Source organism: Salvia hispanica, chromosome 1, assembly GCF_029641045.1.
Source record: "Salvia hispanica isolate PSC_SH4W2 chromosome 1, Shi_PSC_v1, whole genome shotgun sequence".
Taxonomy (NCBI): domain Eukaryota; kingdom Viridiplantae; phylum Streptophyta; class Magnoliopsida; order Lamiales; family Lamiaceae; genus Salvia; species Salvia hispanica.
The window spans coordinates 42,181,293-42,464,678 of NC_142692.1; the positions used below are offsets into that span (position 1 = coordinate 42,181,293).

At 36.2% G+C, this 283,386-nt stretch overlaps 30 protein-coding genes, 3 long non-coding RNA genes and 9 pseudogenes across 51 annotated transcripts; 18 read left to right on the forward strand and 24 right to left on the reverse strand.

The window, feature by feature from the left end:
* The first annotated feature begins 8,378 nt into the window (after positions 1–8,378).
* LOC125218435 (Protein kinase superfamily protein) lies at positions 8,379–10,861 on the forward strand. 2 transcript variants are annotated; one of them, XM_048120102.2, is made up of 6 exons: positions 8,379–8,562; positions 8,641–8,903; positions 9,236–9,374; positions 9,485–9,621; positions 10,059–10,182; positions 10,273–10,861. In XM_048120102.2, exons 1-6 carry the CDS (start codon positions 8,505–8,507, stop codon positions 10,698–10,700), a joined length of 1,149 nt encoding a protein of 382 aa, XP_047976059.1. In that variant the 5' UTR covers positions 8,379–8,504; the 3' UTR covers positions 10,701–10,861. The 2 variants fall into 2 exon arrangements, with proteins under 2 accessions (XP_047976059.1, XP_047976060.1); XM_048120103.2 differs by having other exon boundaries at positions 8,380–8,562; positions 9,236–9,371.
* A 463-nt stretch (positions 10,862–11,324) lies between these two features.
* LOC125217835 (catalase-like) lies at positions 11,325–14,373 on the reverse strand. Its single transcript, XM_048119385.2, has 7 exons — positions 14,232–14,373; positions 14,053–14,149; positions 12,795–13,336; positions 12,201–12,713; positions 12,039–12,128; positions 11,769–11,836; positions 11,325–11,664 (listed from the first exon to the last, which is right to left on the reverse strand). The coding sequence occupies exons 1-7, from the start codon at positions 14,244–14,246 to the stop codon at positions 11,511–11,513; spliced, it is 1,479 nt and encodes a 492-aa protein (XP_047975342.1). The 5' UTR covers positions 14,247–14,373; the 3' UTR covers positions 11,325–11,510.
* A 6,353-nt stretch (positions 14,374–20,726) lies between these two features.
* On the reverse strand, positions 20,727–23,421 carry LOC125219166 (uncharacterized). Of its 2 annotated transcripts, XM_089056507.1 has the most exons (5): positions 23,327–23,399; positions 23,134–23,193; positions 21,767–22,523; positions 21,591–21,674; positions 20,727–21,103 (listed from the first exon to the last, which is right to left on the reverse strand). In XM_089056507.1, exons 3-5 carry the CDS (start codon positions 22,452–22,454, stop codon positions 21,006–21,008), a joined length of 870 nt encoding a protein of 289 aa, XP_088912633.1. In that variant the 5' UTR covers positions 22,455–22,523; positions 23,134–23,193; positions 23,327–23,399; the 3' UTR covers positions 20,727–21,005. The 2 variants fall into 2 exon arrangements, with proteins under 2 accessions (XP_088912633.1, XP_047977020.1); XM_048121063.2 differs by lacking the exon at positions 23,134–23,193 and having other exon boundaries at positions 23,327–23,421.
* A 3,965-nt stretch (positions 23,422–27,386) lies between these two features.
* On the forward strand, positions 27,387–30,154 carry LOC125219560 (cyclin-B2-3-like). Its single transcript, XM_048121572.2, has 12 exons — positions 27,387–27,532; positions 27,737–27,825; positions 27,930–28,029; positions 28,125–28,181; positions 28,260–28,296; positions 28,380–28,520; positions 28,601–28,732; positions 28,866–28,955; positions 29,024–29,245; positions 29,324–29,422; positions 29,524–29,702; positions 29,799–30,154. Exons 2-12 carry the CDS (start codon positions 27,771–27,773, stop codon positions 29,938–29,940), a joined length of 1,254 nt encoding a protein of 417 aa, XP_047977529.2. The 5' UTR covers positions 27,387–27,532; positions 27,737–27,770; the 3' UTR covers positions 29,941–30,154.
* Positions 30,155–30,874: 720 nt separating this feature from the next.
* LOC125219559 (BTB/POZ domain-containing protein) lies at positions 30,875–36,268 on the forward strand. Of its 2 annotated transcripts, none has more exons than XM_048121570.2 (13): positions 30,875–31,055; positions 32,105–32,918; positions 33,010–33,339; positions 33,410–33,640; positions 33,943–34,104; positions 34,265–34,477; positions 34,568–34,615; positions 34,688–34,740; positions 34,838–34,967; positions 35,050–35,124; positions 35,317–35,397; positions 35,800–35,868; positions 35,941–36,268. In XM_048121570.2, exons 2-13 carry the CDS (start codon positions 32,124–32,126, stop codon positions 36,157–36,159), a joined length of 2,406 nt encoding a protein of 801 aa, XP_047977527.1. In that variant the 5' UTR covers positions 30,875–31,055; positions 32,105–32,123; the 3' UTR covers positions 36,160–36,268. The 2 variants fall into 2 exon arrangements, with proteins under 2 accessions (XP_047977527.1, XP_047977528.1); XM_048121571.2 differs by lacking the exon at positions 30,875–31,055 and adding an exon at positions 31,400–31,577.
* Positions 36,269–36,570: 302 nt separating this feature from the next.
* Positions 36,571–38,031, reverse strand: LOC125217636 (butanoate--CoA ligase AAE1 pseudogene; annotated as a pseudogene).
* Positions 38,032–40,990: 2,959 nt separating this feature from the next.
* Positions 40,991–43,277, forward strand: AAE1 (acyl activating enzyme 1). The gene is made up of 2 exons (XM_048124009.2): positions 40,991–41,213; positions 41,702–43,277. Exons 1-2 carry the CDS (start codon positions 41,013–41,015, stop codon positions 43,157–43,159), a joined length of 1,659 nt encoding a protein of 552 aa, XP_047979966.1. The 5' UTR covers positions 40,991–41,012; the 3' UTR covers positions 43,160–43,277.
* On the reverse strand, positions 43,141–47,422 carry LOC125221766 (protein GIGANTEA-like). The gene is made up of 12 exons (XM_048124007.2): positions 47,136–47,422; positions 46,977–47,039; positions 46,843–46,897; positions 46,620–46,762; positions 46,344–46,549; positions 46,226–46,281; positions 45,927–46,149; positions 45,693–45,843; positions 45,430–45,618; positions 44,070–45,353; positions 43,617–43,997; positions 43,141–43,542 (listed from the first exon to the last, which is right to left on the reverse strand). The coding sequence occupies exons 1-12, from the start codon at positions 47,265–47,267 to the stop codon at positions 43,288–43,290; spliced, it is 3,138 nt and encodes a 1,045-aa protein (XP_047979964.1). The 5' UTR covers positions 47,268–47,422; the 3' UTR covers positions 43,141–43,287.
* A 5,482-nt stretch (positions 47,423–52,904) lies between these two features.
* On the forward strand, positions 52,905–57,935 carry LOC125218844 (carboxypeptidase SOL1-like). 2 transcript variants are annotated; one of them, XM_048120622.2, is made up of 15 exons: positions 52,905–53,112; positions 53,329–53,419; positions 53,526–53,621; positions 53,731–53,761; positions 53,866–53,922; positions 54,811–54,906; positions 55,318–55,440; positions 55,919–56,023; positions 56,200–56,246; positions 56,485–56,622; positions 56,739–56,841; positions 56,926–56,988; positions 57,179–57,259; positions 57,368–57,431; positions 57,536–57,935. In XM_048120622.2, exons 1-15 carry the CDS (start codon positions 53,016–53,018, stop codon positions 57,853–57,855), a joined length of 1,512 nt encoding a protein of 503 aa, XP_047976579.1. In that variant the 5' UTR covers positions 52,905–53,015; the 3' UTR covers positions 57,856–57,935. The 2 variants fall into 2 exon arrangements, with proteins under 2 accessions (XP_047976579.1, XP_047976580.1); XM_048120623.2 differs by having other exon boundaries at positions 52,906–53,112; positions 56,497–56,622.
* Positions 57,936–59,568: 1,633 nt separating this feature from the next.
* LOC125218673 (type IV inositol polyphosphate 5-phosphatase 3-like) lies at positions 59,569–63,291 on the forward strand. The gene is made up of 9 exons (XM_048120392.2): positions 59,569–59,708; positions 59,944–60,049; positions 60,442–60,514; positions 60,625–60,729; positions 60,930–61,758; positions 61,905–62,089; positions 62,254–62,362; positions 62,533–62,675; positions 62,771–63,291. Exons 1-9 carry the CDS (start codon positions 59,667–59,669, stop codon positions 62,979–62,981), a joined length of 1,803 nt encoding a protein of 600 aa, XP_047976349.1. The 5' UTR covers positions 59,569–59,666; the 3' UTR covers positions 62,982–63,291.
* A 4,873-nt stretch (positions 63,292–68,164) lies between these two features.
* LOC125185288 (type IV inositol polyphosphate 5-phosphatase 3-like) lies at positions 68,165–71,879 on the forward strand. Of its 2 annotated transcripts, XM_048081806.2 has the most exons (10): positions 68,166–68,311; positions 68,529–68,622; positions 68,952–69,024; positions 69,121–69,225; positions 69,389–70,232; positions 70,371–70,555; positions 70,673–70,781; positions 71,007–71,149; positions 71,234–71,468; positions 71,527–71,879. In XM_048081806.2, exons 1-9 carry the CDS (start codon positions 68,270–68,272, stop codon positions 71,442–71,444), a joined length of 1,806 nt encoding a protein of 601 aa, XP_047937763.1. In that variant the 5' UTR covers positions 68,166–68,269; the 3' UTR covers positions 71,445–71,468; positions 71,527–71,879. The 2 variants fall into 2 exon arrangements, with proteins under 2 accessions (XP_047937764.1, XP_047937763.1); XM_048081807.2 differs by lacking the exons at positions 71,234–71,468; positions 71,527–71,879 and having other exon boundaries at positions 68,165–68,311; positions 70,909–71,023.
* Positions 71,880–76,917: 5,038 nt separating this feature from the next.
* Positions 76,918–81,011, forward strand: LOC125219329 (type IV inositol polyphosphate 5-phosphatase 3-like). The gene is made up of 12 exons (XM_048121277.2): positions 76,918–77,064; positions 77,295–77,400; positions 77,493–77,564; positions 77,699–77,770; positions 78,150–78,222; positions 78,311–78,415; positions 78,621–79,464; positions 79,597–79,781; positions 79,886–79,994; positions 80,166–80,308; positions 80,386–80,620; positions 80,715–81,011. The coding sequence occupies exons 1-12, from the start codon at positions 77,023–77,025 to the stop codon at positions 80,736–80,738; spliced, it is 2,010 nt and encodes a 669-aa protein (XP_047977234.1). The 5' UTR covers positions 76,918–77,022; the 3' UTR covers positions 80,739–81,011.
* Positions 81,012–82,053: 1,042 nt separating this feature from the next.
* On the forward strand, positions 82,054–87,271 carry LOC125199131 (eukaryotic translation initiation factor 5B-like; annotated as a pseudogene). The gene is made up of 12 exons (XR_016130503.1): positions 82,054–82,146; positions 82,358–84,365; positions 84,448–84,555; positions 84,642–84,742; positions 84,861–84,951; positions 85,053–85,163; positions 85,246–85,311; positions 85,564–85,623; positions 85,886–86,443; positions 86,524–86,646; positions 86,769–86,888; positions 86,988–87,271. The product of XR_016130503.1 is annotated as a eukaryotic translation initiation factor 5B-like (transcript).
* A 1,964-nt stretch (positions 87,272–89,235) lies between these two features.
* LOC125220640 (eukaryotic translation initiation factor 5B-like) lies at positions 89,236–93,815 on the forward strand (annotated as a pseudogene). Its single transcript, XR_016132937.1, has 12 exons — positions 89,236–89,256; positions 89,326–91,165; positions 91,246–91,353; positions 91,443–91,543; positions 91,623–91,713; positions 91,818–91,928; positions 92,012–92,077; positions 92,263–92,322; positions 92,440–92,991; positions 93,077–93,199; positions 93,319–93,438; positions 93,546–93,815. The product of XR_016132937.1 is annotated as a eukaryotic translation initiation factor 5B-like (transcript).
* Positions 93,816–94,295: 480 nt separating this feature from the next.
* On the forward strand, positions 94,296–94,874 carry LOC125221942 (nucleolar protein). Its single transcript, XM_048124289.2, has one exon. The coding sequence runs from the start codon at positions 94,344–94,346 to the stop codon at positions 94,722–94,724; it is 381 nt and encodes a 126-aa protein (XP_047980246.1). The 5' UTR covers positions 94,296–94,343; the 3' UTR covers positions 94,725–94,874.
* Positions 94,810–98,290, reverse strand: LOC125221940 (DEAD-box ATP-dependent RNA helicase 39-like; annotated as a pseudogene). The gene is made up of 9 exons (XR_016134695.1): positions 97,734–98,290; positions 97,290–97,385; positions 97,012–97,200; positions 96,772–96,912; positions 96,315–96,455; positions 96,095–96,237; positions 95,769–95,898; positions 95,642–95,690; positions 94,810–95,454 (listed from the first exon to the last, which is right to left on the reverse strand). The product of XR_016134695.1 is annotated as a DEAD-box ATP-dependent RNA helicase 39-like (transcript).
* A 130-nt stretch (positions 98,291–98,420) lies between these two features.
* HGPT (Hypoxanthine-guanine phosphoribosyltransferase) lies at positions 98,421–100,338 on the reverse strand. Its single transcript, XM_048124288.2, has 3 exons — positions 99,970–100,338; positions 99,349–99,513; positions 98,421–98,803 (listed from the first exon to the last, which is right to left on the reverse strand). Exons 1-3 carry the CDS (start codon positions 100,261–100,263, stop codon positions 98,705–98,707), a joined length of 558 nt encoding a protein of 185 aa, XP_047980245.1. The 5' UTR covers positions 100,264–100,338; the 3' UTR covers positions 98,421–98,704.
* A 2,456-nt stretch (positions 100,339–102,794) lies between these two features.
* Positions 102,795–105,879, reverse strand: LOC125224400 (uncharacterized protein At1g76660-like). Of its 2 annotated transcripts, XM_048127798.2 has the most exons (5): positions 105,715–105,879; positions 105,046–105,123; positions 104,779–104,941; positions 103,466–104,636; positions 102,795–103,315 (listed from the first exon to the last, which is right to left on the reverse strand). In XM_048127798.2, exons 3-5 carry the CDS (start codon positions 104,830–104,832, stop codon positions 103,110–103,112), a joined length of 1,431 nt encoding a protein of 476 aa, XP_047983755.1. In that variant the 5' UTR covers positions 104,833–104,941; positions 105,046–105,123; positions 105,715–105,879; the 3' UTR covers positions 102,795–103,109. The 2 variants fall into 2 exon arrangements, with proteins under 2 accessions (XP_047983755.1, XP_047983754.1); XM_048127797.2 differs by lacking the exon at positions 105,046–105,123 and having other exon boundaries at positions 105,715–105,878.
* Positions 105,880–106,386: 507 nt separating this feature from the next.
* Positions 106,387–110,300, reverse strand: LOC125185569 (putative ATP synthase 24 kDa subunit, mitochondrial). Its single transcript, XM_048082123.2, has 7 exons — positions 110,142–110,300; positions 109,853–109,952; positions 108,524–108,668; positions 107,617–107,727; positions 107,101–107,247; positions 106,826–106,948; positions 106,387–106,732 (listed from the first exon to the last, which is right to left on the reverse strand). Exons 1-7 carry the CDS (start codon positions 110,181–110,183, stop codon positions 106,669–106,671), a joined length of 732 nt encoding a protein of 243 aa, XP_047938080.1. The 5' UTR covers positions 110,184–110,300; the 3' UTR covers positions 106,387–106,668.
* Positions 110,301–110,776: 476 nt separating this feature from the next.
* LOC125217574 (ras-related protein Rab7) lies at positions 110,777–113,843 on the reverse strand. The gene is made up of 7 exons (XM_048119091.2): positions 113,594–113,843; positions 113,429–113,455; positions 113,221–113,320; positions 113,006–113,152; positions 111,983–112,063; positions 111,762–111,907; positions 110,777–111,107 (listed from the first exon to the last, which is right to left on the reverse strand). Exons 1-7 carry the CDS (start codon positions 113,644–113,646, stop codon positions 111,044–111,046), a joined length of 618 nt encoding a protein of 205 aa, XP_047975048.1. The 5' UTR covers positions 113,647–113,843; the 3' UTR covers positions 110,777–111,043.
* Positions 113,844–114,760: 917 nt separating this feature from the next.
* Positions 114,761–116,764, reverse strand: LOC125185551 (eukaryotic translation initiation factor 5B-like). Of its 7 annotated transcripts, none has more exons than XM_089062404.1 (7): positions 116,686–116,764; positions 116,228–116,525; positions 116,083–116,149; positions 115,870–115,929; positions 115,232–115,788; positions 115,035–115,154; positions 114,761–114,952 (listed from the first exon to the last, which is right to left on the reverse strand). In XM_089062404.1, the coding sequence occupies exons 2-5, from the start codon at positions 116,504–116,506 to the stop codon at positions 115,781–115,783; spliced, it is 414 nt and encodes a 137-aa protein (XP_088918530.1). In that variant the 5' UTR covers positions 116,507–116,525; positions 116,686–116,764; the 3' UTR covers positions 114,761–114,952; positions 115,035–115,154; positions 115,232–115,780. The 7 variants fall into 7 exon arrangements, with proteins under 7 accessions (XP_088918530.1, XP_088918529.1, XP_088918526.1 ...); XM_089062403.1 differs by having other exon boundaries at positions 115,299–115,344; positions 115,433–115,788; positions 116,083–116,525; XM_089062400.1 differs by having other exon boundaries at positions 115,232–115,344; positions 115,433–115,788; positions 116,083–116,525.
* Positions 116,765–117,023: 259 nt separating this feature from the next.
* Positions 117,024–118,843, forward strand: LOC125223744 (Tetratricopeptide repeat (TPR)-like superfamily protein). Its single transcript, XM_048127031.2, has one exon. The coding sequence runs from the start codon at positions 117,089–117,091 to the stop codon at positions 118,802–118,804; it is 1,716 nt and encodes a 571-aa protein (XP_047982988.1). The 5' UTR covers positions 117,024–117,088; the 3' UTR covers positions 118,805–118,843.
* Positions 118,844–118,896: 53 nt separating this feature from the next.
* On the reverse strand, positions 118,897–120,906 carry LOC125223745 (very-long-chain aldehyde decarbonylase GL1-9-like). Its single transcript, XM_048127033.2, has 3 exons — positions 120,758–120,906; positions 120,062–120,360; positions 118,897–119,630 (listed from the first exon to the last, which is right to left on the reverse strand). The coding sequence occupies exons 2-3, from the start codon at positions 120,290–120,292 to the stop codon at positions 119,088–119,090; spliced, it is 774 nt and encodes a 257-aa protein (XP_047982990.1). The 5' UTR covers positions 120,293–120,360; positions 120,758–120,906; the 3' UTR covers positions 118,897–119,087.
* A 479-nt stretch (positions 120,907–121,385) lies between these two features.
* Positions 121,386–124,742, forward strand: LOC125223060 (uncharacterized). The gene is made up of 10 exons (XM_048126020.2): positions 121,386–121,812; positions 121,915–121,989; positions 122,063–122,170; positions 122,266–122,340; positions 122,425–122,589; positions 122,845–122,880; positions 123,069–123,175; positions 123,261–123,332; positions 124,036–124,087; positions 124,193–124,742. The coding sequence occupies exons 1-10, from the start codon at positions 121,477–121,479 to the stop codon at positions 124,637–124,639; spliced, it is 1,473 nt and encodes a 490-aa protein (XP_047981977.1). The 5' UTR covers positions 121,386–121,476; the 3' UTR covers positions 124,640–124,742.
* Positions 124,743–126,307: 1,565 nt separating this feature from the next.
* LOC125223058 (NAC domain-containing protein 17-like) lies at positions 126,308–128,814 on the forward strand. Its single transcript, XM_048126018.2, has 3 exons — positions 126,308–126,648; positions 127,001–128,113; positions 128,366–128,814. Exons 1-3 carry the CDS (start codon positions 126,468–126,470, stop codon positions 128,731–128,733), a joined length of 1,662 nt encoding a protein of 553 aa, XP_047981975.1. The 5' UTR covers positions 126,308–126,467; the 3' UTR covers positions 128,734–128,814.
* Positions 128,815–129,167: 353 nt separating this feature from the next.
* Positions 129,168–132,081, forward strand: LOC125223057 (NAC domain-containing protein 17-like). Its single transcript, XM_048126017.2, has 3 exons — positions 129,168–129,490; positions 129,988–131,178; positions 131,634–132,081. Exons 1-3 carry the CDS (start codon positions 129,310–129,312, stop codon positions 131,972–131,974), a joined length of 1,713 nt encoding a protein of 570 aa, XP_047981974.1. The 5' UTR covers positions 129,168–129,309; the 3' UTR covers positions 131,975–132,081.
* Positions 132,082–135,204: 3,123 nt separating this feature from the next.
* Positions 135,205–135,811, reverse strand: LOC125223835 (16.9 kDa class I heat shock protein 1-like). The gene is made up of 2 exons (XM_048127131.2): positions 135,702–135,811; positions 135,205–135,567 (listed from the first exon to the last, which is right to left on the reverse strand). The coding sequence occupies exons 1-2, from the start codon at positions 135,805–135,807 to the stop codon at positions 135,287–135,289; spliced, it is 387 nt and encodes a 128-aa protein (XP_047983088.1). The 5' UTR covers positions 135,808–135,811; the 3' UTR covers positions 135,205–135,286.
* A 3,487-nt stretch (positions 135,812–139,298) lies between these two features.
* LOC125223860 (Oxidoreductase family protein) lies at positions 139,299–142,051 on the forward strand. Its single transcript, XM_048127166.2, has 2 exons — positions 139,299–139,804; positions 141,305–142,051. The coding sequence occupies exons 1-2, from the start codon at positions 139,316–139,318 to the stop codon at positions 141,923–141,925; spliced, it is 1,110 nt and encodes a 369-aa protein (XP_047983123.1). The 5' UTR covers positions 139,299–139,315; the 3' UTR covers positions 141,926–142,051.
* Positions 142,052–143,409: 1,358 nt separating this feature from the next.
* On the reverse strand, positions 143,410–146,108 carry LOC125220639 (zinc finger BED domain-containing protein DAYSLEEPER-like). 2 transcript variants are annotated; one of them, XM_089063236.1, is made up of 5 exons: positions 145,969–146,108; positions 144,716–145,074; positions 144,317–144,626; positions 144,128–144,238; positions 143,410–143,643 (listed from the first exon to the last, which is right to left on the reverse strand). In XM_089063236.1, the coding sequence occupies exons 2-4, from the start codon at positions 145,067–145,069 to the stop codon at positions 144,150–144,152; spliced, it is 753 nt and encodes a 250-aa protein (XP_088919362.1). In that variant the 5' UTR covers positions 145,070–145,074; positions 145,969–146,108; the 3' UTR covers positions 143,410–143,643; positions 144,128–144,149. The 2 variants fall into 2 exon arrangements, with proteins under 2 accessions (XP_088919362.1, XP_088919361.1); XM_089063235.1 differs by lacking the exon at positions 145,969–146,108 and adding an exon at positions 145,300–145,440.
* Positions 146,109–155,346: 9,238 nt separating this feature from the next.
* LOC125218513 (laccase-14-like) lies at positions 155,347–157,864 on the reverse strand. The gene is made up of 6 exons (XM_048120195.2): positions 157,707–157,864; positions 157,469–157,620; positions 157,140–157,384; positions 156,942–157,070; positions 155,933–156,859; positions 155,347–155,783 (listed from the first exon to the last, which is right to left on the reverse strand). The coding sequence occupies exons 1-6, from the start codon at positions 157,791–157,793 to the stop codon at positions 155,575–155,577; spliced, it is 1,749 nt and encodes a 582-aa protein (XP_047976152.2). The 5' UTR covers positions 157,794–157,864; the 3' UTR covers positions 155,347–155,574.
* A 12,127-nt stretch (positions 157,865–169,991) lies between these two features.
* LOC125220638 (laccase-14-like) lies at positions 169,992–172,215 on the reverse strand (annotated as a pseudogene).
* A 282-nt stretch (positions 172,216–172,497) lies between these two features.
* LOC125223931 (protein ANTAGONIST OF LIKE HETEROCHROMATIN PROTEIN 1-like) lies at positions 172,498–175,164 on the forward strand. Its single transcript, XM_048127241.2, has 5 exons — positions 172,498–172,846; positions 173,319–173,850; positions 173,960–174,185; positions 174,285–174,730; positions 174,825–175,164. The coding sequence occupies exons 2-5, from the start codon at positions 173,323–173,325 to the stop codon at positions 174,843–174,845; spliced, it is 1,221 nt and encodes a 406-aa protein (XP_047983198.1). The 5' UTR covers positions 172,498–172,846; positions 173,319–173,322; the 3' UTR covers positions 174,846–175,164.
* Positions 175,165–177,948: 2,784 nt separating this feature from the next.
* On the reverse strand, positions 177,949–182,953 carry LOC125223904 (uncharacterized protein At2g29880-like). The gene is made up of 5 exons (XM_089061817.1): positions 182,868–182,953; positions 179,782–179,901; positions 179,356–179,424; positions 178,912–179,272; positions 177,949–178,831 (listed from the first exon to the last, which is right to left on the reverse strand). Exons 1-5 carry the CDS (start codon positions 182,951–182,953, stop codon positions 178,226–178,228), a joined length of 1,242 nt encoding a protein of 413 aa, XP_088917943.1. The 3' UTR covers positions 177,949–178,225.
* A 9,378-nt stretch (positions 182,954–192,331) lies between these two features.
* Positions 192,332–193,066, reverse strand: LOC148933856 (uncharacterized). 2 transcript variants are annotated; one of them, XR_016136158.1, is made up of 2 exons: positions 192,940–193,066; positions 192,332–192,518 (listed from the first exon to the last, which is right to left on the reverse strand). It is a non-coding gene; the product is annotated as an uncharacterized LOC148933856 (long non-coding RNA). The 2 variants fall into 2 exon arrangements; XR_016136157.1 differs by lacking the exon at positions 192,940–193,066 and adding an exon at positions 192,732–192,897.
* A 3,174-nt stretch (positions 193,067–196,240) lies between these two features.
* On the reverse strand, positions 196,241–198,631 carry LOC125217775 (laccase-14-like). Its single transcript, XM_048119309.2, has 6 exons — positions 198,475–198,631; positions 198,231–198,382; positions 197,911–198,155; positions 197,696–197,824; positions 196,682–197,620; positions 196,241–196,606 (listed from the first exon to the last, which is right to left on the reverse strand). Exons 1-6 carry the CDS (start codon positions 198,577–198,579, stop codon positions 196,404–196,406), a joined length of 1,773 nt encoding a protein of 590 aa, XP_047975266.1. The 5' UTR covers positions 198,580–198,631; the 3' UTR covers positions 196,241–196,403.
* A 16,861-nt stretch (positions 198,632–215,492) lies between these two features.
* Positions 215,493–218,050, reverse strand: LOC148933857 (uncharacterized; annotated as a pseudogene).
* A 3,439-nt stretch (positions 218,051–221,489) lies between these two features.
* On the reverse strand, positions 221,490–230,685 carry LOC125220635 (laccase-14-like; annotated as a pseudogene).
* On the reverse strand, positions 224,975–225,814 carry LOC148933858 (uncharacterized). The gene is made up of 2 exons (XR_016137398.1): positions 225,740–225,814; positions 224,975–225,233 (listed from the first exon to the last, which is right to left on the reverse strand). It is a non-coding gene; the product is annotated as an uncharacterized LOC148933858 (long non-coding RNA).
* Positions 226,324–227,828, forward strand: LOC125223905 (uncharacterized). 2 transcript variants are annotated; one of them, XR_016137397.1, is made up of 3 exons: positions 226,324–226,575; positions 226,658–227,505; positions 227,668–227,828. It is a non-coding gene; the product is annotated as an uncharacterized LOC125223905 (long non-coding RNA). The 2 variants fall into 2 exon arrangements; XR_016137396.1 differs by having other exon boundaries at positions 226,658–226,968.
* Positions 230,686–236,160: 5,475 nt separating the features above from the next.
* Positions 236,161–238,360, reverse strand: LOC125220636 (laccase-14-like). The gene is made up of 6 exons (XM_048122791.2): positions 238,274–238,360; positions 238,037–238,188; positions 237,727–237,971; positions 237,528–237,656; positions 236,530–237,450; positions 236,161–236,373 (listed from the first exon to the last, which is right to left on the reverse strand). The coding sequence occupies exons 1-6, from the start codon at positions 238,358–238,360 to the stop codon at positions 236,171–236,173; spliced, it is 1,737 nt and encodes a 578-aa protein (XP_047978748.1). The 3' UTR covers positions 236,161–236,170.
* Positions 238,361–240,376: 2,016 nt separating this feature from the next.
* On the reverse strand, positions 240,377–243,674 carry LOC148933859 (laccase-15-like; annotated as a pseudogene).
* Positions 243,675–244,450: 776 nt separating this feature from the next.
* Positions 244,451–246,195, reverse strand: LOC148933860 (uncharacterized; annotated as a pseudogene).
* Between the last annotated feature and the right edge of the window lie 37,191 nt (positions 246,196–283,386).

Genomic DNA, 283,386 nt, shown 5'->3' on the forward strand with positions numbered 1-283,386 from the left:
CACGAAATTTCTTAGAAATTAGTGTGAAGTGTGAACAATCCAGGAAAAGGGTTGGCTGACTTTTAGTATATTATTCATTATTATATTTAAATTCTCTCCTTTTTTATTATTTGTATATTACTTGGCGATATTTTTATAGGAAAAGTGGATTCAGTTTGATTCCTTTGCTTAGAGCATCTCCAATGCCGGCTAGCCAATCGGCTAGTCGATTCGCGTCGCTAGCCGGTCGGCTAGCCGAACCATTGGAGTAGGCCAGCGGAAAATCGGCCAAAATTTCGGCGTGGGCTAGCCGATGGCGTGGCGCTGGCCGATGCGCTGGCCGCCATTGTGGCGTGCCGATCGGCCAGCGCTATTTTTTATTTTTATTTTTAATTTTTTTTTTAATTTTTGAAAAACTATATAAACGCGATTTTCTCTATCTCTAAATTTCTGTACAAGAGCAACATCTAGCGATGGACAACAACAACTAGCCCAATACAAAATTAAGACCTAAAACAGAAACATGTCATACCGTCAGCGAGTCCCTCGTTCGGCTAGCGGCAAACTATAACAGATTCAAGGCATACTAACATTTTTTAATGTATTTTTTTAATAAATTAGTGAGGAGTAGAGTGGAGCGGTGGCTCGTGTGTGGAAGTCCGGATTTTTTTTTATTATGTAATTTTTTTGATTTTTAGTCGATGTACTTTTTTTATTTAAATAAAATTAATGAATTTTCCCGTATATGTCTCGTAAATTTAATTCGGTAATTTAATCGTAATTTTAATTCCGTAAATGTAGTATATTTTGAATTATTTTTATTGCGGCTGGCCTATGGCTGGCCCAAATCTGATGTGACAGGTGAATTTTTAGTGCTGCTGACGTGGCATGGAGAGAGTGGCTGACCTATGGCTAGCCTATTTGCATTGGAGACGCTGACAAACAAAGAATTCCGTGAATCAATTTAATATATTGACTTTATGATTGTCCTCGTTATCATGTCTACTAGTAATTAATTATCTCTTATCTTTTTGTTTTATTTAATTATTAAACCACGTGTGAAACGTCCACTAAACATATTTTAAGTATTACTAAAACAAACCATTTAATTTAGTGCATATGTAATGTCATCAGTCACCACTATACATATTTTAGATCTTTATTTTGTAATAAAGGTCTTATTTGATTTAGTAACACATATGATAAATCACATACAAATTGTATGCATCATGCAACAATAATTAAAACTAAAGTAGCATAGGAATATATCTCATTTTATTTGTTTGAAGTTCGTTATTGACAATAGCTTATTCAAAATGGGTCTATTTTTCTTAGTCGTGGAAAAAGGTGAATGATGATATATGCTCACATTTTCTTCTTCATTAGTTATATATTCCACGTAAACATTAATTCGATGCACCTTACAACTGTACTAACATACATAGGCCCCATATTTTGCTATAATTTCAAGATAATATTATACGAATTTTAGTGCAATGTTAATAATGTAAGAAAAAAATGTATAGAAAAAATGAGCAAAGCATGTTTAAAATGAGACACCTAATAAGAATTTATGAAATTGTTAATAATGTAAGAAAAAAATGTATGGAAATATTGATCAAAGTATGTTTAAAATGAGACACCTAATAAGAATTTATGAAATTGAAAAGCATAGTACTTTTTTAGTGGATTAAGTATAATAATATCTTTGTCTATAAAAAATAGACTAGGTTTTACCATTTTAATCATCTATCAAAATAAAACTAATTTTAAAAATAATTTTTTTAAATACTAGTAATGCTGCTACTAACAACGTGGACCTACAATCCACAAACTCTACTTCACCATTTTTTTTCACCCTTTCTTATTTTATCAATTTATATGTCAAATTCGTATTATCTACAATTTTATTTAATTTTTTTCAATAAATATACTAAAAAGTTAGATTACTTTGAGAGAGAATTTTTTGAGGAAACTTCCATCGGTTTTGATGTTTTCAATTCATTAGTTGTCAACCATAAACGGTTGTAATAATAACACATTATTCAACACAAATATGGTAATCATTGTAATACTATACACCTAATTATTTATAAGAAATTATTATATACTTAAATAATTTTTAACGTAACTTCTAGAATTACCCATCATATTTTGTATTGCTACTTATAAAGAGAAGCACCGGCAGATCTTGAAGGTGGGAGGGGACGGTCCCTTTCTTGCAACTAATTTCCTTTTATCCAGACATAAAATTCTAATGTCCACTTCCTCGGTTTTCCCTAATGTCGCACCGATAATAGATCAAAATAGTCAATTCTGCCCAAGCTAATATATAATTCGTCCATTCCATTTACGAAATCTAGATTCGCCACTGAAGAGAAGAACATTTACGAAATCTAGATCCGCCACTGAAGAGAAGAGCATGAAGTTCTATTAGTATAATCTTTGTACTGGACATTACGGCCATAAAATATCCCTAGTTGGTCATTCATCAATAAATTCATCATATTTTTTGGTGCATCATCCGACATCACCAACTCAAGATGCACATTTACACTCAAACTAAACACATTAGCAATCTTACTATTCCACTCTTTCTATTATTAATTTTTAATATTTCTACCAACTAATGAAACATAAAAAATCAACTCCTCTATCATTAAACAAGTGAATAATTTACACGTTTTCATTTTTCACAATGATACTTATAGACATTTTTAAGCCCTAATTGTCACACCAACCTAAGTCCGTCATATTCTTAGCTCTAGATGCTATTTTACCAACTTAAGCACCTTATTTATCGATTCGACTAGCTTTAGCTCACAGCGCGAACCAATACCGATCCAAGCTCTACATTGCGCTATTATAGCATACAAAATCGAGGCGAACACAGATGACACGAATTGGAGTGGAGTGTGTGAGGCAAAGACTGGGTCGAAAAACACGTCAACAACAATAACGCTTTTAGTATTTTCAGACGTGTGAAAGGTAGGCCACCTCGACTAAAGTCGCTATCCACATTCATGTATATGACGCGGTCCATACGCTGTTTTAAAAGATATTGTATCCAACTGCACAGATCTTCACTGTCGACAATATTTATGACGTATCGCTGACATCACTCCCAAAGCCATGATTACGGACTCGTCTTTTTTCCTTCATCATTTCAATAATTTAACTCTGATGTTTGTCCCATTATGCTACGCTTTATAATTTCATATGGGAAATTGGCATAAAATCATTATTATGATTGGTCATTCTGATTCGTCCTAAAACGTTAAAAATCATTTTAATTTTATTATAATAAAAATTACTATAAAATATGATCATTTACTATGATAAAAGTGATAAGTATTATTGATGATGTTTCAGAGTTAAACCATACCGTTTTCGTTATAATAGACGGTGTCATTTAACACAATTGAAGGTGACGTTCATATAAGTTCATAAATTTTTTAATTAAGGTAAATATTTAGAGTAAATTCATATTTTCATTATTTTTCTAGTTAATTTATAAAGCTATACTCATTTCGTCTCTAAATAATTATTCACTTTGTTCTATCACGGATTTTAAAAAATGTACAAGAAAGTGAGTTAAAAAAGTTAATAGAACGTGAATCCCATTTTTATATATTCCATCCGTTCCAAAGAAATAGGTCATTTGAGTTTGACCCGTGTTTTAATGTGTAATTGGTAAAATAAGAGCATCCGCAGCGGTAGGGAAAACCACGTCCGTCCGTGCCGCTGAGCAGCACACGTGGCGCTCTCTGATTCGCCAACGGCTATGCCGTTGGCATATTTAATTTAAACTTTTTTTTAAAAAAATCAAAATTAATTTAAAAAATGTTTTTAAATAAAAAAAATATTTTCCCACTTCCCAAAAAATTATATCCGTTTTCTACCCACTTTTAATATTTTTAAATTTTTTTCCCAAAATTGACATTTTCATCTATAAATACCCCCACTTCAACACAAAAAAATCACAGTGGGGATAAAGGACTAGTCTTCCATGTGTGTAATTTTTAATTTGTAGGATTTTAATTATGTATTTATTTTCTAAGATTTTAATTATGTAATTTTTATTTTTTAGGATTTTAATTATGTAATTTTTATTTTTTAATGTATTTTTATAATGTAGAAATGTTTTTAGTAATTGAAGTATTTAAATTGAATAATAGAATGGTGGGATCCTTGAGCTTGTCCTTGCGGAAAAGCCCGGATGTGGGTGTTTGCTCTTAGCTAAGGACAAGGAGTAAAAGTGGGTCCGGGCCCACTTCCGTGCTCTTAGCTAAGAGCACGGATGGGGATACTATAAGAGAGAAAGAGAAAAAGTAGTTGAAATTGTGTAGTGGATGGTGGGTCCCATAAATGATAAAGTTAAAGAGAAGGAGAAAAAGATTACCATAAATGGATAGGGACTATTTTTATTGGACGGATGAAAAAAGAAATATAGCTTATTTTTGTGGGACGAATGGAGTATTAGTTTTATAATAAAATATGAGTTAAATTAATGAAATGTGGAACCTATTTATCATTTATATAAAGTGAAAGTGAACAATTAACGTGGGACGAAAAAAAATTGGAAAAAGATTAAGGGGAACATAGTGAGTACAAATTAGAATTTGATAGTTACTATTCTTTAGTTTTTCTGACAACTTAGCATATTTTAAAAGAAAAAAATTTACTATTAGGGAAGCATTATTATACTAAAGGATATAAAAAAAACATGCATACATCACTATGGAATTCAAAATGATATTTTATTGCCGAGAAAGTAAAGTTGGCAAAGAAAATGATTTTTATGAAAATGAATCCTTGTAATATGATTCCTAACAACTTAACTTTCTTGTGTTTGGAAAATGTCAAGATTTTAAATTTTATATTTGATTAAATAATAATAATAATAATTTTGATATTATATTAAGATCCCTTTAACAAATTATTAATTAAAAATTATAATAATATATTATTTTATTTATTATTATAATGATAATTTAAATAATTTAATTAAGATAATTCTTATTTTATTAGTTTATATTATTATAATTATATATAAACATATTCTTATAATTTTAAATATTTATTGATATTATAATTGAATAAAATTTATAATTTCAAAATTTCATTAAGCTTTGTTAATTAATTTGTTTATAAAATGGTAATATCATTTTATTATTAATATTATTACGATGCATAATTTAAATAATTATATTAGTAATTATTAATAATTATAAATATTATAATAATAATTATTATAATTATATTTATTTATTATAATTAAATTAAGTAGAGAAATAGTCATAATTAAATTTATTTTTAAATCTCTATTATAATAATAATAATAATAATAATAATAATAATAATAATAATAATAATAATAATAATAATAGTTGTATAAGATTCAATTTATTAAATAACTAAATATGTAAGAATCCAAAAACTGGGAAAAATAATACCTAAGAAAAGCTAGGATTTAGAATCCTGGAAAGTTGTACTAACTTTCCTTGTTCCGGGATTCTGATTACTTTCCTAGTTTGATTAAAAACTGAAACAAACACAAGAATTTAAAATTTAAGGAATCAGATTACTTTCTCAGACAAAATCCGTGCAACCAAACGTGGCCTTAATTTCATTAGCAGAAAGAGTCAAATGTAACATCATTTTAGTTAGAGGAGTAATTATAATTATTGGGTACATGCATTGCATAGATATTCAATATCAAATTGTTTTAAAAGTATAGAATGAATTTGATGAGTAAATAAATCTCTCAGATTGCGATTTGTAACATTATTATTATTACTCTTTCAAATCGACTAGATAGTGGAAATAGTCAATTAGGAACTCTGATTATATTATAAGATGAACCGGTCAAAATAAATTTAGTGAAACCTAACATAATTAAACAACCACCGAAATTTTTTAATGTCGGACGTAATAATAACTTTTTGATATAAAATAATACTGTCACAGACATATATTCAGTACTCTTTCACTAAATTCAAAAGATATTAGTTTAATTCCGAAATGCGACATCATCGCATCTTTTGCTAATTAGTTTGCATAAAATAAAATTTATTGATATGTATGGATCCCCTGCAGTGGGGGATTCCACAACATACAATGCTGTGTTCAAAACGCAAATATTAAAACACAAAACGCATGCCATTTTGTTATTTGATTAGTGAATTATTAGAGTTTTCATTATTTCTTACATGTTGTGCATGAAACTTAATCGTAAAGTATGTCACAAAAGCTTTATTTTTATATTTCTAAACATTTTTTAAAATAGTTTTAGCCCTCAATTGAAACACTACTACAAAATCCAATCATAAAAATGAGCTCTCTCTATAAATTAAAAAAACTTATAAATTTTAATTTACAGTAATCCCTAAAATAAAACAATTATCTAAATGAAATAAAAAATTTGTGAAGTAAACTTATAAATGGTATAGTTAGTGGAGTACATAAAAATGAAGCGACTCAAAAAATAAATCAACTAATCAACAATTGGTATGTGTTTGGTTCTTTAAAATATGCGTTTTGAATTAATCAATTACTAACTAGGAGTAATAAAATGAACTGCGTTTAGTGCTTTAAAATTTGCGTTTTGACCACAGCATTGTATGCTGTGAAATCCTCCACTGCAGAGGATCCATTTCCATGTAGTTAGGGGATAGTTATTGTTTGCCACATTAGTTAATACTGTAGTAACTAAATTCTTAACAATCGGTATTAATTTATAATTAATTAACATCGGTAGGGAGGAGAGTATGTAATAAGTTCAAATTTAAATGCTGTGAAAATGCCAAAATGTTCAAGATCGATCATTGAGTTCGTCTTGCGGTACAACTTTTCTTTATATAATTAACATTTTTTTCTACACCAAACTGACCAATAATACTGCGACATTTATTTCACATGGAATATATCAATATAAAGACGAAGAAGAAAGAAATATTGCAGATGGGAACTTGAAAATATATTATTGACAAAACATGAAAATATTAGAATAAAATTACGTGAAGCACACCAAGTGGGCCCGCGTCAAAAAACTTATTCACTTGTATTGTAATAGTTCAATGTTTGCGTATGTGGTGACATAGTATAAAGTAATGGTGATATCAATATTGAATACTAATTTTACATCTTCCTATATATGAACCATAGGAATTCAGGATATGTACAAAAATGTTTACAATCTTAAGTTCTCCACTAAAATTAGATGGATACACACTATGATATCACGTAATGATCATTACAATCCCCTATCAGACTTAACTTAAGTGCATTATCTTCTTTTTACCAAGTCAGAAAATGTTATTATACCTGTATCCCATGGTACTGGCATTAAATTGTTCCCAATATTCAAATAATTGTGTCACAATTAATGAGCGTCAAATGCTCATAATTAAAAATTATCAAAATTTTCAAACTTCCAGCCCATCCCACAACTTAAAAATTAGCTGAAACGACTATAAGAGCATCCACGATGAATGTTTTAGTGGTTGCCACATCAGCATGTCATATCTTTCTACAATGGTGGAGCACCATTGCACTAGTGGATGTCTTATCTCTTATCCATTTTTCTTTTCAATTTTAATATTATTATTTTTTAATTTTATTTTTAATTACTAAAATATCAAAATATATTAAACACCACAAATGCACAAAAAAAACTACATTACTTAATTAGAAAAAAAACTACATTACTAAATAATAAAAATAAAAATAAAAAATTACATCATACTTAGCTAATAAAAATAAAAATTACATTAAACTAAAATACCAAAAATTACATCATATTAACGGTGGTTTAATTAGGGTTTAAAGAATTAAAATTAAAAAAATTTTAAAAAAATGAAAAAATGCCCGCTCGGGCTCGGGCTCGGGCTCGGGCTGCAATGAATGCCTAATCACACGCCTGATGATTCGGGCGAGAGATCGGTCGCGACCGATCTTTCGGTCGTTGTCAGGCGCGACCAACGTCTGCAATGGATGCCCGACGATGCCCGAGCCCGATCTCGGGCGATCGGGCGTGAGATCGGGCATCCATTGTGGATGCTCTAAAGTCTAAAGTTTAGTTTGTTTTCAATTATTCCATAGTGAAAAAAATTCAGCTGCCTGCGTGTAATATATTATTCATATTTCAACTTTTTAAAACCAAATTTTATGATTTTTTTGTTACAATTTGCCATATAAAGAACCTATCAGATGATGACTAGTGAGGTGCAGGATTAATTAGTTATAAAACAAAATGTATAGAGTATAAAATAAAAAAAGAGAAAAGAGACAATATTAAAAGTGTTTTGAAAAAGTCCAGAGGAAAAAGTTTTCTTCATCAGCTTATTATATAAAAAAATGAATATATATATAGACCAATAGGAAGAGAGCAACTCATTTGTATTTTATGACTGCATCATCTTCACATTCCCTTCCTCTCCCCTTCCCAGAAACCCTCACACTCCCACAGCTCTCATCACTTTCCCTCTTCCCTCTCTCTCTCTCTCAAACCCTAGAGAGAGAGAATGGGAAACTGCTGCCCTCAACCTGTTTCCAGCAACACCACCAGACCCTCAAGCCCTGGTAAATCCACACACACTCACACACAAAATTAATTGTATGATTGTTTCTATTTATCAATTTAAACGGTTGTGTTTTCAGACCACGACGATCCTCCGCCGGCGGCGATTCCGCCCAGCGGCTCGATCCAAACTCCGAATCTGAAAATGTTCCCCTTCGCCGAGCTGAGAAGCGCCACGAGGAATTTTCGGCCGGACACGGTGCTCGGAGAAGGAGGCTTCGGGAGGGTTTTCAAAGGATATATCGACGCCGAAACCCTAGCGCCGTCGCGCGTCGGGGTAGGAATGCCCGTCGCCGTCAAGAAATCCAATCCCGACAGCGAACAAGGCCTCAAGGAATGGCAGGTATGTACCGTACATACCTTCCTCCAATTATTATTATTATTAGTATTATTATTCGTCGTAACCGTGGGGAACGGGGACCACGTAGTAGTAGTAGTAGTAATTTCATTCGATGAATGTTGCTATATTACTAGTTTTAGCATAATTAATGAATCGATAAGTCAACACCTAATTTCCTTCGTGTTTCATTAAATAAGGGCTCTCTTAGCTGGACAGTTTGATCAGATTGACCAATTAATACATTTTAAAATGCTTATTTCAACCCATTCCAGATATTTTTCGATTTGATTTTTCTTCAATTTACATATTTTATTAAGTATTGTTTATTGGTGCAGGCTGAGGTCAAATTCTTGGGAAAATTCAGCCATCCTAATCTTGTGAAATTGTTGGGTTATTGTTGGGAGGAAAGGCAGTTTCTCCTTGTTTATGAATACATGCAGAGGGGAAGCTTAGAAAGTCACCTATTCAGAAGTAGTAATCCACTATTTAATTTTCATTTTTAAGCACTTATATATAGTAGATAATATTGATTTATTTATGATTTTGGAGATTGATTAATTAATTAATTAATTAATTAATTTCAGATGGAGGTGAGCAAATTCCATGGGACATTAGGATTAAAATAGCTACAGGAGCAGCAAGAGGACTAGCAGTCTTGCACACTACTGAAAAAACAGTCATTTATAGAGATTTCAAGGCCTCCAACATTTTACTCGATGGGGTAATTAACACAACATTTTCTATATACAGAATATATTCTTGTTTTAAATAATTCAAAGTTTATTTTACGAGTGAATTGCTAGAAAAACATAATTCCGCAACTTAAATAATTGCTGGAAAATCATGAACTTGCAATTATAACACAAAATTATATCCAAGTCATCTACATGCGTGTGTCAAATTGACTATGTGATAAGTATGTGTTAAGGGTATTGTCGAATTGAAAGATTCTGAATATATTTATTTTGATTGAGATATAAATACCAAATATCAGTTGTCTCATCATATCCGATTTCACAAATCAAATCCCTTGTAAAAATTGCGAAAAATGTTAAACTTCATGATTTTGTAGTAGAATTTGACCAAGATTCATGATTTTCGAATAATTTATCCCAATTCTTTGTATATTTCTAATTAGCCTATAATTATTATTTTCAGGAATTCAATGCAAAGCTTTCCGACTTTGGACTTGCTAAATTAGGACCAGTCGATGGCAATTCACATGTAACAACCAAGGTTGTGGGCACTTATGGCTATGCTGCACCTGAGTATATAGCTACAGGTAGCCTCAATTTTATTAAATTAAATTTTTTGGCTTTACAAAAAATAATATTTTGCTCTAATTAATTTTTATATTATGATTTTCTTGCAGGCCATGTGTATGTGAAGAGTGATGTCTATGGTTTCGGGGTGGTGTTGTTGGAAATAATAACGGGCCTACGGGTCCTAGATCCGAACCGGCCACCTGGGCAGATTAATTTGATTGAATGGGCCCGGCCCTCACTATCCGACAAAAAGAAGCTCAACAAATTAATGGATCCACGTCTTGAAGACGAGTACCCACCAAAGGCCGCATTTGCAACCGCGGAGCTCATACTAAAATGTATCGAGGCGGACCCAAAATGCCGGCCCGACATGGAGGAGGTTTTGCGAAATTTGGAAGAGATCGGCCGCATTAAAGGGAGGCCCAAGAAACAAAGAGGCCATCAACACCGGCTTCCGTCACCACACCACCACCCAAGTGGCGGAGGCAGAGGTGGCGCGGCCCGACAAAATGGAAAGGCGACCCGGAGTTACTAGCGATTTTTTTTATGTCGGGCTGGGCGTGTAACACGGGCCTACATTTTTGTTGGCATTGGGCCCGAATTGGAGGCCTAGTATTAGATGTTGTGCTATTTGTAATTGTAGTGATTTATCATTATAATTATCAATATCTTATACTAGCTATTTTTATTATTGAATGGTTTGATGGCCTATCCAACATATTGGTGAATTTAGATCAAAAGAATATACTTAGTTAATCTCATTATGTTGCTTACCAATGTGTTTGAGTGGTTAAGTGTTTTGCGTCTTGTAAATAACCATGTATTATTGTCTATTGATTAAGTGGATAGTCATAATCCTTTTTCAAACGAAATAATGCCTCTTTATAAACAGAAATCTTTCATTTTGTGATTAAGTTTTTTTACAAAAATGTAGCAATTTATTGTGTTGTGATAATAGTAAATCACACAAAATCAATAATTAATTATTAGTAATTTTTAATTAAAGCAAGCGTGCCCTAAAAAATCGTTTTAGTAAAAAGTGGCATTCTTCATGATGGTTATTTCAAAATTTCGGCCTTGTATGTATAGAGTGAGGAAAAGTGTGGATATTTATAAATGAGCATTACCAAATTAAACATTACGAAATCATACATAAATAGATAGGAAACGTAACACACATATATAAATCGCATTACAAATGTGTCCAAAACACATAGTAGATATTACAACACATGCATATATTACAAGATAGTAACAAGCGCATTGTAGATAGGGGGAGTGTTTAACACCACTTATTCCATCAAATCAAAACATGCTTCTTTACTTGCTTCCTTCTTCTTCTTCTTCACATGGTTGGCCTCACATTGAGACGAGATGCCAGTTTCTGACCAAGAGACTTGTCCACCTGAGTCCACCACGTGATCCAAATCGCCCGTATCTCGTGAGTGATCCTCGGATCCGATAACGCATCCACCCATCGCTTCACGTACCTATCCTGCCTGCAACACCCAAAAATTAATTTTAAAAATTGTTCAGTCCTCTAATTTTCTAAATGTTAGACATGCTAAAGCATTTTCTAAATGTTAGACATGCTAAAGCATACCTGTCCGGGGCCCACGACCGGTATCTCACTCCAGGCTCCTTAAAGTTATTCTCCTTCTCAATGCACACCTATCAATAAAACAGTCGAGCATTAGATTTGTTAGACATTCGTAATTTAATTTAAAGGGCTACGGCCCTACTTAGCACCAAAAAAATAAACAGTCAAACATTTTCTCGATTCAGCCCAGCCCACTTCATATATGTAAGGGTCGATATGGGCCTCGATTGGGCTGGCCCAATCCACTTAACGAGTATAGTTTTGAGTGCATACCCTTTCGCGTCTCCCGGATATCACGGCAGAGGGCATAGGGTGCTTCTCGGCGTGGCGGCAAGGGTCATACTTTGAGGGGAAATAATTCACCTATACATAAAAAAAGTAAATAAAATAATAATACATATATAAAATAAATTGAATATTGGATTAGGATTAGACCTCCTCATCCCTGTGCATGAAGTTCATAGCGCCATCATGGTGATTGTTGTGATGGGGGCATTTTGGGGCATTCACAGGCAGCATCAAGTGATTAGGGCCAAGCCTGTGCCTCTGCGTATCACCGTAGGCGAAAGTCCGGCACTGAAGCATCTTATCATTGGAGAAGAAAATCCCGGGCACAATGGAGGAAGGGTTGAAGGCGAGCTGCTCGTTCTCGGCGAAGAAGTTGTCGATGTTCTTGTTCAGAACCATCCTCCCGACCGGCTGCAGCGGTATGATATCCTCGGGCCACGTCAGCGTCACGTCGAGGGGGTCAAAGTCAAACTTGTCCTCGTCCGCCGGGTCCATGATCTGGATGAAGAGCTTCCACTCCGGGAAGTTGCCCGCCGTGATGGAGTCGTACAGGTCCTTGGTGGCGTGGCTGTGGTTCTCGCCCCCGATCCGCTTCGCCTCCTCGTCCGAGAGGCACTTGATGCCGCAGGTCGGCTTCCAGTGGAACTTCACGTAGCTCACCTGGATACACCAAAGTTGACTCTCACAAAAAATCCTAGTAATAAATAATTAAAGTGGATATATAATAAAAGTATACGAGACCTTTCCGGCCTTGTTGATGAGGGTGAAGGTGTGGACGCCGAAGCCCTCCATGTGGCGGTAGTCCTGGGGGATGCCGTAGTCGTCGAAGAAGAAGGTGAAGGTGTTGAGGCTCTCGGGGATGTGGGAGAAGAAGTCGAGGTAGCGCCACGTCTCCTGGATGTGGGACTTGGGGTTGGGCTTCATGGCGTGGATGAGGTCGGGGAACTTCATCCCGTCGCGGATGAAGAAGACGGGGATGTTGTTCCCCACCATGTCGAAGTTGCCCTCGCGGGTGTAGAACTTGATGGCGAACCCGCGCGGGTCGCGGAGGGTCTCGGGGCTGCCGCGCTCGTGGATCACCGTGGAGAAGCGGATGATCAGAGGGGTCTGGACGCCCGGGGCGCGGAGGAAGTCCGCGCACGTCAGGTGGGACACGTCGTGGGTCACCTCGAAGAACCCCTTGGCGCTCGCGCCCCGGGCGTGGACCACACGCTCCGGGATCCTTTCCCGGGCGAAGTTGGCCACTTTTTCTACCAAATGGTAGTCTTCTAGAAGGATTGGCCCTGTCCATGTGTACAAGGATACAAACAATTGCAATTAAATACAAATAAACACACAACACAAGATTTACAACAATACGATGGACCAGGTCTCCACCACCTCCAAATAATACTATGTTACTCGTATTTTTCTTTTATTTAAATCAGGGTCAGAACTTTTGTTTCGATTTAGATATACTATAAGATCGGTTAGAAATCGAGTATATGCTCTGATACCATAGTAAAATTCAAGAGATTTTATTTTAAAACAAATTATTGATAAAAAAAAATTGTATAAGTGATTTAACTAATAATTTCAGTTCTCTCTTTACTGAGATCGATGTTGAGTTTCATTAATTAAGGACAGACGACGATCCATCAGATCGTTGTCTCCACGACCTCAAACTCGCCAAATATACTTTTGGATCAATTATTCTACTAATTTAGTCCAAGGATCTACTAAAATTTCTTCTTCTCTTCTTTTTTTTTTTTTTTGTTTTTTTTAAATTTCAAACTAGATATACTGAGGATCAATAAAACTTTCAACTCATAATTGGTCACTTGTTCTATTGCGATGATAAAATAGCATTAAGGAATCTGTATATAGTAATTTCAATTGTCTCATTTGTCCACATTCATCGAGATATTACTTAGGCTATGTTCAGTTCTCTTTCTGCCCCGATTTAAAGACATGTGCAGTATATAATTTTGCCGACAATAAATACAATGAGAATATATACCTCTGCTGCCGACAGTGAGAGCATTGTTGTCATTCCAAACTGGATTCCCAGTGTTGGTAGTGGTGAAAGAAGTATTGAACGCACTTGAGGGACGGAACTGCACCACACCATCATCATCAAACACCAATAATTCTAAACAAAAATTGAACTAATTCTAAAAACAAATATTTAATACACACCTTATAAGGATCCATGGATAGAGATAAGATGTTTTGATGGAGTGAGAAAGAGAGGGTGTGATCGGACTAGCTTCTCATCATAGCACTATATAAAGGAATTCCACCGGCAATGATAATTGAGTGTCCCCACCAATTTTGTCACCAAAAATCTTATCCCTCACTGAATTATTTCAAGATATACTTAGATATTTTTCTTATCAAGAGGTACGAATATGATCTGAGTCATTAAAATATCGTAATTTACGAGTTGTGTTGTCATGAATTAAGGTGCAATTAATCTTGTTGGTCCATTTTTGTACTTACCCAACAAATTTCCACACTAGACTACTATTCCTACAAGAATATTCTTGTACCGTGTTGGTAATAGATAAAACAAACAGATGAAACTTTGAGTTAGACAGTAAATTTACTTTTTAATTTCTTTTGGCTTGAAAGATGTATATAAGCACGGTGTTAGACCATGTTGGATTATCACTTGTGCATGTATTATTGGTTGTGAAACAAACACACTAAACTACTTGATCTTATTTCAATTAATGTTGCATTTCAATAATGTCAACATCTAAAGTTACATTTCAATAGGACAAAATATCTAATATATGACTTATTATTAACATCATATGTTATCGAGACTCATTTATTTTATCTCTCTCACATTTTATTTATAAGATATTTGTTTGTAAATTTTCAAACTTAGCTAAAATTTGATCTTGCATATCATGTTTAAAATTTGTCTCTAAATTATTAAACTATTGATTTGCTATTATTTGGCAATCAATCAAGAATCTAGCGGCGGCCTGACTTGATGACTTACTCATGTGTAATTATTGAATGTCAATTAAAACGAGACTGTTGTATTATACTGAATTAATAATTTTATTTGTTATACTCTCTTCCATCTCGTGTCTTGTTTCTCATTTTTCTCTTTCATTTCTTTCTTTGTTAATATAAATCATAACTCAACAAATGAAATTATGTATTATAATATAATACGATATCGTTTCATTGCCTACAATGTGATATCATCTTGGTTGACGTCTGATGGTGCCACGTGTGCAAGTTATCCAGTTTTTGCCAGAGTAGATGCAATACAAGAACAATTATTTGTAATGGGGTAATAGTACATGCTAGTGTATGTGTGGCGTGTGTGAGCCTCAAGTCCTCAATCACCAAAACAAATGTAGTAGTATTACAATTTCTCAAATGTCATTAGGTTACTATTTGATACCCCATTAACTCAGTGCAACCACAGACACCACTTAATGTGACTAAACTTATCTAGGCAGTTGGCATGTGGGTCGTGGTTGGCGGCCTCTTTTTCTCAATAGATGTAGATTGGGATTGAGAAATTACATTATTGGTACTATATTTTTATTTTTTTTATTGGATCATCACGTGGGGTGTTCCACTAGATGATTGAAATTTGGTAACAAACAAATTACATAAGTTAAAGTTTCCCATCACGTTGCTGAATTTTCCACACATTTGTCTCGGATTGCGATCATACTATTTATATAGTACTCCTAATACATTTAAGTAAGATGCACGTGTGATATACGTAAAATAAACTTAATTATAAAAATAGATTTGTGTTAAAATGACAACACCTCTTAAAATGACACTGTGATACCACGTATCCAGCAATATTATAAACGCTACACAGTAATAATATAAAGACTAGACATCAATTTATAGCGTATTGGATATTGCTGGCCGAGAAAAAATTGCTGTAAATTATTGTTTAGTGTATTGGATATTGCTGGCTAAGAAACTTTACCATTGAGCATTTTTTATGATTGTCAAATGACAGCTGATTATTCGTCCACGTGTACAAATGTGGCTAGGAATGATGGTATGGTGTTACTTTAAAGAATTTTAGTCAAAGTGTATTCTCTTTATTCCACTACAAGTGAGACGTTTCTTTTTTGTCATTATTTTGTGAAAATGATAGTAATAAATAGTTTAAGTGGAATAAAAATAGATTTAGAAAGAGAATAATATAGAAAAACCATGAAATTGTTATATTATAACAGATTAACTATTTTATTTTTTTGTTGATATTTTATCTATTATTATTGTTAAAATCCGTAAATTTTATCTCATCCATCCTTTTTAAGATCTAATGGTACATGATTGGTCTTAGATTAGATAGTTTATGCATTTTAACGTGACTGGGGATATATCTATATGTTGGCCCATTCTTTATTTTATTTTGTTTCCAAAAGTAAAGATAGATTAAGAGATAGATACACCGAAGGAGTATCAAATAGAAAATTTTCAATTCCTAATATAATTGAAACAAAAAAAAAATAGATCTCGTCATGTACTCATGTCTCAGTCGAGACCATCGTTCTCCTCTAATTTAGTCCATATATGTTAGCACTACTTTTTTATTTTATTCATTTGAGTTAATTTTAATACCTTAAAAATTAATAATACCATTACTTTTATAAATCACATAAAACTGAAATTATATTCATTATTTATATATTTATTTGAAGTTATAGAGAACAAAGAAAGTTGAGTTTTATTTTTATATAAATTTATACAAATATCAACTAGTTATAAGAAATTAGAATCAAATTAAATAGAAAAATGAATAAACTAATGTATTTGAGTTAAACGAGAACATTGTACATAAGTTCATTAACGGTATTGAATCATTGATCATATGAAATATATCAATGATATCTTACATATTGATAACATGTAAATATGATCGATGAAGATTAATGAGAACTTGTAAATATAACATGATATTATACGCACCAGCTCCATCCACAAAAAGTAATTTTATATTTTATTACTCTATCCATTTCTTTAAAATCAGTCTTATTTCTATTAATTGAAACTTTTGCACCACATTTTCTCTTTATTTCTATTTTTTTATACAGAAAATGCTCAAATTATTGATGATGGTGAACAAAGGTTCAACAGAGCAACAAACCATGACCTTATACCATTTTCTCTTTTATCTCTTATATTTTATCATTTTAATCTATTAATTGTGTATTAAAACCTGTGTCATCCAGTAATTTGTCGTTAGAACGTTCAACTCTCAAAAACTTGTACGTATCAATTGTGTATATGTACCAATTGATAATAAGCAAGAATGTTCAACTCTCAAAACTTGTGGCAGTGCGTTTGTGGACCCTATTGTTGTCATTAAGTGATCAAAGCCCTTTACCAAAGAAAGCAACAAGACGAGATATTAGATAAGTACCTATCTCTACATTTGTTTATTTTATTTAATTTAGTCTGATGGCAAACACACGCCAAAACAAACACTGCTTATATATAAACCATTAATTACTGGATTAGTAATTTAAATGAAAAATCATAGTCTAGCTAGTGTTAATATATTACTCCATCAATTAGTGAGTTTTCGGATCTTTTGAAATCACATTTTTTTGACTAACGTTGATGATTTCTGTTTCAAATTAATTTATTTGCCAAAAGTAGGTGTATCCGAACTTGTTTAATTTATTTATGTGTGAACAGTCACTGTCAGAATTCCCTCAATATGTTTCATGCTATCAATTGAATGTGCTAGCTATATATTTGTAGAGTAAAATGCACTCCCTACGTGCTAAGATATTAGACTCATTTCTTTTGGCACAAGAATTTAGGAGTATTGTTTAATGGTGTAAGTGGAGTTGGTAATAAAGTAGATTACTACTATAAATAGAAATGGTTCAAGTATGTTGGGACATCCCAAAGTGGTATACGAGTTTAATATCTTGGGATGGAGGGAGTAGTAGAACTGTATAAAAACATTTGAAGATAGTGAAATGAAATAAAGGTAAAAAATGAATAACATGATAATTATAATTCATTTGAGAATTGAGAGGGAGAGAACAAAAATTAGGATAATTTTGTTAAAAAAAATTAGAAGACATGGAATGACTAGTATTATGGCTGGAGAATGAAATGTTAGTGATTTCAAATGTAATGACGATTATTCAAAATCTTGTGGGAATTGAGATTTAAAATAGAATGATAAATATGTCTACGTACAAGACAAATACTATATAAAATGCATTATGAATAACTATCCCATTCTCACTTCCATCCTTGAAAAAATATTGGTAGGCATTATGTTTTTAAATTTTTTATGAAAAAAGTATTCGATCATTGATAGATATTTTAAATAAATTTAACGTTTTTATTAAATAAAAAAAAAACAGGGCAGGAACTTAAGCCCCATCACGTAACGTGTGTTTTGTAGTATCTCAGTTTTTTTCCATTTGAGCTAGACCTTATTGGCAAATCAACTTGGCTTTATTTTATAATATTTGAAAAATGAATTATTACTAAAAAACAAAACAAAAAATCAATAATACACAACACCCAATATGTTCCTCTAACACAAACTAGAGGTAATAAAAAAAAGTCAATATCACGTGCCATTGAAATTGATGGTTTCTGATTTTATAATCAAACAATTAGGAAGACGATTTTTAAACGATGATGGTGCTTTGTAACTATTCAACCACGAAAATTTTGCATTCTAGGACTTACTGTAATGTGTGAAATTGAAAGTCTTTGGGCAAGGGCTAAAATTTAAATAGGGAAAAGAGTTGGATTTGGTTGCAAAGAAGTCACTAGAGTTGAATCATTATAGTATAAAGATTAGGTTTTTATTAATTTATAGTTTGGTGAATTGTATCAACATATATTATGATTGGATTTTTATTTCTAGTTTGATGAATAGTATCAACATCGACTGGAATATTTTTAATAGAATAACACATTATATTGTTACAAGTTAAATAGTAGTATGTTTTATGAATAATAATCAATTAAAAATGTTTTCCCAAATATATCTTAGTAGTTAGTTCCGTACCGATATCGTTCCCTTGAGGAAAGTGATGTACACTAAGAAAAATCTTAGCCATGCCAATTTTTATAATTTTTATTGGTCATTTAATAGAAATGGGAGTGTGCATTATTGTTACGTCGTAATTTTTATAGATAATAATTGATCAATTAATTAATAATATCTTTTAGTATTGATGGTGTTTCAATGGAATTATTGCATGTGGACTCGGTGCGAATGGATCCATGTTATGTTACAGTGAATCGTCATATTCGTTCTAGATCTAAGTTGATTACATTTAATTGTGATTCGCAATTTTGAGAGCAGAGGTACACGTGGCAAGATCACAATCAATTTGGATAGAATCCTAAACACTTGATAAGGATAAGAAATCATGACTTTATACCCTACTCATTATTTTAATTGTAATCTTCGACCATAATCAACTTAGGTAAAGAATATTTATTTATCTTTCTTGTTTTTTAATCAAAACATGTTTGAATTAATCACTATGCATGCTAAGCAGAAGTAAGAAATTTCAGTGAGTATTTTTAAAATAAAAATTGAAAATCATACTTTATTAGTTTCTTAATATAATTAATATTTGTTGGCATTACAAGACATATCATATTTATTGATATTCAGTTAAAAACAGAGAGTGAGACAGAAAATTATATTCACGAGCCAATGTAGTATTAAATCAGAAACTGAAACCTTGTTTATTTTTATAGACGGATGAATTATGTTTTATGGTGCCAATCAATATTAACGTATTTGCAAACTGCTATAATAGTAAAAAAAAGTTATGAAATGAACCCTTCTCATTCAGGGACGGATCTAGAAATTCTATATAGGCGGAGTAAAATTCCATACAAACACATTTTAAGGATTTTAGAAGGGACATTTATAATGGTATTTTTTTAAAAAAAATTTAAAATAATGATCAAAATAGCACTAATGAATTTTTTTAAGGTGGGGCATTTGCCCCTTGTAGTATCCATATACATCCGTCCCTGTTCTCAATCATCTAATGGTTCAACTCTAGCTACATTTCTTAAAGAAAATCAATAAGAAATTAATAAAAAAATTGAAAAATAAAAATAATACAACTCTCATTTTACAAAAATAGTTACATTTTTCATTTTAATCATCTTAGTTCGTTTTTCAGCCTTTTTTTCTCTTTCATATTTTAATAATTATGTTTAAAATCGATATTGTTCACAAATTTAACTACAAAATATTTTTATGAACAAGGTAGTGTATTTACAATTTAGGGAAAATGTTTAGTTGCACAATAGCTATATATCCTTTGGGCTTGTTGTCGGTGTTATGACTCATGTATTAATCTTTTTTTTAATTGGTTACTATTATTGGCAAGACAATGAGTTCAATCGTTAAGGTGAGATGTTTTATCATAATCACTTTTATAAGTTATTACTAAAAAAAGCATTGCATCCTCATATTGTGTATCCATTTTTCATATTCTATAACTACTTACAAATTCTTTGTTTAATTAATTCAAAATTCGATTATATACTTAAATTTAAACTTCTGTAAAAAAAAAAGTTTTCCACAAATAATATACGGAATCCAAGTTATTCTAATGATCTCGATTTGATGAATCAAACTAGAAAGGAATTTCTTTTCCCTTTTCAGAATCCATGGAGAGGAAGAGAAAAAAGGCAAAAACAGACGTGGAAACGTTTAATGATTCGAAAGCAAGAAACAGAAGCTACATTCTAATAAATGCTTATTTCCTAAAGAGCATCTATGATCGAGGAATTGCAAAATATGGCTACAAAAGAGGCAACTGCTGAACTTAGTTTTACAACCTAACAAGAAAAGGAGGAGAACCTAAAATATATAGATGAGACAGAGATTTGTTTTCAGCTTTTGTCTCATGAAATACAAATCTCTTCTTAACCAGCACAAAAGGTTATCACAAGCCTTACCGGTTAACGTTTGTTTCCTTGCAATAGCTGGCCCGTCAAAGTGTCCCCAGGCGTAGGCTTGATAAAAATATTCAATGCCTTCATCCTCTGCATCTCGTTGCCTGCAACAAATAGAATGTGTAGAGAGAGCCAATAAGTATCTGTAGACAACCCAAGAACTACTCACGAATCTTCAAAACGTAATAAACTAGAAAGCTAACAATGTGGGCAACACCAATAATGCACCCCAATTTATATGAGGGGGACTAAAAAGCAGATATACTTATGAGAGAGATTTGTCCATTACAAATCATTCGAGGTGCTTCTATGCTAGGGGTGGGCTGTTCAGCTCGAGCACCAGTTCATAGAAATTCATTATCAGATGTCAGCCAATGTAGAGTATTTAGCATATCTTTGACACGAGTACCAAAGTATATCGCCATCGGACATCATAAAAATGACAAAGTGATTACTTAGAGTAGCCCATAACAAGTGTATCAAGGTTATGCACTTATTTAAATGCCACTGCACAACATATTCATGGACAAATACACCATATAGCTCATGTTTCCATGTAAGCAACTACAAAACACTCAAATAATTGTCTACCTTCCTCAATTGTCAACTGGATCGCTCGTTTCTCCAACTCCACAGCATGCTTACTCAACTCTGAAGGGGGCAGATGCATGAGCGCTGGGGGAAGTCACGCCAAACAAACAGTGTTTGTCAGATAATATAGCGCATAGATTAAACATCCACCAAACACACGGAAGACAAAGACTCACTCTGAGTGTAGTCTCTTTGTTTAGCTTCGTCACATTGTTTCAGAAACTTCTGCAGATGGATGAAGCGCTCAGTTTCAATTCTTAGGAGATCATTTGTGGTCTTGAGATCAACGGTATGAGGAAGCTCTTGAGAAACCTTAGCAACTGGAGTGCTATTGCGATGCTTCCCCAGAGAATTAGGCACTGATGGGCCACTACTTGAAAAGGCCATGATTGCTTTCAGGTTATTTGGTGTAACTACTGGACCTTGATGGAGATTACCATTCTTCACTGGCTTCTGAGAAACATCTTGCAGCAACTGAGCTGCTGCGTTCTTCGCTTCTGAATAACTTGCAATCTTTTTCTCGACACTGTTATGAAGTCTTCCAACTCCAAGTTCCAGCTCAAATCTCCTACGTGCGTTCATGACATTTTCATTTGTACCACTGTAGGCTGAGTATGGGAGACCCTGGGAACTTGAGGGGCGCTCAGGTGTAAGCCTTTTATTTCCACAAACCTTAACTCTGTCACCACACGATTTCCCACCTCCAGGAAGTAAGTCTTGCTGCTTATGAATTGATCCCACATTTTCATTCTGCAAATCTCTGAGGGCCGTCTTTTTCACAGAACCAGGGAGCTGCTTATCGTGAGCAGGAGTGGGAATCCCACTACCAGCCTTTACATTTGCATTACGTTCGCTGTTGATCATCACAGAAGTCAATACAAGAAAACCTGCTTCAAAGTAGTGCCCACAAAATACCCCGACCAAAGCAACGATCTGCACCAAAATGAAGTTAGACAACATCAGCAAAAGTAAGATATTGTGCGTAAACGTAGCTTCTAGTTCATAAATTCGTATATTTCAATCCCCAAGTCCTCACATATAGTGATTCTACAAAACTCGCAAATGCTATTCGTTTAGTGACTACAAAAACCAGAAACACTAGACGTACCACCATTACCAGTACCAGATTACAGGAACGAAACACAAAATAGAGAATTAGTACATCTATTTCGACCCAACAACTTAAAGAAATTCTCCCAACATCCCACCCCAAAAAAGCACTCACTCAACAATAATTAGATAACCTTCAAATATCCACTCTGTATTATAGAGATCGGAAATGCACGAAAAAAATCCAAATTGATAATCTAATGATTCCATTCCCCTTCAAAACCTAAAAAACTTACAACTTGACTCTGACTGGCCAATTAACTAATATGTGCTCAGATAAGAAAGCCACTTAAACCTTTCTAAATTCTACAATTTATTTCGAAAATTTGCCCCCAAAAAGATGGAATTAAAAACTTCAATACAAAATCAAAACATCCAAAATAGAATAGGCAAATGCAATGCGAAAAACATCCTAGTAATTCAAAAGCTAAACCTCATCCAACTATGTTAAACCACAATTGTCGCCGGAGAAAATGAATATCCCCCCAAAACCCTACATGAATTGCAAAATTGAAAATGAGAAATATAATAATTTGAATTCTGGAGTTTTGCGGCTGAGCTTGAAAGTAACGAGATGAAGGAAAAAGGCGGCGGTAGTGATAGTAGGGAAGCGGAGGGAGACTCACCGGAGGAGTGGGTTTGCAGATCGGAAATTGCGGATGTGGGTAGGGGAGTGGGGGAGACGGCGCGAGAGGAGAGGAGGTTTTCAAAAAAGAGGGCGCTCACCTCATTTATATCACGTGTTAAATAATTTCTTATTTTTTCCATTGTTGATAAGTTCTTTTTAAATTTTTTAAAAATAAATAAAAGGATTAGATATGAAAGCTTAACTAATTATGAAGAATTTTGTGGGTGCTAATAAATGTTAGATTCAAGGGGCACAATCTATACAATATATAAAAGGAGAGTTTTGGGGGTGTTTAGGAAAATAAGAGGAATTTTAAGAATATTTAGGAAAATGACCATTTAAAATAGATATTAAATAAATTAAAAATATATGAAACATGTGATTGCGTGTTAGTTGGTTATTTAATTTCTATTTCAGATTTCAAGTAGTGCTCTATATGAATATTAGGTTGGTGGCAGCTCTTATTCATTTGTCTTTTCTGGACGTGGTATGAGTGGTAGCAGCTACACGGGAAGTAGGCGATGCGGGAATACTATTAGGGTATGCAACAAGTTTTTTTCTTTCCGACTAAATGCATGCATATCGGTTGTATATTCCATGCTATTTTGTTGTATTTTTGTTGATGATTTTGATCGATTTGGCTATCTTCTAATATATATTTATACATTATTTTTATTGACATGTGTTCGTGATTGATCTTTTGTAGTATAGATCTAAAAGTGATTTAAATGATATGTGATTTGTGTGCAATTTTTAGTTTATAAACTTATTTGGTTATATGAGTTTAGAACTTGAAATAATAATATTGTTTCTCATTCGGTATATGTGTTTTTTTTCTTTGTTTGATTTTATATTTTTTAATAATTATTTTTATTTTATATATTTATAATTTCAGATTTCATACGATACTATTTTTATGAATTTATAAAATCATTTTATAGTATAAAATAAGTTTAAATAAAAGAAAATGGGTCGTGCATTGCACGTCGGTGATACTAGTTATCGCATAAACATAGACTTTTAAATATATATATATATATATATATATTTACTGAAAGTATCAAATGGGACTAGTGATAGAACCATCTAAAACCAAAATCAAAACCGAATCTTAGCCTATAGATTTGGCTACGAACCAATTGTCCGACCATGACACCCCACTCGAACCACAAAGAAATACAACAAGACTCATTCGATCATTCAATCTATCAAGATAAGAACTCTAAAAAGTTCAGATCATAACCAATTTGCATGTTCAAGCAATCCAGAAGATTATCCACCACAAAAGCCTTGCTCGCAACACTCATAAAAGAGGGAAGTAGGAAGCAAATCATCAACCAAAGATGATTGGAAAAGATTTATAGAGAGAATGTAAGAATGAAAAAATGTACTAAAAGGTAATGATCATATACAAATGAGAGAGTTGGTGTCTTAATTGGTGGCTACTTTTTTTCTCAAAAGATGAAAATTGATGATAAAAAAAGGAAAACATACACGCTAAGATGGTTGAGAGATAATCTGCTTGACCCATAACAAGATTTGATATTTTTTTTATTTTTGAATTTTATATTCCATCACATTCTCTGCTAGGGTGGGATGATTCATTATGCCACTATTAAATATTTCAATAAGGATTGTGATTGCTGTGATTCATTGCGTTTTTGTTAATAAATAATTGCTATTATCAAGACAAGATAAATATATTCATATTTTTTATAAGGGAAAATATCATTTTATATCTCATTTATCTAGTAAGATAATCAAAATTACTAAATTATTTTTACATTGTTTTATTTTATCTATTTAACAACAAACATAAAAACTTAATATGATTTTGATCTTGATCCGTGGTATTTCAATTTACCTTATGCTATCACACCTATCAAACCTGGACTAAAAGAACTTACTTTAGATTTAGGAGACTTAAATCGCACTTCACGTTCAAATTATGTTGCGCTTATGAGATAAAAATCTTATTCTACTCATAACAAAAGTCTTTTTCTGAATTTGAAGATAAGAAAAAGTTAAAATGGACAAAGAGGGAATAAAGTCCAACTTATCTCCCCCAACCTTCTGATTTATTTATATATAAAAATTACTCCATATTGATATGTCATGTGCTCTATAAAGTCCAATTTCGCGGAAATTTTTTGAATAATGGTCAAATGTTGATTCGTCCTGAAACTCGAAAAATAGGCGAAAAAATCTTGAATTATAGTAACGTTGTTCAGATTTTTCAATGACAAAAATTTATTATTTCCTAGTACTTTATATTGTTGACGCATGTTTCAAAATTGATGTCATAATTGAGCTATATTAGAAAAATGATTAAAAAAAATATTATAGACGGTCTTGTTCCCATAGAATTGTTAATGTCACAATAGAATTGTCCGGCGTCGGCAAACATTAGTTTGATATTGTCCGTTTTAGGTCAAGCCCGCACGGATTTATTTTTGGATTATTCTCAAAAGGCTTCAAACTAAATGGGGTTGGACATGAATTATATACACCTTCCAACTTCCCTCAAATGTCCAATGTGGGATAGATTTGTACTAACAAACCTCCCCCTCAAACCGAGACCACATCGAAACACATAATGGGCTCCAACTCAAACGGATCGTCGGCACCACTCAAACATGGGTCTCGCAAATCGGACCAGACCCGACGCCAACCTGGCTCTGATACCACTTGTCAGGATTGTCGGCGTCGGCAAACATTAGTTTGATATTGTCCGCTTTGGGTCAAGCCCGCACGGATTTGTTTTTGGATTACTCTCAAAATGCCTCAAACTAATTGGAGTTGGACATGAATTATATACACCTTCCAACTTTCCTCAAATGTCCGATATGAGATAGGTTTGTACTAACAAGAATATTTCACCCAAAACTGGATCTTATTAGAAAATTACAGTAATTTTTAAAGTTAAAAGATTCACGTTATTTTTTTTCAATTTACCCTTTCTCAAAAATAAACGATCCTGTTTTTTTACCATTACACGATCATATGGAGTACTTTTTATGGATTTACTTTGCAATCCACTGGCCACATAGATGGAAAAAGCAATATGTAAAAATTGGAGTTGATTGCAATTTATCATCGTACAATGATTATTAATTTAAATATTTTATGGTAAGCAAAAACTCATCCTAAAATCATGGATTCATGTATGCGCAATGTGTGAAATATATTCTACACCCTCTTTGCAAAAAAATCATGTTCAAATTTTAATTACTTTAATCATGTACTTGCATAATTGCATAATTAACGTCAGATGGTCTAAGGTTGATGATGTGTTGAAATAATCGTGTTACTTGTTACTACATTCTACTTCAACTTGTAATTTTAATTTTTAAGTAATTAATTTATTGAAAATAAATACTACTACTATTAATTATTTGAATCATACATGACCTTAACAATTACAGATTAAATAACCAAAAAATTCAATATCCAAATATTTGATAAACCATTTCAAATACTCCACTTTACTATATAACCAAATACATTTCCATATGTAGAGAATTTAATTTAAATTTTCTATCCATATTTAGCATCAAAGAACTACAATTACAAGAAGCAAGAAATAACCAGAAAGGAAAGTGGATTGAACAATTACAATATAAGTAAGATAATTATTGTTTGACTGCGGAATTATTATTACTCCATCCGTCTCAGATAATTTGGGACACTTTGACCCGACACGGATTTTAAGAAATCTAATGGAAAGTGAGTTGAAAAAGTTGGTGGGATGTAGATCCTATTTTTAAAGTATTAGTTTTATAATAAAATGTGAGAATGAATGAGTTAGTTGAATATGAGGTCCACTACCAAAAATGGTAAAAGTGAAGTGAGACAAATTATGTGGGACGGTCCGAAATGGAATATTGGGTCGAATTATCTGGGACGGAGGGAGTAGAAGAGTTGAAAATATAATAGGAAAATAAGGTAACTTGAGTAATAAAAAAGAAAATTATTTTTGAATGCCATAATTTTGGGTTGGTTGCAATTAACCGTTTGCCCAAACAGGGAACAATTTCATCGTACAACCAATTTCGTTCACTAGCCGTTGTTTTCAAATAAATCTAGAGAGAGAAAATCAGACACGCACCGCTGTTTACGTTCTCTTCAAAAACCCTTCTCGAATTTCATCGAAACAACATTCAAGAAAGCAAAGATTCCATCTTTCTGTCAGAGAAGGGAGATTGTAATGCTCCATTAATTGATTCCTTCTCTGGGATTTCTTGTGTTGAATTTTTGTTCTTGGATTTTCTTGAATTCAAAGGCTTCTTCTTTTTTCGTCTGATTTTGTGATGTGGGGTTTGTTGTCCATCGCTCTTGAGAGTGATTATCTTTCCTCAATCCCAATTTTTTTTTATTCATTTTGAGGTTTGATTCTTTTTTTCATCAGAATTTTAGTTGGGTGCGTTTGAAGAGGACAGAAAATGGAGGGCCAAAGTGAGAATTTCCGTGGCGTGATCAGACAATCAAACAACCATGGTAATTTTGAAATTCGAAAGGGGTTTTGATTCTTTATTGATTTTCTCTCGATTAGAACCCTCTAGCATTTCTTGATGATCGATTCAATGTATTATTGTTCAAAGGGGGGATGAAGGTTACTGCTCAGGCTGGGAATAGAAGGAAGGCGTTGAGCACAATCGACAGCAATGTGATTGGAGTTCAGAAAAGGGGCGTCTTGAAAGAGTATAGAATCATAAAGCCTCAACTTTTTCTTTCCTTTCTTGTTGATATGTGAAGCCCCATTTGCTTATTTCTTCACATTTCTTGATCTTGTTTAGGAAAAATGGTGTCTTTCAGAAGAATCCCGTGGCTCCGCTTCATCGTCCAGTGACTAGGTTTGCATACATCTCCAGCTTTATTGTATTTCTCTGAAAAATCTTAATATTTGTGTTGGTTTCTTGGTGCATTTTTAGGAAGTTTGCTGCACAATTAGCTGTCAAAGAGAAGCAGGTATATGTCTTATAGGAGAAGATGTCATGTTTTCGAAATAGTTTAGCGTTTATGTTGCTTAAGAAGTGCCTATCTTGATGCAGGATGTGAAGCCATCCGTCCAACATGCTGTTGAGCATAAATCATCAGACGGCATTACCATCGAGGCAGAAGCCTCTGAGGACCATGATATGCCGATGTATGTGCAACATACGGAAGCTATGCAGGTGGAAATTGATCGAATGGTATTCATTTCGTGTTGTTTTGCTATTTTCCTAAAGGGTTGCATAAATCTGTCTGTTGAGTGTGAATTTGTGCTTCTTAGGATGATGAAGTTGAGATGGAAGACCTTGACTTGGATGAGCCGATTGTGGATATAGATGATTGTGATAAGAAGAATCCACTTGCAGTTACCGAGTATATTGATGACATATATGCATATTACAAAAAGACAGAGGTTAAAACCTTTCTTCTACTTGTGTTTCTAATCTTGCTTCATGGGTTCAGTGTGAAAGAGGGCCTTGATTCACCACGAGAGTCGATTTCTTCGTGTTCATATCAGTTTGTTTGAGCTTTATGTTTTGTCGCAGAGCTCAAGCTGTGTCCCATCAAACTACATGGCTCAACAGTTTGATATCAACGATAGAATGAGGGGAATTCTCATTGACTGGCTGATCGAGGTAAACTGAACGAATGCACCAGAATATCCAAAAACCGAGCAGCTGCTGACATTGTATATGTTATGCAGGTGCATTACAAGTTCGAGCTGATGGATGAGACGTTGTATCTAACTGTGAATCTCATCGATAGATTCTTGGCAATCCAGTCCGTGGAGAGGAAAAGATTGCAGCTTGTTGGAATAACCGCTTTGCTCCTAGCCTGCAAGTACGAGGAAGTCTCTGTTCCTGTTGTGCGAGACCTTGTTTTGATATCCGACAACGTCTACTCGAGAAAAGAAGTGCTAAACATGGTAATCCACGAATTGTGTTTCTAATCCGCACGAGACAATGTGACATTTGCTGATTTCAACTGTTTCTTTCCTCTGCAGGAGAAGTCGATAGTCAATACCTTACAGTTCAATATGTCGCTTCCAACTCCATACGTGTTCATGAGGCGCTTCCTCAAAGCTGCTCAGTCCGACAAGAAGGTTTGTCGATTATGCATTTTTAAGCAAACAAAACACACAAGAAGGTTTGTAGAATTGATGTTATTTGACTGATGATGGGATTGTTTGTTTGTTTCCCTTAGTTGGAGCTTGTGTCCTTCTACATACTCGAACTCTCCCTCGTTCAGTATGAGATGCTGCGTTTCCCACCATCCCTCCTCGCGTCTGCTGCGATCTTCACAGCCCAATGCACACTCACTCAATGTGAAACGTGGAGCAGGACGTGTGGGAAGCATACTAGCTACAGCAAAGATGAACTCATGTTAGTAGGCAGTCGAAACTGAGCACAGACGACGAGAGAGTCATTCTGATTCATCAAACACATTGTTGATTAATCCAACTGTTTTGTTTTTTGCAGGGAATGTGCAAGATTGATGGTGACTCTCCATCAGAATGCAGGAAACGGGAAGCTTACCGGTGTCTACAAGAAGTACTCGACTTCCAAATACGGCTATGCTGCTAAAATCAAGGCTGCTGTCTTCCTCAAAGAAGCAAAATGATGACACAGAAAGGGAATATACACACAATAAGATGGTTGAGTGATAAATCTGCTTGGCCTTCTACAAGATTTGCTATTTTTCTTGATTTTTATTTGCTATTTTTACTTCCATCATGTTCTTTGTGATGGTGGGCTTTTCACTCATGATCCATTGTGTTCTTTGTAATGTCTGAATTTATATAATATCTCATTGAAGGAAAGTGATTGTTTGCTTATATATATTTCTTCATTGTGATTTATGTTCATAAATCCCTCCAAAGTACTAGTAACATTTTTATCTTAATATGAAAACACCAAATTTCACATCATGATATTTTGTGTAGTTACAATTTTTGCTGATTTCAGTCACAAGTTAGTTAAATTTTGTAGATATAATTGGTTGAACAATTGTGTAGTTTGATTTTGATATTATGAGACAGCACACTTCAATCTGATGTGGCGGATTGTGATGTCCAGATATAATCTTTACTACATAACAAACCATTCAAAATCACCAATTTTGTTTGATTCAAAGAAAACGAAATCACCAAATGTTGTTGAATTACTCATTTTTTCTTCTATAATAATGTCACCTTTTATTGTTATGTAGAAGTATTCCTAATTATTTTGTTCATAAATACAAACATTTATTTGGTTTGCGTTTTTTATTTTATATTTTGTATTTTATACTATTATTTTTCTATAGGAATTCTTTCGGCTGATTTTGAAAAACAAAAATAACTTCAAAAAAATTTAATCTTTATTAATTCGTAAAAGTAGTAATTAATAGATTTAATTATTAAAACTATTTATTTTGTTTCAGTAAATATTATAATATCGAATAAAACAAAAAATATGATTGCTTTGTTTGGCGAAATGCCACGTATCATATGTGTTTGCTTCCAGGATTCCAATTTCACATTTCTCCACGAAATTTTAATGGATATTACAGCATTACATCAACCTCCGAAAATATCCAATTCCATCTTAACGGATTTCTCTGCCAGCCTCTGCTATCCTTAATCAAGAAATTTCTTACACACAAAGTTGGATTCGGTGGTTGTTTTATTTGGAAAATCTTGAGCAGATGAGGTGCTCCCTCACTGAAAGAGACGGTTTTTTAGGATTTGATTCCAGGTACCTGTAAAAAAATCTCTCTTTTCTATTCATTTTAATTATTTACACTATATCATGAGGTGTTTGTTTATCTCCAGAGAATCTTGCTAGATATTGTCGGATTTCTTGCTACAGGGACGGATGGAAGCTTTATTAATTTTTATAAAGTTTGGATTTTTAGATATTTTTTCGGTGTAATGAACATGTGGTCATTGTGGTCTTGCAACTTGTTGGGGAATGGATATTTGCAATTTCTGAGGTGGGGTTTCAATATTTTGGATTCTGATCATTTCTGGGCTTATCCCAAATTGTGACTAGTATTTGTTGTTATTTGAGGATTTTCAAGGCTGATTTTTCTTTTGGTATGATAGTGATTGTGGTTTATTGTGTGATGTTTTCAGCAACTTTTGCCAACTATTTAAATTCTAGTTCCTCTTATTGAATCTCCAACAAAACATCTATATTCAATCCAAATTTTCTATCTTAACCTGCTATTTGGGCATTTGGTGTGTAGTTCTTGACCTTTTAGAAGCTCCTGAGAAGGTACTTACTGCATTTTATTGTTTGTCGGTTGTTTTTTCGCAGCAATAGCCTGTTGACGTATTGGTAGACAATCGAAGGGGTTTCGAAACCTTAAGCTGTATGATGGCATAGTGTCATAAGTATAATTTACCGTGTATCAATGCTGAGATGCTAGCTAGTTTTTTTCCCTTTTTTGGAGTTTGTTTTCTTTTATTTCCTTCCCTATTTGGGATCAAATTAATAGTATTTGGATATTTAGATAGTTTTCGCTTGGATAAGACGTGGCTGCAAGTTTTATGTAACATTATATATAAAGGGATCATTGTGCTTAAGGCTTCCCTTTTTTCGATTGACATTGTTGGGATTTTCTAGATTAGTTGGATCAGATCATTGATAAGTTTTACATGTCCTGTTAAGTAGATTGTGAACAGGATCAAGCATAAGTAGATTGTGAATTCTTTCTAGTATGTCTTCTTGGTGTATGTGATACTTTATTAAGTAAAAGTTTGATCCTTTACTTGATGCATTTCGACGTGGTTGATTTACAGAGAAAACACAGAGTGAATTATGGAGAAGCAGAAGAAGTTCCTTACTGTAGCACCGTTTGAGTGTGCTTGGAATGACAACTTCAGGTTTAGAGAAGCCGGTAGAGGCTGTGTTGCTTTTGATGCCTTCGCACACAATGATGTCACAGTCGTCTTCCGAGAAAAAACAGGCAGTCAGCATTACCATTACAAAAGGGATAATAGCCCACATTACACGGTGATTATAGGAAGCCACAGAAACAAAAGGTTGAACATCGAGGTTGATGGGAAGACGGTTGTGGATGTCGCTGGTGTCGATCTTTACTGTTCATCGGCATTTCAGAGTTACTGGATCAGTATTTATGATGGCCTCATAAGCATTGGTAAGGGCAGGTACCCTTTCCAAAATCTCGTCTTTCAGTGGCTGGACTCGAACCCCAATTGCAGCGTTCAGTATGTTGGGCTTAGCAGTTGGGACAGACACGTGGGGTACCGGAATATTAATGTATTGCCTCTAAAGCAGAACCATATATCCTTATGGAAGCACGTGGATTGTGGTGAATATGATGGCATGGAAGATGCCGATGAGGAGTCGGAAGAGGAGATTGGCGACTATGAGAATTGGGGCCTTGAAAAATTTCTGGAGAGCTGGGAAGTATCCGATGTTTTCTTCATAGTCGGGCAAGAGGAAAAGGCCGTTCCAGCTCATAAGGTCATATTGGCTGCATCTGGGAGTTTCGGTTTTAGTGCAACGGGAGAAGATATTATCCATCTTGAAGATGTTTCCTATCCTACACTCCGTGCACTGCTCGAGTACATCTACACGGGCAACACTGAGGTAAGTTGCACTTTTATAAGTTACTCATTGTATGTCGTCATCAAATCGTTCAGCAAAAAATGAATAATAACATATTTTTGTCCTGATGTAGGTTCCGGAATCACGTCTCAGTTCTTTGAGAACCCTGAGCTTACGGTTTGAAGTAAGTGCATTGGCAAAGCAGTGCGATGAATTGATGGAGCGGTTCAAACTTAACAAGAAACTTTTTGACTCTGGAAAAAGTGTAGAGATATCGTACCCGAGCTCTCGGCTCAGTTGCCCCGCGGTGTTCCTGAACAAAATACCCATTGATATTAAACGTCTCAATAGCTTTCTTTCAACCAGTGAGTACAGCGATGTGGAAATCTATGTCGAAGGCCATGATCTAGTCGCACGGTCGCATCGAATCATCCTAGGCTTGTGGAGTGCCCCTTTTACAAAGGTAGGACAATATCTGGATCCTGGGATGAGACGCAACGCTTGTATTAATATTCATTTTATTGCAAGTGCAGATGTTCACAAATGGAATGAACGAAAGTGTTTCATCGAAGATTTGCTTGAAGGACGTCTACTTCGATGCGTTCATGACTATGCTCCAATTCATGTACAGTGGAGAAATCAGCGGGCACGACGACGTGGACACTGATGTGTTGCTACTACAGCTTCTTTTGTTAGCGGATCAATTTGGGGTTTCTCTTCTTCATCAGGAATGTTGCAAAAGGCTTCTAGAGCACCTCTCCGAGGTAATACAGTAACCGTTGCCTTATTATGTTCTGTTTATCGTGTATTAATTTCTCACTGAAGTAAAGCCTGTTAATCGGGCGAGCAGATCTGAGAAAATGGCGGAGTATTGGGCTTGTGAACACGAAAGCTGAGAAAATTTATGAATATTGATGTCTCTCATCTATATATTACAGGCAGGCATGGAATTCTAGTGGAAGAAGATCATTCTACGAGTTTTTGTATTATGCCAAGTTTAATGGACGAGGAAGCGGACAATTTTGGCATTGTTGTTCGTGTGGCTGACTTTCGAACTTTGTTGCAGGACTCAGTGTGCCATGTTCTGCTAGTCGTTTCGTCTGTTCCTTCATGTAAAGTAATTGAAGAAACATGTCAGAGGACATTCGCGACGCATTTTGATTATTGTACAACCGCAAGCATCGACTTTGTCATGTTAGACGAAGCAACGTTTGGGAACATTCTTCAGGTGAATCTTATATCGATTGCATATAGGGTCGTCCAAGATACACGTTCCTATGCATTCATGTGCAATATGATCATTTTTTATTCGATATGGCATTTTAGTTAAATAGGAGCAATTTTTATTATTTGTGACACTATCTCATGTCAAAAATTGTTTCTTGCAGCATCCAGATTTGACAGTAACTTCCGAAGAACGAGTGCTCAATGCAGTCTTGCTTTGGTGTTGCGAAGCAGAGGAGTTGTTCGGATGGGAGAGCGTAGACGAGATGATGCTGAACTTATCACCTGAGCTTGTTTTTGGTGAAAGACTCAACTTCCTAGAAGAGTTTCTAGATTTCGTGCGGTTCCCTCTGCTTCCGTACTCGATCCTTCAAAAGGCACGTGCTAGATCTCTGTGCTTATCTGAGTTATAACAAACTTTACTAGAACAACTGGTTTCTAATTGTCAAACTTTTCGTTGATTTTAGCTGGAGAGAAGCAACATTAGCGCGCAAATTCCTAGATTCAGTGAATTGGTAGGCTCCAATAGTCCCTCGCCTGAGTTCATTTTCGAGTAGCTACTTTTATCTAACTTGGATCTTTCACAGGTGAAAGAAGCCGTTACATTTTTGGAGTGCGGATCCTCCGGGCACGACCAGATGTAAGCTCCCCTTCTCGTTTTCTGTTGTTTTTTATGGACATTTAAACCAAAGTTTACCAGCCATATACCGATGCTGTCGCTGTTCCACTTTCAACAGTAAATTCCAGCACAGAAGATCAAGTTTTAAGGAGCTACAGTACATATGCAATGGCGATAGCAATGGGGTGCTGTATTTTTCTGGCACGTCGTATGGGGAGCATCGGTGGGTGAATCCCGTTTTATCAAAGGTGAAACACATAACCTTCTGCATATATTCTCCTTCTGCAGAGGCATGTGTATTCATTACCGTGTAATCTTTATGTGTCACAGAGAGTAACGATCACCGCAAGCAGTCCACTCTCGAGATTTACCGATCCAAAGGTCTTGGTTTCGAGGAGTTACCAGGTGAGTAGATATTTTTTAGTCGGGGACCCTTGTGTGAGACAGTCTCGTGGATCGAGCTGTAACACAATACCTATACCTGGATGGATACCGAGTATAGTATTGTGTTACAGACTTGACTCGTGAGACGGTCTAACACAATGTTCTATGTTTCTTGGTTTAGAACCAAAGTTAAACGAACTTGATTCACGATAGGGAACATCGTTCGCTGGTCCCCGGATGGAGGACGGGAGAAACACCGCCTGGTGGATGGTCGACCTCGGCAACGGTCATCAGGTGCGATTGCTATTGTCCGCACGCACAATGTTGATTCTCACTCAACGGCAATCTAGGGGGGGGGGGGACTCATTTCCTCAGTTGATGTGAAACCATTACTCATGTTTGGTTTGACGGATTCGATAAAGATTGAGGCTCATGAATAATGCTCGATTGGGTAGATATGACCGAGAACTTAATCTCCCACATAGGATTAGACTTGGCTTATGTGTCTTGGTCTTCCCGTGACAAAATTAACCTCGGAAAATCTTACAGTAATAGGTTAATCTTGAGCAACAGAACACCCTTATGCATGATTTTCGTATTTGAATAAATACATGATCAAAAGTGGATTAGTCTATATTATTTATACGAGTCAAAGCTATAGCCGAAAGTAATCGCATAATTCGCTGTTATCCTCAGTTGATGTGCAACCATTACACAATGAGGCAGGATGGTTCAAGGGCTTTCATCAGGAACTGGAGTTTTCAGGTACGGATTTCTTCGCCTAAACTGATTGATTGGGGTTGATCGACTAAAATGGAGATGAACGACGCGTTGCAGGGTTCCATGGATGGGAGCAGTTGGACGAACTTGCGAGTGCACGAGAAAGATGAAACCATATGCAAGCCCGGCCAGTTTGCATCGTGGCCCGTTGCTGGGCCGAATGCTCTTCTTCCCTTCCGATACTTCCGAGTGGTGTTGACGGCTCCGACCACCGACGCTGCCAACCCTTGGATCCTCTGCATTTGCTTCTTGGAGCTTTACGGTTACTTCCGTTAAACCACTTTGTGTAAAAGGAATTTTGGTAGGGCTTGTTTGGCCCTCTGCACTATGAAGCATGTAATATTTTGGCAGACATTTTGAGTAGTTTTTTTCTTGCCTCGTTGCACTTTTTTCCCCTTTTTCCTGATTTTTTTATATTTTTTTATCAGAATAAATAAACTTTTAACAACAATTATCGAGTTAATTGTTGAACTATATATTTTGCCATTTTGAACTCTGATATGGAAAGTACAAAAATATCGCATTTTGCCATTTAAGTGTCTGTGATTTAAAGTTCTAAATTTTTTTATTTTCACATCTTCACTAGTCATTTACTCGTATTTCATCATTTAGGTAAAAACACAATCTTATTTAAGTTGGACCAAAATACAATAATCTTATTTATAATTAATTATCTTGATACTGTTATACCATAGTAGTTCGACTACGTTTTGCATTATGGAAAAGAAGTGACAAAGACAAAGAAAACTCGAAATGGAGCCTGTAACTCAGACAAGATCCGTAATAGCTTTGGCCCTGGCCCTGGCCCTGAGCGCATACTTCTGCGTCTTCCCGGTAGAAGTCTTCGGCAGATCCTCGAAAACCACTGTCCGTGGAACCTTGTAGTGAGGCAACCTCTCGCGGCAGTAGGTCATGATCTCCTCCTCGGTTGCAGCATGACCCTCCTTGAGTTTCAAAAACGCACAAGGCGTCTCGCCCAAATCCTCATCCGGCCTTCCCACGACAGCAGCCTCAAACACGGCCGGATGGCTAAAGATGACCGCCTCCACCTCTATCGAGCTTATATTCTCCCCTCCAGACACGATTACATCTATGGACCGATCTTTCACCTCTATGTACCCATCGGGATACATAACGCCCCAGTCTCCCGTACGAAACCAACCCCCTCGAAACGCTTCTTCAGTCGCCTTAATGTCGTTATAGTAACCACTCATCACCGTATTCCCTCTAAACATCACTTCACCCATCGCCTTCCCATCCCGAGCCACACTCTGCATAGTGACAGGGTCCTTCACATCGACATTTTCCATCCCGAGATGCTGCACTCCCTGTCGCGCCCTGAGTTTCGCCCGCGCCTCAAGAGGCAGGGCGTCCCACTCTGGCTGCCACGCGCATATGGTCCCTGGCCCGTAGGTCTCTGTGAGGCCATACGCGTGTGTGATGTCGAACCCTTGCTCCTCCATCTCAGATAGCACCCGGGGATGCGGTGGTGCGCCACCTGTCATCACGGCCACCCTCCCCGGGAGAGGCCTTCTTTCACTAGCACCAGCATTGCTGATCATGTTCAAGATGGTGGGAGCACCTCCCATATGTGTCACTCTGTGATTGGCCACACTGTCGAATATTCCCTCAGCTGTCACATTCCTTAGACATATATTGGTGCCACCTTGGGCCGCGACGGCCCAAGCCTGGCACCATCCATTGCAGTGGACCATGGGTACAGTCCACAGATACACAGGCATGGATTTCATCTCGGTGAGCAGAATCGAAGACAATGAGTTGAGATACGCGCCTCTGTGGCTATACACAACGCATTTGGGGGTCGAGGTCGTGCCAGAGGTGTAGCAGAGAGATATAGGGTCACACTCGTCATCCGGCCTTACTACCACAAACTCATCTTCATTCTCCGATTCCGCTAGTAACGAATCGTATGTTGTCATGCCAGAAACGGAATCATGAGGGTCTGGGATCAAGATTAGGCAGGGCAACCGGATGGCCTTCTCGGACATGATCTTTAACACGCCATTGGCAATGTCGAGAAACTGGTAGTCCACGAAGACGATCTTGGGTTGGGAACGTGTGAGTAACGCGGCCACCATGGCGGAATCATGGTGTGTGTTTAGGATGGAGAGGATTGCTCCAGCCATTGGAACAGCAAAATGTAGCTCATAAGTTTCTGGGATGTTTGGAGCCAAGCAAGCAACCTAGTTACACCATATACTATGTTGTTATATATTGTTGAAAATTCTAGAAAAATGAAAGCAATAGATATGTAATTACAAAAAATGTCCAGAAATTAGTCATGTCTATAAATTACTTAACATTCGTCAAATTCTGATTTTGCATGAGATTATTTTAGATAGCGATACAGCATTGTGTTATAGTCTAGCAATGAATACAACTTCAAGCAAAATAAAAAGGTAGTAGTGGATATGTAGCAAAATCTCCATAAATTACCCATGAATAATCATTTACTAGGAGTATATTTTTATGATCAAGCTAGACAAGGTCGAATATAGAAATTAAATGGGAAAGAGTTGCGAGGAGTCTGACTTTATGCCGAAGTTTTACCGAAGTTTCAGTATGGAACATTTCCAATACTATTATACCGTACCATTTCATTTATCTTTATGCCGAACAATACTATTGTATATCAGAATACCGTTATATCGTACCATTTTACTTAAGTATTAGTCGGTATATATATTGTGTAACGTTATATACCAAAGTATATCGGTGTGTTATATCTAATAAACTATAGCTAGAGTTGGGGATTAAACTCACAACATCACCGCGGGATATTCCGCGGCGACAGAGGGCGGAGGCGAGGCGGCGACACCTCTCGTGTGTCTGCTTCCAAGTGAAGTTGATATCTCCATAAACAAGAGAAATCCTGTCTTTGTAAACAATGGCTGATCTCTCCAAGAAACTAATGGGAGTAAGTGGAACGTAATTTGCTGAACACTTCATTGTATAGAGTTATTGGCCCTCAATTCTCACAGATTTCTCAAAGTGTTACATATCAAATTTTACCACTCTATTTATAAGCCAACTACGAGGGAAAATTCAACCTCACGATTCGATTTGAATTGCCTTGCTCATGAAATGGATTTTTGACATAATATCTTCATACCGTGATACTCTTATTTTTTCCCATAAAATTATAGTATTAATTCCAACGACCTTTTTTCGTAGAGATTAAGTACAACCGTTTTTCGTAGAGATAAAATTTTTCCAGACATAATGTTTGTATGCCTAATATTTTTATTTTTTCCCAAAGTTATATTGCAGTAGCTATTTTTGATAGAGATAAATCACTACTTTCATTTATTGCTTTTGTTCTCTTTTACTGCCACATGCATTTTCATTTATTGCATTTTTAGGGGCTATATTGTTCTTTTCTTTCTCATTTTCAGGCTTACCAAATTACTTTCAAAACAATTTTCCTTTTGAAAAAAAAGTTAAGCCTGGCAAACTGTGCGATCGGATTATTATTGTGTCGATATGGCCTAATATATTTATATCAGAACACGTCTTTTAAGAAAATACTCCCTCCGTCCACAAACAATAGATCTATTGTTGTTTGACACGGGTTTTAATCTAGAATTGGTAAAGTAAGAGAGATGAGGAGAAAAAGTAAGTAAAGTAAGAGAGATAGGGAGAAAAAGTGAGTAAAGTATGAGAGAGGGAAGAAAAAGTGGGAAAAGTATGAGAGATAAACTTTCCATTTTTAGAAAGTGATCTATTTTTTGTGGACGTCCCAAAATGGCAAAAGTAATCTATTTTTTGTGAACGGAGGGAGTATTTGATACGAACATGGTAACAACCTGACAAATGACATAATAACGACATGAAAACAATGGCGGATGCAGGGGGATGCGGCACCCCAATGCGACTAATTTTTCCTTAGATGGACATAAAATTTCCACAGTACCGAAGACCCAAAAAATAGTCATGTGCACTCCTTCCATTTAATTTCCGCATGCTCGATCAGCCACCAATTGAAAATGAAGTCATTCTAAACTCTATGAATGTGTTATCACACGTTAAGAAAGAAAATATAAAGTAGATCGTACATTCCACTAACATTTATTACTATAAAATACAAATCTTGACATTTGTAAGATTTCGACATTTGTCAACATTTCACTGAATATGTGATTGCATTGGATTGGAATATTGATAAACATATTTTTATCTTTTATGCGATCATTTATTTAGTTTCTAAGGAACTCATGATATTAACTATTTCCCTCCGTCTCATCCTAAATGACATATTTTTCCTTTTAGGATATCTTATCTTAGATGATAGTACATTTTTTTATACTCTTGCTTTATCCTTTCTTCACTTAACGTATAAAACAACAATATGTAAAATCTCACACCAAAAAGGAAATGCTTCACTTAGGATGAAACAGAGGGAATAGTATATTAACTCTATAAGTTACTTAAATTAGCAATAGTTCGATTTATTTATATATATTATGTTAGCATTTTGTAACAATGATACTAATACTTTTGTAAGTACTTCATTTGTTCCAACTAAGTTGAGTCATATTATTTTTGTGATGTTTGATATAAATTGAGTAATTTCCTTTTTAGATAAAAAATAAAATATTCAATCACTCTTACTACTTTATTAATTACCTACTATAACTTCTCTTTTTGTCTTTTCTACTTTATTTCTTTTTCCTACTTTTCATCACAATTTCTTAATCTTCATGCTCAAAAGTTTTAACTTTAACTTAATTGGGACGAAGGGAGTAACATATTGAATAGTTTGTGTAATTTGAGTTTTGACCAATTTAATCATTTACATAATTGTAATGTTAGTATTACAAGTGCATAGTAATTAATTAATCACCAACTAGTGCTTAAGCCAATTAAAGCAGTTAGTATAACAAATTTACAGTAATGTCGAAATGGTTAATAATAAAAAACTGAAAATATGAGTTAGTGACGAAGATAGTGATGTATGCATACACAAACCTCCAAAATTGCCCAATCACGATTTGTGAGTAGAATTTTTAATCACGACAAAAGCCACGCGTCGGAATCTTAATGGGGTTTTCTCACGTGATCCGAAGACACAAATATCAAAATTAGAATAGTACTCCATTTGAGAAGCAATGGCCAAAGCTACAATGAAATGTTCAGCAAATTATGTTCCACTTTCTCCCATTAGTTTCCTGGAGAGATCAGCCATTGTTTACAGAGACACAACTTGTATTGTTTATGGAGATATCAACTTCACTTGGAAGCAGACCCACGAGAGATGTCGCCGCCTCGCCTCCGCCCTCTGCCGCCGCGGAATATCCCGCGCCGATGTTGTGAGTTTGATTCCCCACTTCAATTTAATTTGTGATTCCCTATTTAGATGAGTTTTATTAAGCTGTGGTTGTTATTGTTTCATTTCGATTGTAGTTAGTCTTTCGGGATGAGTTATCTTGTTTGTCTGTTGGTTGACGTGCCATTTCAGCACCGGAATCTTGATTGGTTGCAAAATTAGAACAACCTGGAATTCGACCAAAGTTCAATAGTTCAACAACTTTTTTGGTCTCTTATTTTACTAATTTTGCATTAATTTCTCCAGATTTTGTTAGCCTTTTTAGTTTGCTTCAAACTATATTGAATTTTCAACTGTGTTAATTTCTGGAGATTTTGTTAGCCTTTTATTTTGCTTGAAGATATGTTGAATTTTCAATTATATAGCCTTTTATTTTACTTGAAGCTATATTGAATTTTCAATTATATGAGTTAATTTTTGGAGATTTTGTTAGCCTTTTATTTGTATAACACATAGTATATGGTGTGGTAGGTTGCTTCCTTGGCTCCAAACATTCCAGAAACTTATGAGCTACATTTTGCTGTTCCGATGGCTGGAGCAATCCTCTCCACACTCAACATACGCCATGATTCCGCCATGGTGGCCGTGTTGCTCGCACATTCACAAGCCAAGATCGTATTCGTCGACTACCAGTTTCTCGACATTGCCAAGGGCGCTCTCAAGGTCTTGTCCGAGAAGGGCTCCCCGTTGCCTTCTCTCGTCTTGATTCCCGACCCTCATGATTCAGTTTCCCGGCCTAAGTTTGGGACAGAAATCACAGCATACGAGTCTTTGCTAGCGGAGGGAGAGGCCGAGTTTGCAGTAGTAAGGCCGGATGATGAGTGTGACCCTATCTCCCTCAACTACACCTCTGGCACAACGTCGAGCCCCAAAGGCGTTGTGTATAGTCACAGAGGCGCGTATCTGAACTCCATGGCTGCGATTCTGCTTAACGAGATGCAGTCTATGCCCGTGTATCTATGGACCGTGCCTATGTTCCATTGCAACGGATGGTGCCTGACTTGGGCTGTGGCGGCCCAAGGTGGCACCAACGTATGCATAAGGAATGTCACCGCGAAGGGGATATTCGATTGCATAGCCAAACATCGTGTCACACATATGGGAGGCGCTCCGACTGTCTTGAACATGATCATCAACGCGCTTCCTAGTGAGAGGAGGCCTCTCCCGGGGAGGGTGACCGTGATGACAGGTGCTGCACCACCACCTCCTCGGGTGCTGTTTGAGATGGAGGAGCAGGGGTTTAACATCACCCACGCGTATGGTCTCACAGAGACGTATGGCCCGGGAACTATCTGCACTTGGCAGCCGGAGTGGGATTCCCTGCCTCTTGAGGCTCGGGCGAAACTCAAGGCGCGCCAGGGAGTTCAGCATCTCGGGATCGAAGAGCTCGATATCAAGGACCCTGTTACTATGCAGAGTGTGGCTCGGGATGGGAAGACGATAGGTGAAGTGATGTTTAGAGGTAACACGGTGATGAATGGTTATTTGAACGACGCGAAGGCGACTGCGGAAGCGTTTCAAGGGGGGTGGTTTCATACCGGGGACTTGGGGGTGATTCATCCGGATGGATACATCGAGCTGAAGGATCGGTCGAAGGATATAATCATCTCCGGAGGGGAGAATATAAGCACGATCGAGGTGGAGTCGGTGATCTTCAGCCATCCTGCCGTGCTTGAGGCTGCTGTCGTGGGGAGGCCGGATGAGCACTGGGGAGAGACGCCTTGCGCGTTTTTGAAGCTCAAGGAGGGTCATGCTGCTACCGCGCAGGAGATCATCAGCTACTGCCGCGAGAGGCTGCCTCATTACATGGCGCCACGGACAGTGGTGTTCGAGGAATTGCCAAAGACTTCGACCGGGAAGACGCAAAAGTTTGTGCTCAGGGCCAAGGCCAAAGCTATGGGCAGCCTCTCTAAAAAGAGCAAGATGTAGTATTTATCAATCATTGTAGTCTGGGATTTTAATCCTTTTGTTAATTGTCTGTAAACTCTGTTTTCCTTCTTCAAGAATGAATAAAGGATGCCTAATGGCTTATTTACACATTTAAAAATAGGGTGTTTTCAAGAGGATATGGTGCAACAGCTTAATTCCTTTGCAATGGCTTGGACGAAGTTCACCGGCAAGCCTGCCTCGACCCGCCTACGAGCCTCCAACTCCAAACACTTGTCCACGGCGTCTTTCAACCCAACGATGCCTGTAGCTGAGTGTTTGCACCTTGAGCCAACGTGCACCAGTGCGTGGAGCACAGAGTTGCTGAGGGATCGAACACGAGCCCTCGGATGAGAAATGCAACGAGCAGTTGCATCAAGGCGGCACTGCACATTATAACTCTATGAGAGATTAATCATGTAGATAAAGATCAAGATCATCGCGCAGGAAATACGACTACCTTCAATACGTCTACAACACCCTCCGCCACTGCCAATCCGGGCTCCCCCCATCTGAGCATCGGGTGAACTGCTCTAGCCGCTGCTTCCAGCACCTCAAGTTGAGCCAATGTGGATGCTCCTTCATCGATCATGATCCCATCAGTTGCTCGGAGGAGAAGCTCGGACGAACTAGCCATGATCATCAATGACTGTATATTCTCATGGCTGTTCATCAGTTCAGCAATCACTTTCACTACTCTCTCGTTGATTCTCCGTGCCTTTTTTCCATGATCGTCGTCTTCAACAGTCCAAAGCCTTAAGTTACTGCTTGCCTGAACAACAACAGCGATTGCAGCTTTTGCTGGCGATGCTGAGACGACGTTGCATAGAGCATCCACCACCTGCATTTTCAACCATTCATATACTAATCTGTGCAATGTATACTTCATCTATGACAGATTGATCATAAGTACCTTCCTCCACCCTTGCTGCATAGACGAACTCTCAGCTCTCGGATGGATTTCAGGTGATACAATCAACGCGTGCCAGAGCAAAGAAACCACCAAGAAGCACAATTGTTGTTTCTCCGCGAGGACGGATCTAAGAGCCTGCCTGCTGCAGTTAAAGCCCATCTTCCCCTCCACTGTCGAAAAATTGGATTCAGCCTTCTCGCATACGCTCAAAGCCTCAGAACCAGCTACATTTTCGTATAACAACGAAGATGGCTGGCTGGATCCAAAGTGAAAACAGCCAGCATGCATCTTGCGTTTCTTCCCCTGAAAAGGGGGAGCCATCCCGTGCACTAGCCAGTCCTCCAGGGACCCTGCTCTGTCGACTATGGATGCAACAGTTTTACATTGGACATCAATCAGTTTGAAGAGGGAAGATGCTCGGGAACGAATCTCCTTGTCCCACTTGCGCCTCATCATGAGCGAAAGAGCCTTCTTGCAGGCCTTGGAACGTCTAAATAGATCGTAAACGTGAGCTGCAACCATCACAGTGACCACTATATCATCTGAGGTATAGCTCCATGATGTGCCAATACTAGAGAGCTCCGAAGACATGAGTGCTTCCAAAACTGCTAGTATTCGTCGCGTGTGATCAATGGACCTACATTTGGCACCGGCGTCTAACTGGTACGAAATGAGAGTGTATGTATGTAGCTCACACGAGAGAGCGCAGACAGCAGCAACAACATATGAATCAAATGCTGCTATAGGCCCCCTTTTACTTGCCAATTTTTCGCCTTCCTCAGCTCCACGTCTCCTGCTGCCACCGAGCTCTTCTTCATGACTCACGCAGACAGTCAGCACAGCAAAGAGAAGGCGGGAAGTGAGCTCCACAGAAGCACACGACCCCAAGAACAGAGAATGGACTATTGTTCGAAGCTCACAAACGACTAGAGTCTTGTACGCATTTCTTGTTCTCTGAATCTGCTCTTTACATGACTCGGGCGGGAATGTTCTACTCAGGATTGCTTTGACAGTAGCAACGAATATCTTCATCAGAGAGCTCTGAGAGGGACTTCCACGAGGTAGATGCTCGAGTACTTTGAGAAGGGGAATGTACAAGTTCCATGATAGTATAGGCCGCTGCAGAGAAGTCGCAGCCACGATTATGGGAAGATCCGTGGAGGAGGAAGTTAGAGGGATCAAACCATAAGCAGCTTCCCATATCATGCATATTCTCCGCTCCACCTCAAGGCCGTTCGCACAAAGCATCGATGCAATCTCTTCTGCTGTAGGTAACTCTCTTGGCTGATATCATCTTGTCATGTTAGGTAATAACACCATAGATAGTTCGAAAGAATCACACGAAAATGAGGTGAAGTACCTTGTCTGGTTCTGGTAATGTTAGATGATGAGCATCACCAGCTTGGCTTTGCAGAGGAAAGAGTAAAGAAGGTTGGGAAAGTATCCGAAACAGTAAAGCAGCAGCAGCGTCCGCAGCAATTTGACCTTCCATGGACATTGCAATTCCGATTGCATGAAGGAAATACAGGCACATCCAATTCCTCGGAAGCTTGTTGCGAAAAAAAAAACAATATCAACATACAAAACAAAAGCATACATAGTAAAAGTAAAAAAAAGAGCTACCTTGTTGTCTGAGGCTTGGTGGTCTGCTGCTCTAAGGAGTTCCACTAGTTGCACAGCTGCTTCGAGCGCATAAGGAGCCCATGATGGTGGAGCTTCAAGCAGCCTCAGAAGTAGCCTCTGGGTCACGCTCGGGCTTGAACTCGTGTAGTATCTAAACAAAGCTAGAGACAGTAAAGGACCGGTGTGTATTTGAAGCTTTATGTATGAAATGAGTTGAGTAGGGGAAAAGTTAACCGATGAAAGAGGCGTGCGTAGGGCTCGAGAGCTGGTAGGTCGGCTATGGGATGCTCGTCCTTAGGGGCTGTTTCGGGTGGAAGCAAGACTGCTTGCACAGCAGCTTCTGTCAGCGTAGCAGTCTGGTAACGAGCAACTTCTTCGTCGCATACACTGAGTATAACTGCAGTGCCGTTAGCCACTGCCCATATCGGAGTGGATGTCATGAGCACATGATGCTTCCCTGATTCATATATAAATAAGCATCATAAACCTCCTCAACCAACGCACACACACACACATGATGATACTTGACTAACCAGTTGAAGCCTGTTTGAGCTGTGTAGGTGCGTATGTCCCGGCCACGCCTCCACACCTGAAGTAGGTAAGGCTCAGCCCCGTCCGAACACATCACGATAAAAAATTTTCTCTGCTTACCAGCGGAAGAAATGAGTCCGGATGCCAAGAGGTGCTTGGAGCAACATGTCAGTGATCCAAGGTGACAATGGCCTCGACCACGAACTAGAACTGGCTTCATTAGATGAAGATGATCCCTTGGTGTGTCTCCTGTAAACTGGCCGGTTGTAATGAGTCAAGATTCGTAGTATCTCCCCGTATGCAAGGACCAACTCCTCGGAATCCACCTGAGAGCAAAGTCAAGCATGATACATAGACGCATGGAAAGAATCAAAGAAAACAGGACTGAATTCATACATTGCTGTCAGGGCGAACCAGGGAGATGAAAGAAGGGAAGGGAGGATTGGTGCTGTGGTATTCGAGCAAGCCATCGATGATGCACGATATGATGGGGACAACGACACCAGAGCCTTGGTCTGGGTGGTGAACAACCAATGCTGCTGCAATTGCAAGGTGTACACACAACTTGTTTTCAGTTTATTAACATTCATTTTTATCTGAATATGCAACAAGATGGTACCTAAAACATCATCAAACAGTGTTTTCTCATTACATGGATACCGGCCTCGAATCGCCTATAAACACAACATGCATCAGAGTTAGTAGTAACAGTTTATTCAAACTGATAATGAGACCATTAGAAGAGGAAATTACCTCCTCTAAATCATGATGGAATTGTTCTGAGATGAACATCTCCACATAGCTACTAACTTGAGCCTATAATATACAAGTCAAACTTCAAGATTAGTGAGTTTCATTAGCCAAGAAAGGAAAACTAGTTGTTGTGTTGATTAGGGAAGAACAAAAACATACATGGTGTTGCTGTGCATCATTTGGAGGTGGGGAGAACAAGGAAGAAAACTGGACATTGTCAATCCACTTCTCATTTGAAGTTGCCATATGTAAACACACCTCTTTATCTGAACAAAGCAAGCACACAAGCATCAAACTACAAAGTGAGTGGAACAGATGTTGAAAAGAAAAAGAGGAACAAACTTCATTTCAATTCTTTATAGCTATAGATTCCATTTTTACAATAAAATCAGCTGCATTAACAAAGAGAGACAGACAAATATAGAAGAAAGTTTTGTTGTGGAGAGAGAGAGAGAGGCGGGATTAATATTCCTGCAAATATCATAAGCCCCATGTGGGCTTGCATCCATCATCACCATGACACCATGAGCTAAGTTAGTAGAGGGAAATTGCAGAAATATAATTGGAAAAAAACTCACTACATTTTTAGTACATATTTTATATTTTATAATCGACAAAAATTATTTTGGGGAATTAAATGCAATGAAGATTTCGTAAGTAGCTATTTGTATCAAAATTTAGTAAATATACGTGTTAAATAGTTTTTTTTTTTTTATCATGTACAGTATATTATGTAAAAAATAGTGCAAATTCATGAATTTAAGTTACGAAATCTCTTGTTTCTAAAACTAATGCAGATATAGTCTTAAAATCATTTTTCATCCATCAAATAAAAAAAATTATGCATAGAAATAATATTTTATATATGATTGATTAACAATAAAGCGGCACATCAATGATTCATCATATTTAACTTACATTATATATCATGATGTATAATGTATGTTGATTTTTCAATCCAATTTTAATTGAATTGAATTGTGCAACAAGTTTATTCTATTAGTATTTTTAACGATAATTTACATTTCTACAACCGTAGAGTAGACTAGGATAAAATAGGCTATTTTTTAATGTAAAGTTTCTAATGATATTTTTCTTGACCTAAATAGAAAAAAAACGTGGATCCATTCAATTCCTAATTCTTGGAAAATAATTGAAAAGTGAAATCTTGAATAAGGGTTTAGGTGTTAAAATTGATAGATTCCTAAAACAAAAGTAACATGTTTTAGATAAGACATTGTTAGAAAACGCATGCTCTCCAAAGCAAATTTAGCATTTATTTTAGGTATACTGAAGTAGATGGATTCCTAAATCTAAATAACACGTTTTACACATGGATTAAAAAAACATGCATCATTGAGAAATAATTACGTGTGATTTAATAAAGTGGGCAGAATAATTCTTCTTTTATTCATTTAAACATGACCGAAAATTGTGAGCTAAACATATTAGATGTTGGCTAGAAAATAAGATCGTGTTCATCTCACGAACCCTAGCATGAAGCACATCCTCATTTGAGATTGCAAGTTCACCTCACTCGAAATAAATTTGAAAGTCTTTCCACACTGATAGAAATTTATGGGTTCTCATGAGATTTATATAGTGGTTCCAATCCTTTTTTGCACATCGATGTGAAATAGTTGCAATATATTAATTTTTTGTTTTGATTGTCAACCCACATGAACATTGACTTTTGGTGACATTGTTAGTGACTAGGAGCTTGCTTCAAAATCAGTACTTGTTGCTCACAAATTAATGAGTTTTTTTCTTATATATTTGGTAGATTCGTTTGTGTTTTTTAAATTATAGTACTCACCTTTTAACTAAAATATTTTAATTTTTTATTGAGGTTAATTTGATAATCGATTGATTTTTGAGTTAACTGATATATCCTTTTTTTATGAATTAATAATGATTAATCAAACCGAGAAAAAACTCAATACTCAATTTTTTTTTGGTGTGAGAAATTATCAATTAATCGAATCGCACTCATTATACTCGAGCACGGCAATCGCCAATCGGGCAATGGGGCCCGACCGCGAGGATGCTTGTGAGTTGTGACACATTATAATTCATTTATGCGCATGTGCGCTTTTCTTGGTGTGTAGTTCACGGCATTCTTGTTTCCAGTTTAAGTTGAACGAATTCACCTCGCTCCAACCCAAATATGCTTTTACCACTCCTTTTACATGACTACCACACACTACACTATTCTATTAACAAATTAAAAAATTAGACATGTGTTGCCTTCATAAAATATCCAGTTCATTAAATGGTCCGAAATATCAGGTTAAAAAAAAAAAAACTTAACAGTGGTCCTTCCGTTCGGGAATCGAAGTCCTGTTTTTCCATTTTAGTCCATCCACTAGTAGGAGTATTACTAGCAATAGTTCCTACTCTCTACTAACTTGTTCCACTTGCATTTCATTTAAAATTAATAATATAAGTGAGATCCATATACTTTTCCACCCACTTATTTTATTACTACATCCGTCCCCCAAATATTGTCATACTTTGACTCGGCACGAGTTTAAGAAATGCAATAGAAAGTGAGTTGAAAAAGTTGGTGGGATGTGAATCCTACTTTTAAAGTATTAGCTTTATAATAAATATGAGTAAGAATGAGTTAGTGGAATATGGAGTCCACTACTAAAAATGGTCACAAGTGAAGTGTGTCAAACTTTCAGCGACGGACCGAAATGGTAAATTGTGTCAAACTTTCAGGGACGGAGGTAGTATTTCTTAAAACTCGTATCGTAATAAAATGAAACTTTTATTTCTGGACAGAGGGAGTACTATTCTATTTCAAGCTAATATGTCTCTCGTATCTTATTAGATTTATATTATAAGAGTCACATATAATATTAATTCCAAAGTTAATACTCCCTCCGTCCCCGAATATAGATGTCCTATTTAATTATTACATGGGTTTTAAGAAAGGTAAAGAAAAGTGAGTTGAATAAGTCAGTGAAATATGAGTCTCATTTATATATATTAGTTTTATAATATAATATGAGTGGAATAAGTTGGTGGAATGTGAGACATACTTAATATGGTAAAAGTAAAATATGACTCTTATTATGGGACGAATCGAAGTGAAAAAATATAACTCTTATTATGGAACGAAGAGAGTATATTAGAAATAGTATTAAATTTCAGATATGAAAAATCTAATATCAAATCCCATAAAATGTCACGTAGGACCTTGAAGTAATTAGAAAGCTCGAATCTCTAACTATATATACTCCGCCTCAACTAAGTTGAGTTGCATTCCCTTTTGGGATGTCCTAACTAAGTTGAGTAATTTTCCCTTTTGACAAAAAACCGAAACATCTAATCACTCTTACTTTATTTCATCACTTACCCTACTCTTTCTTTATTTTTCCTATTTTATTCATCTCTTTTTACTTTTCAATATAATTTTTTAATCTATGTACCCAAAAATTATATCTCAACTTAGTTGGGAATGAGACGGAGGGAGGAGTATATCGCAAGAACTCCTTCTCTTCCACAAAAATATATACTGGTTGGACAATTAATAAAATAAGAAAGATAAAAGAAAAAATAATTAAAATATTGTTTGTAGAGAATATGTCTTACCTCAATATTGAGAAAAAACTTTTAAAAGTTAGAAAATGCATATTATTGTTTAACTGATAAGTATAAAACAAAACATACAATAATGTTATGCGCCCACAGTGTGGCTGGCCACACAATGACAGTTTTGTAAATAATTGAAACAAATAATATTATAAAATAATAGTGTTAGATAGTGCTCAAGTATTTTTACATAATCATCCTTATCCTTCCAATTTTAAAAAAAGAATATATATTTAATGAAAATTTAAATTTGAAATCAATCTCTCTATACTAATTATAACTCCATTTCCCAAAAATAATTATTATCTGATCCTTAAAAGCGTTGGCCAATGAATCCAATGAAGTATATAAGTTTATTGCATATATCAAAATTTTCTCTTAAGTCATCTTTTTATTTAGAAAAGTTTAGCTAAAGTAAGTCAATCTTATATTGTTATAATTAATATATTTCACTCTTAATTTATTTTTTTCTTGATTTACTCTTTATTTGATTTATTTTTCTATTTTTGTACTTTATTATTTATCCGTAATACATTAAACATCCATTTCTTAAATTTTGTGTCAAAAAAAAGTGTCTCAACTATGAAGAAATAGAGCGAGTAACATTTACCGTAACATCCAAAATGGATCCAGTCCAACCGTGTAATTATAATTATATTATAAACTAATTGCGATTCTAAAAAATAATATTAAGAATAAGTAGTAAATAAATAAGTATACTAAATCAAATGAGTAATATAAATTTCTAACATGATTTAATGTTATGATTTATAATATAGTGTAGTATCTTAATTAAAACTATGTATTTGTATTAATGCTGTATAAAGTTATTATTATGGATTAATAATATTATGAATTATTAGTGTTGCATACACTATACCATATATGATGCTTTTATAATTAATTCTATGAATTATCATAGTTTTACATATTGAAAAATTATGAAATATTATAATATGATAATCTAATAGTTGTACTTATTATTAGTGGGGGAAAATTGAAGATTCAATCAATTAATTGGAGATATGGTTGATCTAAGCTTAGATTTATCAATTTAATTTAAAGTGAAAAATCAATTAGACATAAAATTGATTGATTCGAATTGATTAGTTGGGACTAGGGGATTCGTTAGATCAATTGGGAAAAATAAACGATCGGATACTTTTTTAGTCCGTCCCACAAGAATATGCACTTTCTAATTTTTTTTATTTCTTATTATTAATAATAAGGTGAGACTCATTATTTACTAATAATACTTTATTTACTTTTTATTTCTATCTCTCTCTTATTTTGTCTATTGTACATTAAAATTTGTGTCTAATCAAAAAATATGTACTCTTGTGAAATGAAGGGTGTATCATTTCCATTATATATGTAGTTAGCACACAATATTAATAATTATACTATATTCTATAAAATTATTTTATATTTTTAAAAGTAATTGATAACATCAAAACATGTCAATGTACTAGTCATACGAAATTTATAAAATAATACAATAATTTTAAACAATTAAATGTGATAGTAATTATTACTATTACTATTATTAATATTTATTAATGTATTTGCTATTTGTCGTTGACTTTATTATAATAACATTATTTTTTAAATAATCATCAATTTCAAATGTTAAACTTTGTATTTTACTTTATATCACTAAATTTATACTATTAATTTATCATATACTATTAGTATTACGGAGTACTCCTATTATTTAGTGCAAAACGTGACACACACTTTAGACGTGTACAATAAAAAGAATTTAAATATTTAATTATAATATTATATTATACTACAGTTACTTAATATTCTTAATTTTTATTATAAATAAAATTATGAGAAAATAAGAGTAACAAGTATAAAGCGTTATCGAAAGTTGAGGAAAATATTGATGGAAGAATTAAGAAAAAGGGTAAAATAGTCTTAAAATTTTGTATTCTTTACAAGTGCATTAAATATGAATGAAAATTCAAATTATGGCCAGCCATAATGTGGCTATTTAGCACCACTCTAAAACATAAACTGCACTTATATATTTATAAAAATAATTTTCATAAATATATTCGAAGTCCAAAGTTGTAGATCTTAATGGGCTAAACAATATTGGTTAAAAACACATGCTAGTTGGGCTATGAAAATACTACAATGAACTGAATCATTAAGATATATCCCTTTTTTGAGTTGACTTATTTTTGGGTCCTATCTTAAACACTAATGATTTTTAATGGTGTAATTATTATACTATAATCATAACTTTATTTATTTTTTTTATCTCTTTTATAAGTTAAGAAAAGTACGTTCGTGTTAAAAATGAAACAATTTGAATAAAAGTATTAAAAAATTGATGTTCAACATCTTCGACCCTCAACAATCAATTGGAAGACTTCTATCAACCAGATTTGATCGCCATTCCATGAAAAAAACAAACTTCCCAATGAAATGATATTCTCTCTCCTCTTTCTCTGTCTAAATCTCTCAACTCTTTTCCGTTTCTCTTCCGCCAGAGGCGCTGCCCTCCAGAGTTACAATCAATCAGGTATTTATTGCTCTCTTCAGCTGAGCTAGAATCTTCAATTTGTATTCGGAATTGCAAGTTTCAGCAATTTTGGTTGGATTCACACCATTTATTTTTTCGGAATTGACTCCACTGATGCTGATAGTTTCATTACCCTTAGTTCTGATCTGTTTTCTTATCTAGTCGTTGAATTCTGAATTTTCGATTTTTAAAAATTTGATTCTTATATTTTGTCAGGTTATGATGCCAGTATCTATGGGCGTTCTGGGAGGCGGTTGTATGCAACCAACGACTTTAAGATGTCTGAGGAAGATTACAATGCGATGCTGTAAGTTCTCTTGATTTTACTTGCATTCCTATTCCTGTTTGCTTAAGTTAGGTTAGGAGTAATTAGCTAACTTCGAGTTGACTTTGGATGATGATGTGTTTTGCAGTGAAAAGTTAGCACATGGCTACATGAGTAATTCTGATCTTGAGAGAGCAATGCAGGAATTTAACAGCCGTTGTCCAAACATCTCCAGAATTTACAGGTAATTCAATAAGGTCATTACTTCATTACTCCTTATATATTGTTTCAAGCTTTACAAGTATCTGATGTAATCTGATTCTCTGTGTGGGCTTGATGAAAATGACAATCAGCATCGGGAAGAGTGTACACGGAGTTCCTTTGGTACTATTGCTTTTCCAGAAGCCTGCATTTATCGATTTGTTATCTGGAGAGTTGTAGGTTGTGAAATGTGAATGCTTTACTAACTGTCTATTTTCTTAACTTAGTTGGCTATGGAAATTTCGGACTCACCTGGGAATATGGATGCGAAGCCGGCTTTCAAGGTAGTCTATTTCGCCTCCATTTCACTTGTTGTTTGAATAACTATTCAGCTTAGGAAAAGCTTCAGCAAATTATGATGGACCCTAAACGTACAGATTAGCACAAGGTTTAGAAATCATTTGGGAATGGCAGGTTGTTATGTGCCAATAACTATATTTATGGATCTTATGCTTTCTGAATAGAAAAATGATAAAGTGATAATTTTACAAGTGAGAAGTGATTATGTGATGGTACAAGCGAAGGGATGCTTGCCATAGGTCAAACTGACGGTGTTTGGATACTGATTCTCAAATTATTTGTTGATTTGCCAAGTTGTGAATAATTTATTTTGATGGATTTGAATGCCTATATTCAAATTCAAAGTATCTCGTATTATACAATAATAAGTTTTCAAATAAACTCAGTTATATTATTGGTTGCTGCAGAACATCTCCTAATTTTTTTCATTATATAATATATTGGAGGAAGGGGATTTTGTTTTTCACTTGTAGGTGGACTTTGTAATGGTATGGTTGAATTTTCAATAATAATCAACTATGACTTATATTGCATTATTTTATGATCACTTTAATGGAGTATGGCTCTTCATAGGAAGGAAGACTTTGGAAGAATAATTTTTTTAGCTACAATAAGGCTATTAAGCAAAATTGTAGAAGAACAGAAGAAGGTGAGATGATGAAAAATAGAGGGGGAGGAGCTTAGAAGATAACAGACATAAGAAACCTGAATAATTTTTCTCGTTGAATATGTTGGGTCAATTAGTCGAGGTATAGAACTATGTTAGAGGTTTTACATAACATGTTTACCATTCCTGGAGAATCACAACATTAATATAGAGAATCCAGAGACTTCTCCTTTGCCTTTATTTTCTTATTTGTCTCATTTTGCAGTTTGTTGGAAATGTGCACGGCAATGAACCTGTAGGGCGTGAACTCCTATTGATGCTAGCAAATTGGCTTTGTGATAATTATTTGAAGGACTCGTTGGTAATACCTTCTTTTCACTATTTGTGTATATTGCATCAATTAACACTTTTCACAATGAAATAGGGGAAACTAGTAACCAACGTTTTCATTCTGTGTGGAAATCATGGTCGTCACAAGATTGCCTCCAGTGTCTACTCTTTGCTTACAGTTTATGTGTAGCAGTGGCTGTTCCTTTTCCTCTTTCTACCAGCATCAATCTTGAACCTAGTTGAATTCAGATTTTAATGATTCTTAAGCATGCAAGTGAAAAGCTTGTCTGCACGTCAAATCACCAGCATGATTTGTTCTGTTTGAGTTTTATCATTTCTAAGGTGTCTCGTCTAAGTTCATTCTCAATTTCTCATAGTAGAGGCATTTTTCAAATACCATTTCTAAGTTGACTCAAGGTTTCTCATCTGATCTAAATGACAGGCAACCACCATTGTAGATGGTGTTCACCTTCATATACTTCCGTCCATGAACCCTGATGGTTATGCTCTGAGGAGGCGCAATAATGCAAACCACATTGATCTGAATCGTGATTTTCCAGACCAGGTATTCCGCTGCATTATGTTATTCTTGAAATAGTAGTATATTCCATAGCTCGCAAATTTGCGCAGTGGAGATGGATGAGATTCCTTCCAAGACGTACCTTCAAGCACTTCTAGTTTGTTACTCCCTCCGTCCCGGAGTATTAGACTCACTTCTTTTGGGCACATGATTTAAGGAATTGATATTTAAATAGTTAAAGTGGAGAGAGTAAAGTATGAGAGAGGGAAAAAGTAGGGGAGAGAAGAGAGAAAAAAGTAGGTGGAGAATAAAATAAGATAGATGCTTTTTGCTAAAAAAGGAAATGAGTCTAATATGTTGGGACATCCCAAAAAGGAAAGTTGGTCTAATACCTTGGGACGGAGGGAGTATTAGTTTTCCTTTTTCATGAATATCTGAGGAACACTGCTGCTTTGGCTTATTTCGTCGTGTTTCAATTTGTGAAACTCATTATGAAGAGCATAGACTGACATGATTGACATAGTTCTTTCCTGTGAATGATGATTTGGACTTGAGGCAACCCGAAACAAAAGCCATGTTGAATTGGATGGAAGATATACACTTTACAGCATCTGCCACTCTGCATGGGGTAATGTTCTCCTCTCTTGCTTGAAAATTTGGGAATCCAGGAAACCTATCAAAGTTAAATGCAGTGGATTTGAAAAGTATAGCTCTGTACTAGAGAAGAAACATTATTTAAGTTTCTATTCACATCTTCAGTAATTATATTCATGCATGATACACCTAATAGTTGATCTCTCACAGGGAGCGTTGGTTGCAAACTATCCATGGGATGGAACTGAAGATAAAAGGTGAGGTTTTGTAACATTAATTCCTTTTGAATTCTTATCGAGAAAAGGCTTCATATGTTGCATCTATGTATTGCGTAATCTCTTATTATATCACCTTGGTGCATTTTTCGGTTTAAGAATTTGGGCCAATATCAATTCTACTGGCTGCCTCTGTTGCTTATTACTTGCACTCTTTAACTTACCATGATTGAGAGATTTCACTCTCTTTCGGTTACTTTTCAACATAATTATTTTGAAGTGATTACCACAGGAGAGATTACTTTGGTTGCCCAGATGACAAGACTTTCAGATTTTTGGCCAGTTTATACAGTAGGTCCCACTACAATATGTCTCTAAGCAAGGAGTTCCCTGATGGAATTACAAATGGTGCATTTTGGTATGCTAGTAAAGTATAGACAATGTGATTTATATTCTGTGAGAATCTTTAAAATGTTATGCACTCGAGGCAATTTTATTTGCTAATATTATACCATTTCCGGTATTCTTTTGCAGGTATCCAATATATGGTGGCATGCAAGATTGGAATTATATTCACTCTGGCTGCTTTGAACTCACTCTAGAGATTAGTGATAATAAATGGCCTGATGCTAGTGAGGTTAGACCTTAGCTTGTCTTCACATGATTTTATATAAACTTCATTATTTTCTCATCTAGATCCTGTTCTTGTCAATTGCTGCAGCTTCCAACTATATGGGATCATAACAGAATGAGCATGCTAAACCTCGTTGCAAGTGTAATTAAGGTACAATCAGTCAGAAGCCTTAAAACTTTCTATATACCCCAGCACCTTTCTTCTTCATGATTATCAGTTTTCCTTAAAAAGTTGCAGTTCCAGTATATAGAGAATACAGTTTGAAGAATCTTATACCGTTTCATGTGCTTACATGTGGGATTCTCCTTATAATACTGGTTTATTAATCTTAACTATACAGACAGGTATACACGGACGAGTTTTGTCATCAGATGGAATACCTTTGCCTGCATTAATAGCTATCCAGGGAATAAATTACACGGTATGAGCTCATGATTCCGAAAATGCTGCTTTATGATATGTGCATTGTTTTCTCGTCTTTTATTCTCTTGCAATAGTTATGTGATTTCTGATCCATTACCATCCACAGATTGCTGCTGGCAAAAAATTTGGTGAATATTACCGATTGCTAGCTCCGGGAGAAAAGTATGAAGGTAACTGAGTTAAATGTTAGCTTTTCCTTTCATATGGCTATGCAATTTATATGAATTGTTTGTGATTTGTGAATATTGCATCTAATATTAGACTATACTTGCAGTTATTGCAAGTACGCCCGGATACAAATCGAAGAGGGCTTGTGTTATACTCGGAGATGGAGCAGTGACAGTAGATTTTGTTCTTGATCCAGAGACTAGTAGCACACACAGCGAGAGTCGGGTTTTGGAGGATTATGCTGGATGCTACTTCGACAGCAAGCCTAGTCTTCAAGTCGTCGATTTTTTGCCCGCGTCACAGTTGGAAATTTCTATAATGTTGTTTGTAATGTTAGGACTTCTTTGCTTCCTAATGCAGAGGAGAGCAAGAAGAAACCATAAACAGATGCCTGTATCTGTGCCCAGAAGAGCAGCTGTTGTCTGAGACATTATTTTCTAATTTATGTAACTATATATTTGCAGAGATTGGCAGGTTGCAAAAAAATCCTATAATTATTTTCAAAATGTATTCTACTAGTACTTTTCTTTTGGATTTAGTAATAAAATTTTACTTAAGATTTTTACAGATGACCCAAAATAAAAATAGTCAAATTTGATTATGGATGGGTGGAGTATAATTTTCATATCAAACAGAATTATTCTGTCTTATTTAATAAATTCATAACACGTTTGATATTAAATTAATTAGTTTAATTTGACTAATTAATTTCATAGTTAACTCTTAATTTTGTCAAAACACATTTGACCATTAAGTTTTAACCTAGATGTTTATATTAGCTCAGAATGATTAAAGATAACACACCTAATGTGAAAAACTAAAAAGTTTTTAGAGCAAATATAAATAATTAAATTTGGACTTTAGTCTATTAAAAATACAGTATGTTCCAAAATAGTTCTACCAAACTAATTTAATATAGCACTAATGAGGTATGTTTATATTCTAACAAACCTTTATTGACAATAAATTACCACATTCTAAAAGGTGCCCAACTTTTCTCCATTACTTTGACATGTAAAGATTAATTAACTAAATTTAATGGAACCATAGACTAGCATTTTTGGTTGGTTTAAATAGTGTAAAGATTACCAATAATACTCATCTATGGTAGTTTGATAGATTACAGATTGTGACTTATCTATGGTAATTTGACAGATTACTGATTGTGACTTGTGAATATTTTGTTGACCATTATTTGAAACTACCAAAAATAGTGTCTTTGGTAGTTTGAATCCAAAGTTATTGTCAACCTTCTCTCTTATATATAATACTCCATATTAATAATGTACAGTATTACTATTATACGCATTGATAGGTGTTATGATTATAAAATAAATCTTAAAATACATAAAAATGATGGACTCTTGCATGCAATAATGCACACAACTGTCAGCAGTATATTTAAATACAATTCGATGAATGAACAATTATGTATAATGAGGCGTGATCAATTGCTAACATTCTTAAGTTGTTAACTTTATTAATTTATCAATGTAGTATATTAAAAATATAAATATGATAAAATTAAAATTTCAACATATAATGCCAATACAGTACATTGAAATGTCAACAAAAATAATTTTAATTTCATTATATTAATGAATTAGTAAAGTTAATTATGTGTTGACATTTTAATATCATCGTGTTGACATTTTTAATACACTATGCTGATGAGTTATCAACTTAAAAAGTTACCATTGTTTGTAAATAATCCCCCTCTCACTTATAATATACCGCTGAGATTGAAATTCATGAGAAGCTTATATTTGTTGCATAAAATTAAATTCCGTATTGTGGTAATCTCTTTAGTGACAAACTCAAATTTAATTAGACTATTTTTACTCTTTAATTTTGAACAAATTGAAATTGTATATCATAAAAAGAAGTAGTAATGCATGGGTTTGATGCCAATAACCAAATTTTCGGACTTAATCGGTCGACCAGGATTAATTTGATTCCGCTAAAGACGCTCTGAACACCTCTTGGTTAGTGAACAGAGCGGCCATGATAAAGTTAGTAAGCACATGTAATTGAAATGTTTGTTAGATATTTTAAAAAATGACAGATTAAAATGGTTATATATTAAATTTCGATTATAAAAATAATAATATACGGTTGTTATAAACAGTGGAGGGAAGAAGACTACAAATACAGCTGCAGTTAACACTTGACATCAATCCTCTTCACCATTTATTCTTCTGCATCGTTTTCAAATTTCAATCCATTTCCAAATTAGTATGAAGCTACAGAAAATGCGAAGCCACCGCCAGCAGCAGCAGGTAACCAACGCATTTTTCTTTCTCTCATTTTTTCTCCATCGTTTTGCTCGTCGTTTGTTACTGCACTGAGCACCTAGATTCTAGGTTATTTTCACGCACACATGCTGTACGTGTGTGAAAATGGAAGATAAATAGCGAAATCCGCGCGGTGCGGTTAAATCGATCGCTCGATTTTGTTGGATAGGTTTTGATGGTGATTTCGCAGAGCTGTGACGCTGTGTTTGGGTTTCTGCAGGTATCGTGGCGGCGCACGGTGCTGCGCAAGTGCCTCAACAAATCGACCGGCGACTCCGATTATTCCGCTGACAGAGACTTCAGCTCAGAGTCTGATTCCGATCGAGGTCCTTTTTCTCATTTTAGACTTTCTATTTTAGTCAATTTCATGGTTTTTATAACTTTTTTATTCAGTAGCTGAATGTATTTTTCAGTTAATGTTTAAAAGGTATTCGATGAATTTCGAGAATGAAAAAGCTGAGGTCATTATCTTGAGGCATAAGCATACTACTGTTTCTCCTTATCAGCATCACATTGCATATATATAAGCATAATAGGAAAATAAGCTTTATGCCATCCCATATTCCCAGTCAATGGATAAATATAGGTGTCTGGTTTCAAAATATCTGGCATCGATGATTCAGCTGTTTATGCTACTATTGTGGGATATATAGTTTTTTTAGTGTGTTATGATACTATGTTTCCAAAACCAATATTTTGTATCGTTATCCAAACGCAGAGGCTCTTCCAAGGTTAAGACGGCGAAATTCAGAGACATTTAGAGCTCAGTACATTAAGTCCAAGGAAATCAGGTAAATATTTCTTGCACTTTTAAGTTTGCTAAGGTAAAGGAAGTACTACTAGGTTGACTTAGAGAATAATGAGATCTTCATTTTGATAATATTGTCTTTGTTTTTACAAGGATATGTGCAGCCACTTGGAATGTTGGAGGACTTACTCCTGATGATGACCTTGATCTTGATGGTTGGTTGGACATTGCTGAACCTGCAGATATTTATGTGATCGGGTAAGTTTAGTAACACTACTCGATTGAATGCTTGTTGTTTATAGTCTTATGCATATTTAAACAGATTTATATTAGATCCTTCTCTTATTTGTAGCTGTCAAGTCAAGTAATGTGTTTTTAGATTGTTACTGAATTTTTCTTTGAGAAACCTTTTGTCAACTTAAATCTTTTTGATGTTTGGGTTCTGCATACGTCTATAGGTTTCAGGAGATCATACCATTGAATGCTGGTATCAAATTTGGAGCTGAAGATACCCGTCCTGTCCAAAAATGGGAAAACATCATTCGTGAAACTCTCAACCGAGTTTCACCAATGACTAGGTTCAAGAGCTATAGTGATCCTCCTTCTCCATCTAGATTTCAGCCAACCGAGGATGCCTTAGTTATAGATGAAGAAGTTGCGCTTGAATCAGACAGTGATATCGAGGAGGCAATCTACCCCGTGAATGAGCATACATCTGGTTTTGATGATGGAGGAACTGATTTTGATTGTTATGATGCCTCTTTTCCCAAGGACTCTGTTCACTTTGACAGGGCACTGGAAAAGGAATCGCTGAAGTCATCTTTCTCCATAAGACTGGAAAGATTGCATAAGGTCAATGATTCTGAGGAAAATGCCGGAGTCTCTAAACCTCAGTACACTAAGATATTATCCAAAACACTTAGTGGTACAGAAAAGATAGGCTTAAGCTGGCCAGAGCCACCACTTGATCTTTTAGGTCAGCATATTATGGAGAAGTCTAATTCCTTCAGTTCTTCTAAATCCTTCAAGACTCTCAAATCTTTCCAGAAACACAGCTCTTTCAAATCTAGTGCAATAAATATGAGGTTTGACTTGAAAGCACTGGCGGAAATCGACCTTGGCTCCCTAATAAGCCGGAAAAGGAGGCCAGCCTATGTTAGAATAGTGAGCAAGCAAATGGTAGGAGTTTTTATTACAGTATGGGTGCGGAGGAGCTTGCGAAGATATATACAAAACGTGAACGTGTCCGCTGTTGGTGTTGGTGTCACGAGCTATGTTGGCAACAAGGTTCTTTCTCTCTTCCAAACTTCCAACACAGTTTGAGTTTGATGAATTTTTTTTAAACTTAGGTCTTTTTTTTTTCTTATTACTTAGGCTATGTTTGGATTTTTTTATGACTCTAAGATTATTTTGACTCTCCTTCTATCTGTCAGGGAGCGGTATCAGTTAGTATGTCAGTACATCAGACGGTCTTGTGTTTCGTTTGTACTCATCTAACAGCAGGAGAAAAAGAAGCAGATGCAGTCAAGAGAAATGCTGACGTGCATGAGATTCATAAACGAAGCCGTTTCAACCTTTGCTCTGCTATGGGGCTTCCTAATAAGATATATGACCATGAGTAAGCATATGCTCCGACTCATCATGTTTTATTCTCTTCTTCACTAGTTTATACGGCGTGGTAATTTCTACAGCTAGCTAGTGCAACATGAATTGCTTGGAGTTTTTTGTGTTTGTGTGTGCGCACTTTCAAGCATGAAGACAACCGTTGTTATGTTGTTGCAGGAGAATTATTTGGCTTGGTGACCTTAACTATCGAATCAACTTGCCTTATGAACGAACGAGAGAGCTAATATCCAAGAAGGACTGGTCCAAGTTACTTGAGCAGGATCAGGTCAGTAAACACTGAAATTTCATTAGAAATAAACCACATGAAACATCGTTTGGTTTCTCTTTGCTCATCTAAGTAGGGCAAACATATTATAGCAACATTGAACACCAATTAAGTTAATAAACTGAGTTCTGCTGATACAACAAGTAAGCTGATTAATTATTCGTCTGCAGCTGGCGAGAGAGCTCAAGAAAGGCCGAGCATTTGATGGATGGTCGGAAGGTTCTCTGAGCTTCGCTCCAACTTACAAATACGAGTTAAATTCCGATACTTACATTGGTGAGGACCCGAAAGCTGCTAGGAGAACACCTGCCTGGTACACCTATTTTCTTTTTCTTGTCCAACTGTTTTTCTATGAACATGTATCATCCCATGAAATCTACAGAAGCTATAACAGTGTGAACTGTGCAGGTGTGACCGCGTCCTCTCCTTTGGGAAGGGAATGAGGCTGGTGAACTACAGGAGATCCGAGATCAAACTATCCGACCACCGCCCAGTGACTGCCTCATACATGGTGGAAGTGGAAGTATTTTCTCAAAAGAAGTTGCAAAGAGCACTCACTTTCACTAATGCAGAAGTTGAAGAAGAGGATATTGTCATGGATGTGGGAGTTAATACCTGAAGCCATGGTCGAAGAGGCTGCAAGCGACCCCTTCAACCGGCGAGATGTTCTTTTGTTGTTCCGATTTGTTGGAGGTGAGGATGCGGAGAATGGAGATGGCCTGTGGCTCAAGTCCCTTGTCATTTGTTGATTAGCAAAATTAAGAGTATCAATGCCTATGCATATCTTCTTCTTTATTTATTATTTTTCATTTTTCATTTTTAAGGAAATCTATATGTATATCTACTGTTTGTAAATGTAAGGACTATAATAAATTTTCAAAATGTATTACTACTCTACTTATATATTTGCAGTTTTCTAATTTATGTAACTTATAGTAATATATATTTGCAGAGATTGGCAGGTTGTAAAAAAATCCAATAATTATTTTCAAAATGTATTCTACTACTTTTCTTTTGGATTTAGTATTAAAATTTTACTTAAGATTTTTACAGATGACCCAAAATAAAAACTGTCAAATTTGATTATGGATGGGTGGAGTATAATTTCATATCAAACAGAAATATTCTTTGTCTTATTTAATAAATTCATAACACGTTTAATATTATATTAATTAGTTTAATGTGACTAATTAATTTCATAATTAAGTCTTAATTTGGTCGAACACATTTGACCATTAAGTTGTAACTTAAATGTTAATTTTATCAGAATGACTATAAGATAACACACTTAATATAAAAACCAAAATTTTTTTAGAGCAAATATAAATAACTAAATTTGGACTTTAGTCTATTTAAAAAATACAGTATGTTCCAAAATAGTTGTATGAAACTAATTTAATATAGCACTAGTGTGGTATGTTTATATTCTAACAAACCTTTATTGACAATAAATTAACGCATTCTAAAAGGTGCCCAACTTTTCTCCATGTACTTTGACATGTAAAGATTAATTAACTAAATTAAATGGAATCCTAGACTAGCATTTTTGGTTGGTTTACTTAGTGCCTGTTCGGTTCATTTGACTAAATAATAGGACGATACAACATGGGATAAGTTAGGATGGACCTTGTCTAGGATAGAATTAGTATTGGATTAGAAATAGTGTTTGGTTGACTAGATTATGTGTAAGATAATTTAATATAATGTTTGGTAGACTGATTAATACTAAATTATGAAATATCATGAAGCTACATAACATAAACACTGTTGGAGGAAAAACTTAAAATCATAAAAATAGAATGGAAAATTGAGGATTACTGAACATAAAGCATAATTAGGGTGTCTCCACCGGTGCCTTTCCCACTCGCCCGTCGCGGACGGGCGACCTGACGGGCGCCATAGTGGGCCGGACAGCCGCCCACGCCCGTCCCGTGTGCCCCTGCGATGGCCTCGCCCCTCCCGTCGACGTCCGATCGGACGTCCGCCACTGTGGCGAAGGTCGGACGTCCGATATTTTAATTAATTAATTTTTTTTAAAATAAACTCTATAAATAGAGCTCCCCCAACTTCATTTCATTCACACCACTTGTGTTGACAAGTTTCTCCCTCTCTACAAATTTCATTTCTACTACAATGGAGTACAATAGAAACTCCCCCACCACGAGCAGAGGGAACACACCCTCGATTCCCATCAGATCGGAGGGAAATTTTGCGGGGATGAATCCCCAGATGGCGGGGATGGGCGGTATGCCGGCGATGACTCCCTAAATGTTCTACAATATGTACACTTGGATGAGTCAAATGGGTCAGATGATGCCGGGGGCAGCGGGTATGCCGGCAAATATGTCGGGGATGGGTGGGACTGCGGGGATGGGCGGTATGCCGCCAAATATGGCGGGGATGGGTGGGACTATGCCAGGGGCAGCGGGGATGGGCGGTATGCCGCCAAATATGGCGGGGGTGGGAGGGATGGAGCCCGGGGTAGTGGGGATGGGCGGTACGCCGCCAAATATGTCGGTGAGTGGGTCGATGCAGCACAGGAGCCCGAGGACGCCTAGGGAATCTGTCTATCGGCCATATATAGATTTGTTGGCCGATGACTCCCCTTCTTCTGTTCCGGAGACTCAGTACGCCGGCATCGAGACTTTCTCTTTTGAGGATCTGGGGCTATCGCCGATCCGTGAGACTCCCCAGGAGGCGGGGCCTGCAAGGGGCAGGAGAAAAAGCAAGGCCACGGCCAGGAGCGGGGGTAGGGGCAAGGGCAAAGTCCCGAGCTCTTCCTCACACACGGGGATGGGTGAGGAGGAGGGTGCGGATGAGACTGAGAGGAGGACGATCTGGACCGTGTGGGAAAATGCCGCGCTTGCGAAGGCATGGATCGGTGTTGTAGAAGATCCCTACGTCGGAGCGAACCAGTATGTTGACCGAATGTGGCATCGCATCAGTGCCGCCTACTGCGCCAACAAACCGCCTGGGGCGAAGCCTCGCATCCGCGAACAATGCCGGAAACAGTGGCTCCGGTTGAGCCTAAGCTCAGTCGTTTTGCCGCCCTCTACCAAAACAACATGCGCATGGTAAGCAGCGGCATGTCTGAGGATGATGTGCGGAGACAAACCTTCTCCCAGTACCCCAACAAAGAGTTGGGGATCAAAGAGTTTGACCAGTGGGAGGCCTTTCTCGTGGTCAAGGATTCGCAAAAGTTTGCGATTGGTGTCGAATCGGGCTGGAAGCGGACGAAGATCAACTCTTCCGGTGAGTACAGCAGCAGTGCTGGTTCACACGAGCTCCCCGAAGCCGAGGAAGTGGCCCCGCTACCACGAACAGACTCTCGCCGTCGTCGTCGCCCGATGGGGCAACAGGCTGCGCAGCAGATGGCGAGTGGAAGCGGCAGCGGCAGCGGGTCCTACGAGGTCGAATCGGAGGTCCCAGGAGGAGAAGAGGACGACAGCCTCGCCCGCGCGCAGCAAACGAAGACCCTGATGCAGATCACTTTGAAGTGGTATAACACGCACGATCCAGTCTTGAGAAGGCTGTGCAAAGAGATGGTCGACCGATGTCGGCGCGATTTAAGGATGCCACCCATTGATGATGATGGCATCGAGATCGGGGGCGGGGACGTCGGAGGTGGCAGCAGCACGGGCGACGGGGACGAGGAGTGAGAGCCGAGGGTATTATGTAATTTTATTTTTAAACTATGTTTTTTTTTTTAAATTATGTAATTTTTTTAATGTAATTTTCGTATTTTCCGTTCGTATTCGTGTCGAATTTTATTTCCGTGAATTTAAATTTTAATTGTGAATTAATTTAATTGTGGGAAGGGCTAGTGGGAAGGGCTAGTGATGTGGCAGTGGAATGGGAAGGGCTAGTGCTGACGTGGCATGAGAAGGGCTAGTGGGAGGGGCGCCACCGGAGACACCCTTATAGCACAAGAATTACTACTTATTCAATTTTATTTAATTTTCACCACCTCCGTCCAACACCATTCCCCAAGTATACAGTATTTAATGGAGTAGTATTATTTAATTTGCACGACTACGAACTACCCATTTCCCGAAATTTCTCGCAGTCCTTCTCATACTAGGAAACAATCCACACCTACAGAAATAAATGGATCAAAATAATCGGCTGCAAAGCTGGGTGAAGCAGAAGTGAGAGAGAAGAGAGATGCGACAATTTTAGTCGTAGGGGTTGGGCCCAGATGAATAGTCGCGAGATTAGGGTGAAAAATAGTCAGTCGCGGGCCGACGGGCCGAGAGATAGTAACCGAGGGTTGGGCCCAGATGAATAGTCGCGAGATTAGGGTGAAAAATAGTCGGTCGCGAGCCGACGGGCCGAGAGATAGTAACCGAACGCCGGATAATCCGGTGATTGAGATTGAGTTTCGGTTAGTACCGGCATCCGAACAGGCACTTAGAGTAAAGATTACCTATAACCAGTATTTTAAAAACCGAATCGGACTGACCGGTCAGACCGGTTCGGCCGTGAACCGGTGCCTAGTCCGGTCCGATTTGGACATTAAAACCGTTCTACTATTGGGCCATTTTGAACCGCTCAAGCCGCCCGGTTCGACTGAAAACCGGTGACCGGTTAGACCGGTTTCAAAGCTTTTAACTTTTATTTTAATTTTATTTGGCAACTGTGTCTTATTTATAATAGTTCCAAGCTATGAATCTACCTCTCCTCTTCGATGTGGGACACAGGATTCCTATTGTTGTAGTACTAGTTTATTTCAAAATGTTCTCTCATGTAATATTGGGTTTACTCTTACTCGACCTGATATCCGCTGGGTATTGGATACCCAATATCCAATTTCTTGGGATCGGGTATGAGATTGGATATTGAAATTTAAGATAAATCGGGTATTGGGTAACCCGAATGGGTATCGGATATTACCCGAATATCCAATTTACTATTTAAAGCATTTTTTAAATTAGGTTTAACCATTTTAGGCTTCAAGAGCTAGGCTAATTTATTTACTAATTACGACATACTAAATTAACTTTCTCTAAACTTATATAAATAAGTCAATCTCTATTACTTTAGATTACGGCTTCTCCAAACTCTCAAGTTTTACGTATTGCATAATCAACTCATGTGATTTTTTATATTTTTGTTAATTATTTTGACTTTTGAATTATATTATTGGTTGCTTCTACAGTTTAATTAAATGCATAACTTTTATTATTTTACTTACATATTGCATAACCAATCCCCATAAATATAATCATATACTTTAAAATAAAAGTGACTCATTTTTATAAATTTATACTACAAAATAAATGCAACATTAACGATATTAGTCAATTTAAATACTTCTATATTTATATTAACACATGTAAAGAGTCGGGTATTTGGGTACCCGATACGTCGGGTATGGGTACCCGGACGGGTATTGGAGTACCCGAAAATATATTGGGTCGGATTTTAGATAAACATTTAGATGATTTATGGGTTTGGATACCTGGTTTATTCGGATCGGATATCCATGGATACCCGTATTCCCACCCCTAATAATCCCCCTCTCACTTTTTCTATATCGATGAGATTGAAATTCATGAGAAGCTTATATCTTTTGCGTAAAATTATTTTTTGATAATCTCTTTAGGGACAAACTCAAATTTAATTAAACTATTTTTCCTCTTTACTTTTGAACAAATAGAAATCGTATATGATTTCAATAATTAGTGACCAGAGTGGACAAGATAAAGTTGGAATGATAACAACTTTTTTATTTAAAATAATGACAAAATTGTTGTTTAGATGAGTATTGAATTTCGATTATAAAAATAATGATATACGGTTGTTATAAACAGTGGAGGGAAGAAGACTACAAATGCAGCGGCAGTTAACATCAATCCTCTCACCATTTTCTCTTCTGCATCGTTTTCAATTCATTTCCAAATTAGTATGAAGCTACAGAGAATGCGAAGCCACCGCCAGCAGCAGCAGGTAGCCAACAATTTTCCGTTTTTTTCTCCATCGTTTTGCTCGTTGTTTGTCTGCGTTTGATGATGCAGCTAGATTCTACGTTATTTTTACGCACACATGCGGCGCGTGTGTGAAAATGGAAGATAAATATCGAAATCCGCGCGGTGCGGTTAAATAGACCACTCGATTTTGTTGGATAGGTTTTGATGGTGATTTCGCAGATGTTTGGGTTTTGCAGGTATCGTGGCGGCGCAAGTGGCTCAACAGATCAACTAGCAACTCCGATTATTCCGCTGACAGAGACTTCAGCTCACAGCCTGATTCCGATCGAGGTCCTTTTTCTCATTTTAAATTTTCTTTAATTGTCAATTTCATGGTTTTTATAACTTTTTATTCAGTAGCTGAATGTATTTTTCAGTTAATGTTTAAAAGGTATCTGATGAATGAAAAAGCTGATGAACTGTTTCTCCTTATCAGCAGATTTGTGTATCACACTGCATATATATAAGCATAATAGGAAAATAAGCTTTATGCCATCTCGTTTCAAAATATCTGGCATCGAAGATTCAGCTGTTTACGCTACTACTGTTGGTTCTCTAGTTTTTAGTGTGTTACCGAAACCAATATTTGATCGTGATTTTGTATTGTTATCCAAACCCAGAGGCTCTTCCAAGGTTAAGACGGCGAAATTCCGAGACATTTAGAGCTCAGTACATTAAGTCCAAGGAAATCAGGTAAATATTTCTTGCACTTTTAAGTTTGCTAAGGTAAAGGAAGTACTAGGTTGAATTGATATCTTCATTTTGATGATCTTGTCTTTGTGTTAAAAGGATATGTGCAGCCACCTGGAATGTTCAAGGACTAACTCCTGATGATCACCTCAATCTTGATGGTTGGTTAGACATTGCTGAGCCTGCTGATATTTATGTGATCGGGTAAGCTTAGTAATATTACTCGTCAAATGTTTGTTGGTATGTTAGATCCTTTCTCTTATCTGTAGCTGTCAAGTCAAGTATTGTATTTTTAGATTGTTACTTCATTTTTCTTTAAATGTCAACTTAACTCCTTTTGATGTTTGAGTTCTGCATTCGTCTATAGGTTTCAGGAGATCATACCATTGGATGCTGGTAACATATTTGGAGCTGAAGATACCCGTCCTGTCCAAAAATGGGAAAACATCATTCGTGAAACTCTCCACCGAGTTTCACCAATGACTAGGTTCAAGAGCTATAGTGATCCTCCTTCTCCATCTAGATTTCAGCCAACCGAGGATGCCTTAGTTATAGATGAAGAAGTTGCACTTGAATCAGACAGTGATATCGAGGAGGCAATCTACCCCGTGAATGAGCACACATCTGGTTTCGATGATGGAGGAACTGATTTTGATTGTGATGATGCCTCTTTACCCGAGGACCCTGTTAGCTTTGACATGGCACTGGAAAAGGAGTCGCTGCAGTCGTCTTCCTCCAAAAGATTGGATAGATTGCACTACTTAAAGGTCAATGATTCTGAGGAAAATGTTGAAGAGTCTAATGCTCAGTGCACTAAGATATTATCCAAAACACTTAGTGGTACAGAAAAGATAGGCTTAAGCTGGCCAGAGCCACCACTTGATCTTCTAGGTCAGCATATTTTGGAGAAGTCTAATTCCTTCGGTTCTTCTAAATCCTTCAAGACTCTCAAATCTTTCCGGACACACAACTCTTTCAAATCTAGTGCGATAAATGAAAGGTCGATGGAGTCTGACTTGAAAGCACTGGCGGAAATAGACCTTGACTCCCTAATAGGTCGGAAAAGAAGGTCAGCCTATGTTAGAATAGTGAGCAAGCAAATGGTTGGAATTTTTATTACAGTATGGGTGCGGAGGAGCTTGCGAAGATACATACAAAATGTGAACGTGTCTGCTGTTGGTGTTGGTGTCACGGGCTATGTTGGCAACAAGGTTCTTTCTCTCTTCCAAACTTCCAACACAGTTTTAGTTTGATGAATTTTTTATACTTAAACTTCTTATGACTTTTTTTTTTCTTATAACTTATGTTCGGATTCTTATGATTATTTTGACTCTCCTTCTATCTGTCAGGGTGCGGTATCAGTTAGTATGTCAGTACATCAGACGGTCTTCTGTTTTGTTTGTACTCACCTAACAGCAGGAGAAAAAGAAGCAGATGCGGTCCAGAGAAATGCTGACGTGCATGAGATTCATAAACGAAGCCGTTTCAACCCTTTCTCTGCTATGGGGCTTCCTAATAGGATATATGACCATGAGTAAGCATATGCTCCAACTCATCATGTTTTATTATTGTCTTCATGAACAGTGCTTTAAATGTGTGTGAGTGTGTGTGTTTCTTGAGTGCAGCATCAACTGTCCTTCTCTTGTTGCAGGAGAATTATTTGGCTTGGTGACCTTAACTATCGAATCAACTTGTCTTATGAACGAACGAGAGAGCTAATATCCAAGAAGCAGTGGTCCAAGTTACTGGAGCAGGATCAGGTCAGTAAACATTGAATTTCATTAGAAATAAGTCATGTGAAACATCATCCTTTGGTTTCTCTTTGCTCATCTAAGTTAGGCAAACATATTATAGCAACATTGAACACGAAAGTTCATACATTGATAGAACTACTTAAAAGGCGAATCGAGTTTGCACTCGCAAAGACAAATTTTACCCAGCTCTCACTGATACATCAATGAAGCTGACTAATTATTCATATGAAGCTGACGAGAGAGCTCAAGAAAGGCCGAGCATTTGATGGATGGTCGGAAGGTTCTCTGAGCTTCGCTCCTACTTACAAATATGAGTTAAATTCCGATACTTACTTCGGTGAGGACCCAAAAGCTGGTAGAAGAACACCTGCATGGTATACCTTTTCTCTATAAACATGTACTATCATCTAATGGAATATATATAGAAGGTATATAAGTCTCTAGTGTGTAATGTGCAGGTGTGATCGTGTCCTCTCCTTTGGGACGGGAATGAGGCTGGTGAACTACAGGAGATCCGAGATCAAACTATCCGACCACCGCCCAGTGACTGCCTCGTACATGGTGGAAGTGGAAGTATTTTCTCAGAAGAAGTTGCAAAGAGCACTCACTTTCACAAACGCAGAAGTTGAAGAAGAGGATATTGTCATGGATGTTGGAGTTAATACGTGATTACACCTGCCAACGCTAGAAGAGGTGAGTGGTTGGTTATTTGGTGTATAATCTGTATATTCTGACTGGGTTATACATGCAGGACACGTCATATTGGGAGCGTTGAAGCCATGGTCGAAGAGGCTGCAAGCGACCCCTTGAACGGGCAAGATGTTCATTTCTTGTTCCGGGTTTTTGGAGGTGAGGATGCGGAGAATGGAGATGACCTGTGGCTCAAGTCCCTTGTCATTTGTTGAGTAGCAAAATTAGTAGTATCAATGCCTATGCATATCTTCTTACTGTTGTTTGTAAATGTTAGGCCCATAATAAATTTTTTAAAGGTGTAAAATTATAGTAGTAAAATTATTTAGCATCCAGCAAAATCCTCCAGAACTATGTCAATCATGTCAGTCTATATATGCTCAGTTTCACGAATAGAGAATGCAGTTTGCAGAATCTTATTCCGTTTCATGTGCTTTTAAAATTAGACGGTATGACCTGCAATATGTGTATCAATATCAAGACTTGGTGGACATCCCTCCCACGAGAATTATGATGTTGATACACAGTCATTCCTCATTATCTGTTTTTCGAAAATGCAACTTTATGATATGTGCATTGTTTTTCTTGCTTTTTATTCTCTTGCAATAGTGCATTGTTTTTCTTGCTTTTTATTCTTCTTGCATTGTTTCTCTGGCAAAAAAATTTGGTGAATACTACCGTAAGCTTTTCCTTTCATTTTGCTATGCAATTGTTTTGATTTGTGAATATTGCATCTAATATTGGACTACACCATGGTACAAGATAAACGATGACAATATTTTTTTAATATACTGCGACAGAAACAGATCTCTTATATCAGTGGCCGAGCCACAAAAATAGTGACACCTCAATTTTTTTAAAATATGTAAGAAATTATTTAGCTCTTGTCCCAATCGTTAATTTTAAAACTGAGACAAAAAATAACTATTAACTAAATCAAGATTGACTCTCCATTTATTTTCACTTTTGCACTGTATATATATACTAGAAGTTTGACAATTGGATTCAGTCCTGAAGTGAATTCCTTACATGCGATCCTTCACTCTATCAAATTAAATGCAGAATATAAAATAAATAACAAAATACTCATAGATAATACTACTGAGTAACGTAATCAGTTACAAAAAAAGAGAGACTGTCCAAAGGCGTTTTTCCTCTTAAAAAGGAATAGAGGTTGAGATGAAATTGATGAATAGCGACTTATGTTTCGATTTCCATTCTAATTGGATAACTAATTCCATTTGTCGAAAATACAAAATTAAATGGTCAGAATTAATTAAGCGTTCCACATGGTTATCTTAATTTTTAATTCTTTTCTATGTTTGAAACATGACACCACATTACAATATTCCATTAAATTTTGTCTTAGATTCTAACCACTCTAAAAATGCTCTAAGAAAGCGACCCCACCAATCCCGTAATTATTTTGCAATTACAAAAAATGCATTGGTGTCACGTATAGATTGGATTATGCTGTTGACGTCCAATTTTGTGATACTTAATTATATAGATTTATTCGACAAATCTTGATAAAGAGTGAGTTTGTTTTGTTTTATTTTTTATTCAATTGCGGGTCAAACTTTAGTTTTTATTGCACAAAGCACCATGATCACTGAATACTGATTATTAGTTGGTTAAATTTTTTACTCCCTCCGTTTCATAGTAATGGGGGCGTTTCTTTTCCGCACGGAGATTAAGGAAAATTCTGTTAGGTGAGTTAAGTAAAGGGAGAATAAAGTGAAAAATAAAAAAGGTAGAAAGATGAAGAGAGAAAAAAGTAGGAGAGATTAAAGTAGGCGTGGAAAAATGTGTTGACTTTTATTAAATTGAAAAATGACTTTATTACTATGGAACGGAAGATGCATGATAAATATATTTTTGTTTCTGAAAATGTAGATATTTTTTAACCATATTATATTAAAATGAGGAGGCACTGTGCCGACTTATGAGTTAGGGTGGCCTACTAGCTCTTATTACTATCAATTTGCCAAGTTTCCACATATATGCCATCGAATTTCCTCCATCCACTATTAATAATATTAATAGTAGTATATGTTACGAATTTTAATGTAAAAATAAAGTAAAACAAATAGATGGAGAGAAAAAAATATAACTGAGATATCTATCAATTTTTACGGAAGTAACAAAATAGAAATACAATACTAGTAATTAGTTATATACTTAATTAGTATCCTATATCGTTATTTTGTCCTTGGCTAACAATCACTTTAATTTATAAGAACGAAACAACGTGTTTTTTTCATATCAAATTGCGAAAATGACATTGAATTCAACCTATATCTACATATACCTAATTACTAATTACTTTGTGTTATTTTTTTAGCTTTCTTGATATCACTTCTTGATTCACAATTAAAATTTGTGATAAGATAATTACAATAATGTGGTTCTATAATGTGGTTCTACACTCTTATAAAAAACAAATTAGTCAGATATATCGTACAAGTGATGCCATCTATATAGTTGTATATCATGTATGAAATTAATTAGTGAAGTGATATATTTATGGCACGTTAAAGTCAAATGAACCCTACCACTGGTGCAGGGATCGGATGTTGTATTTGCATCTACATCACATATCAACTTTTAGACAAGATAAGATATAATGTTCTTATTCTTTAGACAATTTGGAAGATAGTCTAAAGTATCGAAAAAACCATGAAGTTCGGTCAAATTCTAGCTCGTCCTGCAACTTTAAAAAGTAGCAAGAAAAATCATAATGTATGGATATGTTCTCAATAATCTCACAACGAATCCTTTTTGAATTGTAAGCATGTGATATGAAAGCTGAGAAATCATTGCGTTCTAGTTAAGTGATCATCTATTCATTAAAAAAACGATGTTGTTTTGGTTAAAACCATTATCAATAAACTACACGATGGACGGCCAAATTTTTTCACTATAAAATAATTGCAAATACATTCAAACTTTATAATTTTCCCTCTAACCGGGACGAATCTTCATGATTTTTTGGATAATTTGAGCTTTTTATTGTTTATAAGCTTTTAGGGAGATTGGCTAAATAATTTTGAAGGAGACTAGCAAGAAACTAGATAGAATGACTGACGGAGTAAAAATGATTTTTCAAATGATACACCATGTTTGTTTTTCATTTATTACAAATGATTACGTTTTAGAAGAAATACTATGCCTTTTGTTTGTCTTTTTTCAAACACGGCCTTCCGCATATCATGTCACTACGACTCTAGGACAAAATATCTAATCTTAACTAGTTAAACAACAATTAAAATTCATACTTTTAATATCTTTTTCATATATATAAATTTTTTAGACGTTCCACGCAAGTAAATTTAATTGTTACACAAGTAAATTTAATTGTTACACAAGTTTGTATAACAAAATTTAGATACAAACAATTTAGAAAACAAACATTTAGATACAAGTCTGTATAAATTTTTGTTTGCCTTTAATTTATATACAAACACAATGATGATTCAATCTTTCAGCTGATCAATAAGGTTCGAAAATAATTTTTAACAATTTCGATAAAATTTTAGTGATTAACAAAACAAAAGGTTCGACTCTCTTTCATTGGTCTAGAATTGTTTACCATGTGTATACTATTTAATGAATTATTTTAAAAAAACATACAGAATGTTCCAAAAATAGATCACCCAGAGCAAATTAGATCCACTGAATATAGCACTATTGAGGTATGTGTATATCCTACAAACCTCTAATGCCATAAAAATAACACATTCTAAAAGATGCCCAACTTTTCTCTTTACTTTGACATGTTAAGATTAATTAACTAAATTAAATTGAATCCCATTAGCCTACTTTCCTCAATTTCATTAAATTATAGCCACCGATCTTAAATATAGATCACTTCCCTCCAATTAGAACCTAATATTCCCCCAAGACCCTAGACTATCACTTTTGGTTCATGAGTTGTGTAAGAAAATGAATGAGAAATTAAAGGTTGTTGTGTAAGAAATGGAGGATGAGTTGTGACTTATAAATGTTGTTTTCCAAGTAAAAGAAGTAAAAAAATATAGTAATAATAGAACCAACAAAAAGACAAATAATGGATGAGATATTGTGAATGATATATTTGAGAAAACGTTGACCATTATTAGAAACAACCAATAATACTCATCTTTGGAAGTTTGAATCCAAATTTATAGTTAACTTTCTCCCATTTAATTAAACAAATTAACGCATTGGTAGTTTATATGTTTATGTTCCCCGTTGGTACCCTTATTTTATGGCAGTCGCACATTTAAATATAAGTAATACGATGTACATGAACAATAATTAACAATTGTTTGTTATTAATGACTCATCCCTCTCACCTTTAATATATCGCCACGTCGCTTATAAACTAACAACCAATTCGATTAAATTACTAATCCCTATAATGATTAAGTCAATGACGGATCTGATGAAAAATGAACAATGAAAAATGAAAAATGGAAGTGAATTTTAATTTCAAAGGATTAGAGATGGAGCTTAAGCACCATGGGCGACACCTACTCTAAAATTAATTTAATAAAATTTTCCAGACCTTCAATGTTCGGTCCCAATTTCGTCACTAGACCATCGTCAATCATGTACCAAATCTCATTTTTATTGTGAAAAACTTCTTCAATTATATTGCAAATCTAAATTTATTTTTGTATTTTTCTGCGTAACAACACCACAACTATGGAGTCATTGCAAAACTTTTTATAAGACATGCTAAAAAATTATGTCAAATTTGAATTAGCAAAAATGATTGATGTAAATTATTTTTGGATATGACATATATTCAATAATAAGTTACGTAAATGATTGAAGATGCCTTAGATGATGATAACCTATGTCCACTTAAAAACATTTGGTTAAATTTTCGGCTTACCGACATGGTCAACCCCGACTCCATCTAAATTCCCAGGTAAAGAGAGTCGACCCCGGTCCCCTAAATCAAAATCCAAGGGGAGATAAAACAAATATCTTGTCGGTGGGTCAGTTGCTAGGAATGCCTATGTCTACAAAGAGAATATGAGATTGAAATTAGTGATAAGTTTTTTTATTGGTTGCATAAAATTGTTTTCAATAATCTCTATAGGGGAAAAACATATTCAATTAGACTATTTTACTCCAATAATAAAAAACCATAATCTTTGGGTCTCATTTCACTAGTCCCTAAAGCTATAGATAGTCTATTTACAATTGAGTAGGGAGTATTTATTACTTAACGACGATGAGAGATCATTTTCAATGAAAAAATCTGAATAGTCGAGATGAAGTTAGTAAGCACTTGTAAATTAGAATTATGTTGAAATGATTGTTAGATCGATAATGAATTTTTATTTTAAATAATGACATGAGTACGTATTAAAATGAGAGAATGTGGTTAGATATTAGTAGTAGATTTTTATTTTAAATATTAAAAGAAGAGAATATGCAATTACGGTAGTTATAAACAGTGGAGGGAGAGTTGTGGAAGAGGACTACAAATACAGCGGCAGTTAACATCAATCCTCTCACCATTTTTTCTTCTGCATCGTTTTCAATCCATTTCCAAATTAATATGAAGCTACAGAGAATGCGAAGCCACCGCCAGCAGCAGCAGGTAACCAACAATTTTCCGTTTTTTTCTCCATCGTTTTGCTCGTTTGTTTGTCTGCGTTTGATGATGCTACCGAGCAGCTACATTCTACGTTATTTTCGCGCACACATGCGGTGCGTGTGTGAAAATGGACGATAAATAGCGAAATCCGCGCGGCGCGGTATAGATCACTCGATTTTTTTGGTGATGGTGATTTTTGCAGAGATGAAACGTTGTGTTTGGGGTTTTTGCAGGTGTCGTGGCGGCGCACGGTGCTGCGCAAGTGGCTCAATAGATCGACCAGCAACTCCGATTACTCCGCTGACAGTGACTTCAGCTCAGACTCTGATTCCGATCAAGGTCATTTTCGTCATTTTGGTTCATCCTGCTTTCGTTTACAGTCCATTTCGTGCTTTTTTTTATCAACCTTTTTTTTCATGTTTTTTCTTCAGAATATTGTGAGAGACCAAAGGAATCAAGGTTCAAGCATGAAAAACATGATAATGTGAAGTTTGATACTAAAGGTATATACTCTTTTCATACTGAATTTCAGTGAAATTTAAGTCAATTTTAAAAGTCAATGTCTGTTTTGATGAAATCTTCGTCAAGGATATTTATCTTTGTTTTTGGATTTTTCATTTTTTTCCTTTTCTCGTAGAATGTTGTGATGGGCCCAAAGAGTCCAGGTTCAAGAATGAAATAGCTGAAGAACTGAAGATTGATGCTAATGGTATGGTATTTTTCTCAAATTCTGAAAAATATGTATTTCCGAGTTAATGTTTGGAAGATGTCTGATGAATTTCGAGAATGAAAAAGCTGATTAACTGACTCTTCTGATGTTGGAATAAAATGTATTTGGATGAAATTTGGGGTAATTTTCTTGAAGCATAAGCATAATACTGTATCTCTTTATCAGCATATTTGTGTATCACATTGCACATATATAAGCATAATAGGTGTCTCGTTTCAAAATATCTGGCCTCAAAGATTCAGCTGTTTATGCTACTATAGAGTGATCTAGTTTTTAGTGTGTAATGATATTATGTTTCCAAAACCAATATTTGAATTCATGATTTTGTATCTTTGTATGTGTCTGCTGCCAAACTCAGAGGCTCTTCCGAGGTTAAGACGGCGAAATTCAGAGACATTCAGAGCTCAGTACATTAAGCCCAAGGAAATCAGGTAAATTTTTCTTGGTAAAGTTAAGCACTAGGTTCGCTTAGAGATTAATGAGATCTTCCTTTTGATGATATTGTCTTTGTTTTACAAGAATATGTGCAGCCACTTGGAATGTTGGAGGACTTACTCCTGATGATGACCTCGATCTTGATGGTTGGTTAGATATTGCTGAGCCTGCTGATATTTATGTGATCGGGTAAGTTTAGTAACATTACTCGATCGAATGTTTGTTGTTTATAGTCTTATTATGCATATGTAAACAGATGTATATTAGATCCTTTCTCTTATTGGTAGCTGTCAAGTCAAGTATTGTGTTTTTAGATTGTTACTGAATTTTTCTTTAAAGAAAACTTGTGTCAACTTAAATCATTTTGATGTTTGAGTTCTGCATACGTCTACAGGTTTCAGGAGATCATACCATTGAATGCCGGTAACATATTTGGAGCTGAAGATACCCGTCCTGTCCAAAAATGGGAAAACATCATTCGTGAAACTCTCAACCGAGTTTCACCAATGACTAGGTTCAAGAGCTATAGTGATCCTCCTTCTCCATCTAGATTTCAGCCAACCGAGGATGCCTTAGTTATAGATGAAGAAGTTGCGCTTGAATCAGACAGTGATATCGAGGAGGCAATCTACCCCGTGAATGAGCATACATCTGGTTTTGATGATGGAGGAACTGATTTTGATTGTGATGATGCCTCTTTCCCCGAGGACCCTGTTCATTTTGACAGGGCAATGGAAAAGGAGTCTCTGCAGTCGTCTTCCTCCAAAAGATTGGACAGATTGCACTGCTTAAAGGTCAATGATTCTGAGGAAAATGTTGAAGGGTCTAATGCTCAGTACACTAAGATATTATCCAAGACACTTAGTGGTACAGAAAAGATAGGCTTAAGCTGGCCAGAGCCACCACTTGATCTTCTAGGACAGCATATTTTAGAGAAGTCTAATTCCTTCGGTTCTTCTAAATCCTTCAAGACTCTCAAATCTTTCCGGACACACAGCTCTTTCAAATCTAGTACGATACATGAAAGGTCAATGGAGTCTGACTTGAAAGCATTGGCGGAAATCGACCTTGACTCCCTAATAAGCCGGAAAAGAAGGCCAGCCTATGTTAGAATAGTGAGCAAGCAAATGGTAGGAGTTTTTATTACAGTATGGGTGCGGAGGAGCTTGCGAAGATATATACAAAACGTGAACGTGTCTGCTGTTGGTGTTGGTGTCATGGGCTATATTGGCAACAAGGTTCTATCTCTCTTCCAAACTTTTGAGTTTGATGAATTTTTTGTATATTAAACTTCTTATCATTTGGGGCCTTGGGCTATGCTCGGATTCTTATGATATGAAGCTTATTTTGACTCTCCTTCTATCTTTCAGGGAGCGGTATCAGTTAGTATGTCGGTACATCAGACGGTCTTCTGTTTTGTTTGTACTCATTTAACAGCAGGAGAAAAAGAAGCAGATGCGGTCAAGAGAAACGCTGATGTGAATGAGATTCATAGACGAAGCCGCTTCAACTTTTGCTCTGCTATGGGACTTCCTAATAGGATATATGACCATGAGTAAGCATATGCTCCGACTCAACATGAATTGCTTGGAGTTTTTTGTGTTTGTGTGTGTGCGCACGCTTTCAAGCATGAAGACAACCGTCGTTATGTTGTTGCAGGAGAATTATTTGGCTTGGTGACCTTAACTATCGAATCAACTTGCCTTATGAACGAACGAGAGAGCTAATATCCAAGAAGGACTGGTCCAAGTTACTTGAGCAGGATCAGGTCAGTAAACACTGAAATTTCATTAGAAATAAACCACATAAAACATCGTTTGGTTTCTCTTTGCTCATCTAAGTAGGGTAAACATATTATAGCAACATTGAACACGGATTCAAGTTCATAAATTGAGTTCTGCTGATGCAACAAGTAAGCTGATTAATTATTCGAGTGCAGCTGGCGAGAGAGCTCAAGAAAGGCCGAGCATTTGATGGATGGTCGGAAGGTTCCCTGTGCTTCGCTCCAACTTACAAATATGAGTTAAACTCCGATACTTACATCGGCGAGGACCCAAAAGCTACTAGAAGAACACCTGCCTGGTACACCTTTTTTCTTTTTTCTTGTCCAACTGTTTTTCTATAAACATGTATCATCTATAACAGTGTGAACTGTGCAGGTGTGACCGCGTCCTCTCCTTTGGGAAGGGAATGAGGCTGGTGAACTACAGGAGATCCGAGATCAAACTGTCCGACCACCGCCCAGTGACTGCCTCGTACATGGTGGAAGTGGAAGTATTTTCTCAGAAGAAGTTGCAAAGAGCACTCACTTTCACAAACGCAGAAGTTGAAGAAGAGGATATTGTCATGGATGTGGGAGTTAATACTGGATTACATCTTCCAATACTAGAAGAGGTGAGTGGTTGGTTACTCAAAGTAAATTTCGGTCAATAATCTTGGACATGAACGGCGTTTTCATCGGTATATTCATGTCGGGTTATATATGCAGGACGCTTCGTATTGGGAGCGTTGAAGAGGCAACAAGTGATCCCCTGAACGGGCGATGTTCGTTTCTTTGTTCCGATTTTTTGGAGGTTAGGATGCGGAGATGGCCTGTGTATATTTATGGCTCAAGTCCCTTGTCATATGTTGAGTAGCAAAAAATGTGTAGTATCATTGTATCATGTATGTATCTCTTCTTTCTTTATTTATTGTTTTTCATTTTTAAGAAATCTATTTGTATATCTAAATAACGTGTTGAAGTTTTCTAAATTATGGTGTAAAGGAGTGAAGGTTTTGTTGCCAACATACTGCATATTACTAAAATTGGTATATACGTGAAGAGACTCCACTTTTTTTATGTGGTGGCGATGGATAGTAGTAATAATTATTTACTCAGGGAAGGCCGAAGGAGGTTTCGTGCCAGCATTTTACTAAAAATGTTATACACGAGAAGAGACTCCACTTTTATTTGTAGTGCTGATAAATAACACTAATAATTACTACTCATATAGAAGGAGGTTTAGTTGCCAGCATTTTTAGGTTTTTAAAAAAAAAATTAAGATATTATTAATTTTAATAGACGCGGTGAAATGATAATTGTACGTCACTATAATTGAGTTAAATGATATCGTCTATTAAAAATAAATTATAATTAAATAATAAAATCCAAATTTCATGATTAAAGATGAGTCTCTAAATCCTCCCTCTTCCATGATCCTTCCATACTAAGTTGACATAATAACTTGGTGCACCTCACGAATAAGAAGTCATTGACAAATGGTAATAAAGAAAACTCACTTAAACACAAATTCAATAAAACTAATTGCACATTAATCATGGAAAGTGGCATAATATTACTACTATTAAATATGGAATACATTCATATAATAGGCTTGCAATATACTACTATACTACTCTACTAAATATGGAATACATTCATATAATAGCAAACAACTTTCCATTTACTTATTCTAATTATCAAAACCATAGAAAATCTAATTTTACAGAATTAATTTCAAGCATGTATATGAATTAAAATATATACTCCTAATTCAATAATATATTATGTTTGATTATATATCACAAGAATAAATTTCATATATTTCCTTAAATTTCATGATTTTACAGAATTAATTTCATGCATGTGTATGAATTAAAATATATACTCCTAATTAAATGGAGTAATATATTATGTTTGATTATATATCACGAGAATAAATTTCATAAATTTCCTTAAATTTGATATACTCCATTTCCTATATTGAAAATATCATAGCCGTAGTACTACTATTTATTACTAATAGAAGCATACAAGCATTTCTCATATGGTGCATGACCAACTCTCATAAACAGAAACAAACACCTCTCTCTCTCTATCTCTCTCTCACTCAACTGCGGTGAAATACAGATTTTCATCAATCATATCTTCTGGAGCAGAGGTGAGTTAGTTGTCTTGAATTTCTGCTGTTTATACGAACTAATTAGTACTACGTTAACGTACGTGATTGTTCATAATTGTTTGTGAAATTGATTTTTTCTCTGTGTTTTTGGAATTTGTTGTTGAATTTGGTTTGAAACGCCTCTGCTTAGGGTTTTAAGCAAATATTTTAGTTCGCGGCGAGGAAGTGATTACTGATTGTGGTTTTGCAGGGATTTTGTGAATCGGAAGTACAATTGAAGTAATCTGATGGAGCGGAAGAAAATTAGTGGTCGTGGTGAATCGAAGAAGAAGTGGTTAGTGGTTGTTAATGATGATGGATACACTGAGTTATATGAGAGAACTGTTATTCCGAAAGAGAAGGGGAAGAAAGCTGGGGGTTCAGGTTTGGGGTTGCTAGAAAAAGATGATGAAGAAGAAGAAGAATTAGGCTTGCCTGAAATTTCTTTTTCTGGGAAGAAGAAGCCTTCTAAGAGTAGAAAGAGTGGCGGCATTTTCTCTTGTGCGTTTGAATTGCTTGAGGGAGAGGAAGATGAGAGTTCCAAAGCTGGGGGTTCAGGTTTTGGGTTGCTAGATAAAGATGATGAAGAAGAAGAAGAATTAGGCTTGCCTGAAATTTCTTTTTCTGGGAAGGAGAATCCTTCTAAGAGTAAAAGGAGTGGCAGCATTTTCTCTTGTGCGTTTGAATTGCTTGAGGGAGAGGAAGATGAGAGTTCCGAAGAGGAACACGATGATGTTGGTGATACACCATCTGATATTGTTGAACAGGATCAACATGGTGGTGATTCTAGAGATAAAAAGGCAAACAGTGAATATGTAGCTTCGAAAGACAAAAGGAAGAAAAAGAAAGGTGAGAGAAATCAGCAAGAGGAAGAAGAGGACCTGGACAAGATCCTGGCTGAGCTTGGTCTTGGACCTTCTGCTGCAGCCCCTCCAGAGGATAAGTTACGGAACCAACCTGCCGATCAAGAGGATGATGAAGAGGAGGGGCCTGTGGAGATTGTAACAACTAAGAAGAAGAAAAAGAAGAAGAGCAAAGAGAAAGAGAGAGCATCTTCTGCTCCTGCAATAGAAGAAAAACCAGAAGAAACAAAAACTGAGACCACAAATCGTAGTAAGAGAGTGCCAAAGCATGTCAGGGAGATACAGGAGAGACTTGCTCAACTAAAGGAGGCTGAAGAGAGGAAAAAACGCGAAGAAGAAGAAATGTTTAGAAAAGAAGAAGAGGAAAGGCTTAAACAAGAAGAACTGGAAAGGTTAGCTGAAGAGAAAATGCGATTAAAGAGGGAGAGGAAGCAGGAGAAGCTCCTCAAGAAAAAACAAGAAGGAAATCTTCTTACGTGGAAGCAGAAAGAAGAGGCTAGAAGGTTGGAGGCAATGAGGAAGCAACTACTAGCTAATGCAAAACTGGACCTACCCACTGGAGCACCTGCCAAGAGACCTCTGTACCAGAAGAAAAAATCAAAGCCCCAAAACCAATCTAATGGAGCATCCATTTCAAAAAATGGGAAGAGAACAGATGCAAAAGTGATCCAACAAGATGTTGTTGAAGACAATGGAGCTGATGGTGATGATGAAGAGTGGGATGCCAAAAGTTGGGATGAAGTTGACTTGAAATTGTCAGGAGAAAGTGGAATTGTTGATGGAGAAGTTGATTCAGAACCCGAATCAATTTAGTTGGACGAGAAAGTAACTTCACTGATGCCACCAAAATTGGAGAATGTGGATGCTCAAAAGAACTCTGTGGCAGAAAAGAACAACAAAAAGAATTCTTCTACTCAAGACAAGAAGAACAAAACAGAAGTTTCTGATGATCAGCCTGTTCAAAATGGACTAAATCTTCGGTCTCCTATATGCTGTATTATGGGTCATGTTGATGCTGGAAAAACGAAGTTGCTCGATTGTATCAGAGGTACACGCGTCCAAGAAGGTGAGGCGGGTGGGATTACACAGCAAATTGGAGCAACCTATTTCCCTGCTGAGAATATACGTGAGAGAACCAAGGAGCTGAAAGCCGATGCAAAGCTCAGAGTCCCGGGTTTGTTAGTGATCGATACCCCTGGACACAAATCTTTCACCAATTTACGTTCTAGAGGATCAAGCTTATGTGATATTGCAGTTTTGGTTGTTGATATAATGCATGGGTTGGAACCACAGACAACTGAGTCACTCAATCTTTTGAAAAAGGGAAATACAGACTTTATAATTGCCTTGAACAAAGTGAGTCACCTTGTATCTTGGTGTAGTTGAGTTCTTCATAACTATGCTGTTTTCATTTGGTATTTTCTGTTTGGAAATATAGGTGGACAGACTTTATGGGTGGAAGACATGCCGTAATGCACCAATAGGAATGGCAATCAGGCAACAATCAAAAGATGTCATGATGGAATTTAATACGAGGCTAATTCAGGTCATATTTATCTCTTACCCTATCTTGTAGGTCTCACTGTCTCAGCACCAATTTTGTTCGCGTCTAATGCAGATTTTCTGTTGCAGATTATCACTCAGTTTAAGGAGCAGGGACTCAATACTGAGTTGTATTATAAGAACAAGGAAATGGGGGACACGTATAACATTGTACCAACAAGCGCCATAAGGTTTTTCTAATAAGGGCTTTGTTACTTTTCGGTTTAACTGGTTACTATTTCTTGATTTCTCTCTCTCACAAGGCTGTAAGTTTATGCCATTTCTGACTTATTGGTCATTGGCAAACAGCGGCGAGGGCATCCCGGATTTACTGTTACTGCTGGTCCAATGGGCTCCGAAGACGATGATTAAAAGACTTACATACAGCGATAAACTGCAGGTTTGTTACCGGAGTTCCCTTATCTGATGCTGCTTTAGAACGAGAAAGATACTGATACTCCGATAAAAATTCTCATCATTTGTGCTCAAACTTTGCCACAGTGTACTGTTTTGGAGGTTAAAGTAATTGAAGGACATGGGACCACAATTGATGTGGTATTAGCAAATGGCATGCTTCATGAAGGAGATCAAATAGTTGTCTGTGGCATGCAGGTATGCATTCTAAGCTTCATTTCCATTTTGGTTCCTCTGGGAGAAGTTACTCACGAGAATTTGGGTGGATTTTCTGGCGTAGGGGCCAATTGTTACCTCAATTAGAGCATTGCTAACACCACACCCCATGAGGGAGCTCAGAGTCAAGGTGAAACTTCTTACTCTATTATTACTAGAATAATTGGTTTACTTTTCTGGGCCAAACTATTATTTCTATTGCCTAAGCTATCTATTTGTGCATGGAAGTGTTCATATTCCTGAAAATAAATGTAAACTTGGTGTAGTATTTTGCTTTGAATGCATTTTTGCGAAAGATGTCATCGTGTTATGGTGTTGTGATCAATGCATACATCTAGAAGTGATAATTTTATTATTTGAATTTAACATTTTCATTGTTTAGGGAACGTATTTGCATCACAAAGAAATCAAGGTTGCCCAGGGTATCAAGATTGTTGCACAGGTAATTGTGTCTCATTCTGATTGCATCCGTAATTAATTTAGAAAAATATGATATTAGTTACTCAACAGCAATTACGAATAAAGAGTGGTCTAGCATATTTGCTTCATTGCTTTCCTAAATAATTGATGGACATTGTCTGTATTTGACCTAATTAAACAGCTTCCTGTATTGAATATCCTTTCATTTATGGTCAATGTGTGTTTCTTCTGTTGTATTAGCTTCATTGGGATCTTGGCTAATACTTCACCCTTTCTTTCTTCAGGGACTTCAGCATGCTATTGCAGGCACTAGTCTATATGTTGTGGGACCTAATGATGATATAGAGTATATTAAACATTCTGTTATGGATGATGTAAATTTAGTGATTAGTAGGATCAACAAAGGAGGTGAAGGGGTTTATGTTCAGGCATCTACACTTGGGTCTCTAGAGGCGTTGCTCGAGTTTTTGAATACTAGGGAAGTTAACGTACCTGTGAGTGGTATGAGTATTGGTCCAGTACACAAGAAGGATGTGATGAAGGCGAGTGTCATGCTTGAGAAGAAAAAGGAATATGCGACTATACTGGCTTTTGATGTTAAACCAACACCAGTGGCTCAGGAACTTGCTGAGGAATTTGGTGTCAAAATTTTTACTGCTGACGTTATGTACCACCTTTACGATAAATTCAAGGCTTACATAGATAATCTTGAGGAGGAAAGGAAGAGGGAAGCTGTGGAGGTAGCAGTTTTCCCCTGTGTCCTCAAGATCATTCCGAAATGTGTTTTCAACCCGAACGATCCGATTGTCTTGGGGGTTGAAGTCGATGAAGGCATTGCAAAGGTAATATAGTTTAGAATGTGTATCAACAATATTGTGCTTGGTTTTCCAAACTCATATTTCTGAATTCTTCCATCTTACAGATTGGAACACCTATTTGTGTCCCAGAAAGAAAATTTGTTGAACTTGGTCGGATAGCATCTATGATAAATAAGGATAGACAGCCTGTTGATTATGCAGAGAGCGGTCAGAAGGTGATCATTACGGTATGGTATATCGAACTTGGTAGCTTTTCGCCATCTTTTTAGACGAGAAACCCTTGTTATTAATAGTGTCATTTTTCCCCGTCTTGTAATGAATGTATGTTAAGCAAGGTGATTCTTTGCAGATAATTGGTAGCAATGCTGAGGAGAAACAGAAAATGTTTGAGAGACATTTTTATTTGGAGGACGAGCTTGTTAGCAAGATCTCAAGAAACTCACTTTATGCACTAAGAAAACACCACTTGGTTTGTACACATCTCACTTCATCTTATCTCACTTTCTCTACTGTATTAGTAGATTTATTATGAACACTAATAATCCTCACTCTTTTTATTGACTTGCAGGGCGTTATGACTAATGAAAAGGGATTACTTCTCAGATTGAAGAAACAGTTCAACATACTGTGATTTTAATCCTCACTCCTCTCCATCAACACTGATATTTGTGTCCAGTTTTATGATGTTTTTGTGCACATTTTGGAAAGCATTCTAATGTTGAAAAGAGTTTCTATTCTTTTCAGCAGACTATTGTTCTTTTAAATTACAGATTTTGTTTGGATTGAAATCTCATCATAATGACTGTACTGGACTAGGGATTTATGATATTGGTGAAAAGGATTTTTGCAATAGTTTTGTTGCTGCTGAAGTTTCAAATACCCAGTAATTATTACTATCTTGTATGAATTAGAACATACTGAAAGAATTCGATTGAAAAAAAAAACATAAAACATGATTTGGCCTTAATTTATGGCAAAAAAACATAAAACATGATTAATTTTGAAATACTAATAAATTACACCCGACAAGTATTCTGCATCTCAATCCATTAAACAAAACGAACTAAACCACAAGATTATGCTAATTAGGAAATGCAGAAGAGAGATACGAGTTTGGGTACGAAATTAGTAGAGTATATTTTTTTTGTCAGGTCTTTTGTAATTTCGTTATTTATCTGATTTTTAATTAGATAACAAAAATAATCAGAATCTAAAACACAATGAAAGTATACCAATTTTCTGAGATTCTAATTCTTCAAACTTTACTCAGTTTTACAATTCTTATATATTTAAGAGTACTAAAATTACGTTAGAAATTAACAGCTAATTGAGAAAAATATTGTAATTTTAAAATTATGAATCATACTCAAATTATAATAATATAAACAAATAACACTAGTACTAATAATTTTACTTATATATTTATAGTAGTAAACATATTATTATTATGTCATCAATTAATAACTTATTATGAAAATTTTAATGTGATTATTAAAATCATGAATCATAATAATACAAATAATCATGTTAGTGCAAACCAAGAAACAATACTCCATTGAAGCATCACCACATTTTCTTAAGAAATGGTACGTGATGAGCCAAACACACACTAAACATAAAAATGTAGTCTATATGTCCACGAAAAACAGTCTTCAAAAAATAGTGTCATTTTAAAAATGAAAACTCTCTCATATTTTATCTTTTTCTCCTTCTTTCTCTTACTTTTTCTCCCGTCTTTCACGCTTTATCCACTTCTCTCTCTCTTTCTTATTGTATTATTAAAACTCTACCATCCTACAAATAAGAATATTTTTGACGGTGGGAGGAGTGGGAGTATTTGTAAGGAAGATTCATTGACTAAGACATCCTACCAACCCAATAAATCGTATGACAAATTTGGAAGCACATAAATCTCATTTTTAGTTATTATAAGAGGACATTGGTTTTATGTCCATTTCACATCCCATTTGTTGTTCTTTTTTCTCCAACACAATGCAACGTATGTCCATCCAAAAATGCATCTTGTTGGTATAAATAGTGTATCTATTAAATTTGTACAATCTACTCAAATATAAAAGTCTAACATCAACATACTCTCAGAATATCCTCGAATTTCGCTTTTCTATGCCTATACATCAACGATCACTCCTCATGTTAGTTATGATGGAGTACTTATTCTAATTATGTAGTATGAAAGTAAATAAATATATCAAATTTAAAGAAATCAAAGCTAATTAATTTCAACTAATGTAATATAAATAAGATAATATATATCATAATAAATTATAGTATCACGAGAATGAAGATTGTGGATGGTTAAGTTTCATATATTTCCAATATTAGTACTCCGTATTTAGTAGTAATAAATGATAAGCAACTCTCATATCTTTGCATGACCAACTTTCATAAGAAACACTGAAACACCCCTCTCTCTCTCTCTCTCTCTCTCTCTCCCTCATTTCACACACTAATCTCTCGCACAATTTCGGTGAAATACAGATATTCATCAATCTATCTCTCTCTGGCTCGATCATTAACCTCGACGGAGGAGGTGAGTTGCTTGAGTTTCTGCCGTTTATACGAATGAATTAGTACGTGATTATTCATAATTATTTGTGAAATTTATGTTTTCGCTGTATTTTTGGAATCTGTTACTGAATTTGGTTTCAAACGGCTTTGCTTAGGGATTTTAAAGGAAAACGTTGCTCATTTTAGTTCGCGGTGAGGAAGTGATCACTCATTTTCTCTAGGTGGGGTTTTGTTGAATTGGGGGTGGACTTGATTTATTAATCGCAAGTAAAAACTGAAGTAATCCGATGGGGAGGAAGAAAATTGCGGCTCGTGGTGAATCAAAGAAGAAGTGGTTTGTGGTTGTTGATGATGATGGATACACTGAGTTATATTAGAAGAAAACTGTTTTTACGAAAGATGATGATGAAGAATTAGGCTTGCCGGAGATTTCTCTTTCTGGGAAGAAGAAGCCTTCTAAGAGGAAAAAGAGTGGCTGGAATGTCTCTTCTGCGTTTGAATTGCTTGACAGAGAGGGCATAGATAATGATGACAGTTCCAAAGAGGAAGACGATTATGTCGTTGTTACTTCTGCTTTGCTTAAAGAAGAAATTGATGATGGTGCATCTGTTGCAAAGGATGGAGGTGATTTGGGAGAGGGTGGTGTTGGTGATCAGGAGGAAGATGTTTTTGCAGTTAAAATTTCAGGCAAAATAAAAGTCGTCAAAAAAGAAGAATGCTAATGATGTTACTGCAGCTGGAATTGGAATTGGTGAAGCACCATCTGATATTGTTGAACAGGATCAACATGGTGGTGATTTTAATGATAAAAAGCCAAACACAGAAGATTTAGCTTCGAAAAACAAAAAGAAGAAAAACAAAGGTGGGAAAAATCAGCAAGAGGAAGAAGAGGACCTGGACAAGATCCTGGCTGAGCTTGGTGTTGGACCTTTTGCTGCAGCATCTCCAGAGGAGAAGTTACAGAACCAACCTGCCGAACAAGAGGAGGGGCCTGTGGAGACTGTAACATCGAAGAAGAAAAAGAAGAAGCGCAAAGCGAAAGAGAACGCATCTTCTGCTCCTGCAATGGGAGAAAAACCAGAAGGAACAAAAACTGAGACGACAAATCGTAGTAAGAGAGTCCCAAAGTATGTCAGGGAGATACAGGAGAGGCTTGGTCAACTAAAGGAAGCTGAAGAGAGGAAAAGACGCGAAGAAGAAGAGATATTAAGAAAGGAAGAAGAGGAAAGGCTTCAACAAGAAGAACTGGAAAGATTAGCTGAAGAGAAAAGGCGATTAAAGAGGGAGAGGAAGAAAGAGAAGCTCCTCAAGAAAAAACAAGAAGGAAATCTTCTTACATGGAAGCAGAAAGAAGAGGCTAGAAGGTTGGAGGCAATGAGTAAGCAATTACTAGCTAATGCAAAACTGGAAATACCCACTGGTGCACCTGCCAAGAGACCTCTGTACCAGAAGAAAAAATCGAAGCCCCAAAACCAATATAATGGAGCAGCTATTTCAGAAAATGGGGAGATCACAGATGCAAAAGTGATCCAACAAGATGTTGTTGAAGACAATGGATCTGATTGTGATGATGAAGAGTGGGATGCCAAAAGTTGGGATGAAGTTGACTTGAAATTGTCAGGAGAAAGTGGAATTGTTGATGGAGAAGTTGATTCAGAACCCGAATCAATTTGGTTGGACGAGAAAGTAACTTCACTGATGCCACCAAAATTGGAGAATGTGGATGCTCAAAAGAACTCTGTGGCAGAAAAGAACAACAAAAAGAATTCTTCTACTCAAGACAAGAAGAACAAAACAGAAGTTTCTGATGATCAGCCTGTTCAAAATGGACTAAATCTTCGGTCTCCTATATGCTGTATTATGGGTCATGTTGATGCTGGAAAAACGAAGTTGCTCGATTGTATCAGAGGTACACGCGTCCAAGAAGGTGAGGCGGGTGGGATTACACAGCAAATTGGAGCAACCTATTTCCCTGCTGAGAATATACGTGAGAGAACCAAGGAGCTGAAAGCCGATGCAAAGCTCAGAGTCCCGGGTTTGTTAGTGATCGATACCCCTGGACACAAATCTTTCACCAATTTACGTTCTAGAGGATCAAGCTTATGTGATATTGCAGTTTTGGTTGTTGATATAATGCATGGGTTGGAACCACAGACAACTGAGTCACTCAATCTTTTGAAAAAGGGAAATACAGACTTTATAATTTCCTTGAACAAAGTGAGTCACCTTGTATCTTGGTGTTGTTGAGTTCTTCAAACCCATGGTGTTCAACTGTTTTCATTTGGTATTTGTTATAGGTGGACAGACTTTATGGGTGGAAGACTTGCCGTAATGCACCAATAGGAAAGGCAATCAGGCAACAATCAAAAGATGTCATGCTCGAATTTAACATGAGGCTAACTCGGGTCATATTTATCTCTTACCTTATGTAGTAGGCCTGATCACTGTCTCAGCACAAATTTTGGTCATATCTAATGCGGATTTTCTGTTGCAGATTATCACTCAGTTTAAGGAGCAGGGCCTCAATACTGAGTTGTATTATAAGAACAAAGAATTTGGGGATACGTATAACATTGTACCAACAAGTGCCATAAGGTTTTTCTAATAAGGGCTTTGTTAATTTGTGTTCTATCTGGTTTATGCAGTTTCTGACTTGTTGGTGATTGGAAAACAGCGGCGAGGGCATCCCAGATTTACTGTTACTGCTGGTGCAATGGGCTCCGAAGAAAATGATTGAAAGGCTTACATACAGCCATAAACTGCAGGTTTGTTACCAGAGTTCCCTCATCTGGTGGTGCTGCTTTAGAACGAGAAAGATACTGATACTCCAATGAAAATTCTCATACTTTGTCCTCAAACTTTGCCACAGTGTACTGTTTTTGAGGTTAAAGTGATTGAAGGACATGGGACCACGATTGATGTGGTATTAGTAAACGGCATGCTTCATGAAGGAGATCAAATAGTTGTCTGTGGCATGCAGGTCCTATGATTCATTTCCATTTGGTTCTTTGGGTTCTTTGGGAGAAGTTACTGACGAGCATTCGGTTGGATTATTTGGTGCAGGGACCAATTGTTACCTCAATTAGAGCATTGCTAACACCCCACCCCATGAGGGAGCTCAGAGTCAAGGTGAAACTTCTTACTCTATTATTACTAGAATACTTTGTTTTGGTTTTCCTGGAAATATATGTACTAGGTAGGCTATCAACTTGGTGTAGTATTTTGATTTGGATGCATTTTTGGTCATCCTGTAATGGTGGTGTGATCAAAGCTTTTTATTGATTGAATTTAGCATTTTCATTGTTTCTTTACAGGGAAAATATTTGCATCACAAAGAAATCAAGATTGCCCAGGGTGTCAAGATTGCTGCACAGGTAACTGTCTCTCATTCTTATAGAGAGTGGTGCTAGCATTTGTGGTCAATGTGTTTCTTCTATTGGTGTTAATTTTTAATAGGGTCCCAGCTAATACTTCCCCTTTTCTTTCTTCAGGGACTTCAGCATGCTATTGCAGGCACTAGTCTATATGTTGTGGGGCCTAATGATGATATTGAGTATATTAAAGAATCTGCTATGGACGATGTTAATTCAGTGATTAGCAGGATTGACAGAAGTGATGAAGGGGTTTATGTTCAGGCATCTACACTTGGGTCTCTAGAAGCATTGATCGAGTTTCTGAACACTCGGGCATTTGACGTACCTGTGAGTGGTATGAGTATTGGTCCAGTACACAGGAAGGATGTGATGAAGGCAAGTGTCATGCTTGAGAAGAAAAAGGAATATGCGACTATACTGGCTTTTGATGTTAAAGCAACACCAGTGGCTAGGGAACTTGCTGAGGAACTTGGAGTCCAAATTTTCACTGCTGACATTATATACCACCTTTTCGATAAATTCAAGGCTTACGTAGATAATCTTGAGGAGGAAAGGAACAGGGAAGAGGTAGCAGTCTTCCCCTGTGTCCTCAAGATCATTCCGAAATGTGTTTTCCACACGAAAGATCCGATTGTCTTGGGGGTTGATGTCGTTGCAGGCATTGCAAGGGTAATAGTATAATTTAAAATGTGTGTCAACAATATTTGTGCTTGGTTTTGCCAAACTCATATTTCTGCATTCTTCCATCTTACAGATTGGAACACCTATATGTGTCCCCTCAAGAAAATTTGTCGAAATTGGTCGGATATCATCTATTGAAAATAATCATAGGCAGCATGCTGATTATGCAGAGAGCAATGAAAAGGTGATCATTACGGTACGGTATATTGAACTTGGTAGCTTTTTGTCTTCTTTTTAGAGAAACCTTTGTTATTAATAGTGTCATTTTTTTCCTGGTCTTGTAATGAATGTATTAAGCAAGGTGATTCTTTGCAGATAGTTGGTAGCAATGCCGGGGAGCGACAGAAAATGTTGGGGATACATTTTCGTGTGGAGGACGAGCTTGTAAGCAAGATCTCAAGAAACTCACTCTATGCACTAAGAAAACACTACTTGGTTTGTACATCTCATCTCATCTCATATTATCGCACTCTCTCAGCTGCCTATATATATGAAGCACCCATCAACACTACTAATCCTCACTCCTTTCCACTGAATTGCAGGGCGTTATGTCTGCTGAAAAGAGATTACTTCTCAGATTGAGGAAACTGTTCAAGATACAGTGATTTTAATCAAGTGGAATTCGATGACCAGACGCGAAAAGTGCACACTATTCTGATCACTCGCTCTGTCAGCTTTGGATGTCGGTAGCAAATACAGTTGGGGGAGATTTTTTGTGACCAGTTTTATGATGTTTTTGTGCACATGTTTTGGAAAGGATTCTAATGTTGAAAAGATTTCCATTGATTTCAACACACCATTATTCTTTTAAATTTTATACTTAGTATTTTGTTTGGATTGAAATTCCATCATAAAGGATTTTCGCAAAAAAAAATTGTTGCTAGTGAAGTTTCAAATAGTATCTTATATTCAACCGTGTGATGAATTTAAAACATTTACTTGAAATGAAAGAAATCGCTAAAAAAAACATAAAATATGATTTGAACTTTATTTATTGGAGAAAATAGAAATGCTTCAATTCTATTGTCCAAGTACTAATACTTCTCCAAATTAATTATTATCATTATCAACTTCAAAATATTACTGATTATTCACAATTTAACGATTAATTAAATAATAATTATATACATAGATCTCCTATGGTCATAATTCACTGAATCCATTAGCAGGTGAAAAACTAAATCCATTAACCAAAACTAACCAAACCACACAGCACACAGCACACAGCACAACACAACAAATCCTCAAAACTCAACAACCCCATAATTCCTTGACCTCTCTCTATAAACACACATTTCCCCAGTCCTAAATTCAGCACAAACTATAACTCATCAGCATTCATGGCTAGACAACACATAACCTTCAGAAACCAGCAATTCAGCAATTCATACCTGGGATTTGGAGTTGGTAGTCTCATTCTGTGTGCATTGGCTCTGTTCATGTGTGCCAGCCACTCGCGTAGGCAATGGAGGCGCTGGAAATCTTGCTATGGCTACGGAAACCAAGATCCCGTCATCCAACTCAACCATGAAGAGATCATGGATTACCAGTTAGGAGATGTCGAGCCAAGCAGTGAAGGCACTCTGTGGAAGAAGAATATAATGATGGGAGGAAAGTGCCAGCTTCCCGACTTCTCTGGTGTGATTATATACGACTCCACAGGGGCCGTTGTCACCCCTGCCACGAACCACAGAGCTCTTCCTGCACTTACGTGGAAATGATGGAGATTCGTACTCCACAGAGACGACTAGAAGCTGAAAACTTGGTTCTTGTAAATCAAATTTTTTTTCCTGTAATTCTGTAAACTCTAATGTATATTGTGCAGCACTGATATTTATATTGCCTTTCCACAGCAAATTGACAAGTATAAATGTTTGAGTGGAAATAGACCTAACTATCTAATTTTAGTAGGTTAAAAGAAAGGTTATAATACATCAAGAAAGGTACCATACTGCCTTTGATAAACCTCAATTTGATATCAAGCAGTTTTGACACTGCTCCGGCCCCTGAATCCAACAACGTTTAACTTTGAAGTAGATCCAGCGCCACCTTTGTTTCTTCCACCTGGATGGTTTCTCCCACCAGACGACGTACTTCTTGAGTTGCTAGATCCTGATGAATTTGAAGTTCTGACAACCTTAACCACCTTCTTCTTGGGCTTGGAAAAGACAGAAGCTTTTGTAGATTCAGAAAAAGAGCTTTTCTTGGAAAATGCTGTTTTGCCACGAGCTTCAGATGGCTTTGTCGAGGCAGCTTGACCCTTTCTTTTCAAACTGGAGGTCATTTCCCTTTTCTCATTTTGCCCCTTCTGTTGACTGAGGTGTGTCCTGGCAAGATCCCTTTTAATTCTATCAACAGAGAGGGATTCCAAGCTCTCGTTTTTCAATATTGCTTCCTCAATGCGGGTGGCCAAAATCATGTTCTTTCTAGCTATCAAACTTGTCACCTTCCCTATCATCGCAAGGACACCATTAAGGGTCTAGTTGATGTTTCACGTTAAGGAATGCAAAAAAAGAAACCAATTTTCGTAAGGCTGAGTTTCAGAAGTGAGAAGAAGAATTCTATCACCGAATTGAAACAAGAGCTTTAGCACAGGAAAATTTTCAAAGTTTGTATACTGTAAAGCCTTATAAAGTACCTTTTGCCCCCATACGAGCAGTTCTTCCAGTACGATGGAGATAATCGATCTAAAAGGTTAAAAAACAAGAAGAATCAGATGGGAAAGCAGTGCATGGAGGAGGGGCAGCAAGAGACTTTTGGCTTACAGAATTCGAGGGAAAGTCAAACATAATAACATGGTCGACATCCAAGTCCAAACCCCTTGCAGCCAGATCTGTGCAGACTAAAGTGGGGCAATCTCCATCGTTGCTCTTAAACTTATCCAGATTCTCAATCCTGCGTCAATTGCATAAAATAACACCATCTTAGACAGGAGAGAAGTCAAACTCTAACAAAAGAGGGTTTCAATTTAAGTATTTAATCTTCCAAAGGGAGAATCTGTAAATCTCCACATAAGCTTTGCATTTGTCAGTGTGATCATGAGCTGCCTAGACAGCTACAAAATAAGAATGATAATCACATCTCGTCTTACCTCTGTTCAGCTGGAACCTCTCCGTGGTAATTGACCGTAGAGATATGGTTTTCAGATAAAAAGTGATCCACAGCTCGACTGGAATTCAATGTGTTGCAGAAAACCATTACTCTGTTTCCTTTTGCTAAACTTGGCTCAAGAACCTGTGATCCCATAACCACATTAACTAAGTTGAAATAGTTAAGAATTGCTGTTTATGTCATCTTATTAAAATCTACACCTGTAATAAGGCGTCCAGCTTATTTTCAGAACCTGAGAGTTTGACGAAATCATGACGAGCAGAAGCAATCTTCTTATGGAGTGAAGAAGTACGTAGATGAGCGATTCCTTGAAATTCCTCGTCAACCAGCTTTTGCACTGCCTTCATTAATGAAATGTTTTGTTAATTATCCAAGAGCACTATTGAAGCTTCATGGGAAGTAGAAGAAACAGCCGAAGGGCCTGAATTCTGTTTTTTTATTAAAAAACACTAAAATTCTTTTAGTAGTGATAGTTTGCAAAATCATTACCAAAAAATATCAAGGATGCTAAAAATGTGTTGCAATAGAAGAAAGCTACCAGTTCAATCACATTCACAAGAAAGGCCAAAAATTAAAGAACTTTGAAAATTTGGAGAAATAAAGCTCATATCTAAATTAGGTTATGCATATATGTGATCAAGATCCTAGTAAGCATACCGTCGTCATTGTTGCAGTTACCAATACTGTTTGGAAGCCTAGACCATCAGGTTTAGATGCACGACTCCTCAGTGGAGCAAGAAATTTTCTGATGTCAGGCCCAAATCCATGATCAAACATGGTGTCAGCTTCGTCCAACACCTATCAAGAGACTAAAACTTTCAACAAGGCAAGGAATAAATAGATTTGGCAATACAAGATGTTTATACGAAAACGAAAGTGATAGAGGAGGCTGATTACCAAGTATTTTATGTCCCCATAAACCAAATTGCCTTCTTCGATATGTTGCAGAACCCGGCCAGGGGTCCCCACAACCATGTCAATCGGGTTGTTCAAGGAATCTTCTTGAGGCTTTAAACGCCCGCCGCCACTTACCATGGTTGATCTGAATCGTGCATGGTGGCTAATAGACTTGGAAACACGGAACACCTACACATGCACTTGAACTTCATTGATTGAATCAAGTGGCCAACTGGTCATATCTTTAAGCAACTAACAAGAGAAACATAAAAACTAACCTGCTCACACAGCTCCCTTGTTGGGCAGAGTACAACAGCCCGCGGGCGCCTGGGCTTCATCAGCATACCGTGCAAATCCTCGTCCCGTCTCAACAACTAGAATTCAACATGAAAACAATGTGTTTCAGACTTTCAGTACTAAGTGTATTATAAGAGCATTCTCATCAGTATACTTCAATCTCTCCACCCCGATGCCAAAGGCACCCCAAGAACTAGGCAAGAACATTGTTCGGCACTAATAACACATCCATCATGTACACAAAAACATCAGCATAACAAATCAATGGCTACCGTTTTCTTCAAAGAAAACATTCGGTACATAGTGATAGATTCATTTCCACCCTACTTAAACCCAATTAGGATTCAGAAAAATGAGCAACAGATGGAATCAAATGAGATTACACAAGAAACAAGAGCAAGTCAAAAAAGCCACGATGATTAAACCTGAACAAGGGGCAAAAGGTAAGCAAGAGTCTTGCCGGAGCCAGTGTGGGACCCCAACACCACGCTCTTCCCATCAAGAACCGCCGGAATCCCAATACATTGAATCTCCGTCGGCTCCGTAATCCCCATTTCACCCAACGCCCCCATCACTTCCTCGACGCCATTTCCACCGGAGATGTGGGCTTTGGAGCGTGGGGAGAGTCCTTGAGGTGGCGCTGCCTCAGGCTTTCGAGGAGAATCGAATGCTTCGCGGGCTGCAGCAATTCCGCCTCTTCAACAGCGGCGGTGCAAAGGGGGAGGGATGGAGAAGCAAATGGGGCGGTGGAATTGGAGGCATTTGGGGAGAGAGCTTTTGCTGTTGTGCCCATTTCTGGTTTGGGCGAATTCGAATTCGATAGTAAAGGTCGGATCTTTTTGTAGAATGAGTTTCCTAGTGAAGAAGATGAAGCTCATAACTGCAGAAATTGATTTCTTTATTTTATTTTTAAGAAAATCCATATTATTTCCTTTAAAATTAACATTACAGTATGGAGTAGTTAAAAATCCCAAAGCAAGTCTACAATAGTACAATACATACAAATTTCTATGATTTTTATTGGAATCCCAAATTGAGGAGAATTGTCATGTGACAAAATTTTGATCTGATTTGTTCTGAAAGCGGGTTACTAATAGTGAAAATAAAAGGAATAACAACACTAACTGTTCAAATTTTTAATAAAAAATGAGTAATCGTAGATGATCTATAATTCTATCATACAAAATACACTCCACACAAATTAATAAAAATAGCTGGAATCAATAAAATCATATACTAGTATTTAAACTTGAGACTAGTACTGAGAAAGAGAAACATTGGTTTAGTTTTACTGCATCGAATTCCTGAAAGATATCCGAGCAATCAACTGTTGCAAAGCTTCTTCAACCACTTGACTGAAAGCGCTTACAAACTGCTTCACAGTGAAAATGATGTCTCACTTGTAAATCTCAGGCTTCAACACACCAATATATGGCAAGTTCCGGTACTGCTCGGCGAAGTCGAGTCCATAGCCCACAACAAACTCATCTGGGCACTGCCAATACATGAAAACATATGTTTAGTAACTCATGATTCAAGACAAGTTACTCCATATGAGAGTAGTAGCAACTGATTTGAGTTATCGACCACAAACCAATCCAATGCTGGTAAATACATCACCCTTGCAAGAGTTAATACCTCAAACTGAATTGGGTGAACTTAATCATGAAGAGCTAATTTGAATATGAATTGCAACAAATGAAGGCAGGGTGGTAGTAAGTAGGCTTAGCTTAACACTAATAAATTGTGATGTTTTGCTAAGTTGGATCGTAGCATGTTGCGAAAGAAAAGACATAGTAGCAAATGGCATCATAAACTACGAAACTACAAAGTCTGTTTGGCATTAGCTCCTATAGACCAAAAATAAGATCATACATTTGTTACATTTCATATAAGTTCTAGGAATTGGTGAAATTAGCCCTTGTGTTGAAGGCATCAATTATTTATCAGGAAAATGAAGTAAAGAATCCATCTTCAAGATTGATACATAATCACTGGTGTGGTATTGAGGGAGGAAGATAAGAGAGGGGGAGAGATCACCTCAAAGCCACGGTAAAACTTCCCTTCACCGACAACTTGAAAGTGAACCTTTCGCCTTGCTGGTTTATCAAGAAGAGCACAAACAGACACGGAAGAGGCACCATTCGTTTTCATGTAATCGATGAGACATGACAAGGTGTTCCCCGTATCCACAATATCCTCAACCTAAGCAGCACAGGAAACAATCGGAATAGACTTTTAAGTAACCAGAAATCCTACAAAATCTTAATCCATTCAGATGCCATTCAACGAAAATTGCATCAAACATCATCAAAAGCTCCTCAATTATAAACCATACAACGTGGAGGATTTACAAAATAAATATCTCAGTAAACATCAAACAGAGACAATGCTGCTCATCACCACAATTGGAGGAATCAGAAATCCTACAAAATCACAGACCAACGCATACAAACTCCGAATCCAGATGATAGTAGCGAATTGAAAATTGGCCCAAACATCATCAAAACCTCCTCAAAAGCAAGCCACACAATGAACCAGAGCATGAATTCAACGATAGCAGATACACATATAACAGGCGTGACTATACTCAGTCAGTAAAATCGTCGAACACAATCAAGGCAACAGACAAAAAGCAGGAGAAACTTGAGCACCGCGTACCAGAATCACGTGCTTCCCTCGAACATCGAGTTTCAAGCCGAATGAAACGAGGGGCTGGCCATTGGAGACGGTGCCGGAGCCGTAGGATTCGGCGCGGATGAAATCGACGGTGATAGGGAGATGAATCTTCCGCACAAGGTCAGCCACGAAGAGAAAAGCTCCAGTGGCGACAGCGACAACCGCCGGAGCAGCGCCGCTGGCATTGAAATCGGCGGTGATTGTGGATGCCAGTTCAGAAATCCTTTGCGAAATTTGTTGCTCCGTGAAGAGGATTTTGCGAATGTGGTCGTTCATTTCCACTCACCTAATGATGCAATTAATCAATCAACCACTCAACGTAAGAACACTGCGATAATGCTTATCAATATTTTAATTCACTCACTTTTACAAAATTGCCAAGGAATGCTTTTAAGTTTTAATTAAGTGTACTCCTACTACTTAGTTGACTCTATAATCATGATTTTTTTATTTTTTTCCATAAATTAATTTGTGATATCATTGACTGATAAACCGGAGAGTTATTAGATACTGTTTGTTCTGAATTGGCTTGAATTTTATAAATTGCCAAGGAATATAGCTGTAAAAGTTTATGGAATATAGGTCATGTTTATAGCTGTAAAAAGTTTATGGAATAGACTGAAGTACATAAATGGTATCGTGCGTAAATGGTACCTGATCTTTATTTTATATCGTTTTTGGTACTTATAAATTACATTTTTGGTACCTGATGCAATTTTCTTTCCAAAATGTCCTTTAAACAAATATATTTTCTCATTTATGTCATAGAGGATATTTTGGGCATACATAAAATTAGTATCAAAAGTGATATTATAATATCTTCTCTCATTCTCTTAATTCTTTATACTATTATTATTAATCAATATTGATATTATTATTTTGATGATATAAATTAATAATTAATTCATTTTTAATACCATTCAAATATACTTAAATATAATTATATTTAATTATTATTGTTATAATACTAAAAACTGATAGTAATTATTAATTTATTATATAAATTATCAATCACATAATATTACATAATAATAACAATTATTATTATTATTATTATTATTTTATATTAAATTTGTAACTAATCTGTACCGCCTTAATAAAAATTTAATATTGTGAATTGTATCCATAATGATATAAAAAGTTAAATATTTTTAGTTAGGTGTTTCAACTTTAAAATGAGTATAAAATAATTTAATAAAAAAATAGTCAATTGATTTAATTACTTTAAATAATTAATTTAATTAGATATTTTTTATTTATATTATGAATGCAATTAGATGTATGTACAAAACACTAAAAAGAAAGAAAAAAAGAAAAAAAGTATTTTTTTTATTTATATTATGAATGCAATTAGATGTATGTACAAAACACTAAAAAGAAAGAAAAAAAAAAGAAAAAAAGAAGGAAGAAGAAACATAAACTAAGGAGAAGAATGAAAAAAGATAGGAAGATAAAATGCTAGATAGGAAGATAAAATGAAGAAAAAATAAAGAAGAAGAAATTAAAGAAGAAAAAAAGAAATGAGAAAGGAAGAAAAAATAATCACATATTTGGGGAGTACTATTTAATTGAAATTTCCAAAAATATCCTCCATGAAAAAAAAATCACATATTTGGTACCTAGGGTATTTTTTGTCACTGGGTACCAAAAACGATATAAAATAAAGATCAGGTACCATTTACGTGCGAAAGTGAAAGATCAAGTACCGTTTATGTAGTTCACTCTATGGAATATAGGTCATGTTTATGAGGATTAGTATTATCACGAAAGTCGAAATGTCAACACTATACGTGGTTTTGTAATAAAATAACACCTCTTAAAGTGACACAGTGACACCACGTATCCAACAATATTATAAACGCTACACAGCAGCATATAGATTGTTGTTTAGCGTATTGGATATTGCTGGTCGGGAAAAATTGTTGTTTAGTGTATTGGATATTGCTGGCCGAGAAAATTTGTCCTTGAGCATTTTTTGTGATTGCCACATGGCTGCTGATTATTCGTCCACGTGTACAAATTATTGGCTATGAATGGTGTTACTTTAAGAGATGTTGTCATTTTAACGCACCCGTGACTTACTAAATATTGTAAAGCTAGAATATGTAATGACATACTTACAAATTGAAAAGAAATATGGAACACATACTCGCGGATACAAAGAGTATTATCAGGGGATGTTTGGTTTGCAAAATTGTATCCCGGATTAAATATGTAGTGTGTTTGGTTAATGAGATTCAATCCTAGATGGATAATCATGAGATAATTAGTCATAGCTGACCACCTATGACTAAAATAATTTCACAACTCAATCATAGATTGTATCTTGGAGAGTATTATTTCTAAAAGGAAACCGAACATCAACTCTGTCTTACATAATTAAAGCCTCAAATTGTATAATTAAAAACTAATTTGATAAAAAAAAAACGTACATAAATATAAAAAATAAGAAAAATACACACAAAATAAATAAGAGGAAAGATATAAAATGAAAAATCAACAATAAGAAAGACCCACATAAAACAAAGTCTGGAATTTAAATGCCAACTCTCTCTCAACACTGTTACTATTAATCGTTTCCTTTATATAAAGATGTGTTCTTTTTAGTTTTAAATTTTGAGACAAACAGGAGGGATAAAATCATATGAAATTTACTTATCACATTTTAGCAGACCCTTTTAATCTCATAGTAGTATATTTTGAAGGTGGCAAACGTGAAAAATGAGATCATATTCTTTTAAAAAATTCAGTTACTTAAATATATTTTCCATAAGATAGTATACTATTATGAATGAATTAAAAAGCACTAGAAATCTTGAATACTACTACTAAACTGTATATCACTCAATAAACATTTTGTACATATCAATCACACAGTTATATTTAAAGCCACTACTTCCATTTTACAACCATGCACAAGTTTAAACATTTACATACAAAAACAGTCTCATCTTCCACTTTGCTCTAAACTCATCCTCAGTTGATCCATTCCCAGCATTTTCATGAGAAACATACCCTCACTAGGAGGCTCATTATACCACAGATGACACGCAGGTGCCGGACTGAGGAACACCCAACAAAAGTTCCTAATAGCTGCTAGTGGCGGGGAAGCCAGAGTAATCTTAGCTTACTCTCCGGTAGCGCCCTTCTCTCATGCTCGACACTCTCCTGTATTCAATCTCTGCATCGGAATTTGATGCGCCAAACTGATACTTGCGCCCGATTCTGGGAGCACCCATCTTAGAGAATATGCTGTTTCCGTGGCTTGAAGAGTGGTTAGTGTGGAAGCTTCGTGCAGTATCTCCTAGTCGCCTCTGTGGAACTTCATCTGAGACCAAAGCAAAGCCATTTTCAGGGAAAGAGATACGAGGAAGATGGAGATGACAAGAATCTGTGAGCAGATTCAATAATATGTAGAACTTTTAACAAGTTTAAATCACGGTAAGAAGATTATGTAAATGAGAAACTCATAATTCACCTTCAACATGATTATACGAGCCTCCAGTATGCACGCTGCTAGAACGATTTAGTCGTACTTTACTGAGCTGTGGGCAAGGAAAATGTTCTTCCCTCTTCTTGGTTTCGAATACCTCTTTCTTGGGAGGAGTTGTAATATGTTCCTCCTCAGTAGGCTGATTGGAAGCAAAAGGTGTTATGCTAAAGGAGTCTTCTGACACATCAGAGATCTCAACATAATTAGTTGTGGTGATGATTTCATCTGCACTGAACCCAAAAGATGCTCTATAAGCTTCAAGTTCCTCAGCATCTGGTTTGCAAATTTTGTTCTGACGGTTCTGGTATCCATTTCCACCATTTGAATAAGCATCGGATTCCTTGGAAATACTTAGCCTACCACCAGAATTAGAAAAGGATGAATGGTCAAGGTAGAACTGTGCAAACGTTTCGGGGCAGAAGAAATTGGAATCTTGACGTGATTTGGAGGCTCCAGGTGCCTGGGCACCAACAAACATGCCTGAGTCGGACTTTGCATACGGAGACCCTTCTGAAGGAATAGAGGGTTCCCACCGAGAAGGGAACTCCCTTTCATTAAAGGATGATGATAAGCAATCACCAGAGGCTCTTGAAACAGGGGATCTCAGCGTACTTGCAGGACTTCCTGGATAGAGTAAATACGTTGAATGAAGATCATTTGCAGTAGGGTAGCCGTTCTTATCAGTGGTTTTGAATTTCGCAGATGATGAAAGGAAATGCGCGTATGGCACATCTGGTGAAGATGGAGTTGTCAAATGTGCCAGCTCTGGTGGAGGAGTTAAAGGAGCTGTTGATGGTTCAGTTGTAAAAGTCGAGAATACAGGAGGAGATACCAGTCGAGTGTCGTGAGCATATGGACCAGTGACGAACATATTAGATGAAGGAGCTCTGGGTGAATTAGCAGACAAGAAGCAGTTGGGCGACTGAGCTGTTGATGGGAGTCCAGAATTCGAGAATGAAGCCGGTGAGGATGGTGGAGCTAAAAGAGACAAAGCAACACCAGTAGCCTGATTGGCCAATCCACCGCCTTGAGGCCCATTCGGCTGATTTGATATAGAATTGGCATCAGGGATGCGTGATGCAGGAACAATACGCTTTCCACCTTTTTGTGTGCGGAAACAAGACAGTCCAACCAAACAACCTGCCCATCTTTTCCGCTGCCAATATAATAAATCAGTAACATCAAACATCCATTCAAACAAGTGTTGTTGATGGACAATTCATAAATCAGCTGAATATACTTCAAGAATAGCTGAGACTTATATAAAATAGAACTATTGTTTCACATAATCAACATACCCGAGGTGAGGGAGATTGCTGTGGCTGCAGAAACCTGTTCTGCACCGATGCCATAACAAGCTATTCACTAGAGGACTGCACACCAATATCCGTGTACTCTTCTTATCCAGTGACGAGTCTGGCTCACTCACAATTCAATCGAAGATTATAACTAACTAGCCACCTGTTAGTTGAACGGAAATTTCATTTGTAAGAACAAGTTCAAGAAAGCAGATTTAGTGGAATTGATTATTTGCCAAGACACCTCAGACATTATAACGAGCATACCCAGAGAACCAGAGTTGAAGTGCCTATAATTCAGGTAAATCAGCTGCGATAAATGCCTTATGACAGGCGTAGGAAATTCTGTGAAATCACAAGATCTTAAAAAACCTTCAAGCAAGGACCAGTTAAAAGAAGATAATTTTTCTTCCTTAATCCTATTCAATTGCATGCACTGGAAAAATCCATATACAATAGAAAAGGCATAATTAGGCATCATGTTCAAAATTGATTTTTTTTTCCACACAAGTCAAGCTTTTTTTCTAGTTTGACAATTTTTCACACAAGTCATTGAGTTCTCTTCATCAAGATAATAATATTCCAAATTTCCAATCCAGCTGATTTTAAAAAGAAAATCCTGTTGCTAACAAACAAGAAAACGACCCTAAAAAAAGAAAGGAAAGTGCTGACTGAAGCTACTGTGCTCTTATTCAACAACCCTTGGAAAACAAACACATCAAAACGCGGAGAATGAAACAATGTGATTTAACAACATTACCGAATCAACCAGCTCCACGCACACGAAATAATCATAGAATACATAATAAACTACGAATTGTAAAATATAGCGAAAACCTAGCAAGCAAAACAGCTACAAAATCAGAAATTACAGAAAAGGAAGAGGCAACAACACGGCTTAGAAAAGCAAACTGCAAAATGGCGTGCGTTCGTTACCTGAGAGCAGCAGTAACCGTAGCTGTCTGAGTTGGGGTGCTTGGAGGGAAGAAAGAGCGCGAAGATCCACAGAAGTTGAGTGATAAAGAAGAGAGAGATGGGGTAAAGGCCTAGATCTGATCACTTCTCTTTGGATCGTTGATTCATTTTTATAATAATTTTCTTTTTATTATTTCCCTCTCACTGTTTTCTCTTTTTGTCTCTCTTTTTGGATAATATTATACCGAAATTGGAAACGGAACCATTTTCATTTTTGCAATATCTCATTATATTTTTATAAAACAAAATATTCATTATTCTTTTTTGTGAGCTCTACTTCATTATTATTAATCATGAAAGAGATCGTTCATTTGTCCTACCAAAGGCCTCGTATTAAAATCAGATGGATTTTGATTGATGAATACTTATCAGATCCATAGATGCATTTATTACATGCATACACATTATCAAATTGAATCATTTAATTCAACTCGTGTATAATAAATATAGGGTAATTCTTCATATTTACACCTAAATGGAGATGTATTTCGTTAAGGCGTGACCTTAAAAATAAGAATTACGATAATATTTCTATTTTTTCATTTTTATAACTATCAGAATTGGGATCATGAATTTTGGAGGGTGGATAATAGTAGAATTAATATCACCTCATCCCTAATTTATAGTAATGAATAGTACATGTAACTCTGCCAATTCATTAATTTGATAACTATTAAAGCTCAATACAGCACAACCACTGTTTGTTTCAAGACGAGATTAACTAAACAAGAAACATGAGCATCGATAACACACTTTTTCAATGTATGTCTGAGAAAATTCCTGACATACTAGATTATTAAACAAAGGCTGGACTTGTTATGTCTGTGCCTCTTCAATCAGACAGCAGAAAAAATCTCCCAAATAGGAGATTGCCCAAGAGAGAATAATGCAAAAACGATAGGTGCGAATTTCAGTCTAGAGGAAGTTTCTGATGTCTAGCGACTTCACTTCGGGCATTTCTTCGTCCTTAAACTCTTCCCTGCAATAAGTTGGAAGGGAGAGAGATTTGCTTGAATTCAATTTCTCAACAGAAATATCATGTTGCATAGAAGGAAAAGGATAAAAGGCGTACCGTTTCTTCTGAGTTTCCATTGCTTCAAGAGCATCTTTCTTCAGCTCTTCAAGTTGGGCTTTCGCTACTTTAAGTTCTAACTGCTCCTCAAGTTTGGGCAGATCTTCTTTGCGAATGCCAAGCCTACATGATCACAAGTTAATAAGTAAAACACCACCAGGAAATGACCGGAACTGATACTTGCAGCATCTATCATGCTTTTCAGATGCTGTAAACAAGGAGGCTTTGCATTTGCAGATTTCTTCATGAATGCTAATTTTATTCGGGGAGCTTACTTTTGGTTGACCTTGTCAAACTCTGCCTTCAGCAGGCCCATCCCCTTTTTGTCGTTTCTCAGGAGAGGTTTCTTCAGTTCCTTCTCAACGTTGTTCAGTGCATCCATCATCATAGTCTCCGCGCCTAGATCATCAATAAGGCCTCTCCTGCCAAAAGTAACTTGAGAAAATGAGCAACCAGAGCAGCTGAGTTGAATGCTAAACAATTAACAATACATTCACACTACATTTTCCTTTAACAAAAATTAATATTGTAAGAAAAGCAAATCCTGATAAAATAATTCCATGATTCAACAAGATAGTATATTATAGTTAATGAGCCCATAATAGTCAAGGTCACAAAAATCAAAAAGTAAAAATCACATATAGCATGTATCGGGAGTAAGTTTCATATAAACAACAATGCAGGGATAAAATGAAACATAAAAGGATTGTAAACAAAATCATCCACAAACTCAGAAGAAAAGATAAATAATTGAAAGGATACATGGGCAGAAAATTAGCGTATAAACATACTTCACCCTTATATCCTTCACGGCTAGCAAGTAGGATCGAACATCAGAAATGTCTTGTGTTCGTGAATCAATTGTGTGCTTGATCCTCTGCGACTCTGAAAAAAGATCAGCCCTGCAGGTATTGTGCACATCAATAAACAAAGGTACAATATCATATGATCAGAGAGAAATAGACAGAAGATGTTTTACATTCTAAATGATTTTAGGAAACCTTAATGAAAAAAGTAAATGGGATAGGAAAAGAAAGGGAGGGCATATGAAGTCTGTTATGCAATATAGTGTTGCAATTATATGGTGATTGGTGAAATATTAAATTAGTACATAATCTCCATATTTCTCTTTGATTCAAAATATATTTTCGAACTGGCTCTAGCTCAAACAATAGTTTGTAGAATTCTTAATATATACTCCCTCTGTCCCATTAAAAATGCAACGTTTTCCTTTTTTGGTTGTCCCATTAAAAATGAAACGTTTCCTTAAATAGAAACAACTCTATCTCTACTTTTTCATCTCTCTTACTTTACTCTCTCTTCATTAACTCACAAAACAACACTACATAAAATCCCGTGCCAATTCTCAAATGTTGCATTTTAAGTGGGACGGAGGGAGTATTATTCAGTTTGTGCCAACAAAACATTCCAACAAAAAAGGGCTAATTACGAGCGATCACCACTTGAGACTAGCTACCAATTAAAACGTAAAAATTAAGAGTGAGATAAAAAAAAATACTACTCTTATAAAAAACACTGGGACTTCATCACAATCACGTGGATTCCATGGAAATGAATTATAAAAGTTATGACCCACTTTAGGAAAAGCAATATAATATATAGGGTCAAAAATGCAAGGGCATTAAAGTAATTTGAAATTGGCCAAGAAAGCAAAGAGTCACAGTAAGAAGATCTCACTTTTCTCTTATAGTCTGCATGACTTTGGCATACTGAGCCACAGCAGCAGGATCTTCAGGAGCAATGGTGATCTTCTCTTTCCTTAAGATCCCTATGGCTGTCTCAAATTTCTTCTTAACGTCAAGAAATATACCCTTCAACATCTCTTTGCACAAAAATACGCAACAGTTAGAAACTCATATATATGAGAGACAACAAGTATCCAGTAACCTGAGTCCTGATAACTCTAAATATCATATGCACCTAAAAGTACATGCATAGAAAACAAGATAGTACTGCCTATCAAGAGTTAGTGACTAAAACACAATAACATAGGCAATCCGTCATCATCTAGCAAACAAATAAATTTGTAGAAGCAAAATCGAAGAATCCCACAAGACAATAATTTGAAAAGTATATCTAAAAGTTCAGGACACTATGTTGAATCGAGAACTAAGAAATCCTTGAAAACTGGCACAAATAAAGTAAATTTGATAGCTAGAAATTTTCATTTGAAATATGTTTGGTAAATGCTGATCCCAGATATAATCCCAGATGATATACTATATACAGTCATAATTCGAAAATGGAAACGCTGCCAGATGAATCCATACTGAGATAGGAAACCTTTTGAAAATGTACTAATATCATAGATGTAACATGTGAGTATAAACATGAGACATCAAAATCTGTAATGAAATCTGAGGTCATGAGACTATTCGAAGTTGCAATTTTTTATAAAGATAACCAAAAGAAGACAATATTTTGCTACAATGCACACAACTAGTAAGTGTATCACAATTCAGAACACGCGATGAATTGGATGTTCCACAAAACAATTGATAAGCCCGACACAAGTACAACAGGGGGACTATTGGCTGTCTACCTGGCGTCCCCAACAGTGATTTACTAATTATATTTTCATGCACCTTTGGATAGTAATGGTATCTAAAAAAATCTGCCCCATTTACTTTAATAAGGTCTCTTGGTGGCTTTCTGAGCCACAAGAACACCCATTTAACATCGCTATACGTCCCTTTGCAGAAACGAATTTGTCAAATTCAAATTCAAATTCAAATTAATAAAAACCCCGGATAGTTTGGTACCCTATTCCGAAACCCCACCCAGCAACGCTAACCACTAAAAATACGTGTTTTCCCATTTATTCTCTTGGCTGATCACCCCATTCATTTCAGAGTGTGATACATTTCTCTATCCCATCGTACTCTACCTCAATATCAGGAGACTTTTATCCATCATCAGCATCGAATCCACTAATTGACCCCCAAAATTAGAATAAAATAGCCAGCAATAGCACGAGAGAAAGAAATACACAAATTAGAAACCCACCATCGCCCTTCAATGAGGCAGGAGCGCCGCCAGCTCCTTTGGCAAAGGAACGGGCCGGAATAGCATACTCCGATCGGAGAACACTTTGCCCCGCATACAACTGCAGAAAACCAAAAATAAATTCAGCAAAAAAACATAAAATGACATCGAAAATCAATCATCCTATTTCACATCATCGGTCATAACACCACAAAAAAATCAACGATTGGAGCTGCGATTGTACTCAAATGAGCTTGCACACAGATCCGGTCAATAGAACGAAATGTAGAGTGTACCAGAGAGGGATTACCTGGCGAGTGGATCTCGAGAGGCAACGAGCGGCGAGAGCCATTTTGGGATTGGAAGAAGCAATTCACAACGGAGATGAGTTTGTTCGATTTTTGGAATCGGAGAGAGCTTAGCTTGGAAATTGACCTAGTTTATTCTGGTAGAGGGGCAGAAATGGAAATCTCAGAAGAATGACAGTGATGAGAGGAAACGGTGTCGTTTAAGTTCCCTCTCCTGATCTGGGCTTTTCTTATGGGCCCGAATCTTAGTGGGCCATATCTAAAATTTAATATCATTTCATAAATTGCATGCATTATATGAGAATGGCCCTCACAATTTGAAAATCTTATGTCCCGTGCATAGCACGGGTAATAACACTAGCTGAAGCTCAAATAACTCACAGGGCATGTAACATATATATCATTTTTCCAGTTATATCCCTGAAACCAAGACCCTTTATATTGTGATCGAATGCTTGAAAATGGTTCTTAGCTCTCATATTAAGGGCTGATCTTAGAGGATCAAGACCCTATATATTACATGTATTTCTCCAAAAAATTTGTAGTAGAGTACAACGCTACACTAAATTGATCAAAATAAACCACCAACGATACTCCATATTGCACACTACTGAATGTGAAAAATACATGACACAAATGCAAGAAAAGCATTGCCCACATCATGTTTTATAGCATACTGAAAAATTGAAGAAGCAAATCTCAAGCCTCTCAAAATCTCAAATGAGGATCAAACCAAAAGATTACAACATCCAGAATAAATAGTAGTAATGGAAAGGGACACTTCCCAAACTCAATCTTGTGAAACATAGTATACAGTGTTTGCAAAAGCAAGGCCACAAAGAACAGCCTCAAAGAAAAAGAATCACTAGGAACAGAGTCAACCAGTATCCAGTGCAAAGTCCGATCAGCAAGCACAGCCACCTTGTTGATCAGCTTCTGGGAGAGTCTCCTGTATGCCTTGGAAGTATCTGAGGTACAAATTTCAAGCAAATTAGGAAAAATGAGATGCAACGGGTTAAGGAACCCATCCAAATGAAACTGACAATAAGACGCCAGAAGAGTGAGGACGGGGACGTTCAACCAGTTTTGAGCTATGCTGCATCATTAGTCTTTCGATTCAAAATAGCTTCTAGTGATTGCATTGCACATTCACTAGTTATCCAAATGTGTAATTGCTTTTAACGAACCGATCAACTATAACAAAGATGAAGCACTAAGACTAACAAGAAAGCATAGCTAAGATGTTCTAAATCCTATTCAAGCCTTTCCAATAATGGAAATGTAATCTGATTACGTTATTCCTATGTCAAATAGTAGCATTTGTATTATGTAAATCCACACACGAACAAATTCAGGACCCTAGCCACTAAGATTGTAGAGTTGCCTAGCCCCTATCGAGTTCACAAGTTATGTTTTCTTGGTCTATAAATTCCTATTTGGTTCTCGTAGGCGGGAATTATCCAGTATATAACACAAGCGAGTTGATCCAAATTCAGAAGTCATATATAGACGAATATGTAGCTCGTGCATATTTGTGCCTGACAATGCAATTGGAGAGACGGGATAGCATTGATCCTACAAGTAACAAATTGTGTCAATTATACTATTTAAATCCCACTTACATGTCCTGGTCATGCTCGTTGGCTAAGGCAGCCTTTGCAATACAAAAGAATGCTGCATCGACATTGTAATCCTCTTTGGCTGATGTCTCAAAGTATGGGATGTTCCCTTTTGATGCACACCATTCCCTAGCCTTTTTCTCAGAAACCTGACATCAACTCAATCAGAACAAAGTACAAAGAAGAAACTAGTATAATATTACCAGTTCGACTTATCAACTTACCACTCTGCTATTGCCACCGTCTATATCAATCTTGTTTCCTAGTAATATAAATGGGAATGACTTTGGATCAGGTGGATTTGCCTGCATCATAACCAAATACCATAAATTTCCAGTAAACAAACAGGGATATGTAAATGGGCCCATTGAATAAGCATAAGAGCTGTAGACTAAAGATAATGATTCAGCCAGTGATAGCAACACATACTATCATTTGCATAAGCCTCGTTTAGTCTGCATCTACAGTTACTAGAATATATTGTAGTATATATTTCATGCAGGATCCAACTGAAGTTAAACTTATCGCACACACTGAATCAGTTATCCACCCCAACCCCAATAACTGAAAAACATGAGTATGGAAGGAATGATAATATTGGCCTATCTAACTACATCAATATCCTACCTTTTAGACATAACAGACAAACATGTAACTTTTTTTATATATCCAAACATAGAAAGATATCTGAGGTGATAATTGTAACCAAACATAAATTGCGCCCATTCCAGAAAATCCTTATTCTCTTATTTTCAACTAAAATATGAGCCCTACATAACAATTGACACATAATATGCAAAAAAGGTACAGCAATTGATGAGCAAACCTTAAAATAACAACCCGGGTCGAATACAATAAAATATCACGAACAATAAAAATTTCAAACAAAAAATCATGTACATGGAAAATCCATGCCATTAAGACATCACCCCTCAGCCATCATTTAAACAAGAAAGATTCATGTAAGCAATAAATTAATTTCCACTTCTCCTGAAACTACCATAGCCAGCAAACCTTTCTTTCTGCAACTAACTAACATAAGATATAAATTTGTAGCTTAATACATCCATTATTAGATACTCAACATCCATTGCTCGTAGACATTTAGAAACTACCAACAAATGAAAAACAAGAAACCCCACAAGCAACAAAACATGAAAAACAATACAGGAAAATCATTTGAAAGCAAACTACAAAATCAAGACAACTGAGCATACCAATAAACTGTCTAAACAGAAGACACAAACCTGCTTCAGAAACTCTTCGTGCCAATTGTCAAGAGTATCGAAAGACCTCATTACGTTAACGTCGTAGACCAAAACACAGCAATCCGCGCCTCTATAAAATGCAACTCCAAGACTTTGAAATCTCTCTTGGCCAGCAGTGTCCCAAATCTACCAAACACAAACACAAGTTCAAAAAGAGAAACAAAATCTAGAGAAAAAAGCAGCTGAATACCCACTTGAAGAGTAACAAGACGATCATCTATTTGAAGCTCCTTCGTTACGAAATCCGCCCCAATAGTAGCTTTATACTGCTGACTGAATTTCTTATGCACATATCTATTCACTAGTTAAAGAAGCCTCACACATTGTAATCAAACAATCCATCAAACATCAACAATCATCAAGCTTCACTAAAACTAAATAATTATACGAAAAAAAGGATACTGATTCATCAACGACGTTTTACCAACCCTGACCAAAAAAAAATCATAAAAATCAACAACGTCACACACGTCAATTCAAATAGTGTAACCCTAAAGTCGACAACAATAAATCAAATCGCACAAAAAAACTGAGAAAAATGAAATAGTATCATCAGCATCAGAATACCCGCTGTCGCCGAGGACGATCACTTTGAGTAATGTTCGCCTACGCAATGACATTGGAAACTGATTTGAAATCCAAAATCAACAAAAATTTCCTGTTTTCAACAATCTCAATTCACCAATTTCAGAGGAAAGGCAGAATTTTGTGTGTGAGAAGAACACGGACAGGAGAAAGGGGCGCCAATTTCGATCTGAATCACAAACACTATTGACTTTTTTTTTTTTTTTGTTTGGTAATACGAATTTAGGCGGTACAACATTCCAACAAAAACATTATTATATATATAATCAATCATGTAAAATGGATATACATAATCGAATTGGATATATACGTGTTTGCATATGATTTTACTTTAGCAACTTTCTTATTATTGCTAATTATTATACCGACCAAATACATTAATCTATATCCAATTATTCTTGTCTTTCTATTTTTCTTTTTTGAATTTTATGAATACTCTTTATTCACGTAACATAATTGGTAGTCATTTCAATTGTGTCTATTTTTAAGAATCGGATAGTTAATTTGAGTGTTAAATTAAAAAGATCTTTTGTTAGTATTTATTTTAGTCTTGATCATCTTATGCTAGGACTCTTATCAAAATGAAATAGACTTTTGTCTATTTTCACCATTTCTACATCATGGAATAAAGAATCAATATAATTTTTCCCAACAATTTTATCGTAACGGTATAAAGAATCTTACCTTTTTTTTTTTTTTGCTTTTGTTGTCTTCGTAGAATCTTAAGAATTTATAAATTTGGAACACTTTTACCAAAAAAAAATATATATTATTGCAAAATTCTACTAATATCTATGTATTGATATGTGTTTTATTTAAGAGGATTGGGTGTGACTGTGAGGTATTGATATGTGTTTTATTTCATGTGGTTTAGTTGAAATCTATTCTTGTTCACAAACAAAATTTAGGATTGAGTGTTATGTAAAATATTTTTCTCCAATTATATAAGGTCAAATCCTATTTTATGTTTTTTTTCCCGCATGATTCTATAAGTTAAATGTTACTACAAAAGTGTTGCATAATTCCTTTTCAAGATCTCACCTTTATAGCAAGGGTGTAGTATTTGATACTTCTACTTATAAAAATTAAGATTAGTCATTCTTCAACTTCACTTCATTATTATGTATCAACGTTATAAAGTGAACAACGTTGTGTTGGGAAACTCTCTTAAGCAAAATACTGTTACTACAAAAAAAAAACAAAGTAGACATAAAAACTCTCCTCAACTGCATTCACTATCGATATCTAAAGCTCGAGCTGAGGACTGCGATTAAACGACTATATCTTGAACAATTGCTTCATTTTGAAAAGTAAGGCATTATCTTCAGTAGACAGATCAACCTGCACATCAATAGAAATTAGTATTAATTTTGATAGAACTTCATAATATTGGAGAGAGTAATATGAGATGAGATGTACAAACCATGTACTTTTTTCTTAGTGCATAAACTGAGTCTTGTGTGATCTTGCTCACAAGCTCATCTTCCATCTCAAAATCTCTCCCAAGCATCTTCTGTAGCTCCTCCGGATTGCTCCCAAGAATCTGCAAAGAATCAATCACCTTGCTTAATAGGAATTTTTTTTTAATCCATCTAGTAAATACTTTATGATCATACATACATTAATGGTCAATTCATGGCATAATCAACAACCCTATGCTCATCATCTTGAATATATACTATCCTACCAATTTCTGCAAATTCTCTTTCCGGGATACATAAAGGTGTTCCAATCTGTAATAAGATGGAGGAAGAAGAAAAGAATGCAGTTAGTTAAAATTGTGTATTACTAGAAAAAATAGACTGTAATGCCTTCAACGACATGAACATCTAAGACGATGGGATCTTTCGTCCTCCAGATTACTGTGGGCATGATCTTAAGGACACAGGGAAAAACTGGTATAGCTGCATATTCCCTTTTCTTCTCAAGCATCGCACTCGCTCTCATCACATCCTTCTTCTCTACTGCACCAATACCCATACCTCCCATGGGTACGTTAACTTCCTTGATCAATGCTTCTACAGTGTAGATGCCTGAACATAAACTCTCTCACCATGTTTTCTAATCCTACTCATCACTGAATTGACATATGCCATAGCAGATTTTTTGATGACCTCGATATCATCATTAGGCCGCACAACGTACAGACTAGTGCCTACAATAGCATGCTCAAGTCCCTGAAATTAACACAGCAGAAGAAACATAAATCTTGGTATTGAGTAACTAATAGTATTATAATTTTCTAAATTAGTAGTTACCGGTGCAGCAATTTTGATACCCTGGGAAATCTTGATTTTTTTGTGATGCAAACACTCTCCCTGTAAAGAAACAATGAAGATGTTAAATTCAATCCGTAAAATTTTGATCCCACCACCATAACACTATAATAGAAAAGACTACTACACCAAGTTCATAGCATAGCGCCTTACATTTAATATAGTAGTAATAAGTAATAGAGTAAGAAGTTTCACCTTGAATCTGAGGCTTCTTGACAGGGTGGGGCGTTAGCAACGAGCTAATTGAGCTAACAACGGGTGCCTGCGCAGAAAAATGCTTGTACGAAAAGAAACAGAAACTTCTCCCAAAGGGACTAGAATGGAAATTAATGAAGCATACTTGCAAGCCAGCGACAACTATACGATCTCCTACGCGAAGCATCCCGTTTACTAATGCCACATCACTTGTTCCTTGAACCACTTTAACCTCCATAACTGTAAACTTTGGCAAAGTTGCATTACTATCCTTCACACCTTTATTTTTGTTTTTGGAAGCTGCATCTTCTTCACTGTTTGGCCTTTTACCGTCAGAATCAACGATATCAGATGGAATTCCAGTGTTCTTCTTTTTCACTACAAAAATATCTTCCTCGTTTGAAACAGATGCACCATCACCCATCTTACTTCCTCACAGCAAACTAAAAAGTAAAAACAAAGAATTTATCAATTAAGATGAAACACCTAAGGAAAAGCTATATTCAACCGTTTGAAATTGAAACTACGTCCCAATAGCAGATTCATAGTAGTAATAATCAGGCATTTGACAACAATTATGAACGAATAATCACGTGCAGTTACCTAGTTCGCAGTCGTCAATTTAAGAGAAATTATATTTCTATTCGGCGATATATATCAAGTCAGGATTTGACTATTTTATGATGATTTTACGATGGAACACCTCTATTTATACATTACCTTAATTAGGATCTCACAAGGAAATATATATAAACATATCTTACGGAAATATATACAAACCTTAAATTTAAAATTATATGCGAATCATATACATCCCACCAATTTATTCAACTCACTTTCTACTACATTTTTTAAAACTCGTGTCAAGTCAAAATGTGTAAAATTATGTGGGAGGGAGGGAGGGAGTACTATATTTTATCAATTTAATGGAATAGTCATTAACAACAGTTAAAATTTAGTGTGCAAAAACAAAAAAGCATTTGCTCCAAAATTCAAATGGGCATCAATGGCGTATGTGGAATCGATCTTGCAGAAATGCACCTCCTTCCCTCGAATCCGGCAACTGCACGCCCACCTCCTCGTCACCGGCCTCTTCAACCTCCCCTACTCCCGCTCCAAGTTCATCGACTTCTGCGCCATCTCCTCCCTCACCTACGCCGCCGCAATCTTCCGCTCCCTCCCCGCCCCCTTCACCAACGACTGGAACGCCCTCATCCGCGGCCACGCGCAGAGCCACCACCCAATCAACGCTGCCGCGTGCTACCTCCTCATGTCGCGCGCTCCCTGCCGCCCCGACGCCCTCACCTGCTCCTTCTTCCTCAAGGCCTGCGCCCGCGCATTGGCCCGAATCGAGTCTCTCCAGATCCACGCGCAGGTGGTGAAATCCGGCTTCGACGCCGATGTTCTCCTGCAGACGACGCTGCTCGACGCCTACGCGAAATGTGGGGATTTGGACGGTGCGCGCAAGGTGTTTGATAAAATGTCGAAAAGAGATATCGCGTGCTGGAACGCTTTGATCTCTGGTTTGGCGCAGGGGAATCAGCCGTATGAGGCGCTGAAGCTGTTTGGTGAAATGACTGAATCGAGCATGATGCCGAATGAGGTCACTGTTCTCGGCGCGTTGGCTGCGTGCGCGCAGCTTGGCGCAATCGGAGAGGGTGAGAGAGTGATTGATTACATACGGAGTAACCGATTTGATGAGAATGTGATTGTGTGCAATGCTGTTATCGACATGTATGCAAAATGCGGGATGGTGGAAAAGGCGTTGATTGCGTTCGAGGGCATTAGGTGTCGTAGGAGCATAATCACATGGAACACGATGATCATGGCGTTTGCAATGGACGGAAATGGAGAGAAGGCAATGGAGCTCTTCGGTCGTATGTGCACAGACGGGACGACCCCAGACGATGTCACTTTCTTGGCAGCGCTCTGCGCCTGCAATCACGCGGGGATGGTGGATCAAGGGTTGCGCCTCTTCGAATCCATGGAGAAGCATAGCGTGAGGCGAAACATGAAGCATTACGGGAGCGTGGTGGATCTTCTGGGACGAGCGGGGAAATTAAACAAGGCGTTCGAGATCACAGAGTCCATGCCCATGCCGCCGGACGCCGTGCTATGGCAAACTCTCTTGGGCGCCTCAAAGACACATGGGGACGTGGGGATGGCGGAGAGAGCATCAAGGAAGCTCGTGGAGATGGGGTCGAGCGCCTGTGGGGACTTCGTGCTGCTGTCGAACGTGTATGCCGCACACGAGAGGTGGGGCGACGTGGGGAGGGTGAGGGACGCGATGAAGCAGAAGGACGTCAAGAAGGTGCCCGGGTTTAGCTACACGGAGATGAATGGCACCATATTCCAGTTCTACAATGGCGACAAGAGCCATCCGAGATGGAGAGATATATATAAGAAAATCGAGGAGATTACGTTTAGGATCAGAGAATTCGGATACGAGGCAGAGACGAACTATGTGTTGCATGATATAGGAGATGAAGAGAAGGAGAATGCATTGTGTTATCACAGTGAGAAATTGGCTTTGGCTTTTGGGTTGATTAGTACAAAGGAGGGGAGTCCCCTTAACATTAATAAGAATCTTAGGATATGTGGGGATTGCCATGTGGTGATGAAGCTTGTTTCCAAATTGTATGATAGAGAGATTATTGTGAGGGATCGCACAAGATTCCATAGGTTCAAGGAAGGATCTTGTTCTTGTAAGGAATTTTGGTGAAATCTAAAAGCATTATTTATCACAACCAACAATAGAAGAAGAAATTTAATTTAGAGAATAATTACTACAACCTTGTTGTAAACAAACAAATCTTAAAAACAAAATGAAGTTCATTAGTGTTGATATTACATGTGAATTGTATCACAATCTTTCTCAAGTCAGTGATGGAGGAAATGTGGCAAATAAATAAACAGGGATGAAATAATAAAGAAAATAATAAGCTACAGTTTTTTCACTCACTTTGACACATACAGAGCCTCCTACTGAAGATGTGGCACAACAACTAGTCTTTTTTCAGCCTCGCCTCGTAGCCCCCTTCGGGCCGCTTCACCAGTGTATATGCCGCGTACGTCCCAAGCAGTTTGTCCCACAAGGGGAAGAACGGTTGCGAATAGTTGAATTTCGTACCTTGGAGCTGATGGTGAATGTCGTGGTAAGCAGTGTTGTTCTGGAAAAGCAGATGGAAGATATTGCCAGGCAGCCGGAGCCCACAATGATCGTCCACGGTCTTGATCACAGCGAAACAGAAGAAGAAAACAGCAGTACGTGCGGTCATTCCAGAAACGAGGAAGGATATGGCACCACCGAACGTGTCCAACAAAAGGCCTTCCAGCGGATGGTTGTAGAGAGCCCCGATGGCGTAGGGGACTACTAGTTTATGATGCTGAGAGTGGATGTGGCGGTAGAGGAACTTGTTTAGGTGCATGTAACGATGCACAAAGTATTGCCATGTGTCCATCACCAGCATAGCGATCACAAATTGCACAGCTTGGATGGGAAGAGAGGGTTGGACAACGTCCCCGGAAGAACTTGTATTTGAAGTTATCTGCAACACTAAGCATAGAACGTTAAGTTTTATATAGCAGAAGAAGCACAGATAACATAACAAGCAAGGAAACAGAGTCGAATAACATCAATGTGCGTTTCGATCTCAATCACATTCATAACTTTGGAGTCTCCTCAATTAGTAAACATTCAGTAAAACTGATCATGAACACAAAAGGGTCACTTACTATTCAAGATTGGCAATATGCAAAGATTTCTACATTCCTACGTCTTTCGACCAGATATAAACCAAACAAGTTATCTCAACTCGTAGAAACAATCAAGTGCTTTCGGAGATCAAAATTACCTAATCCATCTCAGTAAACAACCGATTGATGTATACTATCTTTATCCATATACTACTAAACAAGCTTTTCAATCTGCAAATGGACTAGCAAGCTATGTGAAGAAATTTAGAAGCCATGGATTTACCAAGAAGAGCAATTCAGCAACAACAGCCTGGAAAAACTGCTGAAGAAGAACCCCCTTGATCACAGACCCTAACGGCACCAAATTCTTCTCGTTTTCTTCTGTTCTCGTGTGCAACCTATACTTATCTAATGGCGGGAGGAGCTGATAGAACCCGGCATACAGCCAGTACACCACAAGCGGAGCAAACGTCCCCATCGTTTCATCGCTCGCGTATCCTTCCCAAAACACCATTTTTGAATCGAAAACTTTTCACCTCTAGCACCTATCCAACAGAAACATGCTATAAAAACATATGCACCCTGAAAAAAGGAACACAAGCAAACATCAACGCAAAATCCCATCAATATAAGTTCAATATGCAGTATAGAAACTGAGCTAATTAGCCTAATCTACACACATGATTCAAGAATCATAACCAATCAAATCACATTATAAAGAAGAGTTAGGTATTCAATTTTTTTTTATTTGGTAGCTGCTCCTAATGAACTAGACCGCATAAACGGAGATTAAGAATAAATGCTGATTAAAAACAAAACCTTCAATAGAAATCAAAATGGCAGAATCAAGAATGCCCAATTTGCATTAACTGAGATTAAGTTAAGCTGCTACATTTGGCCATTGAAAAAATTACAGAGAAAGATTAAAATTTGAGATTTGTAGTGAGCAGGAGAAGATGAAGTTGGGCGAGATACTTACAGAGAGGGATGGGGCAGATTACAGATCCAGTGGTGCAGAAAGAATTTACAAATGAATTCACATGCGATTTGAGAGCAGAGTTTTGAGGGCAGTGAGAGTTGTCAGAGATGCTTTTGATAATATTAGCACGAGATTCGTTGGGGAAAAAGGCAAACAGATAGATGATCTAGATTTAATTTTAATATTTTTAAAAAGTATTGCTAAAATTTTATTAAAGTACGCTTATTTAAGATTATGAGTTAAAATAAAATTTAAAAAGTGCTGTAAATTTAGATTGAAATTGAAAAAAGTACTAGTAATAGCAATAATAACGATAAATTTTGCAAAAAATAACTGATAATAAAATTATTTATTCTAATTTATAAATGAAGGAGCGTCTTTTTATTTAGGAAAAGGAAAAGTTTTTCGTTTTTTTATGGAATTTGAATCGGAATAGGGTAATTATGTAAACATTTTTTTTTAATATTTGTAATTTTGGAATTTTAAAAAATTAATGAAAATAACAAAATCACACCTAAATTTATATCTCAAAATTAAAATCAATTAAATGAAAATAAATTATCAAAAAAGAATTGTTAGTTCAATATTCTAGACTGAGATTTTCTCGTTAGAATAATTAGGAGATTTTGAGATCAGTTAAACACTTAAACCCTAAACCTCACCACCACTACGCATTTTGTCGAACACATACTGCACAAAACTTGTTGCTGTCGATCGACATGGATTTGGACGATCTCGACGATGGCCCGAAGCAGGCCTCGACCCGGGCTTCTCGCTTCGCGCCTAAGGGCGCGAAATTCCAACCCAAACCCAAGCCGAAAGCGGAACCTCCATCGTCATCGGCATCTTTGTCACTGCCGCCGCCCAAGAAGGAAGAAGTCGACGTCAAGCCCGATATCAAGCCCTATATAAAGCTTGAACACGACGATAACGGTGCAGCAAAAATGGAGGTGGATGATGAACCAGAGGATACTGAATTCAGAGATGGAGATGAAGATGAAGTTGTTCGAGAAATCGATGTCTATTTTTCTCCTTCGATTGATATCGAGACACAGGTAATTAGCCATGATTGGCTTCTCTTTGATGAATTTGATTACGAACTTTGCATTGACGATTGAATTCTAATGATTGTGCATTATCGATTTTTTGTTCCTTAGTTATATCTGCTTCAATATCCACTTAGACAGCCATGGAGACCTTATGAATTGGATTTGGATGGTAGATGCCAAGAGGTTTGCACTATTTTCTATAAATGACTGAATTGGTAATGTTTGTAATATTGCCTAAATTTGTGAAATATTTTAGGTGAGAGTGAAGCAAGCAAGTAGAGAAGTGGAAATTGATTTAGCCATTGATGTTGACTCCGCGAATTATGATAATGATGCTGATCCCCAAATCCAGTTGAAGAAACAGGTTTTCTAAATTTATGTTTTAAAGTTTGTCATTGTTATTACTTTCTTGAGGAAGTTACTGTTTACATCAATCCTTATATTTTCCTCTCTTGCTAGACTATTGCAACATCATGGATTCCACACCGAACTCAAACAACTGGATACACAATTGCTGATCTTACTGGAAATAAGGCACGTCCCGTTGATTTAATGTTTGTTAATCTGATCTCCTTGGATGCTGGAAGAGTTGCTCATTTAGATTCTCGTGTTGTGCAGTTACACTTGAATCGTATTCATGCAGCTGTACAACTTCGTCCATCGATGCATCATATTGGTGTGGCGGAATCTAAGAAGAAGACTGCCGTGTCCAAGAATGTTGAGGATGTGGTGAAGTTAGAAAAACAGCAGGAAGCAAAACCTTCTGGGATGTCAAGGAAACCGGTTACATTTCTTTCTTTCACACAGACATAGTTTATAGAGATTACAGCAATTGATGAGAGGGTTTATAATCATCTTAGTTTCATTTTCTAAGTGTTCTTCCTTGTTAAGTTAACATGGCAAAAGTATAGTTGTATACTTGTATTGGTACCAAGCGGATACCCTTGTGAGAAGCTTCTCGTGGTTCTATCATTTGTATTCCTGGATTACCTCTGTTACATTAACCTTCATTGATTTTAGTTACCCACTGAATTGCAGAAAGCTCTGGAGCAGACCAATGGCAGTGTAGAACAGGTATGCAATTGTTCACCTCCATTCTCTATAATGATGTAAAGCCACCATCCTTACAGAGGGGTCTGAACATCAGCCTTCTTCCATTGATGCATTAATTCTATAGTTTGTGGCAAGGGCATGCTGAGGAAGTCAAATGGTTTGGAACTGTTTATGCCTACTTTAATAATTGTTCTTTGTTTCCTCATCAGAGCTGGATTCGGCTCAAGTACCACAACACGATGAGTGACATAACAGCAGGATATCTTCGGAAAATGATGGAACGACAAGGCTCCGAGATTTCATTATCCATGAGTTTGTATGTTTATGTGCCCATTTTTCTAAATATTTAGGTTCATATATTCACAATTTCACAGTCTCTGATTTCTTTTCGTTGTTTGAAGGGATAATTATCTGAATAGCTTGTGCCCTGGCATTTCTGGTGGTGGTTTGAGTTCCAAAGTTCCTCAAAGAAGGTAGCATGATTGTTTGAGGATTTTGTTTCTGTAATTCTTGTTCTCATTTATAAACAAGGTGGAAGCTATAATTTCCTAATGTTTAGCTATTGCCCTGACTCTTCTTCTTTTCAGCTATATTTTTTGACTCAATAGATTCCACTTTCATTGTAGAGCTTTTGTCGTCAAAAAATCTTTTTCTATCTATGCTCTTCTTCCTACATCGACTAATTTCGCTTGATGAAGAGCTATTCTACTAGCAAGTTGACTCAAATGCATCCCCTTTTCACCTAGCTGTTTGTTTTGTTTGTCTCTCGCAATATATAAATAAGCTTCTAAGTTTTAGTACGGATTTGGAGATTAAATATTCTGATGAAATTAATCTGAGTCAGAATACTTAATTTGTTTATATCCTCTCTTTTGCTGCCTTGGGTGACAGATGATCAATTCTTGATCTTGTGGGAATGGAAGCTTAAACCATTTCATTGCTTCTCCTCATTACTTATTCATCGTGTTCTTGTCAAACACTCCTCCGACTACAACCTCATGGCAATATTCAATCTAGTGTTTCCGTATTTGGTGTTTCTATTCCTGACATACACTGGATCCAAGTTGTTTGAATGCCTAAGTCACATAAATCAGCTTTATTTCACGTTGCTGAGTTGATTTAGTGAACATGCACACGTGATGCTCGTGTTCGTCTTACATTGTGACGTTGTTGCAGGTCCTTGCTGGCTAAACCACTGAAAGAACGGTTTCAAACTTGGCTTCTTGAGGTCTGTTACCTCTTCTTCCGTTCCGTCCATGATCTTGTATTGTCTTCCTTCTTAAAAAACTAGTTGATCTTGGCATCAATTGATTTTGTGATGATTCTTGAACAGAACCCTCATCAGCTTCATAGATTCGACACTCTGAGGTACCTAGCTCCCGATGAGCCGATCGAAGAAGTGTTAGCAGTCTTGCAGGAAGTTGCTTTATTAGTTCAAGGACTTTGGATCATTAGAACCTCGTTGTGTACAGAGATGGGTAACGGTGAAGTTAGGACTATAGCTCTTGGTCTATTTAGCAAGGACGTGATCGTAAGGGATGATCAAATACCAAGCAAACCAGCTGATCTGAAGAATGCAGTGAAAAAATTCCTGCCTAACTTGGCCAGAGAGAGACCTATCTTTAATGACTGGAAACTTAAAGAGCTTCCAGATTCTAAGTTCATGGAACTATATCCTGCCATTGTAAAGAAAAACCAAGAACAGTGGAAACCCATGGAGAAACTTTATCCTCAAGATAAGAAGAGGCATGTTGTCAAGACCCCAAAATCTGGCAGTTAGTTAGTTGTTGAGAGTTAGTATATCATTTTTTTGTATTGGCTACATTGCTGAACTAATTACGTGCACGTTTTTATGGACAAATAAATTAAATTTACTTGGCCAATTCACATGCATTAAATATATGCCCTTTGTTTTAGAAGCTCCATGGAACTTTAACCTCCTAAGTATAAGTTTATATGTGAAGAAATGTTTTGATTTTTTTAATGAGGATTAATGTTTTTTTTATGAGCAAATGAATATAAATTTTTTAAGATATTTGTACTCTTTGGCTGACTCACACATATTTTATTCTGTTTTATTGCAGCCACTGTTTTGTTTAGAATATACTCCTATCGTCCCAGATAATTTGGGATACTTTGGCCCGGCATGGGTTTTAAGAAATTTAATGGAAAGTGAGTTGAAAAAGTTGGTGGAATGTGGATCCTACTTTTAAAGAATTAGTTTTATAATAAAATGTGAGTATGAATGGGTTAGTGGAATATGAGGTCTACTACCAAAAATGGTAAAAGTGAAATGTCACAAATTATGTGGGATGACCCGAAATGGAATACTGGATCGAATTATCTGGGACGGAGGGGGTAATTAAAGTCTCAAATTGTTACTCCCTCCGTTCCCTCATAGTTGAGGCGGAACTTTTCGGCACGGAGTTTAAGAAATGAATGTTGAGTGTGTGAAATAAATAGATAAAAAAGTAAGAAAGAGAAAAAAGTTACTATATATGGAAATGACTCAACTATGAGGGAACTTCCCAAAATAGAAAAATGACTCAACTATGAAGGAATGGAGAGAGTATTATTTTGCGATTACTAGTTTGATTACTAGTTGCGATTACTAGTTTGATAGGTTAGTTAGTCCCTAAGTATTTTTTTCAATAGTAGGTGAAAAACTGATTCAGCATGTATCAGGAGTAGTAAATTACCTAGAATTACTATTCAGGGTAATTGTTGGAGATTATTATATTTCTTTCCTTGTTAAATTATTATAAACTTACAATTGATTATATAAATCAATTTTGATGTGAAATAAAATATGAAATCAAGAACGCATATATAAATCATTTCCATAAATATAAATAGAGGATTGTGGAGAATACTAGAGATTTCATGTAAATTATGCCCTTTTAATGTAAAAAAACTACTAGTACGTTACATAGTCTTCGATGACATCCTTCCAAACAACAATAGCGAGTCGACGACTTTCTTCCGCCTACAAATTCCAACAGCACGACTTCATGTCACCCGACTAGCATAAAAATTCTCTTTGTCAGTTGGCTTAACGCTCGAGTTGAGCGGAGTTGGAGTGTGCACTGCATTCGGACTTTTGCTCAATCCGACCTTATCTGAAAACCCTAAATTTTATGAAAAATGAATCAAATTCGAACCGAATTATGAAATTTGATTTGATCCTTAAAATCCAAATTGCATAAAAATTAGAAAATTCAATATAAAAAATCCTAAAATTTAAAAATCCAATATCAAAAATAGTAGCACCAAATGGGTAAATATTTATGGATTTCGAATAGTAATTTGCAATCCTAGAAGGCTAGAACCATGATCATAGTTTGCGACGCATCCCTACATTATGCCCAAATATACCTTTTTTTCCCATAATAATAATAATAAAAAAACATTATTTAATCTAATTACATTATTTGACGAAATCTCTCTCTCTCTCTCTAAACATTCTTGTGCATCACGCATATTTGGCATTTTTCTCTTATTCATTCTCACCCCTGTAACAGGGTTTAAGCTTTTTCACCCAAAACCACTCGGAAAACCTCCCAAAATCTCGTCAATCTCTCTCTCCGCGGCAATCTGCATCCCTCCAGATGGCAGTGGATGCGGATTTCCTCGTCAGCGGAAAGAGATTCCCTCCAGGGTTCAGATTCCACCCCACCGATGAGGAGCTCGTGCTTTACTATCTCAAGAGGAAGATTTGCTGTAAAAGACACCATCCCGACGTCGTCTCTGAGATCGATGTCTACAAGTGCGACCCCGAGGATTTGCCTGGTAGGGTTTTTTATCCCTAATTTAGGTGTTTGCTGATTAGAAGCAGTTATTTTACTGTTTTTGGTTGTTGATCGATTATTAATCATGTTATCGAGTTGAAATTGATTTCTAGGGTTTTTTTTTTCAATTTTTTGATTTGCTTTAAGTGCAGAGCTTTGTGTGATTGATTGTGTTGTCTACTTATCCAGGAGGGATTATTGTTTTTTTCGTTATTTGATTTGTTTTGAATCTGTGATGATTGTGCTGAGCTATTGTGTGGCATTGTGTGTACAGTATTCATATGAATGAGTTTTTGTAGTTTCAATACTAATCTTGATGGCATGATTGCTGACTTTCTCTTTCTGATGCACAGTGATGTCGAAACTGCAAACTGGTGATAGACAATGGTTCTTCTTCAGTCCCAGAGACCGGAAACATTTAAAGGGAGCAAGGTCGAACAGGGTGACCGGGTGTGGTTACTGGAAGGTGACGGGGCAGGACCGTACCATCTCATATGATTCTCGTCTTGTTGGGATAAAGAAGACTCTGGTGTTCTACAGAGGTCGTGCGCCTAAAGGAGAGCGCACGGATTGGGTGATGCACGAATATTCCATGGCTGAGGACGAGTTCAAACGATGCCAGGATGCTAAGGAATACTACGTGCTGAACAAAGTCTACAAGAAAAGTGGCCCCGGTCCAAAAAATGGTGAGCAGTATGGCGCACCCTTTAGGGAAGAGGAGTGGGATGATGATCTTGAAGTTCAGTGCTCCATTGAGCCGGAGAAACCAACAAAGAAAGCTCATGAAACTGTTGATTGTCAACATCAGTCCTCATTAGATGCTCTTGAGGAAATAGTGGAACGAATAGCAAATGAGCCCGATTCCGTTCAGCCACCGGTTGTTGATTGCGAGTATACTCTGGATCAGTTTCTCGATGAGGAGGAAACTGAGAGTACATTAGTTCACCATTCTTCTGTTGATGTGTCTGCACCAGTGGTTTATCCAGCTCATTGTGCCCTTACTGAGACAACTCGATTACAGTTGCAAGCAGCACCTGAGCTTTCCTATGACACATTCATTAATACGGAAGATCCTAATGTGACCGGGGAGGACTTCCTCAAAGATTATCTTGAAATGGATGATCTAGATTCAGACCCAACCACACAAAATCTTAATAACTGGGGGAATAATTTTGGGAGTCTGCAGTTTGAGGGTTTAGATGATGATTTGAGCATTCTGTATGAAGACGCTTCTTCTTTCCTTAATGAGCCTGTTGAGCCCTGGCATTTTCCCCAGCCATCTTTGAATAACTTTGAGAATGGAGCCATGGACCCGAGTCCAAGCTCATATCAAAGTTATGTGATGCAGCAACAAAATACTAGCAGTTTAGATGGAGCGAGCTCTCAAATGTGGAGGGGTGAGCCTACTTACAGTGTAGTGTCCACACCGGAAGTTAATCAGGACGTCAATGCACCATCAACTTCAGGTAGGACTTTCCAGTGGAGCAACTCTTGAGCTGCTTCAACTGTATTCATGGTTTTGTGCAATTTTGTGATGATGTGCATGCCGGTTATTCTATTATCTGACCCAATCGGATAGAGCTCTTGTCATACTCAGGGCGGTGAAAAACTCTTGTTCCCCAACTGGAGATGGGGGAGTTTGAACCAGCTTCAAGAGCTCTTCTTATGACGTTGTAACAGCCTGTTTCACTAATGTTGGTGGGTTTTGGCGTGTTTAGGTGCAATGTATCAAAACCAAAACAACAGTTTTGTAAATCATCCTACTGGGGGGAACGAGAAAGGGGAGGGCGAGCAGGGTGGTGATATGGAGTCATGGTTCTCCTCTGCCGTTTGGTCTTTTGTAGAGTGTATACCGACATTCCCCGCTTCGGCTTCTGAAGTTTTTTTGGTAAATGGGGCGTGTGAGCGAATGTCTAGCTTAAGCTGGGTAAGAGTTGATGCCAGAAACACTGCAGCTCCAAGAAATTCTGGCAAATCCGGAATTGGTTTCTTATGTTTTTCTTTACTGGGAGTAATACGTGATATTCTATGGCTGCTGACTGGAATCTCAAAGAGAGTTTACACTACTTGTAGCATACACATGTAATTATTTGCTGTGCCTCATTGAATTGCCGAAATTTTTGGTAAATCAAAAGCAGTTGGAAATAGTACTGTATATATTTATTAATTTCATGAGATAAGTTGCAAGATGTTTTTTAACAGAAGCAAGCCAAGATCCTGCCCTAACTCAAAAAAATAATCTTGTCTCACACAACTAAACAGCACTACAAATAATTTGAACGGAGATAAACAAAGAAAAGTAGACTGAAAAATATATTATTTTTGGCCTCATATTCGATTATAATCATTAATGAGTATGTCAAAAGTGATTAATAAAATGAAAGCAAAAGAAAAAAGAAAAAATCGGAAAGCTCAGTCAAGAAACAAAGTCAACTGATCCCCATACAGAGCACGGTGCACCTGCCTCGCAGCATATCAAAACTCCATACCACAAGCTTCGAAGAAATTTCGACTCTTTTTGATCAACATCTCTCATTTGACTGATCGTTTCCTTCTCCTCCACTCCTCTTTCTCCCCCAATTCTCCCTCTCCTAGGTTTTTCGCAATCTCAGAAACACACAGAAACATTTTCCCCTCTTTTTCCGGATTAATCGTTGGAAATATGATGGTGAAATCGGATACCTCCGGCGACCAGGACGTTTTCCCGCCGGGATTCCGATTCCACCCGACTGACGAGGAGCTCGTGCTTTACTATCTGAAGCGGAAGATCTGCTGCAAGCGCCACCTTCTCGACGTGATCGCTGAGACCGATGTTTACAAGTGGGATCCCGAGGAATTGCCTGGTAGGTTTTATCCTTCGAAAGTTTTTTTTTTTGTTTGTTTTAATTTATTGGATTTTAACGTTGACCGTTTGATTGCGAGTATGCTGGGTTAGATTATTGTTCTTAGACTGGCTTGGTATGTTTGATTTGGTCAGATATTTGATCAATTGTTGTTGTGGCTGGATTTGCTCTCGATTGTTTTGTTTGTTGCGGATTTAGATTTGGTGTTGATGCTACTCTAATTGAAGTCAACGATATGAGGATTAGCTTGTTTCTAGTTCCAATTGCATTGTTTTGGCCGGCAATTTGTGTAAATCGGAAGTTGTAAATGTTGTGATACCTGGATCTATCTATTTGATTTTGTGAGATTGTAAGATTGTAATCTGTGGCATAGGGTTGCAAATTGCATGAACTGAGTTGGATAGTTGGTTTCTGTGATCTGATTTTAGTTCTGTTTTGGCAAAATTCAGTTCATTTATTGTGCTTCTTTACTGATTTGTCACATGTCATAAATGCAGGGCTTTCGAAACTTAAAACTGGTGATCGACAATGGTTCTTCTTCAGTCCAAGAGATAGGAAATACCCTAATGGAGCTAGGTCCAATAGGGGGACAAAGCATGGGTATTGGAAAGCAACTGGGAAGGACCGTGTCATTTCATGTGGTGCTCGCCCTGTTGGTTTAAAGAAGACTCTGGTCTTCCATAAAGGTCGTGCACCTAAAGGAGAGCGCACGGACTGGGTGATGCATGAATACACCATGGATGAGGAAGAGCTGAAAAGATGCCAGGCTGCTAAGGAGTACTATGTGTTGTACAAGGTATACAAGAAAAGTGGGCCTGGTCCCAAAAACGGGGAGCAATATGGCGCACCGTTTAGGGAGGAGGACTGGGCTGATGATGAAGTTCGAGAACCATCTCCAATTGTGAAGGGAATCCTACAAAAGCCTGTTATTGAAATCACACCTATCAATAGTAATAACTTAGTTGATTTTCAAGACCTTGCCTCGTTTGATTATCTTGAGGAACTGAACCAAATTTTTAATGATTCCCTGCCTGATCAGCCACCAGTCCTTGCTCTCGAGTATAACCAGGATCAGTTTGCAGTTGAGGAAACTCACAGTTCGTTGGTTGACAATTCCCCTAGGGAGGTTTCTTTGTCAGCTCCCCAACCATTTTTTCAGCAACCTATTGTAGAAAATAGTTTTGACTTCACACAGTCGGGCGCATTTCAATTCCAGATCTCTGAGGCACCTGAGGTCTCTTCTGCTCCAGTTCCGAATGTGCCAAATTCTCGTGTCATTGATGAGTCCTTCCTCGAAGATTTTCTTGAATTGGATGATTTGGGCCCAGATCCAACTGCAGAAAACCCTGGTGAACTGGTTAATGGTACGGATAAATTTTCAATTGATGATTTGGATTGTCTGCATGAGCTCGAGCTGTTTCAAGATGCACCCCTGTTCCTTTGTGATGTGGGGCACATTGAGTCCAGACAGACATCTCAGCCATACATGAACAACTTTACAAATGGAGTTATTGATCCAATCTCAAGCTCTTGTATGAACAATCTTGAGAACACTACTAGCTACATGCTGCAGCAACAGTTCAACAATTTCGATGGGATCAGCTATCAGATGAGTGCTGATGGCCAAAGTTGCAGTGTTGTAACGGAGGCACACACGAATCAGGGATTCGTTCCTCCATCGACTTCAGGTACTGACATTAGTAGAATCCCTGCTGATGCAATTTCTGAGCTGCTACAGAAGCATCAATGGCTTTATACATTTTGATCTGCTAAAGGAACGTATATGGCTACACATTTTTATCTGCTTTTAAAGCATCTATGACTATTCGTTATGTGCTACTACAAAGTGCTAAGTACTACAAAACATATACATACCTGTTCATTAAGTTGCTGCAAAAGCATCTATGATTTTGTTTACGTTGTCATGACTTGCATACTGTTTATTACTATCTTGTTCTATTTAATCTAAGAGTGAGCTCTTGGTCAGATGGATGGTATGGGAAGACCATGTCATCTTCAAGATGGTGAAAACTCTTATGCCCAAGTGGAAAATGGGGGAGTTTGAACCAGCTTCAAGAGCTCTTCTTGTATTGAAGTTGCTTAGATTGTTTATTAATACTACCAGATTTTGTCATATGTTTAGGTGTTTTACATCAAAACCCAAATTATGGTTTTGTAAATCAAAACGAAAGCGGCAAACAAGATGATGGCGGTACAGACTCATGGTTCTCCTCTGCTCTCTGGTCCTTTGTGGAGTCTATACCAACAACCCCCGCTTCAGCTTCTGAAAGTGCTTTGGTGAACAAGGCTTTCGAGCGAATGTCTAGCTTTGGCAGAGTGAGAATGAATGCCGGGAACTTAAATGTTTATGCAGGTAATGCCATGGCAACTTCAAGAAGCTCTGGCAAATCAAGACCTGGTCTTGTGTTTCTGTCTTTGTTAGGAGTTATGTGTGCTGTGTTATGGATGATGATTGGAACATGACTGATTGATGCATAACATTATCATGTGGATTTAATGTATGTATAGGGAGATTTTGGTCCGGTGCCTTGCCGGATCATCATTCGAAATATGAAGGCAGTTTTGAAATATTCAACATTTTGCAAAGCCTTAACCTTTTAGGAGTCCCAATAGCATTTACATGATTGGGAGCATCCATAATAAAGATTGTTTAGTTATACTTATTTTTCTAATTGCACACAATAATTTTAGTTATAATAGGACATTCTATTGTTCAATTCAATACACCAAACTATGTAGGTGGTGTTCGATTTGTTATACAACATAGTATTACTAAATACGATAATTAGTTATTGATTAAATTAGTCGCAAGAGATGAATAATAGTAGTAAAATACATCAAAAGTAGGTAAGTGAACGATATAGATTGTGATTTCATTTTGTTATAGTACTGTTTAAATAAGGTACGATTGATCATTTGACTACGATGGTATAAACTTTTTAGTTATCCACTACATAATTTGTTCAATCATAATAGTGGACAGTCAAAATTTTCATATGCCCCATAATTTAGTAAGTTCAAGAATCGAATTCGCTTACTGCACGTCTCCTTGGTTCAATAAAGCCAATCATTTTGACTTCATTTCGTATTCATTTCACTCCAATCCTGATTCAGGATCCTTCGAAATCGAAAATCATTACTAATAATTTAACTATATAGAGTTATGTTAATTGGAACACTCGAAAGTCCTTGTGTTGGATGGTTTGATTTACCCAATGATACTTTTGAGGTGTCCATCGTCGAATTTTCTATCGACCAAAATAAAACAGTATAGTGTATAAGAAAAAGAGGGAACATCTTTTTAAGTCCACGAACTTTGCCAAAATATTATTTTAGGTCCGTAAACTTTGAAAATATCATTTTAGGTCCATCAACTATGGATTAATATCATTTGAGGCATTTTGAATGTTTTTTGAACGAAAATGCTCTTAAGACCTTCAAAGATCAATTTGGACAATTCTTTCGCCAATCATCTTGCGTCAGAGACATAGAATCCAACTATTTTTAACGGCACATTTTTATATTTAAATTCAATTTAGATGTTAATTGATCTCCATTTTGAAATACATCTCCAAATGACAATCCAAATTAATAGCTATCTAATTTCAAAATAAATAAACTAAATAGAATTCACTCATCACCAATTGCAAGTTATTAAAATGCAGTTTAGATTGAAAAAATAAAATAAAGTATCAAGTCCCAATTCACTATTATTAAATAATTAGTCATCTAATATTTGAAAAACTAACACATATTTTTTACGGAAAATTTTAATTATATTTAAATTCAATTTGGATGGTAACTGAATTAAATAGTAGTAAAAAAATTGCTGAACTCTAGATCTTTGACGCAAGATGAGTTGTCCAAATTATCCTTGAAGGCCTTAAGGGCATTTTCATCCAAAAAAAGTTCAAAATACTTCAAATGATATTAACTTGTAGTTCACGGATCTAAAATGATATTTTCAAAGTTCACGGATAGAGATGTCAAGTGGGCCGGCCCGGCCCAGGCCGGCCCGGGCCCAGTGAGGCCCGACGAGATTTGAGCCCAGCCCGGCCCAGGCCCATGTCTGTGACGGGCCGGGCCGGCCCGACCCTGGGTTTTGGTTTATAGAATGAGCCCAGCCCAAGCCCGGGCCCAGTTGGTATGTGGGCTGGGCTGGGCTGGGCCGGGCCAAGTTAAATTTTTTTTATTGTGGTTATGAGCCCTAAACACACGCATAAGCAAAAGTTATATACATATATACTATATTATAGTCTTATATATAATTACCATATGCATAATTAGATATGGTCTATAATTAACCCACACATAATTAGTTGCTGCCATGCTAATTTGCTCGAAAATTTAAGTAGTCAACCCACACATAATTAGATTATATAATCCCATAAAATCAGGAATTAAAGAAACATCTACTAAAATACACGAACTACTATATAAATATTATAATATATACATACATAAAAAATAAAAATAACTATCACTATAATCATGGAACAATAAATCTGTATATTAGTGCAAATATCTTTAGTTTTAGAATCCACTATTTTATAAAGTCATAAATTAGATAACAATCAATCTCTATAATTATGGAGATGTTGATTAAGTCTAGGAGTACGATTAACAACCAATCACTATAATTTGGAAATCAAAATTAAAACTAATTAACAACTAATCCTAGTTATACAAATCAATTTGTATAACACGATTACACAATTCACGATTTCTAGGAATTGCCTGATTTCTAGGAATTGCCTTCTTTATAGGTATATCGAGAATAATGACAATAAGTAGAAGAGAATATTTATAGCATTAATTTAGGAATTAATTTTGAATATAGTCTACATAGATACATGTACAACATTATGACTTATGGGTAAGGATAAATGGAAATTTGACCAATGAAAAATAACAGAGCGTGATTCATTAATTATTTTTGGTAAACGTACCAATTTGAAATATTTGAACTAATATAAAAAAATTAAGCATAGATTATTTCATAAAACACACTATATTACTGATTTTATAAGAAATGTATTAGGCCGGTCCTGGGCCGGGCCTGGGCCGGGCCTGTGCCGGTCCTGGGCCGGGCTCCAGATGGTCCTAGGCCCGGGCCGGTCCTGGGCTTATAAAATGGCCCAATAGGAGCCCGATTACACTATTAAGCCCAGCCTAGGCCCACACTATTTCTCTACCGGGTCGGGCCTGGGCCGGCCCATAACAGGCCTGGGCCGGGCTAGGCCGGACCGGCCCAGTCCATTTGACATCTCTATTCACAGACCTAAAATGATAGGTTGATAAAGTTTATATACCTAAAAAGACATTCCCTCTAAGAAAAAACATAACCATTCATAAATCTCTAAGAAAAAACATAACCATTCATAAATCATTAAGTTATGGTAGATTGGTAGTAGCATCTATATTACTGGAAAAAATTAGAAAACAGATTAAATAGTAACTTGATTGTAAAACTAAAATAAATTTAAAATTTAAAGCTAGATAATTTTAAAACCAAAATTTAATTAAATTAAGAAATTAACTTTATATAAATAAAACTATTAGCATCAATGAATATACTAGTAGTATAAATTGTTGTACGTCTTATCATTTTGCACTAGATAACTTTTTTCACTCTTCATTTTCACTTATATATATTCAAACTATCTTTCATTAATTTCTTCTCACTAGCGAGCTTTGTGCAGTAATATTTTGATTACTAGTTATAATTATACATTAGGATCATAAAGTAAAAAGAAAAAGGAAAACACATCGAGTTCAAGCTACATGTATATATCTAACATTTGTAGGCCGGTGGTGGTGCACCTCCTTCTTCCCCATCTCCACCGTCAGCACTCCATCTTCCAACCCACATTTCATCCCCTCCACGTCAGCATTCTCCGGCAGCCGGAATCTCCTTGAAAAGCTCCCGCTGCGCTGCTCCACCCTCCGGCCCTCATCGCCGCCCTCCACCTTCACCACGCTTCCGCCGCCGCTTATGTGAAGAAAATTGGCATCCTCCACCTCCACCTCCACCTTCACGTCTTCTTTCCTCACCCCTAATTAATCACAAATTAAAGATCATACACATCAAATACACAAGAAAGAAAGAGATGTATCTATCTATCTACCTATCTATCATTAATTAATAAAATTAAAGATGTTTGTTTGTGAATTGTGATGAGTGATGAACCAGGGAGATCAAGGCGGAAGATGTGGCCGTCCACGGTTTCACGCCATTCCACGTCACCTTGTTTGGCTCCGCTTCCACCTTCCCACGCTCCTATGTCGGAACTCATTTTTAATGATTAATATGTAGTGTAACATGCTTGACTATTTATAGTAAATGCATATGAAAGCTACGTGTCAGTTGAGATCTTACTTCTCTGCCACGTGGACATTCTTGTGATTGCTTCACTTCCCATTTGGTGATTAATTTGTTCTTATTTTTGTTTGTCATCTTATCCATACGAGGAGCCTATTTAGATCACTATGGTGTTTTTAATGGATTGTGAATCTATTGGCGTTTTATAATTAGATTCTTATTAGTACTCACATACTCTCTTTGTTCGCCATTAAGAGTCTCGGTCACTTTTGCACACTCGTTTTATAAAAATAATAATAAATAATTAAAGTGAAGAAATAGTAAAGTAATATAGAGAATAATGTTGAGAAGAGTCCAATCTAAATTATTCTCTCTCTTAATTTATCATTTTCTCCACTTTAACTATTTATTATTATTTTTACAAAATGAATATGTAAAAGTGACCGAAACTCCTAATGGCGGACGGAGGAAGTATTATTCAACAAGAGTCAAATCACCAATATGATCAATAATGTCTACTACGACTCACCTATGTCTATGAAGAAATCTAAAGTTAAGATAGCGACTAGTCGATCATTCTAACATGTTGTGATTCACCTATATATATCTTTATAAAGAAATACTATTACGAAGTTAGGATAGCCTAATTAGTCCATTCTAGCATGTTTTCACTCACTATCTCTACAAAGATTAGGATAATCTAGTTAATCTATTCTACAATGTTAGGACTCACTATCTTTACTAAGAAATTTGAAGTTAGGAAAATTTAGCTAGTCCATTCGAATATGTTGTAGTTAACTAATCTATCTGATCTCTATAAAGAAATCTGAAATTATGATAGGCTATATAGTTAGTCCATTCTAACATATTGTAACTCACCTATCTCTAAGATAAAAATACTATGAATTTAGGCCCGCACGGGCTAGCTCAGTTGGCTCCAGAGATGGAGATCTGTAACAATGAGTGGGTGTTCGAAGCCCACTACCACCGTGAGGAGACTGCCACCTCTCGGGCACAAGCGTGAGGCCTTTGTGGAGGTGGGTCTCCGGTGGGACAGTGGGTTGAACTCTCACCTCTATTGAGTGGCTGAGTACCGTGATTTAACTCCCCTCACTGATGTCGGGCCGGAAGTGGGGCCGCCTGGGGTTGGCGATACAACCTTTTAACAATAACAATACTATGAATTTAGTATAATCTAGTTAGTCTATCCTAACATGGTGTGACTCACTTACACCTCTACGAACAAATCTGAAATTAGGTTATAAGGGTAGTTAGTCCATTCTAACAAGCAAGTACCTTCAAAAACAAGAGGCTTGAACAACATCAAAGAGAGACGCTTTGTGTATGTTCTATGCATGCTACAAAGTTAATTACACAACTTCCTTCTTTATACTTCCTCCGTCCCGCTTAAGATGACACGTTTTCCTTTTTAGTTTGTCCCAACTAAGATGACACATTTCCTTTTTTGGTAACTTTCTCTCTCCAATTAATACACTCAACCACTTTTTCTCACTCCTATTAAAATATTCATCTTTCTTTATCTCTCCTTTAATATTTACACTCACCTTCTCTCTCTCCAATTAAACACTTTAACCAATAACTCCTAAAATCCCGTGCCGGCTAAGTAATGTGTCATCTTAGCCGGGATGGAGGGAGTATAATTGGTGACGTCTAGAAAACACTCGCATCCAATAATTGTTTGCTCCTTATTCTTTGAACTAATTTTTGGCATAACAAAACGATGGAATAAAAATAGTATTCCCTCCGTCCCAAGATAAATGACCCACTTCTTTTGGGCACGGGATTTAAGGAATGATATTTAAATAAGTTAAAGTGGAGAGAGTAAAGTATGAGAGAGGGAAAAGTAGAAGAGAGAAGAGAGAATAAAGTAGGTGGAGAATAAAGTAAGAGAGATGACTTTTTACTAAAAATGGAAATAAGTTACTTATAGTGGGACACCCCACAAAAAGGAATACAAGTCACTTATCTTGGGACGGAGGGAGTAGTTAGTAATAGATTAGGATCCAATTGAAGATAGGGACAAATCTAAATTCTTGTTTTTTGGGTAAAATTCAAAAATCCCAATTTGTTAGTAATAAGAAACAAAAAGACTAAAGTCTCTTTTTGGTCCTTCACATTTGGTGATTTTACGATTTTGGTCCAAAACATTATCTTTTGAATTATTTGGTCCTTTACAAATAAAAACGGATCACATTTAGTCCGAATTGGATGAAACCGTTAAAATTTAACGGTAAACAAATCGTAATATAATTTTGACTAGATTAAGAGTTAATAATTATGTTTTATTAATATCTAATATCTAATTAACCCAAAACTAAAAAAATAAAAATTTTAAGCTAATAGTAATATTATTAAAAAAATAAAATAAAACATAAAATAATTTAACAAAAATCAAAACATAAATTCAATAATTACCATCCCTATAGTTCTTAGCAAGCAAATTAGATGCATCATCCACCAAACCATCCTCATCAATCGCCCCATTTCCCCTCCTTGTCACTTGATCCTTCGCCTTCACCACCTTTTTAATCTTCTTCTCCACCTCACACTTTCCATTCTGATCCGAATTCTCCAACACATCTTTACCCTCACCTTTTTCTTTCAACCCACCCGTGTTCTCACTCCCCAAAACCTGAATCGAATTTTTAAGCAATTCAGGCACCCAACAATCCACACAAACCCTAAACCCCGCCCAAATAACACCAAGAGCTGCATTTACCATGTTGAAAAATGGAGAATTGAAATATACAGATTTGGGGAAAAAGATGGAAACCGCTAAAGAGAGGGAAAAAGATGAATGGAACAGAAGGAGAAAAAACGATTAAGGAAAGAAGAAAAAACGATGAATGGAACAACAAGTAAGGGCACGTGTTGCCCGAAGAAACACCCCTGCGGCATTTCCTGCAGACAAGCACTATCCGCCAAACGCTGTCAATCGGCTGCAGGCGGTCCTTGGTTTGATTGGTTAATCCGGCGGCCGCAGCAATGGCAATCGGACATATTGGGCTGGTCGCGGGTCCTCTTCTCCGGCGGCGGAGGCGTGCTGGTGGCGGAACTGGGGACAGATTTGGGCTTCAGATCTAAGACAATAATTGAATTTATGTTTTGATTTTGTTAACAGAGTAATTATTTTTTTTATTTTTGTTAAATTATGTTTTATTTTATTTTTGTAATAATATTACTATTAACTTAAAATTTTTAATTTTTTAGTTTTTGGTTAATTAGATATTAGATATTAATAAAACATAATTATTAACTCTTAATCTGGTCAAAATTATATTAAGATGTGTTAGACCATTAAATTTTAACGGTTCCGTCGAATTCGGATTAAATGTGATCCGTTTTTATTTGTAAAGGACCAAATAATTCAAAAAATAATGTTTTAGACCAAAATCGTAAAATCACCACATGTAAAAGACCAAAAAGAGACTTTGGTCAAACAAAAACCCAATCCATCAACAATGATCGGCCATAAATCTCAACACTCTTACTCGACAATGTCATCGCCGCCGATCAAATTCGGAATCCTGGGCTGCGCCGAGATCGCCCGCAAGGTCTCCCGCGCCATCTCCCTCTCCCCCAATTCCACCCTTCACGCCGTCGCCAGCCGCTCCCACGAAAAGGCCGCCAAATTCGGCGCCGACAACGCCTCCGCCAAGGTCTACGCCTCCTACGAGGCCTTGCTCGACGACCCGGAGGTGGACGCCGTCTACGTCCCGCTCCCGACGAGCCTGCACATCAAGTGGGCCGTGCTCGCCGCCCAGAAGAAGAAGCACCTGCTCTTGGAGAAGCCCGTCGCCCTCGATGCTAAGGAATTCGATCAGATCGTCGCGGCGTGCGAATCCTGTGGGGTGCAGTTCATGGATGGTACCATGTGGATGCACCACCCCAGGACTGCCAAGATGAAGGACTTCCTCTGCGATGGCTCCCGCTTCGGTGACCTCAAAACGGTATGTGTTTTATTTGATTTGATGGGTTTGGAGTTGGTGTGAAAGAATCAATTTTTTGGGTTCTATTTGGTTGTTTGAAGTTATTTTTTGAAATACAATTGTTGAATTCTTATGTGAAGCTATTCCAACAACATTGGTTCAATCTGAGGGTGTTTTGACAGAATAGTGGTGTTGAATTGAAATGGTAATTAGGAAGTTGATGAACTTGAGTCTTGAGTTTAGGCAAATTAGTGGTGGATTGTGTTAAATTGTAGTGAAATTGTTGAATTTCTATGCAAACAACATTGGTTCAAGCTGAGAGGGAGAAGGGACAGACTGTTTTGGAAGAAGACGGATATTGAATTGAAATGGTAAAGAACAGATTAGGAAGTTGATGACCTATCAAATTTGAGCATTGAGTTTCGGCAAAACTTGAGTCCCATTCATGTTCGATGTCATATTGTCCCTGTGAATCTGTCTCTCTCAAATGCGAATGCTAAGAACAACAATAAGTAACATTTAGGATTCTCAGAAAATGGCCAAATGGCTACCATATATTGCTTAGTGATATTCATTCAATCTGAATGAGCTGAGGTAAGAAGAGAGGAAGAAGGGATATACAGTTTTGTAAGATTAGGAATATTCAATTCAAATGGTAAAGACAGATTAGGAAGCTGATGACCTATCAATTGCTATCATCTTAGGCGAAAACTTGAGCCTTGAGTTGAGGCAAAAATATTGGTAGGGGAGGTTTTGTCTTGTGTGCTAAATTGTGGTAAGGTGAGTCTCACAAGCGGTGAAAATTTCAGGTTCTGTTATCTGTATTGACTAGAATTTCAATGAATTTTCCCGGTGTATCTTGTACTTCTCCAATGTGCACACTATGAGCAACAATAAGATTTAGGATTCTCGAAAACGGCTTAAGGGCTAGTTTGGTACCTATATTGCTTAGTGGTTCAATCTGAGTAAGCTGAGGAAAGAAGAGAGAGGTTTTAGCAGAATAGGTAAAAACTGAAATGGTAAACTAAAAATCATGACCTATCATCATGGGGGAAAACTTAAGCCTTGAGTTGAGCCAAAAGTAGTGGTGGACGAGGCTGTCTTTTGTGTCAAACTGTGGTAATTTGAGTCTCATTCAGGTTCATGCCAGGTACCTACTCTCAGTACTGTCTCGAATTTTGATGAATTCGTCCCAGTGTTTCTCAACAATAGGATTTAGGATTCTCAAAAGTGGCCAAAGGGAAACACTTCTTTATTCATGGGAATCACTTTAGTGAGGGAAAGATATTGAGAAGCAATGTAGAAGTGGTAATGGTGAAATGTTTGTTAAACAAAACATAAAGATTGTAGAAATTAATTTAGCAAATAAGAGGAAGGATCCTCCATTTTGATTTACTATTTCTCTTCTCTTGTTGATTTAAATAAGGTAATTAGGGAATAGCGCCCTAATTCTGGAGGCTGTGCATCGTTCTTTGGTTTTTAATCGTTACATATCAAGTGGACTCTTGTGTTATTGTGCAGGTGCATTGCTGCTTTACCTTCGCTGCGGAGAAAGATTTCCTAGAGAACGACATCCGCGTGAAGCCGGATCTGGATGCTCTTGGTGCACTCGGTGATGTAGGCTGGTACTGCACCAGGTCGATATTATGGGCTGCTGGTTTCGAGCTTCCTAAAACAGCACTCGCATTGCCTGGCACGGTCAAAAACAGTTCAGGAGTCATCCTAGCGTGCAGCGCCTTTCTGCAATGGGAAGACGGGAAAACGGCCACCTTCCACTGCTCTTTCTTGGCCAATTTGACAATGGATCTAACTGTAGTCGGAACTAACGGCACTTTGAAGCTTCAAGACTTTGTGATCCCGTTCGAGGAGCACAAGGCCTCTTTCTCCACAGCTGTCAAGTCCGGGTTCACCGAGCTCGTGACCGGATGGGATCCAAAGCCGAGCGAGCACACTGTTATGACGGACCTTCCGCAGGAAGTTCTCATGGTGAAGGAGTTCTCTAGACTGGTTGGAAGCATCAAATACGATGGTGCGAAACCCGAGAAGAAGTGGCCGACGCTTAGCAGGAAGACGCAGCTCGTTCTCGACGCAGTAAAGGCGTCGATTGACAAAGGTTATGGAACTGTTGAAATCATTAGTTAGCTGCATGATGCTTGTGTTTGTGTTTGTCAAGTTAAGACTGTGTTACTCAGTTATGCATTTTGAATGGTAATTGGAATGAAATAATTAAGTACATTGATTGTAATCTCAATTATCCTCTTTTCCACAGTTGTTTTTTCGTCACTTTCAACTTCACAAATATTTTCATACTTCGTCGTACATCTGTAAATCTCAGCTATCGATTGATTGAAAATAGTTTTTGCGAATAATTATGTTTGGGTTAGATTATAGTAGACGAACCTAAATAGCAAATGTGGACAATATTTACTGAACGGATGAAGTACTAAGACCACCCCATCGGTCACTTTATGATGGGGGCAAGCATATAAGACAAACTAGAGAGAAATAAAAATAAAGCAAAAATGAAATAATCTAACCCAATCCCCAATTTATGGTCTTGTCAGCCGGCCCAATCTAAAGTGAAGGGCAAATGACACATGTCCATTTTCTATTGGGTCAATGCATTATTATTTTTGCTTTTTTTTTACTATTAATTATTTAATTATGTACAAATTTGAGAATTGTACACTATAATCTATAAATATGAAATGTAAATATTTTAGATAATAACATTTTGAATATTTTGAACATTGTGAAATTTATGATATTTTTATTACTTTTAGTTATTAATTTAATTTAATTAATTATTATTATTAGTATTATTATTTTTGTCTTTAAATTTGAATCATATACTTTTTTATTATAATTTTTAGACATTATTAATATATCTAAATTAATTATAAATCAAAATATTAATATAAAATATATAAAAAAGAAAATATTTAATTGGGTTAGGTTGGGGTCAGTGATGAAAGTAAAAAAGTTGATGAAAGTTGAATTGAGGGAGGATTGTATATGTGAAGTATAGAGAAATGAATATTTTATTAAAAAGTTAATTGAGATTGGGTTTGATTGAGTATCACAGTCTACCAGGGATCCAAATCTATTAATTTAGTAGAGTATATTGTCGAGAAGTCAATATATTCGATTTGTAGTGTAGTTATAGTGATTAGATTTCTTGGATTCTATTTTTCTGACTTAAACCCAAATAACTTCATTTTGTTGTCACATCTTATTTAATTTTTCTATATTATTTCGATTTGGACTATTGTGAAATAGTACTTGCTTAAAATTGAAAACATATAATTTTACCATTACATAGGGCTGGCAAATCGTGCGGGTTGGGTCGTTATCGGGTTAACCCGATAACGACCCAACCCAATAAGGCCAAACCCGAACCCAACCTGTTAAGGAAACCCCAAACCCGAACACGAACCCAACCCGCCACCTTCAAACCCGAACACGACCCGGACACGACCTAAACACGATAATGACACGAACCACTTTGGGTTGACCCGACACGATAACAACACGATATCAACCTAAACACGATACCGACACGAACAACATTGGGTTGACCCAACACAATAACAACACGATATCAACCTAAACACGATAACAACCCATTCACGATTAAAGATTGCTTAATAAAATGATCAAGACTTTAAAAAGCCATATAACATGAAGATGTTCAATTTTAAACAACAAAACTCCAACACAATCCAAAAAAACCCATCAAAATACATAATTTTTGTTCCAAATCCTCAATAAAGCTAACATAATCATATATTGTAAGAGAATAACTCCTTGGCAGCTTGGCTAGTTGCAGCATTCCAGCATGTGATAACAAGTCCCCTAACCTGTAAAATGTAAATTAACAAGGTAGAAATTAATCAAATTATAGATTTCACATATCAAATTTATTCTAAGCAATTTAATGATATCAATAATCTCATTCACAGAATCAGAAACAGCATATGATCCATTCACATAGTTTAAATTCAATTTCTGCAAGTTAAATTCAATATCTTAAATTCCAACCAATCTAAAACCACTCTCATAGTGATAATTATAGATCAAACATGCTGGCAAGAAAAGGGCAATGAAATCTTGTATAATTACAAAGCTCAATATGTATATACAAAGCATGTAACAAACAGCAAACATGATAAACCAGACAAACAAATAGATAAACTAATGCACAAGTTCCTGCCTATATTCCTAATAGCTCATTTATCAAATTTTATATTCTTGAAAATGAAAGAAAAACAAATAATGAGTATTTAGTTAAGTATCAAATAGAGGAAAGGAATTTGTACAAAGTAAGTGAAGTAGTAAGCTAACCTTTGATGCTTTCAAGAAGTATTTAGGTTGCGGAGCTTCCGGTATGAGGTTCATCATCAACATTTAAAAAGTCCTCGGCTAAGTCATTTGTTGGTATTTCTCCTTTAATACCTTTGAAAGAAAATAAGAATTAATAAAATAACTATAATAATCATAAAAGTTAACATTAACTAAATAAAAAGTTACTACCTTTTTTTCCAAACAACCAATCTCTAGTGCAAATTATTGCCTCCGCATTGCTTGGCTTGAGTGAACTACGATATTGGTCAAGAACTCTTCCACCTACACTGAATACAGATTCGGAAGCAACAGTGGTTATGGGAATGCTCAAAATGTCACGAGCCATGCAAGCAACATATGGATACTTGAATTGTGATCCTTTCCAATAGTTAAGTATATCAAGATTGGATTTGACATCCAATCTTTTTTCTTCCATGTACAACTCCAATTGGGATTTTTGTTGGCTCAATCCAAACTCAACATCCAATGAATTGAACTCCTGCAATTAAGATGCAAATAAAAATGAAAAATCATTAAAATCAAACAATATTGACAAATGACAACATCTAACACTAGAGAGTAGCTTACCTCCACCATTGCCATTGAATCAGCATTTGTGAAGTCACAATTCTGTCCACTCGCAGTAGAATTCCCATTTTTATCAACATCAAATTTGTCATTGTAGGAATTGCAATAATCTTCAAACAATGCAAACAATTTCTCTTTCACCAATGAAAATTGACGAGAGTCGGGGCCATATAGCTTCTTATAAAAGAAGTCCACAAATTGAAGCTTATAGCGTGGATCAAAGACTACAGCTATGGTCAAAATCATACTGAAATCTGACCAATACTTCTCAAACTTTGGTAGCATCAATTCAGCCATTTTTTTGAGGTACGGATCTGAACTGTTTTGATGTTGTCTCAATGAACTATAGCACATAACAACTGGACGGAAATACAAATTAGATGTAGGGTAGCGCTTCCAGAAAACAAATTAGAGACGTCATAGAACAAGCTTAAAAATCCAAGAATCTTCTCAATTTTGACCCATTCTTCTAATGAAGGATAGAACTTATAGTTTGAATCATAGAGTTGAAAATGCATGAAAGCTTTCTTGTAATATAATGCATTATCAAGCATAAAAAAGGTTGAATTCCACCTAGTACTCACATCTTGCCTCAAACCTCTCTTACGATCCAATCCTACTTTGCTGACACATTCCAGAAAGTTTTGCTTCCTTGTTTGTGAACCTCGCACATATTTGACACTCTCACGAATCTTCACAACAGATTGCTCAATATCCTTCAAACCAACTTGAACAACCAAATTGACTATATGTGCACAACAACGGATATGGAAAAATTCACCATTAGAAAGAAGTGAATTATTCACATTCATTTGTGTGAGCAACAACTCCACTGACAAATCATTTGCACTAGCATTATCCAAAGTCAAAGAAAACACTTTATTTTCAATTCCCCAATCACAAAGCATAGAAAATAACTTGTTAGACAATGCTGCGCCAGTATGCGGAGATGGCATTAAGGAAAAGTTCAACACAAACTTTTGTAAGACCCTATCTTCATCAATAAAGTGACATGTTAGTGAAATATAACCATCAGAGGTAATGGATCAAACTTAGATTTAACCCCCGACCCCGTCAAAATTTGACTAACATCATGTGCGTTTTTTCTAGGACAACTTTCCAAATGACGTCGCATGTTTCCAGTTCCAGATCTACTTGTAACTCGCTCATATTTATGGCCACAATGCATGCAATGACATGTCTTAAAACCATTACCATCGAATTCGACTCTATAGTGATTCCAAACATCTGACCTTTGTTTTCTTTTCAGGCTCGGCTTTGGTGGCTTAGCTGTCTTAGCATTATTTGGACTCTCTGCAACTTCCATGGCTAGACCTCCTATGGTCTCACTTGCTGATGTTGGAGACTCACCAAGGCTGCTGCTACTCCCAGCTCCAAAATTGAGTGCCATGATTACTAATTAATCTTCTGCAACAAAATTGGCAGTATTTAGGGGAAGCAATCAATATAAAGGTATGAAACATGAATCTCATTGAATGTTGCATTGACCTTTCAATTTTAAGTAATCCTCAAACTGTAAATTAAACATAAATATCAAGCTTGATATGGCAAAACAATTACTTGTAGATCATTATATGTTGATTCAAGAAATCCAGAAGAGTAAATTAATTTCCAAACTAAAAGGTAACAACTACAAGTCTACAACGGGATGCTAGTTTGAAAGATATAATCAGTAATCTTACCAGAAGTAGAAAGGAGGGCAAAAGCAACGAACTCCAGATTTCCGGCGATGATGAGCGGCGGCAGAAATAGAAATATAGAAGTGGAAATCTGGAAGGGGATGAGCCGATGAGACGATGAGTGACGGCGCTGTTTGCACTTCGGCTATTCCACTTCTAATTTGAGAGTTTCTAAGTTGAAACCCTAATCAAATTATATATTATTTTATTTTCTTAAGCCTAAGTGACTACGAAACAAAAAATATTTTAACGAAAAATGTTTTCTTAATGAACAGACCAATGACCATGTTTTCGGCTGAATTTAAAAACAAAAAATGCTTTTATAATTTTAATAAAAATGTTTTATTATATTTAGAAAATTATTTTACTATCATGTTTTTTCTAGTTGTAAGTTTTAAAATTTTTTTTGAAACAAGTTAAAAGAACTAAAGAAGTAAAAAGAACAAAACAAAAAGAGTGAAAATACTAATAATTAAATTAAATTTATTAAATCAAAATAAAAAGAATATAATAGTAATAAATTTAATAATAAAATTATTTATTTATTAGGTTTGCTAGTACATAATATCTGAATTAACGTTTTGTATCTATAAGTATAAACTTATTTTTCATAAATTTATTCAAATTATCCTTTTATTCTAAACACTAATTGATTTAGTACTATTTTTCATTTGGATCTCTCACGTACATTGTATTTTATTTCATTTCTTTCAAATACTTAAATTTTTGTAATTTGAAATATAATTTGAAACTTGTAATTTCAAATATTTTCTATTATATTATAACACATGGAGAAATATGCAAAATAGGGTCATTACATGGTCATTTAATATTATTATCCAAAATTACATGAATGAAGACATAATTATATATTTTGAATATATTAACTAATACACTTGAAGATTGTGTACACGCCTAGGTGGACGTTGAGAGCAACAACCTTCTATCGTCGAACTAGCACTTATGTATCAATGTATCATTTGATTTGATGCACTATAAAATATAACAGATTATCAATCATAAATTAATTTTATAATATGGGTCTAAAATTTGTCGTGGTTTATATAATATTTAAATATATCAATTTAGAGGAGTGATCAAGATCTAACTAATTTTAAGTATATAACTAGAGAACAATTCTCAGCCACACAAATAAAGGCAACAAATATTATTTATTTTAATGATGTAAAATATGCCAAGGGTATTTTTGGAATCACATTATGAAATTCATATGAGGCGTGTGTTCCATATCATATTCATTCCATTCCAAATCAGATCTGGAACCAAAATCTCATGATCGATTTCCTTCCAAATTAGATTCATTCAAATTCTGTTTTTCCATTCAATTCATCCAACGTGATTCTTCTCCAATTCACATTATTCGTTCTTCAATTCATCTCGACGCGAATTTTGTCCAATTCATTGCGATACCTCTCCAATTCATTGCAGTTCATCGTGATTCCATTCTTCTCCAATTCATCAATCACGCAAAAGAGAAATCAATGGATTCAATTCTGATGCGGGGACGAAGATTATTTCGATTCATCATCGTCGGGAGAGGAAGCTAAGACTTCTAAAGGTAATTATCATACTTTGGAGTGAAGTATTTATCGCTTCCAGTAAGTATATGATGCATGTCTTATAGTGTTTTGTGTTTTCATTCCAGTGAAGTATATTGTGGATAGTGAAGTATTTTACATTTACAGTGAATCAAATTACAGTTATAGTGAAGTATATGATGCATGTCTTATAGTGTTTTGTTTTTTCACTCCAGTGAAGTATAGTGATGTTATAGTGAACTATATCGTGCTTACAGTGAAGTATTTCACCTTTACAGTGAATCAAATTATGGTTATAGTGAAGTATATGATGCATGCCTTATAGTGTTTTGTTTTTACATTACAGTGAAGTATATTGAGGATATAGTGAACTATATTGAGCATATAGTGATGTATATGTAATGAACAGTGAAGTATAAATTGTTTTTTATTCAACAATGATTTATTGCTAACAGTGATGTGTGAATATTTCATGTAGTGAAGTATATGTAACTAATAGTGAAATATAACGTTGTTTTGTTTATACAATAGTGATTTACGTGCCAAAATGTCCCAAAGATTTGAAGCCAAGAATTGGACAGAGTTTATCACTCTTGATCGTGCATTGGACTTCTATAACAATCACGCTCGACATGTTGGGTTTGATACCCGTAAAAAGGGATAAAAAAAAGGTGAAAAAGAAGACAAAAACAGAGGCATTGAGGTTATCAATGAAACCAGGTCGAAAATGTGGAAACTGCCAAGAGATTGGACATCATGATTTGAAGAACTGCAGAAAGGTGAAAGAGAAGACAAAACAGAGGCACTGAGAATTTGGCCAGAAATAGTTCACTTTGTAGCAGCATATTTAGTGCACTAATGACTCGTTTTTAGTTCACTTTTGAGTGATTTTATCTTGTTGCGAACTTGTTTATTGTGTTCTACTCAAGTGCGAATAAGTTCACTTTTACATGTGTTTATTTCACTGCTTACAAATCTTTAGTTCACTTATTAGATATTTTGGTTCACTTTACAGTGAAGTTGAAATACTATATGGTCTTTTATACTAATGTTTGATAATTCAGTGAAGAATATTAGTAATAATGAACTATTTTTTTCATTTTAGTGAAGTATATTGAACATATAGTGAAGTATATTGTGCATATAGTGAACTATTATATGCTTATAGTGAAGTATAATAACTTTACAGTGAATTACAGTGAAGTAAATATGTTCTATAGTGAAGCAAATATGCTCTGCAGTGAAGTAAATAGTCTAACATAATATTGAATTTAATTGAAACGGATGAGCTTTATATTGAACTAAATGACACATATTATGAACCATATCAGTTTAACACAAATGATCATGAATGCTTGAAGTGTGCAATCATTTTTCCACATCTATCTCCATGTTGTTGCTGCATTCTTGATAATGTTTTGATGTTGTCGCCAAGTTATTCAATGACTAATGGTTTGTTTCAGACAACATTAATGCGCTGCAGTTCTTTGCTCTTAGTCTTTGGAGTATTCCCCTGCTACTTCAATACATTTCCAATTTTGTTCCCGCTCACCGTAGTTACAATCATCATATACTTCACTCCAAGGTCTATAACTTCATTGAAATCAGAAAACACATAACACTATAAGACATACATCGTATACTTCACTCAAAGCATAAACTGAATCACTGCAAAGGTAAAACACTTCACTCTTAACATTTATTAGTTCACTTTAAGCTCTCTATGCACTCTAATCATGGAATACTTCACTCTATGCACGTTTTACTTCACTGAGATGAAAAAACAGTGGGGATCACAAACACTTCACTCTGAGCATGAAATACTTCACTCTATGCACGTTTTACTTCACTGAGATGAAAAAAATAATGCACTGTAAGCAAGTATCACAAACACTTTACTCTAAGCATGGAATACTTCACTCTATGCACATTTTACTTCACTGAGATGAAAATAGAGTGCACTATAAGCAAGGATCATAAACACTTCACTCTAAGCATGAAATACTTTACTCTAAGCACGTTTTACTTCACTGAGAAGAAAAAATAGTGTACTATAAGCATGGATGACAAACACTTCACTCTAACACTAGAATACTTCACTCTAACCATATTTTACTTCAATGAAATGGAAAAACAAAGCACTTTAAGCATGGATGACAAACACTTCACTCTAACACTGGAATAATTCACTTTAATCATGTTTTACTTCATTGAAATGGAAAAAACAAAGCACTATAAGCATGGATGACAAACACTTCACTGACTCTAACACTAGAATACTTCACTCTAAGCTTGTTTTACTTCACTGAAATGGAAAAATAAAACACTATAAGCATGGATGACAAACTTCACTCTAACAAAAGAATACTTCACTCTAAGCATGTTTTACTTCACTCCAATAAAAAAAACAGAGCACAATAAGCGTAGATCACAAACACTTCACTCTAATCATGGAATGCTTCACTCTAATCATGGAATACTTCACTAAATGAAAAACAGAGCAGGTAGGAGTTACTCACGATTGGAGTCTTTGGTTGCACTTTTTTTCTATCGATCAAAACCTACATAAAAAAAGAGAAGTAGTTAACTGTAGTAATTAACTGTAAGCAGATGTTCTTATGTTCAATTTGGATTGCATAATGAACTATTGCAGATCTCACTTATTAAAAACTTCCGATGTTTGAATTTGCAGAATTGTTAAAACTAATTAACTGTTGATTTTAACACTAATTAAATGTTTAAATCTAAATCCGTTGAAGAAATGTTAATAAAAAATGAGTTTGACGATAAAATGAGAGAAATCGGAATGAGAAATCTAAATCAGTTGAACAAACCTGTAGAACAACTTACATAAATTTGAAAAATCTTTCTGAGTTGAATCCATTGTTCGACGACGGATGGAGGCGAAGGAATGTTGACAACGACGGGAAGACGGGGGTGATTGCAGCGACAGGAAGGCGGCAATGACGAAATTTCGAGAATAGGAGAAGGAGAAGACGGGAAGAGGAGTGATGGCAGAGAGATTGAATTCCGTAAATGAGAAATTAATTCAAATGTTAACCCTAATTTTATTTGTGAAATGTCCATTATATCCCCGCCTTTTTATAGTGAAGTAAATCTGTGGTAGAGTGAACTGATTTCTCCTTCAAATTCGAAAATCACATGTTTTAATACTAGCCCTTGATTTTCTTGATCTTGTGGCTGTGATTTATTCTCTAGTTATGTACTTAATGGGCACTTGCCATATATCACTACTCTATCAATTTATATAGCAATCATATAATTAAAGGATATGTTACAACTTACATGTTGGGTTCCACATGTTATCATCATACCATCTCTATTATGATATTATTACGCACTATGAAAATAATTATAAAAGTAATATTAAAATAATACAGTAAATGAAATATTGAAAATATTGTGATTTATCATATAGTAATACTAATAATTTTTCATGATCTTATCAATTTTTGGAGCAAGTGTTATACATTTGAATGTTGTATTACTATTATATGTGTTGAGTCCAACAATGTCTCATCATTGAATGTGACCCATATTATATTGTTAATAATTTTAGATAGAATAATCAACCAATATGTATAATATTATCTTTAAAATTAAAAGTTAGAAATTAATGATAAAATATCAATGGTTTTAAAAATAATATGAGAGTATTTCCTAACAAAAGAGTGTTTTCCTAATTTATACTACTTTTTAAAAAAAAGCAATTTATTTATCTTTATATCATTGTGATAGTTTAAATAAAATGAATAAAAAATTATTCCATTATTATTCCATTAAAATACTATGGATGGTTATTTTCTCTAAAATTTTATCTTTTAATAAGGGTCTTGGTACATATTGTACAACAATACAAATGAAAAATGAAAAATTATAAATAAGGTCAAATTAGTCACAAAAATATATAATTAATGATGCTATCTAATCAAAATAAATTAATATTATCCTTTTTAAAATTTGAAGGGCATTTTGTGTATACAATTTTTGCAAATTTATCTTTACTCAAAATAAAAATAATAATATTAATTTTTAACGGGTTACCCGACCCGACCCGCATCCAACCTGCATCCGACCCGATTTTTTCGTGTTCTTAGTGGGTCGACCCAATAATGACCCGCATCCAATAAGACTTGATCCAAACCCAATAATTTCGTGCGGATTCGTGTCGGATTATCGTATCGTGTCAAAAATTGCCAGCCCTACCATTACAATTTCAAAAGTTGACCAAAAGTTAGCATAAAAGTTTGATTTAAATGACAAATAGTATCTTTTAAAAATAATACTATGAGGCTGACTATTTAAGTACCTAGGGACCTATTTATAGTGGATAAGGGAATTATTCTTGAATGAGTTGAGCCCATTTTCTGGCCCAAAATGTTATCTCTAGCCCAATTATGGATAGTCCGTTTTCGCTTTCCGATCCACATAATTAATTAATAAAAACTAGAGTAATAAAATTAAAACTTTTCGTTTTCTCTATTTTTTGCTTAACACAGTTAAGCCAACTTATTTTCTGGGTTGAGACTATATTTAACTTCTTCAAATCAATAAAAAGAGTAATCGTCTTGTATAGGCGGTATTCAATCATTTGAAATACTTTAATTATTTATATAAAATTTTATTATTTGAAGGTGATCTTGCTATATAGTACTATCACGTTCTACATATATGTGTATTTCACCGGTTTTAAATATATATAAATGTAGTGGTTTAATATTTTGGATTATGAAACCAAGTTCCCTTCCTCTTAGATTTTTCAAGGGTTGAATCGTCATCAGAAGAAGAATTGGGTTAAACATTAGGATACGTTCGGGGAAACTTAATCTTGGAGTCAATTTCATTTTTTAATAAGTTTCAAATTTTTAATAAATTGAGCTTCATTCCACATTCATAATATTCTAACTATATTTTTTTTCTCGTTTCTAACTTTCTACTATATGGAGTATTAACTATTGCACTAAAATTGTCGATTCTCTCTCTTAATATTACAAGTACTAATCAATACAATACAAATTTCAATATCATAATTTTTGGCTAATGATGCGACATGACTTAAAGTTAAAACTTTTGATTAAATCTGAAAGGTACTTCGACCACTTTAGTCTATACGTCATAATTTTATTTTGACGAGTCGATCATATAATGCTTGCTTTTTCTGCAATCTCCTACTCCATAACTTACAAACATAAATTTATGTTCGTGAGAGATGGAGTATGAGATGCTGCAGAAAAACATTAGGTGATTCTCATTGCCATCTTTTAAGTAGTACTACAATCGAGAAAGCCCTGACATCTCAGATAAGCCAATATATAAGAAAATATTATATGATAAAAGGTTTAATAAATTGCAAGTGGAATGGATTAGCAGAATAGTAACGTGAAATATAACAAAATTTAGATGACATCATCAAATAGATATATAGGATAAAAAATTTGAGAGGACCGAGAGAGTTAAATTCATTAAACTAAATATTCTGTCCATATATCGAAAGTCCTAAAAACAGATAAATTAAGAGAAACTAGACAAATAAACAACATAAATTTGTAAATAAATAAAGATCATAAATCAGCTATCATACAGCCATTTCTCCCCCGTGATTACCAAATACAAGATGAATGAAATGAGCAGAATTGTTGTTGAACTAAATTACTAGATCATAACAATTTAGAGTTGATATTGAATTATTTTATGAATTAAATTCAGAAAAATATAACTCTATGTCATTTACTATCAATATTTTAGTAATATCGTATGAGATTGTGATCGTTATATCTTTCTAATTCTTTATCAAATCAAATCAATTGTATTCATAAATACTCGCAAACTATTTACTAAAACTAGAAGTGAATTATTTTCATAAAATTTATCAAAATAAAAAAAGTCTTTAGTTAAATGAGATTTATGGAGTATTTGGCTAGTTGTATGCCACGAGCACTAGCCTATATTACGTATTTCCTGTCGTCAAATTGAAATGCTACTCTTCACATTTTCCCTCTTATTTTGGCCCTAGCTTATTTTTAAATTATCTTCTTTTTCCTTATGGAATATAATTACTTTATTAAAGTAGGGTCATTTCATAACGATTAAATTGGTGTTGTAGTAACTTTTTCTTTTCAAAGATACTATAGGCCTTTCTTTATAGATAGTGCTAATTACTTTCTTAAAGTGGGGTAATTTCATAAGTTAGGTTAGAATATTTGTTATTCAACTGTTAATTTGTCCAATGATTGTTTTTTATTCTTTACATTTCTAACCTCGTGCCATATCTCCATCACATAGGGATTAGCTATAAAATCTCGTTCCAATAGTGTGTGTGTTAGTCTATTGATTATACGGTTAATGTTGGAAGCCAAATGTTTCAAATTTGACCCACTATAATATGGCTTTTTGTATTTTATTATTCATTTATCAATAAAAAAAATTATTTCAACTGTTGTGACTAAAATGTAATGTACTCCCTAATTAACCATTCATATCCGGCGGAGGTGGCAGCATCTTCTCATCGCCCCGTTCTCCGTCCTTAACAATGAACACCATCTTCATTCCCCGCCTCAAATGAGGCTCGAAATTACAATGCATGAACCAAACTCCTGAAACATCCAATGCAAAATTATTACCTTTGTCAAGATTAAATGACCCATTTGATTCGGCACGAGTTTTCTAATTTTTTTTTTTTATAATTTGTTGCTGAAAAGTGTAGAGAAAAAGTAATAGAATGTGAGATCCGTGTTTTTTATATAGTTTTATACTCCCTCTGTCCCCCATTAAGAGTCACACTTTTCCATTTCGGTCCGTCCCCAATTAAGAGTCACACTTCATTTTTACCATAAATAGTAAGTAGGTCCCACATTCCACTAACTCAATTCATTCACATTTTATTATAAAACCAATATAAAAAAATGGTCCCGCGTTCTACTAACTTTTTCAACTAATTTTTCTTTACATTTCTTAAAACCCGTACCTGATCAAAGTGTGACTCCTAATGGAGAACGGAGGGAGTATTAGAATGTGAAAATAACGAGTTAGAGGAATGTGAGGTCCACTTGAAAAAAGTAAACGAGTCATTAAATTGTGGACGCCCAATTCCCAAAACAGCAAAAAGGTTCATTTAATCGTGAACATAGGAAGTAATTAACATATCCTTATTCCACAATCGATGTGGCATTAGTTCATTTCACACGCCTGTAACAATTACCCGGATTGTTTACCTTAAATCTTATAGCGGTGGGTCGACAGGGTTATACTTGGGAGGATTTTCATATATATATGCATGCCAATCAACCATATATATAATGTAGCCTTGATCACCTCTCTCTTAATCAATTAATGTAACTAATAAATACGCACATTTCAATATCACATCTTTGGCATATCTCAAATCATTGAAGAGAGTACATAAATTACAAGTTTAATTGAATTAAAATTGAAATGAACCTAATTTTCACAATCGAGAAGCCATGGAACCTAATCCTCACACAAGACAAAAACCCAATTATTCTAGATAAACTACGCCATCATTATAATATCGTAATAAAAACAAATAAACATACTATATTAGTATATCATAAATAAAGATTCATTGAGCCTCATCTCTCTTCGCCATTGTGGAATGAGGATCACCAAATTCAAGAGGTGGAGATGAGTCTTCTCCGCCGCAACAACGTGGCATATCCGGCGGAGGCGGCAGCATCTTCTCATGTGGGAGTTTCCCATCCTTGACAATGAACACCATTTCCATTCCCCAGCTCACGTGCCGCTCGAAATGACAATGCATGTACCACACTCCTACAACATATTACACACGAACTCATCTCAAAAGACCAATCAATTAATAATAATAATAATAATAATAATAATAATAATAATAATAATAATAATAATAATAATAATAAAAACACATTTAGTCTATAAACCCCACATCTGTTCTTTCATACCTGGATTGTTGGCCTTAAATCTTATAGCGGTCCATCCATTTCTTGGCACAGCGATGTTTTCCATCAACGGCGGGTCGACAAGGTTATAGTTGGGCGGATCCCGGGACCTGTTGAAGTTCCCTAACCCGGAACCGACAACGTAGAAGCTGTATCCGTGTAAATGCATGGGATGCTCAATGCCATCGCCGAAGTTGGTGCCTTGAAACACCACTTCCACCGCCGTGTTATACTCCAACATACGAACCGCTGTTCTGAACGCGGATACTCTCGCATTAATCTCCGGATTGTCTACCGTGTAGTTGAAAGATGTGGGCGGGAAGTCGGGGAAATCAGTAGTGTAAACTCCATTAATCTGCTTGTAATAAGCTGTGAGAATGTCGACGTTACTCGGAAGCAAAAATGTCAAATTGTTGACGCTCGCGCGCACCCTGAAGGGTGCGAAGCAAGAAGGTTCGGTACAGGGAAACAGGTTCACTGAGAGAGTGTAGAAGAAGGTTTCGTCGACTTCCTTAGGGACGTCCACGTTGTTGCCTAGGCTCTTTAGTTGCTCTGTGAAGCCGATCGTTGCAGCCGAGTCGTTGATTTCGGGGAAGGATGGAAGCAGCGGTGATGGAGGCGGAGTGTAGTTTCCAACATACTCGATTATTCCAGTGGCGGGGATTTTCATGAATCTCCCGCCAGTGGCGTGCACTCTGGCCGCCATGTAGTAATGGCTTGGCGGCTGGTTGGCTTCTAGAAGCAAATCTATGGTTTGGCCCGGCGAAATCGCTACATAATCTGTATGTAGCGGTTTCGTGTAGGCGCCGTCGGTGCCCACCACTGTGAAGTTGTGGTTGCCGATTTTGAAGAACATTTGGGTGTCCATCACACCGTTAATTAATTTGATTAGGTACCTTTTCCCATATTCCACTTGCAATTTGTACGTATCTGCACAAAATAAATAAATTAATTGTTTAAATTTTTATTATTACAGATCAACTTGGTTTGAGCTTGTGACAATAAATTTAACCTTGTTTGGAGCATGGATACAAGTCGCCTGGTTGGCTGTTGATGATGAAAGCATCGGATACTTGGGGATCTAGTCCATGGGTCAAGAATTCCTCGTACACTGTTTCAACCTTTTTATTCCACCACTCTCCTGCAATATTTTAGTGTGATTATATACCTCAACAAATTAAATTTATATACAAATATTGAGATACTATACCAATGATGATGGGAACATGAGCATGAGGCTTGGGGAAAGGATAAGTCTCCCTCGCAGGAGGTAGGATGACAATTGCACCGTGGACGGTATTTCTCGACCAATCGCTATGTGCGTGCCACCACAATGTGCCTTCCTCGTCGGAGAGGATCATCTGTTGGGTAAAGTTTTTGCCGGGTTGAATTGGGCACTGGGTCACATAATCGGTTCCATCTGACCATGGATATCTCGGCATTTTTACTCCATGCCTACATATAATCAATTACTACCATTCATATATAATTTCACTAATGCTCTTTACCGTATTTATGAACATTATGAGATACATTTACCAGTGGATGGTTATATTTTTATCGGAATGATTAACAATATCGACTGTGACAAGATCTCCCCTCCGGGCATATATGGTTGGCCCCGGGAATTTTCCGTTCACGGTGAGCAATGGCTTTTTGGTGCATAGCCTCGTATAATCAGAATTTACCAACTAAAACAAGTTAAGATTTAAACCAACTTTTTTTCTATTGTAGTAATAAGAAAAAAGCAAATCAACCATTACATTTATATACTTACTTCAAATCTTAAGCTTCGAGTTGAAGCGTTAACTAGCACTATGCATCCAAACACAACACCAAAGAAGCACAGAATGAAAGCCTTCATATCTAAAAATTTCTTTTGAGCTTTTAGTAAGTTAATATTGCGTCCATCATTTTATATAGGAAAGAAGAGAGAGATTTTTTGTAACTTTATTTCGCTGGGTTTATATTGAGAAAAATGATTAAGAAAAGAAAAGGGGGAGGAAGCAGAAGTTTCCTTAATTAATGGTTTTTTTAAATCAATTCCTTAATCAATGATTTTCTTAATTAATGATTTTTAATTAACCCATTAATTAATGAAACTTAGTGAAGTTCGTTAGATAATAAATATTCTATGCATAAATATACTTTTAAATTTTAATATATAATAATTTGTAATTTTCAATATTTTAAAATAATGAATAATAAAAGCTAAATGTTCAGAGTTAAGTGTAGCCAAAATAGAAAATATCCCATTTAAGCTTCAACATCCAATTTAAATTGACAATACGTCTAATTTAAATTAAAGCAGAACCAGAATTATTGCATAGTTACATTTTTGGTGTCGACAAGCATTAAAGAAAAATGACAAAATGAGACATTTTTTCAATAAGGGAGTACTATTGCCTTCATCCCACGATTTAAAATCCTTCTTTGATTCGGTGCAATTTTAAATAAATGTGAAGAAAAATGAATGAAAAAAATTAGTAGAATGCGGATCCCGATTTTTATATAATGTACTCCCTCCGTCCCTGAAAATTTATCACTTATTTTTATTTTCTTATGTCCCTAAAAATTTGTCACCTTTCACTTTTACCATTTTTGGTAGTAGACCCTACATTCCATTAACTCATTCTCTCTCACATTTTATTTTAAAACTAATATATAAAATTAGGACCCACATGCCACTAACTTTTTCAACCCACTTTCTATTACATTTTTTAAAACTCGTGCCGGGTCAAATAGTGTCAAATTTTAAGGGACAGAGAGAGTACTAATTTTAACATAACACACGACATTGACATGATAAACAACTAAAATACTACTGGAAAAGGAGCAATCGAAGTAGAATACTGCACTAAGAATACACATGAAGAAGAGAAGGAAAACAATATGATCAGGAAAAAAATAAATAAATAAATAAAACACAAATACACTTCCTAAAATTAAGAGGCCATTATCTAGAAAGGCAACAACAATATACTGAACTACTGAAACTAACGAAGACTCTTACCTTGAATTAAGTTCTAAAAATTGAATCTATCTCTAAGACTTTACTACACTATAATAAAAAAAAAAAAAAAACTATTAAGGACAATTTTAATGCAATTAAATACGTTAGTATACCCTTAATTTAAGTAAGCTTTCTTTTGCGTCTTAAATTGTTGTTATTTTAAAAAAAAAAACGTCTCAGTTTATTTATCCTTAAAAGATAGTATTAAGATTTTTTTTTTAGTGTAATAACAAGCTCTGGATGACAACAAATAAATTAATAACAGTTTATAAACTAAATAAATAGATTATATGGGTCTGCAGATTGATATAATAGAGAATCCACCAAAACAGCTCATAGAATTAGTTTTCGAAAAAGAAAAAAGAAAAGCAAAAGAGTCATTAATTGACCCTTTCAATATTTAGAGTAACCATCTTTCAAAAAAAATATAAATATAAAAATAATAAGGGTGCCAAAATTAAAAAGAAAGAAAAAAGAGTGGCATTTCAAAAATGGGGTATTTCATGTAAATTAAACTTTTCATATGGAGTAACTCTTTTAAGAACTGTTTGTAAATTTCTAAACTATTAATGTGTTCAAATTTTGTAATCATTCAAGAATATGGTGCTAATATAATTATATTTTAATAAATAAAATTATTTAATTTAATAAAATAATGAGATGTAATTTTGTTAACGTCTTGATAATATCATGTAAATATGTTGTTAAATCATTCAATCCTAAAATCATGCTTGATATGCAAAATCCATATTTGGCAATTTTAAAACTGATACCCTTGTCGGGTTAAAAATGAAAGTCCATCTGCTGATGGTCAAATAATATACTACTACTATACTATCATAGTTTTACAATGATTTCGTTAATTACACTTTTAACAATAATTCGATATTTTTTTGCACTCCCACTGGTTGTAGAACACGTGGTGGATAAAAAGTGTACTCCAATTAAATATGATTGGACATCAAGTTGAAAAACTGAAAAGGTTCAAATTAAAACCTTTACTAATATAAAATGTTAGAATTGATTGGATTGGATTAATCTGAATTGTGTATGTACATATTACTTATGTTAGAAATGATTAATCCAATCCAATCCAATCATTTCTAATTGGATTAATCTGAATTGTGTATGTACATATTACTTATGTTAGAAATGATTAATCCAATCCAATCCAATCATTTCTAATGTAGGTGGACCATACATTCCACTAATTTATTTTTCTCACATTTTATTATAAAATCAATATATAAAATTAGGTCTCCCTCGCCGGAGGTAAGATGGCAATTGCGCCATGGATAGTATTTCTCGATCAATCGCTATGAGCGTGCCACCACAATGTGCCTTCCTCGTCGGAGAGGATCATCCGTTGGGTAAAGTTTTTGCCGGGTTGAATTCGGCTCTAGGGTCACATAATCAGTTCCATCTTACCATGGATATCTCGGTATTTTTACTCCATGCCTACATATAATCAATTATCATTCATATATAATTTCACTAATGCTCGTTACCGTATTTATGAACATTATGAGATACATTTACCAGTGGGTGGTTATATTTTGGTCAGCACGATTGACAATATCGACTACGACCAAATCACCCCTTCTCGCATATATGGTCGGCCCCGGCGACTGTCCGTTTTTCGTAAGCAAAAGAAAGTATTACCTCAAATCACCCCTGCTTGCATATATAATTTCACTAATGCTCTTTACCAAATTTACGAACATTATGAGATATATTTACCGGTGGATGGTTATATTTTGATGGGAAATGCTATGTGGCCACATTATGGCCAGCCATAATTTGGTTTAATTGCAAAAAAACCAGTTAACTTAAAATTTCCGGTTTAGTTAGTAATTGATTTTACTTTTATATCCTTCTCATATTTGGAGGTAAAATTGGCTCTCTTTGCTGCTCTTTTCATATCCCGCCAGTATTAGTTTCTCTCTCCCATATCTGGAGACATGGTTAGTTTCTCTCTCATCTCTACAAAAACATGAAAAAAAATTTGATGAAGCAGCGAGCGAGACTTTAGAGATTGAAAATATCTGTAAGCCTATAACCCTCACCCATTTTTAGTTTCTTCTTCTCCCTCAAAAATATGCAAAAAAAAGTCCTCAATTTGCAAATCGGCGAGACTGAGACTTAAGGAAATGTGCAGCAATTCTCAGTCACCCATTTACATTCTTTTGGACAAAATTTGAATAGGTTTAGTAGCAAAAAAACCTGATTTGCATTTTTTAGACAAAATTTGAATCGGTGGAGAAGTTGTCGAGAAAGAGTCTACATAATGTTTTGACTGAAATTCACAATCGATGCAGCGGCTATGGGAAAGACTCCAGTATTGATATTTTTGGTTTTCTATAAAATTTAGATGGATTTCTTAAATGTTTTTATATGAATATTTTTTTGATTTTCTGCAAAAAATAAAAATAAATAACTTTTGATTTTTTGAGATTTCTGTAAAAAGTTTAAATATATTTTGTAACAGTTTTACGTGAAACTATCGATCTGTAAAAATTTTGGATAGATTTATAGCAGGATGTAAAGAAAAGATATGTATTGGGTTCATTATTTGTATTTCTTTCTGGAACTACATTTCTGTATCAAATTAGTATAAATGTATAATAAATCGATTCAGTAATCTAATTTGTTATTACATTAATCTTATCATTCAATTAATTGATTTAATTGATTAATATATCAAACTAGAAGATAAATTGAATCAAATATCAAAATCATCCCCAATTAATCAATTGGGTAGAAGATTTAGCTAAATGATCATTGAATTAAAATCCGAATTTAATCCAGGATAAAAGATCAATTACAATCATTAATTGTATATCAAATCAATTTCATATTCTATTGAGTTGTTGAGTTATGGAGTATAAGATAAATTGAAAAGTAAAATACTCTTATAACTCTAAAATTTGAATTGATTGATTTAATTGAATTAAATATTAAACTAGATATCCAAGGACACATATCCAATTAAATCAAGTATAAATTACTCAAAATCAGTGAATTAGATACAATATTTATTTAAATTATTCCGTTAAAATTTAAAATTCGGATTTTAAAATGTGATCAAGGATCAATTAAAATTAATTATATCAAAATATGCTAATATCTTACTAAGATATTGAACTGAGTATGAGTATAAGATAAATGGATTAAATACATAGTCAAATCCAAATGAATGATATGCTACGTACCTTATGTGAGCATCATTCTCGTTTGCCGCAGTGTTCGTTTTAATTTATATATTTAATTTGGTTCTAGTACATTCAAAAATGTTATTGAAAATTTTAATTTCACAAAATTCATAAAAATCAAAGTTCAATTTGCTCGTTTTATCTATAATTTCAAATAAATTAATAGAATAACAAATCGAGCTTTGATTTTTATGAATTTTGTGAAATTAAAAATTTTCAATTATATTTTAAACGTATTAGAATCAAACTAAATATATAAATCAAAACAAACAACATTAAATGTGCGGCAAACGATAATGATGCTCACATAAGACATGTTGCATATCATTCCTCGTTAAATCTAAACTTTTATTGTATTAATCTTAACATCCAAGAATGATTAATTTAATCAAATCAAAGATCAAACTTATTATTGTATCCATTAGATATAAGAAACTAAATCAAATATAAAAATTATCCTAATTAATCAATTGGATATTACTACTATCTAGCTAAACCACTTTTATCATTGTTTTTTATATATATAAATATATATATATAAAGTTTTGATTTCAATATATTTAAAAATATTATTAATATTTTTAATTTTTCAAATTTTGTAAAAATCAAAGTTTAATTTGTTCGTTTTCTATATAACTTCAAACAAACGAATAAAACAACAAATCTAGCTTTGATTTTTATAAATTTTATAAAATTAAAAATATCAATAACATTATTTCCTTTGATTTAATTGAATCAGAGATCCAACTATATATCCAATTGTATCTGTTTGATTAAGATAAATTGAATCAAATATCAAATTATTCTCAACTGGTCAATTGGGCATACTAAGATTTAGTCATTCAATTAAAATCCAAAATTTAAGCTTAAAATCAGTTGAATTGTTCAATTTAAATTATTTAAAATTCTCAAATATTCAATTTAATTTCTTAACATCAAAGGTCTAAATTAATTCATAATTTCTCAATAGAATAAAAAACCAATTCCAATATCCAACTTCTAAATCAAGAGAAAGTTCATCAATTATATCTTATGAGATTGATTACCGTCCAATTTTAATCCCCGCAAATCTAAAAAAAATTCTTTATTTTAGTAGTGGTAAATTTATAGGAAAAATATCGTTCAATTGTCATGAATAATTATTTTATGATAATCCATCCAGGATTAAGTTTTAAGATTATTTTAGTTGAAGTGAATGATTATAACAAATTATCACATTATTATTCATATATGATTAAGTTGTGAGATTCTATATCATAAACCAAACATAATACATATTTAATCCCGATATATAATCTTGCAAATCGAATAACCTCTAAGAATATTATTTTATTTTCTATTGTATTAGTATATCATTTTCATTATGAACAATTTTTTAATTCAGATTTGACAATATACTATTGTACCATAATTAAGCTTTATAATTATATATATTTTTGAGTTTATAAATATATTTCTTAATTCTATAATTTAATTTCATAGTAGTACAAACATATAGGAGAAAATACTGTCAAAAAATGATACTTGTATTTAGTCATGCTTGTTGTACACGAGAGCTTAGTTTCTTGGAACAAATTTTATTAAAAATATTATGATAAAAATAATATTGTATTTAGTCATGCTTGTTGTACAAGAGAGCTTACTTTCATGGAACAAATTTTATTAAAAATTTATGATACATCCAGACTATATGATAAAATAACATTAATCGATTGGGCATTTAAAAAGAACTACATTAATTAGTGTCTTCTTTGATTCAAATTCCAATTAGAGGCTATTAAATAGGCAGTAGTTATTAATGTAACTTTATTTCAAAATTTGAAATATACAAATTCCCCCTTTTCGTTCTGAAAATTGAGATGAGAACTAAACACTAAAAATAAGGCAGAGGATATATAAGTAATTTTAAGTCCTCCACTAACTATAACTAATATTTTATATATTAATATACGCTTAAATTTACTAATTTAATATTGTGTGGCTGACCATAATGTGACCATTTAGCATCACTCTATTTTGATCGGCTGTGACAAGATTTCCCCTTCAGGCATATATGGCTGGCCCCAGGAATCGTCCGTTTACGTTGAGCAATGGCTTTTTGGTGCATAGCATTGTATGATTAGCATTTACCACCTTAAACAATTTCAGATTTAGACCAACTTTTTTTTTAATGTAATAAGAAAAAAAATACAACCATTGTATTAATATACTTACTTCAAATCTTAAGCTTCGAATTGAAGCATTAACTTGTAGCATTATGCATCCAGCACAACACCTAAGAAGCACAGAATGAAACCTTCATACCTAAAAATTTCTTTTGAGTTTTTAGTAAATTTATGTTGGATCCATAATTTTATATAAGAAAGAAGAAAGAAAATATTAGGCCAAAAATTAGAATACATTCTGGGAAAATCAATCTTAAAAGTGAATACATTTTATAAGATTTGATAGAAATGCCATAGATGGGTTTTTAAATGATTACACACTGTAGTACTAAGAGAGTTAATTTGTGTTAAAATTGTTGGAACTGAAATATTAGTATTCAAGTATTGGGGCGACAAAGAAATCCAATGGTTTGGCCCGCCCGGGGATAATATGGTTAAACAATTTCATACCCTTGTCGGGTTATAAATGACCCTCCATTAGCTGATGGCCAAAGTACATTATATCACAATAATTTCATTAATTTGAAAGGACTTTCACAATAATTAAAAGATATTTTTTATTCCCCCTGTAATTGTTACAATAATTTTTTTTAATCTGCCATGTCAAAAATTTTGTTTTCGTTTTAAGCTCAGTTTCAGACAAAACATAATATTTCTATTTGATTAAAATTTGAACGATGAATGCCCTAAAATAAGCCTAAAATGGGAAAATGGTGAATTACTCTAAGACGATGAATCCATGAAGAAGGCTTGCGTGATATTGTTAAGGAAGAAGACAGAGGAAATTGGCCGTAGTAGTAAATGAAATTGTTGTTATATCCTATAGGTAAATTTATGTGTAATTCTTCTATAGGTACATTTGGTTATACAATTAAATTTAGTACTGTATGTGTTTTCTTTGAAGTAATTATTGGCATATATGTATGTCAATTAACCTCGAAATTAACGTATATAATTTGACACGCGTGACAAATTGATACGTCATACGAATTTGACAATTGTTAGCTTAAATCATGGGCCCACCCAATTAATTAGTTGGAGTATATTGTCGAGAAGTCAATTAATTCGATTAGGAGTGTAAATATAGTGATTAGGTTTCTTGATTTCTAGTTTTTGGCTTAAACCCACATGAAGAAAATATCTGAAATAGAAAAAACAAGGAGGTTCCTTTCAAACTTATTTTTATGCAATGAAATTCACCTATAACATCTCCTATTCCATGATCTCCTCTTATTTTTTTTATGACACGTCCTATGAATTTTATTTGGCTGAGTGTTTCGATAAAGCAATTTGACAATGCTGGATATGCAGCCTTAACTTTTCTTCAATGCAATCCACAATTCAACTCTACTTTTTTTCATCATTAAATCTCAATTTTAGTCCTAAATATATGGCCAAAATACAAATTTAGTCCAAAACATTCAATTTATAAAAAATAGGTTCTTAACAAATGAAAATGCTGCTAGAGTATTATTTTTCCGGTTCCGTAAAAAAACTAACGGTCAACGCTAATTGCACAATGGCGTGACCGTTAGTTTTTTGACGGAACTGTAAAAAAAGGACCACTACGATAAGGATTTCATTTGTTATGAACCTGTTTTTCAAAAAGTGATTGTTTTAGACTAAATTCGTATTTTGGTCATATGTTTAGCACCAAAATTGACATTTACTCTTTTTGAATATGGAGTACTACATTATGTTCGAGATCTTTGTATTGTTAGAGAAATAAGAAATGGAAGAGAGATAAAAGTACCGTGGAGAAAAAACTCAGTGGTGAATATTGAACAACTCCATCTGAATGCTATTTATTGTCTCATTTGATTCATCACGAGGTTTAAGAAAATGCCTGACTTTATGAAGGAAAATAAGTTAGTGGAATGGAGACCTCACTTTTCTATATTGGTTTTTTAATAGAATGTGAATGTAATAATTTATTGAGTGGTGGACTCACCTACCAAAAATGAAAAAAAGCAAATGGGATTTCAAATTGCTGATACCCCGAAATAGCAAAATGAGTCAATTTTCTCACAGACGGATGGAGTACTTGAAATAAAAGGGAAAATGCCGAAAAAACTAGTACTGCGCTCCTGTCTGACATTGTCTTAGTCGAGTTAAGGATGAGTTTAAAGAAATATTCAATCTGTCCCACTAAAAATGAAATGTTTTCCTTTTTTGGCTATCCTCCTAAAAATGACACATTTTTCTATTAAGGAAACAAAGTGAGTATGTACTTTATTCTCTCCAATTATCTCACAAAACAACATTACAAAAAATCTTATGCCGAAATGAATATGTTTTATTTATTGAGATTGAGGGAGTCTATTAATAAGTGTGTGGAAAAAGATAGTGGAATCTAAGATCCATTTTATATACTATTAGGTCTATAAAATATGTGAGTTAGTGGAATGTGAGACTTGCATACCATTTACAGTAAAATGAACCTGGAATGTGGATAGACTAAAATGGCAAACTGTGACTCCTAATATTAGACGAAGGGAGCACTAAATTTGGTCTGATCCCGCAACTATAAAAAATAACTGATTGTATCATAACTGAGAATATTTTTTTCAATTGCAAAAAATTTCAACATGCTACTAGCTCAATTTATTGGTGTGGTGTATACATATGTAAAAAGGTAAAGACGTGATCAATTAAGTCTAAGTGTACATTAAATAATGTCGATTAAGTAGCGGAATGTTTGTCCACATAGTATTTTTAGGCTTCCACATCATACAATACATAATTTTCCACAAATCTGATATTAATAGACAAATGTAATTGTTTTATTTTTATAAATTGTGTAATTTACTAGAAATTAACTAAATTGATGATTTTGCTATCAATATATCCTGAAATCTTAATGACATGGTAGTTATTTTCCAAATAATTTCGTTTTGTTGTCACATCTTATTCACTTTTTCTATATTATTTCGATTTGGACTATTGTAAAATACTTGCATAAAATTGGAAACTTATAATTTTACCATTACAATTTTAAAAGAACGTACTCCTTTTTAGTCCCATAAAAGTTGAGTCGTATTCCTTTTTAGTCCGTCCCAATAAAGTTGAATCATTTCCTTTTTTAACAAAAGACAAAACATCTAATCACTCTTATTTTATTCCATCATTTACTTTACTCTCTCTTATTTTTCCTACTTTTTTTATCTCTCTTATTTATTTAATATAAATTCTTAATTTCCGTGCCCAAAAGTTTTGTCTCAACTTTTATGAGACGGAAGGAGTATAAGTTTGATTTAAATGGCAAATCCTTAAAAAGAATACATGGGGCTGACTATTTAAGTAGGGACCTATTTATAGTGGATAAGGGAATTATTTGAATGAGTTGAGCCCATTTTCTGGCCCAAAATGTTATCTCTAGCCCAATTCTGGATAGTCCGTTTTCGCATTCCGATCCACACATATACTCTATTTAATTAATAAAAACTGGAGTAATTGAATTGAAACTTTTCGTTTTCTCTATTTTTTGCTTAACACAGTTAAGCCAACTTATTTTCTGGGTTGAGACTATATTTAACTTCTTCAAATCGATCAAAAGAGTAGATGCGTGCACCAACCTCATGGAGTAGCTATAGATCTGAAATGGGCGCAAAATAATGATATAAATTGAAATATATAGTACTCCTTTGTCCCTGTAAATTTGTCACTTATTTCCATTTTCGTCCGTCTCTAAAAATTTGTAACTTTCATTTTTGTTATTTTTGATAGTGGACCATATTCCACTATCTCCACTATCAAATGAAATGATGTAAGGAGAAAAGTGCTCAAGTCGGTAACTGTGATTTTAAATTTGAATATGAGACATGATTATAGTTATAATTTAAGCATAGCAGTATTAATAAAGTTAACGAAATGATGTAGCGAGAAAAAATCTGAACAGATTTGTACTGACTAGCACAAGAATCACGACTTATTAATTTATCATTAGTCATGAATCATATGATTATGCACCTTAAAAAAAGAAATGCCATTTTAAATTAAGTCCGCGTAATTAATTATAGTACTCCATTACAAAAGTTAAAAGGAGTACATATTTTTGTATCTTTACCCAACAGTTTTATGTGGCGTGTTTCTTTATTTTATTCTTTAATTTTGTTTGTCGATTGTGATAATTAAGGTTTAAGGGGATGTTTAATTAACGGACTCATTCATCATTATAATACCTAATTATTATTGCCAAAATAGAATTAAGTTTATTAGTAGATCATAACAATTAAAAGTTAATATTGAATATTTTTAAAAATTTTAAAATAAAACTCGTAATGTAGTGCTATCAATTTTATTAGTACTCAAATACAAACTCTTAGGCGGCGTTCGGTTGTCATGACTAATAATCATGAGACTATCCATCTAGGATTAAGTTGTGTGATTATTTTAGTTGGAGGGGGGAGGCTATAACTAATTATCATGAGACTATCCATCTTGGATTAAGTTGAGGGGGTCAATCTTATAAACCAAACATGATACATATTTAATCATGGGATTTAGTCTTGGCAAACGAACACCCCCTTATTGTACAAACTCAAACTATGATTTAAATCGTTAGATTATGTCATCAGATGACAAAATAATATCAACGAAAATTGTCAACATACTGTAAACATTAAAATCTTAAAATTTTACAATGTATTGACGTTATGTTGAGAAATTTGGAGCTTGTATAATATATATAGTCTCATTTTATCATTACCATTAATGTATAAGATTGTAATCGTTGTATCATTCTAATTCTTTATAAAATCAAATTAATTAATAGTACTCCTTCCGTCCACAAAAGATGTCATACTTGTGGGACGATACAGGATTTTAGGAGGTTTTGTTTTGTGTATTAAATGAAGAGAGAAAATATAATTTTTATATTAATGTGAGAGAGAACTTTTTCTAAAAATAGAAATATGACAACTTTTGTAGGACAAATTAAAAAGTAAAGTGTGACATTTTTTGAGAAACAGAGGGAGTAGTATATTTGTTTAGTGGTATGCCACGAGCACGTGCCCGGCCGGTATGTGCTCCGTGTCAATTTTAAAATGCTAATCTTCATTTCACCCCTTATTTATTTTTTAATTATCTTTTTTTTTTTCCTATCGGAAGATAATTACGTTATGAAATAGGGTTATTTCCTAATAACTAAATTAGTGTCGTAGTAACCTTTTTTCTTTTGGAAGGTAGTTACTCACTACTTACTTACTTGAGGCCTTCTTTTAGATGCTCTTGAAAAAGTAAATACGCAGTGGGTTATAAGTTTTCGATCTTTCAACATTTTGTACAACCTTTGTTTTTTGTTTATAATATGCTTTTCATCTCCCACTCGTGTCCTATCTCTCCATCACTAAGGGACTAGAAAATATCAATTCAATTATGTGAATGTATTGACTTAGTGATAGTGTGGTTAATGTTGGAGATTTGGAAGCTAAAAGTATCGATTCGATTCTATTGTGACACGGCCTTTTTATTAGTCATTTATCAATGATATAAAATGATCGTTTCAATCCTCTCTATTTAACCAATTTGCTTCAATGCAATCAGTAATTAATAGACTTCCATTTTCACATCCCAATGAAAAAGAGTACATTATTCAATTGTTGGAGAAGGCTGTGCTAGGCTTATATTAAGAACAGACAAGTAAAACATTGTACATATAATAAATGAAAAATTCATTCAACCTCATCTCTCTTCTTCCCTAGTATGGCAGTAGTACCAAATACAAGAGGAGGAGATGAGACTTGTCCACCGCAACTTGGCATATCCGGCGGTGGCGGCAACATCTTCTCAACAGCTCGTTCCCCGTCCTTAACGATGAACACCACCTTCATTCCCCAACTCAAATGACGCTCGAAATGGCAGTGCATGAACCAAACTCCTAAAACATCCAATGCAATATTATTAATTAAAATATTTTTAAATGTTACAGACCAAACCGGAGAACTTGTAACAATGGCCAACAACATAATAGTAACACCAATCACTATAAACCCACTTTCATAGAATGCATGCAGAATAAGTTTAATTCACTTACCTGGATTGTTGGCCTTAAATCTGATAGCGGTCCATCCGTTTCTAGACACTGCGATGTTTTGCATCAACGGCGGGTCGACAAGATTATACTTGGGTGGATCCCATGTCGGATCGAAATCCCCAAGCCCGGATCCAACAACGTAGAAGCTGTATCCGTGCAAATGCATGGGATGATCAACGCTTTTGGTGAGGTTGGTCGCCTGAAACACCACTTCCATCGCGGTGCCATACTCCACAACAATAACAGCCCTTCCGAGCTCGGACGCAGACTCATTCTTTGGCACGCTAACTTCAGTGTAGTTGAAAGCCCGAGCCGGATACTCCGGGAAGCCAGTCTCGTAAACCCCCCGGTTCCCTCTGTAGTACGCCTCCAGCACGTTCATGTCCATGGGCAACAGCGTCGTCAAATTGTTCATGCTCGCCATCAGCCTGGTCGTCCCCACGCACGAACTTTTCGTGCATGGGGACAGATTGATTGACAGGGTGAAGAACAGTCTCTTCTCCACCCTGTCAGGAACACTTGTAGCAAAAGTACTACTTTTGACCATGCTAGTGAAATGGAAGGCCGACACGGTGTCGTTGTACTCGGGAAAAGACGGAAGCAGAGGCGGGGACAGGGTCTAGTTCCCGACGTACTGGATGATCCCAGTGGTCGGGGTGCTCACGTATTTGCCCCCGACCACGTATATCCGCAAGGCCATGTAGTAATGGCCAGGCGGCTGGTTCGCTTCTAGAAGCAAATCAATGGTTTGGCCCAGGGATATCGCCACATAATCCGTCCGCAGCAGCTTCGTGTAGGCGCCGTTGGTTCCAACCACGGTGAAGCTTTGGTTGGCGATTTTGAAGAACATGATGTTGTCCATCACCGCGTTAATTAATCGGAACAAGTACGTCTTTCCAAACTCCACACTCAATTTGTATGTATCTGCTCACATTATAAAATTTTTTTATGTAATTTTCATGATTTAATTAAATAATACTAATACTATTGAAAAATCCAACTTTTGTTGAGCAAGGATACAAGTCTCCAGGTTGGCCATTGATGAGGAAAGCATCAAAACTAGAGGCTCTCCTTCACCACCTAGAAAATCCTCCATCATTTTTTGCACATCACCTTTCCACCACTCTCCTGCAATAGTTTTAGTGAAAGTGCTTACAAATGAAACAACACGTGGCAATAAAAAGAGAACTGAAACCACTATACACCAATTAAGATGGGGACATGAGCATGAGGCTTAGGGAAGGGATACGACTCCCTCCTCGGCGGTAGAATGACGATAACGCCATACACAAAATAGCGAGACCAGTCGTTGTGAGCGTGCCACCACAGAGTGCCTTCCTCGTCAGAGAGGATCATCCGTTGCCTAAACCTTTTGCCGAGTTGAATTGGGCACTGTGTCACATAGTTTGTCCCATCCGACCATGGATATCTCGGCATTTTTACTCCATTCCTATATATAATCACCATAAATCAATAATGATAGTACTTATTACATTTTATGTGTGAATTAGTGTTGCAAATATTTATATATACCAGTGGATGGTTATATTTTGGTCGGCCCGATTGACAATATCGACTATGACCAAATCACCCCTTCTCGCATATATGGTCGGCCCCGGGGACTGTCCGTTTATTGTAAGCATGGTCTTGCTGCTGCATAGTTCAGTGTGTAACAAATTTACCAACTGCATAAATGTAATTACAAGTCATATTAGCATTTCAAAGAAAACAAATTTGTGAAGTGTGCAAGCAAAAGAAAGTATTACCTCAAACTTGTGGCTACGAACTAAAGCACGGATCGATGTTACATCTATTATTAGACCTAAGAAGAAAAGCATGAAAGCGTTGCCAGCTGAAAACATTTTCCCTATTTACTTTATCGCTGTTTGTAAATATGTTCACTATTTATAGCGCTGATTTTCCGGACACACGTGGCCTAGGATTTTTTTGGGAAGGGAGCAATAATGGTTTCCTATTTTGCATGATTTACGTTTTTACTTCAAACAGTTTATACAATAAGGGTCCGCTTGGTATCCGCGTTAAACATGGATACAGATTATTATCCATAATTAACATAGCATTTGGTAGCCCAGACAATAAACTAATTGACCCGTTTTTTTTTAAAAAGACCCGCCACTGTTCACTCAATTTCCTATGATAATAATCGCGATTTCAACCACCGATACTTTAACATGCTCTGGGAGTTGTGCCAATTAATTGGTGGGGTTCATTCTTACCCCTCTTTGAAACCATTTTGAAATTCATTTTACATCTGAGAGAGGGCTTCATCGAGGGAGAGGGAGAGGGCTTCATCGAAGAAGAGGACTTCGGCGAGAGGGCTTCAGCGAGGGAGAGGGCTTCAGCTGAATCTGTGAAAATCCACAAATCGCTGGACGTCTCCGGTTTTGAAATTGCTTGGTAGTCGTGCGTGGCTACTGATACTATCACAACGTTTTCATCTTCGATTCCAGCTCGTAGCTACAGCGGTTGGAGGTAAATTGGATTGGTATACGTTTTCTTGAAATCTACATGCGTTGTGTGTAATTAGACAAAAAGCTATATGAAATTCGTAGAAATTGGATTAGTATTTTTTTTATATGAAATGCACATGTGTTGTGTTCAAATTAGACAAAATGCTCTACGACATTTGTAGAAAAATGGATTGGTATTTTTGATTAACCTGTGAAGTAGAGGCTACTGTTATTTTCTTTCTAATGGATTTGACTTGAATTTTTTATGTTTATTTGGCTTGAATGTGTTTGGTATGTGTCAAATGTTTGTAGATCTGTACTGTATAAAGGTTTTAATAATGATAAAAATTTATTATCTTGCTTGAATTTTTTGTGTTTTCGGTTCCTGGGATGTAGGTCTCTCCTATGTGAAACACGCAACTGTTCTGGTGGTTCAAGATTTAGCCTATATTTTTGTAGTATAAGCTAAAAACAATTTGGTGTTTTTGTTCTAGTTTGATGGCGCGAAATGTTTGCACAACCGCTGAAATAATCCTTGAGCTTGAAGGCATACTCTCTCTTCTTCGTATTCAAATGATTATAATCATCCACCTATATTTAAAAAGGCGCCAGCTTGGTCGTCGTCAGCAGGGCCGTTTCACACGACCTTACTCTCTCGTTGATAAAATGCCTGCCCAAGTTAAACATTTGAATCGACTAGTACGTGTTTGTGATGTTGATTGCTTTGATAATCTGCGAATGGATAGAAACACATTTGGTAAGTTGTGTAGACTCTTGAAGGAGTTGGGGGGGATGAGGGATGGAAGATTTGTGACAGTTGAGGAACAAGTAGCTATGTTTCTGGGAATACTTGCACACCACAAAAAATCTCGGATTGTCCGGTTTGATTTTATGAGGTCTGGTTATACGGTTTCCAAGTACGTCCATGCTGTTTTACGCGCATTATTAGACATTTACAAAAAATTTTTGGCTAAGCCCGACCCCGTAACAGATGACTCAACTGATTCTAGGTGGAAGCATTTCAAGGTATATTTCAAAAATAAAACTGCCACTTTGTTACCATATCCCATATGCAATACATTTTGTTTACTTATTTGAAGACATTCAAATTTTGTGTTTTATTAATGCATATTAGGGTTGCATCGGTGCTTTGGATGGGACTTATATCAACGTCCTAGTGAGCAATACGGACAAGCCTCGGTATAGGACGAGGAAAGGGCAGATAGCTACCAACACTCTTGCTGCTTGTGACAGGCAAATGCGCTTCATTTATGCCTTACCCGGATGGGAAGGTTCAGCTGGGGATTCACGAGTACTTAAGGACGCTGTTAGTAGAGAATATGGCTTGAAGGTCCCAAAAGGTTAGGGCTGCACTTCTGCATCAAAAATATATTTCATTAGATTTCAATTTTTTTAAGTGTAGCTCAATAAAATGGAAATTACTTTCGAAATTCCTGCAGACAATTATTATTTGTGCGACAACGGGTATGCTAACAGTGAGGGTTTTTTGACACCATACAAGGGTGTGCGCTACCATCTCAAGGAGTGGGCAGTCGGGTCACAACGCCCCCAAAATGCTATTGAGTTGTTTAATTTAAGACATACGAAGGCACGCAACGTAATTGAACGTGCCTTCGCCGTTTTAAAAATGCGATGGGGAATCCTTCGCAGTGCATCATTTTACCCAATTAAGATCCAAATCCGACTAATTATGGCTTGCATCCTTCTCCATAATTTCATCCGAGCAGAGATGACCGATGACCCTATCGAACGTGAGCTCGACGCTATACCCGATACCATCCCCTTGGAGGAGGACAACCAGGATGTTGAGTATGTTGGTAACGTTGAACCTTCAACTGAGTGGACACAAATGCGAGATGAGATGGCAAATTCTATGTGGTTACATGTTAGTGCTTATTGACAATCCTATTACTTGGATTATTTGCATTTTGTTTGCACAAATAAATATGATATGTTATTCTTATTCCTCTTATGATTAGGCTAATGGAGGCGGGAACTGACACAGCTGATAGTGTTCCATTTTGGCGTTGTGGGAGAGGACAGATGCGAGTGTTGTGTGCGGGGAAAATTGTGAATCATGTTGGTCGTTACTTCTACAAGTGTCTAGGAAATGTCAACCACCTGGGGTCCTTTATGGGGATCGTATTGTTTCTATTGGGTGTAATTGTAGGGAAGCTATTGTAATTCCGTATGATAAGATCGTGTAATGCTTATGTCTATGTCTAATATTGGTTGTTGCTTGCTTCAGATGGTCTTCAAACTACTTTGTATTCCTTTTTTGTGATTCAATGTGTAATGAACCACTTGATTAGTTGATTACTTTGGAAAAGTGTTTGACTACGATTATATTTCAAGATTGATAGTAGATTATGAAAAATCTGTTTCTGTATGTACATCCTAAAATATATGTAACAGACATCTCCATTGCAGAATACCGAGGACGAGGGAAACTGCTGAAATTAGTGAAATTTTTACCCCATTCACTCTTGAATATCTCTTGAACCAGCTGGATTTCTAGTATATATCATGCACCTACTCACTACTGCAATAAAATAGAATGCTAGGCAAAATAGAATAGCAAGAGATATATGTCATTGCCAACTACTGCAATAAATTGAATCTGTATTAGAATTTAAGAAGCTTACACAACAAATACGGTTAAGAAAAGTTAATTGGATATATATCCGCTTTTATACATGGAGTACTATTAAATTTTACTAAACAATGTTAGATTTATTTAACAAAAATACTAGTACTAAAAATGAAAAATTACTACACCCCCCGTCCCCAAAGAATATGCACTTTGGGGTCGGCACGGGGCTTAAGGTGTGCATATTCTTAAGGGACGGATGAAGTATTATTTGAGGTGTTGCAAGTTAAAGCCATTGAAATTGATCAAATATCTATCATAGACAGAGAAGAACCATACTTTGCCTGTCCAAAGTTAGACGATGCATTTCTTTTGGAAACGGAGGGAGTGTTATGCAGCTGCAATAAATCTTCCAATTTACAAATTCCACATCACATTTATGTCATGGATTTTTTCAGAGTTCAAACGGCACAATAGAGCCAAATTGTACATATATCTTGTCAATTATAATTGCCACAACAACCAAATCCTAGTAAATAGTTACGAGCACTTATTAAAAGTAATCATCCCCTATCTCATTGGTAGTTGGCCTTCAAGACACATTATTAATAACCCTATAAACAATGTCAATAAAAGGGATCACTCCTTGCAATCGAACAACACAACTCCATAGCTTTAGTCTTTTGCTTATTTACCTAAACATGGTTCTCCCCATCCCTCACCAAAGTTCATTCCTTTACACTGCAAAGTGGACTCCAACACTTGACTCCACTCTAGTTCAGACGTTGATGAGGCTGAAAAAGAAACACGGGTGGGACGGCACCGTTTTCCCACGCTATTTCTTTGTGGAGGCACAAGTTTTCATTGAGGAGGAGCTTGGCTATGCATTCAACTGGGAGGAATTGTATGATCGACTACATTTTCTAGAACTTCGGTACACAACGTTCAATACCGTCCTTGACGTGCAAGGTACTCTATGGAACTCTGATGAAAACTCGATGGTGGTAGTTGATCATCACTTGGAGCCTCTCATGAAGGTAACCTCAAATTTTGTTATTATAATCATTTGTTCTCATTCGCATGACAATTACTAATATTTGTTCTAATATTGTCGGAATAGATGAACCCGTTGGCAGCAGCTTATTACCGGAATGGTGAACCGGCTTACGATGAGTTGACGATGATATTTGGGTTCAAGAAGATGAAAGAATTGAAGGGGCACACCGTGATCAACATATCTGACTCCCCCCTCACCACCCATGATGGAGAAACTCAAATTGTGCATGTCACCCCTGCTCGACGTAAGTTATTTGACGAAGATGACATCCCGTGGGACATGCAATCAAGCAATGAAAAGGTTGATCACTTCTACGAAGTGAGCCCCGGTGGTGAATTAGTTCGCCAACAGAAAACAGTCATGTCGTCTCGCCCACTGCCCAAACCATCCCTCCCATTATCTTCCCCTAATGGTAGCTTCTCGGCGTCGTATAGCCCTCCGATGTGGTGGCGGGCACAGAATAAGTAAGGAGGCATGACAATCCACAGGAGATGAGTATTTTGTGTGGCTATGCATTTTCTGTTCTTGTTTTAGTTGTTTCTATGTATTTGTTTTTATCTATGTTCTAGGCTGGTACATCTCCTTGTCGTAGTAGTTATAGCCACAATTTTATGAACCATATTTTGTGTTGAATATTGAAGTGAAACTCGTGTATGTTCGAGTTGTAAAACAAAATTTGTAGCCACAGATTATGAACTACATTTTGTGTTGAATTTAAAGTGGCAATTGTGTGTGTAGGCTCGACGATTTCTGTCTTGCTGTTAAACGGAGAGGAAATTTAGTAATGGAGAAGAATGAATTTAGGGGGACAGGAGGAGAACTCCGATGCTCTACTTTGGATATGAAGAAAACTGTAGACTAGTTTTGGGAGAAAAGAGAGGCGCAATTTTAGTAAAACTACGCATATTTCTTTTATTGATAATTTTTATTTTGATTACTTTTTTTAAATCACTTTTTATCCAATAAACTTTTTATTCATATATAGAGTAGTACACATATTTACTATGCGGCTGTTTGTTTTGTGGTATTGGTTTAGTTTAGATCCTATAAATGTGTAAAATATTAATTTGTCTGATTAATTGATTTGATTTGATTTAATTCAAATTTTAGTTTTACTTTGAATTGTTGTTGAAATTAACAATAACATTTGTAAGTAATATTACAAGGTACTCCTATGCTAAAGTAATCAACAAAAAGGACCGTAAAAATGATGGCTTTTGCTATTGTAATTAGAATCTTGTCAACTAAAAAAAAGATGTTTTAGACAAATGGCTTTTACTAATTAAAGAAAAGATGTTTCACTGAAAAACTATTAGCAAGGAAATGAGTTTAAGAGTTCCTTTTATTTTGAAAATCTGTATGTGGTTCCCAGTAAAGAAAATCATCAAAAGAAAATCATCAAATGAAAACATTGTTCCATGATAATCTTTACAATATGGTAACAGAAACAACAAAATAATAATCAAAATGAAGGCTTTGATAATGGTGTACAAAACCAATATTGTTTTGACATAACATAACTGCAGGAACCTTAGCTAACATATAACTAACTGACATAAAGTGATAGAGTTTGATGTCGGATAAATTCACAACAAAGCCAAAAAAAACCATATCAGCCTTAGATGTCCATTCCTACACAAAATGCCCACAAAAACAAATATATTAATTAGTCTAATGTTAGGTCCCTGCACAAAAATCCCATGCTACTCAATCCATTTCCAGCTGAATGGATTTCACATCGCATTCTCCTTCTCAAGAACGCGGTACACATATCCTGCCTTCTTTTCTGGTGGTATACCCATGAAGATCTCCAACCTAGTATTTTCTTTGCCAATTATGTCGCACAAATCATACCTATCCCGATCGGAGAGCCCAGAAATGCCACTGAGCTGCTCAAACACTGCCTGCCTTGATTTACCAATGTCAATCTCGTAGCCAATCCTGTTAGACAAATTATCTAGACGAGAGTTTGTCTCAGTATGGAGTTTCTCGAGCAGCTGAAGTAGTCCATCACTGTCGTCTGAATTTTTCCGCTTTCGAGCAGCTCGTTTGGGATTGGAGGTTGGGATAGATGCACTCTGTGTTGTGCTGTCCTCACCATGGTCAGTTGCTTCATTGTAACCAATTGGCATCTCGGGAGAGTTCTCATCAAATGTGGCATTATAGTCACTGTTGTAGCCACGACTAGCATCATCAGTCTCTGATACTCTACGCGATCTCCTAGCCTCCTCCATATTCTCAGCAGGTTCACCACAAGCCCTGTCCTTTCCAAATATCAACCTCCAATCCTCCAAAAGGGGCCATGCTTTAGTCCTCATGCCTTTGAAACTACTATCTCCCTGTGAACAAGAGTAGTAAGCATCACTATGAACTATGCATCATGTAATTACAAAAAAATTAGGAAGAAATCCAAACTGACATTAATGATATGATCCCACTGCTCATCACTGCAGTCAATCTTGAAGTCATTGTGGACATTAAACCCGACCCCACTACGTTTGAGAATAATACAGAGGGCATTGTAGCTCTTCTTCCAAGCTGTTATCTTAGACTGAATATGAGGCTGGGCCCTCAAATCGGTGGTAGGAAAATCATGGAGTAGGTATTCCTCCACTTTGTTCAGATAGCCACCTCTAAAGCCATTGTCTGCTTTCCAACCAGTCGCAACTAACTCCTTCATCGCTGCTATAAGCGCAAGCTCTTCCCTATCCGACCAGCTCCGGCGTGATCTGTCTACCCTCCGTAAGCGAGGCCTCCGATACTGGACTGCACCTACAGTCCTACACAAAAGTTATGCATAAGTTGAAGGTTCACCACATGTCCCAGTAAAATGAAAAGGCATAGTTTGTATGTCGCAACTTACTCGGATTGCCCTGGCTCAAACTTCCATTGGGCATTGTTCGACGAAAATGAGACATGGCCTTGTGTGTAGCTGGCATTCATACAGGCAAACATAACAACAACAAAACAAAAAAAAATAAAATCGGAGCAGCACCTTAATCAACTCGCAGCTATAGGTTGATGTAAGAAACATGTCAATAAGTTCACATTGGGTATAAACTAGAGATGAAATCAAAATATATATTCTGGGACCGTAAAGACAAATTTATATTGATATCACTACAAAAGGGAATAATGAAAAATTAATGGACAGAAGAACTCAAATACTAGATCATGAATGAAACTTAGCGCCGTGTATGTTCGAATAAAGTCATGGTAGAACCACACATGAGTTGTAGCAAATATAAGAAGAAAAGTGACAAAGTAAGAGTGGGTTCAATCGGACAACCTGGTAAATTCTTGAGACCGAGCTTCAACGGGAGAGATAATCCAAAGGAGATGGTCACCACTCTTGGCTGGATTGCATTTTCTTCTGCAATTGTAAATTTGAGAAAGTTCGACTGCGGCGCTGAGAGAGATAAATTGGGGTTTTGTTCACAATGAGGGTATAGATGGAAATATCACCAAACCCTAAGGATAACTTAGTCATTTTCGAAAAAGGGGATCCTGACTACGTGTACCAAACACCAGATTATTAAAAAATGTAAGATATACCAAACACCCGTTCAAATAGTTGTCATGTGCAATTTTTTATCTATTAACCTATGTTTGCACTATTCCATGATAAACCCAAGATCGATACCAAACGCACCCTAAGAAATCACTTCAATAAAAGCACACAATAATAATAATAATAAAAATAATAATTACACCATTCAAAATTTATTACTCACCTCGTCCCTAAAAATTGGTCACTTATTTCCACTTTTGTCCGTTCCTAAAAATTTGTTGTCTTTCACTTTTACTATTACTCCACTAACTAATTTCCACTCACATTTTATTATAAAGCTAATACTTTATATAAAATTAATACCCACATGCCACTGACTTTTTTCAACCCACTTTCTATTAGTATATTTCTTAAAATCTGTGTCGGGTCAATTGGTGACGAATAATTAAGGACGCTTGGAGTAATATTAACACAATTTAAATTTTGACGGTAGTTGACTTTCTCTTTTAAAAAAAAAAAATCTTGTACAGTATGTTTTCTCAAATACTCCCCCGTCCCACAAAAGATGTCACACTTTCCTTTTTAGTTTATCCCACAAAAGATGTCACATTTCCTTTTCTGGAAAAAATTCTCTATCACGTGAATATAAAAATTATATTTTCTCTCTCCATTTAACACACAAAACAAAACCTCCTAAAATCCTATGTCGTCCCACAAGTGTGACATCTTTTGTAGGATGGAGGGAGTAGTGAATATCTGTTTTGATATAAATAATACTCCTGGTTGTTGGGTTTAACTTAAAAGATGTAAAAATCCCAAATAATAAATTAATTGATTCAAGAATTCCATCACAATTTCAAGAAACAGAGGGTGTTATTTTCTAAAGAAAAATGACTACATAAATTATACTAAGGCTGCGTTTGGTAGACGGAATTGGAGGTGTGGAATTGGAATTGAAGCCTTCAATTCCAAATCTAGTATTTGGTATCATAAAAATTTTTGAATTTAGAATTGAATTACAATTCCAAATCTTCCAATTCCACAATTTGAATTTTATATCAAAAGTAGTAGAATTCCAAATATTTATTAAATTACACACACAATGCATAATTATTACACACATTGCACACACACAATCACACACACAGACACACACTACACACATCCTCTCACACACACACTGCACACACACAGCAAAAACACACACACACACAACAAGCACACACACTAAGCAAAAATGCACACACATTCACACACACACACAACAAACACACACAAACAGCACACACATTGCACACACACAATCACACACGCACACACCACACGTTCACACACACACACACTACACACATCCTCACACACACACACACACACTGCACACACACACAGTGCGTACACACACACACTACACACACACACAACACACACATTCACACACACAGCAAACACACACACACACACAGCAAACACACACACGCACACACCACACGTTCACACACATCCTCATACACACACACAGCAAACATATACACACACACCACACACACACCACACACACACAGCAACCCCACACACACTGCACACACACAACACACACACACACATAGCACACACATTCACACACACAACAAAAACACACACATCATACACATTCACACACATTCACACACACACAACACGATTCAAACACGCGCGCACACACACACACACACAACACGATTCAAACACACGAGCACACACACGCACACACATACCACACACATTCTTACACCCACTACATACATCCTCAAACACACACACGCACACAACACATAGCACACATTCACACACAGTGCACACACACAATACACAACACACACATTCACACACACACACACACTGCACACACACACACTCACATTCAATTTTTTAAATTCAATTCCATATCAATTTTTCATTTTGCCAAACAAAGGATTTGGAATTAAATTCCAATTCCAATTCCTTCCAATTCATTTCCAATTCTAATTCAATTCCAATTTCGTGTACCAAACGGACCCTAATAGTTTTTAATTAATATATGATCAATTCTATAACTTTTGAATGCTCGAATTTTGATTTGGGAGTTGTGAACTGCAATCCGACTCTCACGCGCTGGTAAGTCGTGAAATGCAGGTGCAAGTCCCATATAGCAAAATCCATAAATTCCATAAAATTCAAACTAGGAAGAAAACCCCGAGTATAGAAACGTCGTTTCATGTGTATTAAAACAATAACGTTTTGAAGAATCAACGTTTCTACTTACTAGCAATGGTCGTTTTAATATTGCTAATTTTATTTCAAATAATATCTCAAATTAATACTCCGCTGTTCCATGTTAATAGAGTCATTTTTCTATTTTGAGAAGTTCCAAATTAATAGAGTCATTTCTAGTTTTGACAAAATTAAAAGTAATTCTCTCTTTTACTTTATTCTCTCTTCATCTCTTTTACTTTATTCTTTCTTACTTTTTTCACCATTCTTTTAATACACTATTCTTAAACTTTATGTCAAAAAGAAATATCTCTATTAACAAGAAACGAATGAAGGATAATTTAGTAGGTTGCTCACATGCAATTTCTCTGTATATTTTCAAAGCTATATACGAATTTAACATGGTTAAGAGAGTGCTTCCATAAAGCCTTTAGGACTAAAGTCCCTTTTTGATCTTTAACATATGACGATTTTATGATTTTAGTCCAGAATATTATCTTTAGAATTATTTGGTCCCTCACAAATAAAAATGGGTCACAGTTAGTCTGAATTGGACGGAAATGATTAAATTTAACGGTCAACGAATATTAATTGAATTTTGACCGGATTAAATTAATAATTAAGTTAAAAATTACATGCCGGAACCGGAGCCGGAGCCGGTCCTCTCCCCTCCACCGCCAGAATCTACATCTCCAAAATTGCTCAAGCTTACTGCTCTCATCTGCGAGCTCGTCGTTTCTCCTCAAAACCACTCTACTCTTTTTCCTCCAAATCGCAGCGGCAAGACTCCAATTTCGGCTCTGACGCGGAATAAGCAAGCCCCTTTCCGAAATTCTCAATGACTTGAACAAAAAAGGTCCCCGAATCGCTTCTCAAATCCCACACCGAACCCTCTGCTTCTCAATTAGATACGTTCCTTGGTATTCTCCCTCTTTTCATCTCCTTTTCTTCTCAATTTGGAATTTTGTACGAGTTTGTTCTTCAAATTCAAGCTTCTATCAACTTTGCAGGCACGTATTGAATCGAATTTTGAACCTACACGCACCAGGTATGCACACATAGATCATAATTAGGGTTTAGGGTTTAAGAAGATGGACTGGAAAAATTGGGAAGGGAAGAGGAGGGAGATTGAGCTGGCGGTTGACACCGTATGGCGGCGGCGAAGATGGGACCGGCTTCGGCGGTGGAGGAGAGGGGACCGGCTCCGGGTTTGTAATTTTTAACTTAATTATTAACTTAATCCAGTCAAAATTCAATTAATAATCGTTGACCGTTAAATTTAACCATTTCCGTCCAAAATCTAGAATAGTACTCCGTACTAATGTACTTCAATGTTCCTCAAAAATAAAACCCGTCAATATCACATTCAAGCTGTCTTGTTGTTTTGTGGTGATTCTGTTACTTTGAATTCTTTGATTTGGCCTATGAATTTGTGCATTATAAAATTGGATGCCCTGTAATAAAATAATTGAAACATATTAGAGGCTTCATATATGGTTTGGACTGTAAATGATAAAGAAAGTGAGGAGGAAAACCAGTTTTAATAGCAACAAATGGTTGGGACCGTAAATGATAAAGAAAATGAGGGGGAAAAACAGTTTTCATAAATAAATATGGACTATTTCTATGGCATGGATGAAAAAAAAATGAGTCTATTTTTATGAGATGAATGAAAAAGAATACAACATTAGTATAAAAGTAGGATCCACCTTCCATCAACCTTTTCTCACACACTTTCTAAGTATAGAGTATATTTCTTAAAACACGGGTCCGGTTAAATGTGGCCTTATAATGGTGAACGGAGGGGGTAGCTGTTTCTGTTTGAGAATTTTGAAAACACATTAATTTCCTTTGTTCTGTTTTCCTTATATCAATGTTTTTTTCTTTGCTCTTTTCTCTAGGTTTTACAAAGTTAAGTGTAGTCTCTCTCTCTCGTCACTACTTCTTTGAAGTACTCCCAATCTTACGTTGAGTTTCTTTATCTGAACCCTTTGTTCATATTACTTCATACTTGGAATTGGGAGTAATTTATATGGCTTCGTGTTCTACTTTCTAAAAGAGCATTACAAGTTATAAAGTTTCTTAAAATTTGATCTCTTTATGATTTTCCTATTCTCTTAGTTTGGACTGTTATCAATAAAAAGAAAAATCACATTCTGTATATTTTATTGGTATTAATTTCAATTTGTTACTGACTGAATTTATGGACTACAAAATCACACAAGTTATTAATTCAACAATTATCTATAAGTTCAAGCTTGGTCTTGTACATGACCAAACTATATTCCTACATTATTTACTTCATCGGCAGAAAAAATGAACACCAACACCACTTTGTATAAGAATAATTAGAAAGAACATCTCCTAACTAAACCGCACTTTTCCTACAATACCTAGCAAAATGCAAATCATACGGTGGACACGTTTCGATCAGTTAGGCATTTTATCAAACGCTTCTAACTCTCGCTTCCACAACATGAAGAAGATAAAGGAAAATACTATGATCAGATTAAAATAAATAAATAAAATAGATAATGATAAGGATAAAATAAATAAGTAAAATAGATAATGGGGCTACATATTGGAATAAGAGAGAACCCACCAAAACTACTCAAAGAATTAGTTTTCGGAAAAAAAAAAAGTACTACAATAATTGTAAAAATAGGCAAAATAAAAAAGAAAAAGGAGTGGCATTTCAAAATGGGGTATTTCATGTCAATTAAACTTTTCATAATGGTATACTAGTAGTTTAATAAAAATCGTATTTCATCAAATAAAATTATTTAATTTAATATTATATTTATATTATATTATATTATATTATATTAATTAATACTATTAAATAAAATAATATGACGTGAATTTGTTGACGTGTGATAATATGCAACCACAAAATCCTAAGGGCATCCGCATCGCGTCTCGATGCGGTCCCTATCACGTCTCGAAGGGACGGGCTGGCATCGAGACGGCGATGCGGCATGCATCTCGTCCCGAAGAGACGAGCCGTCTCGTCGGGCGACGCGCTCCGAAGAGGCCGACCTCGAGCTGGCGAGACACGCACGCGGTGTGACGCCCACTCGCCGGCACGCGAGTGGGCGTCGTAATAATGACGTCATAATTCATTTTTTTTAAAAAAAACAATTTTTCAAAAAATAAAAAAAATAAAAAACGGTAATGTGACCGTTTAACGGTCATATTTTAAAAATTTTTATTTTATTTTTATTTTTTTTATTCTATAAATACTCTTCTCATTCTCCATTTTACACACAAACACACATCTATTATTCTCTTATTTCTCTTTCTTTCCTCTCCAATCACTTCTATAAAATCATTCCTTTATTTTTTTCTTCTCCCAAATTTAATCAATTATGGATCCATTTGAGCAAATGCGTCGAATAATGGAAGAATCGCTTAAAGAAGATCGACGTAGGGAGGAGGAAGGCGCCGCGCCTCCTCAAAGGCGACCCCAGACTTACATCCATTGTAACCGGTTGGAAGTCGCCGCGAGGTTGGAACGTGATTACTTCAGTCGGAACTCGGTATGGGCAGATATCTACTTCTGTCGCCGTTTCTGCATGTCACGCGCGCTATTTTTGCATATCGCGAATACATTGGCGGCACGAGAAGAGTACTTCAGAGAAGGGATCGACGCTGTTGGCCGTCCTAGCCACACGACGCTGCAGAAATGTACTGCAGCGTCCGTCAGCTTGCTACCGGATAAACGGCGGATTCGTTCGACGAATACCTGCACGTCGGAGAATCCACTAGGAGACTTTGTTTGATGAAATTCTGCGAAGGCGTCCGGGCAGCCTTCACCGACAAATTTCTAAGAAGCCAACCACCGCAGATTGCCAGTTTCTGCTCCAACTTCACAAACAAGTGCACGGATTCCCCAGGATGCTCGGGAGTGTTGATTGCATGCATTGGCAATGGAGGAATTGCGCTGTGGCGTTGAGGGGGTCATACACGAGCGGCCACAAAGGAACCCACCCCACCGTTATACTTGAGGCCGTCGCCGACTACCGGCTAGACGTCACCACGGTTCATGAACCGCCGGTTCCCAGTTCCGAACCGCCGGTTCAGGTTCAACAAAATAATGAACCTGAACCGGCCTGCCTAGGGTCAGGCGGTTCCGGTTCTGGTTCCGGTTCAGTCACGGTTCCAAGCCGGTTCAAAACTGGCGGTTTCCAGACGGTTCCGAGTCGGTTCCATGGCGGTTCCGTTTCGGACCGCCGGTTCAATACCAATTTTTTTTTTAAATTTTATTCCGGTATAGTACTAATTGTAGAGTTGTAGTTGTAGTCGTAGTCTTGTACTATCGAATAAATAAATAAAACAAGAATGACAATTGACAAATGGAGTAGAAGTCGACAATCGACATTGGAGTTGGAACAATTGGAATTTTATTGAAACAATCATACAATCATACAAATTTGAACGATATGTGAATGTCGATATTACAAATACAAATGTTGAAAATTGAAATTACAAAAGAATCAAAAGACTTAAATAAAAAAATTTGAAGTAAAAAACAATAAATTATAAATGTAAATAGATAGTATATAGGGGTGTGTTATATTGCTAACTATTAAAATTGCTAACTCTGCTAACTCATCAATACAATGTATTAAAAATGTCAACACAGTGACATCAAAATGTCAACACATAATATCAACATATTATATTGAAGTTCAACAAAATTATGTGTTGACATTTTAATGTCATCGTGTTGACATTTTTAATACACTGCGTTGATGAGTTAGCAAGTTAGCAACTTAAGAAAGTTAGCAATTGATCACCCCCCTAGTATATATATATACTCTTAGTCGGCGAAGGAGATGTTTCTAGATAACTAAATTGAGGATACCTTTAGCAATTCAACCTTAATTGTTGAGTTTAATTTTAACCATCAACAATCATGGTAGAATTGTCAAAAGTCTCCCGGATTTAGTTTTATAGAGAAGTCTTCTTCACCGATTAGAGTATATACAAATACAATAATTGTATTTGTATATTTTAAAGTTGAAACAAATTGAAAAAAAAAAAGAAATAAAGGAAAAGGACTTGAGCCCAACTTAAATTTAAAATTTAAGTTGGGTTGCCTACGTATCCTTAATGCCCGATTACATTAAGGAATCAAAGTCCACGTAGTTCTCTTACCTTACTTACCTATTCGGCTATCGACGGACGGCGGTAGACCTCCAACTCATTCTTCTTGTTGTTGTTCATCTTCGTCGGGGTAGTAGTCTTGGTCATTTTGTACTTGGGTACTGTTCCAATCTGGCTCTTGGTCTCTAATGTCAGCCGAACACCAATCATCAAGTAACATGGTGGCTTCCATATTTTGGCCGGTTAGTCTACTTCTTCTATCGTCCAAGACGTTGCCTCCAACACTAAAAGCGGACTTGACGGCGACAGTGGAAGCCGGAATTGAAAAAATCTCCTTGGCCATTGATGCAAGTATGGGAAAATCTTTCTCATGTGTTCCCCACCAATCGAGGACGTCGATTTGGTTGGGAACGGGACCTTCATCTTCATTCAAAGAAAAACGTGAGTCAAAATATAAATCTAACTCACTTACCGTCCTCGCCGACGAACTGCCGCCGGTGGTGTAACCGTATAGGTCGGCCAATTGGGATTGTGCGTCGGGGTCATCAACTTGAAAGAACCCAAAATTGTGTTGTTGTTGAGGGGTGGGTCGTTGTCTCACTTGGTGGGTACTGTTGTACTTGGCTTCGTATTCGACAAAGAGAGCTCGTAACTCAAACTCAAATGCATGTTTGATGACAGAGAGATTGGGGAGGTTTATTTGGAATGTTTCGGACAAACGTACATTGTAGCTCTCATTGGTGTCGTCTTGCAAAGACCGAAGTGGTTGAAGATCAATAGAACCAAAATTCGTGTAATAAAATTCTAAAATCTTCAACGTACCGGCTAATTTCCATTTTGGATCCAAAACCTTTGCAATCAAAAACACTGATGGAATCTCACGGAAATACTTAAGCCATTTGTCAATCATATAATATAAAACACACATCAACTCGGGATTTGAGACGGAATTTTTCATAGACGTCTTAAAACCAAGTGATGTGTACATGCAATGCTCTAAAACACGAACAGATGTGCAATAATAAACACCGGATAACTCAACAGTTGCATTTTTGAAACCTTTGAACAATTTAAACAAACTCATGCTTTGCTCCCAACATGCATGCGTTAGATATAAATCATCAACGGGATTGGTCCTAAAAAAATCAATCAAATAATCTATATGCTCCAAAGTAGAGTTCAAACAATCATATGTGGAGTTCCATCTAGTAGACACATCAAGAGAAAAATTTGTGTACCTTATTTTCTTTTGACGACAATACTTTTTCCAAGCCTTACCAATAGGAATCTTCCAATGGATCAAGCTTACGACAGTTCTAATAGGATCAACATGCTTTTGCCACAAAGATAGAGCATCTTGTACACATAAATTTAAAATATGACAAATGCATCTTTGATGAAAATACTTACCATTTATAACCGGGGCACAAGCCGCAATTAAGTAGGCAATACTTGCAGTGTTAGCGGTTGCATTATCAAAACCAACAGAAAAAACCTTATTGCACAATTTATATTCATTCAAAACTTGAATAATTAAAGCAGCAATTGCGGGTGCGGTGTGTGGTGTAGGAAATTGTCTAAAACCAATCAAACGCTTGTGCAGCGTCCAACTATTGTCCAAAAAATGACATGTAATGCCCATATAAGAATTTCTTTTAAAAGAATCAGTCCACACATCAGAGCCAATATTTACTTTGTGACCCAGGGTGGACAAAAGACGTATTACTTCTCTTTGTTTATCAAAAAATTGTCTGTTGTTAGATCTTTGGTGTGAAGTTGCGGGTATTCTTTTAGCACCCACATTAAAAGCGGTTTGCATAGTGACTTCATATTTTTTGTCATCAAAAAAATTGAAAGGCAAATGCTTCATTGCAGCCCATCTAACCATGGCATCTTGAGCGACTTTATGATCATATTTAAAAAGAGGCGTACCTGTTGTTTCAGACGCACCGGTCGGGAAGTTTAGTTGGGTTTGGGATTTAGCGGTCCCATATTCGATTGGATGCTTTGTCTTTAAATGACGATGGAGAGTACCATAGCCCCCACCGGCCGAAAATGGGTAGAATTTATCGCAATAGTTACAATATGCCACAAATTCACCGGTCTCTTGTTGAGTGGTTCCATCTAGTACCGGGACTTTTTTATAATGTTTAACAAAAATATCCGATTTCAACGCCTTCTTAGTTTTACCTCGCCGGGTTTGAGTTTGAGGAGGAGGAACCGCTTCATCATTTTCACCAACTAGTCCGGCGCTCGTCGGAGGATATTGTTCCGATCCTCCATCTCCAGTTCCACCATTACCATCGTCGTCGTCAGATGATAAATGCACGTCCCCATAAGAGTGATAAGACTCGTAACCTTCGCCGCCACCGGCACCCATATGGCTAAGTACCATGGCAGCCCTATGATCTTCTTCGGCCTGCAAATATTATATACAAATGGAAACGGTGTAACTATATAAATAAATGTGTAGTACCAAAAACAAGAATATATTTATATATTATATATAGTTGTGAATTTAAATAGAATTTGTAAAATTAATTTCCAACAACTTACTTGCAAACGCATAGCGGTTTGTCGGGAAACCTCATCCATAACCTCACGACGACTAGGGCGCCTTGATTTCCGACGACCACTTTCATCTTGGTCTTGGGCAATTCCCTTGCCCCGCGACGAGATGAAGACATTTTGGAAATTGAAAAATAAAGAGAGAGACGAGAGTATGATATTATGATAGTAGTGAGGGATGAATAGATGATATTATGATAGACAATTGAAGTAAATTATAAGAACAACAACTTGAGCAAATTAGAGAGAATGGAGATAGAGATGAGAGAAATTGTGAGATTAAGAAGAGAAATCCTTGTTAACACAAGAATGGGGTGAGTAGAAATGAAGGGGAAGGGGGGTATTTATAGGAGAAAAAATCAGAAGTAATAAAAAAAATTAAATTAAATTAAATTTTTGAATCGGCCGGTTAACCGCCGGTTTCTCGCCGAAAACCGGCGGTTTGGGCGGTAAACCGCCGGTTCCACTAACAAAAACCGCCGGTTTCGCTGCCATTCTGCACACCTACGCCTGCAACCCTAGCCTGTACGCCTGAAAAGCTGCCGGAACCGCCGGCTAAAGCTGTCGGAACCGGCGGTTTGGTAAACGGTTTCTGACAGAAACCGGCGGTTTCTGCGCCCTACACCTGCATCCCTATACCCCAAACCCTGAAAAGCTGCCGGAACCGCCGGTTTTCGGCGGTTACGGTTCTTGTTTTATCGTGAACCTGAATCGGCCCGCCTAAACCGCCGACTCCTATTCGGTTCCGAACCGCCACCGCGGTTCCGGTTCACGGTTCCGAACCGCCGGTGACGGTTCCGGGCCGGTTCGGTTTGGTGACGTCTACTACCGGGTATGGATTTGACATGCGTATTTTGGAGTCCCCGGCTCGAACAACGACGTCAACGTGCTCAACAATTCCGACCTCTTCAGCGAAGTTCTGAATGGTAAAGCGTCGGCCATCAACTTCATCGCTAACAATCGCCAGTATAAAATGGGGTCCTATCTTGCCGACGGCATCTATCCGAAGTGGCCAACCTTCGTGAAGACGTTCAACAGGCCTGCGAATTAAAAACAGTCTCTTTTTGCGCAGAAGCAAGAGGCTGCTCGCAAGGATGTGGAGAGAGCGTTCGGGGTTCTCCAAGCTCGATTTAACATTATCAAAGCCCCGGCTCATACGTGGTTTATGGATAATATGGTCGACATCATGTATACGTTCATAATCTTGCACAGCATGATTGTCGCCGACGAAGGACCTGAGGCGGGAAATTGGTTCGACCCTGAAACCCCGGGAAGCTCAACCGCAAGTAGTCCGCCTTGAAGGGGAGTGCATCCGTCTTTGCAAGAAAGGTTGTCTATTCGGGCAAGGACACGTGATTCTACTGCCCACGCCCAACTCCAGGAGGATCTAGTAGAGCACATTTAGGCAAAATTTGGCAACCGTTAGATGATCGTCACTAGAGAACTCCTTCTTCTGCTTCTTTGCGTCCATTTTCTTATCAAATGCCCATACATTAATATAAGTGTAAAGGCGTATTATAGTAGTGCCACTTATTAGTGAAATTTAATTCATGAAAATGTGATCTATATTCTCTGACATGGCATTACACGCCCTAATAAGGCTTAATTATGGTACAATCTGTTTGACAAAAAAATTATGGATGAATAAAAAAATTATGAATAAACCCCGAAAAAGAATATAGTTCATAATGAAAATGTAAACAAAAATAGAATATAAAAAATAATGATCTTAATTCAGAATGAGTATACTTAGAATAAATAATGAATGATAAACTCAAAAATAGACTAAAAACAAATATTTTTATTTTAGAATTGAGTAGTCTTAGAATAAAATATACTCCAGTATTCTTAATTGTAATTAGTTTTTTTTTTTTGGTTGCTATAGCATAATACTCCAAGTATTTGATATGTGAATTGATATTTTTATTTGTAAATTTACCTATAGAAGGAATTGGTATTAAAAATTGGATGTGAAATTAATCTTGTAAGATTGTATTGATGAACATTGTCTCGATTTAGAATTTGAGTATTCACTACAACAAAAATAACATCTAAAGACACTTTTTTATTAAGTTAGGGACGCTAATTTATGTTGTTAAATATATCACCGACGCTTTAAAAATCGTCCTTAGTGGTGGTGTGCCAAAACAAGATAAGGACGAAAAATGTAAGCGTCGGTGAAATAATTTTGAGACGCTTTTTAAAAAGCGTCCTTAAAAAATCAACTTAGAGACACTATTAAAAAGTGTCCCTAAATACAAATTAGAGACACTTTTAAGAAAAGCGTCCCTAAATTCTAATTTTAACACTACTCTAAGATGATATTCCAATCTAAGGTGATATCCCTAAATTAGTACTCCCTAACGCGACCCTAGTTGTCGACAAATGAATAGGTTTTTGCTAACGAGAGAGAGAAAAACAGTTGGGAAAAAATATTGAACAGATTATCTCAGTCACATTTTTGTTCTAGTTGGTAGTGAAAGCTAAAATAATGAATTACAATTTCTTACATGTAAATATGTAATCAATGTCATGTACTTAGTCGTAGCAGTTCAAATAAGATTACAACAATCTATTTGTCTTCTGATTCAATATAACCAGCAACTCCACTGCAAAACAAAAACAGAGGATGATCAATTAACACAATATAGAAAAGCAAAGGGTTTAAAGTGTAAAGGTGCTTCTGATCTATGTTAAATCCTTAACATGGCTAAATGAATGACTATAATTGATCCTATAGTTTTTGAAGAAAAATAGAAGCCACTGGAAATTACATGAAATCCAGAGGTCACAAGATCGCCATGCAGCAAATAGAAGCATACCAAGTATAGCTGAAAAAAAAACAACACTCCAATACTTTTGCCAATGCAAAGCATCCATCCAACAACCGACTTTTCTTCCGTGCTTCCAAAAACTCAGCCAACATATAATTTTTCAAATCACAAGGCAATTTCAGATAAAACATATAGTAGTACTATATCAGGAACTTTTATTTCAATAAACTATTTAAACTGAAAAAAAAATGCTCACCTGATTGGTAGAAAATTCAACAATGTGTTGAGCTGAAGGTTTCACAATAATCTCATTCACACTATCAGCTGCTTCAAAGTCTCCTTTGCTTAGTCCACCATATTGTGATGGAGTTTCCTCAACAAAAATACATCTGTTCCCACTTCCCACAAAGCTCTCATATTCAATTTTTAATAATAACTACTCATATATATGCAAAAAAAAATTTAACAGTTCATGAAAAATCAATGTAATGTCAAATAATTCATACCTCTCAACGATCTCCATCACCATCATTGCCATATTGTGTTGTGAGCTAGCACATCATCTGCACGTGCGAAGATGTGATCCCAGTTACTAAATAATCAACCTATAAAATGCAGGTTGTTTTAGCCTAAATAAATATAAAACAACCTAAATAAATATCCAAACATGTATAATCATGATCTAAAATGTACCCCAAGAATGAAACCATTGGGTATTTTCCAGAAATGAAGAAGATCTGAAGTAGTAGTATGTTTTTCTTGTACCACTAGCACTTGTATGGAACGAGACAGTAAATTTCTTCACATTGATCAAAGGATTAGTATGAAGTACTTAACACACAGATACTAGTAGACATATTCAAACATGTATAATCAAGAGCACTAAAAATGTACCTCAAGAATTAAACCAGTGGGTATTTTCCAAAGATGAAGAAGATCTAGAGTAGTATGTTTTTCTTGTACCACTGAGGCAGTAAATTTTGCATCAAGAGAATAGCAGGGGAAACTCATAACAGGAAAATAAAAATTGCGTATGAAAGTGATAAGGAATAGATCAAGTTTCTCATGGGAAAAAGATGGTGCAATTGAAATATTTTTTTGCAGAACTGAGGCATGTGCACATAATAGAGAACTAATGTAAGAATTGTGACCTATTTAGTTCAAATATAAGATGATTGTAGCAAATATATATTTACCTCATCTTTATGATTGATTACAAAGGAGCCAACTTCAACATAATGACTAGCATTAGAAGAAAGCAAGAAAGGTCCATCCGGAATCCAGTATGTCATTATCAGATAACCTTTCTTCGCTTGATGAGATGGATACCTAGTCAAAGTACAATCTCACACATGATCAAAATAATAGCAACAACACATAAAAAATTCTTACTTTTTGATCCTGCATCATTTGAATATCAATCAAAATATGTAAAGTACTATCTGCAAATGCTAATCCATAACAATATAGTCCATCTATTTATAATTCAGCTAACCATGATAGCCAATAATTACAAAATATATTTAACTAACTAGGATAGACTGTGTATGAATTTCATCAACTATGACATGAACTGTTACCATTTCAATAGAGAATAGTATAGAAAAGACAAAGGAAGATGAGGATTTGATACATACATGCCAATTTTATTTTGCATTTCATGAAAGGAACATAACGATCTACTATACAACATAAGCATTTTAGGTCAGTCATTTACACAAACAATTGTTGTGCAATCAATTTAACTACTCCACAAAAGAATAATTTCAAAATGCAGAATGCAATAAATTCAAAATATACAATTTTAAAATGAAAAGTGTTAACATTGCAATCAACAACAACAATTTAGCAATCAAAATTTACCTGAAGAATGTGGACGGGATGAAATAGAGAAGTTGGAAGTGCATACGTAGTGAAGCGATGATGTGAAATCGCGGATGTACGCCTTCGATTTGATTAGGGGATGTGCAATGAGCAATTGCTTGGAGAACGAGCGGTCCGATCACCGTGATGTTTGATTCCAGAGCTTCTCCGGCGATCATCATCAGATTTACGCTCAGCTTGAGCGATCGTTAACGGCAGCGGCGGAACGGCGGCGACATGCGGCTGAAATGCGACGGCAAAGCTAGGGCTGCGACATTGAGGTTGTGTGGAGGAAGGGAGAGAAGTGATGGTTAATTAGAGAGGGTTAATTAGATCGTAGAGGGAGTGGGAGAACTTTAATGTGCCTCTAATCAATCTAATTAAGGACACTTCTATAATGTGTCTCCAATGCTTTCTTGAGTTAAGGACGCTTTTATCTGCGTCTTAAATTTTAGCAATTCTTGGAAAAATTACAACGCAAGGAATTGCGTCCTAAAATCTGCGTCCTTATTGATTGAATTTATTGTAGTGATTCTAATTGATACTATTTGATTCGATTGAAAATTATGAATTAAGTTTAGAATTTTTATTATTAGTAACATTAGATTTCTTAAATAATTTTAGATTAACTTGAACAAATGAATTGATTTTAGGCTTGTTTTAACTTTCATTTTATCTTACGCTCAATTAAATAACCTTGTCGAAATTTAGGTTCAATTCTTAGATGAGAAAAAATTCAATAATTAATCTATCTATTTTCTGATATTTGAATTGAACTACCTTTAAATTATAATTAAATCTCATTATAAAATTTTACTAAATTAAATAGGTGGATAAGAATAATTCAATGGTTAATCTATCTGTTTAGTAAAATTATATCTTAATCACATTCAAAATGTTACTTTATCAACAAGTTCGGCGAGAATAATTTCATAATTGATATTTTTATTTTCTTAGATTAAAAATTAACAACATTCAAATTTTATTTAATTGATTTTAGGATATTTTAAACTTTTATTTTATTTTATAATCATGTTGTTCCACCGAAGATGATCCAATTTTCTATTTGGTTTGTCCCACCCAAAATGACTCATTACTAAAAATAAAAATAACTTCTTCTCTACTTTATTTTCTCCACATAACATACTCCACAAAATAAAACGGCATAAAATCTTATTTCATCCAAAAAATGGATCATCTTCCTTAGGATTTAGGGAGTACTCAATTCATGAACAACCCAGTCAAATAATAAATTCAGTTCTTGGACAAGAAAAATTCAATAATTAATCCATCTTGAGTTGAACCAGAACTTATAAATTAACCGATCTTTTTTCCTACTAAACCAGTTTATGACTGGCCATAATGCGGACATATAGTTTTTCCCTTTAAAATGATAGAAACAATGCCCTTTCAACTCTATACAAAAAATGAAAAATTCAATAATGCACTCTCTCTCCGGTACTCCAAAAACATACAAGTAAAATAGTGGAGTAGTCCCTATTAATTAAAACAGTGTACATGTTAATATCATAGTAAATGAGAAGAGAACTGAGAGAGAGTGCATAATATCATAATATCATAATTGGTAATTGGTATGCAGGTTTCAGTTCTCTTTTAGAGTACTTGAGAGAGAGAGTGCATAATATCATAACAGTAGTCCCTATGTTATGCACTCTAGTCAGGTACTCCAAAAATGAAAAATTCAATAATGCATTCAATAATGAAAGGTAGTGATATAAGTACATCATCAGGTACTATAATTGAATGCATTCAGTCACTACAGACAAGTAAAATAGTGGAGTAGTCCTTATTAATTAATACAGTGTACATAACATAATATCATATTAAATGAAAAATTCATTCAACCTCATCTCTCTTCTTCCCTAGTATGGCACCAAATACAAGAGGAGTAGGAGATGAGACTTGTCCACCGCAACTTGGCATATCCGCCGGCGGCGGCAACATCTTCTCATCGGCTCGTTCCCCATCCTTAACGATGAACACCACCTTCATTCCCCAGCTCATATGCCGCTCGAAATGGCAGTGCATGAACCAAACTCCTTAAAACATATATCCAACGCAATATTATTAATTAATTAATTAATTAATTAATTACACTTGTAAAATATATCTACCTGGATTGTTGGTCTTAAATCTGATAGCGGTCCATCCGCCCCTGGGCACGGCGATGTTTTGCATCAACGGCGGGTCAACGAGATTATACTTGGGCGGATCCTTTATCGGGTCGAAATCCCCGATCCCGGACCCAACAACGTAGAAGCTGTGTCCGTGCAAATGCATGGGATGGTCAACGCTTTGGGCGAAGTTGGTCGCCTGGAACACCACTTCCACCGCGGTCCCATACTCCACAACAATAACAGCTTTTCTGAACTCGGACGCGGACTCATTCTTTGGCACGCTAACTTCAGTGTAGTTGAAAGCTCGAGCCGGATACTCCGGGAATCCAGTCTCGTAAACCCCCCGGATCCCTCTGTAGTACGCCTCCAGCACGTTCATGTCCGTGGGCAGCAGCGTCGTAATATTGTTCATGCTCGCCATCAGCCTAGTCGTCCCCACGCACGAACTTTTCGTGCATGGGGACAGATTGATTGACAGGGTGAAGAACAGTCTCTTCTCCACCCTGTCAGGAACACTTGTAGCAACAGTACGACTTCTGAGCATGCTAGTGAAATGATAGGACGCAGCTGTGTCATCGTACTCGGGAAAAGTCGGAAGCAGAGGCGGAGACGGGGTGTAGATCCCGACGTACTGGATGATCCCAGTGGTCGGGATCCTCATGTATTTGCCCCCTTCCATGGTCGCGGTGGTCAAGTATATCCGCGCACCCATGTAATAATGGTCGGGTGGCTGGTTGGCTTCTAGAAGCAAATCAATGGTTTGGCCCGGGGATATCGCCACGTAATCCGTCTGCAACGGCTTCGTGTAGGCGCCGTCAGTGCCGACGACGGTGAAGGTGTGGTTGGTGATTTGGAAGAACATGATGTAGTCCATCACCGCGTTAATTACTCGGAGCAAGTATGTCTTTCCAAACTCCACACTCAATTTGTATGTATCTGCCCACGTTATAATTTTTTTTTAATGTAATTTTCATGATTTCATTAAATAATAATACTATTGACAAAATCCACCGTGTGTTGAGCATGGATACAAGTCTCCGGGTTGGCCATTGATGAGGAAAGCATCGGAAACTGCAGGATTTCCTCCACCACCTAGAAAATCCTCCATCACTTTTTGCATATCACCTTTCCACCACTCTCCTGCAATAGTTTTAGTGAAAGTGTTTACAAATGAAACGTGACAATAAAAAGAGAACTGGAATAAAAAGAGAACTAAAACCATGTACCAATTAATATGGGAACATGAGCATGGGGCTTAGGGAAAGGGTACGATTCCCTCTTCGGCGGTAGAATTACGATAGCGCCATACACAGAATTGCGAGACCAGTCGCTGTGAGCGTGCCACCAGAGAGTGCCCTCCTCGTCGGAGAGGATCACCCGTTGCCTAAACCTTTTGCCGGGTTGAATTGGGCACTGTGTCACGTAGTTTGTCCCATCCGACCATGGATTTCTCGGCATTTTTACCCCATGCCTATATATAATCACCATAGATCAATAATGATAGTATTACATTTTATGTGTGAATTAGTGTTGCAAATATTTATACCAGTGGATGGTTATATTTTGGTCGGCACGATTGACAGTATCGACTACGACCAAATCACCCCTTCTCGCATATATGGTCGGCCCCGGGGACTGTCCATTTATCGTAAGCATGGTCTTGTTGCTGCATAGTTTAGTGTGTAACGAATTTACCAACTGCAGAAATGTAATTACAATTTACAAGTTACTATATTGTTAGCATTTCAAAGAAAACAAAATAGTGAAGTATGAAAGCAAAAGAAGTATACCTCAAACTTGTAGCTACGAACTATAGCATGGACCAATGTTACTTCATTGAGCAGAATCATTGGAGCTAAGAAGCAAAGCATGAAAACCTTGGCAGCTGAAAACATTTTCCCTTTTTACTTTCTTGCGGTTTGCAGATTGTAAATATGTTCACAATTTATAACGCTGATTTCTCTTAAACATGTGGTCTAGTTTTTTTTTGTTTATTTAAAAAGGGAAAAATGATGGAAGTATATGGAACTATCGACACACTACTTGGTGGAAATTCGTTCTAGTTTAAATTGAAGAATTATTAGAAAGTTACTCCCTTGTCCCACTTAAGATTAAGATGACACGTTTTCCTTTTTAGTTTGTCCCAACTAAGATGACACATTTCCTTTTTTGGTAACTTTCTCTCTCCAATTAATACACCTAACCACTTTTTCTCACTCCTATTTAAATATTCATCTTTCTCTCTCCGTCCCTAAAAATTTGTCATCTTTCACTTTTAGTAGTACATTCCAATAACTCATTCTCTTTCACATTTATTTTAAAACAAATATATAAAATTAGGACCCACATGCCACTAACTTTTTCAACCCACTTTCTATTATACTCCCTCCGTCCGCCATTAGGAGTCTCATTCCTTGGCGGCACGGGTTTTAAGAAATGTTAAGAAAAGTTGGTGGAAAAAAGTTAGTGGAATAGGGGTCCCACTTGTATATATTATTTTTAAATAAAATGTGAGTGGAATGAGTTAGGTGAATGTGGGACCCTATTACCATTTATGGAAAAAGTGAACCGGGACTCCTATTCGCGGACGGACTAAAATGGAAAAACAGGACTCCTATTCGCGGACGGAGGAAGTATTTCTTAAAACTCGTGCAGGATCAAAATGGTGTCAAATTTTAAGGAACGGAGGGAGTACTAATTTTAACACAACACACAGACATTGATATGATAAACAACAAAAATACTACTGGAAAATGAGCAATCGAAGTAGAATACTGAACTAAGAATACACATGAAGAAGAGAAGGAAAACAATATGATCAGGAAAAGAATAAATAAATAAAATAAAACACAAATACACTTCCTAAAATTAAAAGGCCATTATCTAAAACGGCAACAACAAATGTTGACCTACTGAAACTAACGAAGACTCCTACCTTGAATTAAGTTCCAAAAATTGAATCTATCTCTAAGACTTTACTGCACTATAATAATAAAAAAAAACTATTAAGGACAATTTTAATGCAATTAAATACGTTAGTTTGCCCTTATAAGTTAGTGAAATATGAGATTCAATGCTAAAAATGGTAAAATTAAAAAAGTAACACAATTTTAGAGATAGACGAAAATATTTCAGAGACCGAGGATCATAATTTATATTGTGGGATGCACCAAATTTGACCAAACAATATTTGTTACAGTCCGATAAGTGGAATAATAGTGGTTCCAACTTCCATATTAATTATACTACTAGTATTTTGCACGAGACCATCATTTTTTAATGTCGATACGTCAAAATCCAAATAGTACTACTACACCCTAAATTTTCTTCAGTGTTCCTCTAAACCCATCATTATTCATTACTTTGTGTTTTTTTGAATTTTACTACTTCATTAACAAAGGAAGAAAACAACATCAAATCTAGATCCCCATTCTCTAATTTTATATCTGAATTTAGTATGTCTACTATACGGAGTAGTATATTTACATTTTTAGTGTTCAAATCGGAACAAAAAATTGTCTGCTTAGTGTTCAAATCGGAATGAAAAATTGTCCTCAAGTGTGTTCCCATAATTTACGAACAAAGTCTAATTTTTAACATCGTACTATTTAGCTTGACAAACACGACTGATTGTTCAACATGACAACCAATTTACGGCGCTCCAATATATTCTAGCTAGTACTCCCTCCGTCCCGCCTAAGATGACACATTGCTTAGCCGGCACGGGATTTTATGAGTTATTGGTTAAAGTGTTTAATTGGAGAGAGAGAAGATGGTTGTAGGTATTAAAGTAGAGAGATAAAAATAGATGAATATTTTAATAGGAGTGAGAAAAAGTGGTTGAGTGTATTAATTAGATAGAGAAAGTTACCAAAAAAGAAAATGTGTCATCTTAGTTGAGACAAACTAAAAAGAAAAACATGTCATCTTAAGCGGGACAGAGGGGATATATCATATTTATTTTTTATAATAGATTTCAAATTATATTAATTTATTATCACTCACATTTAATAAAAAATTAATGTATATACAAACATACATTAATTCCACTGTCTTTTTGCAGCACACCTTCTATGACATTATCTTAAAATTTGTGTCGAAATAATGGCATAGTAGTAGTTGCACTAGTAGCAATATCAAAACCATTCTAGGAAAAAGATTATTGAAACCTCATCCTTCCGAGTACTACTCCTCCCTCCATCCCACTCAAGATGGCCATATTTTTGAGTGACACAAGATTTATAAAGTGTTAGGTGGAATAAAATAGAGAAAAAAATGTAGTAATTGAATATTTTAATGAGAAGAGAAGACAGATAAGGTTATTTCCAAAATTAGAAAATGATCATCTTGAATAGGACGAAGGGATAGATTAACAACAGAAGCGGACCTATATGGTGCCTTGGGGGTCCCATGAAACCCCCCAACTATTTTATCTTTCATTATATATATATATTAGGTTCGCAGTTAGTACATGTGTGTTGGATAGCGCAGGCGGTCTTCACCCCAGCCTTCCATCATATATATCCGAGTTCTAATCCTGTAGGAAATGTAATTTTGTTCAAATTATTCTTTATTTTTAATGGACAAGCTACATTTTTTCTTTTTCTCTCTTTTCTAATGGACAAGCTCGTTCACAATTCTTCTTTCTTTTCTAATGGACAAGCTACATTTTTTCTTTTTTCTTTCTTTTCTAGTGGACAAGCTCGTTCACAATTCTTCTTTCTTTTCTAATGGACAAGCTACATTTACTTTCTTTTTTTTTTTTGTGTGAGAACACTTCCTATTTTGCTATCTTTTTGTTTTTATTTTTTTAATTTTATTAACAATTTCCATTTTCAATTCTCATTTCTTTCTTTTTTTAAAATTTTTTTGCTAACAGTTTCTATTTTTTCAACTATTTTAAAAGATCATATATATCATTACTAATTGTCATCAACATTTTATTATTTGTTAATTACTATAATCTATACATGTCTCAACTTTCTAATCATTCATGCCATCACTACTTGCAGTGAAATTAATATTAAGAAATATTTTGTATTCCTTCCGTCTCGTATAATTTGGATCACTTTGACCGGGCACGAGTTTTAAAAATTGTACTCCCTCCGTCCCAAGGTATTAGACCAACTTTCCTTTTTTAGCAAAAAGCATCTATCTTATTTTATTCTCCATCTACTTTTTTCTCTCTTCTCTCCCCTACTTTTTTCCTCTCTCATACTTTACTATCTCCACTTTAACTATTTAAATATCAATTCCTTAAATCATGTGCCCAAAAGAAGTCAGTCTAATACTCTGGGACGGAGGGAGTAATAAAAAGTGGATTGAAAAAGTTAATAGAATGTGAATTCTACCTTTATATATTAGTTTTATAATAAAATAGAGTACAAATGAATTAGTAATTTGGACCCTGGAATCAAAATTCTGTGTCACCACTGGTTAACAATAAAGCAGCTTCTATAAAGAGAAAAGACAAGATGTGAAAGAGAAACGACAAGTAATTTGGACCCTGGAATCAAAATTCTGTGTCACCACTGGTTAACAATAAAGCAGCTTCTATAAAGAGAAAAGACAAGATGTGAAAGAGAAACGACAAGGAGGTTTACTCTTAAATAATGTGTCCTGTGAATTTAATGGAGCGACAACTGTAAATCAGCCCACTACTGGTTCATACGTCAAAATCCAAATAAAAAGAGGGGCCTTCCGTCAAAGCCATGTGATGAATGTTTGAATTATAGTCCCTACCTAGCGGCCTACCTCTGTATTTTTCAAAATGTCCTATGCCACTCAAAATATCTACTCCATCCGGATGCTCAAATTATATCAACTCCGTCAAATAGAGATTTTATTAAGATGCTCAAATATTCACCAACGGATGAGATTCATTCCCAAAGTCCAAATTTCTGGAGATAAATGCCAATGTAGATAGATGAAAGCCTCATATGATCCCTCAATGCTCAGAACACAATTTTTGCCTTAGGATCGATCACCAAAAAGGAGAAAATATCTATACCATACAAATATAACAATGAAGATAAACTTTACACTGATATGTCACCGATTCAATGATTTCACGACCCTTACATATCTACAAGTTAAAAACACCAAACTTTGAAATCAAAGATTACATCTTTAGAAATAACACAAAATGGAAAAATGATCAAATTTGGCAGCAAGTGAGGGAGGGGGGAGGAGATCTCTCAGTAAATATACCGAGGAGGCCAGTTTCGAATTTAATTACTTGGGCTGAAAATCAGAGGAAGTCTTAGCCCAGTTTCGAAATTAGAGTTTATTTTGGAGGAAATTTAATAGTATTAAATTTTAGCCATTAAGGTTCCATTAATTTTTTTTATGGTTTCTTCTAATGGTGTAGCTAAGCTAAAATATCTGATCTTATGATTTATTGCTTAAGGGTAAATTACGAAGCAAAGTAGGGAGTTCCAATTCTATTGAAGCCGAGAATAGTGGAAGAAGAAGCATTAAATAATGTATGAGTTTTAGAAATTCTTTAAAGATAGGTGAAATAAGAAAAGAGAAATTAACTAGGAGGCATGCATTCCTATTAAAATTTAAAAATTTCTTGAAATTTGATTAGTATTTTATTATTAAATTGTGATGTTTTCAAAAGGTTAGCTTCGCAAGTAAAGTCGGAACAAAAGATTAAAGTTAAGGAAACTAAACGATCAAGGTTAGCTTTCTTATACTAAAAATACAAATTATATTTTATGAAAACTCGAACACATGTTCGTGATTTTTGAAGATGTTGGGGTATTCAATCATTTGGCATACCTCAGTGATAGTATTCAATGACGGATCCAGAAAATCGAACTCGTGGGGTCGAAAAATAATTAATACTACCTCTGTTCCTGAAAATTTGATACTGTTTACTATTTCAGTTCGTCCCTGAAAATTTGATACACTTCACTTTTACTATTTTTGGTAGTGGACCCCATATTCCACTAACTCATTCTTACTCACATTTTATTATAAAACTAATACTTTAAAAGTAGGACCCACATCCCACCAACCTTTTCAACTCACTTTCCATTACATTTCTTAAAACCCGTGCCGGGTCAAAGTGTAGCAAATTTTGGGGGACGGAGGTAGTAATACATAATATAATATTTAAATAATTATTATATATATTAATAAAATTAAAATATTGCATTATTTTTGTTAAGCATGGTAATTAAATAATGCTAGTATCCATATTTTTGAAAATATGAAAAAAAACACATCATACAATAATTTAATTTTATTTGTAATTTTACGAATATTATTGTTGTGTAACTACAAAAAAAATACAAGTCAAATTAAATCAAATTATTGAATCATACTAAATGACAATTATTTTTAATATTTTACACATTTTCAATTTACTTGGACTATTAATAAAACATTAATTAAATCAAACAAACTGCAAACACATATTAAAAGTACTTCGGAGTAGTACTATTTAAGTTTACAATTAAAAGAAAGAAATAAAATAAATTTGTATTAAAAAATTCCCTATGTTTACTCAAACAAATTTACGGTGGTGCGCCGCTTTCTTCTTCGTCTTTTTGAACTTTTGCAATTTTCTTCTTTTTCGATTTTCTCATGAAGCTTTTTCTCTTTGGTGAGACTATTTCACCCCTCTCCTAATCTTTTTTCTTCAAATTCTCTTCCTCATTTCTCTTCGGTGGACACGAAGCAGCCGAAGCGTGGGGTCGAAACTGATGCAGTGCTGGGTCGACGGGTGATTTTGTGAGGTTCTCGGAGGTATTGACGGACCGCCAGTGGGGTCGGCCGACCCCACCCGACCCCACCTGGGTCCGTCATTTAGATTTGCAATGACGGATCCAGAAAATCGAACTCGTGGGGTCGAAAAATAATTAATACTACCTCTGTTCCTGAAAATTTGATACAGTTTACTATTTCAGTTCGTCCCTGAAAATTTGATACACTTCACTTTTACTATTTTTGGTAGTGGACCCCATATTCCACTAACTCATTCTTACTCACATTTTATTATAAAACTAATACTTTAAAAGTAGGACCCACATCCCACCAACCTTTTCAACTCACTTTCCATTACATTTCTTAAAACCCGTGCCGGGTCAAAGTGTAGCAAATTTTGGGGGACGGAGGTAGTAATACATAATATAATATTTAAATAATTATTATATATATTAATAAAATTAAAATATTGCATTATTTTTGTTAAGCATGGTAATTAAATAATGCTAGTATCCATATTTTTGAAAATATGAAAAAAAACACATCATACAATAATTTAATTTTATTTGTAATTTTACGAATATTATTGTTGTGTAACTACAAAAAAAATACAAGTCAAATTAAATCAAATTATTGAATCATACTAAATGACAATTATTTTTAATATTTTACACATTTTCAATTTACTTGGACTATTAATAAAACATTAATTAAATCAAACAAACTGCAAACACATATTAAAAGTACTTCGGAGTAGTACTATTTAAGTTTACAATTAAAAGAAAGAAATAAAATAAATTTGTATTAAAAAATTCCCTATGTTTACTCAAACAAATTTACGGTGGTGCGCCGCTTTCTTCTTCGTCTTTTTGAACTTTTGCAATTTTCTTCTTTTTCGATTTTCTCATGAAGCTTTTTCTCTTTGGTGAGACTATTTCACCCCTCTCCTAATCTTTTTTCTTCAAATTCTCTTCCTCATTTCTCTTCGGTGGACACGAAGCAGCCGAAGCGTGGGGTCGAAACTGATGCAGTGCTGGGTCGACGGGTGATTTTGTGAGGTTCTCGGAGGTATTGACGGACCGCCAGTGGGGTCGGCCGACCCCACCCGACCCCACCTGGGTCCGTCATTTAGATTTGCAATGACGGATCCAGAAAATCGAACTCGTGGGGTCGAAAAATAATTAATACTACCTCTGTTCCTGAAAATTTGATACAGTTTACTATTTCAGTTCGTCCCTGAAAATTTGATACACTTCACTTTTACTATTTTTGGTAGTGGACCCCATATTCCACTAACTCATTCTTACTCACATTTTATTATAAAACTAATACTTTAAAAGTAGGACCCACATCCCACCAACCTTTTCAACTCACTTTCCATTACATTTCTTAAAACCCGTGCCGGGTCAAAGTGTAGCAAATTTTGGGGGACGGAGGTAGTAATACATAATATAATATTTAAATAATTATTATATATATTAATAAAATTAAAATATTGCATTATTTTTGTTAAGCATGGTAATTAAATAATGCTAGTATCCATATTTTTGAAAATATGAAAAAAAACACATCATACAATAATTTAATTTTATTTGTAATTTTACGAATATTATTGTTGTGTAACTACAAAAAAAATACAAGTCAAATTAAATCAAATTATTGAATCATACTAAATGACAATTATTTTTAATATTTTACACATTTTCAATTTACTTGGACTATTAATAAAACATTAATTAAATCAAACAAACTGCAAACACATATTAAAAGTACTTCGGAGTAGTACTATTTAAGTTTACAATTAAAAGAAAGAAATAAAATAAATTTGTATTAAAAAATTCCCTATGTTTACTCAAACAAATTTACGGTGGTGCGCCGCTTTCTTCTTCGTCTTTTTGAACTTTTGCAATTTTCTTCTTTTTCGATTTTCTCATGAAGCTTTTTCTCTTTGGTGAGACTATTTCACCCCTCTCCTAATCTTTTTTCTTCAAATTCTCTTCCTCATTTCTCTTCGGTGGACACGAAGCAGCCGAAGCGTGGGGTCGAAACTGATGCAGTGCTGGGTCGACGGGTGATTTTGTGAGGTTCTCGGAGGTATTGACGGACCGCCAGTGGGGTCGGCCGACCCCACCCGACCCCACCTGGGTCCGTCATTTAGATTTGTCAGACTCAGAGATCTAAGATAAGCTATGGATTGTAAGATTAGGTCCACCTGTCCTTCACCACCTTGTTAGCAAGAGGCATAAAATTACGATTTGTGAAAATAATATAGTACTCCAATTGAGAATAATCATATGATTCTAGATCTAACCATATGAGTAGGTGCATAATCATATAGTATAATTCAAGATTAATGAATAATAATAATAAATCGTGATTCTTGTGCTTGTCACTAGAAATCTGTTCAGATTTTTTCTCACTACAACATTTCGTTGACTTATTAATACTGCGGCTAATTAATTACTATAATCACGTTTCATATTCAAATTTACAATCACAGTTGCCTACGTGAGCACTTCTATTAAAAACATTATTTTATTATTAAAACATGATATTTTATTTTTTTAACAATAATTTCGTGGGCCCATTGTTTCAAAATACTTATATACACATTTCAATTTATATCGTTATTTTGCGCCCATTTCAGATCTTAGCTACCCCATGAGGTTGGTGCACGCATCTACTAATTGTGAGCGTTGGGAACCCCAATAAATTATTTAATTATTTTTGCTGTACAGTTCATTTTTTTTAAAAAATTATCTATATTTTATATACTAATTTATTAAATTGATTATGCTGATAATTAATACAACTAATAAATTTCTTTGTCGCCCCGATAGTTATTTAATAATTTTGGAACTTGGTTTCACAAATCACAATCCAAAATATTAACCACTACTTTTATTTATATTTAAAACTGGCGAAATGCACGTATACATAGAAGGTGATAGTACTATAGCAACATCACCTTCAAATAATAAAATTTTATATAAAAATAATTAAAGTATTCCAAATGATTGAATTCCACCTAAACTTGGCTTAACAAAGTTATGCCAAAAAAATAGAGAAAACGAAAAGTTTCAATTACACGGACTATCCAAAATTGGGCTGGAGATAACATTTTGGGCCAATAAATGGTCTCAATTCATTCATAAAATAGTTCCTTTATCCACTATAAATAGGTCTTTAGGGTGTCCACTATACATGGCCGGGACAAGCCACAAAGTGTCGTGGCCGGGCCACCAATGCCCATGTTTCCCACTATAGTGGACATGGCCAAGCCACCAATTTTTTTTTTTTTTTTTCCATTTTGTCTATATTTTAATTCTACTACAATTAAAATTGTTAGACTACAATAATTAAATAAAATGCATAATTTAATGAAAACTAAATCGAACCAAATCTTCGTTGTATTATAGAACGGGATAAAATTATACAACGAAAATTGTTTAGGAACACGCAAACAAAAACATAAAAAAACACCGCCATCGCCGACTACTCGGTCTCATCATCCGAATCCGCCACTTCATCTTCACCCGTTGCATCGTCACCGCCAACGCCATCACCGCCGCTACTACCGCCACCGCTCTGAGGTCCCGCCGCCGCCGCCGCGGTGTCCTCCCACCCCAACAACGTCCTCAGCCTCACTATAAGGTCGTAGTACATCGTCTTGGTAGTCGGGTCGGTCGACTTCTCATACAAGGCCAGAGTGTCCTGGAGTTGCTTCATCATTTGCACCTCCAGGGTGTTGTTCAACGCCGCTCGGGCCGATCCGGGAGGGGCTGCAGACGGGCCCACAGCAGAGTGTTGGGAGGCAGCGGCGAAGGCGGATCTAGCGGTTCGGATGGGGACTGTTGACCCAGGGGCCGTGGACGCCGGGATAGTGACGGGGGGGGGGGCTCCTCCATGACCTCGTCGTTGAGATCGAAGGTCCTTGAACCGCCGCTACTACTGCTGAAGTTGCCGGCCCTGCCCCGTCTTGTACGGCTAGGCCCAGAATCAGACGCGTTCTCGCAAATGGCTCTGAATTTGGGGGAGTCCCGCAGAACGAGGAATTCTGCCCAGTAGGTAAACTTCTTGCCTACTTGCACATTGAACAACTGCAGCGACAGGGATTTGACGTCGGCTTCGTTGCGGCCACTCTCAGCAGTGCGCAGTTGGTTACCAATGAACTTCCGAAGAGCTGTAGCGATCCTGCCGAACTTCTTCCGAATCTGATCGGGTGTACGGTCGACGCTCCCCGACGGTTTGAATTCATTGTACACCACCAAGACTTTCCGCCAGAAGCATAAGTCGGTCTGATCCGTGCCAACTATGGAATCTGTCGACACCGCGTCCCATGCCCTAGCAATAGCAACGGACTCGGCGTCGGTGTACAAAAACCCTCGTCGACCACCGCCGCCGCCGCCGCCTTCCTGCCCGCCGCCGCGACCACCGCGGCCGCCGCCCTGCCCGCCGTCGCCGTCGCCGCCACCTCGCGCGGAACCTCCTCCACGCCCGCCGCCGCCGCCGCCCCTTCGCCCACCATTCCCGCCGCCACTTCGGCCGCCGCCGCCACCGCCGCTTCTTCCACTGCCTCCTCTCCCGTCTCTACACGACCGGGCGTCGGCGTCGGGGTATCAGGCGACCCCATCAATTGTTCCCATGTGAATCTATCAGATTCATCAAGCGGAGAATGACTGCTCTGAAATGGGGAGGCTTGAAATTGAGACGGGAAGTTAATTGCGTCCATGTTGGGTCGATAGTCGCCCGTCCCTGGTTGGGTACGACCCGCATATCTCTGCTGATAGGCCGAGGACTGCCCCCGGTTTTGGGGTGTTTGTAGCCACAGCGCCGGCGATGGCGGACTCCACATCTGGGATGGAGGAGGGGTGGGACTCGATCCCCAGCGTTGGTGGGGTTGAAAGCCCCCCTGTCCCGTATCTCCATAACCGGGATCGTCTCCGCCTTGCATTTCACAAAAATTCAAATTGAAGGGAATAGGGTAAATTGTGTGTGAGAGTAGAGTAAAAATAAGATATGAATTTTAGGTATAAATAGAAAAAATTTCGAAATAAAAAAAAAAAAAAAAAAAAATTCTGAAAAAGGGGGGAGCCGCGGCTCAGCCGCGGCTCGTGGCCATCACTATAGGAGGGCCGCGGCTCGCGCCCAAGCGCCACGGCCAGGCCACGATCGTGGCGCGCCCACGTCCACCCCCCCCGCCGCGGCTGCCCACCCCCCGCACTATAGTGAGCCGCGGCCCGCGGCTCTCCCGTGGCCCGGCCGCGGCTCTAGTATAGTGGACAGTCTTAGGTACTTAAATAGTCAGCACCATATATTATTATTAAAAGATACTACTATTTGTCATTTAAATCAAACTTTTATGCTAACTTTTGGTCAACTTTTGAAATTGTAATGGTAAAATTATAGGTTTTCAATTTTAAGCAAGTATTTTACAAGAGTCCAAATCGAAATAATATAGAAAAGACTAAAGTCCAATTTTGGTTCTTTACATTTGCCTTAAAAATTTTTTTAGTCTTATACATTTGTGATATTTTAGTCTCTAATATATTGTTTTGGTCCAAAATAACCATTTTTTGTTAAAATTAACAGTCAAAATATTTGATCAATTTAATAACTTAATTATAATCAAGGACTAAAGTCCAATTTTAATCCCGTACATTTTTCATAAAATTCTTTTTGGTTCTCATACATTAAGTTTGTGACCTTGTTTGGAACCAAAATGTACCAAAACAATATGTTAGGGAATCAAAAGGTCACAAACTTAATGTGCAGGATAAAAAAAAAATTTAGGACAAATATAAAGTACCAAAATTGGACTTTAGTCTATAAAAAAATTAAATAAGATGTGAAAACAAAATGAAGTTATTTGGGTTTAAGTCAAAAAACAGAATTCAAGAAACCTAATCACTAGATATAACTACACTCCAAATCGAATATATAGACTTCTCGATAATATACTCTTTTAATTAATTGGGTACGTCCATGATTTAAGCCAAAAATAGTATTGTCAAATTTGTCACGTGTGTCAAATTATTATAAAATAACTGAGATATATACAGTATACTAATACGTTAAATTCGAATTTAATTTAGCATAGGCATTGATCAATTGCTAACTCCTAATTTAAGACTATAGGGTTTTAGAAATCTTATGGTCTAAAATTTGCAACGTATAATTTTCATTTTTATTTATTAAATTAAAAATATAAAAAAAAACTATCACATTAGGGTTTTAGATGAAAATGTCAATATAGTATTTCGAAAATATCAACACAATGCTTTGAGAATGATAACACATTGCTTATATTGACATTCTACATTTATTATAGAGTTAAGGCCAAAATTGGTCCTGAACAATATGTCCATTTTATCATTTTGGTCCTAAATTTTATCTTTTAAATTTTTTGGTCCTATACATTTTAAATCGGATCACAATTGGTACTTCGTTAAAATTTCGTTAATTTTTTAACGGTCAACGGGTTTAACCCAATTTTTGACCAAATTAAATTGGTATTTATATTTTTTTACTCCCTAATTATATATTAATTATTTTAATAAATTATTATTTAAACTATAAAACAAATAATATAAAAAAATGAAATACCATTGACTTCATTAATATTTTTGATTCTTGATTATCTCAAAATTACCACAAACTTAACTAAACTTAATCAAACAAGCCAAAACTTATGTCGTTGTCACATTACACCTTTTCCTCGTCAGCGGCAGCGGCGACGACGCCACCGGCCCACCGCCAATATACATACAAATTCGCAGCCTTAGCAGGGTCGAGAATTTCTCCGCCGTGATGGGGATTCCATCGTCGTGGAGGACCAAAGCAGTATAGGCACCGAAATCTTTTCCTACGAAGACAAGATGATTATCGAAGATTAAGGTTTTGCAGATGGAGATCATGTTGCTGTTGCTGTTGCTGTTTCTCTGTGGTTTAATTTGACTAGATTAGTATTTCTAATTGGGGTTTAATGAATTGGGTTTTCAGAGTTAATTCAACACTTTTTCCTCTCTTATTTCCGGGAGATCGAGTGGTTTCGGATTCGTGACATTGCAGTCAACGAGGGACGCGATTGAGGGGTTGACATCACCGTCAATGAGGCCCAGTCTCGCGGCAGCGGTTGCAGAGGCGACGGCGGTTTCCGTGGCCCTCGTCGTGATGGCGGAGGCTATGGAGGCAGCAGCGGCAGCGGCAGTGCATATGGCCGTCGTGAGGGCGATGGTGGCTATGGCGGCGGCCGTCGTGAGGGCAATAGTATAAATAATAATTTATTAAAATAATTAAGATATAATTAGGTAGTAAAAAATTATAAACAACAATTTAATTGGGTCAAAATTTTGTTAAACCCGTTGACCGTTAAAAAAAATAACAGAATTGTTAACAGAGGACCAATTGTGATCCGATTTAAAATGTACAGGACCAAAAAATTCAAAAGATAAAGTTGAGGGCCAAAATGATAAAATGGACATATTTTCAGGACTAATTTTGGCATTTACTCTTTATTGACATATTTTATATACTATGTTGACATTTGTTAGCTGTACGAAAAATTAAAATTTTCAATTTTTTTTTCAAATTTTGACATCGGAACATATGCAAATGAGATCTCGTTAGAATCCTTATGAAATTATCTTTAATTTGATATATGTTGTGCGAAAAAATAATTTAAATCGAGAAAGTTATATGCGTTTTAAAGTTATAAGATATTTTTCAAAAGTTAGTTACAACTAATTTGTTTTAAATTGGCCTTATTACTTTATTGACTTTTTTTTTTTACTATATTGATATTCCGGAACTGATGATATAAACCCTTAATTTAAATATCTAATGACTATTATTTAGTTATAATTAACAATATAACACTCCTCACCAACAATTATTTCAAAGAAAATACATAGTTAATGTACCTATAGAAGAATTACACATAATTAAATGTAGCTATAGGATATAACAACAATTTCATTTACTACTACTACTGCTATCTACTGCCAATTGCCTCTATCTTCTTCCTTATCTCACCCTCTCTGTAACAGTATCACGACGCAAGCCCTTCTTCGCCGTGTATGTCTCTCCCCGTTTCTCTAAAAACGTCGAAGATAATAACATGAATTAGAGTATTCATCATTTTTCCATTTTAGGCTTATTTTAGGGCATTCATTATTTATTGCTTGTAGTTTTTACACACCACATCTTCTCTATGTAAAGAAATATAAAAGCAACAAATATGGAGGAACAAGAGAGATACTCCCTCCGTTTCGCCATAGTTGAGTTATTTTATCATTTTAAGAAGTTTCTTCATAGCTGAGTCATTTCCATATTTGGTAACTTTTTTCTATTTCTTACTTTACTCTTTCTTACTTTATTCTCTCTACTTTATTCTCTCTACCTTTTCCTTTATCTTACTTTCTTATCTATTTATTTAACACACTAAATATTCATTTCTAAAACTCCGTGCCCAAAAGTTTCGCCTCAACTATAACGAAACGGAGAGAGTAACAGAGAACACAAATCTTATTACTCTGTAAATTTGAAGATGAATAAAATAACAAAATTTACAAGATATTTAAAGGCAAAAGAAAACCTCTTCTATCTTAACTTATTGAAAATTAAGTCTCCTAAATACCACCAAATTAGGAAACTGAAAATATAAATAAAATGAAACAAAAGTTTGACCATTCCAACGGTAAGTTTCACTATTTTTCAACACTCCCCCTTAGTGAAAACTTACTGTCAACAACACCAAGAGTAGCTCGGAATTGTTCAAGTTTAGCTCTGCCAAGTGCCTTTGTAAATATGTCAGCAACTTGATCTTCACTTCCTATCTTCTGCAAATCGATCTCTTGATTCAAAACCTTTTCTCGAACAAAATGGTGATGCACTTCGATATGTTTTGTTCGAGCATGGAACACTGGATTTTCAGCAAGCTTAATAGCACTTTCGTTATCACAACGAATCAAAACCGAATACTTCAAGTCACAAAAAATTTCTTGGACGAGCCTCTTGAGCCAAACATACTCTTGAACAGCCATTGAAGCTGCCACATATTCAGCCTCACAACTTGAGAGGGCAACTGTGTTTTGCTTTTTGCTGCACCACGAGATTGCTGCTGATCCGTATCGAAACAATAGCCCGTTGTTGAGCGTCTATCATTTATATCACCAGCCCAATCTGCATCTACAAAACCACTCAATGAGAATAAAGTTCCCTGCTTATAATGCAATCCGAAATGCAGAGTATTCTTGATATAGCGAAGAATTCGCTTTGCTGCAACCAAATGAGGCTCTCGTGGCTTTCCCATAAACTGAGATATGACTCCAACAGAGAAAGAAATGTCAGGCCTTGTGATAGATTAATAGAATAGACTACCAACAAGTTGACGAAAAAGTGTTGCATCCGCTAGCAGCTTTCCTTCATCTTTAGCTAACTTCAAGTATGACTCCATAGGAGTAGTCATTGGTTTTGAATCCCGCATACGAAAACGATCTAATAAGTTTGAAGCATATCCTCGTTGCGAGACAAAATATCCTTCTGACTTTGTTACTTCTAGGCCAAGAAAACAATTAACTTCTCCCAAACTTTTCATATCAAAACGAACAGACAAGGCCTCTTGAAGACGAATAATTTCAGCATCATCATTTTTCATAATAATCATATCATCCACGTAGAGAAGAACCATTATACAAGATGAAGATGTTTTCTTGATAAATAAACTGAAATCAGTTTCAGAAGAGTTATAACCACAAAATTTAAGATATTGAGCAATTTTACCATACCAAGCACGCGAAGCTTGCTTGAGACCGTACAATGACTTCTTAAGACGACACACATAGTCTGGAAACTCTTCCGAAAAGAATCCATCTGGTTGTTCCATAAAGATATCTCTATCCAAGTCTCCGTAGAGAAATGCATTCTTCACATCTAGTTGCCAAAGCCTCCATCCTTTACAAATAGCCAACGAAATAATGGTTCGAATTGTTGCCATTTTAGCAATGGGGCTGAAAGTCTGAACATAATCCAGACCATATTCTTGAGAAAAACCACGTGCAACGAGACGAGCTTTATAACGATCAATTGTTCCATCAATCTTTTTCTTCAATTTGAAAATCCATTTACAAGTAATAGGTTGAATATCTTTTGGCCTTTTAACAAGTTCCCATGTGCAGTTCTTGATTAGAGCCAAAATTTCCTCTTTCATTGCTGCGACCCATTTAGGATCGCCTTTAGCATCATCATAAGACTTTGGTTCATCATCGCATGACTCTCCCATTAGAAATGCATAAATCACTGATGCAAGATTTACCTCAACATCATAGTCAGCTAAATGAGCAGGTGGTCTTCTTTGTCTGTTAGACCTTCGAGTTCCAGCTTCTGTCATCTCATTTTACTGCAAATTCTCTTCAGGAGAAGTAGCAACACTCCCGCTATCACTTGATTCAGTATCGTCAAGAATAGGCAAAAGATCAGTTGTGATACTACTGTCATTTGCATCAATTTGATCAGATGAAATTTCATCAAACACCACATCACGAGAGACAACTTTCTTCGTTTCCGGATCCATACACCTCCATCCTTTCCTGTGAGTGTCATAGCCAACAAAAATGCAATGCTTTGCCTTCGGATCAAGCTTAGTCCTATTAGACTTTGAGACATGGACGTAGCAAATCGAACCAAAAATTTCGGCTTATGATGGTATAACTCATATGGACATGGTTCCGTACCTGGCCAGGAAGGTAAGCGGTTCACGACAAAGCTTGCTGATTGAATTGCTGATGCCCACAACTCTCTTGGGAGGTTCTTTGCATGTATCCATGACAAGCAAATGGATGTAAGATGTGCCAATTTACGCTCAGCAACTTCATTTTGTTGTGGAGTTTCGGGGCAAGTCATCTGACGTCGAATACCATTCTCTTTGCAATAATTCATAAACTGACCAGACACGAATTCATCTCCATTATCAGTGCTCAGGCATTAAATTTTCTGCCCAAATTCTTTCTCCACTTGCTCCTTGAACATATTAAATTTGGAGAATGGCTCACTTTTCTGTTCTAAGAAGAAAACCCATGAGAATCGAGAAAAATCATCCACAATAACCATCACATATATAGCGATAGCCACAGTAACTTGATGTTTTTGTTGGCCCCATCAGATCCGAATGAAGTAACTGCAGCACGGTAAAAGCTTTACTCTTGGATTTTGAGAAAAGGAGTCGATGTGATTTTCCGTATTGGCAGCCAGAACAAACCACATCTGGATAAATTTTCTTGAACACAGGAACACCTTCAAGAAGCTTCTTCTCAGAAATTTTCTGCAATAACTGAAAACCAACATGGCCTAATCGAGCATGCCTGATGTGAGCCTCGCTGGCTCGCGGAACTCTCGCGACACCTCTCCGAACGAATTAGCCTCTCGCCTTCGCCACAGCTCGCTATACTTGTAATAAATCGAAAATAATGAATCTGCCATGACATTCCTCCGGTTTAAGATGGATATTTGGGCAATAATTACAATATGGTGGATGTGAACTCGACGTGAAGATGGTGGTGGGAGTGGAATGAATGACGCCACAATCGAATATGCACGTTCGATTGATAAGTCGATAAATGCCTTGAATAAACGAGCACTTTGCTACAAGAAAATTCAAGACGAAGAAGAAGAATCAAAGACTCTAACTCACAAAATATTATTCATCACAAAAAAACTTGTCCTCCTATTAAAGAACAAGACCAGCCTATTTATAGGCTTCAAAACCTACGATCAAATCCTAAACAAATCAAAATAGATAAACTCAAAAACCCGATTCTATCTAACTAAATTCCAGCTAATGCCTAACTCACGCAAATCTTAACACTAATATAGACTACATAATTTAAATATCAAATCCTACCCTAATCACAAATCTAATAATCGCTACTAGATATACTACAACTAACTATTAAGTAACTAATTCAAAAATAATACCCCATGTACTATGCGTTAGTTCCTAATTACCAATAAAATAGGAAAACAATATAAAATATATATATATGCATTTGGTATTCCTCCATGAATAATTATATCCTTTCTTGATGCATAGCTATCTTTATTGCACGTAAATTCCACGTCTTTCAGCCAACTTAATACTTCGTGCCAATTTATTCTCTCTCTTCTCGTGCGTGGCTTTGGGGTCGAGACGAGGATCACATCAATGCCAAAGTGTGGCACTATCATATTGACTTGTTTTCTCAGTATAAGCTTCATTTGCAGACAGTACATAGAGTGAATCTTTTCTCTTTCCGGTAAATAAAACATTAGCATCAAGGTGTTTTATTTTGGAAATAATTTTTACATCATGTGGACCAAAAAGAACATACCTCCCGGAATCCGCAATTTGAGAAATCGATGCAAGATTTTTCTTTAAGCCTGAACATGATAGACATCCTCAAGAGAGACATCCTTTTCAACGCAAAATTGGCCTTCATTTACTTCAGGGTGTAGCGAATTATCCGCAGTCACAATAACCTTCTTTTGATTGTGTGGGCGAATGCACGAGAGTAACGAATCATTCCCAGTTGCATGGTGAGAGCATCCCGAATCAACGATCCATTCATAATTGTAATATATGGAGGTATTAGCACTTGTATCAGCATCTACAACTGGATTTGGAGCCTTTAGCTTGGTAGATATCATCAATGGATAGGCATTAATCCCATTTTAGTTGTTCATGCTCATCGTTTTCATAAGCCACATTTGCTCCTTCTTTAGTAAGATCTGTGCGGCAATTGCGTTGAATATGGTTAGCTTTCCCACATCGTTCACACTTCACCTTCACTCGACAATTGCGCTTGATATGTCCGGGCTTTCCACATCTATAACATTCTGGAGAAGATTTCTTTGAATATCCTTCACCTTTGGAATAATTACCACCAGTTGATGGAGATTTTGATGTAAACCTGCTCTTTCCTTTGTCTTTTGCATAGAGAACCTCTTCGACATGAGACGAAGACTGGTTGTTACCACCAATTATTTGCTTTACCAATGCTTCTTGGTTAGATAGCAAAATTTCCAACTCTATGATGGAAGGTTGATTTACCCACCCTTGTAGAGATAAATGACATAAACTCTTCACGTAATCCTCGAATAAGATAGCGTCGCAATCGAGCTTCATTGACAGCTCCCTCTACATCCAATTCTGAAATTTAAGAACATAAGCTTTTGACTTTCAAAAAATACTCTGAAATCGTTAGCTTATTCTGAATGGTCCCAGCAAGTTAGTTCTCCAGAAATTGGAGCCTCATCGTGTTCTTTTGATTGAACAATCTTTCAAATGTGTCCCACACTTCTTTGGGCGATTGCACAATACGAACATGCTCAATGTAATCCTTGCTGATCGACGTTTGCAAAGCAAATAAAGCTTTGCCGCACTTGATCTTCCACTTTCTCCTCGCTTCTCCATTTTGTGGTGTATCTTCCGGTAGTTCATCTTCACCAGATATAAGATCCCACAAATCCTGTCCTTGTAGGTAAGCTTCCGTACATAACTTCTAATAACTGTAGTTGTTGGCAACAAGCTTTTCTACAAAGGTACTGCTTCCACCATTCATCTTTCTTAGAGTAATAATATCAAATACGTGATATGCAACCAGGCTCTGATACCATGTAAAGATATATAAAAGCAACAAATATGGAGGAACAAGAGAGATAACAGAGAACACAAATCTTTTTACTCTGTAAATTTGAAGATGAATAAAATAATAAAAATTACAAGATATTTAAAGGCAAAAGAAAACCTCTACTATCTTAACTTATTGAAAATTAAGTCTCCTAAATACTACCAAATTAGGAAACGGGAAACTTAAATAAAATGGAAGGGACTTTGACCTCTTCTAAATACCACTAAATATTGTAACTGAAAACATAAATAAAATGGAACAAAAGTTCGACCATTCCTAAGTTTCACTATTTTTCAACACTCTAACTATAACCATTACAGCGGGAATACAAAATGGAGTATCTTTTTAATTATATGATGTATTTGGCCATCAGCTAATGACAGTCATTTTTAACCCGACAAGGTTATCAGTTTTAAAATTTTATCAATCCTGATTTTTGAATTGAATGGTTTAATAATATTTCAGTTCAACAATTTTAACACAAAATCTCTTACTACTAAAGTGTGTAATCATTTAAAAACACCTCTTGAGACATTTCTATCAAATCTTATAAATATATATAGTACATACATATAACATATATACCAAAAATTCACTTCTAAGATTGATTTTTGGCATAATTCTTCATCTGATGATCGAATCAATCTCTGATCAATCTATGGTATGGGAACTTGGTTTCATAAACCAAGATGTTAGACCACTATTATATTATATATATATATATAGGGTTTTGATCTATGAAGACCAGATTTAAAAATACAGAAATGCAGAACAAAGTCATACGTAGGGCATTTTTAGGTCATAAATAGTTTATTTTTAGGTCATGCTAACAAAGCATGACCTAAAATGATGTTAACATGACATAAACCCAAATCTTATAATATGACCTAAAACTACTTAATTATGACCCTCCGTGTTTTGGGTTAATTATTGACCATTAGATCATCTAATTCTAGGGCCAAGATTTGGGTTGCATTTCTGAATTTAAATGCATTCTTATTTTGATCATCTCCATATATATATATATATATATAGTTGTAATCAATGTCGAACCCTTCTTAAATACCGAACTAGAGAACAAATCTGGGCCATAAGATCTAATTTTTTGATGAGATATGTCGCTGTGTAAATTTTTTTCGCTCTTCATTACGAGCCAATTTTACTTCATTGTATAGGTTTATTACTTCATTCTGTACGTAATACATTGAAACTACAACATGTTTTTACTTGCTTCAAGTAGGTTTTGAAATGATTCAACATATGTTTCGTTCGAATTCATTGACATGAGTTTTTACTTTATTCACATTAAAAAATGCAATTTATTCAAGTGAATTTATTACTTCATTCAGAAACGTTATTATTTCATTGGATAAGGTTTTTACTTCATTCCAGTAGGACTTCAAATGCTTCTACACATATTTCATTCATATAATTTATTATATTATTCCATGTGTTTATTACACCATATCAGCGTCGTAGCGGTGGTGATAGATATTGTAGAGAGAAAGAACGGCACGCGACGGCGAAACTGCATTTACGTACTAGAATGAAGTAATAATCATATTAGAATGAAGTAAAAACCTACGGAATGAAGTAATATATTCTGGAACGAAGTTAAATCTTCGTAACATGTTAGTATGACTTATTTACCTCTTAAGCTCGTGATGAAGGAGAAAATAATTTATAAATTTGTGAATCTCATCCATAAAAAACTAGATCTAAAAACCCTAATTTGGTATGGTTCGATGGTTCGGTCTTTAAGAGTGGGTTTTTTCACCGCAGCACATCTCGTCAAAAAACTAGATCTAATGGCCCAGATTTGGTCTCTAGTTCGGTCTTTAAAATTGGTTCGACATTGATCACAACTCTATATATATATATTCATAGAAGATGATAGTACTATAGCAACATCGCCTGCAAATAATAAAATTTTAAATACTATCAATGACGGACCCAGGTGGGGTCGGGTGGGGTCGGCCGACCCCACTGGCGGTCCGTCAATACCTCCGAGAACCTCACAAAATCACCCGTCGACCCAGCACTGCATCAGTTTCGACCCCACGCTTCGGCTGCTTCGTGTCCACGGAAGAGAAATGAGGAAGAGAATTTGAAGAAAAAAGATTAGGAGAGAGGTGAAATAGTCTCACCAAAGAGAAAAAGCTTCATGAGAAAATTGAAAAAGAAGAAAATTGCAAAAGTTCAAAAAGACGAAGAAGAAAGCGGCGCACCTCCGTAAATTTGTTTTGAGTAAACATAGGGAATTTTTTAATACAAATTTATTTTATTTCTTTCTTTTAATTGTAAACTTAAATAGTTCTACTCCGAAGTACTTTTAATATGTGTTTGCAGTTTGTTTGATTTAATTAATGTTTTATTAATAGTCCAAGTAAATTGAAAATGTGTAAAATATTAAAAATAATTGTCATTTAGTATGATTCTATAATTTGATTTAATTTGACTTGTATTTTTTTTGTAGTTACACAACAATAATATTCGTAAAATTACAAATAAAATGAAATTATTGTATGATGTGTTTTTTTTCATATTTTCAAAAATATGGATACTAGCATTATTTAATTACCGTGCTTAACAAAAATAATGCAATATTTTAATTTTATTAATATATATAATAATTATTTAAATATTATATTATGTATTATTAATTATTTTTCGACCCTACGAGTTCGATTTTCTGGATCCGTCATTTTCTAATAGATGACATAAAAGATTTTGTACACCTAATTTTATGTACGTTTAGTCCGCTGGATTAATTATTACTAGTAAAAAATGAGTGCTCCCCTGTTGTCCTTGATAGCGACCGCAGGTTATCGTGCACATTCCGTGCTCACTAACTTTCATGTCATGGCTTAGTGCCATCTTCTACGAGCAAAGCGGTGCTCGCTAAATCCCATATTTCGTTGAACAAAGTTTGCCAATAATAGTGTTTGCTAACGTGCTCGTCATAGTCCTTGCAGAGTATTTGCAAAACTGCGAGCACATGTAGTACTTGCCGATAATTGGTGCTCAAAAAACTAAATACCATTTTCAAATATATGTGTCAATAAACCATACAAACGGCGGATAGCAGCTTCCAGGAGGTTGTTTATTGGAATTTGGCCATAATATAACTTGACCACCTCTCTCTTAATCAATCAATGTAATTACTAGTAATAAATACTCACATATCAATGTCAAATCCTTTCACATATCTCAAATTAAAGAAAGTACTACATGAATTACAAGTTTGATCAATTTGGACTGAAATGAACCTTATTTAGTTATTTTCATGATATAATAATTTATCAATATAGCACAATCAAGAAACCATGGAACCTCATCCGCAAACAAGACAAAAACCCAGTTATTCGAGATAAAGAATAGGAATATCGACTAAACTAAAACACCATTATAATACCCTAATAAATCTAGATAAAATTGACAAGTAACCAAATAAACATATACCAGTATATAATAAATAAAGAATCATTGAGCCTCTTCTCTCTTCCCCGTTGTGGAATGAGGAATTCCAAATACAAGAGGTGGAGTTGAGTCTTCTGGCATATCCGGTTCCCCGTTGTGGAATGAGGAATTCCAAATACAAGAGGTGGAGTTGAGTCTTCTGGCATATCCGGCGGAGGCGGCAGCATCTTCTCATGTGGGATTTTCCCATCCTTGACAATGAACACCATTTCCATTCCCCAGCTCACGTGCCGCTCGAAATGACAATGCATGTACCACACTCCTGCAACGTATTACATACCAAATTAATATCAGAACTCATCTTAAAAGACCAGTCAATTAAAAAAAAAACGCATTTAGTCTATAAACCCCACATCTGTTATTGCATACCTGGATTGTTGGCCTTAAATCTTATAGCGGTCCATCCGTTTCTTGCAACCGCGATGTTTTCCATCAACGGAGGGTCGACAAGGTTATAGTTGGCCGGATCCTGGAATCTGTTGAAGTTCCCTAACCCGGAACCGACAACGTAGAAGCTGTATCCATGTAAATGCATTGGATGCTCAACGCCACCGCCGAAGTTGGTGCCTTGGAAAATCACTTCCACCGTCGTGTTATACTCCAACATACGAACCGCTGTCCCGAACGCGGATGCTCTCATGTCCTTATCCGGCCTTGCGCGTAGTTGAAAGATGTCGGCGGGAATTCGGGGAAATCAGTAGTGTAAACTCCATTTATCTGTTTGTAATAAGCCGTGAGAATGTCGATGTTTCTCGGAAGCAAAAACGTCATGTTGTTGACGCTCGCGAGCAGCCTTGTGGATCCTAAGCAAGAAGGTTTGTTACATGGCCCTTGGTTCACTGTGAGAGTGTAGAAGAAGGTTTCGTCGACTTCTTTAGGAACGTCAACGTTGTTGCCTAGGCTTTTTAGTTGCTATGTGAAGCCAATCGATGCAGCCGAGTCGTTGACTTCGAGGAAGGATGGAAGCACTGGTGATGGAGGTGGCGTGTAGTTTCCTACATACTCGATTATTCCAGTAGCGGGGATGGTCATGAATTCCCCGCCACTGCCGTAGACTCTGGCCGCCATGTAGTAATGGCTCGGCGGCTGGTTGGCTTCTAGAAGCAATCTAGGGTTTGGCCTGGCGAAATCGCTACGTAATCAGTACGTAGCGGTTGTGTACGCCATCGGTGCCGACCACGGTGAAGTTGTGGTTGCCCATTTTGAAGAACATGATGACACCATTAATTAATTTGATTAGGTAACTTTGTCCATATTCCACTTGCAATATGCATGTATCTGCACCAAAATAAATTAATTAATTTTATAGTACTTCCTCCGTCCCTGAAAATTTATCACCTATTTCCTTTTTCGTCTCTAAAAATTTGTCACCTTTCACTTTTACTATTTTTAGTAGGAGTAATGCTATGCAGCCATAATGTGACCAGCCACACAATGGCATTTTTGTAAATAAATATAAAAGTCAATGCAATAAATTAATAGTAATAGTTAGTGCTAAGATAATTTTACTTATTTACCCTTTTCTCAATTTTTTACTTCAAATTTTAAATTTACAACATTCTCTCTCCATAATAATTTATGCACAATTTACGTCAAATTATATGCACAATTGTATTGGAAATAATCATATCATACCTATTAACTAAGAGACATCACAATATATCATAAATAAATTGTGTTAATAAGTACTCCCTCCGTTCCATAGTAATAGAGGCATTTCATTTTGTGCACTCGTTTTGAAAAAATAATTATAAATAGATAAAGTGAAGAAAAAGTAAAGTAAGAGAGAGAATATTGTAGATAAGACTCTTCTCTGTATTATTCTTTCTCTTAATTATTCTCTCTCTACTTTAACTATTTATTATCATTTTTTCAAAATGAGTGCAGAAAATGAAATGCTTCTATTACTATGGAATGTAGGGAGTACTTAGTATGTATGCTTGCAAGTTTTTAAGTACATCAACAATGGGGATATATACAAAGGATAGCAATTACTGCATGTTAACATATTAATAACGTTAAAAAATCAAAACATCAAATACATACATAAAATATAAATAATAATTGTAAAATAATGGAGTAGATCATAAGTCTTGGAAAATCAATTAAACATTCTATTTCATCTTTTACGTGTATTTTTTTTGTCTTATTAGTGTCATTTATCTTTATTTTTATGTTTTTCTTTGATTTTACATTGTGGTGTTATTTAATACTTGAAAGTATTTGATCCCAAATTATTAAATAAATCTAAGATCAATAAAAATTCTTTGTTAAATTGAAGATCAATTCAATCTCCAATCTAATCTAATAGGAGTACTAGATGACACCCAATTAAATCGAAAATCTACTCAGGATCTAAATTACTGAAATGAATGAAAATTAATTTGAATATAAAATTATACGATCGAAATAATTAATCTTTAGTTCCATTAAAGATCATTTAGAAATATTTAGTTCCATTAAAGATCAATTAGAAATAAATAGTTGAAGTTTAATTATAAGTAGATAAAGCATATTATTAAATTATAAAATATCATACTATAGTTATATAATATAACAAACTGTTAACAAAATTATAATTATTGATAATACAATTATCATTGATAAATAATCTATAGTAGTATCACAAATGTAGGATCATACTATACATGTAAAAAATGACACTGCATATTGTGTATATATTTTCACGTGAGATATCATTTATAGTTGATTCAAATTTGCAATTTTGAATTTCAATTTATATTATATTATATAATATTATATTAGAGAATCAATTGTAGTATATAGTATCATATTAATTGAGTTTGTTTATAACAATAAATATTCTTTGCTTGCAACAGCATATTGTATTCTTAATTTGCAAATGTAATATCACGTGGCTTTAAATGATAATTTACTTGGTACAATCCATTAAAAAAAATTAATTTTTAAAATAAAAATTATATATGATATTTGAACTTAAGGATTTGATTTCCAAATGTCTTTAAATTTGTCTGACATAGACAAGAGTGCGTACTAGAAAAAAAAATACATAAGGCGTAATTGCATGCTTATGTTATGGGCAATTGAAATTTTAGTTGATTTCTACTTAGTATCTCATATGATCTTCGGTTGAGGATTCAAATTGAAAATAATTGAGTAACTGAGAGTTTCTATTGATTTGTGATTTTATTTTGAACAATTATGAATTTTAATTGATCATATTTTAGTTAATGATTTCAACCGAACTTTTTTTTTTGTTATGGACTACACAATAGTACTCCGTGTCACAATTTTTTTATGAACCATTAAAAATTTCAGTTTATTTTAAAGATATTTAATAATAAATATGTCACGACCGCACCTTGCTAAGGATAGCATCGCTCGGTATATCGTGACTAGAGGAGGGAATTAAGAAGAGGGAATAGAAAGTGGACGAAAGAATTAACAATAAGACACGCAAATACTTTTTCATAAGATAAGAGAGGTTCTCAAGACAACGAAGGATCATAAAATCAAGAATGTTTATCAAAGGTTACTCGATAGTAGACATTGCTCTTACGACCCATACATTACAAAAACTATCATGCACAGCGGAAGGAGTTGTAACCACATGGTCATATGTATGAAGACACATGCCACGAAAATCCTACAAAAGAGATGAGACGACCACCAACTCCACTCAGCCACCATTTCATCACTTGCTCAACCTGCGCATTTAGAAATACATGCAGGGTGAGTACGGGGTACTCAATGAACATATTGCCGAAAGATACAAATATATTAGAAAAAGTTATTATCATCCCATCACAGTAACACACGGAGGTTTTTCTTAAAAGGCCCGAGTTTACTAAGTTCATTTTTATAAAGTTCGCTTGATCAAGCTAAGTTCATTCCAGCAATCCGCCATATCTGATGGTTCATTGTGTGTCGGGAAGGTGGCCACCTTCCACGATCACATTGACCGGCCAACCCTTACGATGACTCACGGTCCATTCCTTTGTGTACACTAACTCGAATAGGAATTTGATCCTATTGGAGCCGAATTCGATTCATTCATTCATTTGGCATCGCCAAACAGATAAGCATCATAAAACAAACAATTTATGGCACGATAACATTTTAAAAAAAGAATAAGTGCGATTTTATCAAACAAAAATTATTTCATATATTTGATAATTTTATCCACACTTAATGTGTTGGATATAAAGCCCACCTCAAAGCTTCCAAATAAAATGCTACAAAAGCTTGGCCTTGGAAATCAAACTCCGCGAATACGCCCTTCTTGAAAGAGTATAATGATTACAAATTAGTCTTAAGAACATACATAAGGTGCATGACATGAAATGATCCTACATGGAGTATGCATCCTATGTTCGAGGTTCGATTAAGATAACTTTACTCCTTTAATCTTATGGATCTCTAAATTTTATAAAGACTTTAAAAGAAATTGATAATTTATTTGGGAGATAGATTATTGAGCTCGTACATTCCTATCTTCGAAAAATTAATTAAGTAAAGAGGGTAAGATATTAATTAATCATAAGATTAATTATTTAAAAGCTTCAAACAAATCAAGTAATATCAACCCTAAATTAAGAGATAAGGTTCATTTTCTCACTTATGATCCAAAGCCCAAAATCCCCTTTCCTCTAAATATTTTGGCCCATATTAGAATAAATAAGAGACTATTCTACAAAATTTAATTGGCCCAAAGGAGAGGCCCAAATCCTAAATAATTAGTGAACCCTACCACTTCAATCAAAAAGAAAGGGAAGGGGGGGGGGGGCCTCTTTTCCCACATCTAACTCTCTCTCTCTGACTAAATCTCCCCCTCTCTCTCTCTCCGCCGAAGTTCGGCCACGGCGTCACCGGCGAGGATGCCGGCAGCTGGGGCGTCTCCCTCCCTCTTCGTCCTCTCTCTCCCGGTCTCTCCTTCTCTCTCGGTCTCTCTCTGTTTCTCGACCGACGGAGCTCGGCTGTCTCCGGAGAGGAGCCTCCGTTGCCGGCGTCCGCCCGTCACTCGATCTCTGCCGCCTTGTCCATTTTCAAGTACGTTTCTTTATCTCAAACCACTCCATACCTTAACACACACACAAACTCATCTCCTCCTTCATTCATGGTCAAAAACTAGTGTCGGGGTGCGGTCGGCTCGCCGGTGTGCGCGAGACCAGCCGCCGTTGACTTGCGGGCGTTGGGCAGTGGCGGAAGTGGCGAAGAAGAAAGCTGAGGGGCAGCAGCGGTGGCTGCCACCGTGTGACAGCAGCGGCGTCGGCGTGTACGGCTGCCAAACGGAGCAGCTGTGTGCGTGTGGCTGTCGCGAGTGCAGCAAGGTGTGCGTGGCTGCCTTGTGACTGCAGCAGCGGCTGCCCGGCAGAGGCAGCAGCGGCATCGTCCGGCAGGGGCATCGACTTTATTAATTCTAAGCTATACTCTCATCTTGAGGTTTCAAACTTAACACCTTCTTGTCTATAATGTCTTATGCCTTGTTAACTTTAGAAGAGAAGCATGTAATGGCTTTAATTCATTAGATTAATTGTCATGAAAGGGGTATTGCAATAGTATTGACTAAGAGTCCTACTTCAAAGTCTAAGTTGAGCGTGAAATTGTGAGAAAAGTCGGTCTATTGATGTTGATAAAGATGAGAATCATTGGAAGAATTCTACTAACATGGTGTGATGGAAAAAGAATAGTAAATGTGATGCAAAGCTTAGGAAATCAAAATGGTTTAGAGGTGGATACCTTGAGGAAAATATGGAAGCAAGGTAGTGTGTAGAAACTTGACTTCCTTCTTCAAGCACTTACTTGCATCCTCACCATGAGATAAATTTTTGTTTAGGGATTTTGTGGAAGAACAAAAGAATTAAGGGTAGAGATGGTGTGGTATTTATAGTGGAAAAGGATACATGGAAAAACATGGTCAATTCTCTAACCCATGGAAGCAAACTATTACACAAGAGATAATGACTTTTGCTAAAAGGGGTAAGTTGGCAAATCAATCATTCTTAATACCATAAATGGCAAGAATATTACATCTTGTCGCTTAAAAAGATGTGAGCCGTCGTTTGATAAGCGTGCTTGATGTGATATGATTTCGTCGATCGTCTCGTCTTGATTTAACATGCTTCTTATCCTTTCGTGTAGGTATCGGGGTTCAAGGCGTGACTATTAAGCAAGATCCGAGGGCATGGAGGGTATTTTTATTTTTATTTTTACTCTAATGTTGAACGCGATGTAGAATGTGTACAAACTTTTATTTGAAGCTCGGTCTTCATGGACTTTAAGAATCTTAAATATTGTAATAACACTATTTTCATTTACTTATTCAAAAATTACTTCGCAACGATTAATCATAACAAGGAGTAAAAGAAATTATGCGCAAAACTTATATAGGATATATACATATATATAGGGGAGCACTAGGGTGCGGTGCCCCCTTATTTAGAGTCACAACGTACATCCAATATGGTGCTGCCATGTGGCACAAAACATGCAATATTTTAAACACAAAAATGCAATCTAGTTGTATATGTATTTTCGCAGATTGCATTTTAGTTGTATATAAATTGCATTATATAGTGTTGAGTTTTGCATTTTCACATAAATTGCATTTTTTATTGTTAAGTTTTGCATTTTCACATATAAAAATGCAATTCGTCTATATATAAAATGCAAATTAAACAGTTAATATCAAAAATGCAAAACTCAATGATAAAAAATGCAATCTGTATATAACAAAAATGCAATCCGCCGAAATTCATTTATAGCTTCTACAAATGTGTATTGCATTTTTCTGTATACAATATTGCATTTTTCGTGCCACATGGCAGCACGTGGTTGGATGTACGTTGTAACTCTAAAATTAGTTGTTATACTAGTGCATCCCTATATATATATATATATATATATATATATATATATGGAAGTGATCAAAACAAGTATGTGCTTAAATCAAGAAATGCAGCCCAAATCTTGACCCTAGGATTAGATGATCTAATGGTCAATGATTAACCAAAAATACGGAAGGTCATAATTAAGCAGTTTTAGGTCATATTATAAAATTCGGGTTTATGTCATGTTAAGATCATTTTAGGTCATGCTTTGTTAGCATGACCTAAAAATAAACTAACTATATATATATATTATATATATATATATATATATATATATATATAAAGAGAGAGAGAGAGAGAGAGAGAGTCCCATTATCCACAAATCCACTCTTAAAGACCGAACCACCGAACCTTACCAAATTAGGGCTTTTAGATCTAGTTTTTTATGGATAAGATACAGAAATTTATAAATTATTTTCGCCTTCATCACGAGCCTATTTTAATTCATCCGAAGGTAAATAAGTCATACTAACATGTTACGAAGATTTAACTTCGTTCCAGAATATATTACTTCATTCTAGTAGGTTTTTACTTCATTCCAGTACATAAATGTGGTTTCGCCATCGTGTGCCGTCCTTTCTCTCAACAATATCTATCACCACTGCCATGGCGCTAATATTGGTTTAATAAACACATGGAATAATGTAATAAATTATTGGAATGAAGTATGTGAAGAAGCATTTGAAGTTCTACTGGAATGAAGTAAAAATCTTATCCAATGAAGTAATAACGTTCCTGAATGAAGTAATAAACTCACTTGAATAAATTGCATCTTTAAATGGCAATCAAGCAAAAACCCACGTCAATGAATTTGAATGAAACATATGTTGAATCATTTCAAAACCTACTGGAAGCAAGTAAAAACATGTTGTAGTTTCAAGGTATTAGGTACAGAATGAAGTAATAAACCTATACAATGAAGTAAAATGGGCTAGTAATGACGCAGAAAAAATTTTCACAGTAGCACATTTCATCAAAAAAACTAGATCTAATGGCCCAGATTTGGTCTCTAGTTCGGTCTTTAAAATTGGTTCGACATTGATCACAACTCTCTCTCTATATATATATAAATAAATACTTTTGATATTTACAGTCTTTCCTGAAAAAATTTGAATTAATTTTATAAAAAAATTTGTACAATACAATGTTTACACCTATTATTTATGATTTATTTAAATATTAACTTTAAATTATTTCATTTATAAGAGAATCTAAATACACAATTACCAATAATCGAATTTTATCATCATGAATATTCTAATTTTAAAAGTAATTTTACATATAACTAAATAAAAAATTAACAATAGTACTCCATAAAGCAATAAATTAAAGTAAAAAGAAAAACTGAAAAGAAATCGACATAAAATTAAGAATTAAGGTGTTAAGTATTTAAAGTTTTATATTTCCAAGAGGATTCAAATTATTTAATGACTTTAGTCTCTTCATTGTACTACATTCATATGGAAGGGTAGATTTGTCTCACAAAATTGATACTTTTGAGACTTACTAATTTCGAGTAAATCAGTATTGAGTGTAGAATTTTTTATTAATATTTTATGTTTTATGGCTGGCCACATTATAGCCATTTAACATCACTCTTTTAGTAGTGCATCCTACATTCTACTAACTCATTCTCACTCATATTTAATTTTAAAACTAATATATAAAAGTAGGACCCACATGCCACTAACTTTTTCAACCCATTTTCTATTACATTTCTTAAAACTCGTGCCGGGTCAAATGATGACAAAATTTGAGGGACAGAGGGAGTAATTTTTATTATTGATCAATTTGGTTTGATCTTATGACACTAAATTTAACCTTGTTTAGAGCATGGATACAAGTCGCCTGGTTGGCCGTTGATGAGGAAAGCATTGGATTCTTCGGGATCGATTCCACCAGTTATAAATACCTTAAACACTTTTTCAACCTTAGAATTCCACCACTCTCCTGCAATATGAGATACCTCAAATGTGAATATCTCAACAAATTGAATTCTCGTACATATATTGAGATACTATACCAATGATGATGGGAACATGAGCATGAGGCATGGGGAAAGGATAGGTCTCCCTCGTTGGAGGTAGGATGACAATTGCGCCGTGGACAAAAATTCTCAACCAATCGCTACGAGCATGCCACCACAATGTGCCTTCCTCGTCAGAGAGGATCATCCTTTGGGTGAAGTTTTTTCCGGGTTGAATTGGGTATTGGGTCACATAATCGGTTCCATCCGACCATGAATATCTCGTCATTTTTACTCCATGCCTACATATAATTACCATGAATATATACTTTCACTAACGCTATATTAGCATGTACTTATAACATTACAAGGTATATTTACAGTGGATAGTTATATTTTGATCGTAGTGATTAATAATATCGTCTGTCACAAGATCTCCCCTCCTAGCATATATGGTTGGCCCTGGGAATTGTCCTTTTATGGTGAGCAACGGCTTTTTGGTGCATAACCTTGTGCTATCAGAATTTACCACCTAAAACAAGTTCAAATTTATACTAACTTTTTTTTAATGTAATAAGAAAAATAAACAACCATCATATTATAGTAGTACTTACTTCAAATCTTAAGCTTCTAACTGATGCACTAACTTGCATTAAGCATCCAAGCAGAACAGCTAAGCACAGAATGAAAACCTTCAGATCTTAATATTTCTATTGAGCTTTTAGTAGTTGTAAGTTGATATTGAATACATCATTTTATATAAGTTTGATTGTCAAATAAATTATAGCGTCACTTGACTTTTTATCCGTTGCTCAAACAAAAACACGTGACTACCCGTTTCCATATGTACTACTCCTAATAATTACTAAATTGATAAGATATACTTAGGTTTTTTAAAAATAACCACTCTTTCCATTTTAATATGTTCTTTAAATATAACAATTTTCAAATTTTCTATTTTAGGAAATCTTTACACCCCTATATATCAATTTATTTACTACTTATACCACTACAATTAACAACTTAAAGTGGACCTTACGATCCACTAGCATTAATTCCATTATTTTTTTCTCTCCCTCTCTCTTGATTTACCAATTTTTCTCACCCTCTCTTACTTTACCAAATTGTGCATTAAAACCCGTGCCGTTCAAACCTTCCTATTTTTAAAAAATGGAGGGAGTATTAAAGGCCAACCTTTATGAAGAGTGGAATAATTATTTTGCAGTTAGTTTCGTTTTAGAGAATTTAGGGTTTAGTAAAATTCGACTAATAGTTAGGTAATTTTTGTAAGTTGTTTGTATTCTAGGTTATGTTAATGTATTCGTGACATTGTCAAATGCCAATAATCCTTAATCATATGCTAAACTACAATTAGTTATCACACGAATAATTTGATTTATAATTCTAAAATTAAATTTAGAAAACAAAGAATGGGAGTAGTAATTTATATATGTACGGATATGGTCATTGTTGGTACCGTGGGACATGGATATTGATGAATTCCAGGGATCATTACTATTGTTAATAAATTAGTAAAATAAAATCTTAAAAAATTGTAGTAAATAGGAGTATAATATATATCGTCGTTGGAGAGTTGGAGTAATAATGTGATTAACGTGGATCATATGATCAGTAGACCGACCAAGCTTTAGTTACCCACTTGGAAGTGTAAGGCTGAAGATCTTTTAGCAAAAATGAGGTATATATTTTTGGAACTTAGAATGCACAAATTATTGTTTAGCAAAGTGAAAAATTGCTCCAATAATTTCATCTCACATTATTCTTTTGATGAGATTCTTTTTCAATTTCTAGTGCATTAACCTATCTTGGTTGTTCTTCAAAATTAAAGAACTAGCTACTCCTAGTATTTACTACAAATAGACATATACATACGGTTTGTTTGTTTTTTGTTTTTTTTTGATAGACTAAAATGCTCAAGCCAAAAAAAAAGTCCAGCAACAACCAAAGCAAAAAAACCAAACAAAACAAGAGCTAAGCACCACAAAAGGAAAAAAAAACTACCAAACAAAGATGTCCCTGAAAATGCACTCCACACAGCACACCCTAAAAAGAGGAAAGAGCAGCATACAAGCAGAGAGAAGGCAAGGAAAACGAACCGTAACACATGCCCAAGACAAGCCCAAAAAAGGAAGCAAACACCTCTTTGCATCTCCAGTGGTCATAATGATTTGAAGTTTCATCCATGCAATCAGTCAAGAGACCTCTTTTTAGGGAAGTTCCAGCACCAGCCCTTTGCTCGGGTATCTTGGAGTCTTCCATCCTCTGATGTCACCAAAATTTTCTATTGCTTGCATCGGGGAAAATGGGAAATTCGGGCACCATCCTTTCACCCATATGCCTAAGCGCCAAAAAAGTCGTCTCTTTACGAATTCCCAGTTAGGCTTGAAAGCTTGAAAGATAATCTTATTCCCAAATGGACCATGTGATGACGTAGAACATGTAGATCCATAATTGCTTGTCAAAGTTTTTGAAAGGATTACCGAACTAAGAGAGAAGACACATCCTTGTATGCTTGGGGAGGCAGAGAGACAGGTTCCACTGATTGCAACAAAAATACCAAAATCTAATGGATATCTTGCAACTAAAAAAGAGGTGATGTTGAAGGTGAAACCACCGAAGAACAATCTGAGTCCTATTATTTTTCCATTTGTAGTATCTTGTAATGCATTTCCTTCTTCTTAATTAACCTGTCGGTGGAAGAAAAAGTTCTTTTCTCAAATTCATCAAGAAAGGAAGAAAACAACATCAAAGCTAGATCCCATTCTCTAATTTTATATCTAAATTTATTAGGACTACAACTAAATGGTTGAACAATATGATATTTTCATTCATAGTATTATCTGCTCAGTATTCAAATCGGAACAATGTTTTCTTTTAAAGAACTTATTCAAACCAAAGTGTCTTCCGCAATTTATGCAGTTCACTCACAAACAAAATACTACTAATGTGAAATACAAAAAAAACAGGAGTGGCATTTCAAAATGGGGGTATTTCATGTCAATGAAACTTTTCATAATGATACAGTAGTTTAATACTCTATGAATCGTAATTCATCAAATGAAATTATTCAATTATTCAAGATAATTTTATACTACTATTAATTAATAGTAATATTAAATAAAATAATATGACGTGAAGGTGGATTTGTTGACGTGTGATAATGTCAACCATTCACTTCTCTTCTTTTTTTTATGGGTAAATAATTTTTAATTTAAAGACTGCGCCACAGAGGACTCAAACCTGAAACCTTTGACCTCAAGCATTAACCTAACTATCGCTTGGCCAATTCACGCATCCAAATCTACCAACCATTCAGTTCTAAAATCATGTTTGGAATTATGCAAAGTTGGCAAATATTAAAATTGATACCCTTGTCGGATTAAAAAATGAAAGTCCACTAGCTGATGGCCGAATATCATTTCGTTAATTGACAATTTTCACAATAATTGAAACGATAGTTTTAACTTTGTCACTGCAATGGTTATAGAACACGTGGTGGGTGAAAAGTGGAGCATAAACAATTAAATTTATGTGATTTTTTTTTAAGTAATTGTTGACATATATGTATCTCAATTAACCGTATCTCATTTATTTTATTAGGTTTCATTTTATAAAAGTATTGTTTATAAAAATATTTTCAAATTATTTTGACACACATACAAATTGATATTTAACCATGATAAATTTGACAATTCTATTTTTTAGCTTAATCATGGACTCACCCAATTAACTAGTGGAGTACAGAGACGGAGGGTGGGGTTCAAATATTCTATGGGGTTCAAATTTGAATCCGACTCCACGGATACTATTTTATGGTTCCGTTATTGGTGGAGTATATTATCGAAAGTCTCTGATTTAAAATTTGCGATTTAGGGCTCGTTTGATAAGAAAGATGAGAAAGGGGCCGACGGTCGGCCCCCATTGTGAGTATGTTGCCGAGATCGGAGATGGACTAATTAGATTGGAGATGGCATAATTTATTTTTTTTTATCTAATTAATTAATAATTTGTCACATATTTGGGATTAATCAAAATTTATTTCATACTCCTATATTATAATATTTTTGCATTTTAATTTGATAACATATTAAATGAAATAAGCAGTTTTATTGTTGGAGTTATGCTTATGTAAAAATAAGGAATTACTCCCTTCGTCTGCGATTAGGAGTCCCGGTCACTTTTGCACACCTATTTTATAAAAATGATAAAAAATAGTTAAAGTGTAGAAATTGTAAAGTAAAAGATAGAATAATGTTGAGAAGACTCTTGTCAACATTATTCTCTCTCTTACTTTTCCATTTCTCCACTTTAACTATTTTTTATTATTTTTATAAAATGGGTGCGCAAAAGTGACCGGGACTCCTAATCGCGGACGGAGGGAGTAATACTTATTTAGATTTCGAAGTTTGGCCAATTACTGATCATAGCAACATTTGAACAAGTTTCACATTCTTCCATCTTTGACATAGGAGTACAATTAAATTATTAGTAAGTAGATCATAACAACTCAAAGTTAATACTATCAATTTTATTAGTACTCAAACGCAAACTCTAAATATTGTACAAACTCATACTATGATCTGAACTAATAGATTATATCATCAGATAAGAAAATAATATCAATAAAAAATGTCAACATAATAATGTAGACATCAAAAATTTAAAATTTTACAATGTATTAATATTGTGTTGAGAAGTTTGGAATTTATATAATATACTAATTATATAGTAATATACAAGATTGCAATAGTTGTATCTCTCTAATTCTATAAAATCAAATTAATTAATACCCCCTCCGTCCCAGATAATTCGACGTAGTATTCCATTTCGGGTCGTCCCACATAATTTGTCCCACTTCACTTTTACCTTTTTTGGTAGTGGACCTCATTTTCCACTAACTCATTCCTACTTACACTTTATTATAAAAATAATACTTTAAAAGTAGGACCCACATCCCACCAACTTTTTCAACTCACTTTCCATTAGATTTCTTAAAATCCATGTCGGGTCAAAGTGACCCGAATTATCCGGGACAGAGGGAGTATTGTTTAGTGGTATGCCACGAGCACGTGCCCGGTACGTGTTCCGTGTCAATTTTGAAATGCTACTCTTCATTTTCCCCCTCATTTATTTTTTAATTGTCTTTCTTTTTTTTTTTTTTTTTTTTTTTTTTTTCTGTCGGAAGATAATTACGTTATGAAATAGGGTTATTTCCTAATAATTAAATTAGTGTCGTAGTAACTTTTTTGTTTTGGAAGGTAGTTACTCGCTACTTACTTGAGGCCTTCTTTTAGATGCTCTTTAAAAAGTAAATACGCAGTGGGTTATAATTTTTCGATCTTTCAACATTTTGTACAACCTTTGTTTTTTTTTTTATAATATGCTTTATCATCTCCCACTCGTGTCCTATCTCTCCATCACTAAGGGACTAGAAAATATCATTTCAATTATGTGAATGTATTGGCCTAGTGATAGTATGGTTAATGTTGGAGATTTGGAAGCTAAAAGTATCGATTCGATTTTATCGTGACACGGCCTTTTCGATTTTATCGTGACACAGCCTTTTTATTAGTCATTTATCAATGATATAAAATGATCGTTTCAATCCTCTCTATTTAACCAATTTGCTTCAATGCAATCAGTTAATAGACTTCCATTTTCACATCCCAATGAGAAAGAGTACATTATTCAATTGTTGGAGAAGGCTGTGCTAGGCTTATATTAAGAACACGCAAGTAAAACATTGTACATATAATAAATGAAAAGTTCATTCAACCTCACCTCTCTTCTTCCCTAGTATGGCACCAAATACAAGAGGAGTAGGAGACGAGACTTGTCCACCGCAACTTGGCATATCCGCCGGCGGCGGCAACATCTTCTCATCGGCTCGTTCCCCATCCTTAACGATGAACACCACCTTCATTCCCCAACTCAAATGACGCTCGAAATGGCAGTGCATGAACCAAACTCCTAAAACATCCAATGCAATATTATTACTTAAAATATTTTTAACTGTTACATACCAAACCGGAGAACTTGTAACAATGGCCAACAACATAATAGTAACACCAATCACTATAAACCCACTTTCATAGAATGCATGCAGAATAAGTTTAATTCACTTACCTGGATTGTTGGCCTTAAATCTGATAGCGGTCCATCCGTTTCTAGGCACTGCGATGTTTTGCATCAACGGCGGGTCGACAAGATTATACTTGGGTGGATCCCTTGTCGGATCGAAATCCCCAAGCCCGGATCCAACAACGTAGAAGCTGTATCCGTGCAAATGCATGGGATGATCAACGCTTTTGGCGAGGTTGGTCGCCTGAAACACCACTTCCATCGCGGTGCCATACTCCACAACAATAACAGCCCTTCCGAGCTCTGAAGCAGACTCATTCTTTGGCACGCTAACTTCAGTGTAGTTGAAAGCCCGAGCCGGATACTCCGGGAAGCCAGTATCGTAAACCCCCCCGATCCCTCTGTAGTACGCCTCCACCACGTTCATGTCCATGGGCAGCAGCGTCGTCAAATTGTTCATGCTAGCCATCAGCCTAGTGGTCCCCACACACGAACTTTTCGTGCATGGGGACAAATTGATTGACAGGGTGAAGAACAATCTCTTCTTCACCCTGTCAGGAATACTTGTAGCAACGCTACTTCTGAGCATGCTAGTGAAATGAAAGGACGATACAGTGTCGCTGTATTCGGGAAAAGACGGAAGCAGAGGTGGAGACGGGGTGTAGTTCCCGACATACTGGATGATCCCAGTGGTCGGGGTGCTCACGTATTTGCCCCCGACCACGTATATCCGCGCGGCCATGTAGTAATGGCCGGGCGGCTGGTTCGCTTCTAGAAGCAAATCAATGGTTTGGCCCGGGGATATCGCGACGTAATCCGTCCGCAGCGGCTTCGTATAAGCGCCGTCGGTGCCGACGATGGTGAAGCTGTGGTTTGCGATTTTGAAGAACATGATGTTGTCCATCACCGCGTTAATTAATCGGAACAAGTACGTCCTTCCAAACTCCACACTCAATTTGTATGTATCTGCTCACATTATAATTTTTTTTTTATGTAATTTTGGTGATTTAATTAAATAATAATACTATTGAAAAAAAATCCACCTTGTGTTGAGCATGGATACAGGTCTCCAGGTTGGCCATTGATGAGGAAAGCATCAGAAACTAGAGGCTCTCCTCCACCACCTAGAAAATCCTCCATCACCTTTTGAACATCACCTTTCCACCACTCTCCTGCGATAATTTTAGTGAAAGTGTTTACAGATGAAATGTGACAATAAAAAGAGAATTGAAACCAGCATACCAATTAAGATGGGAACATGGGCATGAGGCTTAGGGAAGGGATACGACTCCCTCCTCGGCGGTAGAATGACGAGAGCGCCGTGCACAGAATTCCGAGACCAGTCGCTATGAGCGTGCCACCACAAAGTGCCTTCCTCATCAGAGAGGATGATCCGTTGCTTAAACTTCATGCCGGGTTGAATTGGGCACTGTGTCACATAATTGGTCCCATCCGACCACGGATATCTCGGCATTTTTACTCCATGCCTATATTTACAATGCACTATTTCACCACCATTACCATATATATGAAAATTGTAGGAAAATTTTACCAATGGATGGTTATATTTTGATCGGAATGATTAGCAATATCGACTGTGACAAGATCTCCCCTCCGGGCATATATGGTTGGTCCCGGGAACTGCCCATTTACGGTGAGCATTGTCTTTTGGGTGCATAGCCTAGTGTGATCAGAATTTACCACCTAAAACAAGTTCAAATTTAGACCGACTTTTTTCTAATGGAATAATAAGAAAAAAGAAATACAACCATTATATTTATATACTTACTTGAAATCTTAAGCTTCTAACTGATGCATTAACTTGGATTATGCATCCGAGCACGACACCAAAGAAGCACAGAATGATAACCTTCATATCTAAAAATTTATTTTGATCTTTTAGTAGTTGTAAGTTGATATTGGTTCCATCATTTTATACTATAAGTTTGATTGCATGATATAAATAACGTCTCTTGACATTAATTTTTTCAGTTGCTCATACAGAATCACGTGAGTCACGCTAGCTGTCTGCATTATGCACTAATAATTACCAAAGTTGATAATATATAATAAAGCCAAACATTAAGAAGAATGGGGCACGATTTTCCTAATAATATTATATTACTACAATATTCTAGTAGATCTAAACAAAGTTATTTTATTCGAACATTTTAATACTTAATTTGTGGTAGCAAGATTGATTTCGTAATCTGGCATCCTCTTTCCGTCTCACTTAAGATAGACATGTTTTCCTTTTTAGTTTGTCCAAACTGAGATAACACATTTCCTTTTTTTGAAATATTCTATCTTCAATTAATACATCCAACCATCTATTCTCTCTCCAATTAAACACATTAGCCAATAACTCATAATATCATGTGCCGGCCAAGAAATATGTCATATTAGTCGGGATGGTGGGAGTAATTGCAAAAACAACAGGGTGAAAAGACCAAGAAGATATTGGTAGGAAAAATGTTACTCCCTCCAAACCACAATAAGAGTCACACTTTTCTATTTTGGTTTGTTCTACAATAAGAGTCACACTACATTTTTACCATAAATGGTAAGTAGGTCTCACATTCTACTAACTCACTTCACTCACATTTTATTATAAAACTAATATAAAAAAGTGGGTCTCACATTCCACTAACTTTTCCAATCCACTATATTTTACATTTCTTAAAATCCATGCCCATAATAAGAGTCACTCTTATTGTGGAACGGATGGAGTACTGTATATTGGCGAAGCTGGAAAGAGTCACGGTTGCGCAATGACTTGAATTGGCACGAGACTTGCGAAGCAAGAGAAGTGCTGATGCATGGATTTTGTCCATCGGAAATCGATTGAGTAGCGAAAACATCATATTATTAATGTTCTTCAGATTTTATGTTAATTTCCCTAATATAAATAGTGGGATAATTATTTTGAAATTAGTTTGGTTCTAGAGAAACTAGGGTTTCTAATAGTTCGGTCATTTTTGTAATGTGTTTTGTAGTAGATTTTATGTTAATGTATTGGTGATATTGCCAAATGCCAAGAATCCTGATATGCTAAAACTACAATTAGTTATCATACAAATAATTTGATTTATAACTTTTGAAAACAAAGAATTGTATTTAATATATGTACGGAGATGGTCATCTTCGTACCGGTTGGACATAGATGAAGAGTAGAGAGCATTACTATTGGTAATTAATTAAATTAAGTACAATCTTAAAGAATTGTAAAAGGGAAGAAATGGACTTAGTGTAACCTCGTACCAGTAAACATTACTTTAAATTAATTACTCCCTTCATCCCCAATTAAGAGTCACACTTCATTTTTATCATAAATAGTAAGTAGGTCTCACATTCCACTAACTCAATTCACTCACATTTTATTGTAAAACCAATATAAAAAATGGGTCCCACATTCCACTAACTTTTTCAACCAACTTTTCTTTACATTTCTTAAAACCCGTGCCCGGTCAAAGTGTGACTTCTAATGGGGGACGAAGGGAGTAATTAGTAATTATTGTCTTAATGTGATCAATGTCGAATCTATATCAGTTAGAAAATTCAACTCATTTTTTAAGTGCATGGATGCAGCCGAGCGGTTTGATACGGTTCCTTTTTAAGCAAATCATCCATGTAATATTTAATAATAATAGTACTACTAAATTATTAAAGTGGCATTACATGATTATTATAATCGTTGCACAAGCAAGAAACATTATTTTAATGAAATATTTATAATCGTTGTAACAATGACCACTAACATAATAATAACACCAATCACTATAAACCCCAGTTTCTTAGAATGCATGCAGAATAAGTTTAATTCACTTACCTGGATTGTTGGCCTTAAATCTGATAGCGGTCCATCCGTTTATAGGCACTGCGATGTTTTGCATCAACGGCGGGTCGACAAGTTATACTTGGGCGGATCCCTGATCGGATCGAAATCCCCAAGCCCGGATCCAACAATGTAGAAGCTGTATCCGTGCAAATGCATGGGATGATCAACGCTTTTGGCGAGGTTGGTCGCCTGAAACACCACTTCCACCGCGGTGCCACACTCCACAACACTAACAGATCCTCCGAGCTCGGACGCAGACTCAATCATTGGCACGCTAACTTCAGTGTAGTTGAAAGCCCGAGCCGGATACTCCAGGAAGCCAGTCTCGTAAACCCCCCGGATCCCTTTGTAGTACGCCTCCAGCACGTTCATGTCCATGGGCAACAGCGTCGTCAAATTGTTCATGCTCGCCATCAGCCTGGTCGTCCCCACGCACGAACTTTTCGTGCATGGGGATAGATTGATTGACAGGGTGAAGAACAGTCTCTTCTTCACCCTGTCAGGGACACTTGTAGCAAGAGTACTACTTCTGAGCATGCTAGTGAAATGGAAGGCCGACACGGTGTCGCTGTACTCGGGAAAAGACGGAAGCAGAGGCGGGGACGGGGTCTAGTTCCCAATGTACTGGATGATCCCAGTGGTCGGGGTGCTCACGTATTTGCCCCCCGACCACGTATATCCGCGTGGCCATGTAGTAATGGCCGGGCGGCTGGTTCGCTTCTAGAAGCAAATCAATGGTTTGGCCCAGGGATATCGCCACGTAATCCGTCCGCAGCAGATTCGTGTAGGCGCCGTTGGTTCCGACCACGGTGATGCTGTGGTTGGCGATTTTGAAGAACATGATGTTGTCCATCACCGCGTTAATTAATCGGAGCAAGTAGGTATTTCCAAACTCCACACTCAATTTGTATGTATCTGCTCACATTATAAATTTTTTTTATGTAATTTTCATGATTTAATAAAATAATACTAATACTATTGAAAAATCCAACTTGTGTTGAGCATGGATACAAGTCTCTGGGTTGGCCATTGACGAGGAAAGCATCAGAAACTAGAGGCTCTCTTCCACCAACTAGAAAATCCTCCTCATTTTTTGCACATCACCTTTCCACCACTCTCCCGCAATAGTTTTAGTGAAAGTGCTTACAAATGAAACAACACGTGGCAATAAAAAGAGAACTGAAACCACTATACACCAATTAAGATGGGGACATGAGCATGAGGCTTAGGGAAGGGATACGACTCAAGAGTACGGGGCTAGTGTAGCAATTAGTAAGCAAGAGTATCGTATCCGCAAGTGTACGGGGCTAGTGTAGCAATTAGTAAGCAAGAGTATCGTATCCCACAGAGACAAGATTGTATCAACTCAAGTACCACGAACAAATTTCGATTACTATCTAGACAATCCAAGAGAAATGGTTTTGTTCTTACAAGTAATAAGCATATAACAATGAAAAATAAATTAAAAGTGACAAGAGGAAATAAACACAAGTGAAAAGATACCACAAAGAGAAGAGTAGAGTTTTGGATCCAACTACAATGGAATTGTCTTGTGATTGATTCAATAACTTCGATTACCCATTTTATGTCTATAGGATTACTAGGAAAGTCGCTAGTCTAGGTTGAGCCCCCTCGCGAGTGTACTCACCCCGTTGATTAACCCTTAATATTAAAGTCTCTCTCTAATATGTTTAGATTAACTCCATAGAACAAAAGACCCAAGCCCTCACTAAAGTTCCTCTCTCTCGAGTGTAGATTATCAAAGTGATGCTCACTCTTTTATCTTTTATCAAACCTAGATAGGTATCTCTCGATTACAACTATAAAGGTAAACAAACTCAATTGGTAGCTAAGCAATTGAATTGAAAAGGCACAAGAATGAACAAAGGAATCACAAGAGCTAAGCAATCAAAAGAAGTCCTTGAATTAATCACAAACATCCATTGTAGTCTTCACCAAAATTCCACAATAAAATTAGCTACTCATGTTCTTTATGAAAACCAAAACAATGGATTCAATCAAATACATAAAAGAAAGCAAATAGATACTCCTGTGGAACGATTCTATGGATTAGAGACTCCAATCTCTCGATTTGTAGTCTTAAATCTTCAAATCTCTCTTCAAAGTGTTCTTGGGGAAGTGTGGAATGTGTTGGAGACGGTAGAATCTTGAATTATGAAACCTAGGCGTTCTTCCTTTTAATCCCCCATAAAAAATCGTGTTTTTGGCAAGAAAATACGCCAAAACAACGTACCCGGCCGGGTAGAATTTTAAAGAGTAAAATCATCACCCGGCCGGGTGATGATTTTCGACCATTTTCTGACCTTTTCAGCGCAAAAACACAGTACCCCGGCCGGGTGGTTAATTCACCCGGCCGCGTGTAATTTTCTAGACAGCACAGTGTTCGTAAAACGGTCATAACTTCTTCTACGGAACTCCGATTGAGGTGTGCGAGATACCCACGCGAAGATCTTTCGAAGACGAAGAGATTGATATGCATTAGGGGCTGATTGGACTTCAAAATCTGCAGTTAATATTGTCTCAAACCATGGCTGCTACACATTCTTAACAAAATGGTCAAATACCAAAATAATAGAGAAGTAATCATAATCATATCCGATAATAGACGAAATGTGATTAAAACCATGCAAGATTACTCTCTAAAACCAAGCAAAATCCAAGAATGTCAACTCTCCCAAACTTAAATAATTGCTAGTCCTCGAGCAATGAACAAAAAGAACTAAAAGAAGACTTGGATTTAAAGGGGTTTAGACATCATCATTGCTTCAAAGAGTATGGAATACAAGAGCATATCAAAATACAAATTATATCAAGTCAAGCCGTCGAGTGCACTTTTACTACTAACTTGTATATCACCTTGGATTCATGCTTCTCTCAAGATATGTGTGTGTGTATCTCATTCTCAAAAGTGTATGTATAGAATTAATACTCTCAAATCAAAATACAAGTAGTGTTTACCATAGGCTTGCTCCAAATCAAACATCTCACCTACTAGAATGTGAATGTGAATCTAAAATCAGAAAGGACTTTATTAAGGTTGTAATGTGGCTCTTTGGATGGTAGGGAACATTTTGGCTAAAGTGGCTAAAAAGTAAGAGATGCCCAAGTACTCGCATATTACAAATCCCAACAAAAGACCATTTCCCATAACAAATCTCAGAAAAGTAAGACTTTGTCGAACTTCTTCCTCCCATCCGGTCCCCACTTATTGAAATTCCCAAGCAAAAACTCCTCTAGACTTCGTCTAGCTTATACCTCCAAATTTTTTTCTTTTTCTCTCTTTTTATATATGTATTTTTTTCTCTAGACTTCGTCTAGCTTATACCTCCATTTTTTTAAGCAACGCCAACCCCCTATATGTGCTTCCAAATTTGTAGATTGACACTTTTGAGAGTGAACTTAACAAATCAATAACATTGGAGAAATTTTTAGGCTAAGACGGTTAACTAGGGATAGAAATATAGCACTTGTGAAGGGATGAACAGAGATAGCCTAACGTCATTTCCTAAACTCACATTCACTATGTAGACTTAATATGATCGGGAGCAAGTTCTAGAAACAACAACAAGTAAATGATAAAATCACACTGAAATGAATGTTTGGCTCAAATCTCACTCGGGTAATAGCATGAATCAAGGCAAACAAGCAATTCGTTACTTATGCACCTATTACTCAAACTCTTAAATCAAAGACCATGATAGCTTAAAAGATATGGATGATGTTTTTATCATTAACAACTAGTCTTTACCCCAAGAAACCAAAATTCAAACAATTTCAATTTCAACAACCCAAAACCAATACAACTCACGGAGGTTTAAAGCAAAGAAAATCTACCATAAAACATAAATAAAAGCAACAAAAGACAACTAATCAATCTAAAACAAAAATAAAACAGCAAAGCATCTCATAAGGCTCACTATCCACCATATCATCCCCCCAAACATATTCAAGGCTATGCACAGAATAAGTTTAAAAAGTTGGTGGAGAAGTGAGAATTATATGATAGACAAACTAAAACGGAAACAATCTAGAAGTTACCTACTATGGGTTGCCTCCCATATAGAGCAACTTTTTATCGTCGTATGCTTGACGTCTTGAAAGCTCCATCTACTTGTTTTCCAACCTCACACGAATAATATCATCGGGGCCCGTCTTTGCTTTAGCGGCCAAATAGAGCTTGTATAACCGCTTCTTCCACCAATTGGGCTTTGCATCTTCATCCTCCTTAGCTTTCTCATATGCAACATTCATCACCTTGCATTCTTCTACCTCCACTATCTTTGATTCCTCTATCTCGTGGCGTTTCATCTTGTCCAACATAGAGAGGATGACCGTCTTATTTCCATGCCTAAGGGTGAGTTCTCCCTTAGTGACATCAATTAAAGCTTTCCCGGTTGCAAGGAATGGTCTTCCAAGGATGAGAGGAACATTTGGGTCCTCCTTCATGTCCAAAACAACAAAGTCCACGGGGAAAATAAAATCATTCACCCTAACTAAGACATTCTCGAGGACTCAATTGGGGAACTTGACGGATTTATCCGCCATTTGAAGGGTGATGGTAGTCGGCTTCAAGACACCAAATTTCAACTTCCAAAAGAAGCTTAGGGGCATGAGATTTATGCTTGCCCCCAAATCACACAAGGCCTTAGTTTGCCTATCATTCCCGATCACACAAGAGATGTTGAAGCTCCCCGGATCCTTCATCTTTGCCGACATCTTTTGTTGGATGATTGCACTACAATTCTCGGTCAAGCTCACGGTTTCATAATCAACCAACTTCTTCTTCTTGGACATAATCTCTTTCAAGAACTTGAGGTAGCCGGACATTTGTTGGAGAGCCTCAATGAGAGGTATGTTGAGGTGCACCCTCTTGAAGATCTCAAGAAATTTCACAAACTTTTCATCTAACTTCTTCTTTTGCACCACTTGAGGGAAAGGAATTTTAACTTCCTTTGGCTTGGGTAGAACAATTGTCTAGGGTTGAACCTCGGATAGCATATTAGGTGACTCCGCCTCTATCTCCTCTTCTTCTGGCACTTCCTTAGCTTCCACTTCCTTTTCAACCGTGTCTCTGGCATAGAAGGACCCTCATAGTCTCTGCCACTCCTAAGATGAATCACCTTACAATCTTTGGGGTTCACAATTGGTTGCCCTGGAAATTGGCCGGGAGTATGTAATTTGCTCACAGATTGAGCTATCTGACTCATTTGATTGTCAAGACTCTTCATGTGGGTGCTTAAGTCTTGCACCTCTGTCTCTACCTGTTTCAGCCTCTTACCGGAGTTGGCCATACACTCCCCGGTTTGCTTCATAAACGCCATCAAGACATCTCCAAGCTCATTCTTCTTCGTCTCAATGACTTGACCATTCGATACTTGGAATCCCTGTGGTGGCTGCAGGGCGTTGTTAGGATTCCCATAGGACAAGTTGGGATGTGTCCGGTTCCCAAAGTTGTTGAAGTTACCACCCCCTTGATTCTGGCGGTAGTTGTTGAAATTCCTGTTGTTGCCGCCTTGATGCACATAATTTACATCTTCACATTCGAGCCCAGTTGGCTCTGTTCCCATAAAGCCTAGCTTGCTTGTCAAGAAGTCCAGCTGCTTGGACATCATGTCCATCCTGTCAACGTCCGATGTGGAAGCTACGCTGTAGGTCTTGCTTCTCTCATTCTTCCATCCCTCATCGTTGGCGGCTACCCTTTCAATCACTTCTAGAGACTCTTCTTCTCCCAACCTAAGGAGTGACCCCCCTGCGCTCATATTCAATTCGCGCACTGCCTCTGGAGTGGCTCCTCTGTAGAAAGTTATGACTTGTTGTCCCGGGCTTAAACCGTGGTTGGGGCATCTCTTCATCAGATATTTAAATCTCTTCCATGCCTCTTGAATATTCTCCTGAGGCTGCATCGCGTAGGAGATGACTTCTGCTTGTCGCTTTAGTGCCTCGCTGGGTAGGTAATATTTCTCCAAGAAAAGCTCAACCATTGCATCCCAGGTTGCGACCGAGTTGGGGTCCATATTATCATACCAATCTCTGGCATCGTCCTTTAAAGAGAAGGGAAATCGTCTGAGGCGAATCTGATCATCTGAGACTCCGTTAGCCTTCACCGTGTTGCTGATCTGAATGAACTTGATCAAGTGCTTGTTGGCATCTTCCGAACCTGTTCCACCAAATGCATATGTTCTTCTGCCCTGTTTATCAACTCCGGCTTCAATTCAAAGTTGTTGGCTGCAATTCCCCCATTGTTGATCGGAGGGTTAGCCACTCGTCTATATGCAAACAAATTCTGCATGGGTGCTGGTCTCACATTCTGTGCATCTAAACGCCTTTGCATATTGGCCGTTTGCTGAAGAAGATGATGGACACCGGGATCGGGATGCTCCACATTGTTGTTCTCCTCATTGTTCTCATTGTTGTTTTTAAAATTGTTGTTCTCCTCGTCCGCCATTAGGATTGGAGACCGCGGCTCGTACTGTACGGGAGATGGAAGTGGAGATGGCCTGGGTGACGGAGTTCCCTGGATAGGAGATGGTAGACGCCTATGACCGGGTGAAGATACTGTTAGAGTTTGTATACTAGAAATCACCTTTCGAGTGATTGAATACTGTTAAAACTCTTATTTTATTTTCCAAATGAATAAACAGATAATTTTTGTCATAATGTTGTTATATTTTACATTTAATGGATGTTAATTGCATATTTAAATGTATAAGTAATTTAACAAAGTCTAAGTCTTTGTTTTAGTAGACCGGTTGTGGGCGTCGTCCACCCTAAGGTAACACGGTCAGTTCTAAACAAAGAAAAAAAATTATTTCACAACTTAGATAGGCTTAGACTACCTATCGTGAAAGGTTGCAATGTCAGTCCGATTATTTCTAAGCCTTACTGAAATAAGATGAGGCTTTATGCTATCTACTGAATGGATCTAACAGCGAGACAGTCTTTATGCTATCTACTGAAAGACGAGGTCTCGTAAATTATTTCTCAATCAATGTACGTTAGCATTGAGCATACGGTATTGATTATGCACTACTTTGACTTACTAAATGGTGCGGGTTTTTCGTAACCCAATAAGCCTGGTATATTGGGTAGTGGTGATTAGTATCTAGCGGTGCTAGGATTGCTATTATGTTGAATCGTGCGCGAGGTGAGTCTCGTTTGATAACATCCTCAAGAGAAGCTTGAAATAAGGTTTTATTATTCGGAACCTAGCTAGTTGGAGTTTAATTACTCTATGAATAATAAATAAGATTTTCTTGCTGAGTCCTCTCTTGGAATAAATAAGATATTAATTAATTAAGTCCATAGCAGACAATAATTAATTAATGGATGTTTCTATCTTAAGTGCGGGAAATAAATATAAAGTATTGGAAACCCGAAGTACTTGTAATTTCGGATTTGGATGGGGAGTGCAGTATTACTTCTGTAGTGGCTGCTCGTAATATTCCAATTTTAAGCTTATATTAAATTGGGTTTAATTTAATTAGTAAAAAGCTAATTGGAGGAGCCCATATCCAAAGCCTTCCATAGATCCCTGTCTGGGCCCAATATGTGACTTATTATAAATAGGAGAATAAAGGAGACAGAAAATATACTTGATTTTCTCTCAAAATTTTCGGCCCTCTATATTCCTAGTAGAGGTCGAATTTTTCTCCTCCGTGGGAAAGGATTTCTGTCTTCTCTATTTAAGTCCTAGTGCGCTGGTGAGATCAGCCCACCCTGATATCAGTTCACAGTCCGGGAACCAGTCAGAAGATCCGTGGTTTTGTACTAAAGATCTTCACGAGGAGAAGGCGCTAGCTATCTTCGATTCTTTGGAGAATCATCAAGGTATAATGGCTAAACCCTAGAACAACATGTTTTAGATTTCATTTAATTTAAAGCATGTGATTATTTGAGTTATGAGCATGATACGTGAGATGATTACGCGAATAGAATTTGTCTAAATAATCCGCTAAATAGATCTGATTATTATGTAATTGATTTATGCATGCGCTTCCGCTGCCAACCCCTTCAATTGGTATCAGAGCCAGTCTTTGGCTCTGATTATTTGGATTTAAATAGATCTGAGACGAATCGCGCGACACGCGATCCAATTAGGGTTGTCGAGCGAGTGGGAGCGAGGGAGGTGATCGGCCGGCGACACGCAGACGAGGGTGGCCTCGTGCGCGCCGCCGGCGAGACCGCTGGTCCCTGAATGCGTCGGAATTCGCGCCGATTGAGTGGGAGTATAGCTGCGATCACGCGGCGACGTGAACACGAGCGTGGGCTCGTCCACGCCGCCGGCGAGACCGCGACGCTCATCTCCCTGGACCATTCGACTATCGACGATGGTGGTCGACGGTGGAAGCCGCAGCTCGTCCGAGAGCAGCGGCGGTTCTGCCAGGCCAGAACCCTAACCCTAGGCAAAACCCTAACCCTAGTCTAAACCCTAACCGAGCGTTGCTGAGCAGGAGCTACGCCGCCGTGAGTGGTGGCGGCTCGTTCATGCGAGTCTGCGGGTGAAAGATGGGCAAGTCGGCGGTGCAGCGTGGCGGTCGTCGCGCGCTGGGCGACTTCGGGCAAGGGAGACGCGGCGCGTTCGCGCTGCGGCGGGGAAACGGAAGCAGTCGCGCCCTGCGCGAGCTGCCGGCGGAGGCTGGTCGGCGAAATCGCTGTTCCGGCGAGAAGATCTCCGGCGGGACTTCATCGACGTGGGTCGTGCGAACCTCGATCACGAGATAACGATGGAATCTTTATTTTATTGATTATTTAATTCCTAAATTAATAGAAATCTTTAAAATACTATTATTTAATTGAAATAAAATATTATGGGAAGATTTCCCTAGATTTTAGGAATATTTTGATTATTTTCTAAATCTATGAATATTTTATATCCTAGATGATATAGATAAGAATAATTAAATAGTTTCCTAAATTATATTATATATCTAGAATCCTAATTAGGATAGATATGTAAGATTTCATTAAATAATAAAATATATTCTCTTCCCAATCTTAATAAGGAATTAATTTAAGATTATTTATTCATGTCCGTAAAAGATATAAATAATTAATTATTTTAGATAAATCTTATAGAAGACATGAATATGGATTAATCTTTAGTAATTAATATATTATCCTTTAATAAGATGTTTAAAAGATTATAAAAGATTTAATTATCCAGTCAATTAAATACCAACAGAATTTAATTAAGCCTTTAATCTGCACTAAGGCTAAGGATAATTAATGAAAAACCATAACTTAAATATCTAAGCGATAATTACGAACTATGTTTGTATATGGTCTCCATCGATTGGTCCACAACTTATGAAGCTGATTTCTAATATTATCGCCACCCATGCTGTGGGGACAATAATCCTAAGAAATTACCAGTTTCAGAAGTTCAAACAGAATTTACGAGATAGCTTGGTCTTGTTATCAACGCACGAGCATTGTTATGGGAGTGTGTTGTAGAAACGAGATTCTGTAATGCTAAATCTGATGGTCGTGCTTAGGCAACATTTGGCGGCCATGCCGTGCTGCGGTCTCTGGACTATTCGTCGGTGTTGTGACCAGTAAAAATGTTAAGATTTTAATGCGTATTGACCTCTGCTTGAGGGTACAAAATTTTAATTTTACAGTTGTGAGAATTTGAAAAGTTTTATGGTTTAACCTACTCAATTTCTTCACATATGTTTATGACAAATAGTAAATAATTTTGTTTTGCAGTGCAACCTAAATCGTCAACATGTTTGTGCTCACTACTCCTCGGCCCCCAGTGCCGGCGGCTAACGCCGCGCAGGCAGCGCGAGATGCCCATAAACGGTGGCACAAGGCGAATGAGATGGCTAAGTGTTATATGTTGGCCTCCATGTCAACAGTGCTTAGACATCAGCATGCCGCCATGGCAACTGCCACCGAGATTATGGAAAATCTCACGAATCTCTTTGGTACTCAGAATCGAACGGCTAAGTCTCAAGCCTTTCGGAGTATCATGTGCAAGACTATGAAGGAAGGCTCTTCTGTGAGGGATCATGTCCTCGAGATGATGAGCCATCTCAATCAAATTGAAGTATTGGGAGGCGTCATTGATGCCGAGTCCCAAGTTACTATTATCCTTCAGAGTCTGCCCCCTAGCTTCCAACAGTTGAAGCTCAACTTTGAGATGAACAAAAGGAATTACACCTTGGCTGAGTTGTTGACTGAACTTCAGTCGGCGGAAGATCTCATGAACCAAGCTAAGGCTGCGATGGTTAGTTCGTCACATCGTTCCTCTGGCCCTAGGCCTGGCGCAGGAAAGAAGAAAGTGACAAACCAGGTTGCACCTAAAGATGCTAAGGGAAAGAAAAGGAGGAGGTCGGGAAAGAAGCAAACCAGAAAGTGTTTCAAGTGTGGAGAGAAGGGGCATTGGAAGCCAGATTGCCCTAAAAGGAGCAAGGCTACAGGTATGCACCAAGCTTTAGTTGTTGAGTCATGTTTGGCTTCGACTTCTTCTCATACTTGGGTTATTGACACTGGAGCTACTGATCATATTTGTTTTGATCCTTACTTAATGCAGGTGACAAGATGGCTATATGATGGAGAGATCGAAGTTCAGCTGGGCGACGCTACTAAAGTGGCGGCCGTTGCAGTGGGAGACGTTTATTTGCGTTTTAGTAGTGATAGATTTTTGATTATGAAGAATGTTTTGTTGATACCTTCTTTTAGAAGAAATTTAATTTCAGTTTCTAAATTGGTTTTTGATGGATATTCGATTTCTTTTAATGACAGCTGTGTTATTAAGAAAGATGGTTCTTATATCTGTCGTGGTATCATGGAAAACAATCTGTACACAATCGTATCTACACAATATAATGATCGCAAATTAGAACTCAATAATGCATCGAAAATTTCAAAGAAAAGAAAAGAACCTTCAAGTTCAATGAACGAAACGTACTTATGGCACCTTAGACTTGGTCATGCCAACCAAAGGAGGATTCAAACACTTGTGGATCAAGACCTTCTTAAAGGGCTAGATACTGAATCATTTTCCACGTGCGAATCCTGTTTGGAAGGCAAGATGACCAAGAGACCTTTTAGAGTGAAAGGAAATAGGGCCAAGGAAGCACTAGAACTCGTTCATACTGATGTGTGTGGACCAATGTCAACCGAGGCAAGAGGCGGCTTTCGCTATTTCATCACTTTTATTGATGATTACTCGAAAGTTGGATATGTTTATTTGATGCGCTTTAAGTCTGAAGCTTTTGACAAGTTCAAGGTGTTTAAGGCTTATGCTGAGACGCATCATGGAAAACGTATCAAGAGCCTGCGATCTGATCGTGGAGGCGAATACCTCAGTGCCGAGTTTTTGGACTACTTATCAGTAGAGGGAATTGAATCCCAAACGACTGCGCCGGGCACACCTCAGCAGAATGGCGTAGCTGAAAGAAGGAATAGGACCTTGTTAAATATGGTCCGATCGATGATGAGTTATGCACGACTGCCTATTTCGTTTTGGGGACATGCCTTGCTTTCCGCGAGTCATATTTTAGACAATTTACCGTCAAAATCTGTTCCTGCTACTCCATATGAGTTGTGGACCGGGCGTAAGCCTAATCTAGAACATCTCAAGATATGGGGGTGTCCAGCTCATGTTTTGGAAAAGGATCCAACTAAGCTGGGCTCAAGGACAGAGGTATGTTTGTTTATAGGGTACCCCAAAGGTTCGAAAGCTTATGAATTCTATAGTCTCCGAGACAAGAAAGTCATTGTGAGTACTCACGCGACATTCTCAGAGGAAGACTTTGTTATGAATCATAAACCCAGCAGTGAGGTAGCTCTTGATGAGCTCACTTCAGTCACAAGTTCCATTAACCAAGAACAAGTACCATTAGTACAACCAATTCCCGAACCTTCAACTTCTACACCTAACATTGTAGTGCCGCGCCGCAGTGGGAGGGTCTCTCATGAGCCCGAAAGGTACATTGGTTTGGGAGAATCTATGGATCACTCCTCGGACAGTAGTGTACCAGATCCCTGGAATTTTGCAGAGGCGCAAGCGGATATCGATCATTGCGAATGGGTGAAAGCAATGGATTCGGAACTACAATCTATGATAGACAAAGACGTCTATGATTTGTCCGTCCTACCCGAAGGCTATACTGCCATTGAGAGCAAATGGATATACAAACGTAAACGTGGACCCGATGGACGAGTTAAAGTCTTCAAGGCAAGACTAGTGGCTAAGGGGTATACCCAAAAGGAAGGTGTCGATTACGACGAGACCTTCTCCCCAGTGGCCATGCTCAAATCGATCCGGATACTATTGTCTATTGCAGCTTACATGGATTGGGATGTATGGCAGATGGACGTTAAGACTGCGTTCTTGAACGGCAGTCTTGAGGAGACCATCTACATGGAACAACCCGAGGGTTATGCCGTCAAGGGCAAAGAGCACATGGTTTGGAAGCTTAAGAAAGCCATTTATGGCCTCAAGCAAGCATCTAGATCATGGAATCAGTGCTTCGATCAAACTGTTAATAAGTTTAGATTCGAGAAATGCCCTAACGAGAGCTGCGTGTACAAGAAGGTAGAAAAAGGGAATGTGGTGTTCTTAGTTTTATATGTAGATGACATTCTTCTAATTGGAAACAATAAAAAGATGTTGTCATCAGTACGAACTTGGTTGTCGAACCAGTTCGAGATGAAGGATATGGGAGACGCGGGACACATTCTAGGCATCAAAGTCCTTAGGGATCGTGAGAAAAGAATGTTGTGCTTATCCCAAGAACCCTACATCGACACTGTACTTAGTCGCTTTAGCATGCAAGATGCCAAGAAAGGTTTCTTACCTTTTAGACATGGCATCCATTTATCTCAAGAGATGTGTCCTAAGACAGCATCTGAGATAGCAGAGATGAGAAAGATACCATATGCCTCGGCTGTTGGTAGTCTCATGTATGCTATGCTTTGTACAAGACCCGATATTTGCTTTGCTGTTGGCATGGTAGCAAGATATCAATCAAATCCTGGCCAAGGACATTGGACTGCAGTAAAGAACATACTCAAGTACCTTAAACGAACTAAGGACTATGTTCTAGTTTACAAAGCAGGCGAGCTATGCCCTTTGGGATATACTGATTCAGACTTTCAAGCTGATCAGGACTCGAGGAAATCTACTTCTGGCTATGTGTTTACCTTAGGAGGTGGAGCCGTGATTTGGAAGAGTGTAAAGCAGAAATGCATTGCAGACTCTACCATGGAAGCCGAATATGTGGCCGCTTCGGAGGCTGCAAAGGAGGCTGTATGGCTCAAGAACTTTCTTATGGACTTAGGTGTGGTTACGAATCTGCCCAAGAGCATCACCATTTATTGTGACAATTCTGGTGCTGTGGCTAATTCGAAGGAACCAAGAGCTCACAAAGCGAGCAAACACATTGAGAGGAAGTATCATATCATCAGAGATATAGTGCAGAGAGGAGACATACAAGTGGTCAAGATTGCGTCAGAGAACAACCTGGCAGATCCCTTCACTAAGGCATTGGCGGTCAAACCGTTCGAACGCCATGTAGAAGGAATGGGAGTTCGACTCGCTCGAGACCTCAACTCGCTTTCAGTATAAGTGGGAGAATTAGACGTAGTGCACATTTTTTTTTGTATACTCGAAAGCTGTTTTGAGTATAAGTGGGAGATTGTTAGAGTTTGTATACTAGAAATCACCTTTCGAGTGATTGAATACTGTTAAAACTCTTATTTTATTTTCCAAATGAATAAACAGATTATTTTTGTCATAATGTTGTTATATTTTACATTTAATGGATGTTAATTGCATATTTAAATGTATAAGTAATTTAACAAAGTCTAAGTCTTTGTTTTAGTAGACCGGTTGTGGGCGTCGTCCACTTTAAGGTAACACGGTCAGTTCTAAACAAAGAAAAAGAATTATTTCACAACCTAGATAGGCTTAGACTACCTATCGTGAAAGGTTGCAATGTCAGTCCGATTATTTCTAAGCCTTACTGAAATAAGATGACGTTGGTGTGGTATAGCACTGAATGGATCTAACAGCGAGACAGTCTTTATGCTATCTACTGAAAGACGAGGTCTCGTAAATTATTTCTCAATCAATGTACGTTAGCATTGAGCATACGGTATTGATTATGCACTACTTTGACTTACCAAATGGTGCGGGTTTTTCGTAACCTAATAAGCCTGGTATATTGGGTAGTGGTGATTAGTATCTAGCGGTGCTAGGATTGCTATTATGTTGAATCGTGCGCGAGGTGAGTCTCGTTTGATAACATCCTCAAGAGAAGCTTGAAATAAGGTTTTATTATTCGGAACCTAGCTAGTTGGAGTTTAATTACTCTATGAATAATAAATAAGATTTTCTTGCTGAGTCCTCTCTTGGAATAAATAAGATATTAATTAATTAAGTCCATAGCAGACAATAATTAATTAATGGATGTTTCTATCTTAAGTGCGGGAAATAAATATAAAGTATTGGAAACCCGAAGTACTTGTAATTTCGGATTTGGATGGGGAGTGCAGTATTACTTCTGTAGTGGCTGCTCGTAATATTCCAATTTTAAGCTTATATTAAATTGGGTTTAATTTAATTAGTAAAAAGCTAATTGGAGGAGCCCATATCCAAAGCCTTCCATAGATCCCTGTCTGGGCCCAATATGTGACTTATTATAAATAGGAGAGTAAAGGAGACAGAAAATATACTTGATTTTCTCTCAAAATTTTCGGCCCTCTCTATTCCTAGTAGAGGTCGAATTTTTCTCCTCCGTGGGAAAGGATTTCTGTCTTCTCTATTTAAGTCCTAGTGCGCTGGTGAGATCAGCCCACCCTGATATCAGTTCACAGTCCGGGAACCAGTCAGAAGATCCGTGGTTTTGTACTAAAGATCTTCACGAGGAGAAGGCGCTAGCTATCTTCGATTCTTTGGAGAATCATCAAGGTATAATGGTTAAACCCTAGAACAGCATGTTTTAGATTTCATTTAATTTAAAGCATGTGATTATTTGAGTTATGAGCATGATACGTGAGATGATTACGCGAATAGAATTTGTCTAAATAATCCGCTAAATAGATCTGATTATTATGTAATTGATTTATGCATGCGCTTCCGCTGCCAACCCCTTCAGATACCCGAATCCTTTGGTTTAACCTCCTTTGTGCGTTCATCTTCCTGTTGGATGCTTCAATCTCAAGATCGATTGGCTCTAAAGGTGGACCTTTAGAACGCGTGTGCATACAACCTGCCCAAGGAAACACACAGATTAGAGAACTCAAAAATAAAAATAAAAATAAAGCAAATAAAATCTAGATTAGTAATCTCTATTATTATCACGATATTAAGCAATATTAACACAAAATTGTCCCCGGCAACGGCGCCAAAAACTTGACTCAACTTATTTTAACACAAATAATACCCGCAAGTGTACGGGGCTAGTGTAGCAATTAGTAAGCAAGAGTATCGTATCCCACAGAGACAAGATTGTATCAACTCAAGTACCACGAACAAATTTCGATTACTATCTAGACAATCCAAGAGAAATGGTTTTTTTCTTACACTACTATAAGCATATAACAATGAAAAATAAATTAAAAGTGACAAGAGGAAATAAACACAAGTGAAAAGATACCACAAAGAGAAGAGTAGAGTTTTGGATCCAACTACAATGGAATTGTCTTGTGATTGATTCAATAACTTCGATTACCCATTTTATGTCTATAGGATTACTAGGAAAGTCGCTAGTCTAGGTTGAGCCCCCTCGCGAGTGTACTCACCCCGTTGATTAACCCTTAATATTGAAGTCTCCTTCTAATATGTTTAGATTAACTCCATAGAACAAAAGACCCAAGCCCTCACTAAAGTTCCTCTCTCTCGAGTGTAGATTATCAAAGTGATGCTCACTCTTTTATCAAACCTAGATAGGTATCTCTCGATTACAACTATAAAGGTAAACAAACTCAATTGGTAGCTAAGCAATTGAATTGAAAAAGCACAAGAATGAACAAAGGAATCACAAGAGCTAAGCAATCAAAAGAAGTCCTTGAATTAATCACAAACATCCATTGTAGTTTTCACCAAAATTCCACAATAAAATTAGCTATTCATGTTCTTTATGAAAACCAAAATAATGGATTCAATCAAATACATAAAAGAAAGCAAATAGATACTCCTGTGGAACGATTCTATGGATTAGAGACTCCAATCTCTCGATTTGTAGTCTTAAATCTTCAAATCTCTCTTCAAAGTGTTCTTGGGGAAGTGTGGAATGTGTTGGAGACGGTAGAATCTTGAATTATGAAACCTAGGCGTTCTTCCTTTTAATCCCCCATAAAAAATCGTGTTTTTGGCAAGAAAATACGCCAAAACAACGTACCCGGCCGGGTAGAATTTTAAAGAGTATTGAATCGAATTTTGAATCGAATTGTTGAATCGAATTTTGAACCTACACACACCAAGTATGCACACATAGATCATAATTAGGGATTAGGGTTTAAGAAGATGGACTGGAAAAATTGGGAAGGGAAGAGGAGGGAGATTGAGCTGGCGGTTGACACCGTATGGCGGCGGCAGAGAGGGGACCGGCTTCGGCGGTGGAGGGGAGAGGACCGGCTCCAGCGGCGGAGGAGAGGGGACTGGCTCCGACAATGTAATTTTTAACTTAATTATTAACTTAATCCGGTCAAAATTCAATTCGGACCAAATTCAACCATTTCTGTCCAATTCGGACTAAATGTGACCCATTTTTATTTGCAAGAGACTAAATAGTTCAAACAATAAAACCAAACATTGAGGACAAAGAGGATTTTAGTCGGCCTTTAGAGCACTCCCAATGGAGTTCCCTTATTTCTCCCTTATTTCTCCCTAACTCCTGCCACATCAGCGCCACATCAGCATCACATTTTATCCCCAGTTTTTAGCCAACCCCTACAATGGTTTCTCCCTTATTTCTCCCTTATTTCTCCCTAACTCAACATTTCATTTTTACATCATCACTAATTTAATTGTTTTATTTTTATATATAATAAAGCTAGCTTATTTAATTTATAAAGATAAATCAAATAAATAGTAATAAAGTTCGTTGTATTAAACACGGGTACACATTACAACGAAGAAAATTAAAAAAAAAAAAAGTACACGAATGGAAATAAAAAATCAAAAAAAAAATTCAAAGAAAAAAAAATTCAAGGGCGGTGGGCGCGGTTTCTATTTGCCCACAATTCTTCGATGATATCGTGTTGTAGTGCTTGATGGGCCTCCTTCTGGTGTATGTCCATGAACGCCTGGAACCGTTCATGTTCGTTGTGCGGTACACCCTGGCGGGCGGACTCGGTTGAGACACCGTGACTCGATGATGCAACACTTGGGTCGTTGGTGACGTCGAGGACGCCTTCGTGTTCATCTTCGATGATCATGTTATGCATGATGATGCACGCATACATGATATCGGCAATATCCCCCTGGTAGAAAAAGCGCGTCGGACCCTTTACCAGTGCAAATCGCGATTGGAGCACCCCAAATGCCCTCTCCACATCCTTGCGCGCAGACTCTTGCGCTCGGGCAAAATACCTTCTTCTATCTCCGAGTGGGCATCTGATCGTCTTCAGAAACACGGGCCATTGCGGATAGATGCCGTCAGCCAGGTAGTACCCCATGTTATGCACATTGCCATTGGCCGTGAATTCGATGGAGGGGCCTAATCCGTTGATCCGCTCGTTGAAAAGGGGCGAGGAATTGAGAACATTTAGGTCGTTGTTCGACCCGGCTATACCAAAATAAGCATGCCAAATCCAAAGCCGTTGGTCGGCAACGGCTTCAAGAATGATGGTGGGATGCGTACCTTTGTAGCCGGTAGTAAACTGGCCTCGCCACGCGGTTGGGCAGTTCTTCCACTGCCAGTGCATACAGTCGATGCTGCCGAGCATCCCCGGAAAGCCGTGGGTCCTCCAGTGCCAATCCAGTAGGAACTGGCAGTCAGCTGCGTCCGGCGAGCGAAGGTAGTGCTCCCCAAATATCTCTCGCACGCCCTGACAGAAATTCTTCAGGCACTCGTTGCCAGTCGTCTCGCCGCATTGCAGATACTCATCGAACATGTCGGCGGACCCTCCATATGCCAACTGCCGGATGGCAACAGTGCATTTCTGTAGGGGCGATAGTCCGGGCTTCCCTGCTGCGTCTCGCTGGAGCCGGAACTCGGGGTAACGCGCGGACAACGCATTAACAATGCGCAGGAAGAGGGAGCGGCGCATTCTGAACCGGCGACGAAATACATCTGCCGGATAACGTGGTTCCTCCGCGAAATAATCGGCGAACAGCCGATCGTGCGCACCAGTGTGGTTGCGAGGGATGTATCGGCGCCGCCGGCGGATTGGCCGTTGGGGGGGTGGCTGCTGCATTCGAGCGATCTCGCTTTGTATGCAGCGGGAGATATAGTTGTTGATTGGGTTGTTGGCGAAACCCGCTACATCCCATCCGGTGGGAGCGGGAGGTACCTCTTCTTCGGAAGAAGAATGTGATATTTCCTCGTCGGACTGAGCACGAGACGATGAATCAGAACTCATTTAATAAAGATGGAGAGAAAAAAGATTGAAAATTTGTGTGAATGAAGTTTGTGGGTGATGAATGGAGGAAGAGGATGAAATATTTATAGGGGTGGGATAAAATAGCCGTTCGGCCAAAAAAAAAAAAAAAAATTTTAAAAATCGCCGATTATCGCCGAGCGTCGCCCACAGTGGCCGGCGATCGCTCGGCGATAATCCGGCGATAAATCGCCACTCGGCGAAGCAACGGTAACATTATCGCCGAATTATCGCCGACTTCGCCACAATGGCCGGCGATAATTCGGCGATAATCGGCGATTTATCGCCGAGAATTCGCCACCTCCATTGGGAGTGCTCTTAGTGAATTTGATGACATGCAGAATACCACTCCTATGAAAATGCATTTGCAGCCTTTATCGATACGTCAAAATCCAAAATCTAGAATAGTACTCCGTACTAATGTACTTCAATGTTCCTCAAAAATAAAATCCGTCAATATCACATTCAAGCTGTCTTGTTGTTTTGTGGTGATTCTGTTACTTTGAATTCTTTGATTTGGCCTATGAATTTGTGCATTATAAAATTGGATGCCCTGTAATAAAATAATTGAAACATATTAGAGGCTTCATATATGGTTTGGACTGTAAATGATAAAGAAAGTGAGGAGGAAAAACAGTTTTAATAGCAACAAATGGTTGGGACTGTAAATGATAAAGAAAATGAGGGGGAAAAACAGTTTTCATAAATAAATATGGACTATTTCTATGGTATGGATGAAAAAAAAATGAGTCTATTTTTATGAGATGAATGAAAAAGAATACAACATTAGTATAAATGTAGGATCCACCTTCCATCAACCTTTTTTCACACACTTTCTAAGTATAGAGTATATTTCTTAAAACACGTGTCCGGTCAAATGTGGCCTTATAATGGTGAACGGAGGGGGTAGCTGTTTCTGTTTGAGAATTTTGAAAACACATTAATTTCCTTTGTTCTGTTTCCTTATATCAATGTTTTTTTTCTTCGCTCTTTTCTGTAGGTTTTACAAAGTTTAAGTGTCGTCTCTCTCTCGAAGTACTCCCAATATTACGTTGAGTTTCTTTATCTGAACCCTTTGTTCATATTACTTCATACTTGGAATTGGGAGTAATTTATATGGCTTCGTGTTCTACTTTCTAAAAGAGCATTACAAGTTATAAAGTTTCTTAAAATTTGATCTCTTTATGATATTCCTATTCTCTTAGTTTGGACTGTTATCAATAAAAAGAAAAATCACATTCTGTATTTTATTGGTATTAATTTCAATTTGTTACTGACTGAATTTATGGACTACAAAATCACACAAGTTATTAATTCAACAATTATCTATAAGTTCAAGCTTGGTCTTGTACATGACCAAACTATATTCCTACATTATTTACTTCATCGGCAGAAAAAATGAACACCAACACCACTTTGTATAAGAATAATTAGAAAGAACATCTCCTAACTAAACCGCACTTTTCCTACAATACCTAGCAAAATGCAAATCATACGGTGGACACGTTTCGATCAGTTAGGCATTTTATCAAACGCTTCTAACTCTCGCTTCCACAACATGAAGAAGATAAAGGAAAATACTATGATCAGGTTAAAATAAATAAATAAAATAGATAATGATAAGGATAAAATAAATAAGTAAAATAGATAATGGGGCTACATATTGGAATAAGAGAGAACCCACCAAAACTACTCAAAGAATTAGTTTTCGAAAAAAAAAAGTACTACAATAATTGTAAAAATAATAAGAGAGGCAAAATAAAAAAGAAAAAGGAGTGGCATTTCAAAATGTGGTATTTCATGTCAATTAAACTTTTCATAATGATATAGTAGTATTTCATCAAATAAAATTATATAATTTAATATAATATAATATTATATTAATTAATACCATTAAATAAAATAATATGACGTGAATTTGTTGACGTGTGATAATATGTAACCATAAAATCCTAAAATCAATTTTGATACTATACAAATTCCAAATTTGGCAAATTACAGTATTAAATCTGATACCCTTGTCGGATTAAAAATGGAAGTCCACTAGCTGGTCAAATAATCATATCACAACCATTTCATTAATTAGAGAGGACTTTCGTCTTTCACAATTAATGAAACGATATATTTAGAACACGAGGTGGGTGAAAAGTGCAGAGAACAAACAATAAACAAAGATATGAAATCTTTAATAGCTAAATTTGTTTATACAATAAAATTTATGTGATTTTGTTTCGAAGTAATTGTTGACCTATACTCCTACGTAAAAATAGATCTTATTTGCTATTTTAGAATATCCTTTAAAAATAAATTAATTTTATCTATGAAAATATTTTCTATTTAATGAGGTGCCTTCCATTCTTCACTAACTCCAATAACTCTTTTTTTCTATCTCTCTTAATTTATTAATTGCACATTAAAATTTATGTTATTTTAGATTTTGTCTATTTTTCAGGGAAGAGGAAAATACATATCTTAGTTAAATTCGCATTTAAGGTAGTACTCCCTATCTCATTTATTTTATTAGGTTTCATTTATCAAAATATTAATTATAATAAATTGAATATTTAAAATTATTTTGATACACATGACAAATTTAATCATATCAAATTTGACAACTCTATTTATTGGCTTAATCATGGACGCACCCAATTAATCAGTGGAGTACATTATCGTGAAGTCTTTGATTCAAAATTTACTATTTGGAGTGTACAGTGATTAGGTTTTTAAATTCTTAGGCTATCCACGTCAATGTCTTTTATCCATCTCTTAACCATCTTATTTTTTCATTATTCATAGGCTCCGCGGTATTTTTCACCCCATCTCTTAACTAAAAGACATCACATGCATCCATCCATCTTTTAACCATCTATTCCCTTAATTATTCATTCAATTTTATTTTTTATTTTTATTTCCAACAAATTCAATTAATAAAAACACACTTTATTAAATAAAAGAAAATCACCATTTAAAATTTTAAAAAAATAAAAAAGACATAATTAAAAATACTAGAAATTAAAAATTGCACACGTAAATTCAAAATATCAAAACTCAAATCATAAAAAAATGGAGGCAAAGAAGTAGAAGAAGGAGTTCTCTAGTGACGATCATCTAACGGTTGCCAAATTTTATTCAAGTCCGTTCTTGAACGAGCGAGAACTTCATTTTTATGTTTTTTTTTTATTTATTTTTAATTTCAATAAGATTTTTCCACTTAATGGATAACCAATTGCTACCAATGGAGAATTGTTTCTCATCTTAAATTAAGGTGATTGGATTTGCACCAATAGAAACCATAAACTTTCTGCTGCATTAGATCCTCCTGTAGTTGGGAGTGGGCGGTAGAATCACGTGTCCTTGCCCGAACACACAACCGCTCTTGCAAAGACGGACGCACTCCACTGCGAGGCGCATTACTTGCGGTAGAGCTTCCCGGGATTTCTGGGTCGAACCAATTTCCCACCTCAGGTCATTCGTCGGTGACAATCATGTTGTGCAAGATTATGCACGTATACATGATGTCGACCATATTCTCCATAAACTACGTATAAGCCGGGACTTTGATAATGTTAACTCGAACTTGGAGAACCCCGGTTGGCCACTTCGGATAGATGTCATCGGCAAGATAGTACCCCATTTTATACTGGCGGTTGTTAACGATGAAGCTGATGGCCGGCGCTTTACCATTCAGAACTTCGTTGAAGAGGTCGGATGTTTTGAGCACGTTGAAGTCGTTGTTCGATCTAGGGACCCCGAAATACGCATGCCAGATCCATAGCCGGTAGTCGGCAATGGCCTCGAGTATAATGGTGGGGTGGGTGCCTTTGTGGCCGCTCGTGTATGACCCCTTCCACGCCACAGGGAAATTCTTCAATTGCCAATGCATGCAATCGACTTTGCCGAGCATCCCGGGGAATCCGTGCACTTGTTCGTGAAGTCGGAGTAGAAACTGACAATCTGCTTGGCCTCTTCAGAAATTCATCGGTGAAGGCTGCCCGAACGCCTTTGCAGAAGTTCATCAAACAAAGTCTCCCAGTGCTTTCTCCGATGTGCAGGTATTACTCGAACAAATCCGTCGTTTGTCTAGTAGCAAGTTGACGGATCACTGCAGTACATTTCTGGAGCGTCGTGTGATTAGGGCCGCCAATGAATTTGCGATAAGCAAAAATAGCTCCCTCCGCATGCGGAAACGGCGACAGAAGTAGGTCTCTCCCCATACCGGGTTCTCACAAAAGTAATCTCGTAAAAAACCTTGCGGCGGCTTCCTCCCGGTCACAATGGATGTATTTCCGGGGTCGCTTTTGACGCGCCGCGGCTTCCTCCTCCTCCCTATGTCGATCTTCTTGTAGCGATTCTTCCATTATTCGATGCATTTGCTTAAATGGATCCATGAATAGATTAAATTTGGAAGAAAAATAATGTTTTCAGATGAAAAATATAGAGTGTTTGAGTGAGAATAGAAAGTGTTTTTATGGTAGATAATTTGTGGGAATGATTTGATATTTATAGAAGTGATTGGGGGATTAAAAAAATAGGAAAAAAAATAAAAATTTGAAAAAAATTGGCTATAAACGGCTAGTATATTTTTGAGATTTTTTCCGAATTTTCTTGAATTAAAAAAAAATAAATAAATAAACATTTTCAACGGATATAAATGACGCCCACTCGCCGGCCCGCGAGTGGGCGTCACGCACGAACCGGAGCACGCCACGCCACCAAGGTGCGTGGCGGGCTGTCTCGCGGACGCCTCTGGGAATAGACAAGCGACGAGACGGAGACGAGATGGGAGGCTGCATCGCCATCTCTATGCGGTCTCGTCTCTCCAAGACGAGATAGAGACCGCTAAGAAATGCACTGCGGAGCTCTTAGCACGTTGCAAGTAAGAAGCCAACAGCTTGATTCTATCAACTATTCACATTATATTGTTTGTTTGTTTTTTCTGCTCTTTGTTCTATAAATCGAAATAATTAAGTTCACTTTTAACCTTTTGAAATCACCATTGACATATTTATAAAAAATAAATTTCCTTTCATCGATCATGGTTTAAGTACTTACGTTGTTCCTACAAACTATAAACTATATTTTAGACCATTGGATATTTAGATCTGAGGTCAATAAATAATAAATAACGTCAATAAAAAATATCAAAACAACGTGTTAGATTTGCACCCTTTTTCTCTAAAAATATTGTTATTCGTTTATGAACTTTGATGCACTTTTTGAATTATCTTTTATCAACATATCATTCAGCTATTAAGGTCTATTTTTGTTAAAAAAAAAACTGTATTTTAAAGTGTTGTTTTATAAAATTCGTCCGTGTACTACATACTCCACACCTACGAAAATATCTTAATCCACCTTCTTCTTTCAAAGCTACTTTAAATGACAAATATCTTTAAAACAAATACATGGGGCTGACTGCTGACTATTTAAGTGCTCAACCAAACTAGGTACCTATTTATAGTGGATAAGGGAATTATTTTTGAGTGAGTTGAGCCCATTTTCTGGCCCAAAATGTTATCTCTAGCCCAATTGTGGATAGTCCGTTTTCGCATTCCGATCCACATATATACTCTATTTAATTAATAAAAACTGGAGTAATAGAATTGAAACTTGTCGTTTTCTCTATTTTTTTGCTTAACACAGTTAAGCCAACTTATTTTCTGGGTTGAGACTATATTTAACTTCTTCAAATCAATCAAAAGAGTAATCGTCTTGTATAGGCGGTATTCAATCATTTGGAATACTTTAATTATTTATATAAAAATTTATTATTTGAAGATATTGCTATAGTACTATCACATTCTACTTACATGTATATTTCATCGGTTAGGGATGTGATCAAATGAAAACTATATATTTAATACAAACTCAAAACTTTAATCCTAGCCATTAAATATAACAAATCTATAATTATAATGTTGCTGAATTTTAATGTCAACAATAGCATGTATTTTGTCAACAAAAGGTATTTCTGTAACTAAGTTTTTTTTACGGTTCATATGTTCCTTAATTTTCTCCCACACTCCAAACTGCAATAATTCATATCTTGGAAAGAATCTTAACACCATTTTAATTAATTTGAAAACTACTCTTTTTGTTTATTGATTTTTCATTGTAAGATGGTGATTCTTAGTTCATAGTATTGTTTTTTTGTTTTTTTTTGGAGCTATCTGTTTTTGTATGCGGTTATCCTATGTTGATTTATGTTATTTCTATTGATATTTTATGAAACGAGGTTGATTCTATGTTGACATTTTTATACATAGATATGTATAGTTGTGGAGGAGTCTATGTTGATATTTGTTGTTGTTACGCTGATTTACTTTATTGCAGTTGATTCTATTGTGTTGACATCGTATTGACATTATTCAATTGTGTTGATATCGTGTTGACATTATTTTATTGTGCTTACATCGTGTTGACATTATTCTATTGTGTTGACATCGTGTTGATATTTATTAAAGAATCAACACAAAATCAGTAGAAAAGAAATAAAATAAGAAAAGAAACAACTCACAAAATATTTGTTAATTTTATAAAATCATCACAAAATCGACAAATAAACAACACCAAATCTGTATTAATTCCACAAAATCAACACCAAATCTATGTTGATTTTCGCAGAATCAACTCAAATTCAACTTCCCCATTAAAATCAACACAATTTCAATGCGACTTCAACACAAGCAAATCAGAAATTCAATGTGAATTCAACACAAGTCAATTCAACAATTTTCAGAAGCACAAGCATATAGTCGATTGAAATTTTTTAGCAAAGATGAACATAGAGTGAATTGAGAAAGTGGGAAGGTAGGGGGAGAGAGAATTGATAGTGTATAATTAATGTCAATAGTGATTACCAATAATATAGGGATACAAACCTACTAGAATTTTAAAAAATGCGTCTAATTAGATTGTCCCTAATTTACTCCTTTGTTGATAGATTTATAAAAGTTGTTGACATTTTAATTTATATATATAAAAACTGTTGATTTAGTATAATTAAGGACTAGGATTATAGTTTTGACATTATACAATATATAGGTTTGTATTTTATCACTATTCAATGGTTTAATATTTTGGATTATGAAACCAAGTTCCCTTCCTCTTAAATTTATTAGGGGTTGAATCGGTCTTCGGAAGAAGAATAGGGCCAAACATTAGGATACATTTAGGAAAACTTAATTAATCTTGGAAGTAAATTTCATTTTTTCATAAGTTTCATTTTTTTAATAAATTGAGCTTCATTCCACATTCATAATATTCTAAAAACTACTGTATTTTTTTTTTCTCTCGTCTCCAACTTTCTACTATATGGAGTATTAATTATTGCATTAAAATTGTCGATTCTCTCTCTTAATATTACAACTTTACAAGTACTCCCTAATCAATACAATACACGTTTCAATATCATATTTTTAGACTAATGACATGACTTAAAGAGTTAAAGTTAAAACTTGATTAGAATTGAAAGGTACTCCCCTTAATTCGACCACTATAATAATTCATCATTGAAGAAGTACTACAATCGAGAAAGCCCTGACACCTCACACAATCATATATATATATATATATATATATATATATATATATATATATATGTTTATGTTAAAATGACAATCCCTTTTAAAATAACAACGTGACAACGCTTATACAACAATATTATAAACGCTACATATTGCTGTTCAAGAAAAATTGTTGTTTAAAGGCTACAAAATTGCTGCCCGTCTTTTTTGATTTTTTTTTTTTGCCACGTGGCAGCTTATTATTCGTCCACGTGTACAAATGATTGGCTAGAAATGGTGGTATGCTGTTATTTTAAGGGGTGGTGGCACCCTAACATGCCCCTATATATATATATATATATATATATATATATATTATATATAGGGCCTTGTTAGGTTGAGATTATTTAGCTAAATTGAGAAATGAGATGCTATATGGGCCACTAATCCACAAGACTAACAAAATGTCAACAAATACCACATTATGTCAACAAGGGGGTATAATTGTCTTTTTATTAAATTGTGTTTGAAATCATTTTCTAAAATTCTCTCTAAAACTCTAGCTGCAAAGTCTTCAAATCTTCAACATTCAAATCTTCAAATCTTCAACATTCATATCTTCAAATTTTCAAATCTTCAACATTCAAATCTTCAAATCTTCAACATTTTTCAAATCTCTTCAACATTCAAATCTTCAAATCTTCAACATTTTTCAAATCTCTTCAACATTCAAATCTTCAAATCTTCAACATTCTTCAAATCTTCAAATCTTCGAATCTTCAAATCTTCAACATTCAAATCTTCAAATCTCTTCAATATTCAAATCTTCAAATCTTCAACATTCTTCAAATCTTCAAATCTTCAGCATTCAAATCTTCAAATCTTCAACATTCAAATCTTCAAATCTTCAACATTCAAATGTTCAAATATTCAAATCTTCTACATTCAAATATACAAATATTCAACATTCAATAAAATAACACTTATAATTTACATATCATCAATACCGAGAATATCGAATGTCAACAACTCGTATTAAAATGTCAACAACTAAAAAATAAGACTTATAATTCACATATCAATATCGAGAATATCGAATGTCAACAACTCATATTAAAATGTCAACAACTAACAAATATCACTTACAATTCACATATCAATACCGAGAATATCAAATATCAACAACTCATATTAAAATGTCAACAACTAACAAATAACAATTACAATTCACATATCAATACCGAGAATATCGAATGTCAACAATTCGTATTAAAATGTCAACAACTAACAAATAATACTTATAATTCACATATCAATACCGAGGATATCGAATGTCAACAACTCGTATTAAAATGTCAACAATTAAAAATAACACTTATAATTCACATATCAATATCGAGAATATGGAATGCCAACAACTCGTATTAAAATGTCAACAACGAACAAATAACACTTATAATTTACATATCAATACCGAGAATATCGAATGTCAACAACTCGTATTAAAATGTCAACAACTAAAAAATAACACTTACAATTCACAGATTATTACCGAGATTATCAAATGTCAACAACTCATATTAAAATGTCAACAACTAAAAAATAACACTTATAATTAATGTCAACGACAAATGTCAATAACAAACGTTATTTATGTCAACTACGATGTCAACAACAAACATTATTTATGTCAACTATGATGTCAACAACAAACTTTATTTATGTCAACTACGATGTCAACAACAAACTTTATTTATGTCAACTATTATGTCAACAATAACATTTCACAAATAATTAATGTCAACGATAAATATTTTCATGTCAACGATGTATATTATTTATGTCAACAATAACGTTTTACATATAATTCATGTCAACAACAATGTTCTACATATAATTTATGTCAACAAAAATTTTGATAAAATTTATGCCAACAACTTATATAATTCATGTCAATAACAAAAGTTATTATGTCAACGAGCTATATAATTCATGTCAAAAATAAACATTTTCATGTCAACAACTTATATAATTTATGCCAACAATAATATTTTAGGCAATACACCTTATCTACACAACTCAAAAATTCCAGCAACACAATCGAATTAAAAACTACATCCATATATTTTACATACCAATACCGAGAATATCGAATGTCAACAACTAAAAAATAACACTTATAATTTACATATCATCAATACCGAGAATATCGAAAGTCAACAACACATATTAAAATGTTAACAACAACAAAATAACACTTATAATTCATATATCAATACCAAGAATATAAAATGTCAACAACTCGTATTAAAATGTCAACAACTAAAAAATAACACTTATAATTCACACATCAATAGCCAGAATATCAAAATGTCAACAACAAACTTTATTTATGTCAACAACAAACTTTATTTATGTCAACAACAACATTTTACAAATAATTAATGTCAACAACAAATATTTTTATGTCAACGACGTATATTATTTATGTCAATAACAACGTTTCACATATAATTCATGTCAACAACATTTTTCATAAAATTTATGCCAACGTCCTATAAAATTCATGTCAACAACAAACATTATTATGTCAATGAGCTATATAATTCATGTAAAAAATAAACATTTTCATCAATTTAGTCAGTTGCAACTTCAAAACTGCTGCATCTACAGATATAGTGTCTTACAAGATCCCAGACTTTCCATCATTTGTGGAAGCAACAAAATCTATTCTAGCATCAACAACAAATCTATTCTAACAAAATCTATTCCAACAAAATTAGAGGAATATCTCAGTCGATTTTCAGTCAGATGCTAGTGAGTACTATTGTTCCAAAATTTCACAAACACAGATACAAGAAGTCATTCCAAAAGTTCCATCCAATAATTCGGTAACTACAAGTGAACAAAGATTCTAAGAATCAAACACCACATTAATCTGCATTTGTTAGAGCAAGGCAACATTTTCAAAATTGCAGTATACATAAGTAAAACAAACAATTGCAACGCATTTCCACATCAATCTGAAAAATCCAAAGCATCACACAAACAATTCGATTCATCTCCAACAAACTATCTTCCAATTCATGTTTCAACATCATTGAAGCAAGCCACATTATCATAATAAATGAATACAAGAGTAAAATTGAAGCTTACGCAGTGGTCTCTTGTCCGCCCCCTTGAGTCCCAGTGCTGACAAAGAATCCGACAGGCTTCCCAGCCAGCTTCTGCTCCTTCCACAATTGAGTAGTCGAATCGAAGAACGCCTTCATCTAACAACTAACAAATGACACTTATAATTCACATATCAATAGCCAGAATATCGAATGTCAACAACTTATAGCAAAATGTCAACAACTTGTCAAATATTGATTTTCGCGGATTCCTCCTTTCTCATGTACAGCTCCATCGCTATGTTCGGTATCCTAGATCCACCACTCGGATCCACCTCCACCGCCGGCTGAACGACGGCGGGAAGGGATTGGTGGGGCCGGGAAGAGACGCCATGGCCGATGAAACTCAAAAATTCAGAATTCCAAATTCTAATTAGCATCAACAATCGAAAGGAGTGAAACTCAAAATTATTTCAATAGCGAAATTATCGAATGTCAACCACTCGTATTAAAATGTCAATAAATTATTTCGACAACAACAGCCACATAACCAAAAAATTAAAAATAAAATTTAAAAGTTAAGTTGCATCAAATAAAAAAGCAAGCATGCGTGACATTTTTTTTTAAATCTTTTTCTCAAAAAAAACCAAAATCTACGATTGAATTTGATCAGTGGCGCCTTCCACGGTGAGCTGTTTCAGCCATTCAAACGTCCGATGATGCGTTATATGCTTCTTCGCCGCCTGCTTCTTCGCCATTATCGGATCATCGCGATGCAGCGCCGCCGCGACTTCGCCGTCATCATTCGCGCTCTGCTTGATGATCATCGTTCGCGATCGTCTCCACCGCGTCGGCAGCGCATCTGCACCCGCTGCTGAGGATCCGTGGCCGTAGCTTCTCGTCGCCGCTGGAGTTGCTGCTGGTGCGGCGGGGGGTGAAATTGTTGGTGTTGCGAGGGGGGAAGGCTCGGCAGAACTGGATCAAACTCCGGCAATCGACCATCGGAAGCCTCATCTGAATCGTGGATTGCGAGGGGAGGGGATCAGATTGGGGTTAAATTGAGATCTGAGATTGCAGAGAGAATTTGACGATGGATTACAAATTACTATTCTATCCTTTCACAATTAAATAATCTAAAAATATTTTTTATGTGACAAATTTTGGATCACTCATTTAATATAAATGAGTGGCTGATAATACATCTCAATTCTCAATTTAGCTAAAAAATCTCAATTGATCACAATCCTATATATATATATATATATATATATATAGGTTTGTGTTAAAATGACAACCCCTCTTAAAATGACAACGTGACAACGCTTATACAACAATATTATAAACGCTACACAGCAATATTACAAACACTACACAGCAATCTATAAATTGCTGTCTAACGTGTTGGATATTGCTGTTCAAGAAAAATTGTTGTTTAAAGGCCAGCAGATTGCTGCCCGTCTTTTTTGGGTTTTTTTTTTGCCACGTGGCAGCTTATTATTCCTCCACGTGTACAAATGATTGGCTAGGAATGGTGGTATGGTGTTATTTTAAGGGGTGGTGGCACCCTAACATGCCCCTATATATATATATATATAGGGGTGTATTCAGATTAAAACCATAATGTATATTAAAACATCAAACCATGTAAAATAATGTACATTATACACACTAATAATGTACATTTTATTCATGTATAATGTACTGTCAGCATAATGTACAGAATTCATATAATGTAAATGTACATTATTAGTGTGTACAATATTTAGAACAGTACATTATACATAAATAAAATGTACATTATTTACATGGTTTGATGTTTTAATATACATTATGGTTTTCATCTGAATACACCCCTATATATATATATATATATATAGAGAGAGAGAGAGAGAGAGTTGCATTATCCACAAATCCACTCTTAAAGACTGAACCACCAAACCATACCAAATTAGGGTTTTTAGATCTAATTTTTTATGGATGAGATACACAAATTTATAAATTATTTTCGTCTTCATCACGAGCCTATTTTAATTCATCCGAAGATAAATAAGTCATACTAACATGTTACGGAGATTTAACTTCATTTCAGAATATATTACTTCATTCCTGAAGGTTTTTACTTCATTCCAATAGGATTATTACTTCATTCCAGTACGTAAATGCGGTTTCGCCGCACAATATCTATCACCACCTCCACGGCGATGATATGATTTAATAAACACATGTAATAATGTAATAAATTATTGGAATGAAGTATGTGTAGAAGCATTTGAAATCCTACTAGAATGAAGTAAAAATCTTATCCAATGAAGTAATAAACCCACTTGAATAAATTGCATTTTAAAATGTTAATCAAATAAAAACCCAAGTCAATGAATTTGAATGAAGCATATGGTGAATCGTTTCAAAACCTACTGGAAGCAAGTAAAAACATGTTGTAGTTTCAAGGTATTACGTACGAAATGAAGTAATAAATCTATACAATGAAGTAAAATGGGCTTGTAATGAAGCAGAAAAAATTTACACAGCAGCACATCTCATAAAAAAAACTAGATCTAATGACCCAGATTTGGTCTCTAGTTCGGTCTTTAAGAAGGGTTCGACATTGATAACAACTCTCTCTCTATATATATATATAGGGGTGCGTTAAAATGACAACACTCTTAAAATGACACTGTGACACCACGCTAGACTGCAATATTATATATGCTAGACTGCAATCTATAGATTGCAGTCTAGCGTATTGGATTTTGCAGTCGGGAAAAATTGCAGTCTAGTGTATTGGATATTGCAGTCCGCGAAAATTTACCCTTAAGCAATTTTTATGATTGCCACATGGCAGCTTATTATTCGTCCACATGTACAAATGATTGGCTAGGAATGGTGGTATGGTGTCATCTTAAAGTAACACCATACCACCATTCCTAGCCAATCATTTGTACATGTGGACGAATAATAAGCTGCCATGTGGCAATCATAAAAATTGCTCAATGGGTGGTGGCACCCTAACATGCCCCTATATATATATATATATATATATATATAGGGGCGCACTATGGTCCATAAGGCAAATTCTGTCAAAAATCAAAGCAAATCTCAGCCCTTGGATCCTCAGATTAGATGGTTGTGATCATAATACCCGAGATACATTATTACACTAAAAGCGTTACATTATTAACTAGGCTACATTATTAGACTGCACAATCTACATTATTAGACTACAGCGTGTTACATTATTAGCCGAGCTACATTATTAGACTACACGATCTACATTATTAGGTGACACGTGGCATTAATCTAACGGTTACATTACAGGATCCAATGGTTATGGACCTGATCACATCCATATATATATATATATAGGGTATTGTTAGGATGAGATTTTTGGGCATAATTGAGAAATGAGATACAATCTTAGCCACTAATTCACAAGGTTAACTTAATGTCAACAACTATCACATTATGTCAACAAGGTGGTATAATTGTCTTTTCATTAATAATGTAGAGGACAAAAGTAAAATACATTTGAAATCATTTTCTAAAGTCTTCAAATCTTCAATTCTTCAACATTCAAATCTTCAAATCTTCAATTCTTCAACATTCAAATCTTCAACATTCAAATCTTCAAATCTTCAAATCTTCTTCAACATTCAAATCTTCAAATCTTCAACATTCATATCTTCAAATCTTCAACATTCAAATCTTCAAATCTTTAAATCTTCAATTCTTCAACATTCAAATCTTCAAATCTTCTTCAACATTCAAATCTTCAAATCTTCAACATTCAAATCGTCAATATCAATATCGAATGTCAACAACTTGTATTAAAATGTCAACAACTAACAAATAACACTTACAATTCACATATCAATACCGAGAATATCGAATGTCAACAACTCGTATTAAAATGTCAACAACTAACAAATAACACTTACAATTCACATATCAATACCGAGAATATCGAATGTCAACAACTCGTATTAAAATGTCAACAACTAACAAATAACACTTACTATACATATCAATACCGAGAATATCGAATGTCAACAACTCGTATTAAAATGTCAACAACTAACAAATAACACTTACTATTCACATATCAATACCGGGAATATCGAATGTCAACAACTCGTATTAAAATGTCAACAGCTAACAAATAACACTTACTATTCACATATCAATACCGAGAATATCGAATGTCAACAACTCGTATTAAAATGTCAACAACTAACAAATAACACTTACTATTCACATATCAATACCGAGAATATCGAATGTCAACAACTCGTATTAAAATGTCAACAACTAACAAATAACACTTACAATTCACATATCAATACCGAGAATATCAAATGTCAACAACTCGTATTAAAATGTGAACAAGCATCAAATAACACTTATAATTCACTTATCAATAGCGAGATTATCGAATGTCAACAACTCGTATTAAAATGTCAACAACTAAAAAATAACACTTATAATTCACATATCAATAGCGAGATTATCTAATGTCAACAACTCACGTTTTACATATAATTCATGTCAACAACAATGTTTTACATATAATTTATGTCAACAACAAACGTTATTATGTCAACGAGCTATATAATTCATGTCAAGAATAAAAAATTTCATGTCAACGACCTATATAATTATTGTCAACAACAACGTTTTACATATAATTAATGTCAACAACAACATTTTACGTATAAATTATGTCAATAACAACATTTTACATATAATTGACATTGTATATATATAGTTGACATTGTTTTCGTACTCCTCAACAAACATTTTCATGTCAACAACTTATATAATTTATGTTAATAATAATATTTTAGGCAATATCACAAACACCTTATCCACAACTTACAAATTCTAGCAATACAATTGAATTAAAAACTGCATCCATATATTTCACAAATTAATCGTAATTGTTCTTATATAAGATGGAACACCGTTTAATATTTCTCCGGCGGCGAGATTCGATCCACATCGAAACTGCCACCAACCGCCTGACTCAATTCGACCACACCGCCTCTCCGCAGCTCGCAAAGGAGCTCCTCCGTGGAGCCGGCGATAGGCTTCACCAGAAATTTGAATACGCCGCTGGAGGCAGCAATCGACAGAGGAGAGGAGATGGCGAGGAGATGTGTGTGTGAATGTGATCCTTTTATTTTTGAAGTGATCTGAAGGAGATGGAACGATCTAACCTTTTACGTGCAATTCTTCAGATTCTCTCTCCTTTTCCCCCTTTTCAACTTTTGCAGCATCATTTTATGCTAGTTTACCAATTCCATCAATTACACCTTCAATCACCTCTCTCTCTCTAGAAATTGATTTAGCCATGGATTCCGGCAATAGCGGGAGTATGCAATCCTCCAGCGGCGGCGACGATCAGGATTTCGATTCCAGCTCCTTTTTTCCTCACAATTTCACCTCAATCTCGGCGCCATAGTTTCTCTCTCATCAAACCCCCAATTTCTTCGATAGTAATCTCCCGCAGAGTCTCAATCACGCCAGCAATGGTGATCTGATCTGGTCGAGGGGGGTGAGATCTGATAATCAAGCCTTCTCCAGCCTCGGCAGCTCACCAACGCCAAACCCGACTCCGGCGACGCCGCAGCAACAGTAGAGGAATCCTAAGAAGCGGACGCGAGCGTAGCGGCGGGCGCCGACAACCGTACTCACCACCGACAGGGGGTTGGGCCGGTGAGGTTGTTGTAGCTGAGATCGAGGCTGGTGAGGGAGCGGGCTAAGGTCGGGGAGGGGGCTGGAGATGGAGTTGCGGCTGAGGTCGAGCCTTTGGTGGGATTTGGCTGCGGCGATTGGTGGCGGGAGAAGGAACTGGAGAGGTGTTGGAGATTGGGGAGGGAAGGCGATGGAAGGGAGGTGAGATTAGCAAATTATTATGAAATTACTATTCTACCCTTTCAAATAAATTAATTTTAAAATATTTATTGTGTGGCAAAATCTGGACCACTCATTTAATAAAAATGAGTGGCTGATATTGCATCTCATTTCTCAATTAGCCTAAATAATCTCAATTGATCATGATCCTATATATGTGGTCCAGATTTTGCCAATATATAAGATCATGATCAAATGAGATTATTTAGGCTAATTGAGAAATGAGATGCAATATCAACCACTCATTTATATTAAATGAGTGGTCCAGATTTTTCCACACAATAAATATTATTAGATTAATTTAATATGAAAGGGTAAAACTGTCTTTTCGCGTTATAATTTAGGGTTCTTCTTCATCTTTCATCTTTGATCGGCGATTCTGCTGAGATTTCAACGATTGAATCATATTTCTCATTGAATCTATTTTAACGATTTCAACGATACCTGATTTCCGATTCAATTTTCGAAAAACAGACGATCTGTTCGACGGATTTCTTTGTTGATTTTGACGTTTTTCGGTCGATTTTACCGACTTTGATTCTGCTTTTATCCTTTATTTGTTGATGCCCAGTCAAATTTGTTCCTAATTAGTTTTTTTTTTTATTTTCTCATCTTTAGGTTCGATTTCAGTTCGTAATCAACAGCTAAGTGTTATTTGATGGATTCTTCATCTTATTCCGAGTCTACGTCGACGAATGGTGGAAGTAGTTTGGTTTGATTTTCATTAACATGATTTTTTTGTGTTATGTTGGTGATTTATTCTCTGTTGACATGATTTATGTTGCTTGATAAATATTCTGTGTTGTTGCTATGCTCTTTGTTGATTTTCTGTTTCATTAACATTATTTTGTTGTGTTATGTTGTTGATTTATGCTCTGTTAACATGATTTATGTTAAATATTCATCGTGTGTTTGAATTGGTGTATTCTAATTTAACTGGACATTTTGATCCTGGTAATTTGAAGCATGTTCTGATATATTGGCTTACATAACTTATAACAATTGTCTAAGAATTTTACAAGAGTGCAACCACCTCTTTAGAGATAACTATAGGGGTAATTTTCTGCTTTAATTGAAGCTACTTGAGAAATCAGCTCATTAATTCTTGACCGAGGAAATAAACGTTAGTCTAAGTGGATTAATCTTTGGTTGGATTTTCTTGAATGTAAAAGTCCATATGATATAACCATGATGAGAGTCCTTAACTTGACATAAAAAATTGGTTAGTTATTGGCTAAGCAAAAGACCATAAAGCCTGAGAAGGTTGAGAAACATGGTTGAGTTTGGAATGTATGGATATTTTAGGTGCACACTGTTAAACCCTTTTTCTTAATCAGTTATGAGCATTTAAGGGAGATGTATGGGTTATGAGCTCTTTGTTGACATTCTGTTTCATTAACATTATTTTTTTGTGTTATGTTGTTGATTTATGCTCTGGTGACTTGAAAATCTGTTGACATGATTTATGTTACTTGGTAAATATTCTGTGTTGTTGTTATGCTCTTTGTGGACATTCTGTTTCATTAACATGAATTTTTTGTGTTATGTTGGTAATTTATGCTCTGTTGACATGATTTGAAAATCTGTTGACATGATTTATGTTACTTGGTAAATATTCTGTGTTGTTGATCTTGGTAATTTGAAGCATGTTTTGATATATTGGCTTACATAACTTATAACAATTGTCTAAGAATTTTACAAGAGTGCAGCAACCTATTTAGAGATAACTATAGGGGTAATTTACGTAAGTCTCTTGATTTGCGTTGACGTGACTTGAAAATCTGATGACATGATTTAAAAATGGTGGAGGTAATTTGGTTTGATTTTCATTAACATGATTTTTTTGTGTTATGTTGGTGATTTATACTCTGTTGACATGACTTGAAAATCTGTTGACATGATTTATGTTACTTGGTAAATATTCTGTGTTGTTGTTATGCTCTTTGTGGACATTCTGTTTCATTAACATTATTTTGTTGTGTTATGTTTGTGATTTATGCTCTGTTGACATGATTTATGTTACTTGTTAAATATTATGTTGACATCGTGTGTTTGAATTGGTGTATTCTAATTAAACTGGACATTTTGATCCTGATAATTTGAAGCATGTTTTGATATTTTGGCTTACATAACTTATAACGATTGTCTAAGAATTTTACAAGAGTTCTGCCACCTCTTTAGAGATAACTAAAGGTGTTATGTTGTTGATTTATGCTCTGTTGACATGACTTGAAAATCTGTTGACATGATTTATGTTCCTTGGTAAATATTCTATGTTGTAGGGTCTGTTATTCCAATTTGTAAGCCTGAGTTGAGGCCTTATGAAGGTAAAAAATTTTCTTCCCTTGAGGAAGGAATTTCCTTTTATGAAAAGTATGCTCAGGAGTGTTGTTTTGATTGTCGAAGATTTGGAAATAGATCTAGTGGTGGTGTTATTATTTTTCAGTATGTTGTTTGCAATAGACAATGATTTCATATAGTAGATTCGTTGGATGTTGATGTTAGTGTATCTGAGGATGGTAATGTGTCTGATGATGATGAAGTATCTTCAAAGAAGAGACGTAGACGTGGCACCAAAAGGTGTGGATGTGGAGCGAGAATTAGTTTTAAGTTTTTTTCTGATTTTGGTGATAAGTATTACATTGTGCATCAGTTTGTTGAGGAACACAATCATGCTATGGTTGACAAAGATCATAAGAGATTTATGAAAGGTAATCGCAGTTTGAATGATGTTCATCACAAGATTGTTGAAGATTGCACCAAAGCTAACATCGGTCCTACCTCTACTTTTAACTTATTAAAGGAGTTTTTCAGTGGTTATGATGTTGTTGGGTGTACGTTGACTGATGTTAGGAATTGTTCACATGATATTAAAGAGAAATTAAAAGAAGTGGATGTGCAAATGATCCTAAATCAGATGCAAGAGAAGAAGAGAATTTGTGAAGGGTTTTTTTACAAATATCAATTATCACCTAAAGATAATAAGTTAGTGAGCTTATTCTGGTCTGACGCTGAGTCTCGGAAGCATTACCACATGTTTGGAGATGTTGTAGCATTTGATACAACATATTCAACAAACAGGTAGTTTATTTATTATACTTAGTAATTGACATAGATAGTAGTTGATATGGTAGTTGACATAGGATACATTTGTACTTTGCATCATTTCTGATTTAATAGTTGACATAGCATATACCTATAATTGACATTATTGATGTTTTGTGTTGATGTATTTGTTCAATAGGTATCGTATGGTGTTTGGTCCATTTACCGGGAAAGGCAATCATGGGTGTCCTATTGCGTTTGGAGCTGGTTTCGTATCCGGTGAGAATTATGATGCATTTTCATGGCTTTTCACTGTATTTGTTGAATGCATGGGTGTTGCTCCAAGAATCATAATCACTGACCAAGATTGGGGAATGAGGCTTGCCATTGAGAAGGTATTACCTGGTACAAGGCATCGTTTGTGTATGTGGCATATTATGAACAAGTTATTTGAGAAGATACCTAAATTAATTTTTGATAGAGACAAGTTTAGTAAGGAGTTTAAGTCTTGTGTTTGGTCAGAGTTGTTAGATCCGGATGAGTTTGATATATTATGGACTAGTATTGTTGAAAAATATAGTGTAGAAGATCATAAGTGGTTTAAGGATATGTTTTTGATCAGACATATGTGGATCCCAGCCTTCTTTAAAGATGTTCCTATGGGTTCTTTAATGAGAACATCTTTTTCAGAATCTGAAAATAGTTTTTTTAAGAGGTACTCGAAACCGTTGTTCAATTTTGCTGACTTCACTCTTCAGTATAACAATGCCATTGATGCTCAAAGGAATCAAACTGAAAGGCTTGACTATTATGATTCTGTAATCACTCCAAAATATGTCACTGATTTAGCATTTGAGAAACAATTTGCATCTGTTTACACAGATAGGATGTTTGGAGTGGTACAAGATTTGATTGTTGAGGCTGATAAGAGTTGTCGGATGATTAGTATGTCCACATTGGAGAACATCGAGGTCTTCAAAGTTTCTGATGCTAGAAAGAAGATCTTTACAGTTAGACATGAGATAGAGACCGAGTCATATGAATGTGAGTGTAAACTATTTTTAAGGTGTGGTTATCTATGCAGCCACCTTTTTTTCATTCTTAGAAACAAAGATGTCAACAATATTCCAGAGAAATATGTTGGTAACCGTTGGCTTAAAAGTGAATTACTAAAGGCAATTCATGGTCTCACGATTGATGAAAGTGCGTCTGACAGAGGTATGCAAACTGTTTTCTATAGATATTTTAGTTTAAGTTTTAGCATGTGTTGTATAAGCTGTTGACATATCTTATATTGGCTGTTGACATCTTATATAGGCTGTTGACATTTTATATGTCTGCAGGTTCTAACAAAGATGACAAACTACAGATTACTAATAGGTGTCTGATAAGGCTCGTATCATGCATCGGTTTAGGGTAAAAATCTGTGCATTTGGGGCGCTAATGTGCGTTATATAAGTTCAGGTGCGTAGTAAATCTGCCGGACCCAGGAGTTGCTGTTACCTGACCAGGCAAATGCAAAAGAGATGGAATTGAAGTGAAAATCAGAAGTCGTCGCCCGGACCTGGGAGAATTAGAAGCTGGCGGCAGGAACAGAATAGAGCATGAGCAGATTCCTTTTTAAGAGTCTTATTCAAGGGCAAAAGCGTCAAATTACCAGAGGGATGCCCTAGGGATCAGAGCCTCACCTATATAAAGAGCTAAACCGTGAAGAACAAAAAAAGGCTCCTCGCTCACTTTTGAAGGCTCTAGTTCCATTTCCTTAGTTCCACACTTCAAAAATTTTCATTCTGCAAGACCTTTTACTTTTCTGCATGTACTTCTGCTTTTCAGCTGCTTTTCCAGACCCTGGTCGTTTAAGGAAATTGGTCCCCACTGTTTGTTTCTCCCTTGTTTGTCTAAATTAGGAAAGTCTGCCTAGTTACTTAACTCCAGTTGTTTTTTTTAATTCTCAAATATTTCATTTCTTAAAGTCATGCATGTTCCGTACGTTCTTGTTTCTTAGACCCAGTAGGTAGAGTAAAGTAGTTTAAGTCTCTCAGACCTAGTAGTTTTAGTACTCAACCCATAATTTGCGTGGCAGCAGCCAACCTTTTTTTCCAAAACATTCTCAAATGCAGTTTCGTAGCACCTTCATCCTCGTGGGATCGATCCTTTAGTTCCCTGTGCTAGTTGTAGTATAGTGGGTTGAGGTTTTGAGGGAATAGAGTGCATCCAACGACCCCTTTCTGATAGTTCCACGGTTTTCTAGCCTTAGAAGTCTAGTCGAATCCTTTGGACCTGTTAGATCGCGTGATATCATACCGCACCTGCACTGCACTCGTTAAAGCTCTAGTACTCTCAAATGGCGCCGTTGCCGGGGATGCATGGTGTTATTAGTGTGCTTGCGAATGTTTTGGTGTAAATAATTTATTTAACATGTTTTCTTTTGTTTCTTTTTCCAGTTTATGAACAGGAGCTACCGGTTCGGACACTGGAACAACTCACCTGGTTGGAGGAGCACCCAGACTAGTTGGCGGGTCAAGGAAACTATATTCCCAGTCACCACCAGATCGGGGCTTACAACTGGAGATCCAGTTCACCTGAGTTCGGAGAGCGACGAGGAGTCAACTTTGTCAGTAAAATGAGAACCAAAGTCAACCTCAGAAACAGAGGAGGAAAACGTTGAAGATATGGCCAACGCAGATGACGACCCGGAGATCGGCTGGCTCACTGGTCATTTGGATGGCGAGCCAGCCCATGCTATCGTTTCTACCCAGCGCCAGAGGGCGATCGACATCAAAACTAATGTGTTGGGTATTCTGCCAAATTTCTCGGGCCGGAGGAATGAATGTCCCTATGAATTCCTCAATGAGTTCAGTAAGCTTTGCATTATTCAAAAGAGGCCCAACGATACAATAGAGGAGGATTACCGCCTACGCGCGATTCCGTTTGCGTTGAAGGGAGAGGCGGACACTTGGTTGCTAAGGTTGCCACCAGAATCAATCCATACGTGGAAGGACTTCAAGTTGGAATTCTTGGATTACTTTTTCCCATCTAACAAAACGAATGCTCTGAAGAAGGAAATTCAGGAATGCAAGCAGGAGTATGATGAATCGCTGAGTCAATATTGGTCTCGGTTTAAGGGACTGCTCGATGCTTGCCCGAACCACAGGATGATGGAGACCGAAACCTTCTATTTTTTCTCTGAAGGGGCGAGACCGGAGTCTAAAGACTTAATGAATACCGCTAGTGGAGGGAATTTCACCAAGAGGAAGGTGAGTGAGACCCGGGAGATACTGGGACGATTAATTGATGCAAAAAAGGCATACGATTAACCTCGCACCATTCTACGGAGAGGAAGTGCGGATGCAGTAACAGTGCAAAATGAAGAAAGATTAGATGCCCGAGTGGATGCAAGGATGGATGTTAGAATGGAACAGCTGGAGAAGACTATCCTAACCGCCTTGGGAAAGAACAACTCACCAGAAAAAGATAAACAAGCACTAGGTCCAGCGGATGGATACAATTGGTGCGGACCTCAAGGAGGGATGGAGTGTCCAGCCCATATAAATGCTGTAGGAAATTGGAACCAAAATAATCAGGGCAGTAATTGGATCCAGTGGAAAATTAAGGACGCTCCATGGAGGGACAACCCGTGTTTCAGGTGGTCCGACGGGAATCAACAACCCCAACTTCAGATTACTAACTCAGAAGGAAATCAAGGAAACCAATCCAACTGGTTTGGAAGAAATCAAGAGGGACAGTGCAACTGGAATCAAGGAGCACAAGGCAACTGGAGTAAAGGAGGCCAAGGAAATCAACCCAACTGGAACAATAGGAATCAAAATAACCAGGGAAGCTCATATGTACCCCCACACCAGAGGAACAACAACTATCAGGGACCAGGGACGCAATACAATAATAAGCAAGGAGGCCAAGGAAACTTTCGGCAGCATCAAGGGGGTGGACCAAATTATGGTCAAGGGCCAAGTGGCAGTCAACCGAACTCCAGGACCCAGAGGAATCTGGACGATATGGTCCATGACTTAGTGAATTCTCAGCAACACATGCAGAACAACCTACTGGCAAATAATGACGTGGTCCACAAGCTCCAAGATGCTCAGCAGGAACACAAAGCCGCGATGGATCTGATGTCAAAGCAACTATCTCAGATCGCAACATCCCTGAGCGATATGCGAGGGAATGAGGGAAGGATTCCAGCCTCAGTAAAGCCGCTAGAAAGGGCAAACATCAGCCAGGTTACCCTGAGATCTGGGAAAGCATATGAAGGACCCAAGCTGAAGGAAAATGATGAAATGTCAGTGCCAAGGAGCGAGGATGTTATCCACCCGGTCCAGCAAAAGGAAGAAGTTAGAGCAGAGGATGATAACCAAACCGGTGATTTGAAAGGACCGTTACCTCGGATGGCTAACCCATTTTTCTTAGACCAGGAGCCTGAGGTAGAAATTGAAAAAAAAGAAGGAGAGGCGGAAGAACCCTCTAAGGAAGATCCTACCAACACGATAAAGAGGGTGAAACCTTTTCTCTACCGAGGAGATGCCAAGAAGAAAAAGGACAACCCCGTGGATTTCATGGAGATCTTTGGAAAGCTGGAGATCAACCTCCCGTTCCTGGAGGCTTTGAAGCTTCCCCCATTCAGCAAATTCATTAAGGAATTCGTTGCAGGCAAGGCAAAGTCTGACGGGAAGATCGTGATCGGGGAGAATGTATCTGCAGTAATTCAGAAAAGGATAATGCCTTCAAAGCAAACTGACCCAGGTATGTTTACCTTACCTATCACTATAGGAGGTGTCAGAATCGAGCATGCTATGTGTGACTTAGGTGCATCTATTAATGTGTTACCGCTTTCCATATAAAAAAAAACTGGCAGGAGCGAGAATGACTGATACGAAAGTGGTAATCCAGCTAG

Bases quoted from the DNA above. Each gene is read 5' to 3' on its own strand.
- LOC125218435 (XM_048120102.2), top strand. From the start codon at position 8,505: ATGGGAAACTGCTGCCCTCAACCTGTTTCCAGCAACACCACCAGACCC. The intron at 8,904-9,235 runs GTATGTACCGTA...TTATTGGTGCAG, and splicing joins AAGGCCTCAAGGAATGGCAG to GCTGAGGTCAAATTCTTGGG. The intron at 9,622-10,058 runs GTAATTAACACA...TATTATTTTCAG, and splicing joins CCAACATTTTACTCGATGGG to GAATTCAATGCAAAGCTTTC.
- LOC125217835 (XM_048119385.2), bottom strand. The intron at 12,129-12,200 runs GTCTAATCCTAA...TTTTATGTATAG, and splicing joins TCATGCACAGGGATGAGGAG to GTGAATTATTTCCCCTCAAA. The intron at 11,665-11,768 runs GTATGCTTTAGC...TGGGTGTTGCAG, and splicing joins CGGTCGTGGGCCCCGGACAG to GCAGGATAGGTACGTGAAGC.
- LOC125219166 (XM_048121063.2), bottom strand. From the start codon at position 22,454: ATGATCAACAGCGAACGTAATGCAAATGTAAAGGCTGGTAGTGGGATT. The intron at 21,675-21,766 runs GTGAGTCTTTGT...GACTTCCCCCAG, and splicing joins ACAAAGAGACTACACTCAGA to CGCTCATGCATCTGCCCCCT. The intron at 21,104-21,590 runs GTAGACAATTAT...TATTTGTTGCAG, and splicing joins CCAGTTGACAATTGAGGAAG to GCAACGAGATGCAGAGGATG.
- LOC125219560 (XM_048121572.2), top strand. From the start codon at position 27,771: ATGGAGGGCCAAAGTGAGAATTTCCGTGGCGTGATCAGACAATCAAAC. The intron at 28,297-28,379 runs GTATATGTCTTA...ATCTTGATGCAG, and splicing joins TAGCTGTCAAAGAGAAGCAG to GATGTGAAGCCATCCGTCCA. The intron at 29,246-29,323 runs GTAATCCACGAA...TTTCCTCTGCAG, and splicing joins GAAAAGAAGTGCTAAACATG to GAGAAGTCGATAGTCAATAC.
- LOC125219559 (XM_048121570.2), top strand. From the start codon at position 32,124: ATGGAGAAGCAGAAGAAGTTCCTTACTGTAGCACCGTTTGAGTGTGCT. The intron at 33,340-33,409 runs GTAGGACAATAT...TTGCAAGTGCAG, and splicing joins GGAGTGCCCCTTTTACAAAG to ATGTTCACAAATGGAATGAA. The intron at 34,616-34,687 runs GTAGGCTCCAAT...GATCTTTCACAG, and splicing joins TTCCTAGATTCAGTGAATTG to GTGAAAGAAGCCGTTACATT.
- AAE1 (XM_048124009.2), top strand. From the start codon at position 41,013: ATGGCCAAAGCTACAATGAAATGTTCAGCAAATTATGTTCCACTTTCT. The intron at 41,214-41,701 runs GTGAGTTTGATT...ATGGTGTGGTAG, and splicing joins GAATATCCCGCGCCGATGTT to GTTGCTTCCTTGGCTCCAAA.
- LOC125221766 (XM_048124007.2), bottom strand. From the start codon at position 47,267: ATGCTTGTGTGCTTGCTTTGTTCAGATAAAGAGGTGTGTTTACATATG. The intron at 46,550-46,619 runs GTATGAATTCAG...CTTTGCTCTCAG, and splicing joins TGGTTCGCCCTGACAGCAAT to GTGGATTCCGAGGAGTTGGT. The intron at 45,354-45,429 runs GTACTTCACCTC...AGATGATATCAG, and splicing joins CATTACCAGAACCAGACAAG to CCAAGAGAGTTACCTACAGC.
- LOC125218844 (XM_048120622.2), top strand. From the start codon at position 53,016: ATGATATTCTCTCTCCTCTTTCTCTGTCTAAATCTCTCAACTCTTTTC. The intron at 53,923-54,810 runs GTAGTCTATTTC...CTCATTTTGCAG, and splicing joins ATGCGAAGCCGGCTTTCAAG to TTTGTTGGAAATGTGCACGG. The intron at 56,623-56,738 runs GTATGCTAGTAA...ATTCTTTTGCAG, and splicing joins ATTACAAATGGTGCATTTTG to GTATCCAATATATGGTGGCA.
- LOC125218673 (XM_048120392.2), top strand. From the start codon at position 59,667: ATGAAGCTACAGAAAATGCGAAGCCACCGCCAGCAGCAGCAG. The intron at 59,709-59,943 runs GTAACCAACGCA...GGGTTTCTGCAG, and splicing joins GCCACCGCCAGCAGCAGCAG to GTATCGTGGCGGCGCACGGT. The intron at 62,090-62,253 runs GTAAGCATATGC...ATGTTGTTGCAG, and splicing joins AATAAGATATATGACCATGA to GAGAATTATTTGGCTTGGTG.
- LOC125185288 (XM_048081806.2), top strand. From the start codon at position 68,270: ATGAAGCTACAGAGAATGCGAAGCCACCGCCAGCAGCAGCAG. The intron at 68,312-68,528 runs GTAGCCAACAAT...TGGGTTTTGCAG, and splicing joins GCCACCGCCAGCAGCAGCAG to GTATCGTGGCGGCGCAAGTG. The intron at 69,226-69,388 runs GTAAGCTTAGTA...ATTCGTCTATAG, and splicing joins GCTGATATTTATGTGATCGG to GTTTCAGGAGATCATACCAT.
- LOC125219329 (XM_048121277.2), top strand. From the start codon at position 77,023: ATGAAGCTACAGAGAATGCGAAGCCACCGCCAGCAGCAGCAG. The intron at 79,782-79,885 runs GTAAGCATATGC...ATGTTGTTGCAG, and splicing joins AATAGGATATATGACCATGA to GAGAATTATTTGGCTTGGTG. The intron at 80,309-80,385 runs GTACACCTTTTT...TGAACTGTGCAG, and splicing joins ACTAGAAGAACACCTGCCTG to GTGTGACCGCGTCCTCTCCT.
- LOC125221942 (XM_048124289.2), top strand. From the start codon at position 94,344: ATGGCTAGACAACACATAACCTTCAGAAACCAGCAATTCAGCAATTCA.
- HGPT (XM_048124288.2), bottom strand. From the start codon at position 100,263: ATGAACGACCACATTCGCAAAATCCTCTTCACGGAGCAACAAATTTCG. The intron at 99,514-99,969 runs GTACGCGGTGCT...TGTGCTGCTTAG, and splicing joins GAGGGAAGCACGTGATTCTG to GTTGAGGATATTGTGGATAC. The intron at 98,804-99,348 runs GTGATCTCTCCC...ATGTATTGGCAG, and splicing joins AGTTTTACCGTGGCTTTGAG to TGCCCAGATGAGTTTGTTGT.
- LOC125224400 (XM_048127798.2), bottom strand. From the start codon at position 104,832: ATGGCATCGGTGCAGAACAGGTTTCTGCAGCCACAGCAATCTCCCTCA. The intron at 104,637-104,778 runs GTATGTTGATTA...TTATATTGGCAG, and splicing joins AGCAATCTCCCTCACCTCGG to CGGAAAAGATGGGCAGGTTG. The intron at 103,316-103,465 runs GTGAATTATGAG...CTTTGGTCTCAG, and splicing joins CTCGTATAATCATGTTGAAG to ATGAAGTTCCACAGAGGCGA.
- LOC125185569 (XM_048082123.2), bottom strand. From the start codon at position 110,183: ATGGCTCTCGCCGCTCGTTGCCTCTCGAGATCCACTCGCCAG. The intron at 107,728-108,523 runs GTGAGATCTTCT...CAATACCTGCAG, and splicing joins ATGCAGACTATAAGAGAAAA to GGCTGATCTTTTTTCAGAGT. The intron at 107,248-107,616 runs GTATGTTTATAC...TACTTTTGGCAG, and splicing joins GTGAAGGATATAAGGGTGAA to GAGAGGCCTTATTGATGATC.
- LOC125217574 (XM_048119091.2), bottom strand. From the start codon at position 113,646: ATGTCATTGCGTAGGCGAACATTACTCAAAGTGATCGTCCTCGGCGAC. The intron at 111,908-111,982 runs GTAAGTTGATAA...AGTTGATGTCAG, and splicing joins ACGGTGGCAATAGCAGAGTG to GTTTCTGAGAAAAAGGCTAG. The intron at 111,108-111,761 runs GTAAGTGGGATT...TTTGTACCTCAG, and splicing joins AACGAGCATGACCAGGACAT to ATACTTCCAAGGCATACAGG.
- LOC125185551 (XM_089062403.1), bottom strand. From the start codon at position 116,506: ATGGGTGATGGTGCATCTGTTTCAAACGAGGAAGATATTTTTGTAGTG. The intron at 115,930-116,082 runs GTGAAACTTCTT...GTTTCTTTACAG, and splicing joins CAAGAAGCCTCAGATTCAAG to GGAGAGTGTTTGCATCACAA.
- LOC125223744 (XM_048127031.2), top strand. From the start codon at position 117,089: ATGGCGTATGTGGAATCGATCTTGCAGAAATGCACCTCCTTCCCTCGA.
- LOC125223745 (XM_048127033.2), bottom strand. From the start codon at position 120,292: ATGGTGTTTTGGGAAGGATACGCGAGCGATGAAACGATGGGGACGTTT. The intron at 119,631-120,061 runs GTAAATCCATGG...TTAGTGTTGCAG, and splicing joins TTGCTGAATTGCTCTTCTTG to ATAACTTCAAATACAAGTTC.
- LOC125223060 (XM_048126020.2), top strand. From the start codon at position 121,477: ATGGATTTGGACGATCTCGACGATGGCCCGAAGCAGGCCTCGACCCGG. The intron at 122,590-122,844 runs GTTACATTTCTT...ACTGAATTGCAG, and splicing joins CTGGGATGTCAAGGAAACCG to AAAGCTCTGGAGCAGACCAA. The intron at 123,176-123,260 runs GTATGTTTATGT...CGTTGTTTGAAG, and splicing joins ATTTCATTATCCATGAGTTT to GGATAATTATCTGAATAGCT.
- LOC125223058 (XM_048126018.2), top strand. From the start codon at position 126,468: ATGGCAGTGGATGCGGATTTCCTCGTCAGCGGAAAGAGATTCCCTCCA. The intron at 126,649-127,000 runs GTAGGGTTTTTT...TCTGATGCACAG, and splicing joins CGACCCCGAGGATTTGCCTG to TGATGTCGAAACTGCAAACT. The intron at 128,114-128,365 runs GTAGGACTTTCC...TGGCGTGTTTAG, and splicing joins CAATGCACCATCAACTTCAG to GTGCAATGTATCAAAACCAA.
- LOC125223057 (XM_048126017.2), top strand. From the start codon at position 129,310: ATGATGGTGAAATCGGATACCTCCGGCGACCAGGACGTTTTCCCGCCG. The intron at 129,491-129,987 runs GTAGGTTTTATC...TCATAAATGCAG, and splicing joins GGATCCCGAGGAATTGCCTG to GGCTTTCGAAACTTAAAACT. The intron at 131,179-131,633 runs GTACTGACATTA...TCATATGTTTAG, and splicing joins CGTTCCTCCATCGACTTCAG to GTGTTTTACATCAAAACCCA.
- LOC125223835 (XM_048127131.2), bottom strand. From the start codon at position 135,807: ATGAGTTCCGACATAGGAGCGTGGGAAGGTGGAAGCGGAGCCAAACAA. The intron at 135,568-135,701 runs GTTCATCACTCA...GTGATTAATTAG, and splicing joins CTTCCGCCTTGATCTCCCTG to GGGTGAGGAAAGAAGACGTG.
- LOC125223860 (XM_048127166.2), top strand. From the start codon at position 139,316: ATGATCGGCCATAAATCTCAACACTCTTACTCGACAATGTCATCGCCG. The intron at 139,805-141,304 runs GTATGTGTTTTA...GTTATTGTGCAG, and splicing joins GCTTCGGTGACCTCAAAACG to GTGCATTGCTGCTTTACCTT.
- LOC125220639 (XM_089063236.1), bottom strand. From the start codon at position 145,069: ATGTGCTATAGTTCATTGAGACAACATCAAAACAGTTCAGATCCGTAC. The intron at 144,627-144,715 runs GTAAGCTACTCT...TCTTAATTGCAG, and splicing joins ATTCAATGGCAATGGTGGAG to GAGTTCAATTCATTGGATGT. The intron at 144,239-144,316 runs GTAGTAACTTTT...TTTCTTTCAAAG, and splicing joins TTGGTTGTTTGGAAAAAAAG to GTATTAAAGGAGAAATACCA.
- LOC125218513 (XM_048120195.2), bottom strand. From the start codon at position 157,793: ATGAAGGCTTTCATTCTGTGCTTCTTTGGTGTTGTGTTTGGATGCATA. The intron at 157,621-157,706 runs GTAAGTATATAA...AACTTGTTTTAG, and splicing joins CTCGAAGCTTAAGATTTGAA to TTGGTAAATTCTGATTATAC. The intron at 157,071-157,139 runs GTATAGTATCTC...AAAATATTGCAG, and splicing joins TCATGTTCCCATCATCATTG to GAGAGTGGTGGAATAAAAAG.
- LOC125223931 (XM_048127241.2), top strand. From the start codon at position 173,323: ATGGCGCGAAATGTTTGCACAACCGCTGAAATAATCCTTGAGCTTGAA. The intron at 173,851-173,959 runs GTATATTTCAAA...AATGCATATTAG, and splicing joins CTAGGTGGAAGCATTTCAAG to GGTTGCATCGGTGCTTTGGA. The intron at 174,731-174,824 runs GTTAGTGCTTAT...TCTTATGATTAG, and splicing joins CAAATTCTATGTGGTTACAT to GCTAATGGAGGCGGGAACTG.
- LOC125223904 (XM_089061817.1), bottom strand. From the start codon at position 182,953: ATGAGAGCAGTAAGCTTGAGCAATTTTGGAGATGTAGATTCTGGCGGT. The intron at 179,902-182,867 runs GTAATTTTTAAC...TATCTCTCTCAG, and splicing joins TCCGGCTCCGGTTCCGGCAT to CGCCGCAGTCGAACTTTCTC. The intron at 179,425-179,781 runs GTTGTCCGATTG...TATGAATGCCAG, and splicing joins CGGTCTCAAGAATTTACCAG to CTACACACAAGGCCATGTCT.
- LOC125217775 (XM_048119309.2), bottom strand. From the start codon at position 198,579: ATGTTTTCAGCTGCCAAGGTTTTCATGCTTTGCTTCTTAGCTCCAATG. The intron at 198,383-198,474 runs GTATACTTCTTT...ACATTTCTGCAG, and splicing joins TTCGTAGCTACAAGTTTGAG to TTGGTAAATTCGTTACACAC. The intron at 196,607-196,681 runs GTAGATATATTT...ATATGTTTTAAG, and splicing joins ATTTAAGACCAACAATCCAG to GAGTTTGGTTCATGCACTGC.
- LOC125220636 (XM_048122791.2), bottom strand. From the start codon at position 238,360: ATGAAGGTTATCATTCTGTGCTTCTTTGGTGTCGTGCTCGGATGCATA. The intron at 237,657-237,726 runs GTATGCTGGTTT...AAATTATCGCAG, and splicing joins CCATGTTCCCATCTTAATTG to GAGAGTGGTGGAAAGGTGAT. The intron at 237,451-237,527 runs GTGGATTTTTTT...TAATGTGAGCAG, and splicing joins GTATCCATGCTCAACACAAG to ATACATACAAATTGAGTGTG.